The 254,479-nt window shown below is 39.2% G+C and overlaps 1 protein-coding gene, 1 long non-coding RNA gene and 1 pseudogene across 7 annotated transcripts; 2 read left to right on the top strand and 1 right to left on the bottom strand.

Annotated features, from left to right (window-relative positions):
• Positions 1–66,812: 66,812 nt before the first annotated feature.
• Positions 66,813–214,920, top strand: PPARG (peroxisome proliferator activated receptor gamma). Of its 6 annotated transcripts, none has more exons than XM_044252973.1 (8): positions 66,813–66,882; positions 107,662–107,729; positions 166,609–166,836; positions 168,234–168,403; positions 177,606–177,744; positions 187,851–188,050; positions 197,234–197,684; positions 214,468–214,920. In XM_044252973.1, exons 3-8 carry the CDS (start codon positions 166,617–166,619, stop codon positions 214,713–214,715), a joined length of 1,428 nt encoding a protein of 475 aa, XP_044108908.1. In that variant the 5' UTR covers positions 66,813–66,882; positions 107,662–107,729; positions 166,609–166,616; the 3' UTR covers positions 214,716–214,920. The 6 variants fall into 6 exon arrangements, with proteins under 6 accessions (XP_044108908.1, XP_044108910.1, XP_044108909.1 ...); XM_044252974.1 differs by lacking the exon at positions 66,813–66,882 and adding an exon at positions 84,889–84,952; XM_044252972.1 differs by lacking the exon at positions 66,813–66,882 and adding an exon at positions 85,814–85,913.
• Positions 210,787–210,899, bottom strand: LOC122910965 (annotated as a pseudogene).
• Positions 214,921–238,277: 23,357 nt separating the features above from the next.
• Positions 238,278–241,347, top strand: LOC122909196. The gene is made up of 3 exons (XR_006385100.1): positions 238,278–238,434; positions 238,589–238,720; positions 239,452–241,347. It is a non-coding gene; the product is annotated as an uncharacterized LOC122909196 (long non-coding RNA).
• The last annotated feature ends 13,132 nt before the right edge of the window (positions 241,348–254,479 follow it).

The raw sequence follows: 254,479 nt of genomic DNA, 5'->3' as shown, positions 1-254,479 counted from the left end.
TTTAATCTAGCAAAGGAAACAAGATATAATTTTATTAAATTATACATAATGTGAAAGCAAAATAAGAAATAAACATAAAAATTCTTCATACCCATACCTTCCTCCTTCCTTTACCTCCTCTATACCTATTGATCCCAGGAAAGGGGCAGTGGGAGAAGGTCAGAGAATGTGTATCAGTGTTGACCCCTTGTCCTAGAACCATGAGTAACATACACAATGTATCTTATTCTGATTGAATATAGTTCTGGTTCTTAAAAAATTACTCATTCTTCCACATGTGATGTCAGACCAAAAACCACAAGTGGCTTATTTAGAAAATGAGTCAGCCAGGAATTGCTAGGGTGACAAAAAGGGGAGGCATTTACCATAGGTCATATAGCACCCTGGTCCAAAGAACACATGGATTCTATTCAACCCTTAGTAATGGAGTGGGGCCAGAAGTGGGGGAGTCCCATTTAGAGACACCTCTCTTGGTATGTAATAAAGCTGGCCCCAGAAACTGGGAAATTTGCCACTCAACAATCAATAAATATTTGATGAATATCATGATTAAAAAAATGATCTAAACCTGGAAACTCCCTGGGTTGGTGATAGTCCACTACAGATCTTGAAACCTTCAGTCTGTATCTGTAGGCCAGTTGTGACCCCTCTGCAGTCCTCTAGGCAGCTGATGGAGATTCTCTACCCATATCTCTACCCTAGATTAATAGAGAACACCTCATCCCTGCCCTCACAGAACTCTCCATTTCCTTGGGTCAAGATTAATTCTACTTTTTTTTTGTTCACAACTTTTTACTGTATACTTACAATATTATTAAGCTCAATAAATTTTGTGGGAAGAATATAAAAATGAGTTAAGCAAAGATTCTGCCCTCATAAAGTTTACCATCCAGTAGGGATGCTATATGCTATATATGTATATATGTATATATACATATATACAAATAAAAGGAAGGAAGTGGTCAGTGCTGTGAGACATATGCAATCAAAATGTTAGTTTGGAAAAAAATTAAGCTTGATAAGTATTGGTGAGGATATGGGAAATAGAACACTTACATATTGCGAGTGGAAACATGTTGGTATTACACTTTGGGGAACAACTTGGCAATATCTAATGCACAAACCCTATGACTCAGTAATTCCATTTCTAGACATTCACTCTAGAGAATCTCTTTCACATGTACTCAAGAAGGCAAGTAAAATAATATTAGTCACAGAACCATTTGCGAAAAATGGAAAAAACCAACTGTCTCTCATGGGGGAATTATAACATAAATTGTGATTTACTCTATTCTGGTTTTACCAATTTACCAAATTCCAGTTTTACCAATACCATTTACTGTATTGGAATTGGAATTCTGTATTGGAATTGGAATACTGCATAGAAGTTAGAGAAAAATTGGAATACTGTATAGAAGTTAAAGAAAAAAACAAAAATCAGGGCACCTGGGTGGCTCAGTCTGTTAAGTGTATGCCTTTGGCTCAGGTCACGACCCCAGGGTCCTGGTATCAAGCCCCACATCTGGCTACCTGCTCAGTGGGGAGTTTGCTTCTCCTTCTGCCCCTCCCCCTGTTCATGTGCTCCTTCTCTCCTCTATCTCCCTCTCTCAAATATATAAAATCTTAAAAAAAAAAAAAAGGAAGAGGGGCGCCTGGGTGGCTCAGTGGGTTAAGCCGCTGCCTTCGGCTCAGGTCATGATCTCAGGGTCCTGGGATCGAGTCCCGCATCGGGCTCTCTGCTCAGCAGGGAGCCTGCTTCCCTCTCTCTCTCTCTCTGCCTGCCTCTCCATCTACTTGTGATTTCTCTCTGTCAAATAAATAAATAAAGTCTTTTAAAAAAAAAAAAAAGAAGAAGAAATAAAAATATTTGAAGAAGTTAGTTAAATTCAGGTAAGATATGGAAAGCGAATGAAAAAGATGAGCCAAAACCAGAGTAAAAGCAGTAGGTGTTGTGGGAATGTAGCATACTTCTAGCTTGGGTGGTCAGAGAAGGGGGATCCCTACTAGTGAGTTGTGAGCAGCCCACAGGATGAGGAGACATACCCACTGGGGAAATGGGGTGAGCACATAGAATGCAGTCACCGAATTTTACAGCTGGAGGTTTCATCTAGTTCTATCCTCTCATTGTACAGTTGAGAAAATTGAGGTCCCGGCAACTTAAGGAGCTGGCCAAGGTCATGAAGGAAGTTAATAATAACAGTAAACGAGTCTCAGTACTAGGTATCTGATGGGCCATTCAAGACACCGTCATTCATGAGATAAGTGAATGGATGTCACTTCCAAGAGCCCTCCAGGGAGGGAGAGGCTTTATAGGGCATTTCAGAAGCCAGAAAAGAAATGGGAAGAGACAGTGTTGGGCTACAGGAAGAGCCTGCAATCAAATCTGAGTTTAAATCCTGACTTTGCTAATTATTAGTTAGTGACTTTGATTATAGCTTTTCTGTGTCTCAGTTTTCTCATCTATGAAATGAGAATAGTAACTTGCTGAGGAGATTATTTTAAGAATTAAATGAGCTAAAAAAAAAAAAAAAGAATTAAATGAGCTAAGCTTCTTCAGTAAATGATGTTGGTAAAATTGGACACACACCTGCAAAAGAATTAAACTACAGGGGCGCCTGGGTGGCTCAGTGGGTTAAGCCGCTGCCTTCGGCTCAGGTCATGATCTCAGGGTCCTGGGATTGAGTCCCGCATCGGGCTCTCTGCTCAGCAGGGAGCCTGCTTCCCTCTCTCTCTCTCTGCCTGCCTCTCCATCTACTTGTGATTTCTCTCTGTCAAATAAATAAATAAAATCTTAAAAAAAAAAAAGAATTAAACTACACCACTTTTTCTTTTTTTAAAGATTTTATTTGTTTATTTGACAGAGATTACAAGTAGGCAGAGAGGCAGGCGGTGGGGGGTGGGGAGGGAAGCAGACTCCCTGCTGAGTAGAGAGCCTGATGTGGGGCTTGGGGCTTGATCCCAGGACTCTGGGATCATGACCTGAGCCGAAGGCAGAGACTTGAACTCATTGAGCCACCCGGGTGCCCCGTTACACCACTTTCTTATACATAAAGATAAACTCAAAATGGATTAAAAGCTTAAACATAAGAGCTGAAACCATAACATTCCTAGAAAAAAACAGGCAGTAATTTCTTTGACATTGGCTATTGAAACATTTTTCTAGATATATCTCCTGTAGCAAGGGAAATGAAACAAAAGCAAAATTAAACAAGTGGGACTACACCGAAATAAAAGCCTTCTGTACAACAAAGGAAACCATCAACAAAACAAAAAGGCAACCTATTGAATGGGAGAAGATATTTGCAAATGATATATCCCATAAGGGGTTAATATCCAGAATATATAAAGAACTTAGCACACACACACACAAACACACACACACACACACACACATTGGGCAAGTAGTCCAATTAAAAAATGAGCAGAGGGGGACGCCTGGGTGGCTCAGTTGGTTGGGCAGCTGCCTTCAGCTCAGGTCATGATCCCAGTGTCCTGGGATCAAGTCCCACGTCCGGCTCCTTGCTCGGCGGGGAGCCTGCTTCTCCCTCTGCCTCTGCCTCTGCCTCTGCCTGCCACTCCGTCTGCCTGTGCTCGCTCTCTCCCTCTCTCTCTCTGATAAATAAATTAAAAAAATCTTAAAAAAAAAAATGAGCAGAGGATCTGAATAGACATTTTTCCAAAGAAGACGTGCAAATGACAGTATGGAGTTTCCACAAAAAGTTGAAAATAGAGCAATTGCATTGCTGGGTATTTACCCTAAAAATACAAATGTAGTGATCCAAAGGGGCACATGCACCCAAATGTTTATAGCAGCAATGTCCACAATAGCCAAACTATGGAAAGACACCCATCACCAGATGAATGGATAAAGAAGATGTGGTGTGTATGTGTATGTATATATGTATATGTATGTATATGTATGTGTGTGTGTGTATATATAGTATATGTATATGTGTGTGTGTGTATATATAGTATATGTATATGTATATATATGTATATGTATACTATACATATATAGTACATGTATATGGCTATCCACAATAGCCAAACTATGGAAAGACACCCATCACCAGATGAATGGATAAAGAAGATGTGGTGTGTATGTGTATGTATATATGTATATGTATGTATATGTATGTGTGTGTGTGTATATATAGTATATAGTATATGTATATATACATATATAGTATATGTATATAGTATATATAGTATATGTATATGTATATACACATACACACACACATATACATATATATACAGAAATATAATGCAGCCATCAAAACCCCGCCGAAATCTTGCAACTTGCAGTGACGTGGATGGAATTAGAGGCTATTATGCTAAGCACAATAAGTCAATCAGAGAAACACAGTTATCATATGATCTCATATGATATGATCTCATATGATATCATATGAGGAATTTGAGAAACAAGACAGTGGATCACAGGGGAAGGAAGGGATAAATGAAATAAGACAAAATCAGAGAAGGTGACAAACCATAAGAGACTCTTAATCTCAGGAAACAAACTGGGAGTTGTTGGAGGGGAGTGGAAGGGAAGGGGTGGCTGGGTAATGGACATTGAGGAGGGTATGTGCTATGGTGAGTGCTGTGAATTGTATAAGACTGATGAATCATAGACCTGTACCCCTGAAACAATACATTATATGTTAATAAAAAAAGACATGCAAATGGCCAAAACACATAAGATGCTCAATATCACTAGTCATCAGGAGATTGCAGATTAAAACACAATGAAATATCACTTCACACCTTTCAGAATTGCTAAAATCAAAAACACAAGAAATAACAAGTTTCCTCAAAAATTAAAAATAGAATTACCGTATGATCCAGTAATCCTGCTACTGGGTATTTACCCAAAGAATGAAAACACTAATTCAGAAAGATATATGCACCCCTATGTTTATTGCAGCAGTGTTTACAATAGCAAAGATAAGAAACAACCCAAGCATCCATTGATAGATGAATGGATAAAGAAGATGGAAAGGATGTGGGAGATCTGACTGGCAGGTTCCTGGCTTGTTACTAAGTCCCAGTGGTCTGTACCAAGCATGACCTCTGCAGGTCTCTGTCCTCTGCCTCAGGCCATAGTGAGAACATGTGAATAGAGGAAGAAAATTTCTTCTCGCCTCAGTTCTTGCTCTCCAGAATTCTCCTTCATGTCAAAAGTGCTTCTCTTGGGTAATCCTGATCTCCAAAAGCTAGATCAACATTCAACTATTTTGAACAACAAGGAAGACAATCTGAAGATTAAGAAAATGATCTGCACAGTTGGAGGGAGAGAATGCAGCAGATGCAAGGCTTATTTTGACAAATGAAAGCACACCTACTTAAAGTTCCAAACACTCTGCACTACAAACAAGGAGGTCTATAGAGGAAGGTCCAGTGGGAGAGAGTAGCCAAAACACCAAAACACAGCAAAGTGTGCATAATATACATCAGAAACACTACTTAAAATTTTTGTCATTGTTGCTGTTGCTGCTTTTCCTGGGGTTTTCTCTTTTTTTCCCCTTTACTGTTTCTTTTCTGGACAAAATGACTAGTTTAGATGGAAAAGTTCACCCCAAAAGAAAGAACAGGAGGTAGTAATCCCTGCCAGGAATTTAACTAATCTGAATATTAGTAAAATATCTGAATTAGAATTTATAAAAAAACAATTATGAAGATACTAGCTGGGTTTGAAAAAAGCATAGAAGACACTAGAGAATCCCTTACTGTAAAAATAAGACAACTAAAATTTAATCAGGCTGAAATTAAAATGCTATTACTGAGATGCAGTCACAAATGGAAGCTTTAACAGTGAAGTTGAATGAGGGAGAAGAGAGAGTCAGTGATCTAGATGACCAACTGATAGAAAATAAGGAAGCTAAAAAGAAAAGATAAAGACAGCTAATGGATCATGAAGGGAGACTTTGAGAACTCATTGATTCCATAAAGTGAAATAATATCCAGATAATAGGGGTCGTGGAAGATGAATAGTGGGAGAGGGGGACAGAAGGTTTATTTGAACAAATTATAGTTGAGAACTGCCCTAATCTGGAGAATGAAATGAGCATTCAAGACCAGGAGGCACAGAGAACCACTCCCTCAAAAGTAATAAAAAAAGGTCAACCCCTCTACACATAATGAAACTTGCAAATTTCAAACATAAAGAGAAATTCCTGAAAGCAGATCAGGACAAGAAGTCCTTAACCTACAACATAAGGCTGGCAGCAAACCTGACCACAGAGACCTGGCATGATATGTTCAACATGTTGAATGGGAAAAATATGCAGCCAAGAATAGTTTATCCAGCAAGACGGTCATTCAGAATAGAAGGAGAAATAAAGAGTTTCCAGGACAAACAAAAACTAAAATAATTTGATAATAGTAAACTAGCCTGGCCAGAAGTATTAAAGGGGGTGCTTTGAGCAAAGAGAGAGCTCAAAAGGAACAAAGACCAGAAAGGAACAGAGATAATCTACAGGAACAGCAACTTTACAAAAGTAATACAATGGCACTAACTTCCTATCTTTCAATAATTATTCTGAATGTAAATGGACTAAATGCTCCAAAGAAAACACATAGGGTAGGGGCACCTGGTTGGCTGGGTCATTAAGCATCGGCCTTTGGCTCAGGTCATGATTCCAGGGTCCTGGGATTGAGACCCACATAGGGCTCCCTGATCAGCAGGAAGCTTGCTTGCTTCTCTCTCTCCCACTCCCTCTGCTTGTATTTCCTCTCTTTCTGTGTCTTCCACTATCAAATAAATAAATAAAATCTTTAAAAAAATACATAGGGTATCAGAATGGATAAAAAGACAAGACCCATTGATATGTTGCTTATAAGAGACTCGTTTTAGAACCAAAGACATGTCCAGGTTGACACTGAGGAGTGGCGAACAATTTATCATTCTAATGGACATCAAAAGAAAGCTAGAGTAGCCATCCTTATATCAGACAAACTCGATTTTAAACCAAAGAATGTTATAAAAGATTTAAGAGGGACTCTATATCATAATAAAAAGTGTCTATCCAAAAGGAAGATCTAACAATTGTAAATATTTATACCTTTAACTTGGGAACAACCAAATATATAAGCCAATTAATAACAAAATTAAAGAAACACATTGATAATAATACAATAATAATAGGGGATTTTAATACCCCACTCACAGCAATGGACAGATCATCTAGCAGAAGATCTGCAAGGAAACAAGGGCTTTGAATGACAAACTGGGCCAGATGGACTTCACAGATATATTCAGAACATTCCATCCTAAAGCAACAGAATATACATTCGTCTCAAAAGCACATGGAACATTCTCCACAATAGATCATATACTGGGTCACAAATCAAGTCTCAAATGATACAAAAAGATTGAGATTATTCCCAGCATATTTTCAGACCACAATGCTTTAAAACTTGAAGTCAACCACAAGAAAAAAATTAGAACGACCACAGATACATGGAGGTTAAAGAGCATCCTACTAAAGAATGAATGGATCAACTGGGAAATTAAAGAATTTAAAAGATAAATAGAAGCAAATGAAAATGAAAACACAACTGTTCAGAATTTTGGGGATGCAACCAAGGTGGTCCTAAGAGGGCAGTATACAGCAATACAGGCCTTTCTCAAGAAAGAAGAAGTCTCATATACACAACCTAATCTTACACCTAAAGAAGCTAGAAAAAGAACAGCAAATAAAGCCTAAATCTAGCAGAAGAAGAGGCCCAATAAAGATCAGAGTAGAAATCAATGATATAGAAATCAAAATAACAACAGATCAACGAAACTAGGAGCTGATTCTTTGAAAGAATAAGATCAATAAACCCCTAGCCAGACTTACCAAAAGGAAAAAGAGAAAGGATCCATATAAATAAAATTTTTAAAAGGATCCAAGTAAATAAAATTTAAAAAAAGTAAATAAAATAAAAAAGGATCCAAGTAAATAAAATAAAATAAATAAAATTTTAAAAAGAGGAGAGATTACAAGCAATATTGAAGAAATAGAAACAATTATAAAAATATTATGGCAGTCACATGCAACAAATTAGACAATCTGGAAGAAATGGATGCATTCCTAGAAACATATAAACTACCAAAACTGAAACAGGAAGAAATAGAAGACCTGAACAGACCCATAACTAGCAAGGAAATTGAATCAATAATAAAAAATCTCCCAACAGGGCCACCTGGGTGGTTCAGTCAAATAAGCATCTGCCTTCAGCTCCGGAGATGATCTCAGGGGCCTGATATCAAGCCCCATGGTTGGGCTCCTTGTTCAGCGGCAGTCTGCTTCTTCCCCTCTACCTGTGTGCACACACACTTTCTCTCTCTTTCTCTCTATCTTGCTTTCTCTCACTCTCACTTTCAATAAATAAATTAAGTCTTTTTTAACTCTCCTAATAAATAAGAGTCCAGGGCCAGATGGCTTCCCAGCAGAATTCTACCAAACATTTAAAGAAGAATTAATACCATTCTTCTGAAGCTGTTTGAAAAAATAGAAATGGAAGGAAAACCTGCAAATTCATTCTATAAGGCAACATTACCTTGATCCCAAAACCAGATGAAGACCCCATCAAAAGGGGAGTTACAGACCAATATCCCTGATGAACATGGATGCAAAAATTCTCACCAAGATACTAACCAATGGGATCCAACATTATATTACAAGGATTATTAACCATGACCAAATGGGATTTTTTTCCTGGGCTGCAAGTGTGGTTCAATATCTGCAAATCAAGCAGTACCATAAACTACATTAATAAAAGAAAGAAAGAGAACCATTTCATCCTCTCAATAGATGCAGGAAAAAGCATTTGACAAAGTACAGCATTCTTTCTTGATTAAAACTCTTCACAGTGTAGGGATAGAGGGAACATACCTCAATATCATAAAAGCCATAAATGAAAGACTCATAGTGAATATCATTTTCAATGGGGAAAAACTTAGCACTTTTCCCCTAAGGTCAGGAACATGACAAGGATGTCCACTATCACCACTGTTGTTCAACATAGTACTGGAAGTCCTAGCCTCAGCAATCAGACCACAAAAAGAAAGAGAAGGCATCCAAATTGGAAAAAAGAAGTCAAATGCTCACTCTTCATAGATGACATGATGCTCTATGTGGAAAACCCGAAAGACTCCACCCCAAAATTGCTAGAACTCGTACAGGAGTTCAGCAAAGTGACAGGATATCAAATCAATGCCCAGAAATCAGTGCATTTCTATACACTAACAATGAGACAGATGAAAGAGAAATTAAGGAGTTGATCCTATTTACAGTTGCACCAAAAACCATAGGATACCCAAGATACCTAAGATACCTAACCAAAGAGGTAAAGGATCTGTACTCTGAAAACTATAGAAAACTTATGAAAGAAATTGAAGAAGACACAAAGAAATGGAAAAACATTCCATGCTCATGGATTGGAAGAGCAAATAGTGTTAAAATGTCTATGCTACCCAAAGCAATCTACACATTCAATGCAATCCTTATCAAAATACCACCAACATTTTTCACAGAGCTGGAACAAACAATCCTAAAACTTGTATGGAACCACAAAGGATTCCTGAATAGCCAAAGGAATGCTGACAAAGAAAATCAAAGCTGGAGGCATCACAATTCTGGACTTCAAGCTGTATTGCAAAGCTGTAAACATCAAGACAGTATGATACCGGCACAAAAAAGACACATAGATCAAGGGAACAAAACGGAGAACCCAGAAATGGACACTCAACTCTATGGTCAACCAGTCTTTGACAAAGCAGGAAAGAATATTCAATGGGAAAAAAACAGTGTCTTCAACAAATGGTGTTGGGAAAATTTGACAGCCACACACAGAGGAGTGAAACTGGTCTGTTTTCTTACACCATACACAAAAGTAAACTCAAAATGGATGAAAGACCTAAATGTGAGACAGGAACCCATCAAAATCTTAGATGAGAACACAGGCAGCAACTGCTTTGATCTTGGCCACAGCAACTTCTTGCTAGACATGTCTCCAAAAGGCCAGAGAAACAAAAGTGAAAGTGAGCTATTGGAACTTCATCAAGATAAAAAACTTCTGCACAGCAGATGAAACAATCAACAAAACAAAAAGGCAACCCAAAGAATGGGAGAAAATATTTGCAAATGTCTTATCAGATAAAGGGTTAGTATCCAAAATATATAAAGAACTTATAAACTCAACACCCAAAAAACAAAAAACCCAGCCAAGAAATGGGCAGAAAACATGAACAGACACTTCACCAAAATAGACACATTAAATGGCCAATAGACATATAAAAAAATACTCAACATTACGGAAATATAAATCAAAATCTCACAATGAGATACCACCTCACACTTGTCAGAATGGCTAAAATTAACAACTCAAGAAACAACAAATGTTGGTGAGGATGTAGAGAAAGATGAACCCTCACCTCTTACACTGTTGGTAGGAATGGACACTGGTTGTGGCCACTTTAGAAAATAATATGAAGGTTCCTCAAAAAATTAAAAATAGAGCTATCTACCCTATGACCCAGCAATTGCACTACTTGGTGTTTATCCAAAGGATACAAATGTAGTTATTAGAAGGGATACATGCACTCCAATGTTTATAGCAGTGATGTCCACAATTGCCAAACTATGGAAAGAGCCCAGATGTCCATCAACAGATGAGTGGATAAAGAAGATGTGGTACATATGTACAATGGATTGTATATACCACAGCCAACAAAAAGAAATCTTGCTAATTGCCGTGATATGGATGGAACTAGAGGATATGATGCTAAACAAAATAAGTCTGTCAGAGAAAGATAAATACCATGTGATTTTGCTCATATGTGAACATAGGGGAAAGGAAGAAAAATAAGAGGAAAACAGAAAGGGAGACAAACCATAGAGACTTCTAACTCCGGGAACAAACTGAGGGTTGCTGGTGGGGGGGTTGGTGGGGGGATGGGATAATTGGGTGATGGGTATTAAGGAGGGCCCTTGAAGTAATGAACACTGGGTGTTGTATGCAACTGATGAATCACTGAATTATACCTCTGAAACTAATAATACAGTATATGTTAATAAAATTAAATTTAAATTTTTAAATTTTTAAAATTTTTTTCAAAAAGAATATTATTCAGCCATAAAAAAGATTGAAATCTTGCCATTTGCAGCAACATGAATGGACCTACAGAGTACAGTGCTAGGTGAAACAAAAGTCAGAGAAAGATAAATACCATATGATTTCACATATGTGGAATTTAAGAAAAAAACAAATTAAAAAAAAAACCAGAAAAAAAAGGAATAAACAAAAAAACACAATCTTAAATACAAAGAACTACCTGGTGGTTGTCAAAGGGGTGGTGGCTGGGAAGATAGATGAAATAGATAAAGGGAATTAAGAGTACGCTTACCTTTTTTTTTTTTTTTTAAGATTCTTTCTTTCTTTCTTTCTTTGACAGAAAGAGACAGCAAGAGAGGGAACACAAACAGGCAAAGTGGGAGAGGGAGAAGCAGGCTTTCTGCTCAGCAGGGAGCCCAATGTGAGGCTTGATCCCAGAACCCTGGGATCATGACCTGAGCTGAAGGCAGAAGCTTAATGACTAAGCCACCAGGCACCCTAAGAGTACACTTATTTTGATGGGCAGTGAAAAATGTATAGAATCTTTGGATTGTTATATTGTACATCTGAAACTAACTTAACATTGTTATGTTAAGTATACTTCAATAAAAAAATAGTTAAATGAATTCACTCATCTAAAATCTGTTCCTAACAGTGGTTGGCGTGTGAGAGGATCACAAGAAATCCTCTCTGTTTCATAAAGAGAACATCAGTGGAAGCCCCAAATCCCCCCTTGGCCAGGAGTCCTCCAGGAGCCGCTGAACAAATGCCAGTCATGCCTTTCTTCTTCTCCTGTAACTAGGTGGGTCTTTAGGGCAATTTCAGCCCATTAGTTGCTTTTTCCTAGGGCTATGACTCTTTTAGATTAAGTTGATTAAATTGAGGTGAGAGTAGACATCTAGGGATGAAAATGTTGCTGCCTACTAGCAAAGAGCATATATGTGCGTGTGTGCGTGTGTGCCCGCACACACACACACACACACACACACACACATGCACACGCATAGCAAAAGTCACTGCAACTATGGAAATGACAACACAAATCTTGTATGACTCTAAAGGGCTAATTTTTAGATACTCATACCATGTGATCATTCCTACAGTGGTATGGTTTCCTTCAGATAATTCCCTTGGGAGCCTAAACATTTATTCCAACAACAACCTGCTGTTCATGCCCAGAAAAGGATTGTTCTTAGATCTGTAACCCTCAAATTTGAATATCTTTAACTTGTGGAAGACTGGGAGTTCTTTACCTAGGAACACACAGATTCCCATGCAAACTGTTCTGTGTATCATGCATTTTGACAGGTCCTCAACACAAAAAAAAAGTGGTTAAGAATTATTGTTTGAAGGAGTGAATTTTGATTTAAAAAAAAAACATGTAAAGTTCTTTTGGAGTCAACTCTCATGATTAAGCTAGATAATATGTAAGCCTCAAAACAAAATGTGACTATAAATTAATGAGATGGGTATTGATACAGTCATACATGTGCACATATGCACACACATACACATTTGTGTTGGTCCACTGGTCTATATTTTCAGGAATCTTTTCTTCTCTTGTTTCACTGTCCATAATCCCCAGCCTTTCACCTTTGTCAGGGAAATAACTTGAGAGAAAGAAAGGGGAGGAAGGAACAACAGAGAACTGTTTCGGGGATCTCACAGCATGTGTAAATTAAATGTTCCCCCAGGAACACCTCCCATCTCATTTTCATCCACCTCCATATCCATATATTTTTCTTCTGATAAGAATTTCCACCCTTCAGCTAACTCCTTCAGGAATTTTGCAACGGAAAGCCACAGCCATCCCAGTGGATCAGGTTAAGTTCAGTGACTGCCTAACAAACCCTGGTTGTTCTAGATCCAATTTTTGGGGAAGGGGATTAGCTCTGCTGGATTACTGATGGGATGATGCAGGTTTGGATTCTTGAAGCTAGAGCTAATGGGTAGTGATAGGGAATTGAAAGACTAGGTCCAAAGGAGTCCTGTAGACGGCGCAACCAATCCTGACCTATCAAGACTCTAAAGACTTTGTAGGGGTGCCTGGGTGGCTCAGTTCTTAAAAGTCTGACTTTGTCTCAGATCATGATCTTAGGGTCTTGGGACTGAGCCCCACATCAGGATCCCTGCTCAGTGGAGCAGCTGCTTCTCCCTCTCCCTCAGCTCCTTCCCCCAGTCATGCTCTTTCTCTCCCTCTCTCTCTCTCTCTCTCAAATAAATAAATAAATAAAATATTTTTTTTAAATGCTCTAAAGATTCTCAAACCAGACCTGAGACCTAAGTAACTTGGTGTGTGGACTGGAATGACATCTGGAATGCTCATTTGTCTTTGAAGTTTCAATGAGATAACATAATATAACCCCTAAAGACATTTTTTTTTAAAGATTTTATTTATTTATTTGACAGACAGAGACCACAAGTAGGCAGAGAGCAGGCAGAGAGAGGAAGGGAAGCAGGCTCCCTGCCGAGCAGAGAGCCTGATGCGGGGCTAGATCCCAGGATCCTGGGGTCACGACTGAAGGCGAAGACAGAGGCCTTAACCCACTGAGCCACCCAGGCGCCCCCCTAAAGTCATTTTTATTTGAATATTTAATGCTAAAGCAGTGAATTTATCAATATAATATTAGGAAGAGTTTAATAGATTATTTCTTCTTAAAGACTATTTCTTTATTCTGTCTTCATAGATATTATTCTGGGGTAAAACCTTTATTCACACTTTTATTTTGACAATCTCCTAACTCTGCTTCCTGGCTTGAATCTCTTCCTTCTTTCTGTAAGGTACACTTCTTTTAAAATCTGTGATCATCAAAATCTTTCAGTGGATCTCCAGTTGGAAAGTAGAGTCCAAACTTCTTATCTTGGTTGTTAAACCCTACTGAGTTTGGCCTCAATTTATCTGGGAGGCATTATGTCTAATGGTTAAATATTTGGGCTTTGGGGTTAGACAAACCTGGTTTCATACTAGCTCTACCACTTACTAGCTGTGTGATAGTGGGCAAATGACTACGCTTCTATAAACCTCAGTTCCTCACTCACATGATTGTAGTTGCAACATCTCATATGACTGTTTTGAGGATTAAATGAGATAATGTGCGGAAAGTGCGATGCACACGTACCTCACACATATAAGGAAGATTCTTATATTTTATTTATCATTATTATTGCTTTTCCACCCTATCTCCCCTTTTTAGTTACAGCTAAACTGATGTAAATTTCACTGTCCTTGTTTTTGCATTCTTGCTCTACACATATATTCACTTTATCTTTTTTTTTTAGCTATCCTAATTCTTAAAAAGTACTTTTCTTATCTTCATTACCCATCCAAATCATGTACATCCTTCAATACCCAGCTGAAATATCACCTACTCCATGAAGCACTTTTTCTTCACCCAGTAGTCTGCTGTGATTGTTGTCTCCCCTCTAAAGTCTTTTTTTTTTTTTTAAAGATTTTATTTATTTATTTGACAGAGAGAGATCACAAGTAGGCAGAGAGGCAGGCAGAGAGAGAGGGAGGAGGAAGCAGGCTCCCTGCTGAGCAGAGAGCCCGACGCGGGACTCGATCCCAGGACCCTGAGATCATGACCCGAGCCGAAGGCAGCGGCTTAACCCACTGAGCCACCCAGGCGCCCTCCCCTCTAAAGTCTTAACAATACAGTAAGTCTCTTACAATACAGTAGTCTCTTACTTACTTACTATTGTAAATACTACTTACAAGACAGTAGTTTCCTGTGATTGTTGTCTCTCCTCTAAAGTCTTACAATACACTTATTGTTTCTTTAGCAAGTTCACAAAATTTTATTAAAATGTATACATTTAATCTCTTAGTTCTATTCATAATCTTGAACTCTTGTTGATTCTTTTTATATTGAATTATTTTCTTCAGCTTTTTTTTCCCTATCAAAGTCTATATTTTAGGCTATTCTAAACTACACATTTTTCCCAACACTGTATTTTTTTTTTAAAGATTTTATTTATTTATTTGACAGAGAGAGATTACAAGTAGGCAGAGAGGCAGGCAGAGAGAGAGGAGGAAGCAGGCTCCCCGCTGAGCAGAGAGCCCGATGCAGGACTCGATCCCAGGACCCTGAGATCATGACCTGAGCCAAAGGCAGCGGCTTAACCCAAAAGGAACCCTAGACCTGCAGGAAGTTCAAAAATACACCCCTGTATTTTTTTTTAATTTCTTTTCAGCATAACAGTAATCATTGTTTTTGCACCACACCCAGTGCTCCATGCAATACGTGCCCTCCTTAATACCCACCACTTGGCTCCCCCAACCTCCCACTCCCTGCCCCTTCAAAACCCTCAGGTTGTTTTTCAGAGTCCACAGTCTCTCATGGTTCACCTCCCCTTCCAGTTTCCCTCAGCTCCCTTCTCCTCTCCATCTCCCCATGTCCTCCATGTTATTTGTTATGCTCTGCAAATAAGTGAAATCATATGATAATTGACTCTCTCTGCTTGACTGATTTCACTCAGCATGATCTCTTCTAGTCCCATCCATGTTGCTACAAAAGCCCAACACTGTATTTTGAAAAACTTAAGATACACAGAAAGTTGAACTGTAAAATAAATATCCTTATACTCACTACTTGTATTCCACAATTAACATTGTAATATGCTTGCTTTGTCCCATATCTGTCCACCCCAATATGCATCCAACAACCCGTCTTACATTTTTAATGCATCTCGTAGTAAGTTGCAGATATCAGAATACTTTGCAAATCATGACACAATTTAGCGCCATCTGCTAAGGGTTGTGAAGATGATCTGCTTTATCTTCTGGTTTTATAGACAAAAAACCTAAAGCCCTAAGATATTCACGATTAATTTAACATTGATCAGTTTATCTCCAATTATATACTGATCACCTATTATGTCCCTGGTATTTTGCCAGGTCCCAGAAATATAGTAATGAGCAAAACACATAAAGATTCTGTCATCGTGGAGTTTACAGCTTACTGGGGAAGAAAGATATTGAACAGATGATTACAAATAGTTAAATAATAAAGTACATGAATATCCAACCAAGTCTGGTGGTTTAGAAAAAGGATCCTGAGAGGAGTCACTACTTACTGCTCTGATCTCCTGACCCTTACTACTGGTGATATCCAAACACTTTCATGTATAATAATAGTCTCTTTTTTCTTCACGAATAAATGAGTGTAGTATAGAATTATTCTTGTTGTACATATAAGAGAAACCTCACAAATTCCTCCAGAGGAGACCAAATACTCTGAGACAGAGTTGAAAGTGTAACCTCTGTGGAGGAAAAGATTCTCAGGAACAAGGCCGGTCTTAGCCTGAGCCCAAGAGTTAAAGTTGTGAACCAGAAACAGCAATCTCTCGGGAGCTAGGGCAGAGATGCTCAGGTCAGACTTCAGGAAGCATATGAATTCAGGCAAAAGGAACCCTAGACCTGCAGGAAGTTCAATTTGGGATGGACCAAAGAATTACAGATACAAGGATTTCATTAAGAGTGACCTCCTGATCTGGACTTTTACCTATTTTTAGAGTTGTAGTTTCCTAGTAGACTCAGTACATGTGAGTGAAACATAACTTTTCCTTAGGAAATTTCTAGAGTTTCTCTCCTATTGAGTGATCTGAGGATTTCACAGTATCTCTTCTAAGTTTGTACTATTGGGATCTGTTTTCCTGTTTTAAAGTAAAGAAATGGGTCCATGGCTCATCTCAAGACAAGAAAATAGGTTAGAGATTTATCAAGGTTTTAGATCTGATTTTTAGAATTCCGAAGCCAGAATTTGGCCCCCAAGCTAAGTTCATGCATTGACTGAGCACATTTCCCCCAAGACTTCCCTTTCAGAGAACATTGTTATAGCTGGAGAGACCAGCTGTCTGTCTTTCTTTCTTTCTTTCTTTCTTTCTTTCTTTCTTTCTTTCTTTCTTTCTTTCTTCCTTTCTTTCTAAACATTCTTTTTAATACTTTTTTGGTTAAGGTATAACTGACTTACAACGTTATATTAGTTTCAGGTGGACAACAGGATGATTTTGTATTTGTATATATTGCAAAATGACCACCAACCTAAGTCTAGTTAACATCCATCACCACACAATTACAAGATTTTTTTTTCTTGTGATGAGAAAGATCTACTTTCCACTTTTCACGATCTACTTTCTTAGCAACTTTCAAATATGTAATATGGTATTATTGACTATAGGTTACTGTCTGTGTTCTCCTCTAGGATTTTTATGGTTTCATGTTTCACATTTAGGTCTCTCATTCATTTTGAATTTTTTTTGTGTATGGTGTAAGAAAGCAGTCCAGTTTCATTCTTCTGTGTGAAGCAGGCCAGTTTTCCCAACACCATTTGTTGCACATACTGTCCTTTTTATTTTTTTTCCTTTGGATATTCTTTCCTGTATTATTGAAGATCAGTTGACCATATAGTTGTAAGTCCACTTCTGGGTTTTCTATTCTGTTCTATTGATCTATGCATCTGTTTTTGTGCTGGTACCATACTGTCTTGATGATTACAGTTTTGAAATACAGCTTGAAGCCCTGAATTGTGATGCCTCCAGCTTTGCTTTTCTTTTTCAAGATTGCTTTGGCTATTCAGGTCTTTTGGGGTTCCATATAAATCTTAGGATTGTTTGTTCTAGCTCTGTTAAAAAATGCTGATGGTATTTTGATAGGGATTGCATTAAATATATAGATTGCTTTGAGTAGTATAGACATTTTAACAATATTTGTTCTTCCAATCATGGAGAGCAAGTCTTAAAAGGCTGGGGGATTTATGCATTCTCTAGAAAATTTATAAACCGTAAGTATTATTTTTAACCCATTAGTTTTGAAGCCCAATTTTTTTTATAATAGAACACATTTTATTTTCAAAAAAGTTTTATACATGGAATCTGGATGTATAAAACATATCAAATTTATTCTGATTAAAGCCAAACAGTAGGTCAGGCACACCACTCAGTTGACCTATTGTACCTTTACCCCAAGATGATCCTGCTTCCCTTCCATGAAATGCCAAGTGTACTGGTCTAGTCCAGTTCTGCTATACGGTCTATAGCATCTCTAATGATTGTTCATTCAGACTTTTTTTTTTTTAAAGATTTTTCCTTTTTTTAAAAAAAAATTATTTATTTATTTGAGAGAGAGCACTTGCAAGAGAGAGCTCAAGTGGGAGGAGGGGGCGGAGAGAGAGGTAAAAGCAAGCTTCTCCCTGAGTAAGAAGCCTGATGATGTGGGGCTTGATATGGGGCTTGATCCCAGGACACTGGGATCATGACCTGAACCAAAGGCAGACACTTAACCAACTGAGCCACTCAGGCACCCCCATCCAGCCTGTCTTTAAATCGAAGATCTTAGACTTTATGTTTAGCTAAATCTGAGCTATAAGCTAATAATATTATAACCATTATCAAAATGGAGAAGTAACAGCTGCTCAAATCAAAATCCACCTGGGATGAACAGGTCAGGAACTTTCAACAGAGAGCAGCATGCGCTGTGCATGCCAAAGTACTCAGACAGCAATGAGAGAAGGGACTCAGTGTCAACCTCTGGATCAAAGCCAACTGCCTCCAGCCCAATGAAGACAGCAGGAGGAGTTCTACAGAGTGTACCTTGGAAAATGTGATTGCACTCCTTGGCACTATATTTATTCCTTACAATTGCTTCAAGCCTTAGGGCTGCTGGCTATTTGAAATATCATTTTAATTAAAACATTTACTCTAAGTGACAAGATCAATCTAATGAAAGGTTACAAGGACCAAGACTGGAGAACATTAAAAATGTACATCATGTTGCCATCTTTTTCTTTCACACCCATCCCAGGTCTCTCTGTTTTATAATGAAGTCCAAGACCAATAGATGGGATCTTCCAGGTTCTCAAAACACATGTATTTTTCCTTTCATGAAAAAAGGAGCCTCTCAAAAACCAATAAACATTTAAATGGCATTGTGGGAAGGATTCCTCATGCCAGGTTCCACATCCAAATGAACTGAGGAAAAGTACTATGTGGCAGATAATCATGGATAAACACAAGTAGGAAGCTTAACTTCCTCCTGGTGGCTGTCCAGAGCCTCTTGGGGCTAAGCCAGTGTTCCCATTCCCACTCCTGAGTTAAGTGTTATTGCCTTCCAACAAACCTGCAAAAGTGCCATGGTTGTAAGATAGAAAGAAGAGAGGAAGACGGAACTCTGTATGAAAGGAAGTGATTCATTTTAAAATATACTGTATTTAAATACAATATTAAAATGAGTATAAGATTCTACACTCTACTGTGAGTAAGGGTATGTCTATTGGGAACCCAATTGGGAAAAAAACAAAACAATCCAAAGTTGGATTTTGGTAGATGTGCACCAGCCCATGGGTGAAAATGTCAGCCAGCTGCCTACTGGGAGAATGTATACGGAAGAGCACAAAAGAAAAGGGTGTTTCTGAGAAAACACCTGGCAAACCCTCAGAACATAGAATTCAGGCAATCAAACAGAACCATGAAACAAACACAACATAAAACCTTCCAATCAGCCACTTTGCTTCTTCTGAATTATGCTGAGAGTGGTAACATCCTTCCAAATATAGATGGTATGTTATTTAATGGGTAGTAACAAGCTGCTGGCATAGGGGTTTCATGTTGTCAGTGTATAAATAGGAGTCATTTGGGCTCCTTGCTGCACAATTGCCCTTGCTGGAGATAAATAGAGTGTGCAGTTTCTGCTGTCAACAGAACACAGTGTAATAGGCCTTTAGTGCAATGAAGTAACACTGGGCAGTGGCCCTGAGACCAGGGGGCCCTGTTGGTTGGTAATGGCCAGAATTGTATTGTCTCCTGCACTTTCGCCATCTCCATTTTATTCTAAATTTACCTCCTATAAGAAATACTCTACTTGGCTGCAGTCAGTCTAGGTAGGAGGCACAGAATGAAGACATTTGCATTTTCTCTGAGAGCCATAAAATCTTTCTGAGAAGAGGAACAACTATTTTTTAAAATATAATTTTTAATTATATTTAGGTGATAAATTAAATTAAATATATTTAACTTATAATTTTATACTAGGTGGCTCAGTTGATTGGGTGACTGCCTTTGGCTCGGGTCGTGATCCTGGAGTCCCAGGATAGAGTCCCGCATCCGGCTCCCTGCTCGGCAGAGAGTGTGCTTCTCCCTCCGACCCTCCCCCTTCTCGTGCTCTCTCTCTCTTCCTCTGTCTCTCAAACAAAAAAATAAAATCTAAAATAATAATAATAATTTTAAAGAGACGCTTAGGGTGGTTCAGTTGGTCAAGCGTCTGCCCTAGGCTCAGGCCATGATCCTGGGGCTCTGGGATGAGCCCTGGGTTGGGCTCCTGATCAATAGGGAGTCTGCTTCTCCTTTTCTCTCTCCCCTCCCGCCCCCTCCGCCCCAGCTTGTGTGTCCTCTCTCTTTTTCTCAAATAAGTAAATAAAATCCTTTAAAAAAAGAATTTAAAAATCTGATGTCTATACATACATTTAGAAAAATTTAATCTTAGTATTGGAAGGAATTTCAAAGGGGATCTAGCCTAAACTCACCTATCACAAACCTGACATGGAGTGGTGCATGAGGTTTGCAAAGTATAAACAGATAAACAGTAAAACTTTATGCTTTCAAGTTCTATTGTTTCAAATTTTGCAATATTCCATAAGGATAAAAAGATAAAAAGGAAAGTAAAAAAGAACCCTGTTAATTATGATATTTGAAACATATATAATCAAAGAGCCCTAGGGTCAAAGGTGAAATGCAACATGATATTGCAGAATTTCTAGAAAGTGCTGATATTGAGAACAGACATGTCGGAATCTCACCAATAAGGTAAACAGTGCTCAAAGAAAATTAATAGTATTAAGTATCTATGTTTATAAATGTTAAAATAAATGAATTAAATATGCAACTAAAAATAGGAAAATAACAAAAATGGAAAAAAGAGCAGAAGAACTTGATAAGAATAAAAGCAGAAATTAATGAGACTTAACAACTGACTCTATTACATCAAAAAGCTCGTTCATTGAAAAATTAACAAAAATAAAAGATCCAATAGCCAACCTAATTTTGAAAAAGGAGAGGAAGACTAAAGACACAAAATAAGAAATGACAAGGGGACAGTAACCATCAAAAGAGAAGGAATTTTGGGGTCTCCTAAAAATTACAGAAGACCCAAAAGAACTTTCATTCATGTGGATTGTATCTATTACTATTTACCATAGTTGATATTAAATTTGACAATTTAAACAATATTTATGTATTAATTAAAATTTTAAATAACTAAAACTCCATTGCTATTAACATAAATAAAAATTTTAGGGAAAAAATTCTATTCTCCTTTAGAAATTACTGAGAAGAATGGCTGGTTTACATTTTTGCAGATTTCTTTAATATCCGGCTTGATGGAAAACAGCTGGATTCTCACCCACTTCTGCTGTCAGTTTTTTGTGATGTCACATGCTGTAGCCTCTGGATACAGCTACCATGTGTTAGAGACAATGAGAGAAAGATCTGAAGACTTGATGTCCTAGGAAAATGTAACTTACAAAAAATATATATAATTTACCACCAACAAAAAACTACAGACCAATCTTGCTTATGAATATTGATGCAGAAATCTTAAATAGAATATTTGAAAATAGAACCCAACAGCATACTAAACAAATGTCATTATCAAGCAATGTCATTATCAATGTCATTATCAGGACTTGTTCCAGAATGTAAGAATGTTTTAATATTAGGAAATCATTAGTTGTTATAAGTTAATAAAACACATAAGTCATCATATTAGCAGATCAAAGCATTTGACAAAATTAAAAGCCCATTCCTGATAGAAGCACTCAATAAAACAGGAACCAGTGGTTCCAATGTTTCTTAAAATTACAAAGTACAAAAATTGTCATGTTATTTCATTAACATGAATTTATGTACACACTGCTTTTATGCTTTTAATTTTATATATGATGTAGATGTAGATATGAAGATGGAGATAGAAATAGAGATAGACCAAGATAGAGACAGCGATATCTTAGCTCCCAGACCAACATCTCATTTCATGGGAAATCCTAAAGGCAGTCTCACTAAAGTCAGATTTAAGACAAGGGTGACCATAGTCACCATTTTAATAACCTGATGTTGGAGGTGTTAATCCATGCTGTTCAATAAGTGAAAGCAATTAGAGGCATATGAATTGGAAAAGATGGATAAAATTATCTTTTGGAGGAAATCCAAGATAACTGATGGAAAACTACAAATAATTAAAGAGTTTAGTTAAGAAGAAGGAAATTAGGTCTCCCCTCCGCCACCACTACTTATTTAATATGCCACATTCCTGTTTACTCTCTGTTCTGTTCCATTAGTTTGTTTTTTCTATTTGTAGACCAGGATTATGCAATTTTAATTACTATAACTTTACCATGTGTTTTTATTGTTAGGAAAATTCTAGCCTTTTCTCCCTTTCCAAAGTTGGCTTGATTATTTAATTGAGAAGGCATTGCATTTACATATTTATTTACCAGGAGGATTGACATCACTACAATGTAAGACTTCCCATCTTGGTAGCATATGCTGTCCCTCTAAACAAGGCTTTCCCTACCACCCTATTTTAAATTGCAGCTCCCTCCAATACTACCTATTCTTTTTTTCTGCCTTATTTTTCTCTCTGTTTCTCTGCTTTATTTTTCTCCATAGCACTTGTCTCCATTTAACATACTTTATATTTTATTATCTATCTTCCCTTACTAGAATGGAAGCTTCATGAGGAGAAGTACCTTTGTTTTCTCTACTGCTATAACTAGCCCCCATGCCTAGGATGGTCCCTTACACTTAACAGGTGCTCAACAAATATTTGCTGATAAATTAATACAATTGGGTCTTCTCTTATCCTTAAATAACAATTTACAGTTTCCTTCATATATGATTTGCTAATTTCTTGAAAATTAGTTCCAGTTATGTAGTTGTTGCTGTTGTGGAAAGAACTTTATTCTGTTTAACTTTCTGATTGGTTGAAAATTAGAAAATTCTAATAGTTTCTTACTTGACTGTCTTCGACTTTCTAGATCAACAATCATATAATTTGCAATTATTATTTTTTCTTTTCTCCTATTATTACCTGAAATATTTGCCTGTTTTGTATTTTCATTGGTTGGGACCTCCAATAAAATGTTGAAAATTATGGGTAAGAAGCATCCTTGTTTTGTTTCTTAATTTTAGGAAATGCTCATTATAATAAATTATTAAATGTGATTAAATATGATATATGAACTTTGTCGGATTAAGAAACTTTCCTTTTATTCCTAGGAAATAGGAAGCATGAAAGTTTTAAATTTTAATATACTCAAATTATTAATATTTTTTTCCTATGGTTTGTAATGTCTGCCTCTTATTTGAGAAATCCTTCTTTATCTCGAGGTCATAAGGATACTTTCCTATACCTCCTTCTATAAATCTGCCACTACCATTTAGGTCTTTGGTGTACCTGAAATTAATATTTGTGGTATTGTGATGTAGGAATACAGTTCCATTTTTCTCCTGTATAGATATCCATGATCCCAGAATCACTTCTTGAATAATCCTTATCTACTTGCAGTGATATTTCTATCATGTATCAATGTGTGGGTCTCTTTGGGCTCCTCAGATTTGTTCCATTAATTTATTCATCTGTCTGTACACAAATACTGCATTATCTTCCTGTAATTAATAAATATTAATATTTGATAGGAAAAGCCCCTTACCACATTCTCCTTCAAAATTACCTTTGTGGTTCTTGACTCTCTGCCTTTCCATAAAGATTTAGGATTAGTTTGTTAGGTTGACAAATTGACCCTGTTGAGATTTTTGTTGTAATTTTATTAAATATATAGATGAATTTTTACATCTTTTTACACTTTACACATGAACTGCCATTTTTACAAACTGAGTCTTCTAGCCCATAAATGTGATATATTTATCCATTTATTTAGGACTTTTTAAATTGTTTTTCAGTAGTGCTTTTAAGTTATTTTCACATAATTATCTTGCATAAGCTTTCTTAGATTTATTTCTGGATAGCTTATAGTTTTTGTTATGATAGACATCCTTTATTCTGTTGTATTTTCTAAATGACTTATTATACTGGTGTATAGGAGTGCTATTGGTTTTTCTAAATGTATCTTTCTTCAGGAATCTTGCTGCATTCTCTCATTAGCCATATGTTTAGAAATTTTGAGATTTTCTATGTAGACATTCATACCGTCTACCAAGAAGGACTATTTTCAATCTTCCTTTACAATCGTTTAGCCTTTAATTTACTTTCCCTACTTCTTGAAAAGCAGAAGTTCTTAATTTTAATTAGGTCCTAAATATCAAGATTTCCCTTCATTTTATTGCTTTCTGTTCCTATTTAAGAAATTCTTCTGTATTCTCCTATATTCTAAAATCTTTATTGTTTTTCCTTTTTATATTTAGATCTACAAATCTTCTGGAATTGATTGGTGTATGGTAGAAGATGAGAGTCAAGATTTATTTATTTTTCCTACAGATATCAAATCAATTCAGCACCATTAAATGTAAAGACAACCCATGACCTACTAAATTACAGTGACTACTTTGTCATAAATCTCTGGAGGTCTGTTCTAGAACTCCCTATTATGTTTTAGTGGTCTATACTTTTGTAAATAGCATTGTTTGAATTACTGTATTTTTATGGTAAACCTTGTTATTAAGTAGCTCTAACATGAGATTTCATCACGATTCTTTGTATTCTTCAGCTTGTCATTTTCCACAAAAAGCCTTCTGAAATTTTTTGTTTTGTTTTGTATCCAGTTGGAAGACTTGACATGTTTACAATATTGAGCCTACCAATTCATGAATATGGTATATCCTTCTAGTTATTTAGGTCTTTTTTAATTCCTCTAAGTAATGTTTTGTAGTTTTCTCTTTAGAGTCTTCCACATCTTTTGCTGTTTAGAGTCTTCCACATTTTTGCTTGATATTTTTTCCTGGATACTTTATTTTTTTCCTATTATAAATGCATATATATTATGTATTATATTTATAAATATATATAAATAATCATTTAAAATTTGTGTTTTCTAATTGTTTATTTCTGGTGTATGGAAATACCACTGATATTTTTGTATGTGGATCTGATAACTAGCAATTTTGCTAAATTTACTTAATTGTAATAGTTTGTAGACTTTTTTGGGATCTATTTTGCAATCATGTCATCTGTGGATGATGATTGTTTATTTCTTTTCCAATCCTTTTATCTTTTTTCGTTGTGACCTACTATACTGGCTAGGACTTCCAATATAATGTTGACTGAAGTGGTGATAGCATATATTCTTGTCTTGTCTCTAATTTCAGGAGGAAAGCTTTTAATATTTCTCCACTGAATATATTTACTAGATTTTTTTCTGATGTTTATTTGGTTAGGTAATTTTTAACATACCCTATATCAGATTAAGGAAGTTCTGTTATGTCCTTAGCTTATTAAGAGTTTCTTTTTTAATCAATAGTGAATGTTGAATTTTATCAAATGCTTTTTATCTATCTATTAAGATGATCTTATGTGGTTTCTTCTTGATTCTATTAATGTGTAAATTTTATCATTCAACTTCCAAATTTTAAGTCAACATTGTATTTCTGGAATAAACCAGACTTGATCATAATGTATTATCCTTCTTATATATCAATAGATCTGATTTGCTAACATTTTGTTTAGGGTTTTTTTTTTCTATATTTATGAGAAAGTTTGATCTGTAATTTTATTTATTTACTTAAATATTTTAGGTTTTCTTTTTCTTTTTTTTTTTTTAAGATCTTATTTACTTGTCAGAGAGAGAGAGCACAAGCACAAGAAGAGGAGCTGAAGGCAGAGGGAGAAGAAGACTCGCCGCTGAACAGGGTGCCTGGTGCAGGACTCCATCCCAGGACCCCAGGATCATGACCTGAGTCAAAGGCAGATGCCCCGCTGATGGGGCCACCAAGGTGCTCCATACTCTCCTCTTCTTATAAGAGAGACCAATCAGATTGGATTAGGGCCAATCCCAATGCCAGCATTTTTAACTTAATTATATCTTATAAGGCTCGATCCTCAAATATAGTCACATTTTGAGGTACTAGGGTTAGAACTTCACCATATGAATTCAAGGTGACATAGTTCAATCAATAAGTTAGCATGGCCCATTTTACCTGCTATCGTTCTGTGTCCTTATAATGAATGTGGATATCTTACAGACAATATATATTTAGATTATTTTAGACAACCTCAGACCTTGAAATGGAGATATTGGCTCATTTTCTGTTAATGTCATTGCAGTATACTTGGCTCAAATCTACCATCTAATTTTTTTGCAATTTGTCTAATATGTCCTTTGTCCTTTTTTAACTCCTTTCATGTTTTCTTTTGGATCAACTAAGAAATTTTTATTATTTCATTTTATCCCTTCTCTTAGCTTGTATTTGTTCAAGTATTAGCCTTTCTTTTATTGTTACTCTAGAGATTATAGTGTGCATTCCCTGAAAGCTTTATTTTAAGAGATTTAACTCACACACTCAGCAATTCACCCACTTGAAGGGTCCAATTCAATGTTATTTAGTATATGCATAGGTTTGTCCAGCCATCACTACAGTCTGTTTGGAACATTCTTACCATCCCCAGAAGAAATCAACAGTCACTTCTTACCTCTCCCTCAGCCCTACACAACAACTAATCTATTTTTTGTCTTTATAGATTTGTCTATGCTAGACATTTCATATAAATGGACTCATATAAGATAGAGTCTTTTGTGACTGACTTCTTTCACTGAGCATGGTGTTCATATATTTTGTAGCATGTATCAATACTTCATTTCTTTTAATTGCTAAATAATATTCCATTATATGAATATACAATATTTTATTTACCCATTCATTAGTGATGGACATTTATGTTGTCTCCATCTTTGGGCTATTATAAATACAAATATTTGTGTCTCATTTTTTGCATGGACATGCATTTTAAATTCTCTTAGGTGTGTACTTCAAAGTGAAATTGTTGGTTCTTATGGTAACTGTTTAGTTTTTGTTTTGTTTTGTTTTGCTTTTTTTGAGAAACTTCCTTTTCCAAAGAGGCTGCACAATTTTACATTCCTACCAACAGTGTATGAGGGTTTGTTTCTTGACATCTTTGCTAATGCTGGTAATAATTTGTCTTTTGTATTATAGCCAACCCAGTGAGCGAGAAGTAATATTTCATTGTGGTTTTACTTTGCATTTTCCTAATAGCTAGTCATCTTCAACAACTTTTCATATGTTTTTTGGCAATTTATATATTGGAAAAACTGTCCATTTAGATTCCTTGTTTATTTTTAAATTGGGTGACTTAACTTTTTATTGTTGAATTGTAAGAGTTCTCTATATATTTCGGATACTAGGCCATTAAAATATACAAAATTTCTGTCCCATTCTGTCACTTGTCTTTTCACTTTCTTGATAATGTCCTTTGAAGCACAAAAGTTTTAATTTTGATAAAGTCCAATCTATCTATTTTTTCTATGGTTGCTTGTGTTACATAGATTTATATCAATTTTTTTCTAAGGTGTTACATAGATTTATAGATTTATATCAATTTTTTTCTAAGGTGTTACATAGATTTATAGATTTATATCAATTTTTTTCTAAGGGTGTTACATAGATTTATATCAATTTTTTTCTAAGGGTTTTTATAGTTTTTGTTCCTAAAATTAGCTCCTTGATCTATTTCTTTTAAAGGTTTTATTTATTTATTTGACAGAGAGAGAGAGAGATCACAAGTAGGCAGAGAGGCAGACAGAAAGAGGGGGAAGCAGGCTCCCAGCTGAGCAGAGAGCAGAATGCAGGGCTCAATCCCAGGACTCTGAGATCATGACCCAAGCTGAAGGCAAAGGTTTTAATCCACTGAGCAGCATAGCACCCCTCCTTGATCTATTTTTAATTAGTTTTGTGTGTGGTATGAGGTAAGGGTCCAACTTAATTCTTTCACATGTGTGTATCCAGTTGTCCCAATTGTCCCAACACCATTTGCTGAGAAAACTACTTTCTTCCATTGAATTGTTTTGGCACTCTTTTTTGAAAATCAATTGACCATAAATGTAAGGGCCTTTTGCAGTTTTGCTTTTTATATTTTGCAGACATTTCTATGTTTGAAGCAGATAAGGTATGTGAAAATGTGAACTTATTGCTGTATATTAATGAAAGTCACTAAATTTATTTCACACTCTTCTTCCGTTTGCTTGGGAATTAATGTCTTCATTGAGTTTAATGCTTAGGTTTTCAAGCTGTTGATTTTCTTCAAATATTAGGTGATTCTTTTTTGTATGCTTATCTTGTGTGTGAGATCCTATGTGAATGCTTTTTCTGTTTGTCATTGTCTATTGTCTAATTTAGATGCTAAATTAAGGTGGACAGACTTCCTCTAAATGTGATATTATAGTGGCTTGTTTTTTGACTGTGGAGTTTCCCTGTCTCTCATGGTGGGTTTTACTGGTACACTGGCCTACTTCTCATTATTCCAATGCCCAAATTCAATGCATTCAATGGATTAAAGACCTAAATATGAGACACGAAACCATAAAAATCTTAGAGGAGAACACAGGCAGCAACCTCTTTGACCTCGGCTGCAGCAACCTCTTACTAGATATATCTCCTGATATATCTAGCAATTAAGCAAATTAAACCATAGGGACTTCACCAAAATAAAATGCTTCTGTGCAGTGAAGGAGACAGTCAACACAACTAAAAGGTAACCTATGGAATCAGGGAAGATATTTGCAAATGACATATCTGATAAAGAGTTAGTATCCAAAATATATAAAGAACTTATCAAACTCAAAACCCAAAAAAACAGAACAACTTTTTGAAGAACCTCCATTCTGTTCTCCAGAGTGGCCCCACAAGTTTGCATGCCACAATAGTGCAACAGTGTTCCCCCTTCTCCACATCCTCAACAAAACCTGTTGTTTCTTGTGCTATTTATTTTAACCATTCTGACAGGTGTGAGGAGATAATTCATTGTGGTTTTGATTTCTATTTCCCTGATGCTGAGTGATGTTGAGCATCTTTTCATGTATTTATTAGCCATCTGTATCTCTTCTTTGGAAAAATGTCTTTTCAAGTCTTCTGCCTATTTTTGATTGGATTATCAAATTCTTTGGGTATTGAGTTTGATTAAGGTCTTTATAGATTTTAGATACTAGCCTTTTATCTGATAAGACATTTGAAATATCTTCTCCCATTATGTGTGTTGCCTTTCAGTTTTGTTGATTGTTTCTTTCATGTGCAGAACTTTTTTATCTTGATGAAGTTCCAATAGCTCACTTTTGTTTTTGTTTCTCTGGCCTTTTGGAGACTTGTTTAGCAAGAAGTTGTTGTGGCTGAGGTCAAAAGTTGTTTTCTGTGTTCTCCTTTAAGATTTTGATGGGTTCCTGTCTCACATTTAGGTCTTTCATCTATTTTGAGTTTACTTTTGTGTATGGTGTAAGAAAACAGACCAGTTTCACTCCTCTGTGTGTGGCTGTCAAATTTTCCCAACACCATTTGTTGAAGACACTGTTTTTTTCCCATTGAATATTCTTTCCTGCTTTGTCAAAGATTGGTTGACCATAGAGTTGAGTGTCCATTTCTGGGTTCTCTGTTTTGTTCCCTTGATCTATGTGTCTTTTTTCTGCCGGTACCATACTGTCTTGATGATTACAGCTTTGCAGTACAGCTTGAAGTCCAGAATTGTGATGCCTCCAGCTTTGATTTTCTTTGTCAGCATTCCTTTGGCTATTCAGGAATCTTTTGTGGTTCCATACAAGCTTTAGGATTGTTTGTTCCAGCTCTGTGAGAAATGTTGATGGTATTTTGATAAGGATTGCATTGAATGTGTAGATTGCTTTGGGTAGCATAGACATTTTAACACTATTTGCTCTTCCAATCCATGAGCATGGAATGTTTTTCCATTTCTTTGTGTCTTCCTCAATTTCTTTCATAAGTTTTCTTCTTATTTATTTATTTATTTTAAAAGATTTTATTTATTTGACAGACAGAGATCACAAGTAGGCAGAGAGGCAGGCAGAGAGAGAGAGGAGGAACAGGCTCCCTGCTGAGCAGAGAGCCTGATGTGGGGCTCGATCTGATGCAGGGCTCCATCCGATGCGGGGCTTGATCCCAGGACTCTGGGATCATGACCTGAACTGAAGGCAGAGGCTTTAACCCACTGAGCCACCCAGGCACCCCTCTTTTATAAGTTTTCTATGGTTTTCAGAGTACAGATCCTTTACCTCTTTGGTTAGATATCTTAGGTATCTTGGGTATCCTATGGTTTTTGGTGCAACTGTAAATAGGATCAACTCCTTAATTTCTTTCTTCTGTCTCATTATTAGTGTATAGAAATGTACTGATTTCTGGGCATTGATTTTATATCCTGTAGGTGTAGACATTGGAACTCTCAAATAATGCTGGTGGGAATAGTGTGGCCCTTGTGGAAACACTTTATCAGTTCCTCAAAAAGCTAAACAGAGAATTGCCATATGACCTAGCAATACCACTCCTAGATATACCCCCAAATAATTGAAAACAGAGGCTCAGATACTTGAACACTAATGGTCATAGCAGTATTATTCACATCACCAAAAGGTGGAACAACCCAAGCTTCCATCAACAGATGAATGGATAAACAAATTGTAGTATTACACACAATGGAATATGATTCAGCCATAAGAAGGAATGGAGTTCTGATACATGCTACCACATGGATAAAATCTGAAAACAGTGAAATAAGCCAGATACAATGGGACAAATACGGTATCATCCCACTTATATGAAATAAGTGGAATAGGCGAATTCATAATCGTATAGTTAAATCATAAAAATGGTTATAAAGACAAATTTTATGTTACATATATTTTACTACAATAAAAAATTCAAAAAAACCACCAAAAACTAAACAAAAATGCAAAAAATTTCCATTCTTCCCTCTGCTTTTGTGTTATTATTGTATACATCCTAAATTCTATATATGTTATAAATACTCTGTACATTGAACACAATACCCTCAATACAATAAAAAAAGAAAAAATCTTCTATATTTACCCACATATTTATTATGTCTGAGTTTTATCATTTCTTTGTGTAAATCCAACTTTGATATCATTGTTCTTTATCCTGAATAACTTTTTAAACATTTCTTGCAGTACTTGTAAGCTGCTGACCAATTCTCCAAGGGTTTGTTTGTCTAATAATGTCATTATTTTACCTCTACTTTTTAGAGTTATTTTCACTGTGTATTTTTTTTTCTTTCATTTAAAAATCATCTTGTTTGCATGGTTTTTGAGGAGAAGTCAGAAGTCATTCTTATCTCCAATTCCTCTGTATTATAGTGTGCCTTTTCTTTTCTGGGTGCTTTAAAATTTTCTCTTTATAACTTGTTTTCAGCAATTTGATTATGATTTGTCTTGATATAGTTTCCTTCATATTAGTTTTGCTTGGGATTCATCTTAAACCTCTTTGATTTGTGGGTTTATGGGTTATTTGTTTTTTTTAATTTAAGGAAAATTGGTCTTCACTTCATTTTTTTTTCTGCCTCTTTTCCTTCTTGGAATTTCATTATATTCATGTTTGACCTCTTAATGTTGTCACACAAGTCACAAGGCTCTGTCCATTTTTTCTGAATGGTTTTCTTCCATATTTAGTCCACATAATTTCTATAGCTATGGCTTCAATTTCCCTGGTCTTCTTTTATATTTCCTAAAGTACCATTAGTCTCATCCAGTGGATTTTTATTAATTCAAATATTATCTTTTTCAGCTCTAGAATGTCCAGCCAGTCCTTTTACATATCATTAATTTCACTCTTCATTGTGTTCATATTTTTGTTCAAACCCTTGAATGTGTTTACAATAGCTTTTAAAGTACTTTCTGATAATTGCATCATCTCTGTCATTTTTATAACTGTCCTTATTGACTAATTTTTATTATAGGTATGGCTCAATTTCCTGCTTCTTCACAAGTCTAACAACTTTTTATTTGTGATTGTGATCTTTTGTGTTGATTGTTTGGATTTTGTTATCTCCCTTCAAAGAATATTGTGGAATTTTGGCAGGCACTCAAAATACTTGGAGATAAATTTGTCCTTTCAAGGCTTAGTTTTTAAGTGTTGTTATATAGGTATAGAGTAGCCTTACTCAATGGTTAGTTTAGCCCTACTTTTTTTTTCTTTTTTCTTTTCTTTTCTTTTTTTTTTTCAGAGAGAGGAGAGAGAGAATGCAGTAGGGGGAATGGCAGGAGGAGAGGAGGAGAGAGAATCTTGAGCAGGCTCCATGCTCAGTGTGGAGCCCCACCTGGAGCTCTGTCTCACAGCCTTGAGATCATAACCTGAACTGAAATCAAGAATCAGATACTCAATTGAGTAAGCCACCCAGGAACCCATAATTTTGCTTCTAAGGCATGGTCTTCTTGAGGTCTTTATTGAATGTGCCAGGTGTTTTAAGAGGTCTATACTTGAATGTCTCTCAGCACTGTGTGAGCTGTATGAATTGTGCTCCATGAATTAGAGTATAAGCGTATAGTTCTCTGATAATTATATTTTCCCCAGTAATTGTTTTAGTTTTTACTATCCCTGTCTGTGTAGTCCCATTTTATGCATGTTCAGCTTAGTATTTAGGCACAGACTAAAGAGTAACTCATGCAGACCTCTAGAGCTTTTCTCTCCTTACTGTTACTCTACACCATGGACTCCAGCCTCCCCAGTCTCCCAGAATTCTAATCTCTTTCTCCTCACTTAGCATGACCTACCTGTTCTGCTGGGGTTCCCCATTCCTACACTGAAGTCCAGGAAGTGCCTTGGCAAAAAAACTGGTGGTCATAAGACTTGCTTCTTTTCTTTCTCTTAAGGACCACAGTCCTGTGCTCTCTATTGTCTAATGTCTGAAAACAGCTGTTTCATAAACTTTGTACCGTTGTAAACATTACAACATCATGTTTATGCAGATAATTTTCTTCTGCTAGTATTTTGGGGATATAAGAGGAAACTTCCTTTTGTTGTTCTCGCCACTTGAGTATATTCTCTGCCAGTTGAGTATATTCTCTGCCAGTAATTTACAGTGGGAGGACAAGTCTGGATCCTGCTCTTTTGCCATGGCTAGAAGTAGAACTATAATCTTTTTTTTCAACTCGTGGAACAATGATAGTTTATAGAGCTGTGTTTCCACTTAAGGTAAAGGAAGAATGTGTGAATGAATACAATGAAGTATAGTAAAATAAATTTCCAATCCTGTAATCAGACTTCCTATAGCTTTGAGAAACTGTAAGTTCTCACTTTAAATAAGAATTCTTTATGTTGTGTTGCCAGTTTGATTTAAGGTTCTTTCTTTCTCTCAGGTCAGGCATATTTTAGAAATTACCCTTTCACAATGGGTCTTTAATTGACCATTGACACCAATGGAATGCTACCTCAAGTAACATTCGTTATCTTCTGTGATATCCTCTAACGTGAAGTTAGGAACACAGTATGTTCCAAATGTCCCTTATTTCATTGAGGGACAAATGACAAGCTCCGGTTTGCTCCAGTGATATTGGTATTAAGTCAGCCAACTATGTTTTTAAAATCAGGTACGCTAATTTTATTTAGGATTTCATAGGGAAAAAAAAGTCTTTCTTTGTAGGATCTAAAAGTGTAAGATTCTGCTTTTGAGATTATGGCCAATTTCTTCATTCACTTTGAGTGTTTGGATTTTTGTTAACCATGAATGATTATTGGTTTGAATGAGTCTTACATATTTTCATGTGTACTTTCAGATAGATGCCTCCACTTCAAGTCTTACATCATGCTAGATATTTTATCTGAGTAGAAAATTAACAATTGGGATAAATGGAAAGGTGAGTCTCTTTCTTAAGTATAAAAATCTCTAATTTGAGTTAGCTTGTGTTATGTGTGGTCAGGACTGTAGGAGATGTTAAGCAACTTCAAACAAAAGGGTAAGTAAAGGAGACATAATTATTTTTGCTTATTAATATTTATTTGAGTGCCCACAGCACTGAAGATACAGTGCAAGCAGAACTGTTACCTATAAAATGGGCAGATTTAGTTTGTTATGCCAGGATACAGAGTAATGTGTCATGCTTTTCTATGGAAACACAGTGATCAAGGTGAATATCAGAAATGCTGTGTAAGTCAGGAGGCTTGACTGAGAACAAAGAAAGATGAAGGGAGGAGAAAGACAGAGGTTGAATATGATTTGTATGTATTTAAGATGAGAGGATTTCCAGAATTTCAAAGACATGGAAGCATGTTCATCACAGCACTCAACGTTCACAGTAGCCAAGGTATGGGAAGAGCCTCTGTGTCCTTTGGAAGATGAATGGATAAAGGAAATATGGCTTATACATATAATGGAAAATTATTGAGCCTCAAAGATGAAGGAAATTCTGCAGTATGTGAACAACATGGGTTGACCTTGAGGAAGTTATGCTTAGTGAAATAAGCCAGACACAGAAAGACAGATTGTGCATGATTCCACTCATATGAAGTATCTAAAGTAGTCAAATTTGTAGGCTGACAGAGTAGAATGATGGTTTTCAAGGGGAAGGGGAGGGGAAAACAGGGAGTTACCACTCAAGGGGCATAGTTTCAGTTAAACAAGATGAATGAGCTCTAGACCTCTGCTGCACAATATTGTACCTATAGTCAACAACATTGTATTGTACAGTTAAAAACTTGTCAAGAGGGTAGAGTTCATGTTAAGTGTTCTTATTACAATCTGAAAAAAAAGAGTAGAGGATTCCTACTTGTATTCATGGTATGGAGATCTTATAGGAATGTTAAAAAGTCTCCAAAACAAAACAAAAAAAAATTGTTTTGAAGTCCAGTCCTGTAAAGAGTTTCAGGTTTTCAGCACATGCCTCTTTCTTTGACTTTATGAATGGAAAAATGTGGCATGTATCCACTGGCTTAATCTAAGGTGTCAACAACCCCTCTCTGAAGTGATTGAAATAAGAGGAGTGCCTACAATTACTAAAGATCTTCCGGTGATAAAAGAGAAATTGCATAAACTTCTGGCTAATGTATCAGAATGATTCAGCGTTTTACAAAAAATTTACTTCCATCGACTTTCCAGTTAGGTAAATTTTCAGGAACACTTTCTCCTCATACGTAGCTGACTCTGTGGAAAAGCAAACCGCTCACTCCCAAAGCAGTCATGGCTTCTGAAGGCTGGTTGGAGCCCTGCTTTTACTGTCTTCTTTATATCCATTTCCCCCTCTGAAAGCAATAGGAAATAGACTGAATGGATGACTAAGCCAGAGCAGAATTCTACCTCTGGCAGGCAGTTTTTCTAAGCTAGGTTACCAAGGGTGAGAATACCGGTGAAGCAGAGTACATGCTCTAAACTCCTTGCAATTGAATTGTCTAATTCACCTGAAAGAATCTGCACCTAACGTCTTGCTTATCAAGTGTGCTCCCTAGGGGACCTGATTAAGGAAGGAAAGAAATAGGATATTGGAACCACTGCCACAGATGTGCTGTGTGAACATTTACCTAATAAAACATTGTTGAAGCCATGCCTATTAACCTTTAACTTCCAAGTCTAGGTATAGTAAATATTGGCTCTATGGATCCTTTTAAAAGCTGACTGGAATCTGGACAGCCAAGGTTTTCTGGATAGCTATGAATAAGCATCGAGCTTTTTAAAAATTAACTATTTTAAAAGGAAATAGTTCTGAAATTTTTTTTTCTTTTATAAGCAAAATGTATAGAATACAATTTTCTTGAATACCTACTTAATCATTAAAAATTGCAGTCACAGTGATGAGCTGTAATATGGTGATACCTTTAAGTATAGTGAAATGCTAGGACACATTTTTCCCTATGACACTAACTGGTTCCAGACTCCTGTCCCTTTTAAGTTGTTGGGTATTTTCCCCTCGTGTCATTTTGTTTGGCTCTTCCCTCACAGACACAGTATTAGTGGATAGTACTTCCTGTTATTAAGAAATTTTTAAATACTTCTCCTAATTTGTTATTAGTGGATATGGACATAGATGATATATTGCCAGATTTCCTGTGCAGAGACTCTCCAATGAATCAAGTTCACTTGCTTTGGTGCATAGACTTGGTGGTATCTGTTTCATCTGTTCAAAGGCATTTGTTATCACCATCTCTTTTTGCAAAAGATAGGTGAGTTTGCTTAGCGCTGAGTTCTTGTTTGTTGATGTTTTGCTACTATTTTATTTAGTTTTTTTACACAGTAAAGAGTTTTCTTACTGTCAAGATGAGTAGTGCATGCTGTGGTGCAGGACCCCAAATGGACTTTCAGGATTGGGGTGTTCTCTCCCCCAGCAGTTGACAGCTTTAGCTACTTAAATCTCACAGCAAGTTTCTCTCTGGACACTGCCCTCAGCCATGGGGGACTGCTTTGCCACAGGCTGTGCTTCCTCCCCAGGTGCAGCTCATATCCAATGACCAATTTGTGTGAGTGTCATAGATCTAACTTCCCACCTTGACTGAAGACAACTTTGAAAGGCCATCCCAGCTCCAGAACTTTCTGTGGGATTGGCTAAAGCCATTGTTGCAACTGTATCACAGCTCAGCTTCTCCTGCCCAGCCCTGCTCCCCTCACTCCCTTCCAGGTATTGGTCTAAAGAGAATTCCTTTTGAAACTCCTTCAGGCAAATCTCTGTCCCCGAGTCTCCATCTAAGGCAAACCACCCTAAGAGAGGCAGTAATGAGTTCCTCTGCCAATGGAAACCAGGTTAGGGTTGCCCTTCACAGTTCTGTGACATCAACATTTATGCATGAGGATAGCACTTCTATCTTGTTCATCTTCTGCTCCAACTTCTAGATTTCCATACTTTCTACAGAATTCCTTCTTTGAGTGGAGACTTTGAAGTTTACTAGTTGAGGTCATAAAAATTGTACTTCAAAAGATAGCTTAGAACCTAACATTTTCTCAGATAACCACTTTTACCGAAGAAGTTTTATTTAGATCTTTGCTTACAGCCTATGAAGTATCAAGGACTTTTTCATGTTATATTATTTTATTTCTTTAATGTTACAAATGCTCATTTTGATTATTCTCTATTTCTTTTATTCTTTTAAACCAAAATTCATGCTCCAGAATAAAGAAATATTTATGAACATCTATTTTCCCTCCATGGCCTTCTTCAAATTCTCTTGTTCTCATGTTCTGTCTGCCAAAACTTGGACAAGTGTTAAATATCTTCATCCGGGTCTTTGATATAAGATCTCCATGCTACTATTGTGACAGCTTGCTCTGATAATCTCCATGCCCCATTCATTCATTTTTTTTCATTTTATTGAGGTGTAGTTAACAATCCTACCCTATCAATTTTACCTGGTAATTTCTAGTCTTAAACTATTTAAATAGCCTGGTTAACCACCTTGAATGCAGGGATTTAAAAAATTTTTTTTGAAAAGATCTCAAGCATCCTAATATAGTACAAACTTTAATTTGATTTAAATGTATATAAACAACAAAAAAATATATCGCTGATCAAAACCAGCATACCCTAAACTATGGTCACCTATTTCACAGACTAATAGACTTGGAAGGGGCCTCAGAGAAATCATCTAATCCAAGCACCTATTCTACAGCTGAAATCCAGAGAGAAGTGAATTCCCCAGTGTGTGGCAACAAAAGCTGGAATCTGAAGCTAGATCTTTTGACTACTGGTTCAGAAATCTTACTACCTTACCACATAACCACTGGATTCCTTTTGCTTTCTTTCCAAATCACTCGGTGAACTCAGAGTATTTTCTTGACTCAATACTTTGGAGACCACAGTTATTTCAACTTCATTGCTCTTTAAACCTCAAGTGGGTTTCTGGTATTCCTGCTTCCTAATTCAGTTATGCAATCCATCAGCATAATTTAACCAATACACGTTTGCTCGGGTGAGAAAATATTGATGTACTTTCATCAACATCTGGGTTTTTCTTAAACAAAAAAAAAACCCGTAAAATAATTGTGCTAAAATAATTGTCAGAATGTGCTAAAATAATTGTCAGAAAATGTACATGTCCCTTTTCGAAAGTGCTTCACATAATATGCTTCTTGGTGTGAAATTTAGCTTCACATGTGGTAGGATGAACTGTTACTCCGACCAAAAGTACATGCAACTTTGTTCACTTCCATATACTTAGGTTTCATCTGAAATAAATTGGTTAACTAAATAAGGAACAAATGAACAACCAGTTACACAAATATTCATCATGGAAAGACAGCAGAGTGAGTTTCAACTTGAATAGGAGTCTTAGAATTACTCTAGAAAGATAAGAATGATGCCAAGTGGAGGGAGCAAGGACTCTGATTCTATTTTACAAATATTTTCCTTTCATATCTCTGGTCTTTGTCAATCTCTTCAGAGTCACCAAGGCAGACAGGCAATTGACAGTTTCTTGCAGTAAATCATTTTGCTTAGAAATCCTGCATAGCAGGTATTGCCTGACTCAGCTGGAAATGATAAACTAGCAATGTTGTTATTCGAGTTAGGAGGACCTAAAGGAGCATAAAGCTACCTGCTGTGTTGTCATGGTATCTGCTTAAGAGAGTGATAAAGAACTTCAGTTTGGGTAAGTGGGAGGCTTCAGCATGCATGAAGAACCGAATTCTCCCAAGTTTCCAATTAGGTTAAACTACCCAGAGAGGAAGTCAGATCCATTCTTGACCTCACATATAACTCCGTTCTCTAGCAACATCTCCAGAGATACCACGGATCTACAAAGGTTTCAGTTATAGAAATGTTTCTCAGTTCCCTGGCTTCTTAGGAAGTTTTCTCACATGGCTGGTGTGGGTGAATCTGGCCTTGCTTCTTATTCTTGCTTCTTATTTTTGTGAAGGGATCACACCAGAATGAACCACGTCCCTACGATAGGTTTAGTAGGGGCTGAGAGCAATGGCACTGTGAGCCTTTCAAAATCTTGCTGCTTCTCCAGAGCTAGGCAGTCTCATTTACAAATCTTGACCCACCTTCTGTACCAATCCCCCCCTACTCCCCATTCCCCACCCCCACCCCCCCCCACCCGCCCCAACAACAAACTCCTGGCATTCTTTACCAGGCACTGACATTCAGGCTGAGACCTGCTTCCTTACAAAGGACTTGTTTCCTTCCTATCTGGCATATCCCAGGTAGAAATCACGTTTCATAATGTTTTTCTCCTTTTGTTCTCAGATGTTCTAAGTCGGCACCCTGTAGCGCATGTCAACATTAGAACACCTGGGGCAGAGCTGGCTCCCAGAACAACAGCAGAGACTTGCCAACAAGCTTGCTACGGATTTCTCTGTAGTGGAAATTTTGGGACTGGGGCCTGTTTAGAAATATCAGAGATAACTTGGGGAGGGGGTAGTGACAATGCTTCCTTTTAGAACAAGAAAGAAAACCACATAGATCATTTTAAAGAAGCCACACTTTGGACTGGATGTGAGAGGGAATGGTTTAGAGGTCACAGGTCACTGCCCCCTTGTTGTCGAGCAGACTTTAGTTTTATTTCCTCTGTCATGATTGGAAAAGGATTTGTTGCTAACCTTCTATCAAGCTGCTCTCATATAACTTGGGGCCCAGCATCAACTCTTATGGGGAATGAAAACGCTACAGAATATATGTGGAGCATGAAGCCCCTCCATCACCCTCTCTTTTCTTCCCCATCACTACATGTGTTTGATCCATTAAAGCCCAAACTTTTGCTGGCACCACCTTGGTCTCTCACGGTCACCTCCACGAAGTCTCCAAGTGAGTCAGCTGAAATGGGAAAGAGTAAAGAGGTGTGTTTCTGGCTCCTCCACTCAAGACTCTGAGCAATGAACAACTGCAAACAAAGTCTCTCAACCTGAAACTCTCAAGGGCAGGGTGTGGGGAGGTGTGCGGCATGGTGTATGCTCAGCAGGTTGGACATGTGTGCTTTCCTTCTGTTTAATAACTAACTCTCCCCACTGAGCTGCAGCCCAGCTTATGATGCTCTTCATGGAAAATATCACCACCACACCAACCTTCAACACCTTTTTGTTCTGGCCAGGCATAAAAAGTTCCCTCCTTCCCTGCAGTGAACCCCCCCATCGCCCCACCAATTGCTCATGTTCTAAAGTGTTTATTAATTAAATTTGGCTTCTCTGGTTGATTTTGTAGGAAAAGCTTTTCACACATTGAAGTCACGCATCTGCACACATATTGGCTGACGCTCGTTGATAGCTAAGGACACAGATGGAAAGGCCCTTGGCTGGCAAGCTGTCTCATGTGATGGCAGAGCCCTACCTTTCATATGATTCTTCAAGTTCTTTATAACTAGAAGAGCTATACACTGGCTAACAGAGAAGACAACATCACTTCTCTCATACCTCTGTGGAATGTTGCTAGGTAAGAAATAAGAATTGTTCATCCAAAGCCTGTAGAGTCCAGTAGTCTGCTTCTCATGAAGGACCAGCAGATATTTTGTAAGAATTCAGGATTGTTTTCCTTGATGTGAGGCTTAAAAATCTAAAAAAACATTATGAAATGTGATTTCTATCTACTTGGCAGGGAGGGATGATGTGGTATTAGATTTACACACACACACACACACACACACACACAAACTGTATGGAGACAAGTTTTAACCTGTATCTTGGAACCTCTGGTTAAATCCCAGAAGACAAAGGACAACAGACCTTGTAGAGAGGGGTTTCAACACGTGGACTTGAATCAGACTGCCCATGTTTAGATACTGGCTCCTTTACTTATCATATTAGGCAAGTTAGTTAATGTCTTTGTGCTTCAGTTACCCAATCTTTAAAATGGGGACAATAGCATTTCCCACTTCATAGGGTTGTTATGATAATTAAATTAAAATTTGTGAAGTGCTGAGGTGCCTGGCTGGCTCAGTCAGTTGAGCATGAGATACTTGAACTCAGGGTTGTGAGTTCAAGCCCCAAGTTGGGTGTAGTAGAAATTCCTTAAAAATAAAATGTTTAAAAAGTGAAACAAAAGAAAAATTATAAAGTGCTTAGAAGTGTGTCTGGCACATAGCAAGCTCTATATAGGTGTTTACTAAATAAATAAAATAAAAGTGTGTTATAACCGTATTGGTTTTCTAGGGTTGCCATAATAATACCAGGGACTGGGTGGCTTGAACAATAGAAAAATTTTTTAAAGATTTTATTTATCTATTTGAGAGAGAGAATGAGCATGATTGGAGGAGGTGCAGCAGAGGGAGGAGGGAGAAGGAGGCTCCCCACTGAATGGAGAGCCCCATGTGTACTCGATTCTAGGACTCTGAGACCATGACCTGAGCCAAAGGCAGATGGTTAACTGACTGAGCCACCCAGGCACCCTTAAACAACAGAAATTCATTTTCTTAAACTTTCGGAGGCTGAAAGTCCTAAACCAAGGTCTTGGCAAGATTGTTTCCTTCTGAGGGTTATGAAGGAAGAATCTGTCCCAGGCCTTGATCCTTGGATTATAGATGGCGGCCTTCTCCCTATGTCTTCACACCATCTTCCTTCCATCCATGTATGTGTCCAAATGTTCTCTTCTTATAGGTACACCAGTGATTTTGCATTAAGGCCCACCCTAATGACCTCATTGCAACTTAATCACAATAAAAAAGGCTCTATCTCTAAACACAGTCAAAGTCTAAAGTACTGGAGGTTAGGACTTCAACATGTGAATTTGAGGGGGTGGGCACAGAAGATGATACACAATTCAATCCATAATAGCAATTTTAACATAAGCTCCTCTATCTCCAGATGGACACGTACAGTTAAAATAGCAACATGTAAGAGCAGCTACCAAACCATGGGCAAGAGGGCTCTTTTATCTGCATAATTTCTCCTTTAAACTTGTTGTATTCATTTATCAAACTCTATTAAAACCATGCTTACAGCCTGTACCTCTCCTGGGAACTTGATGAGTTCAGTAAGCCCAGACTCTTTCTTCAGAGCAGCATATTTAAGTGTCAAGTTTTGGCTTATTTAATCAGTCCAGACTTTATTTTTTTAGTTCATTGGGTTCTCCCTAATTCCAGCATCCTTTCATCCAAATCTATCAATATTTGTTAGACTGCAATGGTGTCACTCATAAGCCTTCATCTTTCCAGAACAGGAGTCCTTTAAGACAGCTTGCATACTATATACTCAACATGCTTTTTGAATAATGTAAAATTTTTGTTTCTAATTCTTTTTGGGGACATGCCCTCTTGAGTGAAATACAGAACTCTCTGTACTATGCCATATTTGCAAGGACTTTAGCTTGTGAATGCCTGGATACATATGAGTGGCACCCAGACCAAAAACAAAATAAAACAAAACAAACAAACCATAATGTTCTGAATAGGGAAAGAAAACCAGGGAAATATCACAGGATTAATCAATTTTAGAAATAGTAATGATGATAAAATCTGAGTATAAGTTAGAAGAAGTTGAAAGATAATGTTAAGAATCAATAATCCCCCCAAACCTAGGACACAGTTGATATAGATTTGGGACTTCTTTTGAAAGATATCATTGTTTTATACTACGCTCTCTCTCTTTTCTAATTTCCCATGAGGACTAACATAATTATGGACATATATAAGTGCTCAGTGAATGTTTGTAAATTAAATGTTTGTATATTAAAACATTATAATTGAAGCTAAGAGAGATAACCTTAGGGTTTATCTAAAGAAAACTGATGAAACTCATTACATATCAAAGACAGTGTAAATTGGAAATACTAACAGACTCATAAAAGGTGCTTAGAAGTAGAGAATTTTTCTCTTAAAAAATCATTTGTTCAAAGGGAAGAAAATCCAAAATAGTTTGATATAAGTGGGGAACAATCTTTTTGATTTGAGATAAGTGTTTAGCCCTCTTGCTTTAAACAGAAGGAGCAAGAAGAAGAAATCATAGACCTTAGAAGGACGTCCATCTAGACTCTACCCCTCCTTTTACAGATGTAGCAACAGAGACCCAGCCATAGTAACTGTCCAAGATCCCACAGTTAACTGTTAACTGGATACCAAGCTGTTAACCTATTTCCATATGCTTCCCCTCTTCCTCCTGACGGATTTATTTAGTGAAGAAATGATTTAAAATATACTTCAGCTTCCTGACATGTACAACTAAGAAGAGGGAAAGGGACTGTGAAACATGGAGATCTTACACAGTACCCAAGAGATGGAAGCATCCCCCACCCGCATGTCCTCAGATGGATGAATGGATAGTCCAAGTGTGGTCAGTACCACAGAGGAACTTAATCAGCCCAGAAAAGGAGTGAGATTCCCATGCAGGCTACAACACGGAGCTTATGTTGAATGAAAGAGGCCAGTCACAAAAGAATAAATACAGTAAGATTCCATTCCCATGAGGTACTTAGATTCATAGAAACAGAAAGTAGAATGGTGGTTTCTGGAGGCTGAGAAGAGGGTGGAGGAAATGAGGAATTGTAATTTAATGGATGCCGTTTCAGTTGTGCAAGGTGGAAACATTCTGGAGGTTGGTTGCCTATCAGTGTGAATATACTTACCACTACTGAACTATGCACTTAGCAATGGTTAAAAGGGTACATTTTATGTTATTTTTTTTTACCCTAATTAAAACAAACAAAAAGGAAAGAAGAGACAAACATTAAATAGTATGAGAGAAAAGACAAAGAAGGCACAATGCCAAGGAAAGCAAGGATCAGCATAGTTCCTCCCAGTCATGGAGCTCCCCACCACCTGCACCTGCACCCCCAAATCCAGGCTTCCATTCTGATTCTTAGATCCATTTACTGTACTTGTCCATCTGCTTACCAAGACTACTCTGCTATTCATGTCAGAACTCTCTGCTGTCAAATTTCTGATCCCCATTTCTACACCCACACCCACACCCACCCACACATATGCACATACATGCACACCATGGTAAGCCAGAATCTCCCCCCATTCTGCAATCCTCTCCTCCCCAGGGTTGACCTGTCCCCAAAACCAAAATTGTTGTCATCCCTTCACTCTATAGGTGGTCAAGGATCAGAACTAAACCAAACCGTAAGGGTAAGATCTATCTCAGGAGTCTCTTTCCTCCTTCCTCTCCTGGGCTCTGGCTGCCCAGCACCCTCATACAGCTCCCAGGCAGACAGGAGGCACTCACTGTGCTCAACCCAGAGACGTTTGGGTCTGTGGCCTTGCTTTGCACTACTTTAGCTCTGTGGTTTCTGCACGTGGTTCTTGCACGTGGTTCTCCTTCCTCCATCCCTGTGCCATCCCGCTCCCACTGGTGTCACTGTCACTCCTACACACTATCCACATTTGTTCTCCAGCAACTGTTATGCTAAAAATAGAATCAGACTACAGAAATCACACAGTGGCAGCATGGAGAGGTACCAGTTTATTTATATGTGTTGATCTCTCAGGGAATATTTGCTTTACAGTGGGTAACAATTCAAATGGCCATCTCTTTAGTGGTGACATTTTAGCCATCTGAGACAGGCCTCTGGAAACATGAATTTAGAGTAGCAAGGCCTTTAAGGTACGTGTCCAAAGGACATCAAGCTCTGTCTCTTCCTTCTTTCCTGCTTTCCCACCCCAAGATAGCGGCCCTATCTCTGGAGCGTGTCACCTTGGAGGGAAATATTTGCACTGTTTTGGTGCTTGGCTTCATAGAGAGATAACATGACAAAAGCCTACTTTTGAGTAGTTTATAATCTATTGTTAATGACTTGCCTAGCTCAAAATTGCTGTTTATTCTGGTGGTCAATTCTGAAAAATTCTCATTGGGAGACTTCAAAAGAATGGCCAGATGAAACATAATTCTTAAGTTCCTGGTAAAGTTTCAGTCTCTTCCTCATAGAATTTCCCCCCCAAACCTGTTGTTTTGCCTAGGATGCAAATTCTTTATTGAACTTCATCTTTAAATTTTCCTCTATGTTTGCTGGAGAAGCTGGTAAGCTGTGATCTATGGTCAAAAATTGCTAAGGAAGGTGGTAAAGAAATGGAGAGTACAAGTCATATGGAGTTATCAGCTCCTTATCTTACTGGGGGCTAACTTGGCCAACATGATCTTTTTTTAATTATGTGTTTCTGATATGACTGGATACACATATATTATAGAGATGAGCCCCATACAAAATGAATTCTTCACTGAAAAGCATTTCAAGACATGGCACATATATTCTTCTGAAGATTTTTTATTTATTTATTTGACAGAGATCTCAAGTAGGCAGAGAGACAGGCAGAGAGAGAGGAGGAAGCAGGCTCCCTGCTGAGCAGAGAGCCTGATGCAGGACTCAATCCCAGGACCCTGGAATCTTGACCTCAGCTGAAGGCAGAGGCTTTAACCCACTGAGCCACCCAGGTGCCCCCACATATATCCTTCTAAATTACCCAAAGACAGTCATGCTCAATTCATAGCTGGCATTATGGTTGATGAGGAGACTTGCTAGGCATTCTGAACGCGGTAAATATAAAGATGTACAGCTTCCTTATGTCTTTTTAACGATACCTCATCTTTTGTTCTCTAGTGAGAAACCCAAATATCTGAATGTCAGTCTTTGTACAAATAAATGGATTTTCTGTTCTCACTCACCTTGAGTTGTAAGAATGAAAGATCAGCTAATATCCACTGCTTTTCATTGCACTTGGCTTAAGAGATCCCTTCCTCCATTTTTCCTTGTATTGCTCTTTCCTTGGAGTGTCATGCCAACTAAAGCAAGAATTTCTCCTATAGCTTATTTAAAGCCATCCCTGTGTTCCTAGCAGCAGCATAAAGCAGGAGAAATCTCAAAATGAACATTTGCTTTCTAAGGAAGAACAGTACCAATAAACCATGTCTCTAACACAAACTGCCTTCCAACAAGCAAAAAAAAAAAAAGTAATTGCCAATAAATCAATGAAGCTACACAGCCATGCTAGCGATGATGGTGCCTGACAGGTAGAACAGCTTCAAAAGGTAAATCCAATTCTGTAAGAACAGGAGTTGAGCTAACACTCCTGGGTAATCCAATAAAGCTTCCAGTAATTCTGCTTTTTTTTTTTCCCCTACTCTTGATTATTTTATTTGTGTCTTTTGCTTATCATTTGGAATGGTGACTCATATTTGCTACTGGGCAGTTACCTTTGGCTACTCAACTTTCATTTTAGACTGAAGGCATGCTGCACCCTTTTCAATACTTTGGAATTCCATTTCTAGGAAACATGTTATGGCAAATCCTAGAGACCATAAACCTCCATAAGTTTTATTTATAAACAGGTTACTTCCTTTCATCTCCTAAAAAGGTTTTTTTTTCCTTTTAAATATACATTAACAAGAAAGAAATACCAGTCTTCCCAAGAGCTAAAATCTTATTGAGCCTGTATTTCAACTTTTTAAAAATCTACTTGAATTCCAATATTTTTTTAATGGATTAGATAAAGCCTGGCAATCAGGGGCTAGGAAAGAAAGATCCTCTCCTAGGATTTCCTCAAACTTAATTAGCTAACATTTTGGCTGGGGGTAGACCCTAAAGGAATTTAATCAATTTATTTCTGCCAAAACCAGTGTTTTGTTGTTGGTCTTTGATAGGAAGAGTAAAACAGAAATAACAAAGAGGTTTCTGTAAAGATTAACATCTAGGATTGGAATGTCTACATTTGCACCACATTATATAATTGTTGTCATCATCACATTGAAAAATACTTATTAAGCCTTTGAGCCTGCATGGCGCTGTGGTAAGCAATGTATAAGGAGAACTAACTATACAGAAACAATTCCTATTTTGCCACGTGGAAAGGGGAAGCTAAAGCTGAGGCATAGCGTGAAGGATATAGATTTGTTTCAGTGGGTGAAGAATTACGAAGATTAAAAAAGTAATAGGTGGGTTTTTCTTGTTTTGTTTTCACAGTTAAATTTGTTAAAAAGCAAAATAATCATACAACTTAGAAGTAGAAGCAACCTTAAGGATCACCCGGACCAATGGTTTTATTTTATAGATTAGGAAAGTGCCCATGAGAAACTCAAAATGATTTGCCCAAAGTTACAGAAAATGAGAGACATCCTCGGGATTACGACTCAAGAATCCTAATTCCAAGTTTCATATGCTTATCATGCCACTATTTAGCCACAACATTTTCAAAAACACATTAATAAGTTATGAGAGATGCGATCTCAGCAAAGATTCAAGAATTTGAAGGTTAGACCGGGTGACAGGCTCCCTGGGCTCTGCTTCTCATTAACTCCAGAACTGTGGATCAGTTCCTTCATATCCCTGCATCTTTGTCCCTTCATGGATAAAACAAAAGTGTTGAACTGAATTCCCTCAAAGGTGCCCTTTCCTGTTCTCATGTGCTACAATTCTGTTATTCGATGGGCACTGAAACACAGGTGGTTCTGGGAAAAGAATCCTATATGTTTATGGAAGAACATGTAAGCTTCTCACAGGGCCAACAGTGAAAAGGTAGTAGGCCTGAGCCAAGAAGAATGATCTCTTTTATTAAAACCTCAGACACTCAGAATATCAGGAAGTATTTTCTTTTTTCCATCTCAGTTACTTCTTTACCACACTAGAGGATTTGATTTGGGTCATTATTCACTTCTGTATTAGAACTGTGGGAGCCTGATTGTTTGTTGTTGGCTCTATATCCATATCTATGCATGTAAACATATATATTAATAACTTTAGAAGTTATTAGTAAGGGAAGCATTTCTTTCTTTCTCTCTCTCTTTCTCTTTCTTCCTTTCTTTCTTTCTTTTTGGTTAAACTGTCCCCTTATCTCTCAAGTTCCAAACCTGGAGTAGTGAATTTAGGGTAATGTTCCTCTGGTAGAGTGAATGCTCCTCACTCTTGACTCTCTCCAGGGGGATGCTATTGTTAGAGAAGATACTCATTCTTGCACTGTCCTCAGTTCAAGAAAAAAGACAACTGAGTCATACGTGGGTGGTGCTTTCTGTGATGTTTAAAGATGCAGCTACGAGGTTGTCCACTTGAGATCCAGCAGAGCGCTAAAATAAATTTAACAAACTCCTGATCCCAGGTTGTACCCCAAGGTACAAATCTTTCTTTTTTTAATTTTTGCTTGAAGTGCTAAATAAAATGGCCAAACTTATGTGTATGGTTATTAAAGCAAAGAGTTGTGATCATAACTCATTTCAGCAAAAACTCCAGCTAGCTTAAATCAGATTTAAACAAAGTGATGCACTTTGCACAGCCCATTTCCTGAGGCCTCAGATAAAAGCAACGAGCATCCAACTCTACCATCCCAAATGTCTAGACGCAACCCGTAAAATTCTGGAGATGTCTTTGTGTTTAGGCTATTTGTATGTTTTGTCTACGTGGCACTGAATAGCTAGGTGTTAGGGAACATCCAGATGATGGGCTTAAAAATTCTTCTGTGTATGATTTTTAAAAGACTTTATTTATTTATTTATTTATTTAGGAACAAGAGTGAACAAACGAGAGAGCACAGCAGGGAAAGGCAGACTCCCCGCAGAGCCGGAAGCCTGGATGCACGGCTCCATCCCATGACCCTGAGATCATGACCTGAAGGCAGACACTTAACTAACTGAGCCACCCAGGTGCCCCTTAAAAATTCTTGTTTTGATGAGATTTTGGCGTTATAGCCAAGAAACATTCCCAATCAATATTGACATCACCAGCCTTTGAAAAAGCGTATGCTTTATTTCATTTTAGATTGACACAAGAGTAAAAACAAAAAAACTCCATAACCATAACATTTTAACTCAGTTTTGCATATTGACTCCCATTTGCAAAAATTATAGTATGAAACACCATAAATTATAAAGCAATAACAATGCCTCTAAAGTTTTAGAAGTTTCTCATTCACGGTTTACATCTCTGTTTTTCCTTTTTTACATTAAAAATTTGATCTTTGCCTTATTGGAACTATGAAGAAATCTAAATCTGAATAGCCCTTTTTATAATAGACAGTATTGTTTGTACTTGCAAAATTGGATTAAGAAATCACTGGTATTATTAACACATGTTTTTTGCCAAAGAAAATTCAGCATATTTCTGCTTAGCCTTGAAATTTCCACCAACCAGACTGAGTGATTGGGTACCACCCACACTCTTCTCCTTGGCGTCCCTACTTCCCTAGGGAAATCTCAGCTTGAAACCCATATAACATGTATAAACTCCTCTTGTACCTTGTTCTGTTACACCTGTCCTGCAGGTGAAATGAATCCCCAATTGTACCACATTATGCGATCGAGCACTTAGTTTATAAAAATCAAGTAAACATCTTTTCTATGTTTCCCCCTTTCCGTCCTGTGCTGTATTTAAAATTATAGACTATACCCTTCTTTTTGATAGGAGCACCTCTCTTTGTGATTCCTTTTCTTATTTTTTTTTTAAGATTTTATTTATTTAAGAGAGAGAGAAAAAGCACAAGCTGGCAGGGGAGCAAGAGGGCAAAGCAGACTCCCTGCAAGCAAGGAGCCCAATGCAGGACTCGATCCCTGGACCCTGGGATCTTGACCTGAGCCCAAATGCAGATGCTCAATTGAATGAGCCACACAGGCTCCCCTTCCTTTTCTTATTTTTAAGCATTAAGCTCCCCTTGGATCATGACTATTTCTTGAGCTTGAGAAGATTATAGCACATGTAGTAAATACAAGTTCCTTCTTTCCTTCCATAAATACCCGAGTTGTTGAAAACCCACTCTTCTTTTTCCTCTCTCCTTCCAAACCAACACACATCACATACAAAGACACACACATACACAGCTTTAAAAAAATTAACATAAACTAAATTTTATCATGAATATAACAACCAAACCTTTCTAATGGGCAGCTCCCCTTTGCTTTAATTCTTCTTTCCTAGTGCTATCGAAAAAAAGAAATATAAAATAAATACATTGTTAGTCATCATAATAAGCAGATGTTTGGAATTTTAAAATGTTCTCCTTTATTCAAACAGTACATGCAGTAAGTGAACTAATAGTATTACACAGCTTATTACAAACAAAAAAAGAATGCCCTTCCCCCCAAAAACTACAATACACTTCCTCACACCAAAATTTCTAAGTTCTTCTTCTCAGATACAATGTCTTTTACCAATTTCTTCTGCTCTTTCTGTTTCTTCTGAGAGTTCTCTCCCTATTTCTAAATGATTTGAAAATGTTGCTTTTTCTTTATTAGTCACCTTGTGTATTATCTAACATGCACCTATGGAAGCTGTGAGTTTACCATTCTTCCCTATCCGCCCCCCACCCCTTGTCCTTTCTTTCCTTCTTTCCTTTCCCAACGTAGTTCTATCGCAAGTTCTGGGTAAATGAACATTCTGTGTTTACATTATTATTACCATATACATATTATTCATGAGTGAGCCAATAGCATAGTATTTACATTTCTTTTCCTGTATGTTTATTTTCCCCTAGCGTTAATAATTGCCCCCCCCCTTTTTTTACTACTGCAAATTTTTATCAAACCCTTCAAAAGAATTATAAAACTCTTTTTAACGCAGCCACATCAGGTGATCTATTGGTTTTGTTTTGGGGGAATCTGGGAGACCCCTTTCTGGAATTTCTCCATCCTCCCACTCCAGGTGGGATTAATTGTTCTTTTCCACCTCCTGCAAAGCTGTCAATCTCACCTTTACCACCATCTTGTTCTCCCTTTCTGCAGTGTGGGTTCCCAGTCTCCTGGATTTTTGTCTTCCTTGTAATTGATCTGTTCTGCACCCTTCTTAGAGTTACATTTTCTAGTAACTGCCAAAGGAAAATGTAGAGGGAAGCAGTTTTAATTTAACTTTTTATTTGTGAATAGCTTCAGGATTACATGGGTGTAATCATATATTATAATTTTCCCCAGATTCTCCTATTCTTAATATTCTGCCCCATTTGTGCACAGACATACACAAGATGTATATGTGTTCCATCAAAAACTTTGATAAATTTAACATTGACACAACAATCTACCATCCATATTCCAATAGGTCAATTTTGTCAATTGATCCAGAAATGTTTTTAATATTGCTTTTTCCCCCTCTGTTATAGGATCCAATCTAAGATCAGGTATTACATTTAGATATCATTGATCTTCTTTAATCTGGAATATTTCCACAGCCTATCTTTGTCTTTTATAATGCCCCAAGGTGCCTGAGTGGCTCAAGTGGGTTAAGAGGCCTCTCTTGGTTTCAGCTCAGGTAATGATCGCAGGGTCATGAGATTGAGCTCCATGTTAGGCTTTGAGCTGGGCTGGGCACGGCGCCTGTTAAGATTCTCTCTCTCCTCCTTCCTCTGCCCTCCCCCTTTCTATGAAGAAAAAAAAAAAAGAATAAAATAAAATAAAATAAATAAAGCCCCCCTCCCTTCTATTTAAATAGGATGTTCCTCATTTTGGTTTCCTGTTGTTTCTTCCTGGTTAGATTCAAGTTATGCATTCCTAGTCAGAATTTCTGGTCTTATGTCCTTTTTAGGGCATCCATTTGGAGGCATCCAGTGTCCATCCGCCCCTTCTTGGTGATGTTAATTTTGGTCTTTCGGTTGAGGTGCTAGTTAATTTTTTCCTCATTAGATAGTTTGTTTTACCCCTTCCAGTAGGAACTCTGAGGGAAGACACTTTAAGACCATGCTAATGTTCTCTTCATTGCAATTTTCCCCTAGGTTTTGCAACCATTGATGATTCTTGCCTAAGCCAATCTTCACTTTGATTGTTACAAATGATGACTTACCTCCAGGACTCCCTTCACACTTGTCAGTAAGCATTCAGCATTCTACCAAAAAACCCTTCTTTTCCCTTCCCATCTACCCATCCACCTACCCAGCCATCGATCCATCCTTCTGTCATCTATCTATCTATCCTCTGTCTATCTATCCTCTCTATTCTTGGTATGGACTAGTCATGGATTTCTTTTTTTAAATAATGGTTTATAATTCATTACTGCCCCTACTTTCTTTCTCTAGAATTCCTATTTTTCAAATTCTGACATGATCCTCTAATTTTCCTACCTTTTCTCTTTTGTTTTTCTCCTTTTGGTTTTTTGTTTTTTTTTTTTCCTTTTGGTTCTTTAATTCTACTTTCTGGGACAGTTTTTCAACTTTGTTTCCTGATCCTTATATTGACTTTTTTTATTTTTAGATATTACATTTTTAATTTTTGAGAGCTCTTTCTTATTTCTGATTGTTTTTATTTCTTAAATGTAGTATATACTACAGTATATATGTATATAGTACATATGTACTATAGTACATAGTACAAATGTAGTATATAGTATATACTTAAATGTAGTATATACTGTATATAATACAGAACATTACTGAACCTATTTTCTGCTCCCTGCATTGTTTCTGTTTCTTTTCTCTAAGTTTTTTTTTCCAGCTTATCAAAATCAGATTTCTTTTTATCATTACTCAAAACGAATTATTTTTTAAGATTATTATTTGTGTGCTGTCATGGTGGAGGTGTTCCTCAAATGTTTAGTGATCTTTGACAGATTGTCTTTAAGAGTGAGGCATTATGGGGTGGGGGTGTGGGGGGCGCCTGGGTGGCTCAGTGGGTTAAAAGCCTCTGCCTTCAGCTCAGGTCATGACCCCAGGGTCCTGGGATCAAGCCCTCACTGGGCTCCCTGCTCAGTGGGAAGCCTGCTTCTCCCTCTCCCACGCCCCCTACTTGTGTTCTCTCTCGCTATATCTCTCTCTGTCAAATAAATCAATAAAATCTTAAAAGAAAAAAAAGAGTGAGGCATGGGTAGGGTTTGTTGACTGGTGGGCTTCACTGTGATGTGATTCAGTACGACCCATTTGTTTCACTGAGATGTCTCCAAATGTCAGGGTCTAGATTTGTTTTCTCTTGAGGCAGTTTCTCCAGGGGAGAATCGTTCAGTCTCTGGTTGGGGAAAATTGTGGTTGTAGGAAAAGGGAGGGAGTTGGAAGACTTGTTGGGGGCAAGAGGAAGATACAAGCTTGAATGCTGGAGCATAAGGAGGAACTTGCACAGCGTTCACCCACACCCTCCATGATGCCTCTCTCTCTTTCAGTTTCTTCAAGAAATAAATTTCTATTCTTATACAGGGTAAGAGAGGAGTAATCACCTAACTGGGTGGAGTAATGGGGACGATGAGGGGAAATAAATGCTCTTGGTACAGATTCTCAACCAGTGCTCAATCCTCTCCATCCCAAGGGTTACCTGATGTCTCCAATTCCTGAAATGTTTACTGTTCTGTAGAATGAATTAACTCTCTTCTCATTGCATTCTGCCTTTTGTAGACTTAGGTTTTAGCTTTCTCCACTCCATTAAGTCAGTTATGATAGGTCCTTCTACTTTCCATCTCTTTGAAATTTGTGGAATCTTCCATCCGTTGTCATCTCCTGTCTCTAGTGAGTTTATGCCATTTAAAATTCCTGTTCTGTCATTTTGATGATGTTTCATAGAGCAACAGAGGTAAAGATATGATTTGATCCACCTTGTTAACTAGAATATAGACAAAAATTTGAAATAGAATGAGAAAAGCAAAGCCCAAGATTCGAATTAGCACTCTGGTCACCTGTACTTAATCCTTTCCAGTTTAAGTGGAAATGAATGTTGGGTGTGTGTTCTGCACATTTAAGCTTGTTTTGTGATCAAGGGGAAAGACAGGATCCTAAAGGATTAGTGTGGGGGAGGATGTGATGTAGCTGCTCAGGGAAGGGTATTAAGAGAAACCATTTACATCATATTTCTTTATATAATATGTAAAATTTATCTCATCCGTACTGACCCACATACTTTTGCAAGATTAGCTTAGAAAAATTGAACAGTTTTAAGATGACCCAGTACTGAAGATCATAACATGGATATGATACAAATGTCTATATTTTACCATTTAAAATGACAGTTCAAATATAACATGGGATGCAGGGATGGATTTAATAGGAAATTGAATCATAAAACAGATCTTAAAGAGGGACAATATTCCAGTTATTAAAAAAAAATAAATCCCAGAGATGAAAAGTATAGCATAGGGAATATAGTCAATAATATTGTAATAACATTGTCTGGTGAATAAACTATACTTATCATAGCAAGCCTTGAGCAATGTATAGAATTGTCAAATCAATATGTTGTACACTTGAAAATATAACATTATATTTTAATTATACATCACTTTAAAAAGAGGGGGGTGCCTTGGTGTCTCAGTTATTAAGTGTCTCACTCTTGATTCAGCTAAGGTCACAATCTTAGGGTTGTGAGATCAAGCCCTGCTTCGGGCTCTGTACTTGGCATGGAGCCTGCTTGGGATTCTCCCTCTTGCTCCCTCTGCTTCTCCCCACCCTCTCTCTCTCTAAAAAAAAATGAAAGAGAGAACAGAACTTAATTGTCACATGTTCCACAACTAATGTTAGAAGCCCCATATGTGCCAGGCCCATACCAGGTGCTTATTCCCTAGATGTTCATGCTGGGTTATCATTAAGACCCTCAGCAGGAGAAAATTTGTTATTGACAGAAATACAGACAAACTCAAGTTACAATGATGAACTAAGGAAGCTGGTTGACTCTATATGGTAATAAAACTGGAGAGTTACTATAAAATATAATCTGCCTATGGTGCAGTTTGACTTATCTCAGAGGGATCTGTCCAATAAAACATTACTTATGTATCTAAGGAAACTCTATTCTTTTATTCCATTTACTAGAAATTAAGCAATTTGGTGGAATCAATAGTTTATTTATAAATATTCATGTTTTTGTGAAACCACAGTCAGTTTTGGTGTAGTATGTCTATCAAACAGGGACATAATGTAGGAAAAAAGAAGCTCCGTTGGATGGTCCACTGTATCAAGGGGAAGAAAATTCCAGGATTGTCAACTTGATACTCCATTAAACCTTTGCTGACTTTAGATAAATGATGTGACAGAAGAAGGTACAGTTTTCCTACACAATTCTTTCACAGATTTTGTGACTGATAAGGGGAAGATGGAAGGAGGATTGTGGAAACCTCCACAATACATTGCTGAAAGAACAGGAGGTCATGGTATGTATTATAACATGAAGTCTGTATGAGAGGGCCTAGCAGTTTTTACACAAATGGTTAAAGGAGGTAATATCAAATTTGCAGGCTATATTAGGCCAACTGATGACATCCTTTTCCCATGTGTCAAGTTTGGGCAAAGATGTGGAGCAAAATAAAGGCTAATATATTATTAATGGGAATGAAAGTTGATATAGCTACTTTGAAGAGCAATCAAGTTTCACACCAGAAAAATGCAAAACAAAACAGAACAAGATACCATTCTGTGCATATCAGATTGGAAACAATTTTAAAATCTTACAATACTAAGTGTTGGCAAGCAGGTGGGAAAGTTCATACTGTGTATGCTTGCTACATTGCAAATCCAAAAGACCACTCTGAAGAGCATTTTGGCAATCGCCAGTAAAGCTGAAAATAGGCATACTCTGTGACTCAGCATTGCAGGTTTTCGTTTTATTTCAGTTCTTTGTTGATTGAATTGTATCATCAAGTAGACTTCAAGAAATGGTCTATCTCCAGAATCCTTGCTTATCTGATACACCTGTTGTTTGTACATTGCCTGTACGTATCTGTTGCCTAAATGACACTAGATACAGAATTTTTCAGTCACGTCCCTTATCTCGCAAAACATTTAGATGTTGCTTCAGTTTTCAGATAAATATTCCAGAAAAAGTCTCAAGTCAGTTTAATTCCTTTTCCCTGTGTGGGCGGTTTAATCCCTTTTCTGTGAAGCCTATAAGAATTTTCCCTCAGCTGTTTCACCAGCAGCATTTGTGTTAAATATTTTCTGTTATTTTTCCCCCTGAAACCTTTAATATGTAAATTGAACTAATCGTTTCAGAAATTTTTCTGCTCCTCGGGGCACCTGGGTGGCTCAGTGGGTTAAGCTGCTGCCTTCGGCTCAGGTCATGATCTCAGGGTCCTGGGATCGAGTCCCGCATCGGGCTCTCTGCTCAGCAGGGAGCCTGCTTCCTCCTCTCTCTCTGCCTGCCTCTCTGCCTACTTGTGATCTCTCTCTGTCAAATAAATAAATAAAATCTTTTAAAAAAAAAAAAAAGAAATTTTTCTGCTCCTGAATATATCTTTTTTTTTTTTTAAGATTTTATGTATTTACTTGACAGAGAGAGAGAGATCACAAGTAGGCAGAGAGAGAGGGGGAAGCAGGCTCCCAACTGAGCAGAGAGCCCGATGTGGGGCTCGATCCAAGACTCTGAGATCATGTCCTGAGCCGAAGGCAGAGGCTTAACCCACTGAGCCACCCAGGCACCCCTGCTCCTGAATATATCTTTGACTTGATTTTCCACATGCTCATTCTGCGCCTTTTTATTTCTAACATATTTTTTTGTTCTGGGACTGCATTGTTTTCTTCTCAGTTCCTTTTGTTGACATTTCCAGCTCCTTCTATTTTATTTATTTATCTATGTTTATTTTTTTCTTTGAGAGGCAGAGAGAGACCCTTAAGCAGGCTTCATGCCCAGCAAGAAGCCCAACACGGAGCTCGATCTCACAGCCCTGAGATCATGACCTGGGTGAACAGCAGTAGTCAGACGCCCAACTGACTGAGCCACCCAGGTGCCCCGCCATGTCCAGCAAAGTGACAGAATAAGTTCTGACAGAACTTATCTGACTTATTCTGTCATTTTGCTATTTCACATTCTCCTTAATTTCCTCAAAAGTGTGAAGAATATAGTATCTAAACATTTATTCTCCTTCCACTGCAACACGTCTTCCAATTTGGATTTTTCACCGCATTTCTTCCCTTTGAGGGGACCTACAGAAGGAAGCCTAACAAGTTTTTGCACAGGTCCCATTTCAGCTTGTTTTGCCAACTCATCTTTGGCTTGGCAATCCTATCCTATCCTTTTGGCCCCCCCAAAATGTGGTAAGTTATCCTTGACTCCAGATCTTGTACATCTGGGTAATATTTGAGTCCTCCCCTCGAGCAGGAGTTTAAGGCCTCATGTTAATGGGCTGTCATTTTCTTCCATCCTTTACTTGCTTGTTGGAGCAGGAAGGGGCTGGGGAGTTTGTGACTTGGGGAGACAGAGATCATGGAACTTTATCATCTCTCTTTAATGAACCCTGCCTGCATAACACGTCCATTCTCCTGAGTTGGGGGATGAGAGTCTATTCTTGCAGACAAATAGTTGGGGCACTGAGGTTCTCTTGAGTTTCACTATGTTCCCCTGTTTCAGGGTCATCGAGCTGGTGTATTGAAAGTACAAGCATTCGGTGTTTCAATTTTCAAGTTTTGTGTGACGTGTTCTCCTTCCCACCTGCCATCCAGGGACTTTATTTGCTACTTAAAAACAAAAACAAACAAACAAAATCTCCTTTCACTTTAGCCAAAAGGAAAAGAGGTAAATTCTACGTGTTTTTCTAAATTAGATGCATACTATTTATCTGAGGTTAGAGGGTGGGGCTTCAAGTTAGAAGTTCTCTACGTTTTATTTACATCCTCACTCATATCACCAAACCTCAGTGACGTCTTCCAGAATTTTATCGGTCTACTGATTGCCTCACTGTGTTTCTCTCTTGAGAGAGAAATTCAGGAGACTATTTCCTGCATCACCTTATAATTTTATAAAATTTGTGTTATAAAGGGTTGATATTCTTGAAGTTTGTAGAGTAAGATGGACACCCTGTGTGGCTGCAGCATCAATTATATATCCTTTGCTCTTTTCACTTCATTTTTTGTATTTGGCTTAATTTAGAGGAGGAAAGTTCTATGGTGGTCCTGTATTTTGACTATCATTTAAAGATCTTTCCAAGTTCATATTGTACATATCCTCTCACTTGTGAATGGCATTGGATTAAGTACAGAAGGTTATTTGCATTGAAGTTTTCTAATAGTAAATTGTGCCCTCAAATTATTATTTGAATGTTTTAACCCGGTCTTCTTTAAAAAAAATCTTTTTGGGCCATCATTGCTACTTCTATATACTTACTCCTAAAAGCAGCCCACAGCCCAGAGAAAGATGGAAGATAGGATCTTTTAAACAAAATACATTTGATTATTTTCAGTCCTTGAGGAAAGAGACATAACTATAATAACAACATAATTAGAGCAGAAAATTCTATTTAGGTTAGTGAGTGGCATTTTCCTAAAGGTTATCTGTCCATTTTTAGCTTACCTTTGATATAAGAGTGTTACCTTTGATACAAGTTACCTTTGATATAAGAATATCTTTGATATAAATTACCTTTGACATAAGAAGAGTGTGAAGAAATGTAATTATTTCCAAGATTTTTTTTTTATTTACTTTTTTAGCTAGGCTCCACATCTAGTGTGGAGTCCAATATGGGGTTGAACTCATGACCCTGAGATCAAGACTCAGACACTCAACCAATTGAGTCACTGAGCCTCCCCTAAGTTATTTCTAAATTAAGTTCCCAGAGAGTGACGTTTGTTGTTGTTGTTTTACAATATCTTCTACTTAAATATACCCAACTTATGTCCATACACAGAAAGGTCACTTGTGGGTTTATATTAATAGTCTTATACTAACCTTTCAATAGGAAAATCAGAAAATAACACTGACAAATCACTTAAGGAAAAAAAAATACAAATGACCATTAAAAATAACATTCACAGGGCACCTGGGTGGCTCAGTGGGTTAAAGCCTCTGCCTTCGGCTCAGGTCATGATCCCAGGGCCCTGGCATTGAGCCCCACATTGGGCTCTCTGCTTAGCAGGGAGCCTGCTTCCTTCTCTCTCTCTCTCTCTCTGTCTGCCTCTGTGCCTACTTGTGATCTCCGTCGGTCAAATAAATAAATGAAAATCTTAAAAAAAAAATAACATTCATCTCATTAGTTACCAAATGCATTCAAAGAAAAAGAAAATATCATTATTTGCTTATCAAATTCATAAAGGTAAAAAATAATTTTATTCTAAGTGTTGTGAAGAGTATAATGTGATACACTGATATAAATAAAAATGAACACAACCTTGGTAGAATGTAATTTGAAAATACTTAGGCAGAAAAATTTGAAGTTTTTGCTCTGACCTAGACATTCCACTGACAGGAAACCATCCCAAGGAAATGACCAGAGAAGAATATAAGTATTTGTATACAAGAATATTTATTGGACTATTACTTAAAGAAGAAAAAAAATCAAAAGCAACCTAATGTCAAGTATTAGAGGAATGCCTAAATAAATTGTATGACTTAAGATGAAATATTCAGCAATCATTAAAATTGCATTTTGGAAGAATTTTAGCAGCATGGGAAAAGTACAAAATATAACATTAATTGAAAGAAGCAGACTATTCTACTTGTGCTAAATAGCAATGTATCATACACATAAAATAAGCCTGGAAAGAAATATACCAAAATATCATCAGTGACTATCTGGGTTATGAGATAATAGGTAATCTTCATCTTATTCTTTAAATTTTGTTATCTTTTCCAAATGTTCTTTAATGAGCATGCATTCTTTTATAACCCAGTAGATTTAAAAAATATATTGACATATGCCCTACATAATGTCTCTATAACCACATTATGTCCTCAGTAGGAGAGGATCATATTTTATATCCCTACAATGACATACAAGGTTTTTAATGATATGTTCCCTACTTACCTCATTTTATTTTTTACTCTTCTCAAATCTTTCCACTTCTTTTTAGTCATGCTGAACTACTTGCAATCTCTGCGATTGTGTTTATCTACAGATGCTGGGGGGTTTTGTTCTTGTTGTTGGGTTTTGTTTTGTTTTGTTTTGTTTTTTTCCTGGAATGCTGTGATCTTGATTTCAGAAGCAAAGACATTCATTCTTTTGGAGGAGAGACTTGTAAGAACAAGACAAGGCCTAAAATCTGGGAGGTCCTGGGATATCAGACAAAACACCAAGCCACAAACTCAGGCAGAGAAATAAGGTGGAACCCCAGTCACCAGAATCTAAACACCAAGAATCGCACTATCTTAGTAAACCATAAATACACTGGGGCTTTCTGAGTCCTGGCTAGAGCTACTTCATGCTGAGTCCGTAATGCCTGCTAAAACACTTCGGTCCTGCTCCCTAAGAAGTAGCCATATTTTCATTTAAAGACAAAGTCTAAATAAATAAGCAAACAATCAAATAAATGAATAAATACAAACTCAAATTCTAAAGCTAAATTTAAAAAATGACTGGCAATTATTACATCACTGTTTATCTTCATGAGAAGGAATGTTGAAGAATTATATCTTTAATCCTTACTGAATAATCATGTAGGTCAACCTCTGGCAAGCTTCACCTAAATATGGGTTTCTCAACCTTTTTCACATTTTGGAGCACGTGAAATATGGCATTTATATGGCAGTCAAGGGTATATCCATGAGGACGTTTGTGGACAAAGATGACCCGTCTTGGGTCTCTGCAGGCCCCAAGCCCTGCCCAGCTTCCCTTACGGCTGAGATGATCATTATCTCTGCTCTCCTGAGACACATTCCCTGAACAGCAGCTCTGATCTACATCATTCCAAGTGGAGGCACATCTAGTCTGTTTGGAAATGTCCCCAGGAGAAGAGTTTCTACCCTTCTTCCCTAGGTAAACTTTTCCCTCAGATTTCACCGCATGAATACTAGCCAAAGATTCCTTATTTTAAACCACATGCTAATCTAGCTTATTTTAAGGACTTTATTTTAGATGTATGGCCATGATCACATACTTTAAAAAAGCAATCTTCTGTCACTTTCTTTTGTATAACACCCTCATCTAATGCATACCTGACATACGGGGACCAGACTATCACTTGCATTTTCACAGATTGCTTAATAAGTATCTTTTCAATCAGGAGTCAGCAAAATTCTAGAGGTAGATACAGAAGTAAATCAGTTAGAGTCAGCCAACAGTTATTTTCCTCCATTCGTGTGGGACGCTATCATATATCCTTGGGGAGGGAACAAGGTACAAAAGAAAAAGAAGACATGACAAGTTTGTGTGGACCACTGTCTTCTGGTGTTTTATTTTTCATTAAAAACAGACTTGTTTTCCCCTTTCTTATCCTCTGCTAAAGGACTAGCCCTAAGTCTCCTGCTTAATTTTGGTGACTGTATTTCAAAGGATTAATGAATATGGTCAAAGGCATTTATCTGGAAGCACTGATAGGCTGCTAATTTTTTTAAAATATTTTATTTATTTATTTGACAGAGAGAGAGAGAGAAGTGAGAAAGGGAACACAAACACGTGGAGTGGGAAAGGGAAAAGCAGGCTTCTCACCGAGCAGTTAGCCAGATGTGGGGCTCAATCCCCGGTCTGGGATCATGACCTGAGCCAAAGGCAGACGCTTAATGACTGAGCCACCCAGGTGCCCCTAGGCTGCTTATTTTTAAGGGAATAATATAATGCTATCTGTTACAAACCTCTTGGGTTTCATTTCTTTCCACCAAGGATAGGAATATGATCAAGTATCTTTTGACTTTTTAAAATTGCTGTTTACCTGAATTAGTTCCTACCATGAGTGGCTAATGGGAAGGAGTGGCAGTCTAGACATTAGGTTTGCTGGTTTTTTCTGCTCCTTTTCTCTCCCCCACCCCCATTCTCCACTGTAGAAGTATCTGTGCTTAAAGCTGTGTAAGCATGTATTTTTTTTTTCCTGCCACCAAATACTTCCTTAAAATGATACATATGTCCCTTATACTAGAAAGTACTGGCTACTGTTCCTTGCTTAGTACCTGTTTTCTTGATAAGTAATACTTAGTCCTAACAATGACAGTGACAGCAAGATACAAGAATTTCAAAAAGTGGATTTAGATAAATTACCTACTCCATGCATCCTAAAGGACATTTAGACAGAGGAGAAGAAGAGCTTTCTCATCATAACTTTTTAACAGTAACTAGTGATTATATGGGATCTGTATTTTTTTTCAGTGCATGTAAACTGTGTTATTTGCCATAGGTTTATAGAGTGGGATGTGTGGGCAGGATTTTATGAAGCTGTTTTCTTTCATCTTAGTCAACAGGCTTACAGTTTGGTTACCTGCCAATGGATCAGAGGTGGGGCCTTGTATTATGGCTTTATAGGGCAATCAGCTCAGTTTTTTTAGCCTGTGTAGATAACTGAAAGCAAGGCCAGCCCACAGCCTGTCAGCCATGTTTTTCTTATTTTAAAAATAGCTAAATTATACCCAGTGACTTTTCTTCTAGGTATTTAGCCAAGAAAAATGAAAACACATATCCACACAAAAACTTGTGCACAAATGTGAATACTAACATTATTTGTAGTAGGCAAAAAAGGAAAGCGATCCAAATGTCGATCAGCTAATGGTATATCCATACAATAGAATATTATTCAGCAATAAAGAGCAATGACGTACATACTACAACATAGATGTATCTCAAAACCATTTTGGTAAGTGAAAGAAGCTAGTCACAAAACACTATGGCTCCATTAATATGAAATGTTCAGAATAGGCAAATCTATAAAGACAGAAGTAGAATAGGTTGCCACAGCCGGGGGGGCGGGGGAGGTTAGGAAAAAGGGGAAATGACTATTAATAGGTATATGAGGTTTCTTTTGGGAGAGATAAGAATGTTTTAAAATTGGTTGTGGTGATGTTTGCACAACTCTGACAATAACATTGAGAACCACTGAATTGTACACTTTAAATAGATTAATTGTAAGGTATGTGAATTATATTCCAATAAGGCTGTTATTATAATAATAGCTCAATTATAACTCTCTACCCAGTAAGAGTGGGTGGGGAATGGTGATTTCAAACTTCCAAAGAGTGTACTATAGAAACGGGGTGGGGGGAGTCACTGTAGGGTGGAGAAAGCTGACAAACATGGCTGACATTGTATGTTGAGAATGCCATTTTACCTCATGTTCTTTCTCCCCAAAACCCTTATCTAGTCTGAAGATGAGTAAAACATCAGACAAATCCCAGCTGAGCCACATTCTACAAACTATCTGAGTAGTGCTCTTCAGTACTGTCAAGGTCATCAAAAACGAAGAAAGTCTATTAGAGCCAAGGAGACCTGAGGACTGAATGTAATGTGATATCCTGGGCAATATCCTAGAATAGAAAAGGGACATTAGGTAAAAAACTAAGGAAATCTGAATGATGTATAGTCTTTAATAATAATAGATTAATAGTCACCCATTAATCGTGGCAAATTTACCACATGGCAAAGTTACCATACTAATGTAACTGAGCCTCAGTTTCTCATCTCTACAGTGAGGATAATAATCCTGCCTACCTCCTTGGTTTGGGGGATTTAAAGATTGAAGCCATTTGTTAAATAATGTTTCAACAGTGCCTGACAAATGGTTAAGTGCTCAAAAATTGCTAGCTACCCACATTTTTTTCCAGGTATTTTATTTTAAAATAAGACAGTGACTAAGAAAAAAGTCTACCAAGTGCAAATGTAATTCTGCAGGAAATTCAGAAATGCTGTCCTTTTTTCAGTGTTTATTAAGTAAATAAGTGCCTGTTTCAGGAGGAGATGATATGGAATTGAATATGTAGGTAAATTTTCTCTTTAAACTATCTACATTTTAGATGGACTGGAAAGGAAATGAAAGAAGATACATACCCAAGAGGGAAAAGATAAAGTCAATACATTATTTTTTTTTTAAGATTTTATTTTATTTATTTGAGAGAGAGAGACAGTGAGAGAGAGCATGAGCGAGGAGAAGGTCAGAGGGAGAAGCAGACTCCCCATGGAGCTGGGAGCCTGATGTGGGACTTGATCCCTGGACTCCAGGATCACGCCCTGAGCCGGAGGCAGTCGTTTAACCAACTGCGCCACCCAGGCGTCCCAATACATTATTTTGAATTCAGAGTTAGTGGGGGACAAATAAATAAGAAATGTACTGTTCCCTCCCATAGAACTTCATGACAGAACAAGTAAATAGCAAAATTGGTTTTAATTACAGTTTTTTTTTTCACTATTACTCACCTTTATCTGATGGCCATCCTTGGGGGCACTAACATCTCCTTGGGAAACTGCACAAGAAGTTCTAAAAATGACTAGTCCCCAAACAAAAAACACCTGGCTACAAATATTACACACATATAAAAGATCAATCCTAAATACTAAATGCCCAGATAAATGACAAATAAATAAAAAAAATTTTTTAGTATACATATGTCTCAAATATTGCATGAGAATACTTCATACTAGACAAGTATTCATTTTTTATCTGAAATTTATATGTAACCAGTGTCCTGTATTTTTATTTGCTGAACCTGGCAATTCTACCCAAGGGTAAGTATGCTTTTCAATGTTTATGATATTTTCTTTCTAAAATTATCATAAAAAACTTAGGAAGATGAACAGCAGCCCCTTTGCCTCCCTCCTACATGTTCTAAGCAACAATCACAGAAGGCATAGTAAGAATGTTTTCTATCAAAGGTCACTGACTCGTAGGAAAAAAAAAATTAGAAGTTATAGCAATTCTATCTTTAAAGAAATAGAAATTTAATAAATCACCAGCTCCCTCAAATAAATTCAAGAAAGAAAGTGGAGAAAATGTGAATACATGCAAAAGAACAGAGAGGGAGAAGAACAGACATAGAGACAGAGAGAGGCAGACAGACAGACACAGAAAGACAGACCAGGGCAACAGGCAGAAGAGGGAAAAGGGGCTGGAGAAGACATTGTAGCTGGGAGATGCGTCAGTGGAGACACAGGGTTTATGGAGGCTGCGGGCTTCAGTGGGCAGAGGGGCTGAGAGGTGAGGTCACAACAGCCTGACCACCATCCCACTGAGGACCAGATGCATGTACACCGAGGAGTGGACGGGAAGGGATCCTGCGTAGGCTGCTGCCAAGGAATCGTTTGCTTTCAGCCCAGAGGAGACTGCTGGCCATGAAGAAAGGAAGGAGGGAAAGCATAGGGAGAGGAAAGGAAGGAGAAGGGGAGGGAGGGAGGAAGAGGTGCCTAGCTTTCTCTTTAGTTGTATGTAATGTTTTATCTAACCCGGCAAAAGAGACACTTTTTTCCCCTAAAAATGGGTGACCTCAAGTTTGCTTGGAAATTAAATCTGTCTCTGTATCTTTCTCTCTCTCTCCTACAACCCTCCCACCACACACACAGGCACACACATGCACGTGCACCCCATGATATCACAGTACATATCTGACCCTGACTCAGTTCAGCTTCATGTTCAGCATCCTTGAACTTGGCCAAGTGGCAAAGGTGAGGAAGAACTGAGTCACCAAAGATAAAGTATAATTTAAGTAATCCATCTATAAATCATAAAAATTTAGTTGTACATTAAATTGTTACCAGGCCTAAAGAGTCAGACTTTGAGAAAAGATTCTGAGCTGCTTAATTTTGGAACATTCAAAAAAATGAAAAAGTACATAATAGCATTTACTACTGAGGAAGGGGAAATGAATTTCTCTCCTGTGTACCTTTTTAAAAGCACATGGATATGGACATTTTAGAGAAAAGTTTCCATACATATTACCACAAGAATACATAAATATGATCTTGGTTAAAACATGGACATATCAAAACTTTTATATGTGCCCCAATTGTCTGGAGAGAAAAATGCCTAAAATCAAGAAACGAGGATGGTAAGAGGAGTATTTGGGGTTGTTTAATTTAGAAGGAAGCTTGGATAATAGCCAATAAATTTCTTGGCTTTAAATAAGACCTTGGTGACATGTTTCATTTTGATTTCTGAGATTAATTAATTATGGGAAAAACCTTAGAATTTATTTAAAGGGTCACATGGGAAAAGTCATACACCAGTTAGAGGGGTTTGGTATGAGATTGAGGAGTTCCAAGAGAGGATGACTGGCATGTGGAAAATTACTAAGAAACAAATAATGGCTAATGTTCTTGCTTTCCAAATTAGAAAGGAGGAATTATTTTTGATACTGTTGTAGAGATCATTAGAACCTTTACAAACTATTTTGGGAAAGAACTTGGTGTACAGCAAGCCCAGGAAACTTTTCTGAATTTTCAGTGTTGTATCTCCGGCATCTAGTACAATGCTGAGTGTATATATATCTATCATATATGAGATGTGTGTGTGTGTATCACAATAGATCATATCACCAAACCCTTAAATGGAAGACAGAAAATTTAAGAGCAGCTTTGAATTCTGATAAATGGAGAAACTGGAAAGTGAATTAAACGGTTAAATGAAGAAAGAAATACAGATAATTCTACTAATTTGGAAATCGTTTTGTCGATTTAGGTTTTTAAGCAGTTTGGTAAGATAACTGCAAAAAAATACTATGAAAATGAGTGCAGCCAAACATCAGACTTAAAGTCTGATACAGAAACCTACTGCAGCTCAGTTGAAATTCAAAATGCAAAGGTGAAGATTTAATTTTGGTCTGTCTTTATCTGTGTCTGACAAGTTTCACATGCTTCATTTGCTTTTCAATTTTTGTTGTAAGCTACAGAATATTCAAGAGATTTTTCTACCGTGAAATGCACCCAGAAGACAAACACATACACACAGACAGACACTTCTTTTTAAAGGAAAAATATAAGACATGAGCAAAAGCTCTCGTCTAGAAGCTAAATTTTAGCTCATCTCCTCAGTCCTCTCTCCTGGTTAGTCTGAGGTTTTCTGCAAAATAATAAAAATAATGGCAATGTCACATGTCTGGTCACATACTCATTCTTCTTTTTCTACTTCCCTCTTTATCTTATGCCTCTCTGTCAGAATTCTTTTTACAACTTCTGATTGTTTTTTAGAAGTTTTACCAGTAGTGTGTTATAAAAAGTCTTGTTAATAGCTTGTTCCCTTTATTAATCCCTACTTTTGCGGGAAAAATCTTTAGCCATGATTTAATTCTTTTTTTATACCAGACATCCCTTGCCCAATCTGCCTGTAACTCCAGATTTTGCAGCTTTCCACATACATTGCTTCATATTTTCCAGTGAAAAAGATCACTTTTTTAGAATCACCATTTTGTGAATGTTTCTCTTCTTACAGAAAATTCTGCAGAAGCTTAATTCTTCCCTACCAAGAGCATCAGTTTAGGTAAGCGAATCCTCAAATATACAATGTTTTCTATTTGGTGCAAGGAATAGTTTTGAGGGAAATAATCAAATAATTCTCAAAACTTACAGAGTAGCTGTAGTTTCATCAAAAGTCATCAACTTTTCAATTAGAGCAAAGCACTGAGTTATATTCTACAATATGTACTCTTCCACTTAAAACTGCTCAGTGTAGCAAGACTCTGAAAAATACCTTCTTGCTAATCGTATCTCATGATTTTATCACATCCTTGCCAAGAGTAAAACTTTCACTTTTGTGCATCATAATAAGTGGACTTGAATTCTTCTTCCTAATTTAGGAAGACTATTTATTCAGTAGCTATATTTTTTTGGCGCTGTATTGGGATACAGGTGCAGTTCCTTTCTAGATTTCACATTGTCTGGAATGTTCCACGTTGTGATCCAAAATACACTTTATGTTCTACAAATGAGAGGAAGAGTTTAGAGGCCTGGATTCTTTTAGAAAAGTACTTTTTTTTTTCTTGGAAAAAAGTCAGTGTTTTACCTATTTTATTGACACTTTCATGATGAATGGGGTACTCTTCCCCATGTCCTACAGTTTTTCTCTTTCTGTAAAAATGATACATGAAAAAGATACACAAACTTCTGAAAATTTCAGAAAATATTAAGAGAAGAAAGATCACGGGTATTCCATAAGGCCTTTCAACAATTTGTAGGATCTATCTTCAAGTTGTTAGCAAATTTTAAATTTTACAAAAGTTTTGCATCTGGGGTGCCTGGGTGGCTCAGTGGGTGAAAGCCTCTGCCTTTGGCTCAGGTCATGATCCCAGGGTCCTGGGATCAAGCCCCACATGGGGCTCTCTGCTCGGCAGGGAGCCTGCTTTCTCCTCTCTCTCTGCCTGCCTCTCTGCCTACTTGTGATCGCTGTCTTTCAAATAAATAAATAAAATCTTTTTTAAAAAGTTTTGCATCTGCTTTTTTTTTGCATCTGCTTTTTAAAGAATGTATTTCTCATCCTCCATTTTTGACTTCCTGCGTTGGAAAGCCAGTTTTGTTAATTACCATTGCTCCTCAAAAACAGCCAAGAATTTGATGATGTGAACTTGGGTGGGGGAGGGAGAATTCAGAAGTAAAAATATCTGCTGGGATATAATAGAGGGAAGAGGGTCAAAAGAAGTTAGCATAAAAACAATTTGTGCCTTAAATATGTAATACAAAGCTTAAATTGCTTTGAATTTTTGCAGATTATTGAAGTTACTTAAATAAATTTCACCCGACTAGTCCTCTAAATCCTTTCCAGGATTTTTTTTTGTCTGAAAGGTTAATTATGGGCTTGCAAGTGTTAAGAAAAGTATCAGGGTATAATAAATGTTCACTGGTATCTGTATTTTAGGTTTAGATTATGAGTTATAAGTCTTAAATATTCTCTACCTTTTTAATTTGAATAAAACCATGGCAAACACTTTTCCTCAAAATACAATAATAAACTAACAGTAATCAAGACCTCAGATATTATAAAAATATTATCTTTTATCATATGATGCATCTAGGGTCCCCAAGCTATTGTGTCTCAATATTTAATTAATCATTTCTGAAGACAAACACTTCCTTTTTTTCAAAATTAAACAAGCACATGAGGTCTTATTTAAGATTTAATTGGTGACATATTACAGGATCTCAGGTTTGTTATTTTTTTCTAAGCAGTATTCATATTGGATGGGTGCTGGGCTAATATGTTTATGACTTCCTTTGCCACCTATGTTTTTGTTTGGTGGTGTTTTTGACAATCAGTCCCCTGCCTGATGGCCCAGGTGACTCCAACTTAGATGTTTTCTTCACAATTTTCAATTACATTTATTAAAATGACAACACATGTCACCCTTCACTGTTTTTTTTCCACTAAACATTAGCTAATTCTTTAGACAGGGAATTTTTTTGCATGGATCTAGAAAAAGAGAGAAAGGGATATCTGTTGCCAAACATAATGGAATAAATTATAATCATATTTTTGTAAGCAACTTGTAGATATGTGCTGCTAATTTTCCTAATTAATGTTACTTGATTTCTCCAGCAATTCACTTCAGAAATTACACTCTCTCCCACAATACAAAAAAGTAATGTCACAAAGGTGAATTCTAAGATACATATTGACAATAAAGGGCCGTAAGCACACAGTGGGCAAAAGTCCTAGCAAACTTGAAAAATATTTAACTGAACAATAATGGAGCAATGCCAAATGCTAAAAGTCACCAAAGATAATTTTAATTGTTGTAGATATAATGGTGCTCAATGACAGCTGTTTTGGAACAAAAAGGTTATTTCCTGCAAATTTCAGTAAGTTTTCTCCTAAAATAAACTCTCATTGATTGTTAAAATTACCAATTGTCCTTAATGGCAAATGGACACCAATGTTGGCTAATAACTTTGAGTATGGAGTCATTCCTACATGTTGATTTGTAAACACTATCTGGAGGAAAAATTAAAAAGACATAATGTAGCCCAGTGTTATTTCTCCCTATGGAGATATTACAGGGCTCTTATGTAAGAGAAGTAGTTGAAAAAAAATATCTCAAGCAAAAAGTACTTACGAACTGAATGTTGCAACTTTCCCAGTAAGCACAGCTTCCTCTCTCCTTTCCCCTCTTTTTTTTTTTTTTTTTTTTTTGGAAATGACAAGAATAAGCTTTTTAAGACCTAAATTTTGCTAAATTAAAAGTAAAAAATCTTAGTTATTTAACAAAAGATACACAACTTATTAGCAAATAAAAATGTATTTTGTGTGTTGGCCTAATAGCACTAGAATAAACTACTTTAGATGTTGTGTTTATTTGTACATTTAAGTCTATTTTTAACTTTATTTTGACCCAAGGTTATAATTTTATACATTATGCATAATGGTATAATGTTATTTCTTGGCCTTACAAATTTTTAAAATCTGAAAACTACTTGAGAAAAAGTAATGAGGGGAAATATAAAGATAAAGAGGGAAAGATTCTTTTCCTTGAATCCAGAGACATGGTCATTTAGCTCATTTACTATGAATTCATTATATTGCATCAACTTTTCTAATTAGGAAAAATAGTATGTATTCATTATTTTTAAAACTGAAAAGTTCAGAAGAAGGTAAAGAATCACCTTGAATACATCTTACCACCCAGAGATAACCGCTGTTAAAAAAGTAAACTTACTTTTTCCTCTGCATTTTTCTATGCATGTGTACATACAGATATATTTCTAAACAAGATGTAGAGAGCCTCTTTGATTCTTTCTGTTTGTTTGGTTTGGTTTGTTATTTTTTTTTTAAGAGAGGGAGGGGTGGGGGGGCACAGGAGGAGGGGGAGAGAGAGTCTTAAGCAGGCTCCACTCTAAGCCCAGCTCAGAGCCTGATATGGGGATCCATCTCACGACCTTGAGATCATGACCTAAGCAAAACCAAGAGTTGGACACTTAACCCACTGAGCCACCCAGGTGCTCCACATCTTGTCTTGTTTGTTTGTTTTTCCACATCTTGGGTTTTTTTTTTAAGATTTTAGTTAGCCGTTTAACAATGATGAGAAAAGAACTGAATTTTTTTTAAAAATCCCATTGCCCTTAGAATTACCATTATCCTAGATATTTAAGATTTTTATTTCATTCTATTTCTGTCTATGGGATCCAAAGCATTCCAAAGCATATATATTCTTGTGAGGCAGTATTCCAGTATTTACTCCTTAAGTCTTCCTTTTAAAAACACTTGATTTTTAGCAAAATATTTATGGCATCATGTCATCATGTCAAAATGATGCATTAAACCTATGTTTTTAAAAGATTAAAAAGGTAAAGAGAATATCTATATGAAGCTTAGCCCTCTCTAACAAGAAATTAAACATGGAAGTAATTTAATATAGTCACTAGTGTTTGCCAATCAAAAGTTTTAGAAATTAATTGTTTTGTTTCACTCTCTTTTGTAAGATACACTTAAAAAGTATTTGGTAGTAATACAAACTGACTATCAAAAGAATAGATCTGTGTGTTCTGACATGAAAAGAACTTATTAAGTGAAAATTTCATGGAGCAATGCATTTTAAATAATTTATGCCAAACAGCTGTGAAAGAGCCTGTACTAAACTACATAAGTCCTTCCACACTTATGAAAATGCATAGAGAAGAAATTAGTGAGAAACGCCTCAATCCGGGAAGGGAAGTGGAAGTGAGGAGGTAGTAAGGGGGAACTCTTAATAATACATTCTAGATATTTCTGTATTCCTTTAAAACAATAAATTCTTGCAACAAAAATAAATTCTTACTGGTATAATCATTTTTAAATGGAAGAAATTATGGTGATTCAACACCGGATTACCATTTATATTGGCCACTTACTTCTCTGAATTCTAGTAATTTCTGTAATCTCTTCTAAGAAAGTTGAGAGCTTCTAAAGAAGCTACAGGCATGGTACTTTGCATTTTCCCACAGAACCCTAGCATTAGGGCCTTCATACAAGTCCTAGTATGTCTGTCTTCAATGTATAAAATTATGAACTAGGGTATGAGTTAGATGTCACTCCATTACCACTCCACCATCTTTTGGAGAGGAATGTACAAAGAGCTCTGGTTATGAATTTCATCATAAGTCCTTTATAACCAAGAAACATTGGATTGTATTGTCCTTTCTAGTATAGTTACTAGAAGCTCAGTTTAAGTCAAGTTTAACCACATTTGCATATATTTTTAAAAAGGCAAGACCAGGGAGAACTGAAAGTAATCATTTCTAGTAACCAACTAGGATCAGCTAAGAGCTCATCAATGGGCACCATATATTGTGCCACAAAAGAACTCTGGGCATATACTACATCTTCTTTATCCATTCATCTGTTGATGGACATCTGGGCTTTTTCCATAGTTTGGCTATTGTGGACATCATTGCTATAAATACTGGGGTGCATGTGCCCCTTTAGATTACTGTGTTTGCATTCTTTGGGTAAATACCTAATAGTGCAATCGCTGGGTCATAGTGTAGTTCTATTTTTAACTTTTTGAGGCACCTCCATACTGTTTTCCAGAGTAGCTGCACCAGCTTGCATTCCCACCAACAGTGTAAGAGGGTTCCCCTTCCTCTGCATCCTCACCAACATTTGTTGTTTCCTGACTTGTTAATTTTAGTCATTCTGATTGGCATGAGGTGGTATCTCATTGTGGTTTTGATTTGTATCTCCCTGATGCCGAGTGCTGTTGAGCAAACCTCTTTCTTCTTAAAACCAAAAATAAACCCCTACAACCCACCTTGTTTAGTCCCAGTGTCCCCTTTGTAAAATCTGCCCTCCTTATTTCACTCTAAAGAGGCATCTACATACATTATCTGTACTTTCTTGCCACAACTGGTAACCAGAAAAGGCTAAGAGACTGGACTCAGAAGTAGTTAAGAGCTGAGTTATCTTTGATCTGCTGCATACTGGTTGTGTGGCTGCTCAGGGCCTCTGTCTGTCTCAACTTCCTCATCTGTAGTATGAGGTTGATAATAATAAGACTACCTTCCCTCAGAAGACTATAGTGAAGAATAAAAAGCATGACATTTACAGTGCTTGGCACATAGCAGGTGCTCAATAAATGTTCCCAACTGATACAGCTTCTGCCTTGATGTCACCAGTCACCAGGCCTGCCTTAACTGACCTCTCTGTGACATCTGAGAGTATTGTGTCTTTCTTCTGTTGACCATCATTATATCAAGCTGTTGTTCTCATTTTCCTTTTTTCTATTTCTTGGGCTGTTCCTTCTCAGATTCCACCTATCCTTTAAAAGCTCACCCTCTCCAGAGATTTCTCCTCAGCCTCCTTACCTTCTTGCTGTCCCTGACAATCTCATTCACATCAGTGAGTTTGGTTGCTAGGTGAACAATGACAACTCCACATTTTATTTTCATCCCAGACTCCTTTCCAAAGTTATAGATCGCCAATCATCTACAGACACCTTGCCTCACAAACCTACAGACACCTTGCCTCACAAACACCTAAAACTCAACATGTCTCAAACTGAGCCCATTAATTGCTCAAGTCAGAAACCCGAGCATTAGCTTAGACTTAGGGTCTCGAGTGAGAATGTTTTTTGGTTTTTTTTGTTTTTGTGCTTTTTAAAAGCCTTGGATCCTACCTCCTAAATATAAATATATCCTAAATATGTACTCATCCTTCAAGATTAAGGTCAGGTACTACAACTTTGGGAAGCCTTCCCATTAACCCCTCCCCCCCACACCCTTCCAACCTGAGTTAGATTTCTCCCCCTTTCCAGTACCCCATGGCACCATGGAACAACCCTTTCAAGCACTTACCATACACCACACTTACCAAGGTATTCTAGCTTTTTTTTTTTTTTTTCCCTTAACTTATCTGCCTCTGGCCCTTCTACAGGAATGTGAACTCCCTAAAAGCAGGGTTTTTGCCCTTTGCCTAACACAGTGAGTGACAAAAAGGATGTGCAGTAAGGATTGGAAATTCAACTTCTATTAGCCCACTGTGGAGCTTGATTCCACTGCTCTTGTAGTAGTACTACTAATAGTCTGGAATTTAGCAACATGACGGAGGGAAGCTCCGTCTACAATCTACAAAAAGGTAAATCTGGCCCTAGATAAGGAAGAGTTAACTATACGCTAGAGTTCAAGGGAGTCTTGCCAAGCCAATAAATTACTTGGTGTTTACTGAATACCAACTGTTTTCCCCACATACTGAATATGTTTACTATTTCCATGGCTCACATTTCTTACTAACAGTAATTGGAATTAAACTTTTTTTTTTTTTCCGTGAGAAGGAAGAGATTCTTTTGGTAAGATATCATCTTAAATAATGGCCCTTAAATACTTGAAAAGGCAGTTCTTCCCTCTCTTTACTGGGCCTTATATTTTGAATTCTAAAAAAATTTTTCAGTTGTGCACAAGAAGTACTCCCAAGTCAGGGAAGGAGAAAAGGAATCAAGATTGGGAACAGGAAGAGAATTTGGCATTATTTGAAATCTTCCATTTTTTTGTAAGAAAAAACAATGTTCATGAAGAATTTGAGTAGTTAAGAATAAAACTTAAAATATCACCTAGGAGGCGCTCTCTCTCTCTCTCTCTCTCTCTCTTCCTTTTCTTTTCTTTCCTTCTTTTATGGAGAGAGAGAAAGTGTTGGGGAGGGGCAGAGGGAGAGAGAGAATCTCAAGCAGGCTCCACACCCAGCATGGAGCCTGATGCCAGTTCGATCTCATGTACCCTGAGATCATGACCTGAGCTGAAATCAAGAGTCAGCCAGCTGCCCCAAAATATCATCTAGGATGCTTCTTAAGTCAAAAATTCATGAGTTCAACCATGTGGCTCTGATTAGTCTAGGAATCCTGGATTCCACCTTTCTAGGATTAGAAACAAGCACATAAACAAAATGAAAAACAAAACACTAAGTGTTTAATATACAGCCAGATTTGAGAACCACTGATTATTGATTTATATATAGAAATTTTTTTGAGTAATACTGAAATGTAACAGTAAATACTTCTTTTATAAACAAATAAACAATCAAGAAAAGTAGCCCCCCCCCAAAAAAAAAATCACTGATGAAAATTTGCAGCTTAAACCACCACAAATACTTAGCATCAAAACGATTGTTAACTTGCCAGAATTCTGGAACTTTTCTTAGTTAGAAGTAGTCACTAATTATAGCACATTGTTTATATTAGATAATTTCCCTTTTTTCTCTGAAAATGGAAATAAGGACCTATTAAATCTATGGCTATTAGCCAGTATCTAATTTTTAGCTATCATTAAATAGACAAAATTGCACTTGATCCATTGATTCATTTACAAATATTTGTTGAGTACCTACTAGACACTAGGCACATAAACATTTTTTATGTAAAGTATCATGATTTGGGGATTCTTCCTGTTTGGAAAAGAGTGTTATTTTCAATAGTAATTCAATAAATGTGCATTGACTCGCTGATTAAATTTAGTGCCAAAAATACTATTATTTGAGCTCTTTTGAAATCTACAAGAATGCTGTCAGAAAGTTGCATTGTTAGAACAAGTAAGTATTGGGAAATACCCTTGGTAGTGGTGATACTTTAGTGATATAAAATACAAAAACTATTGGAGGATCATAATATAAAGTTGAACAGTACACTGAATCTTTTTTAAACCAAAAAAAAAAAAAATCTAAAGGGACTGTATTACACACATTTAAACTAGAAATGTGCTTTTTGAGATTAATCACATAATTTTCAACCCAACTTGTGAAGAGAGGGCCAAAGGATGATCCGTTCTGGAAAATAATCCATTATAGTAAATCCATTATAATATTACAGTGAAATGAAGTGTTTGACTTTTAAGCCAAGGTAGTAGACTAAGTACATATATTTACCAACCATAAAACCCATTAAAATGGTGAAGGCCACTGCTAGTTCCTAAAGCACTTTTGTGTGGATTAGAAAAAGTCCCTCACATTTGGGGCCAGTGTTTGGCTCAATCAGTTAGGCATCTGACTCTTGATTTTGGCTCAGGTCATGATCTCGGGGGTGGTGAGATTGAGCCTGACAACAGGTTCCGTGCAGGGCCTATGGCCTGCTTAAGATTCTTTCTCCCTCACCCTCTGCCACCCTCTGCCACCCCCTGCTAAAAAAAAAAAAAAAAAAAAGTCACCCCTTCTTCCAGGTAGAATGAGTGTATGGCTAAGATTTTAGACTCTTTTGTCCCCTAGGCTGGCCTCTCTGGGCACAATTATAACAACCTGCTGAACCCCAAGAGGAACAGTGACATTACAAGGCAAGAGGGTGAAGAAGGGAAAAGTAAAAATATGCTAACTCTTATTCAGTAAAGGAAGGATATAAATATTTTTTCTCAACATTTTAAAAATGGAAATTTAATTCACATATCATGAAATTGAGACTTTTAAATGAACAATTCAGTGGATTTTAGTATATTTAACAAAGGCATCCAACCATCATCATTGTCTAATTCCAGAATATTTCATCAACCCCCCCCAAAAGAAACTATACCCATTTACAATCTTTTTTATGTTCAGTAGCCAACATATAAACATATCATTTGTTTTTGATGTAGTGTTCAATGACACATTAGTTGCATATAACCCTCAGTGCTTTATTTTCTCCTCTCCCATCCAATCTACTTTATGTCGCTATGGATTTGACTATTCTGAACATTTCATATAAATGGTGTTCAACGATATAAGGTCTTTTATGACTGACTTCTTTCACCTGGCATAATTTTCTTGAGGCTCATATATTTCATAGCATGCAGTAGCCCCTCATTCATTTGTACTGCTGAATAATGTATATACACATCACCTCTGTTTACCCATTCATTAGTTGCTGGACATCTGGATGGTTTCCACATTTTTGTTTCCTACAACCAACACTGTTATGAGCATTGGCATTCAAGTGGCTTGACTTTTTACAAAGAGCTTATATGACTTCTGTAATTTTTAAAGTGATTAGAAAGAAAAAAAAAGAAGTCCTTATTTACATAAAAGTTCAAGGCTGTGATTTATTTTTCTTTTCTATTTTGTTTTTGTTGTTCCACTTGGATGTTGTTCCACTTGTGTGGTCATATTGACTTTGCCCATATGTTGTGATTGTTACTGATCTTATGGTTATAAATGTTTGTTTTGTTTCCTATGACATTATATGCATTAAGTATGTAATAGAATATATTAAAATGTGTTTTTGAATGTCTAGAGATACTATAGGATTATACTGAATTACTGAAGTTTTACTGAAAGAATCAATGGATAATTATAGGACATTTAAAACAGAAAAATAGTTTGGGGAGGAAAAAATATCCATATATCCATGTTATGGTGGTAAGAAGAGAGACTGCAAAGATATTAATGGCAACAAAGTATCACTCTTCAGTAAGTACAGGGTTCCCCTTAACTCCCTCCCCCACCTCCTCCCAAGAGTGTATAGCAGTTTCTAAACATAAATAGTTGACCCTTGAACTGTATAATTTTTTTATAAATACAGTACAGTAACTGTAAATATATTTTCTTATGATTTTCTTAGTAACATTTTCTATCCCTAGCTTATTTTATTGTAAGAATACAGTGTATAATACATATAACATACCAAATATTTGTTCATGAACTATGATGTGATCAGTAAGGTTTGGGGAATTACTGTTACAAGCAGATTTTCAATTGCATGGGAGACCCTTAACCTCCACATTGTTAAAAGGTCAATGGTACATGCAATTCATGACCAACCAGTTACTCAAACATTTAAATTGCAGTAGAAATGCAAAACAGAAGGAAAGTCTATCCTGTACCAGACCGTCACCCCGAGACAGGTGTCAGTCCCAAATGTCATGTCCTAGATGTATGAAAAAAATGCCCCTTTAGGTGTCAGGTGCTTGAGAAATAGGCAATGCAGGTACTGGAAAACCTCATCTAGGCAAGGGGAAAAGGGAAATTCTATTACTGAAAAATCGCAGTGGGAAGAGAATATCTAAAATAACTCTCATAGGAAGCACAGCTCTGAAGCTCCAGGGTCAAACTTCCCCATCAGTCCTCAGACTCTGCTCAAAACAGAAATTGTGTATCATCAGTAGCTGTTCCCAGTGTCAAAAGCAACGCTGCCCCATGGGTTCAAAAGTTCAAAACAAAATTATGTTTACAAAAACCAAAAAAAAACCTTAGGTAACCAGTGACTACCTAAGTAAGGTTAAAATGAGTACAGAGCTTGGGGATTTACATACTAATCAATTTTGTAGGACTTAAGTAATGAAAATACAACTTCTAAAGGTAATTGAGTCTATCATACCATTGCTATTACAATAACAAAAATTTATTGAGCCCTTACCACTTGTCATGTAAGGCAAACTATGAGCTAGGGCTACAATAGTGAATAGAAAACCCCTTACTTAAGGGGTAAATGGGAAATCTCTGTATCTTAATGTTAATTTTGCTGTGAATCTAAAGCTGCTCTAAATAATAAAATTTTACAAAAATCCCTACCTTCATGGTGTTTACATTCTACTGTAGGGAGACAAACAATGAACAAAAGTTTAAGAACATAATTTCAGGTGGTATGAAAAAAAAGAAAACTGCTAGGAGAATAAAGAATAACAATGATGGAAGACCTCTTGAGGTGACATTTGAATTATTTACTGAATAATAGGTATGAGTTTGTAAATTAAACAGCCAGCAATCAATCATTCAACAGACATTAATTGCCCACTTACTTGATTTCAGGCATTTAGTGTAGGAGGTCCTTGGCATAAAAAAAGAAAAAAGAATCAATAAACCACGGTTTCCGTGTTAAGGCACTTGAATCTTAGTAGGAGAAGAGGGACACTTCACCAACAACTTATACCAAAATACAACAGGTATTAGACTGAACTCTGTATACGTGGAGGAATAAGCAGAAGCTTCGAGGAACACAATTACTCCCAAGGAGGTCTTCCAGAAGGGAAGATTAGAGTCTTCCCGTTCTTCCTAACCTTTAGCCCACAATATTCATTTGTATGGTTCACATAAGGGAAGAGGAAAGGAAAAGAAGTGGGCTGCCAGTGGCTGAAAGTGACCACCCCCCGCCTCGAACTCTACCAACACAGGCCCCTTCCAGCCACCCAAAAGCTTAGGGAACAGATATCTATCTGCTGAAATCTGTTCTTGGCACAGGTACACAAGGGTTGTTTTAGCTTTTGTTTTTGATTTTGTGTTGTTGTTGTTATTACCAACTGAAACTACCATGACTGTCTTTCCCAAGTTACTTGCCCATTTCTCAGCCTGAACATATTTATGTCCTTGGGTCCTCTGGAACTCTGCAGCACACAGGCAATGGTTCTCTCAGGAAGAAACATTTTACAACTTACCAGTGATATAGCTGGAAAAAGTTCAGTAGAGGAACTTTTCTGATAAACCAAAAAGCTCCCAGAGTAAATCATTTGAACCAATTTCTACATAGAAGACTTAAGAACAACATTTTGAAACAATTTGAAAGTTTTTTGGTTTTTTTAAGATTTTTATTTATTTATTTGACAGAGATCACAAGTAGGCAGAGAGGCAGGCAGAGAGAGAGGAGGAAGCAGGCTCCCTGCTGAGCAGAGAGCCTGATGCGGGGCTCAATCCCAGGACCCTGAGATCACGACCTGAGCTGAAGGCAGAGGCTTAACCCACTGAACTACCCAGGTGCCCCAACAGTTTGGAAGTTTTATGATGGAATGTGTTTGGGGGATTTGTTACAGAATTATATTGGGGAAGAGGGAGGTGAGTGAGGGTAAGAAGAAATGAGATTGGCCATAAACTGACACCAGATTATGAATACAAGGGGGTTCATTTCCTATTCTGTCCACTTCTGTATTATGTCTAATCTTTTCCATCATAACAAGAGTTTGCTTTTTAGCTTTATATGACAAAGCCGGGGACCTATGGAATCATGCAGGTGTCCTGAGAAAACCATTCTCATGCAGAAATCTGGAGTTCATGTTATTTTTAAATCTATTCACTATACTAGTGATTCTGTACATGCAAGAAAGGAAGAGTGTCCATGTAAATCAATGACTAAATAAGATATATATAGGAAAATATACTTCAAAAAGTATTTCCCCAAAAATGTATAGAAAATACAATTTAGAGGTGCCTGGGTGGCTCAGTTGCCTTCAGTTGCCTTCAGCAGCTGCCTTCAGTTCAGGTCATGATCTCCTAGTACTGGGACGGAACCCCACATCCGATTTCCTGCTCACGAGGGAGGTCTGCTTTTCCCTCTCCCTCTGCCCCTATCCCCCGATTGTGTGTACACGTACTCTCTCTCTTACACACACACACATAAATAAATAGAGAGAGAGAGAGAGAGAGAGCACAAGCAGGGAGGAGAGGGAGAAGCAGTTTCCTGGCAAGCAGGGAGCCCATCGCAGGACCCGAACCTTGATCCCAGGTTCCTGAGATCATGACCTGAGCTGAAGGCAGATGCTTAACCGACTGAGTCACCCAAGTGTCCCTAAATAAATAAAACCTTAAAAGAAAGAAAGAAAGAAAGAAAATACAATTTAGCATCCAAACTGTGCCTTAATATATTAATCAGGGATTATCAGAAAGAACGTTCTCAGGGCTTTCACCCAGTAGATAAACAACACTTACTGAGTTCCTATATGGAGACTGACTTGGCAATTTCTCATGTCATCTCACGGATGAGATTGTGGGAACATATTATATTTCCATTTTATAGACGAGGAAACAGTTTCAGAGAGAGCGAGTCTCCTGCCCAAGGTCACAATGAATGGAGATAACAGTCAAGGCTCTTTCCATTCTACCACTACTTACTTCATGTTCTTGAAAGGAAAAGATGAATGGAAAATAGAACAAATTTCTCATTCTGTAAACTCTGCCATTCCAGGGTGATCAGGAGTTCTCTTCTTCCTAACATCTACTCACTCTACTTCCTACCTCTTGATACTTAGAAGCCAATGTGATATGCAAAGTGGGTCAATTTTTAGGAGAAAAAGTAGAGAAAAGTTGGCAAAGCAGGGCAAAACTCTCTTTTTTATTCTCTGGAAATCAAAGTGTTTCTGAACCTTTAAAAGATGTTTTCAAACCATTAAATTACTTTAAAATTTGAGTAGTCTAATTCAGAACTATTAAAATTACCAAATGGAATTTCCTTGGAATTAAGTATCATTAAGTTCATAAGATGTTTACAAATAAAAAAATTTTCTAAAACAGATAAGTAAAAGAAAAATAAGGAGTTATTTCATTCAATAAGAAAGAAAACAGTACTCTTGAAGAAATGGCTTTGAAATTATTTCTTTCAATTCTTCCAAATTACATTTTTAAAAGCTCAAAGTTGGGTGCTAAATAAATAAAGTACTAATTTGGCTATATTCTTTCATGATTTTTAATTTGAGTCAACACATAGCTGCATATATTGTAACCTAATTATTTGTCTATAATTGAGATTAATACTTGTATTAAGAATGTCCCAGAAATTTTCTTATTCATAAGACAACCACTCAGAAATAGAAAGGTGACTTATGCAGAGCGGTATAATGAAAAGATAAATCACCTGGAGGTCACAAGAAATGGGCTACTTGTTGTGGTACTTGAGATCTTCTAACAAATGGGCAAGTAATTTAGTGAAGGGCAAGATAACAGGTGACAGAATAGTGAGAGGAAGAGTAAAGGAGCTTAATCAAAGTCAAAGTAAAATTAGGAGGTTGCAGGTAAAATTTTATAAGTTCTAAAAATCATGTATGGTAACATAATAGAGTCATTCAAAAAGTGGCTGTATTTGTGAGTGTGTGTGTGTGTGTGTGTGTGTGTATAACCTGTCTGGCATGTTGAACTGGTTATAATTTTTTAAATTTTAAATTAAGATTTTCTAAATCTCCTGGGAATGTATGGTGTTTAGATATGACAAATGGTGTCTCAGACAAAAAGAAGGAGCAAATGTCAGGGTCGTGATTGTATACAGCTGCCATGAAAAAGTGACTCAATTGGATGATTGGAAACAGAGCACATTAATTGTCCTAAACCCAATATCCAAAATAGTTAAATATCACTGTTAATGCCAACACTCCATTTTGCCAAACCCTTGAAACATAAAAATGTTGTCATTATTTTTTTAAATTTTGTTATTGAGATTTCTCCCTTAAGAAATAATATAACAGTAGCTAAAAATACCTGAGTTCTCAAAATAAAAACAAAAACAAAACAACCCTAAAAACCTGAGTTCTCACACTCAAGCTAGTTTTAGTTGGAGGTAAATGCCAACCAATTCAGTTATGGTCACCTCCCACTACCAGATCTGTACTTCCTTCCCAATATAATAAACATAGTATGCAATTAAGAACCTGGGAACAAAGTTCCCCTAGTTGGAAGAAAAGCAAATATGTTTGCAAATCTCGAATGAGGTAAACAGCTGAGCACTAATTGCAAAAAAATAAGTGCCACAGGACCAAACATCAATAGTTGGAAGGTGTCCTTGTGGTTGGGAAAAACTGAACCAAGGTACAATCTTTTATCTCTAGAAACTACAATATGGATCGGACTGCGTATGCATGCTGTTGTAGGGTGGAGACTATGTGCTGTTTATCATTTTATCCCTAGCACTTAGCAGAGGGCCTGGCACAAAATAAGCATTCAATAAATGTTTGTGGAATGAAAGAAATCTGCAACTGTAGCTTACACAGTGTTTTCTAATTTTTGAAAATATGGCCAACTGTAATAAACAACATTTTACACCAATTCCTGGTACTCACAAACACACATATACATAACATAAAAGTTATGAAGTAATGCTTTTTAAATTTAGGAAGTACATTCTGATAGTTTCTGTTCTCTTCTGTTTTATTGGACTTTAAAAAATATATTGTTTATTACCCCCTGAATTGATTTAATAATCCACCAGTGAACCAAGACCAGTAGTTTAAAAAGCAGTTTTATATTATTTCTATTTACATTGCTTAACTTACATTCTTAGGCTTTACTAACTATAGACCACTTTCAAAAATCACAGAATTTTTTTTTAATCTAGAAGGATGTTTTGAAAGTATTCATATTCTAGTATTCAACTCTAAAATGTTGTACCAGTGCTGAGTTTACTCTTTTGGGATTCTCTTTGGTCAGTGACGTTAATTATGGGAATTTCCCCAATCAAAAGCAGATTTTCCCTACCTCACACCACGCACATTATTTAACTAAAAATAAATCACAGACCTAAACATAAGAGCTAAAACTATAAAACTCTTAGAATTTGGGAGTAAATTTTTATCACTCTGTATTAGGAACTGATGTGACACCAGAAGAAAAATAGGTAAGTTGGATTTCATTAAAATTAAAAATTCTTCTGTTTTAAATGATGCCAAGAGGAAAGTAAAAAGAACTTACTGGATGGAGGGAAATATTTGTTAATTATATATTTGATAAATAACTTGTATACAGAATATATAAACAAATCTTATAAATTAACAATAAAAATATAAATAACCCAATTTAAAGAGCAAAGGATTTTATTGGAATTTCCTTCAAGGAGGATATACAAATAGCCAATAAGCACATAAAAAGATGCTTATATGATGAGTCACTAGGGAACTACAAATCAAAATCACGGTGAGGTACCACTTCACACACATCAGGTTGGCTAAAATAAAAAAGACAGTAACAAGTGTTAGCAAGAATGTGGAGAAATTGGAATCTACATACATGGCTGATAGGAATGTAGAATGGTGCGGCCACCTTGAAAAACAGGCTGGCAGTTCCTTAAAAAGTTAAACATAGCAATTCTGCTCCTAGGTACATACCCAAGAGAAATGAAAAACATTGTGCACACAAAACCTTGATATGGATGTTCATAGCAGCATCATTCCTAAAAGTCAAAAAGTAGATAAAAACCTGAAAATTCATTAACAATGGATGGATAAACAAAATATGATATACCCATACAATGAAATATTACCTGACCATAAAAAAGAAAGAAATACCACATAGATGATATATACCACACAGAGGATACCACATAGATGAGCCTCAAAACATTGTGCTAAGTTCAAAGAAGCATGTCACAGAAGACACTGTATGATTTCATTTATATGATACATCCAAAATAGGTTAATCTATGGAGTGGGATGGATTAGTGGTTAGGTAGGGCTACAGGGAATGACTGCTAATGGGTAGGAGGTTTCTTCTGAAATGGTGATGGTGGTACAACTCTGTCAATAAACTGGCAAATACTGCATTATACATTTGAAGCCAGATTGGAACTCTGGAATGATCAAGAAGCATACATGCAGCACTTCAATGCCTGAGTGTAGGATGTTGAGCCCTGACAATCTGACTTACCCATACGACAGGCAAGGAATGTCTTATGGTCAACAATTGTTCTCTCGAGTCCCTACAGAGCTGTAGCTCTTCTTGTTTTGGGAGACCAGTAGAAGGACATGAATCTATTGACTTTACCTCTGAACCCTTTTAGAAGTGATACTCATCCTTACAAAATTGTACTTCAAAAATGAGAACCTTCTGCCCTAAAGGGAAAAGAACCAAGCGTCCCCAGAGTTAAGATGTGAAAAAACTAGCGAGCATTCTGGACAAGCAATCAATAAGCTTCTTGAAATCAGTAACTTTATTCATCTTTGCTTCCTCAAGGAGGACCAGGTCGAGAACGGGATGCTCAGTACATGAGATGGGAAGGAGGGACAGGAGGACAGGAGGGACAGGAGGTATGGCCTCAAGTCCAGAAGACCAGAGGCTTTCTGATTGGGCATCTGGGACCCCTCTTGGACGGGTCGTCACGGAGAGCGGCACGAAAAGTAGCGGCCCGCAGACTACTCAGTACATTTAGGAGGCAGCAGGCCCCAAACTGCTTCTGCAACGTGAGAAGTTGAGATTCCCAAGCCCCGCGTTCCCCCCACCTCCACCCCACCCCATGTGTCCTGATCCCTCAGTGGAGGAAACACCGCTAAAGAATTCAAGAAATTCTGTTAATGAGTTTAAGAAATGCTTTTAATGATTAAAACTAAAACTCAGTCACCTTAAGGGACTAATGAGCACCGCTGTGAAGTACAAATGCAAAAGGGGGGCGCTGAAAGTGCGCAGCGCCATTGGGCCCTCAGCTAAAAACCAGATGATCCTAAATGTGATTTAATTTTTTTTTAAAGAATGTCATTAAAAATAACAACTTGGAAAAAAGACATCTCGCAGGGCGAAGGGTGAGGCACAGTGGAGTTGAGACGGAAGGCGGGCTCCGGAATCCCGCACCTCGGACTGATCCCAGACGTGACCGTGGGCACCTCTCTAAGCTCTGTCCAGGTGCCGGCTCGGTAAAATGGGACCATTTCTGGGCCGCCTCCCAGCGGCGGCTGGGAGGAACAAGCGAGGCCGGATCGAGTGGGCGCGCGCCAAGGCAACCCCCGCGGCCAGGGGCCCTACTGTGCGCCACGCGGCTGGCGCCCCGCGCCGCGCGCTCCCCGCCCCCGCGCCGCGCCCGCCCCCGCGCCGCGCCGCTCCCGCCCCCGGCCCGGCTCGGCCTAGGGCAGGCGGGGCCGACCGCACTCGGAGCGGTAACCCGCGCCCGCGTCGGAGTCGCCGCCTGGGGCGCTCGGGTCGGCAGCCGGGACGCCGGAGCCAGGCGCTGCCGCCGCCGCAGGTCAGTGTTGGGGTGCGGGGCGGCGCTGGGGTCCTGGAGGGCGGGGAAGCGGCGAGGGGTCGGGGTCGGAGGAGGGCCGTGGCTGCGGCGTCGAGGTCGGAGGGGACCGGGCCGGACAGGTCCCGGCTGAGGGTCTCGGACGCCCTGAGGTGTCCCGGCACAGAGCGAGCCGGCCGGGCGGTGGAGGGAATGGGCTGCACGCGAGACGCGCCACAGGGAGCGGCGGCCGCGCACCGGGATACGCCGGGCGTGCGTCCGACGCTCCCGGGACAGGCTCCTTCGAGGGGTTCCTGGTCGGGGTCTGAGAGAACCGGGGACCTCCGAGTCCCCGGCGAGGGTGCGCAGGCGTTCGGGAGGCGCTCGAGGGGAACTTTGGGACCGAAACACGGGCTCCGGTGCCTCTCCGTCCCGCCGCCGCGGAGTCTCGTGCTCGGTCTCTAGAGCCCTGGCGGCGGTCTCTGTGAGGGTCGGGGTGACAGATAAGCGAGGGGCACCCTCGAGGTCACCTAGCCCCAGTGCCCTTGAGCGCTGAGCTGGCTGTCAGCCTAGTGGAGAGGCTGGGATGTGGGCCGGATTCCCCGGGGTTGTACGGGATGGAGAAGGCGTGCGTCCCCCGCCCCACCCCCGTGTTTGGAAAGCTGGCATCGCCGGGCTGGGGGTTCCCACACGTGCCGCGCCTCACTGCCGGCTCCGTGTACTCTCCCTGAGGTAGCTAGAGGCAGGTAGCTTAAACAGAAAGCACAGGTCCCTGAATGCAGGGGGTGGGAAGTGGGTGTGTGGTTGTGGTACTGTCTGCCTCGGTATTTGGGGGAGGAGCCTAAGGTAAGGAGGCAGAAACTGGGAGTAACCTATTCGCTGCTTTTATATAAGGTCAGTTGTTAGGTAAGGAAGGGGCCTTTACCTCTGCTGGTTTTCAGAAGGCTGCATTTCTAAATTCTTCTTGTTAGCTTCCGTTGCTTAGGTGAGTCGCCTCACTCTGATTGCGTTTTGTTGAAATGTGTTGGTGTGTCCAAAATTTGCGAGGTGATGATGACGACGATTGTAGTATATCGTTAGTATTTGGCTGTGCTCTTGTTTGAGCCTAAGAATCGAAATCTCTTGGGTCTAAGGATAATTCACCATTGTCTTGGGAAAAGTAGTGTCAATTTTAGGAGAAATAAAGTAAAAAATAGTGATCTGTCAGGAAGAAGTTAAAGTTTGTTTGTTTTTTCCTTTTCAAGTTTGGGGGATGAAATGTAAAATTAATTTTGTTTATATTATCATCTGAAAACAAAACCAGGAAAGATGCTGAACTGAGTTGCAGGAACCCTACTGCTGGAGAAGCTCCTCATTTTGAAGTACATTATTTTAATGTCAGCTTTTTTTTTTTTTTAATCATTCATGAAATAGATTTTAACCAGAGATGTTGAGAGAATAGTGAAATAACTTACTCTTTAAAAGTACCCAGGCACATCTTTTCCCACAAATCTCAGGTGTGCTCTGGCAGTCTCCCATCTATAGCTGAGGGATCGATCACTGACTGAAAGTAGAACCAAACTGATGGTGTTAGATGATTTAGGAAACCCTTCTGGAATAGAGACTGACATAGACATTACCTGGGGCTTCTCTCTTAAAGAAGTACTTTGCACTCTTATGAATGTTTTATGGGAGACACACATGTTACCAGTTAGCCTTCTGAGGGATATTTCAACTCTTTTTTTTTTTTTACCTCTGAACCCTGAACCTGTTCAAGTTTTAACATAATTTTTTTGCGTTGTTCATTTTCACTCAGATTCACAGATTCATTCTGCAGTGCCATAGTATTCTTTAATAATTAAAATTTAAAACTAATGTCGTGTTAGCCAAAAAAATGAAGTTTGTTACTAAACCATCTATTTTTGCCTTACTGAGTACTTCACATAATTTTTCTCCTTTATTTATATTATATGATATGTGATACTTCACTTGCTAGTGATTATATCTTTAAACATCTTAGAATCAACTAGTGACCATCTCACCCTTTTATAATTCACTGGGACGGGGGAAAAAAAGTGGTTATTTCATTTTTAAATAAAAATTCTTTTCCACATTGAATAGTTTGCGGTCTATAAAAACTATAACAGCATGGCATTGTTGTCGTATAAAGATTTGAAGAACTCTGGGCTAAGACTTTTGGGTATTGTTTTTTCATTCTTTTACATTTAAAAGAATGTAATTTTTAAAAAGGTAAAACTCAAGTGTCCGCCAGCGTCATATTCTTTATTACACTTAAAATATTTTGAAAATATTTTTGTGATTGGTTATTTTTAATGATTAAATACAGTTTTCTTTAAAGGGATAAATTTCCTTAGTGTTCGCTTCTCTGTATATTTCAGAATTACGTTTAAACAATATGTCATAATTTTTAAAAATCACTATTAATTTCAAAATCCCCTGACATTTAAAATTTATACAAGAGACAAAGTCTGACTTTAGGAATATGAATTAGAAATGCATTACTGATCACGGCTAATTGCTTTTCGTAAGTTAGAGGACTATAAACAAATACTTATTTTCTCTCTTCTGTAATTCTCTGAAAATAAGGTGTTTGCCACTAATCTTAACTATGAAGATAATTATGCATGTGAAAGCTGTATGACAGCCGCTGCTGTGAAAACATACACCAGTATTGATATATTTCATTTAGTTTTCAGATTGTGAAGTGGTTAATAACAAGAGACTTTCATGAAACATGGAAAAAGTGTTAAATTAATACTTTACAAATGTTTTCCTATACTTTTACTTCTTTCACAGGATGTATGTATGTATCTATATGCTAATGGATAACACAGAAGATGTCATCCTTCTAATTTGTGGGTGACCTGATGAATTCATTTTCACTTGAACTTGGGAATATATGTCCTAAGGTGTAGCAAAATGTGCTATAAGATATTTTTGGTCTCACAGGTTTCCACTAAATAAATACCAGTTGTAGAGGATTTTTAAAAAATCACTAATCAAGAAAACTTGATTTAAGTCGCAAGTCCATAAATGTAAACATATGCTCCCCACCTTAAAAACAAACTGAACTTCTAAGTTGCTTTTCTTATTTTTCCTAGCAGATCCCAACGTTAGGGTAGTTGAGGCCTAAAAACAACAAAAAGGGCAGCGGTTTAAAGTGCTTATGAAGGTCCTTTGAAACTGATATAATTTAATTCCACCAAAGTACCGTAAGATCTGTGAATAGCCATCTTGCAAGTGTAGACAGCTCCTACATATCATACTTCAGTTAGTTTCATAACATTCTAGATAAAAATTTTAAATTGACTATTATTTGAAATCTTCCTGGAGTTTCTTATTTACTATTTGTATTTTATCACAATACAGAGGTGTATTTTGAGAAGTTATATGGCATATGTTTTAGAGCTTATTTAATAAAAATGTCACATTTTAGTTTTTATTTACCTAAAATACTTACATTGGTTGTTAGAAGGAAATTGATTCAAATACAACAGGCCATATTTTGGATATAACTTTTGTAGATGTTAAGCCAAAAACTATACTACCAATAGTAGTATATAGTATACAGTATATACATGTATTATTTGGTTTTTTTTGAAGTTTATATAAGAAATATTTTTCTTCAACAATCAATACATATTAACATTTTAATACTGAATATTTAATTCAGAATATTAATGTTTACATTTCTCACAGTTTAGTTATTACAGTGGGGTGAGTCACTTGTACTTTTTCTCCCCTCCCATTGCTAAGCAGGCCCGACCCTGCTTAGTTTCCAAGATCAGATGAGCTCCCACGCAGTTAGGGTGGTAATGGCCATCTACTTTCTGACTGTCCATGTCCTCATCTGTGAAATGGGAAAAGTATTGCAATTACTGTTCTATGCTTTTTCTTTTTTGTATGATTTTAAGACTTTATCAGCAAAACTGTGTATCTTAAAAGATAAGACCTTGCCCTGAATTTAACGTAGATATTTTAAAGAGAACCTTCATGGGTATTCATGTCAACTCTTCTGCAAATGCTGATGGTTCACTTTGGCACAAATTTTGAGATCATTGTTAAGAATGAACTAAAGAGGGGCACCTGGGTGGTTTAGTCAGTTGAACAACTGACTCTTGATCTCAGCTCAGGTCTTTATCTTAGGGGTGTGAGTTCAAGCCTATTGGGCTCCACACTGGGCGTGGAGCATACTTAAAAAAAAAAATCCACAATAATAAAGAATGAGCTAAAGATAATGTTTGCTGGGTGGTGATCTATCTATTAAATGTTTCTGGAAGTATTTCATATTCAATTTAAAATTGTATTTCCTATTTTCTGGTGATTTTGGATAAAAAATCGGATGACTATTTTTTGTTGTTGTTGTTGTTTTACTGTTATTATCTTTGTGAGTCCTTTGTAGACACAGTGTGAATCCTCTTTTGTCAACATTGCGTGTCTATTGTGGTCTAGGTGTAGATTGTACTTTTATTTGATAAAGTTTTGTTCTTTATGTATTTTTATGGCGCATGCTGTGGGTACTTAATGTACGTTAGCCAGGAGCAGGTTTGTTTTATCATGAGGCCTATGAACCTTCGGATCAAATGACAATTCGGTATCTCAGACTAAAAGACTAAACAGTGACCTGGGGGCGCCTGGGTGGCTCAGTGGGTTAAAGCCTCTGCCTTCGGCTCAGGTCATGATCCCAGGGTCCTGGGATCCAGCCCTGCATCAGGCTCTCTGCTCCGCGGGGAGCCTGCTTGCTCCTCTCTCTGCCTGCCTCTCTGCTTACTTGTGATCTCTCTGTCAAATAAATAGAATCTTTTTTAAAAATAAATAAATAAATAAACAGTGACCTGTACTTGTAAAAACTGGGTCTTTTCCTAACAAGCTATAACCAAAAATAGGCTTATAGAAGCTTGAAACTGAGGATGCCTCTTAATAGCCCCCCCCAGATTACTAGTAGGGCATAATTGGACAAGCATAATTAGTCATGCATCAATCCAAATAATCATTTTAAATTCTACTTACAAATTATTAATTAATGCATTTTATTGTGAAGTGTCTCCTCTACAAGAAAGTAAGGGACTGGGATCCAGGTCTGAACCCCATTCTGTTCCTGGAATGTGGAACTGCAGAGCCCATGTAGGGACATGACTAAAGGGGTGAGGAGACAGCAGGCAAAGAAAGGTTTAGGCCAGTGCCTATAGGCGAGTGTTCCCTTTTCCGTGGGTTCCCCTTTGGGGTGGGGAGTAGGGAGCAATATTAGCGTCTGCTGTTGTCATAGTAGCTGTGCTTTCTCAGTCATGGCTGTAGCTTCAGCTCTTCCAGGGACCAGGCCGTTCTCAATTTGAAAATCTTTTTTGTGACCGGGTGTACTGAATCCCTTCTCCCCACTGTGATTTCTCAGATATGAAGGAATGAAATGATGTCATCAGTTCATGCAACAAGAATCAATGAAAATTGAGACTTAAAACTTCATGATCGGGATTTAAACTGGATCATAAATGTTTTAGTTCAATTTGATTCAGTATCTGTTTAGGAAACATTTTTATTCCACTTCATGGCTTTTAGAAAATAAATTCATTGCTAGTTTAACTGATTCACTATTTTGAGAAAACACTCTAACTTGTAGACTCATCTAAGAGAGAGAGTTAACAATGTGGATAAGACTTACTGAGACAGGGGTGCATGGTGGTTCAGTTGTTAGGTGTCTGCCTTTGGCTCAGGTCATGATCTCAGGATCCTGGGATTAAGCCGGGAATTGGGCTCCCTGCTCAGTGGGGAGCTCCCTCTCCCACTCCCTCTCCTGCTGCCACTCACAAGCTCCCCTTGCTTGTACAGGCTGCCCCCACTGTCTCAAATAAATAAAATCTTTAAAAAAAAAAAAAAAAAAAGGCTTACCGAGACAAATTTTCTGACCTTCTGGAAAGAGTTCATATTAGCATAAACCTGGGGTGTGAATTCCTTCACAGTTTACCACAGATAAGGAGAAGGGAGATATGAGGGAGGTAGAAAAACAGGGAAATACCCTGAGTAGGAGTATAAGAGATCTGTGTTGGTCAACTCCCACAATCATCAGATTGTAGTTACTGTGCGTAGACCTCAAATATAAGGTTGGTTTCTAAGAATTTACTCTGTTCCTCAATGACTTCATAGAGTTTTAAAATAGCTTTAAATTCTAAAGTTGCCACCTAGCACTGTTATTCTCTCTGGCTGTAAAAGTTGCCTCAGGGGAGAATCTGGGAAAGTGAATGGAAAAAGGATATTCGTACCCTGTATGTTTAAGGAATAAATTTTCCTTTATAGGGAAGGCAGTAGGGAAACATACCTGTCAGGCTGCCTGAGTACAATGATGAAGTGCTGGAAAGAACCCCTTAACTCTGACCCCACCCCACTGGCTGTCAGTCCCCCTCTAAAATTATATTTGTCATTTGAAAGTTTGAAGTCCACTTTCAAAATGCCAATATTCCTAGCAGAGTTAGTTCTTTTAAATCACTGTCACCAAAAAATGGAGACGTTAGTTCCTAGTTTCCCTGCTACCTGAAAACAAGGCCTTTAGAGAATAGACAACACATGAACACATGTGGGAGTTTAAAAAGAAGTGATCTGGACAAGGAAAAATAAAATAAAAATGATTCATGTTCCAGTTTCCCCATAAACCAGCTTCTATGAAACCAAATAAGAAAATAACCATTGGAACTAGCAGTGGTAGGAAAGGATAGATTCCCCCATACATGCCTTTGTTTTTCTCTTAAAGATCAATACAAGTCTTCCTTGAACCATTTTTTTCCCTCAAAGAAAACAAGTTGTTATTCCCCAGCATCAACATTCCTAGGAAATGTTCTCAAAATTAAGGTTATGAGTTAGTAGTTGGCAATCAAATATCTGAATATAACTTCTTATTATGTCTTTTTATTTTCTCTGTGATGCTAGACAAATGATCTAGTGTATCCATGAGTTCTTCCAGACGTTTAAAGTAGCGTCCTAGTATATTGAAATGAGGGGAACCTTTCAATCACATCAGAAAAATGTATACTGAAGTATAATGCTTAATGCTTTTGCAGATCCATTGATCATAAAACTTAACACGTGCTTTATTTTTTTTTAATTTTTTGCTCAAAAATTGTTATGGCAAGCCAACACATCTCTGATAGAAGTAGAAGATTACTAACTATGACAAAATCAAGTTCATTAATTCTTTGAGTCAGCTGCTAGGTAGTGTTTAACAGTTAGGATTGGGCTACCCTCATGCCCATGACTGAGCACATTGCTTTCTTGTTCACTTTTTCCACAGTGTTGAAGAAGTCAGAATCTAAAGCAGAGAATCTTGAAGTCCTACCTTACTAAACTTTGTTCTTTTCTATCAGTTGGTAATTATTGGTGTAAACAAACAAGTTTTTGATTACATGTGGAAAAGTGCTTAAATTTTTTCCCCTTGCTTTATATAGTGGATAGAGTTTATGAAAGAGAGCAAACATGAATGGGGTATATATAAATGAAGAAAATACTTTAACAAATTATTTGCATATGCCAAAATCCAGAAGAGTGAAGAAAATATCCAGGCATTTGCCAATGTAGGATTACTACATGTTTTCCTAAAGTATTTGGAACTAATTAGAAACATCCTAGCTTTATTTAAAGATAATATAAAATATTTTTAAACTTTCCTTTTAATGAGGTCCAAATTCGTTGGTGTTTAGGACTAGAGCAGAACAATGTCTACAAAAATGTAGATTATTAGTTTCTTGAAGCAGGTACTAAACGAGTTTCATTTATCTTCCTGTCTCCAGCATCTAGCACAATATTTAGTACACATTCAGTAAATGTTTTAAAAAGGATAAAGAAATCATTGGTGCCTGGGTGGCTCAGTTGGTAAAGCATCTGCCTTTGGCTCAGGTCATGATCCAGGGTCCTGGGATCGAGTCCCGTCAGACTCCCTGTTCTGTGGGGGAGCCTGCTTCTCCGTCTGCTTCTGCCTCTCTGTCTCTCATGAATAAATAGAATTTTTTTGTTTGTTTGTTTGTTTTTTGTTTTTTTAAAAAGGATGAAGAAATCATCTAAGGCGGTGGTTCTCAAGTGTGGTCCTTGGACCAGCAGCATCAGCATTATCTGGGAACTTGGTAGAAATGTAAATTCTCAGGCCACACCCAGACCTACTGAGTCAGAAACTCTGGGGATGTGTTCTCACAGGCTCTCCAGGGGATTCTGATGGATACTATTTTGGAACCCCCTTGTTCTTGCATCCCATATAATGGCCTGGCCCTGTTGATCAGTGCACTTAGTTTGGATTATTTTTAGTAGGCCCTACCCTTGCCTATAGTTAAGTTCTTTGCTGTATTCTCCCTATTGATAGACTCTTTTGGGATCATCCCATAAAATTAACCTCTTTGGCTTGGCATTGTATTACTTAAAGAAGTTCAGTGTTGTCAGTAAGCTTGTGTCACGAGAAGCTAGCCAGCTCACTTGTAGTCTGAACATCACTGGTTCTTCTTACCTTAGAACGGTTGCTAGGAATCCTGAGCCTCCAGGATCAAAGACAAAACTTTGGGACTGGATTTTATAAGATCACCAAGGATGAGTCACCCCTAGAGGATCCATGTTAAACAGACTTACAAGATATGGGTATAAGCTCCAATTCTGGTTTAGTAAAAGTAGAAAATCCACATTTCCTTGTGATTATTAGTGATAGTTTTTTTTTTTTAATTCTAAAATTCTTTAGTTCTGGAATTAAAGAAACGTGTACTCCTGTATTTCTGATGTCACTGTGATTGAATTCAGGGTGCTTAAAAAGCAGTTGGGTAGTATATCACACACTGAGATGTTATACCTCTACTTCTGGAACATTTCCTGAAGACGTGGAGGATATAGGGAAAGCAATATACCCAAAGACTTTCATAAAAGCAATGTTATAGGAACCAATATTTGGAAGTAACTTAAATATTCAATAACAAGAGAATAGTTAAGTAAATTATGGTATGATTACTAGGTGGAATATGATATCACCATTAGTGACAATTTAGAAATGGTAATAAATCTGAAAAATATTAACTAAAGTAGCATAAAAGTGTATATGCACTATTGATTGCAACCTTATATAAATATATGTATATAAAAAAGTCTGGAAAGGAAGGAATATCTAAAACTTACGACAGTTATATTAAGTAGTGAGATCATGGAGGGCTTTTAAAAATTTTGATATTTTTCTCTCTTTCCCAAAGTTCAGCCAGTAATATAAAATTATTTCTGAAACTAAGAACATATGTTTATAGCTTTTCTATTTTTTAGTATGTCTTTAATTCTGATTAGTAAAAATCAAGACAAAGAGTTGATTAAACATCGAGAATCCTCTACCTATATCCTGAAAGCCATTGACAATAATGTAAGGTACCACATGAATTCTTTTTGGTTATACCCAATTTTATTTCATACTTAATTTTATTTCACATATTGGACTTCTCTGTACTCTTTGTTTGACTAACCTCTATCGGGGAGGAGAAAAATATTCCATCTCTGTTACGGTCTCTTAATTTTCTCATTCATACATCAGATTTGATTTTGTTTATTTCTTTGGGCCTACACTCCCTATTTGATCTTTAGCGTACACTGACAATACAGAATTTTTAAAAAGTAGTTTCTGGAATTATTTTGATTTAAAACCACCCTTTTAAAATTTTTTTCTTAAAAAATATGTCTATTTTTTTTTATAAAAATAAATGATTCCATGGTAGGGTAGTTATTGATAGCAAGGGAATTCAGGTTTCTAAAACTCTAGTCAGACTTCTGAGTGAACACTGTAAAAGGCATATTTTTAATATATAACATATATTTAATATACTATGTAAATATACATACACAGAGAAATACTTATTTATATACACATATGTGCACGCACACACACATAAACGGAGCAGTAACCTTTGAATTAATTAATTTTTCCTTTTTTCTGTTGCATTGTTCTAGAAACTCCAAAGGGAAAATTAAGTGGTTTTGCCTTTGACCCAGGTCACAGGTTACATTTTTCTTGTCACTTCTTTGGAACTTCTTTTGAGAAGTTTATATCAGCTTGATGTCTTCAGAATAACCATTATCTGAATGAAGACAGAGTTTTAAAAACTTCTAAAAATTTTTTGTCAGGGATATTGAATTTTTCTCTCTTCTTTCTCTCTCCTCCATTTCTGCTGATTTAGTCCTCAGTTTGTTCAGCAAGTATCTATTGAGCTCCTCCTTTGTGCCAAGACTATTTTAAAGAAGAAGGAAAAAGCAATGAACAAATTCCATCTCCCCTGGAGTTTACAATTATTGCTAACTAGATTTAACAAGAAGAGTAGTGGGAGAGGTGATATCTAAGAGAAGCCCACAGTTTTGGCCTTTCCCCTGTGACAAGACAGCATTGCTGGACCAACAGAGAGTCAGTGGCTATCTTTGAATTGGTTGTGAATAGGGGAGAACCTGCATCCTTGAATATTTTTCCTGGATCCCTTATTACTATATTATTTTAAGTTATATGTATGCATTGTGTGTTATGTATAATGTTATATTACATTACTTTGTGTCTCTCTCAGTAACAAATTTACTAACAAAGGAGGTAGAGTGCATCTTTTGTTAATAAGGTATTACTGTTATTGAAAATCCAAAGGACAAAGTGATTATTTACTTTGCAGAAGGATTATTTATTTTATGTTCTCACAGTGACTATATGTAAAGGTGAGCTATGCAAGTGAATTTGTAACCCCATTTCCAAAATATTATTTATACTTAATAGAAATATAAAACAAAGTTCATTGGAAGAACTATCTGGTTAAAATTAAAAACAAAAACAAACCAACAACACTCTTTTTCCCCCTGGGAAATAAAGTTAGCTACTTTTCTTTAAAAGCCTGTGAAGAACTTTTACATATTTAGAATATAATATTTGAGTAAAAAGGAGATCCAGATATTATTTCAAATGTGCCTCCTTTGGTCAAATTACTTAATACAGCTATTTCCAAATTCCATATTCACATACAAATTGTCTCCCATTTTAGTTCTGATGTTACAGTGACAGAAAATATTTTATTGACCACTTAAAAATAAGTTCTGAACCACATGACAGTTTGGGGAATCATGGGATGAATACACTTTGAAGGAATTTATGTGAAGTACAGTTAATCCATTCATATGTAGACTGACATGGCAAATAGGATTTACTTCAGATATAACCAAAATTCTCCAATTTTGCAGATTTTGCTATAGTTTATTCAATTTCACAAACTCCACAGACATTTAATGAATGACTGCTTGCTTTTCAATACTAGATATTCTTACATAGGAAGGAAAATCTGCCGACTCGGAAACCTGGCCAGAGGGTCAGACTAATGCTTCTCAGTCTTGAGAGCACACCACGCTGGGTCGGTAAACCAGCATCTAGCACTAGGGAGGCAAATTACCACAGCTCAGTAAAAGCTGAGAAGATACCTAAGCAGGTTAACACAGCATATTGGTTTGGTGTGCGTCTTTAAGCCATGCACATGATTCATTCTGTGTAATTCACTGTGTCTGCTGGAACAATCTAGGATCCTGACAAAGCACCATACAGACACACAATTAATTTGTCTTTATTATGCACATGAAGTTTTTAAAGGTGAGGTTGATTTCTGTTGTCATACAACACATGTGTAAAATATTTATACTGGCCACCAGCTTTCGAATTCAGAAAATGCAAACTAATTTTAATCTCAGCTGAAGTAAAACGATTAGAAGGCAGATCTACCCTGAAATGTGATTTAATGTGTTTCATATTCTAGATTACACATTTTATTTGCTGATTCTTTGCTGTCATGTCTTATAATTTTTCTGCACAAATTCTGTGTACCAAGCAAAATTGTTAATTCAGAGGACAGAAATGATGTTGTAGTTCTTATTCCTCTTACATACGTATGTACTACATACTTTTCCTAATTCATGGTCTATAGTGTAGGGAACTGGGTATATTATCAGTGCTTTATAAATACTTCTAAACTTAATTTCCCTAATTCATAGCCTGTAGCATGGGGTGTTGGGTGCATCCAAAGTACTTTATTAATAATTTTAAACTTGATTTGATACTGAGGAGAAGTTTATGCCTTTTTAGGGTCACTTGTTTGAGATTCTCAGTGCTGCTATTCTCTACATTTTAAAGGAATTCCCTCAGTTACTCTCTAAAATGTTAATTTGTGGGGCGCCGGGGCACCTGGGTAGCTCAGTAGGTTAAAGCCTCTGCTTCGGCTCAGGTCATGATCCCAGGGTCCTGGGATCAAGCCCCACATGGCATCGGCCTCTCTGCTCCTCAGGGAGCCTGATTCCTCCTCTCTCTCTGCCTGTCAAATAAATGATCTCTGTTTGTCAAATAAATAAATAAAATCTTTAAAAAAAAAAAAAAGAAAAGAAAATCTTGAAAAGATAAAATAAAATGTTAATTTGTATTTTATTTAACATTTTTAATGCTACATAATGATTTGAAATTAATGCCAGAAGAGATTTCCATTTTACTATTCTAAAGCAGGCAAAATGGGATATGAAAAGGGGGAAAAATGTTAATTATAGACTTCAGCGTTCTATGTTGGATCTTTTAGTTGTTCTGGTCAGAAAAACAGGTTTTAAATGGCCTAAGGGCCAGAGCACTGTTTTACATTCCTGTTTGGAGGCTTCCAACGGCAACTGTAACAGATTCTATTTAGTACTGCAACTGGAGAAAAGCTCATAATAATGTACAATAGAAAATGTCATTTAGACTTATTACTCAGGCATAAAATAAGCAGGTTCCTTTCCAGATATTTCGTGAAGTATTAGATTAAGCACCATCAAGTTTTGGCCTATTAATTTGTTTATAATATACAAAATAATTTAATCACTCTATTTCCTATATGAATCACAAGTACTATCGTCATCATTATTTAACTGTTAATCTCCTTTCACAAGGCAGATAGGGGTTTATGAGCAACTTTAAATCAAAATGCCAAAGAAACTGATTTACATATAAAAGAAAAGCAAATAGAGGAACCTTTTCTTACATGGCTTTGTGGCATCTCTGCCCACCCCCTCTTCTCCGCAGTCCCTCGTCTGTGGCTGTAGAAGGAAGATAGGAGTCTCCTAGCCAAAGATCAATGCAGGGAATTTGTACCCTATCCAGCTTTGGGCAGCCTGCCATTATCCTTCTGCAACCACACCTGTTCACCTCCCACTAGGGCAAAGAAGGGCCCGACAGACACAATACCAGAGAGAAGCAAAATGGTAGGGAGGCTTGAGCTTGATAAAATGAAAGATGAAGAAGTGAAATGGGTTTGAAGCTTTCTCTCATTAACGATCCAGACTTCAGTTTCCTCATTTTGTTATTCATTTCTATATGGCTGGACACAGTGGATTGCACACATGTTCAACTATGTTCTAGGCACAAAGGGAGACAGGAAGAAGGAGATTATAATCTACATGAATCAAAATGGGGTAAAATTCAAACATAGAATTTATATGATTAAGAGCTAGAAAATAAAATAAGTAAGACAGAAAACAAATGCAACAAAAATTCACAGAATGGTGGATCAGTGTGGAGTGGACGGTATACCCTGAAAAAACCATGTAGAGAAGGGAGGGTTTAAACTAGACTGGAAAAGTTAGGAGATTGAGAGTGTAACCTCACAGTGGGGAATAAACCTAAAAAATATGCAGAAAAAGAAACAAAGAAGGGAACTAAAGTACGATTCCTTTAATATGAAATATCCAGAATAGGCAAATCCATAGAGAAATAAAGCAGATTAGTGGTTGCCAGGGCCTGGGGGGAAGGGGGAAAGGGGAGGGACTGCTTAATGGGTACAGGATTTCCTTTTGAGGTGATTAAAATGTTTTGGAACTAGATAGAGGTGCTGGTTGCACAGCTTGAAGAATGTGCTTAATACCACTGAATTGTGCACTTTAAAATAGTTAATTTTGTGTTCTGTGAATTTTGCCCCATAAAACAACAACAAAAACAAAACAAAAAGTTTAGGGTTTGAGGCAGCCTAAAAGGAGGGGAAAGGAATTTCCAGTGTAAGAAAACAAAGTCTGGAATAGTGCGTAAGCATGGATTGAGGGAAACTCTGCCGAGAACGATGCATTTGAAGTGAATGTAGCACGTGTATGTGAGTAGGAGAAATATGGCTGGAGACAGAGATTTTAGGTCAGATGAGAAAGGGTCTGGAATGCAGGCAAAGGAGTGTGGGTTTTATCTTATAAGGAGTGGTGAGATTCCAGGTCTTGAGAAAAAGAGTGAGATGATTTAATCAGGAGATTAATTTGGCAGTAGTGTGCAGGGAAAACAGGAGGCTATCGCAACATCTGGACATAAAATGAGGAGGGCCTGTAGGAACAAAGAGGTAGGGAAAATGAGACCGATCTGCTAATAAACCCTCTGTTTCTGGCTTGGTACAAGGTAAGTGCAAATTGGAGGATACACATTAAAAATTTTATATTGTCATAACATGCAAGCCCATCATTTTGCATTCTACTGAAGTAGCCACAATGGATTGAAAATTCCTTCACCTCCGAGTTACAGCACCACTGCCCTAAAGAACAAATGGACTGGACTTTGTGACTGAGTCCTATGGGGCAGTCCTCAGCAATGGACTCATTTTTATGGCATGTTTACTATGTGTCACACACTGTGCTAGCCACTGGGACTGTTGCAGTAAGCAAGACAGACAGGTCCCTTCCCTTATGGAGCTTTCTGCCTCATAGACAGCTCTTTGTCACAGGATTGCTAGAAATTAAAGGGAGGCATGCTTCGGCTCAGCGTGAGGAAAGGATTCCAGTTGCTGCAGTTGGGAAGGCTGCCTTGTGAGGAAGCAGATACTTTGTCAGTAGAGACATTCATGTGGAATTTGAATGGCCGTCAGTCAAGGAGTCTTGTCTGATAGGACAAATGAACTAGACGTTTTATAGGAGATACCGTAGCAATTCCCTAGTCTGTAATATTAACTTCATAGACTTATTTCTTTTGCTATTGACCATATTGGAAAACCAGTGTCTGCTAAGTGTCTGGACATTTTCGTCAAGACCCGTAATTACATTTCCCTAAATTTGAATGCGCGTTCAATTTTAAGCATATCCATACGGTTGGTTCCATAGATAGTTCTTTTTTTTTTTTTTTAAAGATTTTATTTTTATTTATTTGACAGAGAGAGACACAGCGAGAGAGGGAACACAAGTAGGGGGAGTGGGAGAGGGAGAAGCAGGCAGGCTTCCCAATGAGCAGGGAACCCAGTGCAGGACTCCATCCCAGAACCCTGGGATCATGACCTGAGCTAAAGGCAGAAACTTAACGACTGAGCCACCCAAGCACCCCCCCCCCGCCCCGTCATAGTTCTTTTTAAAGAAAATACAGTTTTAATGGGTTCTCAGCCATCATTTAATTCAACCTTTAATATTTGTGGTAAGTTCCTCTTCCAAGTGATGTTTTTTTTACAAGTAATGCTATATCTACAGAATTGAGTTATCTAAATCACAGTCACACTGCTGATCTTAAAATCATTTGTTCTTCCTCCTGTGATGTATTGCTATGATTGAACAAGACCAGCCCTGACTACCCATTTTGGTAATGTCTTCAGTATTCCATTTTGCTGTGGGTGAAAGTTAAAATAACTTTTATTATTCAATGTTTTTACTTAGTTATTACAGTCTCCCAACTGTTATTGTTAATATTTAGCAGCTGGAATTTTCACAGATTAATTGCGCTTTGGAGGATCCAGAGGACTGACTCCCACAGGAGTGATAGTCTAACTGGATTTTGGGGAAAATTCTGGAGTGCTTTTAAATAAGGGACATTATGGTCATAAGGATTTTTTTAGTGGTTATGGTATCAGGAAGAAAAAGTTTAGCTGCAGAAGAAGAAAAATCATTTTTCTTCAAGTCTACTAGAATATTTTGTTAAAATAGCCCATTTTCACTAAAATATGTATAAAAATTTAAATTGTGTCTAGAACAGTATCTAATATGTTGTGGATACTCAGTACATATTTGTTGAGAATTGTTCATTGAATGTGGAGTTATGGTGGACAAAGCACTTCGAGTAGAAAAATTATATGAGCATAGGCACCAAAGTAGGGAAAATATGAGTTTAGATAAAAGCAGAGATAGTCTCCTGAAGGTAGAATTTGTATATAATTACCCATGTGAAAACTTTGGTGGTTTCTTAATTTCTGTACAGTATATAAAATACCAATGATGATGACTTCCGATGCTTATATCTAAAATGAATAGCTGAACTTAAATGTAAAAAGTTATTACTCATGACTAATCTGGATTTTCGAGGTCTCCTAGCTGTACCCTCAGTTCCTGCTCTAGCTCTTCTTCTAACTTCCTCTTTCCCATTGCCCCTCTCCTCCTCACCTCCCTCATTTTTGGTGTTTCTTACATTCTTTTTCTTTTTTTCTTCTTTTTTTTCTGTCTCTGTTTCTCTGCGCGATGGCTGTTTTCCATTTTTCTTCCTGTTTCCCAGTTCCTAGTATCTCTCTCTTTGGTTGGGTCTCTAATATGGAAATTAAATGCACTTTTATGTACTAGTCAAATGATGAAGTAGGGATGTCCTCTGAATTTAAAATGAACAAAATGTTCATGTTTGTGAACATGCTTATGTTGCTCTTTCTGAGGTGAAATGAAATTGGTTATCACTTATACATGGACTCCAGTGGATTTTATAAAAGATTTTTGAATCACTAATCTTCACACTGGGAGAAGGGGTTCAATGGACCTTGATTTGTAAATCTAGTAAAACATAGTAGCTTGTTGAGGTAACTCCTATTTGTCTCTAACAACCTTAGTTTCATCTCTTTTTTCCAAATGGTAGGTATACCAGATATATCACATGATCCTTCAGGATCTAGTTTTTTTCTTTAATTATTTTTATTAACATATAATGTATTATTAGCCCCAGGGGTACAGGTCTGTTAATATTCAGGCTTATACACTTCCCAGCACTTACCATAGCGCATACCCTCCCGAATGTTCATAACCCAACCTCTTTCTCCCTACCTCCCAACCCCCCAGCAACATTCAGTTTGTTTCATGAGATTAAGAGTCTCTTGTGGTTCGTCTCCCTCCTGATCCCATTCTGTTTCATTTTTCCCCTTCCTGCCCCCCCACAACCCCCTGCCCTGCCTCTCAGATTCCTTATATCAGAGAGATCATGTGATGATTTTCTTTCTCTGATTGACTTATTTCACTCAGCGTAATACTCTCTAGTTCATCCACATTTATTATGTCTTCATATATGCCATTACACAAGAGCTGGAACTCTTGTCTGTTTTGTTCATTCTTTATGCTCGGTGCCCAGAACACTGCTAACAAGTATCAGATGCTCAATGAATGATTGTCGTTTTTTTATTTCAAATCTACTGTCTCATTCTACTTCTAGTCCTAAATAGCTATCATGACTTTTTGGAGTAATATTGCCACTAGGATAATTTAGTTTATATTTGATTTATAAATGTAACCATATGATTTCACGTTTAGAGAATGCTTTCTCTCTGTTCAGTCTACCCTTTACTCCATAGCTTAAATCTTTCGCCAAAATGTCATTTAACTATCCTTCTAAAGGACTGTTCTTTAATTATCTCAAGCACCAAAAAAGTAATCTAGCTATTGATAGTAATATTTAATATTTGTTGAGTACTTATCAGGCTCTATTTTAAGCATCACCTACATTATCTCATTTTATTCTTCAAACAACCATAGAAAGTACACACTATTATCTCTCTTTTGCAGATGAAGAAATAAGCACAGAGAGGCAAAAATAACCTTCCAGGTGATAAAATGAGGATTTGAACTCAGGCAGTTTGAATACAGCCACCCTGTCTTACACTCTTTAACAAAAGCCTAATTTTGCAGTATTTAACTTGGCAGAGAAAGAGATGTCTACACTCTACCAACACCGCTACCACCATTCCACACATAACAGATCTACAGAAGTATAACCATATTCAGGTGTAACTATGGATTAGATCTAAACTTTAAGTTGTTCAGGTCCACTGCATCAGTTTTTGTGTTTTGTAAGTGCTAAGAAGCTGGAAGTACTTATTCTTGTTACTTGTGACGAGGTAAATCATGTCACCAAATCTTTAACTTATATTCAGTAATTCCACCATCACTTACAACCACCACCGTTAAGAGATTGTTCAATTCCATTTTTCTCTCCCTCTTAGAATCCTCTTAATCAAAATCAAGCCTCTTTTTTTTTTCTTTTCTTTCTTTTTTTTGTTTTTTGTTTTGTTTTGGTGTTTTTTTTTGTTTTTTTTTTTTTTTGGTCATCCCAGGGTAGAGAGGTAAGTTCAATAGCAAATTTTGTATGGCTAGTGTAAAAATCTAGGGAAGGATACAATTGGCCCTTCTTGAGTCTGGCCACTGATGGAATCCATCAGCTGTTTAGGGGGGAGGATGGTGAGAAATTTAGTTTGATGGGATTAAAAATTAGTCATTTGAGTGTGTTCATATACTTTCACTTCCCCCAATCCACCAAAGAGAATCTTCTTTTGATAATACAACACCCTCTTCCCTTACCCTTAGAAAAGTTGATCTTACAAGGTCATTGCCTAGTTTTTGTGAGGAAGTGCTGGAGAATATAAGTAGGAAGGGACTGAATGGGAAAACCTGGAGGACATGATAAAGTGCTGAAAAGGGGAGGAAGAGGGAAAGATTATAAATTTACTGGGCTGGGAATAGAGAAAACGTTTAGTGAGGTGTTTGGGTGGGGAGACATTTTGGAGAGTGTGGTATATGAAAAAAATTGAAGGATGTAGGGAAAAGGGATATGAGAAGGTTGCTTGTTATTATGAACTGAATGTTCTATAACATGTTTTGAGGGACCTGAGTGGAGAATAGAATTCCTTTTAATCTTGCAAGGAATGAGGAGCAGCCCAATTATGTGTTGAATTGTGTTTCTTTCCTTCCTTAGTGGGGGAAGATAGGTAGTCAGCTTGGGTGGTTTTGAGCTTGAGGTTCCCGAAGAACCTCAGGTAGGGGTGTCTGAAAAAAAATTGGAAATGCAGAATTAGAACACTTGCGAGAATAGTTGTAGTTGCCGATAAAGATTTGTGAGCTATAAACAAGCAGATTTTATGGGTAAGAGTGAACCAGGAAAGAACTTTCAGGACATAAGATAGAAGAGCTCAGAAAGAAGAGGTACCAAGAAGAGGCGCTGAAATCGTAGTCATGTGACAGGATAAGAGCTAGGAGAAACTGGTCTTCAGGCAAATAAAGAAGGAGACCATTTCAGTGGTAAAGGATGGACAAAATACCAAACACTGCAGAAGACCAATGTGCCGAAGCCAGCTCAGACCGGGTTGTGAAAGTGAGCTGTTAAAATTTTCAGGGTTTCTGAGAGCCCATTATTATCCACAGCCATTATTTAAAATACAATGGTTAAAAATAAATAAATAAATAAAATAAAAAATAAAGTAAAAGACAATGGTAAATACTTGCAATTAAACAAGTTATGTTTAAAAAAAAAAAACAAAAGCAATAAACACACCTCGGACATCACTTCCTAATTGTTTTACATTGTTGTGTTCCTGTCGATTGTGTCTGAATGGTAGAAATGCAATGTGGCCTGAGCCCCTGCTCCAGCGCTGCCCACCCCAGCGCTCTGTGATGTTACGTCAGTAGCCTCTGCTCAATCCTGGGGGGAGTATTGACACCACAGAAACTGGCAAACACTGCAAATCGGGGCATTTTCACCTGTAAGGAGAACCACTTGTTAAATATTTATCAGCACAGCTTTGGATAAATAGAGTGAAAATCAAGAAAAGTCTAAAGAATTTAGCAAGAAGGAAACAGTGTATAAATTTTGCCTTAGTGTCCGTAGAAAGGTGGGCAAAAACCACAGTAAAGTGGGTTGAGGAGTAAAATAATAGGAAGTGAAGACACATTTTCAAATTGAGTTAAGGCAGATTTTTTTTTTTATTAGTTACCCTACAGTACATCATTATGTTTTGATGTAGTGTTCCACAATTCATTGTTTGTGTGGAACACCCTGTGTTATTGTTGATTTTTGTTTTAGGTGTTGGGCCCACAGAGTATATACAATGCTTATGTACCTTATTAATCTCCAAAAAAGGAATAATGTGAGCAAATTTGCTTTATGGTGGAAACCTCTCTGTTAGAAAGTCTTAAGGAACTAGTTATCTACAAAACACATTTTGGGAAACGCTGCTGTAGTATTTAGCAAATAAGATGATATTGGTTATAAATTTGAGTGAGATCAATATTTCTGTTATTAAAGTTTCTTAGTGTTCTAAAGGAACAATGTCAAGAATGGCTGTTGCATTTTGTTGAGGTTTTTTTTGCGTTGTTTGAGATAATCATCTACTTTCTTTTAAAACTTGACCTAGTGCTCTGACACGTTATTTAATAAATGTTCTGGAGGTAAATCTTTGCCTGAAGTAAATCCAACCTGATTGTGGTGGTTTGTTCTTTTAGTATATGATTGAATTTGTTCATTAGCATTTTATTTATAGCTTTATCAATATTACTAAGTAGAACTGGTATTTTTCTCTTCATTTTCTGTTAGGTTTTAACATCAATATCATGCTACTTTTGAAAAAATTGGTCACTTTATTTTTTTCTATTCATAAATAATTTTGTAACAAGAAAATTATCCCTTCCTTGAAAGTTAGAAAAAAAAAAATCTAGAAAGTTATCTAGGCCCAGAGCTTTTTGGGGAAATAATTCTTTGATAAGTTTTCAGTGGCTTTCATTGCTAATTATTTTTCTATTTCTTAAGGCAACTTTTGCCACTTCTACCATTTCAGACAAATTAGTTTGAGTAAATTGCCCCTTGGTCTGCATTACTATCTACTTACATCTGAGAGACGATTTTTAGCAGAACATAAAAAGTTGGATGAGTAGGTATGAACAGCCCCTGTCTCATGTGAGTTGTGTTGAAATGTCAGGGGTTCAGATTTGAAAGAAGCCAATTGGTGAATGGGAATGAGTAGAAGGATTCATAATCTAATGAATATAAACCAAGCTGTGTTTAACTGACTGGATGGAGAATGTGAAAGAATCCTTGGTATACATTACCCCCAGAACCGCTCTTGTTTCTTCTCTACAGTAGCTAATGTTTGGAAACTGCTCCTTCTGTGTGTGGTACAGTGCAATTCTGAGTGGGTACAGAAAGGAGATTACTGATCTTAGTTATAGGAAGGGTTTGGGGAAAGATTATAGAATCCCATCTGTCTCTGAAAGCTGCAGGAGCCAAGCCCAGTTTTCTGTTCGATCTAAGTCTTAGGACCACGAGCTAAGAATACTTATCTTTACCTTTTTCTTGTTTTGAATGAACGCATATGTATTTCAAAGGGAAATTGGGACCAGTGTCAAGGAAAGCTAGTATGATTTACTCTTAACTTGGAGTCAGCATTCTTTAATTTTTTTCAGATAGAGGTTTTGTTCCCGTTTTTCTTTATTAATATTCTTTCCTATTTCCTCCCATATACTTAAGCCCTTTTTAGTTTAATTAAATGTAAAAAAAAAAAAAACCAAAAAACCAAAAACAAAGTGATAATTCATTAGAGATAAAAGTTGTTCCTCATGTGTTATACTTATTATATGCAATGAATAGTTTTGGTGTGGATATTCCTTTCGTTTTTGACTAACAAATGAGAGAGCATTTATGTAAATTGGTCTGATACATGTTGGTAATCAGTCAGAAAACAAAATGTACCAGTCTAAAATACTGACGGGTCAGAGTTTTCTGTAGAAGAATATGTCCCATTCTGAAAACAAATAATTACTTTATTATTAGTGTTGAGTCTGTGTTAAGAGAAGTACTAAATAATGCTAGAGAAACAACAACAAAAAAATTCATTGGCTATAGTTTATATTCTTTCATGTTAGAAATAACAAAATGAGAAAACATTTTATATTCATAATCCACTACTTTGATGTTATATATCAGGTAACAGGATAGTTTTTGCAAGTTTCAAGTCTGCAAAGCTGTAGAATTAAAAAAGAAAAAAATTGGAATTTTGTGTAGGTTAGATTGTGTAGTTCATTGGGTCTGGAAGTTTGGGCTATTAAGACCCCGATGATAAGGCTTTTGGCACTAGATGCTGTTTTGTCTTTATGGAATGTACGGCTATTCTCAGATCCCTGAGACCTTCGTAAGAGCCAAGGATATGAATCCTGAGACCTTTGGCACATTTGCTTGAATTCTTTGCTCTCTGGGTCTTCCTTTTAAAAATCTCCACATGGAATATGCTACGTCTCCTGTCCCTAAATGGTTGTGATACATGACTATACTTTCACTATAGGCTTAATAGCCATGTGCCATCTAGAATGACGTTCTGTATTTTAATAATAGCATATTTGCTATGTATAACTTTTAGCAAACATCTGTCTTTTGAGATTATTAATCTTTTTAAGATCTAGTTTTTCTGAAGTCTGTCCAGTAATGTAGGTGTCATTATTAACTTGATGTAAAAGATGGATGAGATAAAGAACCTTAACTCATGATCAGTGACAGAGTAGGAAAGTAGGTAAAGTAAACCTAATACATGTCTCTTTAAGAAGATTCTCCAGCCCTGTGTGATTTACAGTTGGTAGTCTGTTGGTTACTTCTAGAGAATATTAAAATCAAGGAAAACAAACATTTCAAATGAAATCTAATAGAAAAAATAAATTTATTTTTTCCTTACATTTTGGCAGCCTAGTTGTCTAAAAATTTTGACTATGTGTATATCAAATGTTTTGTGTTTTTTTTTTTAATTGTTCAGATTTGAAAGACGCCAACTCTAAGCCAGTATATAAGGCCATTTTCTCAAACAAGAGTCGCCCTTTCACGGTAGGTAAATGCAGAATTTATTTTACTAACTTGGTATTTTAAAGCATTGTTTTAAAAGAACATGCAAATTCTTCATAGTATTTTGTTGTAAAATTTCTTAGAGAGCTTATTTTGGCTATCAGAATACTTTCTGCTTTGTAATTTACCAGTCAGTTGAAGAGAACATAATAATGTATTTGTGTAAGACAAAACAAAGATAAGAGAGTGACCTAGAAGTTAAAAAATAACTTAGATCCTTAGAATTAAGTCTCAAGTACAAGTATATTATTTTAGTTTCCTGTGATACTTACAATTAAATTGAGATAAAAATAAAAATACCTTGCCTGGTTCCCTCTAAGCCATGCAACCATGATCCTTGCTCACAAAGGAGAAACTAGTTTCAATATCCAATACTAATACACATATTTTTTTTATTTGGGGAGTTAAAATATGATACTACAGTTATTTATTTTATTGCTCACATTTTTCCAGCTCCCAGTGGCCAAAGCTGAAAGATTTTGAGCAATAATATAAATGGCTATAGTACTGGATTATAACTCCCCAAATAAAATATATATACATTATTCCACACTGATATAGATAAATGACTGAATCAATAAATAAATGTGCAGTTAAATATATGCAGTTTTTGTATATTAATTATACCTCAGTAAAGCTGTTAAAAAAGAAGAAGACTGAGGAACTACCCTAAATTTGGAGGAGAATAAGAAGACATGGCAGCTAAACACAATGTGGGATTCCCAGAACTGAGAAAGGGCATTAGTGGAAAAACTGATGAAGTCCAAAGAAAGTAGTTTATGGTATTGTGCCAATGTTAATTTATTAGTTTTGATCATTGTACTGTGGTTGTAATAGGTCAACAGCAAGAGAAGCCAAGTGAGGGGTACATGGGAGTGTTCTGTCTTTGCAACTTTTCTGTAACCCTCAAATTATTTTGAAATGAAAAGTTCTTTAAAAGTCCCGGTGGAATCCCTAAATAATCATTTTCATTAGATTTTCATTGATTTATAGGGTGAGTTTCTGTTTGTCTGCACATCTTAAAACAGAGAGAAGCAGGGGCATTCTTTTCATCAAGGGTACTCTTTGACTTATGTTTCTTAATCCTAGCCATATACACTGCAGTCCCTACCTCCATAAGTTCGGTCTTCACTTAATATTTCAGAGAGTTACTTCCAGTCCCCTAGAAGACCTGTGTGTGGGAAATGCCATGAGGCTCTGCCTCCTCGGGAACCATCTCTTAGCAAGATTTTAGCTGGTGATGATCAGGGTCTGATTTGAATTTTCAAACCCAAACTGTGAGATGTTCAGATCTCATTAATAATCTCTTGGCCCATCAATCTTCACTACCCAAGGCAACATCTGAACTTAGAATTAGGAGAAGTAGAAGTCTTATAGTTGAATGGTGAAAATGAGGGAAGATCATACTGTTTTTAGGTAAAATGTCTGGGAATTCAGTGAGTACAAGTACTACTAAGGGAACTTTGATTCTTAAAGAAAAATCAACAGCAGCATTAAGTTTGCTTAGAAAATCAGTGTAGCTTTAGAAAAACCTGAAGCCACTTCAAATCGAAAGACCAACTTCTTGATAGAAGACAAAGTAAGGGACCGGTATATACTTTGGCATCTAAACGTGAGTGTTTGGTCTCAATCCAAGTATTTGGGCATAAAAATGAAATGCTAAGTATTAGGAATTCCTCTACGAAGTTTTTTATTTTTTGCGGGCAACTCTGTGTGTTCAACCAGTTTCATGAACTACACTGTTTTACACAGTTCAAGGGAAACACGAAAAAAACAGAAGTTTGTACCTAGAGCAGTGAAAGTCCTAGAGACAGCAGGCAGCATGGTGGCTGGCAGGAGCTGGGAAGAGGGACAGATGGGGAGCTAGTTTTTCATGGGGACTGGGTTTTACTTTGGAAAGATGAAAAAGTTCTGGAGATGGTCGATGGTGGTGCTAGTTGAACAATGTGTGAATGTACTCAGTGCCACTGAACTGTGTATTTAAAAGAGTTAACATGGTAAATTTTTATGTTGTATATATTTTACCACAATTTTTCTGAAAAGCAAAAAAGAAATAATGGAAGTTTCTAGCGGTTAGCCTTCCACTTCTTTGCCAGGGTGTCCAGCTGTGAGGAGAATCTCTGCTCAAGAGCTTTTATCCTGAGGAATTTTTTTATTTTGTTATTAATCTAGAGATGATTCCCTGGGCATCATTTAGCATCGGGCTGTTGAAATGGCCCCTCTATCATCAATTTTGCATGGAAAAAGAAGCCTGGTACACAGGACATGGTAGAGCTGGGTTGCAGAGAGAATTGGTTGTGGGGTTAATTTATAACTAAGACAAATGAATCTATAAAAAGAAGAAAAGCCCCATAAGAAATATGTTAACTGATGGTAAGGGAGAAAAAAAAGGCTTAGATAAAAGATATCTGAACTTGTTTGGTCCCCATGATTTTATGGCTGAGGAATTCAATTAGAGGTGTACTGGGTGGAGCAAATCACAATTCTGTAAATTACTAATAGGACACAACGATCTTTATCGTTTTCTGTATGTGCTCACATGCAAAGTTCAGTCCTGCCCTCTGTAAATGAACTCTCTGCCGAACTATACTGCTGTGTACAAATGCAGGGCTTCAGGATTGGAACATAGATAATGTTTGGTTGTAAAACCTAAAAGGCGGTAGGTGGCCCATTTAGAAATAAAATGAGGAATGAGGACAAATTACTTTTGCTTTGGAGGAGTTTTGATTATTGTGTTTGTTTCACTTTGCATGAAATTCTTTTAAGTCACTTGTGGTTTGAATATTTGAAGGGAATGGTCGTTTTAGAATAACAATATAGAGAAAATTTTAAGAAACAAAATTACATGTTTAAAATGTATTACAGTGAACAGGGAAAAGATTAGAGGTGATTGATTGTCTTTTCTTTCCTTTTTTAAAAGACTTTATTCATTTACTTGACAGAGAGAGAGAGAACAAGTAGACATAGTGCAGGGGGGAGAGGGAGAAGCAGGCTCTCCACTGAGCAGGCAGCCTGATGCTCAGCTTGATGCGGGGCTTGATCCCAGGACCCTGGAATCATGACCTGAGCCAAAGGCAGATGCTTAGCTGACTGAGCCACCCAGACACCCCTTGTCTTTGCTTTTCATTCTAAACCTTCATTTGAGGGTTAAGTGTCATAGTAACTGACATGAAGTAGAGATTATAGGTTTTAACTGCAATACAGTTTACTGTATTTTTTATATCAAATAAGCAATGTAATAATAATGATACCGATCACTTAAAAAATTATCTATAATCTTAATATTATTTTTCAAACTATTCTACAAATTGCCTTCCAGTTCTTGATAAGCATACACACATATTTTTATATGTCTATGTAATATTTGATACATTGTTATCTCTTGACCCTCAATGTCTGTGCAATTAAGTGATTGTATTAAATGATTTCTAAATTCTGTTTCATTCAAAACAATGTTTTAGAACCTAGCTTTGTCTAAATTATACAATATTTTGTGAAAAAAGTGTATGTCAACCACAGTGGGTACTATCTTTACTTAAAAATGTTAGGCACAGCTATAAAATGTTGAGAGTTAAATTCTTAAAAATTAAGCCTGAAAGTAAAGCTTCTGTGGTATAGAGACTCTGAATTAAACTTCAGAATGCATCGTAGATTTGATTATTTGAGATTCTTGAGTAATAAATCAAATGAAGCCGTGTTCTCAAGTAATTTTAATAAAACCTACTGCACAAATAGGTCTGATAACAGGATACAAAAGATTACTTTTGACAGTTACTTAATTCTCATTTATATCCTGCACTTTCATTCTCAAAAAATACTTTTTTAAAAAAGATTTTATTTATTTGGCAGAGATCACAAGTAGGCAGAGAGGCAGGCAGAGAGGGAAGCAGGCTTCCTGCTTAGCAGGGAGCCTGATGCAGGGGCTCCATCCCAGGACCCTGGGATCATGACCTGAGCCAAAGGCAGAGGCTTTAACCCACTGAGCCACCCAGGCGCCCTCAAAAAACATTTTTAATCTTTTCATAGTTTCTTTATTTTAATATTTCCATCAACTAAGACCATATAAAATCATTGATTTTGGCACCTAGTTAGGAAAAAAACATACATGTCTTCATCATCTTTCCTTCCACAGTGTTCTTTGCCTTTAAAAAAAAATTCTTGATTATCTGGATACTTTCAACAACTCATATATTACAAATAATGTACATAAATTTTACCACAGTATCATGTAAGAGGTCAGTCATTAGAAGCCATTATTATTCCATGAAACATAAAGTGAAGCAACTCGGTTACTAAATTTTTTTTCTTTATACTGTCCCTCAATCCAGATCCTGTGATCTGAAATCATTTAAGTTACTAAAAGTTTGATATTTTTAACCTTTTATACTCTCAGTAGACAGGACATAGGAAATTTAGTGACGTAAACATCTTTAGTAATCTTTAAAAGTCATAAGACTTGGTAGCTGGGACAAAAAACAATTAAGTATAAATTTCAGGGAAATACCATAATGGCATGACTTTTGTTTTCTTTTGTCAGCAAGCCACATGGCTTTCCTCTCAAACTCAAGGAATATGCCTTGCAGGCTCCTTTTATGATTTTGGTTTCTTCTGCATCACAGAAATATATGTTTTCCTAAGTTTACTCACTATAATTTGTGATTGCTATTTTTCTTATCTGCGAAGGAAGTACAACAGCTCCCACTGGGGAAATACAATGTTAAGTCAATCCTAAAATAAGAAATCTAAGGGAAAGGTCACATCCTAATAACTTGTGCAAATCTAAATTCCCATGGAGCTTTAAAATTATTTTGTAGGAGTAGAGTATTAACAATGTGTTGTTGAACTTCTTCCAGATAGTGTCGTAAAATTGAGAGCACTTTTGTGTCTAGAAGTGACTATTGACGTATAATTATAATTGAGAAGAACTGATGTTTTTTAGCAATCTATTTTGAGTATCCAGAGAAATCTAGCGTAACTACGCGATCATGAAACATTTATTTTTTGTTGCTTTCACTGGAAATATAAGGTGTATCATTCAGCAAGTATTTTAATAATTACATACATACAATGAAGATGATTTTTCCTACTGCTATAGAGAAGTTTAATACTCAACTTTTTACCAACGCTGATCTCTGATTATACTTTAGAAGAACCCTAACTGTGTCATTCCAGAGAATATCATTGTTTTGAGAGTCGGGACGCCTGGGTTGTAATCTTTCCTCTTCTGTTAATTGGCAATTTCTTAAAAACTTGGGACCTCAATTTCCTTATCTATTAAGTGGGAGATGTTTATTGTGAGGATCAAGTAAGATCAGATAGATAAAGGGCTTAGAAAATTCTTACAGAATTATATGTCTTTAAGGGATAACTATAATTCTTGCCTTTAATTGTTACCTTTTCCAAATGAAATAAAAATAGGCAGAGGACAGGTAACTTATTCCATCCCACTCAACCTAAGAGCTACCAGGACACCCTAATCAGCACCCCACTCACTAACCAAATCCAGATCATTTTTTTAAAAGGATGGGATTTGAGTGCAAGTCACTCCCTTACTCTGTAATACTACATAAGAATTACATTTTGCCACCAGGATGATTGTTTCCTAGCACATACTAATTTTTTTTTTTTTTTTAAGAAGTGTGGTTGGTGCACATCTTCATTCCTTAATCTGTACTTTCTTATTACCAGTTAAAGTGGAACAGAATGCGGTTTTTGCCTTTTGACCTGCTGCTATTTCGTTCCTTAATGGTGATTATGTGTTTTCTGTAATTTAAGGATTTATAGGAACATACTTGGTTGTCCTCCCTGCTGGGGCCCATTCAGTAGCAGGAGCTATTTGTTGAAATTATCGCGATGTTTTTTCAATTTCAGACCCCACAATAATATATTGCCATATAATAAGAAATAATAAAATAACTTTATTTTAAAGAGTAAATGCTTCTCTGTGTGATAGGAGTTTAAAGGATTTCTGCAACTATTCAATATATTTTTAAAATACCTTTGTTCAAGAAAAACTTTAAGCCCCTTCATTGTTTTAGTTTGTTTTTAAATTTTATTTTTAAGCACCAATATGAAAAGCGTGACACATAACAGATCTGTATTCTACCACATTTTACCAGAAAAAGTGCTTGCTAGAAGCGATCACACTTCTAAAAATTTAGTGCCTCTGTGTCTGACAAAATGGACTAACTACCTTTAAGTTTACATCCTTTTAAAAAACAACTGACCTGGGATGTGTTGGTGGCAGGAGTATGTTGGAGGGACTTGACTTTCAACCTTAAGCAAAACATGAAAGTTATAAAAAATGCTGCCGTGTTCTCAATATATGTACTAACTATTTTTATCCAACTGAATTTGAAACAAAAGTAATAACAACAGCAAGTGAGTATCTAAGAAGAATGCTTTTTTTGTACACTTCTGCTCCCCAGTTGCAAATGTGATGGGGGAAAAAATCTTCCTATGTATAGATCTACTGATTGCTGTTACTCTAGTTTTGCTTTTCCAACCTTTTTATTTCCATTGATGTTGATTTAGTTCAGATTATCCTAATTTCTCACCCGAGTAATGGCAAGTTATCTGACTCAACATTTTACTGTTTGCATTTCACCCTCCCAAGTTGACAGTTATCTTTCTAATGTTTGTTTGTTTACATTTCACCCTCCTTTTAAGGAGCATTGGAATCTTTGTGGTCAACCTCAGCCTGCCCCCTCAGTGTATCCTCTCCATTGGCTGCCACAAATATTAGAGTTCAGCCACACCAGACTGCTCAATGTTCTGGTTCCGTTCATGGCTGGAATATACCAATTACTGTATCATGCTGTAACAGATTTTATAGTCAGTTTTAGGAGTGAGCTTCCCGAGAGCAGAGACCATCTTTGGGCTATCCCTAGTGCTTAACAAAAATTTTAGCAAATATTATGCAAGTAATGAAACGATAATGTAATTGAAATTAAATAATGCACATATACTTTTATTTCTGCTAATTAGACATAGTATTATTAGCAGTCTTGCCTAAATGTTATTTTAAAATTTACGAAATAGAGATGCAAAGCATGTACAAAACTGAATTACTTTAAAAGAATTTCTGTGGCATGGACACCTGGGTGGCTCAGTGAGTTAAGCCTCTGCCTTCGGCTCAGGTCATGATCCCAGGGTCATGGGATAGAGCCCCGAGCATCAGACTCTCTGCTCAGCAGGAAGCCTGTTTCCCCCTGCCTCTCTCTGCCTGCCTTTCTGCCTGCTTGTGATCTCTGTCAAATAAATAAATAAGAATTTCTGTGACATATATATGCATTTATGATTTTATAGATTTAACATTTACACAGCATTTTTCTTTTTGCACATGTTGTAAACCCATGCATAAAAATGCATAAGTACCTCATCAGCTACCTTTTACCTGTATAATTCAATTCACAGACTAGTGATGGACTTTCAGTGTTCAGTTGCATCTGAAGCAAGGCTTCCAAGTCAGGTAAAGGGCTAGGACAGGTTTTTTTGTTTGTTTGTGTGTTTTTTAGTAACATATAATGTATTTTTGTTTCAGGGGTGCAGGTCTGTTATCCATCAGTCTTACATAATTCACAGCACTCACCATAGCACATGCCCTCCCCAGTGTAGGACAGTTATTTATCATGAGTTTTATGTATGTATGCATTTTTTCTTAAGATTTTATTTATTTATTTGACAGAGGGAGACACTGTAAGAGAGGGAACACAAGCAGGGGCAGAGGGAGAGGGAGAAGCAGTCTCCCTGCTGAGCAGGGAGCCCGATATGGGGCTCGATCCCAGGACCCTGGGATCATGACCTGAGCCAAAGATAGATGCTCAATGACTGAGCCATCCAGGGACCTCTTATTTATTTAGTTTTGGGAAGGTTGTATTTATCTGTTTAAGAGAGAGAACACACACACAGGGGGAGGGGCAGAAGCAGAGAGAGAAGCAAACTCTCTGCTGAGCAGGAAGCCCTACTCAGGGCTTGATCCCTAGACTCCAGGATCACGACTTTAGCTGAAAGCAGACTCTTAACTGAGCCACCCAAGTGCCCTTATATATATATTATTTATTAAAACAAGTTATTTAGGGACGCCTGGGTGGCTCAGTTGGTTAAGCAGCTGCCTTCGGCTCAGGTCATGATCCCAGCATCCTGGGATCGAGTCCCATATCGGGCTCCTTGCTTGGCAGGGAGCCTGCTTCTCCCACTGCATCTGCCTGCCATTCTGTCTGCCTGTGCTCGCTCTCTCTCCCTCTCTCTCTCTCTGATAAATAAATAAAATCTTTAAAACCAAACAAGTTATTTATTGAACTACTTTTATATATGCAGCACTCTTCTAGACAAAACAGAGATGAAATAGTCCTTGCTTACAGTCTTGTTTCAAAGACATTACCTACATATACCACATGAAAGAATTAAATAACAGAACCAGGCAACGTGTGATTGAGGAAAAACATCGAGTAAAAATTTGTGGAATAAAATACACATGCAGAGCTGGAATAGTGCTTTGTTGTTTCCTAACAACTTACTTCCGCCTGGAAGTAAGAATATGGATACGTGAAAAGGAAGAAGCTGGAAATTGTAAATATGAGGAGCCTCATGGGGTAGGAAAGTCAAGATATTGGTGGTCATGCTATACTGGAGAATCAGGGGGAAGTACACATACGGAGCAAAGGGGCTATATTTGGCAGGGTACAAATGTTGGACTGAGGAAACAGGGCTTTGTCTAGGAGGCATTGGGAACTTGAAGGTTTAGAAATAGGGAAGAAGTAAGACAAGTTCTCTGTGGAAGGGACAAGTGAAAGATATTTTGATAACTTCTAAGATTTGGTGACTAAGAAATGAAGATGATAAAAGACAAAAGGGTCAAAGATGAACTTTTGGCTGATATACAGAGAGATAAGATTTTAAAAGAAATAGAGAAGAGGGACTCCTCTGGGGAAAGAAAGATGCACCTGCTTTTAGACTTGTTCAGTTTGAAGTGAAGGTGGGATATCTAAGAAATGCCCCAGAGAGATGTGTGAAGATAGGGGATGAGCCTCGTTTCAGGCAGTGGAAGTAGTCTGTTGATTTGAGTGTTTTTGTCCTAGAGGGAAGCTGAGGTCTGCAGAACCGACACACAGGTTAAGTTTGAAAGATGAGAGAGAGGACAGACTGGGATCATCAATGTCAAATGAAGAGAGTTTTATGAAAAGGAAAGGAAAACAACACTTAGTATCATTAGGTACCTGGCATTACAGTAATAAGTTGACATATATAATCTTATTTAGTCCTCAAAATTACTCTATAAAGTAGGAATTAGGATTATCCCTTTTCACAGGCATCTAAAGTAAAGTTTAGCTGGTTCCATGACTTGGCTGAGAGCACTCTGCCAGCACAGGATGAAATCTGTATTGAAATGGAGATCTTTCTGACTCCCAAGCTCACATATTTTTTTTTAACTGAAATAAAATGTAAAATGACAATGAAAAGTCAAGAAAAATGAAGAAAGGAATAATGCCTCTAACAGTTACAAGGAAGAGACTGTCATTTAAGATTAGGGTTTAAGTCTAGCAGTAGGAAGGGGTATTTCAGTGAGCTGTGTGGGTCAGCAGGTGGTCTATGAATGAAGGGAGTGATTTCAGACCACTGGGAATTTGGCCAGCAAGGAGGACAGGTCTACTGGAGCAGCTGAGTCAAGTAAAGTTAAGAAGAGAGCACACCAGTGGAGAAGAAGAGAAAAGTGCAGGGGTGAGGTCTCAAGATAGCTATTAAAGGAAAACAGACCCTGAGAGAAAAGACTGCTTCCACTAAATTTGGAAGAAAGGAGAATGAGCCTAAATGTGATCACTCACCCAGTAGGTAGAGAGAGGTTTCAGATAAGCATAGGTTTATCAAAGCACTAGCTATGAAGATACTTCCGACATTATAGCTTACTTGGAAGAAAAGCTCATTAAAATAAAGACATAGCAGCCAAGTGACCTCTTCCACCATCATATGTTAGACAAATTAGGTTAAGTTAGATCAATCGATCTTTACAGGCCCTTCCAGTACTTAATTTTCTATGCATGTAGAATGGGGCAGCCTTGATCTATGCACAGATACGGCAGTCATATAGCTTTATAACAAAAAGAATTTGCAGGAATAACAAAAATAAAACAAAAGAAATTTTTAGAATTTTAGGTCCACAAGTCAAAATTTCTGGAAGTATCTTCCCCTCCCCTATTAAAAAGTATTTAAATATCTGAGTGTATTGCTAACTGTAAACTCCTGAAGACAAGGACTGCATCCTGTTCTCTGATGTGTCCTTAGAGCACAAGGCCTGCTAAACTCATAAGTATTGCTCAACCAATACTTATTAAATGAATGAAAGCTGAATTACAAAATACAGTACAGGCTTCCTATAATACTCTTTCCATGTTTTTTTCTCTTTGATTCTTATCAGTCACCCCATGACAATTCGGAAACATAATATGTAAGACAGTCATGTACCTGCCTTGTTTTTGTGTCATTTTAATTGTTTTTTAAATTGTCATTTAATTGTTTTTCATTTGGTTACTCAGTTGATTTCTTGTTAAAAAGGAACTATACTCGGGGAATTGACTGACCGGTAATAGAAATCTCAGGATTTTTCAAAATTATCTTTTGTAGTAACTTAAAAATTAATTAGTATCCTAGTTTCCCATCTTTTGTTAACTTAAATTTTACCAAGAACATTTCTTTTCTGAAAAAGAAAATTGTGTTTTATGTTATGAAGGAAAAGTGATTTAGGAAAAAACCAGAAATCCGTTTCTGAAAAATTTAGTGATGTTAGTGTAATAAAAAGAAAGCCACAAGAAGTCATCCCAAATTAGTAATGCTTCCCGTCTTAAACACGTGATTTCAGTTGTCCCCAGGCTTGCTAAAGGTTATAAAATGTCACCAGAATACGTTACTTCCTTATGAGTTCTTACTACCTCCTCACCATAGATAGAGCTGTATAAACCCCGAAGTATGACAATATTGTTATTATACTTTTAGTTAGAAGTATTCTGCCAAAAGAAGCTAAGAACTAGGGGAAATGGATTTAAATTTACAGTAGTTCAGTGAAACAGCATATACTTTTTCCAGACCACTAGAGCAGCAAACCCATTTTGTAACTTTAATGCCTGGTATGGTGGAAAAGTTAACAGCTGTAACAAAATCAATAGAGACATCTTTGGTTAGTGTTCTTAAGTAAGAAAATTGACTGTAGGAATTTTCCCCCAAATATATGTTTTTTACATATTTTATACTACTTTCTAGAATATCATCAATTTTACTTAGGCTATTTTGGGAGTCACTGATTTGTCTTATCTTTCTGATGAAGAATTAGAGCCGGAATTGACATTTTACCATTAGTCAACTTCACCTTCAGTGATCTGGTGATCTAGAGATGTCTTTCTATCCCTTTCCTTAGCAAGCTTCAAGTTTGTAGATTGTCCTTGGGCCTTCCTTACTCTGAGTTGGAGATTTATAGTATTTGTTTACATGGGTTGCATAAAAATGCAGACTTCAATAAATGACTTTTTGGTTCTTGGATAGAAACTGAAATGTTAGACAAGATAGCCAAGTATCCAAAAACTGAATGCTCAGCTGAAGCTGTAGTTAGTTATCCTGGGTTTGAGTCAAGATAGTAGTATAGCTTGTAGAATCAGCTATCCTGTGAAAATATGAACTTGAAGGAAAAGGATACTGGATTTTTAAAATTTCTTCCTTAAATGTTTGTTCAGGGACCCCTGAGTGGCTCAGTCAGTTAAGTGTCTGTGTTCGGCTCAGGTCATGATCCTGGGGTCCTGGGATCAAGCCCTGCATCGGGATCCCTGCTTAGTGGAGAATCTGCTTCTCCCTCTCCCTCTTCCCCTCCATCCTGCTTGTGCTCCCTCTCTCACCCTGTCTCAAATAAATAAACTCTTTTTTAAAAAATTTGTTCAGGGGCACCTGGGTGGCTCAGTGGGTTAAAGCCTCTGCCTTCAGCTCAGGTCATGATCCCAGGGTTCTGGGATCGAGCCCCACGTTGGGTTCTCTGCTCCGCAGGGAGCCGGCTTCCTCCCCTGTCTCTCTCTGCCTGCCTGTCTGCCTACTTGTGATTTCTCTCTCTCTGTCAAATAAATAAAATATTTTTTTAATAAATAAATAAATAAATAATTTGTTCAATTTTAAATATTTTTTTATTTTCTCAGTGTTCCAAGATTCATTGCCCATGCACCACACCCAGTGCTCCATACATTACGTGCCCCCCTTATTACCTACCACCAGGCTCACTCCTCCCCCCACCCCTCCCCTCCAAAATCCTTAGTTGTATTAATTTTTTTCAAAATACACAGTATTATTTTAAAAGAATCCAGTTTACTATGACATATATGTAAGTTACATCGAAAAGGTTATCATGTAATTTAGAATACAAGAGGTAGAGTGAAAAGTACTAGTGGTAAAAAATAAGAAGGAAACTGGATGTTTTACCCCAATTTGTTTCTTCCTCTTTGGAGTGCTGTGGATTTTATTTTAGCTGTTCTGCTTCCCTGACCATGGGCAGTGTCACCACGTCTATTAGAGTCTTCTGTACTTAAGAGAGTTAGAGCCACCTATAAATCAGCAGTCTGAGTGGAATCTTGGCAGATGAGGTCTCAGTCAGGAAACAAGCATTTTGTTTATATTTAGATAATTTGAGAGCCTGGCCTCTGGGCATTCTGTAAGAAGTCCAGAAAAGGGAAGCCTAAAGAACAGAATATTTATTGTGAATAGATGTCACCCCTCTCACTCAGAGGTTTAATTCCAAGCAGCTTGAGTAAAATGAAGGATGTTGCCTCTTTTGACTTACCTGGCAAGATTTTTCAAAGAGAGTGAGGTGTCCAAATTGGAAGAGCATGAAGACCATAGCAGAGAATGTAGGATGACAGCTGGCACAAAGGCCTTTTTGGCACTGTTGAGAAAAGCCTCTGATTTATAATCTGAAGAGGTAGCAAGGGTGATCATTTTGTTCCATAGTACAGCTGATACATTTGGGAAAGTCCTTTGAAACATAGTCATGTCACAAAATAGGTCCTAAAATACCAGGGTGTTTCAACTAAGAAGAGCAATTCTTTTAGAATCCCTTGTCAAGTTGTAAAATAAAGCAAACAAATTGAACAAATAAATTAATTCTTTAGTATCTGAATGGCACTGGAGTTTGGTTTTCCCTTGCAAAGCATGTGCTGTATAAGGGAGAAATAGGGAGAAATAGGGGTGCCTGGGTGGCTCAGTCGTTCAGTGTCTGCCTTCGGCTCAGGTCATGATCCCAGGGTCCTGGGATCAAACTGCGCATCAGGCTCCCTGCTCAGCAGGAAGCCTACTTCTCCCTCTCCCACTCTCCTTGCTTGTGTTTCCTCTCTTGCTGTCTCTCTCTGTCAAATAATTAAATAAAATCTTTAAAAAGAAATGGTAAGAAATAGCATTTGGTTCTGCTCTCAGAACTTTTCTCTCCTGGATTCTGATAGTCATTTAATCACTACTAGTGATTGCTAGTAGGAAATACAAAGAGATCAGTGTACTTAGATTTTCAGTTTAGCTGTTCTTCAGTTACTCTTGAGTCCTCTGACATTCATCACTAAGGTTGATTAGTAATTAACTTGAGCCATAGAATTAGAATTTGTACTGCTTGATAGGTGTAAACCAGTTATGGGGACCTCCATAATTCTGAAATATGAGTAAGTGATGAGTCATACACTTACTACTGCTAATTCTTTTTTTTTATGATTTTATTTATTTATTTGAGAAAGCGCATGTGAGTAGGTACAAGCCTGGGGGGAGGGGTAGAGGGAAAGAGAGAAACAGGCTTCACTCTTAGCAGGGAGCCCAGTGAGGGGCTCCATCTCGGAACCCTGAGATCATGCCCTGAGCTGAAAGCAGCTACTTAACTGAGGGAGCCACCCAGGCACCTGAGTACTGCTAATTCTTGAGCTCCTTGATAGTAGAACAAGTTTTTCTATTAAAACAATGTATTGCATATTTTATATCTCTATTAGATCATTAACCTTTTAGTTGTCCACCCAGTAAATAGCAAGCTCTTCTCTCACTGTTTTTTATTGTGGTAAAATATATTAACATAAAATCTGCCATGTTCCATTAGTTTCAAGGGTATAACATAGCAGTTCAACATCTCTATATGTTGTGTTCACCACAACTCTGGCTACCATCTGTCACCATACAATGCTATTATGATGTCATTGACTATATTCTGTATGCTGTACCTTTTGTTTCCATGACTGGAAGCTTGTATCTCCCATTCCTCTTCATCCATTTTTGCCCTTCCCTCTCCCTCTGTTCTTTGTGTTTATAAGTCTCATTTTATTTTTGTTTATTTTGTTTCGTTTTTTTTAGGTGAAATCATATAGTATTTGTCTTTGTCTGAATTATTTCACTTAACATAATACTAGGTCCATCCATGTTGTCAGAAATGGCAAGATCTCATCCTTTTCTATGGCCATTGTGTGTGTGTGTGCATGTGTGTATGTATCACATATCTTCTTTATCCGTTCATTTAGTTGCTTCCATATCTTGGCTGTCATAAATAATGCTGCAATAAACATAGAAGGCATCTTTTTGAACTCATGTTTTCATTCTCTTTGAGTAAATACTTACCAGTAGGATTATTGGATCATATGGTATTTTTTTAAATTTTTTGAGTAATCTCCATACTGTTTTCTACAGTGGCTATACCAGTTTACATTCCCACCAACAATGCGCAAGTGTTCCTTTTTCTCCACATCTTCAACACTACTTGTAATTTCTTGTGTTTTTTATTTTAGCCATTCTGACAGATAGAAGGTGATCTCATTGTGGTTTTTTGATTTGCATTTCCCTGCTGACCATGATGTTGAGCATCTTGTCATATGTATGTTGGCCCCATTTCAACCATTTTAAAAATACGGTTCAATGACATTAGTTACATTCACAACATTGTGCAAATATCTGCCCTGTCTATATTCAAAACTTCTCATCATCCCAAGCAGAAACTCTGTACCCATTAAACTATAACTCCCCATCACCTACCCACCCCTAGCCCAGGGTTATTTCTGTCCTATTTTTTTCCTCTATGAATTTGCCTATTCAGTTATTTCATATAAGTGGGCTCATACAATATTTGTTCTTTGGTGTATTGTTTATTTCACTTAGCATAATGTTTTCAGAGTTCATCTATGTTGTAGCATGTACCAGAACTCCCATTTCTTTTTTAGCAGAATAATACTCCATTGTATTATGTATGTATTGTACATACCACACTTTGCTTATCCATTCATTTGTTGTGGAACACTTGGGTTAATTCCACCTTTTAACTTGTATGAATAATGTTGCAATGAACCTCCAAGTGTTCAATTGTCTGTTTGAGTCCCTATTTTCAATTCTTTTAGGTAGATCCCTAGGAATAGAGTGGCTGGCTCCTATGATTATTCTGTGTTTAACTTTTTGAGGAACCGCCAAACTGTTTTCCATAGCTACTGCACTGTTTTACATTACCATCAGCAATGTGTGAGGGTCCCCATTTTCACATCCTTCTGAACTCTTGTTTTCCTTATTTTTGATTAGAGCCTTTCTTGTAGGTGTAGACTGTTATCTTATTGTGGTTTTGATTTGCATATCCCTAATGACTAATTCTGTTGAGTATCTGTTTTGTGCTTTTTGGACATCTGTATGTCCTTGATCAAATGTCTGTTCATGTCCTTTCCTCTTTTTTAAAATGGGGCTGATTGTCTTTTGCCTTTCTATTGTTCTCTCTCACTTTTTAATTCATGTTCTCACATACTTCTCTGTATAATCAAAAAGATAGTATAACTTGAGCTCAGGGAAATGCTTTTTTTTTTTTTTTTTTTTAAGATTTTACTTATTTGTTTGACAGACCAAGATCACAAGGAGGCAGAGAGGGGGAAGCAGGCTCCCTGCTGAGCAGAGAGCCCGATGCGGGGCTTGATCCCAGGACCCTGAGATCATGACCTGAGCCAAAGGCAGAGGCTTAACCCACTGAGCCACCCAGGTGCCCTGGAAATGCTTTCTTTTAGTCATTCATTGCCACACACATTTTTTTAAAAAGGTTTTATTTATTTATTTATTTATTTGAGAGAGAAAGAGAGAAGAGAGAGGACATGAGAGGGGAGAAGGTCAGAGGGAGAAGCAGACTCCCCATGGACCTGGGAGCCCGAGGCAGGACTTGATCCCAGGACTCCGGGATCATGACCTGAGCCGAAGGCAGTCACCTAACCAACTGAGCCACGCAGGCACCCCATTGCCATGTACATTGACTTAAGGTCACATGCTTTTCATCCTGTTACCAAATCAGTACCCAAGAATCTCTCTTCAAATGAGAGATTTTTTTTTCCTTGATGCTATGAAATTCCTTGTATTCTTTCCCAGATCTCTGTGTATTGAGCTCATGTGTGGAGGGGTTGGGGGATAAGCCCATGTGTAGAGTATGATTCATTATGAACTACTCTAGAAAATAAACATCCATTTTCATTTCCTTCGAATGATGAAATTTTAAACCTGGAGGAGACCATGTCTCAAACTAGAATCTACAGATTCTTGGGGATCCACCAATATATTCTTGGGATCTGAGAGTTTTAGAATTTAAAAATATAATGTTTTTATATTAATAATAATCTAAAAAAGTCATTATAAAGCCCAAATTTCACAATCCAAGGACATTTTAATGGTTTCATGTATTACTTTTCTCACCTGGGGGTTACAGAACTTCTGGGGAATTTGAGGACATAATCTTGGCAGGTGTCTTAAGATTTTTTTCTTCCTTTGAAAGGGACCCATACATTGAAGCTTAAGAAACTCTGATTAAAGCCAACACCGTTCCTTTTATGAAGTAGGCTTAGAGATGTTAAGTGGCTTGCTAGAATAACATAGCAAGTTAATAAAACCAACCCGCACTAAAACCCAAGTCTTCTAAAGCTTTCTTCAGAGTTCTTTGTGTCACTGTGGGGATACTACAGGGATCCTGTCATCACTGAGTTTAAAATGTGGGAAAGCAGATGAACAATTAATAACTAAAATGACAAGTGTGCGAAGGAAGAGAAGGGTAATAGGAGTTGTATTGAGTGAAAGAAGAGTAGTTTAACCTAGTCTGAGGGTTCAGACAAGAGATGTTTACTCTGATAGTCGAAAGAGCAGGAGTTAGCTGAAGGGAGCTGAGAAGAGCAATGTTACAGAGGAAATAACTTGTGTGGGGGCTCTGAGGTGGGAAAAAGAGTGAAAAGAGGCTCCCAAGATAAAGAGGGACCAGATTATTCCAGCATAGATTTTTTTTCTATTTTTAGTTTCTTCTTTTTCTCCTTCTTCTCCTCCTCCTCCTCCTCCTCCTTCTTCTTATTATTATTTAGATTTTATTTATTTATTAGAGAGAAAGAGAACATAAGCAGGGGTAATGGCAGAGGGAAAGGGAGAAGTAGGGTCCCTGCTGAGCAGGAAGCCTGATGCAGGGCCTGATCCCAGGATTCGGACCATGACCTGAGCTGAGGCAGACACCCAACAGACTGAGCCACCCAGGCACCCCTCCAGTATAGATTTAAGACATTTAGAATTCAGTACAGAGTTTCAATAAGGACATAATGTAATCTGAGTTGCAACTTTAAAAGGGCACTCCAGCTACAGATGCATAATAGATTGGAAAGGAGATAAGGGCCAATAAAAATGTAGAGAGACTATGTAGGAAACTACAGGAAAGATAGGGTTGAAAGAGAGGATTTAGTGTTGAAAAAGAGGACTGAGAGAAGTATTTAATGTATTTAACATATAGAATCAAAAGGAAGTGGTGATTGATTAAATGCAGGTATTGTAGCAGTCAGTTTTGACTCCCTTTTGGGGGACCATGATCAGTTGGGAGATTGCTGGAGCTGTTTACTAAATATAGGGCTCACTGAAGGAGATAAGTTTGGGGGAATATATGATGAATGCCATTTTGGACCATTTGCAGTTGACTTGACTATGAGGTGTTTCAGTAGACAGCTCAAATAGATGTCCCTCTATAGAACTGGGGCACGGAAGATGTGGCCAGTGCAGACACAGAGTTAGTTTCAACTTATCCATGATATTTGAAATGTTCTCTAATGGGCTTGCTTAGGGAAGAGCATATGGAATTAGAAGGGTTAAAGAGCCTAACACAAAGCCTTGAGGAAGGAGCAACATAACTGGTTAGGGTTAATTGGTATCTCAGGAGCCAGGAAGAAGGCAGAGTATTGGAAGAAAGGCCAAAATCCAGGGGTCTGCTCTCTGATAGGGAAGTCCAGAGATTGGTTCCATAAAATGTCTGTGTACCTTACATACAGAGACAGATAGTTTTATGCTACTGATCATCAAATTAAACATTTTCCAATCCTTTTGCCAAAATCTAGTTGTGAGGTGTTGATAAACTGTGATGTACAATGTGTACATTGTTCTTGGTGAACTGAATTTCTGGTTAACTCAGCCAACTAAAAAACCCTTTCCATTTCTGGTCATATAAAATCTTTCTTAAGCACAATAAGCCATTTTTCCATCTTGGTAGATATTCTGGGGTGAAATAAAATTTAAATTCAATTTAGATAACTAAATCGATGATTTGAGAACGTTTAATGTCTTAGTTTCATTTTGATTAGCAAAGACAGTTTTCTGAAGATACAGAAAATACTGAAGATGATCTCAGGAAATGCTCTGGAAGCTACTTTCAAAAACAAATCACTTTTTAACTGCCCCCCCCTTAGTAATTGTCCATTTTTTCTAAAGGTATAGGAACAACTTTCAGTACATTAAGTGTGTTTAATAGTTAATGAAAGTTATATTGCAGTTGTTTTTCTTTAATATCTGGATTTCTCTATAATTCTGTAGAATTTTCTATAATTCTCAGTAAAACCCAGTGTATCAGTATATTCCTCAGTACTGTTAATTTCATCAAAATGTGTACTCTTTGATCACTAACCTTATATATAATGCAGGAATTTCAAATTATTTTACTGACATGACATACATATATGTGTGCAATAAAGAGCCATCTGAAAAGTTACAGCTCAATTAGGTTTGAGTAAATTAAGTCATGAGGCATCTGCCCAGGAGGTATTTCCAATGCTTGCAGTACCAAAGTGAATATTTTAATAAGGTAAATTACCCTTTAAAATGGGGCCTGGGGAGAAGGAAACTAGCGTTTATACTTAATTCTGTGCCAAGCACTCGTAGGTGTTTTACACACATGATTTCTAAGTTTTGAAGTGGTTCAATGGCTTGCCCTAAGTTACAGCCCGAGTACGGGGTGGCACTGGGATTCTAGTTTAAGTCTAATTTTAAAACTGGTATTCTTCCCATTTATGCCTCTTTCCTCACTGGAAGTCAGGAGACCTACATACTAGCTACTATTCTATTCTTCCTAACACCTCTAACCTTGAATAAGCACAGTAGTTTTTTTGCGTTCACTAATCCCCCCAGGCATATTTTACCCCTTCCCCGTCTAGAATGCTCCATATGTCTTATCCATGTACGTATTCATCCAGTTGTTAATCAGTTCATCAACCAGCCAGACAATGGTCTTTAGTCATACAGTAAGGTATTGAAGTTCTGTGACACACATATGAAAGTGGCATAGATACACAGTCTTTGTCTCTAAGGAGGTCATTCTCTTTTAGTACATACTGTGCTCACTATACAAGCCCTTGCTGAATCCCATTTCTTCCATGGAGCCTTTTCTATGAACCATCCCATTTTGACATGCTTTTCAGGAGTCCCTGTGAAACTTAGTCATTTTTCAATTATTTGGCAATTAACCAGGTGCTACCTTGTGACATCTCTTCTATCATTGGCTAGAATCTTACTCAAATCATGAATCATTATTACTTAACTTTTTACCTCTTTGCATCTTGTTTTGCCAAGATATAATTTCCTTAAGGGCAGGCTTACCCTTCTCTGTATTTCCCACACTGTCTTGTAAATAGCAAAGTTTTTTTTTTTTTTTTTTGACTGAATTCATTCAGCAAATGTTTGTTAATTTGTGTTAAATTTTTGGGTTCAGAGTTACTTTCTTGTCTAACGATCTGGGTCATCACTTAGCTTCCATGAGCCTCAGTTTTCAATAAAATGGAAGTAATTCCTACTTCTTGAGGCTAAATAAATAATTTATGTAAAAATGCTTTGTACACTTTAAAACTTTAGATTATACGAGTGTTACTGATCATTTTATATTTTGTGGTATAAGTAGCCGTATCCTGAACACGTATCCTGAATTCTTCTAATAGATACTTTGTGTCTCAACATTTACTTAACCTGTTCACTTGACCTATTTTCACCTCTATTATCCTACTGTATAGCTCTTTGTGGTTTAACTTATTTGTTCTAAGTTTATTTCTAATTCTCCCCTTTATTTTGCATATTTCCCAAGTCTTAGTCTCATTTATGTTTATGGACATGAATAGTATGAACTGTTACCAGACTAGCTTAATCTGATGGATCACAAGGTCCATCCAGTAATGGACCCATCACACTACAAACCTGAGAATACTAGAAATTATTGTTAATTTTCTTTCAAGGTAACTAAATTCATTCACTTTTAGTTTCAGATTGATATAGTGGGTTTTTCCTTAGGAATATTGAAATAAGTGCCTTTTAGTCTGTAGTAGTGTTCTGTATACTCTCCAAAGAATGTATTAGGACTGGTACCATCAAAGCCTGTATTGTCTTAGGTCATCTGTATGGGATGAAATACAGTAATTTCAATAGCTAAAGCTTGTGATCGAGACTTTCTAGGTATTAAGAATTTACTGAATTGCGTTTTTTGGGTCTTTGCTACTTTTTTAGGGGGGAGGGTCTTTGCTACTTTTGATGTTTTTGTTAATTTTATGCTTTGGGGGCATCTGGGTGGCTGCCAGTTAAGTGTCTGCCTTCGGCTCAGATCATGATCCCAGGGTCCTGAGATTGAGCCCCCGTATCAGCTCCCTGCTCAGCAAGGAGTCTCCTTCTCTCTGCCTCTGCTCTCCAGCTTGTGCACACATTCTCTCTCTCACTCAAATAAATAAAATCTTTTTTAAAAAACTTTAAAAAATTTTACAAATATGATGCTTTGATTAGCCATCAAATAAAGTTTATTTTACCGTCCTTGAAATAAGCTACTTTGGTCATTTAAAAATATCTGTAATAGGGTCTTTTTTTTCTCTGATGTTTCTAGAGTATAATTCTTGTGTGGTTAAGGTCTCTCACCTCTAAGAAGCCTTAAAATAAATATATTGATTATTACTGTTATTTATGTTGAAAGATATTAAAATGAGATTTGTAATCCAAATGGGCATTACTTACTTCACATCTGGTTGCTTGAAAAGTGGCCAGATGCAACAATTCTTAATGCAAGACAGCCTAGGGCAAAACCTTTGCAATTCACACCCTCCTTTGCAAAACAGCTGCCCTGTGTGAACCTTTCACATTAAGAAAAGAAGAAGAAAAGAAAAGCAAACAAAGAAAATTTCCTTCACCCACATTTAATTACAAATTTTCAATGAAGGCGTTCATAGGGGATTCCTCCATTCAAGAGCAAACAACCATTAGAAGTGGAAGGCAGTGTTCAATGAACAGTGACAGACTTGACCTAGTTTCAGGGCCAGGACCAAAGGCATCATGAAACTTCTCTCTTTCATCTCCTCACTTTGCTGAATTTTTTTTTAAAGTAGGCTCCATGTCCAACATGGGTCTTGAATTCATGACCTCAAGATCAAGAGTGGCATACTGAGCTGGCCAGGAGCCCCCTCTGTGGAATTTTAAGGTGATTATATTCCTGGTTGCCTATGATAGCCTCAGTTGATGCCTGTTCCTTGGGTGTTGCTTTTAACATTGCCCCCTTTCACCCCTGAAAGTGTCCCAGGTTGGGTAAAAAAGTGTATGGTCATCTTACTTCATCTCTTAGGGGCACTAATTAGGAGAAGAACTCTGGGAATGATGAGAACATACTAAAGGGGAAGTGATATTGGGGTAGGGACGGTGCTGGAACCAAAAGGCTACTGATAAGAATTCTTAGTAAATAAGATGTGAGCTGAGCTGGAAAGTGATTTGTGAATGCATTCTGAGCATCGTAAGATCCATCAGATTAATGCTGGTTGCTCATGGGTAGTGGAGAGAGGCGGAGGACAAGAACCAGGTCAGGAGTTTGTGGTATCTTTTATGCAATACTAACGTTAAGCTTCCTGTCTGAGGTTTTCCATGTTGTGAGTCTCTCACCTCTTGATACTCTTTGAGGACTGGTGATGCTGATATCTAGCAGAAACATTTCACAGAATTAAAAAAAAAAAAAAAAAAGATGGAAGATAATAGTTCTTTAGAAAAATGGAAACATATTATTCTTGATAACCTTCCTCTTTGAAAAGCTTAGCTGAATCTCTCTGCCATTTACCTTAATAACCTACTCAGAAACTTAATGTTATTAACTATAAAAGACTTGCTTGATATTTTCTTTTAATGAATCCTCCAGATTTGACAGTGGTTATTTTTTCATACTCATTGTTGTACAGAGTCTTTATTTTACTTAAAATAACTTTTTTAAATTCTCAGAGTGATAACTACTATTGAAAAATATGCCGAAAAATATAAAGCAAGAAACAATCATTCATAATCCCATCACCCAGAAATAACTAACAATAGCATAGCTCCTTTCAACCTTCTTACATGTATGTATTTTTTAATGTGTGTTCAATGGAGCCCTTAAATTATAACCATAAGGAAAATGCTTTTAGTGTTCAGGCAACAATAGGGAAGTAATAATATCTTATGTTTGCATAGAGCTTTAAAACATGTAAAATTTTTTCAGGCAGTAAAATATTTAATCCTCACAATATCCCATAAGGGAGGGTAGATGTCATTTTCCATTTTATATACACGGGGAAATTGAAGCCCAGACGTGCTCAGTGACTTGCCAAAGGGCATTTGTAAGCAGTAGAGTCTTGATTAGAACCCAGATTCTTTATGTGTACAACTCAAAGAATTAATTATGCTAGAATCTTCAAGTACCAAAACCTGAATCTGTTTTTGAAAAACAGATTCTTTAGCTGGGAAAAGAAGGTAAGAAAGAGGAATGTTGTTCTGAATAATGGTCTTTAGATTTGTACAGGGGCAGTCTTCAAAGAAGAGTAACCATCTTTCTTAGACCCTCTTCTGAAAGTAAAACACGAGGGCTGAGTTTCCTGTGGACATTTAAATCTGGAGTAGGATACTTTCCTGAAGGCCTTTGAAAAGACAGCATATTATTTGTTTGGAATTAACAGTCAGTTAAATCTTGAACATCTAGTGCTATTCTAAAAAGCGTAAGTAAAGATCAGACCCTCTCATGTTTCCAAAGGACTTGACAGTATACCTGGAGGAATAAAACAAACATCATGAAACAACTTAGCTGTAAATTGTGTGGTATTGACTCCACATAAATGAATTATTAGGAGTTAGAAATAATAAATTGAGGGGCAATTGGGTTAAGCCTCTGCCTTCGGCTCAGATCATGATCTCAGGGTCCTGGGATTGAGCCCCTGCTCAGCGGGAAGCCTGCCTCCCCTGTCTCTCTTCCTACCTGTGATCTCTGTCTGTCAAATAAATAAATAAAATCTTAAAAAAAAAAAAAAAAGAAAGAAGAAATTGATACCCAAAGAGTGTTTATTTTGTGCTAATCAAGAAAATATCCCTAAATGTTATAAATAAGATCAAGAAGCCAGAAACAAATCCTGGTGGATGGCCGAAAATAAAAAGAGACCCATTCATTCACACATTAATGCATCCACTCCACATTTGTTGAACATCTGCTGTCTGCCACAGGTACATAGGAGTGAATAGATATCTCCTTTTGAATATAACTTAAGTTACATGTTAGGAAATAGTGAGCAATAAGGTGGATGAGTGGGTGGCTGTGTAGGCAGATTATAACAATGTTATTAACCTATGCAGAGGTTAGGTGTGATTCTAACTAGGGACAAGAGTTTATAATAGATGCGACCTAAACACTTGTAATTCACTGAATGGGAGAGCTAAAGGGAAGTGTTAGAAGTCGTCTACTCTATCCACCTTTCCTTATTTCCACTTCAAAAGTTGGGAATTAACGATTAGAGCCATTGTGACTTGCCTGAGTTTATAAACAGAGTTAGTGGCAGAACTTAAGGTTGAACCCTGGTCTTTCACTTTCCAATTACATATACCATTCTGCCTCTTGACTCTTGAGTTTAGCTAAAACATCTTTTCTTCTTCCCCATGCCAGCTATGTGAATCCCAGACGTTAGATCCTCAATTAAAGGTTTGGATTATAATCATTATTTAGCCATTGGTAGAAAAATATGGTTTAGAAAATGAATCTGTTTCATATCTCAATCTTAGTGAATATCTTATTGATAAAATGACTAAAGGCTTAGAGCAAATGTTTTATAGCAATGGCAGGGAAGAGTCTGTATTTTAGACCTAGCTCAATCACTGACTAGCTGTATCATTTTGTTAGGGTCATGCCATTTCTTTTATCTATAAAATGAGAGGGTTAGAGACACTTTCAAAGTCTTGTTCAGTTATTATAGCTACATCTTCTTAGTATTTGAGTAAAAGCACTGACTTAAGGAAAACTTTCTTATGATTCTCAGCATTGACATAATTTTTATTATAACGTAACTTCAATATGTACAAAACTAGCTATAAACTTTTGATGCATATAGCTCTTACATACAACCAACATGAATCACATAACAAGTCACAAAATTCTTCACATTCCAGTTGATAATTCTGCTGGAACACCTGTTTTTGAGGTTTTACACCCTCTGCTATTCAGTGCCGTGTATCTGATTAAATTCTCCCTCAGCTTTCCTCTGGCTGAACTCTTCTGTGAAAGTCCTCCTGATGATATTACTGGGCTTCGTTGGGTTTTCACTTAACTCGAATGAATCATTGACATGTTAAAAGTTTCCGTGTGTCCTTCTGTCATGAATCCTGACAGCTAAAGTAGTAATCCTGGGCACCATATTTGAGTTTATGAAATCATAAATACAAACTGGGGCATGGAACCTGCGTGTATTTGCTTACAATATCATCCAGGTATTACAGAGAGCCAGAGAATCTAAAATGCAACTTATTTCAGTCTTTTATCATTTAGAGTGAAAGGAAAATTGAAAATATAGAATTAAAAACTTTTCAGCAAAAATTGGGAGCAATTTCAATGTCCATCAATTAAATGGATAGCCAGAATATGGTATCCTCATATACTGCCTGACCTAGATTCATCAATAAAAAGGAACTCACTCCTGATAGATGCTACAACATGGATGAACCTCAAAACAATAATCCTAGGTGAAAAATGCAAGAAGGGCTCCTGGTTGGCTTAGTCAGTAGAGCATTTAATTGATTCTTGATCTCAAGGTTGTGAGTTCAAGCACCACAATGGGCATGGAGCCTACTTAATTTGAAAAACAGAAACCAAACCAAAAACAAAAGCCAGACACAAGACCATATATTGCATTTATACAAAATGTCCAGTAAAAGCCAACCTAAAAGGCAGAAAAATAGATATGTGATTGTCTAGGATTGATTGTAAATCAACATGAAAGTTCTTACTAGGTGATGAAAATATTCTAAAACTGATTTATGATGATGGTTGCAAAAATTGGTAAATTTACCAAATTTCATGGAATTGTACACTTGAAATGAATTTTATGGTATATAAAGTATACCTCAAAATAAAGCTTTTTATAAAGTTTTTTTTTTAAGGTAGAACTTCTTAGAAGTATATATCTATAAATATCCCTCCCCCATGGTAAGGAGACCTTGTTGAAAAAACACTATTTTAGTAGAACTGGAGTGAGCATTCAGTACTTAGAAGATCATGGATTCTATTCCAGCTTTGACTTTGGCATTAACTCTGTATTATCCAGGGCAAGGCCCCTAGATGGTTTCCCCATCTGTAAATGAAGAAGGGGTTAGATTATATGTTCTGTAAGACTTCCTGTGGATAGGACAACCTCATCTTCACATTTCTGTTATCCTTTCTAAATCTCCTATTTATTGCCCCTCTCCCCAGATGTTCCTTCCAAGGTCCTTTTTTTTTTTTTTTGAAGATTTTATTTATTTATTTGACAGAGAGAGAGAGAGATCACAAATGGGCAGAGAGGCAGGCAGAGAGAGAGGGGGAAGCAGGCTCCCTGCCGAGCAGAGAGCCTGATGCAGGGCTCCATCTCAGGACCCTGAGATCATGACCTGAGCCGAATGGAGCCTCAGGGCCTCCACTGAGCCATCCAGGAGCCCCTCCAAGGTCCTTTTAATCAGCTTGGCATATTGCTTGGCATATTCCTGACCTTAATGCATAGGTCTTTTGAGTACACAGTCCCCCAGAATGTTTATCTGAAAGTTTCATACTAGACTGAATGCCGTATCATTCTTTAATCTCCCATAGGCTATGTTCTCATCCTCTATAACTCTTATGGATGCTATTCCACAGATAACAGTACACTTCCCCTTCAGGCAGTACATGAAAGAAACAATGGACGATACAATGGAATCATCCTATAAAATTATACAGAATGAAAATCTGACCCATTGTTTTCTCCTGATGCCTAAGGAAGAAGTTGTACTCTTTGGATCCCCATAAAGATTTTGGCTTGTCCACCTCCTCAGATTCTCAAGTAACAATTAAGCAATCTGGCCTTCTTCCCACTTCTCATTTCAATGTGTAGGATCCTTGTCAACTTGCCCAGAATGACTTTAGGCATTTTGAGCTATTCATCTGACGGTGTGCAAAAGATAAATAAAAACATAATTAGAAGGAAGACTGACTTAAGACTCAGTTTTGTTTTTATTTCTATTGGGGGATATGTGCTCGTTTTAGAATTGAAAAAGTCATTTCTTGTCTGTCTTCACCTTCTTTTTGTGTTCAATAAGATGTTTTTAGATGTTTAAAATGAAAAATTTATTGCAATGGAGTTCGTGTTTGTAAATACAGAAACATAGCATCTTACTTCCTAGAGCTTAGCGTATCTGAAGAAAAGCAAACTTGGGGTCTAAAGAACAAGCTTTGGTGGTTGGAATGTGGTTTAATTAGTCCATAAACCTGTCAGGAACCTCTGACTCTCTTCCTAAAGCTTTGCTGACACACAGTATAATTTTGGAAGAACCAGTGAAGTTTGTATTCTACTTATTCTCTGTAATTTAGGAGTAAACATTTGATAAAAACTGAAAGTCCCTTTTGATGGAAATTGGTAGGTAAAACTGAAGCATTACTTATTTTATTAGGGACTGATAAGTGGTTTTCTATATGCCATGAAAAGAAAAAGAGCCAGTGGATGGGTATCTTGGTTGTAACTGTCAGGACCAATGATAACAGAGAAAATTGAAGTTGAAATAAAATTCTTTAGAAATGATTGAAAAAAGAGAAACTTGGGTATATAAATATTTTATGATAGGAACATTCGGAGAACAGAAGTTACAGCTATGCCCAACCAAGAAAGTTTGGTGTTGAAGATATCTACCTTTCTAATGACAGAGAACAGATGAGATATTTATTCTGCCTTTGTAGGAGGAACTGTTTTAGGGTATCCACAGAGTTGTACTTCCCAAAGGAAAGCTCTGCCTCATCCAAAAAAAAAAAAAAGAGGCAGCTAACAAATGCAGAAGGAGTGGTAGAATTAGAAAAGCTTCATTTTATAAACTCAAAATATTGAGTCAGGAGAAGATTATGAAATGTGTTAAAAACTTTAAATGAGTGATTGGTGATAAACTGAACTCCTTATATGCCAAAGTCACAGCACTACAGATTACTTTCTAGTTGCAAGGAGAAAAAAGGCACCTTACAATGGAAAGACCTGACTATCATCATTCTAAATTAGTAGTTGATCTTAGCATCATCAATGGTCAGTCATATGCTGTATCTCTGATGTAATTGAATAGGAAGTCTAGAACATTACATGTGTTACATTCAAGTAAAAAATGTTTGACTTGAATTCATAGATCCTTAAATGTAACACTCAGTTTAAAAGTAACACAGGGATAGAGAAGCAAGCTAAACGATACCACAAGAAAACAACCAGACAAATCCAGAGGGTGAAACATTCTCCACGACAACTGGCCTGATCTCTTCAAGTGGTCAGTGGCCTAAAAATTAAGAAAAGTCTTTTAAAAAGACTTACGGGACATATAACCAGATACATTTCATCAATCTGGATTAGATTCAGGTTTGGAACAAACCGACTGTAAAGGAACATTTTGGGTCAGCTGGGGAATTTTGAATATGGACTGGATATCATTGGAAATGAACATTTACAAAGGGAAAAGATGATTATTGACTTGAAGAAGCAGGTTGCCACTACAAAGTACCATATCTCATTTTTATTTTAAAAATACAAATACATTATATATGTACTTAAGAATTGTGTAGACTGAGGATCCATCATGTGCTCAGGAAAAGAACCAGTGCAAGAAACACAGTTTAACATCGATGATCTCTGAGTAGTAGAAATCATTTAGTTTTTAAATTTTCAACAGTGAACATAGACTGGTTCTGTAATAATAAAAGGCTGTTATACAACAACATGCAGAAAAGCAACAGTGTACTTTGTCCTTTAAGGAAAATAAATATATTTCCTTTGAGGAAAAAAGGTACAAAGACAAGAAGACAGTTTCTTATCTTTTAAAAATATCTGGTGAGAGTTTGTGGCTGTGAAGCTTTGCCTATTTGTCTTTACTCAGTGTGGTATTAAGAGTCAAACGGACCTGGCTTTGAGTTCAAACTCTGTCGATTACAAGCATTTTTACTTTTGACAAGTCACCTTATTTTTTTTCTCTTTTCACATCTAAAAGAATAATTGTGAGAACTAAACACAATCGAAATCAATCAGTGCCTAGAACAGAATAGGCTCCCCAAATTATAATTTTATGAATTCTTGCCATCAAAAATTTAAATCTTACCCATGACAAGTTGATTAATAAAGTAATAAAAGGCAGTCACCAGCTGACATTGCTATTGCTTTTATTTATTTTTTTAAAAGTTTTTATTTTGGGATTATTTTAGATTTCCCATATAACCCTCACCCAATTTTTCCTATTGTTAGCATTTTATATTACCTGCTATTGCTTCTAAATATGTTCCATGAACATAAATATGTTTCATGAAGAAATGATACACAAGTAGAGTTTGAAATCTTCAAAAACAGGTATGAATTTTACAAGTTCACTTAGTAGTAGACCATTATTCATGATAGCATTTACAGAGTTGATAGAAAATAAAGTATAACTTTATAAATAGAAACTATTTATATATTTATAAAGAATAACTTTATAAATAAAAAATAAAAATTTATGACCCAAACCCATTACAGGGTTCCATATTGAAGCCCTATTCGGTACTTGTTATTATTTTCTTATTTTGCTTTGAATGACCACCCAGTGGCATTGTGAATTTCAAATGAGATTAAAAACACCATACAGCTCTAATGTACCTTTTTAAAAAATTAAGCAACTGGTGTTACACGCAAACAATGAGTCATGGAACACTACATCAAAAACTAATGATGTACTGTATGGTGACTAACATAATAAAAAAATGAGAATATTATTAGTGCAAAGTGGAAGCTTTCAAATAGCAATTTTATTATTTTTGGAAGAACAAGGAACTATGTCAGAAAAGACAACTGTTTCTCCCTGAAGAACTCCAGCATGCAAGGATGACTCTTAAAGAAAATATGAATGAGGCAAAAGGACATTTGTCAGCAAAATTAATTCCGGAATTGATTGCTCAGATGTTACTGAATTTTATTTACCAGGTTGTTATTGAGTACTTTGTAGAAAGCAAAGTCTTTAAACTCTGTGATGAACTATGATATTCTCATTGGTGATTCATGCACATTAAGTGAATCATATCATTTTATAAATGCTTTCATGCTGATAGACTTCTCACATAATTGTTGGCATTAAGGATAATGGATCGGAACAGTTTATTTGAACATTTTATTGCATCATTTTCATGACAGTACAGTTTGGTGCTTTGAACTGGGAATGAAGAAACCTGATGTTTAGTTCAAACTCTGCTCCTGATTATCTGGGTATTACCTTGGGCAAATCATTTCATTTTTCTGGAACTCATTTTCCTTATGTGAAAAATTAAGAGAGTTTGAATATATTAATCTCCCTGGTACTAAGTTTTATAATATATACTAATCTCCCTGGTACTAAGTTTGAATATATTAATCTCCCTAGTACTATTGATCTCAATAATCCATATATTTCCATTGGTACAGTTGCAGAACTGGTAAATTGTTTATTTTACATAAACTGAACTTGTATATAGTGCTGTGGCTCTGAGCTTGCTTTAGGATGTTTGTGGAATTCTAGTATGGTTCACCAGTGATAAAATAGGTTACCTAGGGAATCTCCATATAACTGATCTTGAAAAATTGTTAAACTCTGAGCAGTGGGGGCACTGGGGCACTTTAAACTGGTTTAAAGCCTCTGCCTTCGGCTCAGGTCAGGATCTCAGAGTCCTGGGATCCAGCCCCGCATCAGGCTCCCTGCTCAGCGGGGAGCCTTCTTCCCCCCTCTCTCTATGCCTGACTCTCTGCCTACTTGTGATCTCTCTCTCTGTCAAATAAATAAATAAAGTCTTTTTAAAAATTATTTTTTAAAAATCTGAGCAGTGAAGGAGATATGTTTTAGAGGTTTGGGATTGTACACAGCGTAAATCTGGGTCAGTTGGTAATACGACCCATGGTATTTTATCATGCTAGAAACCACATTACTGGAGAATTTCAGATATTATAAGCAAAGACAAGATAGTTTAGTTGTGATGTCTTTGGTTCAAAGGTACAGTAATTTGAAAAGTGTTTATTTGATCCCTAGAAAGTAGTTAGGTTAGGCTCTTTTTCAAGTATTACTAGCAGTTAACTTTTGAAGGGGGAAAAGAAAAAGAAATTTTTAGTTGGTTTTTCTTTAAATCAAAATGGTATATTAGTTTGAAATATTAATCCTATATAGAAAATGTTAGTTTTTGAATATCTGAACCCAATTATGGTTTTTGATGAAAGAAAAGTGGACTAAACCTTAAAAAAAAAAAAAAGGAAAAAAGCACTGTTCAACAGCAGTTTCCCTTTGTCTTTTTACATGGGAGTACTGGGCTTGCTGTTAAGGGTTGCAGTGGAATTTACATTTTAGGATACAGGATTATTTGTTCCTCTGTTTAGGCATGCGTCCCATTGGAACATCATTTCTTCCATGTTGTGTCCCCTGTGACTATGAAGAAATCCTGAATTGATGCAACCACAGCTAGAAGATAGAGTTCCAAGCCAACTTTAACTGCAGTAGGAAAAGGCACCAGTTCTGGGTAGGGGGAGCAGAGAGCTTACGTAGACATTCTGCTTGTTCACGATTATCTGGTGTCCTTTGGAGTACCATGGGGAAATGTCTTGTTGGAACAAGAAGAAAACTGATGTTTTTGTCAGTTCATTTGGTCTCTAAACTCTTCCTTGAATGGTCCATGTGAGACAGATGTGCAAGCAGCTGTTCTTTCATGATTCTCAGCATCAACAAAAATAATAAACATGTGTGCCGACTAGAGACACTGTTAGGCTCTAGAGATAAAAAGAGGTGTTCGATCTTGTTCTCCCAAAGATCTAACCTTTAGGAGCCAGCATAAGTATTCATAGGGCTTGAAGCATTAAATGAAGCAGCTTTTAAAATGGAGTTATAACAAAAGAAAAAAATACTGTAAACACTTCTATACCAATACTAACATAGCCTATTTTACATAAAAGAAAAAGAAAACAATTAAAGCAGTTTTAAAAATTCAATTTTACTCTAGAAGCTAAAATCCAAATTTAACCTACACCCAAAAAAAGCAAGGTTTTAATTAGCTTTCAAGAGTAACATAACACAAAAAATATTTAATATTCTATTTTATGTATATATTTTATATAAACTGTTCCAAACACTGAATAATATTTTAAAAACCTTATACATATATAATACTATGATTTTATTAACTATGGATTTTTAGACATTCTCTTTGTTACTGAATCACGCACAGCTGATATTAGTCCAGTTGCCTTCTCCTAATTGTACTAAAAGTTCGGAAGTTTTTTGGCTGAATAATGTTCAGATTCTTTTGGCTAAAGACAGAAATCATATTGAAGACAAAATACTGAAGCATAGCCTTCTCAAATACCAAACTACATTTTTTTTCAAGTGTCATAAACTAGGGCAGAATTAGTTTTTCAGCCTCCTCACTATATGACCATTCCAAATTCTCTTCATTCTTATTCTTGCTCTTTATACATACTCTACCCACAGTCACATCCATACCCCATATGTCTCTAAAGTCCAAGAGGAGATGGCCTTCTCAACTTCAACATCACACAAAGCCCTGCATCCCTCAGTAGAAGCAACTGAGCTAGCTTTTGTGCAAGTACGTAAGGAAGGTGGTCTTCTACTATTCCTCCTCACTCTGCTGGATTAGCAAGGACTAGCCTTTGAAGGGGTTCTTCATGGGATGGAAGGAAAACCATCCAATGGAGACTTCTTTGTAGAAGTACCCTTCAGATGCAAGTACGGCTATGCAGTTGGTATGCAAAACACCTGGACTTGTCTACAGCTCCATCATCTTATATTATAGTCCTATTTACCAGCATGCTCTTTTACACATCTTATAATATCCTCTTGATTTTGATATTATGAAGAATAGGACACTGGGGAATCTTAAGGCCTTGAAAATAGAAATATTCACATGCATGTCAAAACTCTCATAAATTTTCTGGTGATCATATACTGTCCAATGATAGGAATGACTTTATTTAAGCAAATATACTTTTTCTGGCATCAGTGCATGCTAATTGACTTTCAAAGTTAATTGAGGAAAAAGATCACTCTTTTAGGTATATTCAGATAATTTGTATAAATATAGTTAAATATGAACTTATTGAGGATAGGAACTTGGATTATTAATGAATTTATCTCCTATACTTAGAATAATATCTGGCACTCAGAAGGTGTTTGATAAATATTTGAGGAATACACGGATGGATCACTGTGAAATAAGTCTCTTCAGTATCTCAAGGCAAAGCACATTCCTAATTAGATACAAATGGGATTGACTCCGTTTATTTTTGTCCATTTTAATATACGCATGAACAAGTTACTTCTCAAGTGACCTGGTGCTACAGCGTGATGCAAAATATTAAAATATTGTTAGTGGGGTGCCTGGGAGGCTCAGTCAGTTGAGCATTGGACTCTTGGTTTCAGCTCAGGTCATGATTTCAGGGTCCTGGGATTAAGCCCTGGGTGACTCTGCACTCAGCAGGGAGTCTGCTTGAGATTCTCCCCTTCCTCCCCCACATATACTCTCTCTCTCAAATAAATAGATAAATCTTTAAAAATTAATAAATATTGTTACTAACATAAAAGTGATGATTGATCAGGGCACCTGGGTGGCTCAGTGGTCTTAATCCTCTGCCTTAGGCCCAGGTAATGATCCCAGGGTCCTGGGATTTAGCCCCTCATTGGGCTCTCTGCTCGGCAGGGAGCCTGCTTCCCCCTCCTCCTCTGCCTGCCTCTCTGCCTACTTGTGATCTCTCTTTCTCTCTGCCAAATAAATAAATAAAATCTTTTTTTATGATGATTAAATATCCACATTGTATAAGCATTTTGTTAGTAACTTGGGGTGTTCTCTGTATTGCTTGACATGCTGTCAAGAGTTTAAGTGACATTTACTGAGCCTACAGTCCCCATGTTGATAAAAATTGTTGATAAAATTGTAGTTTTTGCTTATTGACTAGCTTTGAAATCCACAAGATAAGAACACATCCATCTTGTTCGTTAAGCCAGCCCCTAACTGAAGGCCTGCCAGTGTATTCTGATATCTTGCCAATAAACATCTGTTGATCAAATAAAGGAGTGAAATGCAGTGAACAGGACAGGTTGTTGCTCTCAAATAATACAGTCCAAGGGGAATAGATACCATTAGATTCAGATGTTAGGGAATAATTAGCTGTTGTAAATAATTCTATATTTGAATATCTAAAGCACAGTGTGAGTGAGAACGGTTAGGGGCTTGGAAGGGATAGCTACAACAGTAGACGGACAAGTTGAATGGTATCTAAGGGGAGAAAAAAAGAGAATAGAAGTAATAGAAGGGGAAGAATCCAGAAATTAGTCCCTTCGATGATAGTTGGAAAGAATGGACCTGTGTATTGTCCAAAATAGCAGAAGACACCACTAACCAACTGGAAGACCAGCTTAATTCCGCTGGCCTCAGAAACTTAAAGTGATCTCCCCAGATAGAATTATGTGGCATGAATGACCTACATCATCGTTGAAGAAATGTAGGAATAAGAGAGAAAAAGACATTGAGAAGCTCCCCACATCAACTCTATATCCATGGGTATTGAAAAATTAATGACACAGTTTTTGACTGACACTCTGTGAAAGATTTAACATATTATCCCCATAACTCACCCTATACTCTGTCTCTTTGGTGACTGATTTAGTAAAAGACGTAATTTAGACGCTTGTGAGAGTGGAAGTTGGGGAAGACCAGTAGTTGGCTGGCCTGGGAATTAGACACCTAAAAAACCTAGAGTCTAGTTCCACATTTGTCACTACCTACCTGTTTAATCTGGAGAATGTACTTGTCATTTGGGGGCCTTGTTTTCTCATCTTCTTAACAGAGTGTTAGGCTTTTTTATAAAGAGCTTCACTCTAAGAATGGTATCCTTCTGCCTATTTTGTCCTTCTTATACTCTGGCATAATTTTAACATTTTAATAAACTTGTTCTTTTTTTTTTTTTTAAGTTGGAAAGACATTGGAATCTGAGACCTAGAATGGGGAGAGGATAGGGAATTGAGGGAGAAACTGCCATTTCATAGGAAGAAAGCTGAAATTTGCCTTCCAGATGCAAGCACATCTTGGGACATTATCTGTAAGCAGAATGACTAGCTTAAATTTTTGTTCTGTTTTATTAACAAGAAGAAAACTGTCCTTGACTTCTAGAATTGATTTTGCTCCATCCTTATATTTAACCAAAAATCTTAGACTAATCATACTTTTAACTATTATCATCTTGTCTGTAATAGGAGGAAACTTCCCAGCATTGAGAGGGAAGGAGAAACTCCTTTATTGATAGTTCAAGTTGAATATAGACAAAACTAATCCTACATACCTGTAATTACCTCTGTCATTTGGACTGCCAAGAAATTTGCTTTAACTCGAACTACCTTAGTAAACGCTTTTTGGTTTTTAAAGGTTTTTAAGCAACACAAACGCCCAGCTCTCCACTTTATTCTGTGCTGTGGGGGCACCTGGGTGGCTCAGTGGCTTAAAGCCTCTGCCTTCGGCTCAGGTCATGATCCCGGGGTCCTGGGATCGAGCCCTGCATCGGGCTCTCTGCTCGGCGGGGAGCCTGCTTCCTCCTTTCTCTCTCTGCCTGCCTCTCTGCCTACTTGTGATCTCTCTGTCAAATAAATAAATAAAATCTTAAAAAAATAAATTTATTCTGTGCTGTGAAGGCCCAAGTATGCATTTTCCCCACCAAATTGTTGCTCCATGATTAACAGGGAAACTTTTGCTAGTCCTCTTGCAGAATGACCAGTTACTCAATGTAGATGGAACAGATAGATACTTAATGCCACTTGGGGGAACATTAGGATAAGTCTAAGGGAATTATTGCCATCTGATCCATCGCCCTATGTGGGGGCATCTTGATTAAATCCACAAGTCGCTGCAATTCTATCAGGCTACTTATGGGACAAGTGGAGACCTGCTTCCACACTGAAGTTTGGCACTGCTCGTGTTTCTCCTTGCCAAAAAGGGCAAAGGCCTTGAGCAAGAAGCCAGCTTTTTCCTGATTACAAAACTGACCACAGTTCCTCGCCAACCTATCAGTGTGAGCCTATTTATTTTTTCTGCTAATTCATTATTCTTCTCAGAGAGAACTCCACTTTTTCTGTTATGACATGGCATTTATCATTGAATCATCAGCTATGCTCAGTCCTTGGTGCAGTGTTACTGCCTCTGCTAGCGATGGCTAAACTTCATCATCGAGTTTTTAAAAAGCAAACCCTGATAGATCAAATCTAAACTATATCTCTCAACTATTTAATCTTCTAGAATTTGTCAGTGTCACTTTGGCCTTTGTCAGGGGCTGGAACCAATGCCTCAGAAAGTAACATTTCAGTGGCATGCCGATGCCAGATTTTAAAATACAAGTACATGTTTGAATTAATTAGTTTCCTTCAGGTAATATGATTAGAGATTCAACCAGGGATGGGCAGCTAGAAAAAAACTTTGTCCAAGTAAGTTTATCTGGTATTTCATAACCCAGAGATGTAAAGTTTCCCACTTAGGGAGCAGTTGAACACTGAACAATCTCTTTGCTTTGATAGCTCTAAATACTGTACAACTCACGCCCCTCACAAGACACAGAACATGTGGGTCACTGGCGAGACGGTGTGGCAATGTTTTCCTTGTAATGTACCAAGTCTTGCCAAAGCAGTGAGCAACATTATGACACCACATTTGTCACAGCTGGCTCTCTCACAGGACAGTGCCAGCCAATTCAGGCCTGGTCCTTTGTGGATTAATTCCCACCTCTCCGTAATATTTGGAAACTGATGTCTTAACTCATTGGTTGTGTTCACAAGTTCTGCTACTGCAAGTCCTTTTCTTTTAATGGATTGGTCTTTTGCAAGAAATAGACAAAATATCAGTGTGAATTACAGCAAAGCCCTCTTCCATGCTATTATGGGTGAAACTCTGGGAGAGTCTCTTATTGACCCAGAAAGCGATTCCTTTGCTGATACACTGTCTGCAAGCACTTCACAAGGTAAAGTCAATTCCAGATATGGCTGTTGGGTTACTTTGGGTGTTTATGGAATGATGAAATTGCTCTTGTAGATTATTTTCCAGGTTATATTCTAATATGAGATGTGTGTAGTCCAGTCTTTTAATGCCTAGTTTGCTGTTTTAGTGTTCAGTTGTAAGCATCAGAACTTTGAAAAAGAAACCTAAACTAATCCATGTATGTCTCTGTGTAGGGCTCCTAGTTCCTGAATTGTAGGCATTAAAGGTATATTTATATTTTTAAAAATCTTATTCATTTTTATTTCCTTGGTTTATATGTGCTTCCCAAATATACTTGAGGATTTTTTTAGAAATACCCGAGGGGGTCCCTTTTTCCCGTTTTGTAGTCTTATATGGTACGTATCTCTCAGGCAGCTTTTATCCCACCTACAACATTTTTATTCCTCTTAAAGCTCTCTCAGCATGTTTAGTTCTATTTTAAAATCTAGATATTTGTACATTTTATCTCTCCCAAAGAATTGTATGTTTCCAGAGTGTAGGACCAACTTATATTCTTCTCTGTATTTCTAGCATGGTGCCTAATGCATTGTAGAATAGATTGTGGGGCCTTGGAGAATGTCTATTCCAAGCATTTCATTTTACACATAAAGAAAGCAACATCCCTAAATGCCTATTGCATACCAAGTAACTGATTAGCTATTACTTGTACTCAGATATATAAGATCCAAGCAGATACCTCGTTTTTCAAAATTCCTTTCTTGGCCATTGCAAAATATAAGTTCTTCATTTCTACAGCTCCTTCTACTGGAGTTTCTTAGCACAGCTTCTTCTGTTTTGTACTGTTTCATATTTATTTCTGTATTTCTACGTATTTTTTTCTCATAGATACGGCATAAAAATAGAACCAGTGTGACTGGTGTTTTAGAATACGAGTGCTAAAGAGTTACAGTTAAGACACTTTGTTGTTGAAATGAATGGCTTTACATTTTAATTTTTCTGGAAGTCTGAATTTTGAACATATTAGTCACAGTTTTTTTTGTTTGTTTGTTTGTTTTTGTTAAAACATCAGGCTGTTTAAAAAAAAAGAAAAAATATTTCCTGAAATACTGTTTCATTCTATTACGGTGATTTGATTCAATATATTTATCTGTCATCTGTGCCTCTTAAATAGGAGTTTTGTTTCATTATATTATATAAAATCTGCTTTCTAGGGGCGCCTGGGTGGCTCAGTGGGTTGAGCCGCTGCCTTCGGCTCAGGTCATGATCTCGGGGTCCTGGGATTGAGTCCCGCATCGGGCTCTCTGCTCAGCGGGGAACCTGCTTCCCTCTCTCTCTCTCTGCCTGCCTCTCCATCTACTTGTGATTTCTCTCTGTCAAATAAATAAATAAAATCTTTTTTAAAAAAAATCTGCTTTCTATTTTTTAAAAGCCATAAAAATTATTGCTGTCTTTCTCTAGTTACTAAGTTAGCTTGCATCAGGGCAGAATGTCCTAGCTATACTGTGAAATAGTTCTTGGGTCAAACAGTTGGTTGGACGACTGCCTTCGGCTCAGGGCGTGATCCTGGAGTCCCGGGATCGAGTCCCACATCGGGCTCCCAGCTCCATGGGGAGTCTGCTTCGCTCTCTGACCTTCTCCTGGCTCATGCTCTCTCTCACTGTCTCTCTCTCTCAAATAAATAAATAAAATCTTTAAAAAAAAAAAAAAAAAGTTGGTAGTTAAGTCTGTTTGCAAGGAATATGTCCAGAATTTAGTACAACAAATATTTTAGGTTAACTGAGGAAAAATTCTGTATATGGTAAGAGATCATTTTGTGATTCAAGTTAGTTTTCATTCTGTATTAATCTCTCTATGGTTATGATTTGAATTTGCCAGAGTTTAATTGTCTTGAGTCTCAAATCCCCTCCAAGACTAATACAGTACTTTACTTCTTAATTAGCATGGTACAGAATTATTAGCAGTTTAAAAATTATATATTGTACAAATAATTTAACTTTCGTTATATGGTATCTGATTATTTCTTATTCCTAAGTGGTGTTCTGCTGAAAATATTATTCCTAAAGGCAAAGGCCTATGGTTGTTAACTTCAGTTGCATTGTGTAGATGACCACTATTTACTCCACCCTTCCCAAAACAAACAAACAAACAAACTTGAAATTGAGGCCATCAGAGATGAAACACTGTAGAGTTTAGGATTTGGCTTTAATATGGTAATTAGCTTTCTAGGGGCGCCTGGGTGGCTCTTTCCTGCTCACTGTAGGCAAGGTGGTCTTGGGGGTTGTTGCAAGTAGCTTGGTGCTACTTTGAAGAAAAAGTTTCTTGATGGCTGTGAATGATCCAGATGTCCAAGCTATATTGGTCATATCATGAGATTAAAAAATCTATGTAGCCACTCTACCCAAATAGGAGTTCTGTGCTTTTTCCTGGGCTCCATTATCACTGTGAGGCCCCCTTTATCTTGTTTCCCCGTTTTCATCATGAGCTCCTCAAGTAACCCCAAGTAACCCCATGCTGGCTCTGAAACCATCTCTCCTAGTAAAAATTGGCAATATTGAAGGAAAGCTTCCACAAGCTCAAGCTGAATATGCCTCCTACTTTTCATGCCAGACTTAGTCCTGTGTGAATTCTATAATTTTAAAGTGTTGCACCAGAGCATTGAAAGATGATGACACGCTTGTCCTTTGGAGCTGATTGAGCAAGGGAAATATGCCTTGGAGGCATGATAAATGCTGCAATAGACAATCCTTTGAAACAAGCGCCTCTCCTGAGATAGGAGTGAGTGATTGATTGCCGCCATTTTTATGGAAGGGTACTTAAACTGTGCCTCTGTAAGACTCCAGGCAACTGTATATTTGGAAGCATTAAATAATTGACCAAAGTATTCACCTTTCTAGAGGTTTAAAGGGACCTAGGTAGTATCAGGGAATGCAACTACAAGTCTTGTCCTGGCCATGTATGTTCCGTGTGAATTTGAGTAAGCCATTTATCCTCTCTTCCCTCCGTTTCCACATATAGCAACAGAAATACAGGGTTATTACAAGGATTAAATGACACAATATTTGCAAAAGCCCATCTGAAGTTCTATATAGAGTTTATTGTTTTGGTCTTCTAGTATTAATCACTTATGGATGGAACAGAAAACATACAGTATCTTAATTTAGAAGCATTTTAGGGAATATGTGGGGGGAAACCACAGAATTCTTTGTGTATCAAAATAATGGCAGTTTTTGAGTGAGATGAGGCTTCTCCCATGACCTCACCTGAATATTTTGATAAGGAAATAATCATACTTAGAGAAAGTATCTTTCTGTCAGATTTTTTTTTTTTTTAATGGGGCAGTTACCTCCCACTTTTGTTAATGTTTGTTTCAGAAAAGATTGGATTTCCAAAAACTGAAATCATTCTTGGGCCATAAATGAAAACAGTGATTAAACGTTTTATTCTCCGAGACACTGAAAACTATCTTAGGGGCGCCTGGGTGGCTCAGCAGGTTAAGCCTCTGCCTTCAGCTCAGGTCATGGTCTCGGGGTCCTGGGATCGAGCCCCGCATCGGGCTCTCAGCTCGGTGGGGAGCCTGCTTCCCACCCCCTCTCTCTCCGTGCCTCTCTGCCTACTTATGATCTCTCTCCCTCTTTGTCAAATAAATAAATAAATAAATAATCTTTAAAAAAGAAAAAGAAAAAAGAAAAACTATCTTAGATTATAATATTCTTTATGATGAAGATTTAGGTAATTGACACAGCTGTAAATTTCACAATCTCACATTAATAATGATTCAGGGCCTTTTTCTAGAATGTTACTATCGTCTATATTAATTTTTTTAGTGTGGCTCTATTTTATCATTTATTTCTCTGATTTAGCTGTTCATATCTCTTTTCTGATCACCAGGACATAGTAGATTTGGTAGATTTCAAGACTCTTAGAATCTCCTTACTATGTTTCCAAAAACTATCATTTCTCTTGTACTTCCCCCCAAATTGTGAGTTATAGGAAACACCAGAAACAAATGTCATGTATATTAGAGTCTTACAAGAAAACAGCATTTAAAAATTTTTTAAATTTATTTTTCCCTAGCATCCCTAAGGAGTACAACTTGTTTTGAAAGTTACCTGACAGCAGTTATCCATTTAAACTCTTCATTGCTGTATAAAAGAGGTTGTCAAATGGAAAACAATTTTTATAGCTCTGATAGTTTGTCATAGGTTACTATCTTTGTCAACATTCTCACCTGTAACTTGAATAAGGTAACCCATAGGAAATTTCTAAAATCATCATAACTCCTTATAAAGCACATATTCTTTGCATCAGTGGAAATCTGAGCCAAGTAAATGTCTTCATTGTATTAGAGCAACAGAACTGACATGGGTTCTGTTATTTTAGCTTCCTTTGGACAGCCTTAAATTAGGCATAAGAAAGTTGTCCCAGCAAATACCTCATGTCCATCTACTAGTGTTGAATATTTGCAAAAATAAATGTGATATGAATGAATCAGACTAGTTAGATGGAACTAAGTTTCTGTAAACCTCTACAAGATTACCTTTTTTTGTAGATACAGTTTTGTACCTGTAACTAATTTAGAGACACAGGAATTACATTTGCATCTGATAGCAACTGCTGTCCAATTCCAGTAACCTCAGAATTAAGATCGCGTGGCTAGCTGCACACAGTGTTTAGACCCATGTAATTTTTATCAGGTAAGAGATTTGCCAACACAAGATTGAAGTTCCTAAAAGTGGTGAATGGCTTGCATTATAAAGTAAATTTAAAACAGTCAACTGTCATTTACCATAAGGAATATCATCTCTTCTGACCACACACTGGGATTCATGTACAGCCTTTTAGCTGACTTTCTAAATGAGAGACATTTAGCCATCCAGTCTAATCTGCAAGGTAAGCGGTCCTGAAAGCCTATCAGACTTCCAGTATGTATTGAGCACTTACTGTATACAAGTAGTGCCCCATAGTGAATTTTGTGAAGTCTAAACACTTCCACCTAGCTTTGAAAGCTTTGTATAATCCATTTCCACTTTGTGTATTTTATTTCCCTGTACACCCCAGAGAATGATCTGCCTTTTTCTACTTGGACTAATCACATTGTCCCAAGAATAAGCCAGACTCACCCTTGCCTCTAAGCCCACCACATCCTGGAATGCCTTTCCTAATTCTTCCACCTTTTCAAATCCTCCCTGTCCTTCAACATCGGGTTCAAGTAACCACCACGACACAAGACCTCCTGTTAATACGTTACTGTTAATTGTTCCTCTAAACTGAAAATATGTTCAGAATATATTACCTCTCCCCACTTCACTGTCCGTACTCATCCAAGCCACTGTCTCTTGTCTGGATTGGTATCCCACTCTTTGATGAGTTGTCCTGCCTCTTTCCTCACCTCCTAACTGCTTAGTGTCAGCCTTCATGCAGAGGGATCACATTAAATTCTAGGTCAGCTCTGTCACTCAGCTCACAACCCTACAGCAGCAGCTCCTCGCTTCACTTAGTCACTTTCCCTCCTCCTGCTCCATGGTTTCATTTCTAAGTATTCACCATCTTCTAACATACTGTATAATTTACTCACCTATTGTACTTGTTGTCCACTTTTTCACACTAGCATATCAACCCCATAAAGGCGGGATCTTTGTCTAGTTTGCTCATTCACGTATATCCCAAATGCCTGGGACATGTTTGGTAAATGGCCAGTTGATTCATACTTGTTAAAATAAAATAATAAAATTCCCTCTTCTGCGTTGGTCTGTATCACACTGTTTAGCCCTTAATTGGAGACTGCCTGATAATATTTTCTGTTTTATATATTCTCTTAATCCAAGTTATATAGTTGTTGAGGACAAGACCCATGTTTTATTCTCTTCTTTATTCCACAAGTATCTAACATATAATAGATACATAATAAGCTCTTATTGTTGTCTTATTAATTCCAAGCTGACCTGCTGCTGTACCTCACCACCTCCTGAGGTAAGGCACTAGAATATGTTTGATAAGTTAAAACAGAAGTTTAGTGTACATGCTAATGTATTGTTCTAAAACCCATGCTGGTATAAACAAACCAACAACATGATCTGTCTTAAAAACCAGATACAAATCTATTTTGAATTGCCTGTTATACAGTTATTTGCATCATATCCCTCCATTGGTTTGGATTATCATTATTTGAGTATTATTTGAATATTAATTTGAATATCACAGTTTTTGACTTATCTGAATGCCTAGCTTCTTTAGCAAGTCTGCCCACCCTTTTTTTTTTTTTTTTTAAGATTTTATCTATTTATTCAACATAGAGAGAGATTACAAGTAGGGGGAGAGGCAGGCAGAGAAAGAGGGGGAAACAGGCTCCCTGCTGAGCAGAGAGCCCAATGCGGGGCTCAATCCCAGAACCCTGAGATCATGACCTGAGCTGAAGGCAGAGGCTTAACTCACTGAGCCACTCAGGCGCCCCTCTGCCTACCTTTTGATACTTCCAGTATTCATTTGAAATTTTAGGGGACTTATTTGCTAGCAGTGCTAACGAAAGCAACTTATTTGATTAAGTAACCAATACTGAATCTGTGAAGAAGCACTTAGCACAGGATCTGATATGTAACAGGTGTCCAGCAAATGTTAGTTTTGTCTTGTCTTCCGTGAAATGGAAGTTACAACTTTGGGATAATACAGATTTTCAGTGTCCATGCTATCAAAGTTTTCTGTTACTATAGTTAATTAAGTCACACTTCGTTCTTACTTGCTTACAGTCTTTTCCTTAGCATTTTTTCCCAGAATATTTAGATATTATCTGATCAATACATATTATTAATCACAGTTCCAGAAGAAAGAAACCCGGGTTCAATTTCTTGTTTTGGCAAAGAACCAGTGACAAAACTCAGAGACAGAATAGCAGTTCTAATATTCTTCGTCGGAGCTAGACATGTGAGCACCATGGCTCACCTTACTTCATTGAATTAAGTCACCTCTTTTGGAAAAAATAAAACATTCATTACTTGGCATTATCAATTGAATATTTTAAATGTGAGATGGTAGGATATTACTTTACTATTGTCTTCCACTTCACCTAAAATCCTGCCATTAGTTTTAAAAATTTAGACCTATTATGTAGACTGTCTGGGCAAGTTTGCTTAATTGGCAAAATATGATGCTGAAAAGAACCAAATGTGTCTGTCTGATATAAGAATAGCCAGATTTACATAGAAATCTCTGCCATTTACAAAGAAATCTCTTTACTACTGATACAACCACATCTCTAGCCAATTACAAGATACAAACAAATGACCCAAACAGATGACCCAGTTGGCCAAGAAATCGATCCAGTTTGCAAGTAATGTCCTTTTTTTTTAAACCACAAATTTAATCATTTTGATACCATATTCATGTCAGTCTCAGGAAACTGAGGTAATATAAGGGTCATGCTGGATGGTAGAGACAAATATCTTTTACTTAGAATACCTTTATCAACAATAATCCAAATCCTAATCATCCCACATGGTCCTCACAATTCAAAACCCAACTCTTAAAAAAAAAAAAAAACCAACTCTACCATATAGTTATTCTGGATTATTTCAGTACATGTTGGTCTTTTTCTCCTCTACACTTCTAGAGCACTCATTGTCTCTCTCACTAGTTTGGTCTGTATTCTGCCTGCTATTATTAAACATCTTTCACCTTGGTAAGCTTCTCAAGGTCAAGAACTATGTTATAATGTATTTCTTGTGAGGCCTGAAAAATACCTTGCACATAGTATTAGGTAATTGGTTATCTTGATTTGAGATAGTTTGGGTTTTGTATTACTGATCAAGCTTGTACTGGGATTAAGATATTGAGAAAGGAAAATACCAAAGAAAAGAAGGAGAGGCTTTGGGAAGAGAAATACTGTAGTAAAATATGATAACTCTTCTAAAACAAAAAGTTGATGAAATAGATTGTCGATACAAAGAAATTAAATATTCATCATGAAATTGGTAGTTTGCACTAAGCCACAGACTTCATTTCATTTCAGTGGAATGTTTCAAAAGACAACTGATCCAAACATGTTAACTTCACAAACATAGGACTCCTGTTGTAGGTATTAGTATTTGGGAAAGTATAAAAGAAATACAGGGTTCTTGTAAAGCAGAAGAGGCCGTACATAGTCAAGCATACCTAAAGCAAAAATATAACTTTTAATACTCCTTAGGATAAAAAGTTCCACCCTTTGAATTTTTTCCTGCCCTGTTGATGCTGACTTGACCATCTTAATTGAAGATGTATTTAGCCTTTATTATACAATGAAGGCAGTTAGAAATATAGGCAGTTTATTGAGACTGATTTTAATACCACTTGGTAACTTCTGAATAGAAAAATTATTAAATAAATACATTAGAAATTCTGTAACAAATCTTTTTAACGGAAATAAAAGAGTTTTTGTTGGCTTATATATTTGGTTTGCATGTTTCCTTCTATCATTCCCTCCTGTTGAAGTTTTTTATTGAAACATAAAATACATAGGGAAAATTGTGTAAATCATTTTCACAAATGAGTGAAATGTGTAATTCACATTCAGATAAGGAAACAGAACAATACCAGCCCTCTGGAAGCCCTCTGACTCTTCTAATTTCTAACCCATGGTTTAGTTTGCCTATTTTGGAATTTTAAATGAATAGAACTTAACATTGTTTACTCTTTTGCATATGAATTCATTTGCTCAGCATTTGTTTGTTAATCACATTACTGAGTATAATTGTACTTCATTCTTATTACTTTATTTCATTTTGTGAATATATCACAATATATCTGTCTTACTGTTGATGGGCATTCAGGTATTTTTCATTACTGCAAATAGTACAACTAGGAACATTCTCATATAGGTCTTTCAGTGAACAAGGGTACACATTTGTTAGACATATACATGGTCCATAGGGTGTGTTCAGCTTTAAGAGACCCTACCAGATGGTTTTGATCATGGCTGTATCATTTATACCCAGCAGTGTTGGAGTGTTCCACTTGGTCCACATCTTTATACATTTTCTTTTTCTTTTTCATTTTAGCCATGCTAATGGGTTTATGGTGGTATCACATTGTAATTTTGTTTCTCTTTCTCTAATAACTAAAAAGTTAAGCACTTTAAAAAACATTTATTACCCTTTTGACTCTTCTTTATTGTGAAGTGCCTGTTCAAGTGTTTTGCCCATTTTTATACTGGGTACTTTAGATATGAGTTTAAAGCATACTTTGTTAAAAATAAAGCACACTTTGTTAAATGTATATATTGCAGATATCTTATCCCACACTGTGTATTGCTTTTTCATTTACTACTAATCAGTTTTAATCTTAAATATTGTCCAGGTTATCTAATCAGTGCTTTTTATTAAGTGTTTATGAAGAAATCTTTGGCCTACTCCAAAGTTGATGAAGTATTCTTTTTTTTCCGTTTGTTTTTTTTTTAAGGTTTATTTATTTATTTGTCAGAGAGAAAGAGAGAGAAAAAGAGAGAGCACATAAGCAGGTAGAGTGGCAGGCAGAGGCAGAGAGAGAAACGGGCTCCCTGCTGAGCAAGGAGCCCAATGTGGGACTCAATCCCAGGACCCTGGGATCATAACCTGAGCTGAAGGTAGCAGCTTAACCAACTGATCCACTCATGCGTCCCTGATGCAGTGTTACTTAATTTTTATTTTAAAAACTCTTCTGTTTCCTATTTCACATTTAGATCTTCAGTCCACATGGAACTGATTTTTGTGTATGTTTTAAGGTAGAGGCTGATTTACTTTTTTGCATGTGGATATGTAATTGACCTATTTCATTTATTGACAAAGTGATCTTTTCCCCACTATACTATGGGGACATTTTGGTCGTAAACCAGGTGGCCATATTCTTGTGGGGTTGATTCTGGACTTGCTCTCCTATTGCATTGGTCTGTTTTTCTTCTTGTGCTAATTGACTTATTAATTACTGTAGTTTTATAATTGGGTTTAGTATCTGGTAGTAAAAATCCTCCAGTGCTGTTCTTTTCTTCAAGATTCTCTTCTCTTGGCTCTTTGAATTTCCATATAAATTTTAGACTCAGCATGTCTCTTTACACACAAAAATACTGGTATTTTGTTTGGAATTTTCCTGAATCTATAGATAAATATGGAGAGAATTGACAGTTTTAAATATTGAGTATTCCAGTTCATGAATACAGTGTATACCTTCATCTATTTAAATACTTTTTAGAAAATAATATTTTTGAATTTTCAGTATAGCAGTCTTACACATATTTTGCTAGGTTTTTCCCCCCTAGGTATTTATTTGATGTTTTTGACGCTACAGTAAATATCATTTTAAAATGTTATTTTCTGTTTGTTGCTGACTTACAAAAATACAGTTCATATTTTGAATATTTTTTTAAGGATTTTATTTATTTATTTGACACAGAGAGATGACAAGCAGGCAGAGAGGCAGGCAGAGAGAGAGGAGGAAGCAGGCTCCCCACTGAGCAGAGAGCCTGATGCGGGGGCTCGATCCCAGGACCCTGAGATTATGACCTGAGCCAAAGGCAGCGGCTTAACCCACGGAGCCATCCAGGCGCCCCCATTTTTTGAATATTGATTAATCTTATATCCAGCAACTTTGCTAAATTCTTTTGTTAATTGTAATGAGTTTTATTTCCATACACACACACACATACATATTCATATCATCTGTGAGTAATGTTAGTTTTATTTTTTCTTTTCTAATCATTTCTTTCTTTTATATTTCACTGGATAGGATTTCCAGTACACTTTTGACTAGAAGCAGTGATAGCTAGAATGCTTATCTCATTCCTGATCTCAAAGGAAAGCTTTAAATATTTCACCATCAAGTATGATGGCTCCTTTAGGTTTTTGTTTGTTTGTTTTTTATGAATACGCTTTATCAGATTATTGAAGTTCCCTTTTCTTCCTAGTTAAGAGAATTTTTTTTAAATAATAAATGTTTTGAATTGTGTCAAATGTCTTTATACAGAATATTTTGATAATGCTCTAATAGCTCAGGAAGAGTATTTAAACATGAAAAATGTTTACTATGAATATTTTAAATACTACATTGTAATATTTTTGAGATAATATATGGTATAGCTAGTGAAAATCTGCAAATCAGCCCATAACCACTGGCAATCTGGCTACATCTGTTTTGACACTTTTGTTCTCATATTTGTTTAGCTTAAGACCATTGTCTTCTCATTAAGAGTGTTTGGCACAGTAAATTAAAAACAAGAGTACACAGGACCATAGTGTATCACATCATTTTGCCAGAACTAAACAATTCTGAGTAAGACAATCACTTTCCACTCTGTGATAGTTTCAAGCCATTCAAGGTGCTTCAGTAATAAAGCATTACTTAAAACCACTACCACTCTTATGTTTTCCTGGTTGCAAGGATGTCAAGCCCTTGACAGTGTTTGAGAGGTGGACAAAGCAAAGAGAAACAGTACTCTTGCATCTCTTTGGTGGTCCCTCCTTCTGAATAGTTACAAAGTCCTGGACCATACCCTTTATTTTTTTCCTTCCCACTCAGTCTTCTGTCTCCCATTTTCATTAGCCTCTCACTGCAAAGCCAAAGGCAAAATGTGCAGAAAGAGCTAGCTGGAGAGGACACACCAGTTTCTTTTTTCTGACCTCCACACCATTCTTCACTTGCTGCCAGTATATGCTCAGTAAAGTAGGAATTTCAATCATATCAGAGTAACTAGCTGTTCCACAGACTTAGGTTTAGTGTTGATTCAATTACTAGTAAGTCTCCCTTTAGAAACACATGACAGTAGTTTTAGCAAAAGAACCAAGCTTGAGCTGGTTTGACCATGGTGAAACTGCTTCTCAGGAAACAGCAGAAATGATGACTGTGGATGAGGGCATGATCCTGTAATCTTTCCTGTCTCCTGATACTAGACTGGATTAAGCAAGCTATCTAAACAAGATGTGACCCATGTAAGAGAAAATGAACTTTTGAGAAACATAAGTGTACATGGCCTTCTCCAAAACCAGATGATAGGCCCTTTGTTGATCTGAATTTGAGAATTTGTTATGAGATCTTCTGACTCATTATAAGGAAAAGTGTATATACAGTTACATATTGGAATGTTTCAGCCTCTTCCAGAGTTATCAGTGGGAGTATCAGTGGGGAACCAAACCACAGAAGCATTCAACTTGAGTTTTAATATAGTCTAAGTAGACGGCAAAATGAAAATGTATTTTTTTCACATTGAAGAAACAAATGACACAGCAAAGAATCCTTTTCTAATCCTTTTCTTAATTCATGGTGTCCAAAATAAGAGGTTCTCTATTTTGAGAAATCACACAAGATTCAAATCCCAGTACCTATTACCTATGTACATCAGGCAAGGCACTTAACCTCTTTTTTTTTTTTTTTTTTTTTTTATTTATTTGAGAAAGAGTATGAGCAAAAGGGGAGAAAGAGGGTTAAACAGACTATGGAATGAGTACAGAGGTCAAGGTGGGGCTTAATCCCAAGACCCTAAAATCAGGACCTGAGCTGAAACCAGGAGTCAGATGCCTAACCAAATGAGCCACCCAGGCTCCCTGCACTTAACCCCTTTCTGTCTAATGTTTTCAGTCCACTGGAGGTAATAACAATTGTATATAAACCATAGGACCATTCATAGATGTGAATTATATGTATGTATACATTTATAAATTACACATATATACATTAATTAATTATAAATTACATGTTTAATAATTTTAAGGTACAATGTCTGTCATGTAAGTACTTCAAAATTGTTACCTATCATTAAGTTATACTTCTGCTAATGGGATCCAGAGTCTTTTTCCCACTTTTCTGACCAAAATCCATGATACCAGGAAAGGAAAAGAAAAGAATTGATAGAATTTTTTAAAATATTTGAGCCAAAAGAACTGCTTACTATTGATCAAGCATTAAAAATATTTTCTGATTTTCCTTTATTTTACTTGAAACTGCATTAAAATTTTCCCTACTTTTCCAGGGTTTTTTTTTTTTTTTGGCATGGTAATTCCTTTTAAGAGGACTGAGAAACATGCAAGGAATATATTTATTCCCTTTGTTCAGTGAAAGCATGGAAAGGCATTATAATGAAAAGATATTTAGCTTAATTTTTATTTCTACAAAAGACTTGTACCTAGTGTTTAAAGTCAGGATGAAGCTTTTCATGAAGAACAGCAACCCTCAGTCCCCAGTTCCTATTCCTGAGAAACAGTCATTTTTAACTCTTCTAAACATTTCTCCTGGAATTTACCTCTATGTCTTTAAAATAACATCTGGTATGCTGCTATTTGAAAAGCTGTATCCATTCCCCCATGGACTTCCTACAGTGGAAGATAGAAGTTAGCTCTTCCCCACCACACCCCTTTTCCCAAAACACACACTTGTCCTTCCCGACATCTTCACAATGTATTTATAATTTGCAGTGTTTACATCCTATCAGCTCTGAAAGTCCTGCTCCAGTTGCACTAGGCAGTATACTACAGTTCTGTTTCCCATCCTGAAGAGCTGTTCCTTTTTCTGGAGGAACTGACAAATTTTTTTTTTTAACTGACAAATTGTTCATTTTTATTTAGAAAGAATTATCTCTAGTTCTTTCTCCAACTCTCTGACTGTATAAAAACTGTCTCTAAGCGGTCATATAAATCAGGCACTTTGATTTCTTGGGTAATCTCCTACGGCCTTCTTCACCTTCCTGTTCCATCCTGTCCAGGCTGCGCGGGATCTGCCGTCCTCAGTCTTTCTTTTACCCTCCTCTTTTCCAGTTCTTTGTTTCCCGGATCCCCTGTTTTTCTTTTGTTCTGGTGTGGAACTCTCAGAAAGAGTACCTGTGGGGTGAATTTTTTTTTTTTTTTGGAGGTCCTCTATTTCTGAAAATGTATTTCTGCTTGTACAGTTTGGCTGAGTCTGAAATGCCAAGTTGGAAATGACAACTTTTTCTTTGAATTTTGAAGACCTTGCTGTATTGATTTTCTGGCTTCCAGGTTTGCTGTTGAGCCGTTCACAGTCATTCTGGTTCTGATCCTTTATGTGGACTTTCCTTTTTTTACCCCCTCCCGTGTCTGGAGTCTTTTCAGATTGTCTCTATAAAAAGAGCATTAGTTTTTATAGTGATTCTTTTCTACATGGTTTAAGAAATCCTTTCCCTCTTGGGTCTTGTTTTAAGAATCACTCTAAAATTAAAGAAAACCTGAGGGACAGCTTAATAACACTTTTCACGTACAAGCGGTAATGGGCAAATGTGCAGAAGATGGCAGCTATGTATGTTTAGAAAAATGGGGGAGAAGTTATAAACTCCAGCATAGGATAGACCATCACTTCCCCAGCTATTCCGTCAAATGTGAAACTCTGCAAATGTTGCACACTGTGCCTTCCCTCTCCTTTGTACATTCTCATGAAATATTAGCATATGAGCCTTGAGAAGTTCTGCATAAACCTATTTAACCTTGCTTGACCTAGCATTTCCAAAATTTATTTGCTCACCAGATTTTTTTCTTTTTAATTATTTTAAAAGGAACATCATTAACATATGTATAACTCAGTTGGAGACAAGCCAGATAAGACTTAGACTTTCCTGGCTACAGAAGAGCCATTAAACATTGGAATGAGTAACCAGGAGAAGCTGTGGACTCCTTTTCCAGAGGTCTTTAAAACAGGACATCTGTTGAAGGCGTAGTCCTATTTGAACAATAGGACTTTGCTGGTGTTTCTTCCTCTTCCTGTCCCCTAGTGGTAGCACTGGAGGCTGTTAGCCCACCTTTTACATGATTCTAGTAGTCTGGTTAAGTATAAGAATTACTGCTGCTGCCAATAATTGTATTTATTGAGAACTTACTAAGTGGCTGGACCTGTTAGGTGCTTTGGATATATTATCTAATTTAATCTTCACAACACCTTTGTGAGGTAGGCAATATTATTTTACGGATGGGCTAGTTAGGTATAAAAAGATCACAAAACTGGCAAGCGGTAGGTCAGTATTCAAACCCAGGGTATCTGACATGATAACTGGCTCATGTACCTTCAATGTGAATGTTCAGAACAGCAACCCACAAAAAATAAGCAAATAAAATATGTATGCCTGTATTTATTATGTAAAAACTGGGACTGATCTGTGCTCATTTTATTAGACTATTCCCCAAACCTTTTGATGAATTCAGATTTTATTAATTTTTGTTAGAAACAAATTCTTTTACGGGGAATCATATACTAATTTACCATCCAGTAAAGGAGTACTTGCATGAGATTTCTTTCCTTCATAAATTTGATGTCATTCCTATATATCAAGACCCCCCAAAATCTGGATCTGTGAAAATTGGAATAGGTTAAAAGTCCCATTTTCAACATATTTACATACAATAACATCTTCATGATGGGGTGTAGAGAATGCTAGGATAGGAGACAGGAAACCTGGATTCTCATTTGGTAAGCCCCTGACTATGTGTTCAGGGGCAAATCATTTCTCTCATTTCCTTCATCTGTCAAATAAGGGACTTAGAGTATCTCAAAAAGACCTTTGCCTCTCTACTATTTCAGGATGATTTTTGTCCGTGTATATCAGCTGTCCTCATGGGAGAGCACTTCAGTTAGAAAATTCCCAGGTCAATTTACACTGCAAAATGATTTGATTAATCAGTAGAAGGGGCTGGATAGATAAGCTTGAACTGTATTGATGAGTACTGTGATGTTAAACTGAAACACATTAGAAGAGATTGAAAAAAATCAGTGATTAAGTGTCTCTTTAAGGCCACTTCCAATGAAGCTACTAAGTTTTAGAGAATCCATGAAAGGCTTTTTTCTGGCACCTCCTCCTGTTGCCCAGCTTAACATCTTTCTAATGAAGGTTTTATGTGATAATTACCCAGTCTTCATAGTATATTCCCAACTCCTGGACCTGGCACATCCTCTTGTTCACTGAAGCCTTGTTGAAATTAATTGTTCTTGAGGTTAGAAGTGGAAGATCAGGAAGAGATTTGTCTTTTCTAACCAGCTTAGAAAGTTAAGTGTGCTGGTTATGCAGTTTTCAACCACCTGGGTTCACAGCCCAGCTCTAGTCCTTAGTAGCTCTGTGTTCTTAAGCAAGTTACCTACTTCCATGTTTGTGCCTCAGTTTCCTCTTCTCTAAGAATACTTATGAATACACCAACCTCATAGTATTGTTGTGAGGTTTAAATGAAATGGTCTAAGTGTTGTTTTTGGCACAATACTTAGTAAAGATTTAGGGTTCTATTAATATTAGTTAATGTAATTAGATAATAATGTAGTGAGGAAATGCAGCATTTCCTCAGAAATTCTAGTAGAAGTTTCCTTTTCTTAACGGGCAGCAGTTATATTGGACCAATATATCAGACCCCAAAGGTAAACAATGTAGTTTGGGACATTACATTACATTACCATCTTTTCTGGCCCACTTCCATATTCCCAAATAATGATGCATTTCCAGTTGGAGAGGTTACTTTATTTTGGCATGGTACTGGTTATATTTTTATTTGAAATACATTATACTTTGGAGTATTGTTCAGAGTCTGCTCATTGAAAATAATACAGTGTAAAGCCATATTTGAAGGTCTAAGATAAATGGCACAAATTCACCTCCTTGTTCAGTGTCTGCCCAAAGAGTTTTGCTTCGAACCTTAAGGTTGTGAAATTGATGGATAAATCCTGATGCAACCCATTCCTGTCACCCAGCTGGAAAGTTAAGACACTGTGACTTATCCCTCAGAAGGACTGTTGTTCATGCAAATATTTTGTTCACTTGTTCTTTCATGGGTAATTACATGGAGTAAAAAAAACACCTACTCGACTTACAGCTTGGCAGAAACAGTAGCTTATGTTTTCTAGAGACAAAATTAGAAACAGGTTCCCTGGTCCCATCTCTAAGTCAAAATAAAATAAAATGTTTAGGGAGCCACTGTGCCTCCTGGTAACTATGGTCTATGGAGTAATATTGTTTAGGTCAAGATGTCCCAGAATAAAAAGGACAGGGAGAAGGGAAAGGAGGAAAGGAAAATGTGTATTTGAGTAATGTGTTTTCTTAGAGATGAAGAGACAAGTTGTTTTTCTTTCTCACATTGTCTTTTCTATGTAGGGAGAAACTTCATAGGACCCTAATCTTGCTTCTCAAATTATCAAGAGAAAAACTGGATATACTTTGTTGAAGGGAGAAGTTACGGTTTAAATTGTATTTTATTTGTAATACTGACGATCATCATCTTTTCTAAGGGAAGATAAGTCTTAGCAAAACTAAACTATTGAGGGGCGCCTGGGTGACTCAGTGGGTTAAAGCCTCTGCCTTCGGCTCAGGTCAGGGTTCCAGGGTCCTGGAATCGAGCCCCGCATCAGGTTCCCTGCTCAGCAGGGAGCCTGCTTCCCTTCCTCCCTCTCTGCCTGCCTCTCTGCCGACTTTTGTGATCTCTGTCAAATAAACAAATAAAATCTTAAAAAAAAAAAAAAAACAACTATACTATTGAGAAAGTATCTTCATTTTTTCCCTTTTATTTTTATAAATGTTTTTCTGCATGTTTCCTTTCTTATTTAATTTTTTTTAAAGATTTATTTATTTATTTTTTAAAGTGACCATGAGTGGGGAAGGGCAGAGAGAGAGAGGGAGGGAGAAGAGAGAGATTCTTGAGCAGACTCCACGTCCAGCACAGATCTCAACTCTGGGCTCTATCCCATGACCCCGAGATCATGACCTGAGCTGAGACCAAGAGTCGGACACTTAACCAGCTGAGCCACCAGGCACCCCTGTTTTAATTTTTATTTACTTTTAAAGTAATCTCTACACCCAATGTGGTTCTTAAACCTACAATCCCGAAATCAAGAATCACATACTCTACCAACTGAGCCAGCCAGGTGCCCCTATTTTTTTTTTATATTTTCACATAAAAATGAATGATCATTCAGTTGGTAAACATTTAGTAAATGACCAGCTGTGCATGAGGACTAAAGGAAAAACAGAATACTAAGACACCATCCATTTAGAGCTTGAAATCTGATAGCAGAGATACTTATCCGAATAATTCTATCAGAGTTAAAGGAGAGGTACAAAGAGCTGTGGGGATGCAAAGAATGGGGAGAGTATTTTTAAGTTGGAGACTTCACAGAAGGTTTCCTGGAGAAAGTAGCATTTGGAGACCGTGGGATTTCCCACTGTGGGAAAGACAGAGGGATTGTGACATGTAGAGATGAGGGAGGTGGGAAGAAGGAGGAGATAGAGCAGCCTTGGCATGAATAAAGATAAGTAGACTAGAAAATGCAGAGCATGTTTAACTGGGCAAATAGTATGATATGCCTAACCACAAGGCATGCTAAGAATGAGATTGGGGTCTACGATCACTAATGGAAAATAAGACTGAGGAAGTAAGTTAGGACTGTGTCAGGGAGGGCCTTGAAAGCCAAGGTGAGACATTTCATATATATGTGTGTGTGTGTGTGTGTATTTATGTAATATATAAAGGTCAAGGTTTCTCCTGCTTTTCTTTTCTTTTTATTTTAAGATTTTATTTATTTATTTGACAGAGAGATCACAAGGAGGCAGAGAGGCAGGCAGAGAGAGAGGGGGAAGCAGGCTCCCTGCCAAGCAGAGAGCCCGATGCGGGGCTCAATCCAAGGACCCTGGGATCATGACCTGAGCCGAAGGCAGCCGCTTAACCAACTGAGCCACCCAGGCGTCCCATCAGCTCCCATCTTGATCTCACTGTTGTGAATTCAAGTTCCATGCTGGGCTCCAGGCTGGGTGTGGAGCCTACTTTTATTTTTATTTATTTATTTTTTAAAAAGATTTTATTTATTTATTTGACAGACAGAGATTACAAGTAGGCAGAGAGGCAGGCAGAAAGAGAGAGGAGGAAGCAGGCTCCCTGCTGAGCAGAGAGCCTGATACGGGGCTCAATCCCAGGACCCTGGGATCATGACCTGAGCCAAAGGCAGAGGCTTTAACCCACTGAGCCACCCAGGTGCCTCTGGAGCCTACTTTTAAAAAGTAAAACAAAAATGAAGTATAGGGAGGGGGTGCCTGGGTGGCTTAGTGGGTTAAGCCTCTGCCTTTAGCTCAGGTCATGATCTCAGGGTCCTGGGATGGAGCCCCACATCAAGCTCTCTGCTCAACAGGGAGCCTGCTTCCTCCTCTCTCTCTGCCTGCATCTCTGCCTACTTGTGATCTCTGTCAAATAAATAAATAAAATCTTTAAAAAAATTTTTTATTTTTTAATGAGGTATATACCTAGCTGTCTCAGTCAGTAGAGCTGGAAAGAACTCTTGATCTCAGAGTTATAAGTTTGAGCCCCACACTGGGTGTTCAGATTACTTTAAAAATATAAAATCTTTAAAAACAAATAAATGAAAATAAATTATGTTTATTTTTTTTAATTGCATTCTTTTAGCTATGAAATGTACCACAGGTACCAATTTTTTAGGAAGTTCCATATTATATCTTTAAAATCACATGATTTTTTATTCTGTTCGTTTACACACAGATGGCTATTTTAACACTAAAATTTTCTTCCAAACCTTTGCAGTCAAGTAAATGACCCCTCGGGGTGATTCCTGTGTTAAGAAGCATGGCTTTGGTCGACAGGGAGTCATTGAAGTCGTATATTAAAAGTGAAACAAAACAAAATTAAACCAGCAAAATGATGAGCAACGAGTTTTTCTTGCAACACAGATATTTTTTTGCATCCTCATTTTCATTTCCCAGTATTCATTTGGTGGCTTGTCCACTACCTTTAACTCAGACAAGCTTTATTTTGCTTACAGATGAACTTTGCATCAGGCATAATGAGAAATAGTTGATAAGTCCAGTTTTGTGGAAATTGCAGTCGAGACAAAAGAGATTATTTTGATACGCTGGTAATTTATACCGAGCAGAGCAGATAAAGAAATGTAAAATAAGCATGCTGAGGAGGTGGGCAGAGTAAGTGGAGGGACCTGGGTGAGTTAGGTTTAGAAGAATTGTGAAGCAAAGGGCATAGTTTGATGGGTTTCCCATCATTAAAGGCACAGATGTTTTTCTGGGTGTCATTGAGACCAGCATGACCTTTAATCTATCACCAGTACACATTCCTCTTCTTGTGTGTTGTGTTTATACTGTGACTCAGATAACTTAAGTTTGTTTGGGTACTTATTCGTGTAGATATTCAGACATGTGAACCCAAACGGTGCCTTAATGAGTCCCCTCGGAACCCCTGAAGCACATTCATAGGACAGTCTCCTTATTTGTGTTTTCACTATGAAGACCACAACTGGAATTTTTAACCTCATGCCTTTGAGAGTAAATTCCTTAGTTCTCTGCTTGCTGGGAAAAAACAAGAGGCCCACTGACAGATACCCTAGGAGAGTAGCCCTTTCTCCATAAAACAGTTTCATCAGCGAGAATAGAGAGAATATATACACAATGAATAGGGTCCTGGGTCAATCTTGAGTTTGAATTCTGTTTACCAGTTATTGGACACTGGGCAAGTCACTTAACCTCTCCCATCCTGGCTTATCTCTAAAGTGGAGATAAGATCTTGGGTTATATGGAATAAGAGAATGTGTCTTGTGTTGGGGGTACTTGAATAAATACTAATTTGCTTCCCCTCTTCCTGCCTGTTCTGCTAAACTTTCAGAGCTGCCTCATCAACTCATTCGGTATTTCATATGAGCACCTACTATGAGCCAAGACCATTGCTAGGTGATAGTGAACTAACGAGAAATAAGATACATCAGCCTATGATTTCAGGAGCTTCTAGAGTTTTATGAGTGTTTCATTTCTTTGTCTCCAATATTAGCAGTCCTGAATTCACACAGCCCTTTGCTCATGTTTTTGACCCAAGAGTTACCACTTAAAATACTCAGTGACTGCTCTTTTCATACCACTTTGAAGAATGAACTGGTTTCAGGAGAACCAAGGACCCGTGTGTGTTTACATGTCTGAATATCTATATCAGTAAGTACCCGTGTAGGTTCCTAGGGCACGAAGGTTTAATGTCTGCAGCCTCTGGTGGCTCACACATCCACGTTAAATAGTTAGAACTAAAATTCCTCAGGGTTCTATTTCACTTACTGTGACCACACATCATATACTGAAAAACACACATGGCATGTGTCATCCTAAGCAGGCAATGCATGAAACAAATTCTTTTGTGGCCTTAGAATCCATGTGTTTTTACCTTTGTCTTTTTTTTTTTTTCATTTTATTTTATTTTCAGTGTTCCAAAATTCACTGTTTATGCACTACACCCAGTGCTCTGTGCTCTATGTGCCCTCCATAATACCCATCACCAGGCTCACCCCCCCACCCCCCTCCCCTTGTCTTTTATACGTTTTCTTGTTTCCATTTTTGTTTTGTTGTGGTCTTGGTGTGAGGGTGGTTTAATTAATGCTGTGCGGATTGTCATTTTGACTTTCTCTCATTGATGATCAAATATGTTTACACTATCTCTAACCTTTCTGTTCTCAAGATGGAGAACACATTCTCCTTTTTAAGGAAAACTGTATGCACAGAAAAGGTAAATATTTGAGCAAGTTTTTACAGAAGGATCGTCCCTTCTTTAAAAGGATTCATTTTTGTGTTACTTTAAGAATAAAATTATCCTTATAATGCAGTTAAAGAATGCATTTTTACCTAAATTTAATGTGTCAAATTTTCTGTCACATAAAACCATTATAAATACAAATAGGGGAGCAAAATTTTTATCCTAAAGAGAAAAATATTTAGCATCTCTAATTCCAAGGAAGCAAAATTGTTCCAGAACTTTATGCTCTTTAAACATTATTAACCAACTAAAGAAATTGGTTAATTGGTTAACTGATTAATTTTTAAAACGGCTAACAGACCTGATACAATGATCTTCTTTAAGAGATCATGAGAGCAGGGCTGTTTGCAGGACATTCCCTTGGGTATGCTGACCACATTGATACTATTACAAGGTTCTCTGCCATGCTATCCAGATAAGAGGTGGCTTCCTTCCTTTAGTAAAACAGCCTGGGCAGCACTCAGGAGGTGGTTGTGTTTTTTCTCTCGTTGTGATAATCTAGATGAGAGTATAGCACCAAAGACCATTTCAGTTCCCTCCTTGTGTATTGTTAGAAGATCGTTCTGCTTTCCAGAATGAACTCCACAGCTTTTCTTTTTTTCCATTTCAGAAATTACCATGGTTGACACCGAGATGCCATTTTGGCCCACCAACTTTGGAATCAGCTCCGTGGATCTCTCTGTTATGGATGACCACTCCCATTCTTTTGACATCAAGCCTTTCACCACTGTGGATTTCTCCAGCATTTCCACTCCACACTATGAAGACATTCCATTTGCAAGAGCAGACCCAATGGTTGCTGATTATAAGTATGACCTGAAGCTCCAAGAGTACCAAAGTATGATAGTTATTTTCTCTTGTCAGACGGCTAAGACTAGAATCAGACTAACCTCTTGATAGCACTGGAATAATGCTCCAGAGACTAAAACTTTATAAAAAAGATACTCACCATTCATTTACTCATCCATTTACCTATGAAACATTGTGTATTTATGATATACCAAAAAGGATGTTAGTATGTAAATACCCCAAATCATTCTTTCCTTTTTCTCCCTCATTTTCTTATTTTCTTTCCTCTTTCTTTTCCTATTTCTTGTTTCTTTTCTTCTTAGGAGCATTTCCCAGCATGGCTGCATTGCCAGGTTTAGCGTGTGTGTGTGTGTGTGTGTGTGTGTATAAACTCTTATTCTTTTGGTCACTTTTAAGTTAATAAGTAATAATTTGCTACCTTACATAACTTCTCATCACCAAATTGCAAATTTGTGGTTCATTTTCCCTAATTCTGCTATTTGAGCAGCTTATATTGAAACCTATTTTTCTGCACAAATTTAAATTTTACCATTGTAGTCTATTGATAAATCTTCCTGCCATTAAATAAATTCACATCAAAACATCAGTCAAGATAAGCCAAAACGGTACTTTTCAAGATAAAATAAATTTCTATGATGCTATTTCCTTGATTTTTATCTTTGTGTGCTGATATGCTGGTTTTCCAAAGCCACCACCATGTAATTGGCAACCATTACTTGACAATAAGTAAGAACTTCCTGTATTTCTAGTTTTTTTTTTTTGAGATAAATAATATACTTGGTTATATTTGTGTGGTTTTCAGTTAGAGCCTAATATGGATATTTAATAGGCCTGATCCTAACCAGCAGAAGGGGAGTACTTACTCTCCATGGGTTCTCTCACTCTCTCTCTCAAAGATTATTTTACAAACCATTATTTTTCTGACTCAACACTGCTGAAAACCTGGTCTCTTGTTTCTTATGTACCTTCAAGCTGAGCATGACATTACCTTTTCATAGTGGTGTTCCTTCTGTGTTTCTTTTCCAAGAGTGGTTTAAGAATAGTTCTAAAATGTGATATTTAAATACAAATATATAAGTTAATATTGTGAGGAATGCCAAATACAGCACGTTGTGTAGCAAAATAACCTTATAACCAAAATGGGGTGTCATTCTGAGCTTTGGTTCTGAAGGGTCCCAGACCACAGACTTAATTCCCTTCCCCCTTTCATTTTTACAGGTGAAACTCAGAGGTGTTGTGACTTGCCTGTAGTTATAAAACCTACTTTCTCCTGTGTTGTTGTTGTTGTTGTTTTTAATGTTCCATAATGCTTCTACACTTACATAATAAATCTATGGCAGTAAGGTGTTCTATGGCGACTTGCCATAGAGCTTTTTCAGCAGTTTTTCATGTGATAATTATCTGCTCACATTTCTCTGCACACAGGTGCAATCAAAGTGGAGCCTGCATCCCCACCTTATTATTGTGAAAAGACTCAGCTGTACAATAAGCCTCATGAAGAGCCTTCCAATTCCCTCATGGCAATTGAATGCCGAGTCTGTGGAGATAAAGCTTCTGGGTTCCACTATGGAGTTCATGCTTGTGAAGGATGCAAGGTAAAAAAAAAAAAAAAAGAGAGAGAGAGAGAGAGAGAAAGAAAAACTGAGAGAGAGATTTTTTTCAAAAAATCTGCTGAAAATTTACCTGTTCTTTCATTTCTTGTTGTGAACACATAGCAAGGAATTGAGATAAAACTTTTTTGTTTTGTTTTAGTAAAATCCATTCAAATGATTTCTTTGAAAACCTAAGAAAATTGGTAAAAAGAGAGTTGCTTTGCTTCACTTCCCTTTCTCCAGATTGGTCCTTGAGCCGCTGATCTAGTTCATTGCTTGCATCTTGCAGGTAAAAAAGAAAGAAAGAAAGAAAAAAAAAGTGACTTGAATACAAGTGTGTCATAGCAAGACAGTGATGATCTGGCCCAGAACCCATATTTTTGGAATCCTGCAGTTTTGTTTCTGTTTGTTTCCCCCACCACCCCTCACTATTCCATGTGTTGTTTTGTTTTTATAAGGCTTGACAGATGAGATAAATAGATACTTTCATTTGATGCCTCTAACAGCCCTGTGAGGTGGTGACAAGCTTCTTGTAACCATGGTCATCCATTAGTAAGTGGCAGAACTAGGACCAGAACATGTATCTTATGATTCCTAACCCAGTGCTCTGTCTTTTCTTACTTCAGCATCAGTTTGAGACATGTATTATGGACAGGCAAAGTGATAGAACAATTTTGGAGGGGAGATACTATTTTTCCTCCATTCTTTGTGAAAAATGTATTTTGAAAAGCTCAAACATTCAGTAATATTCTGCCCAATTATTAAGAATTTTCTAATCCACTCATATTTTAGTGTAGGTAGTCTTTTAAAATAATTAACTTTAATATACTTAGTGAATCAGTTGTATTTATTATATACTCCAGGGCTCAGAATAAATTGTTCATAAATACTTACCTTATAAAATAAGCACTGCTGGTGTGCCTGGGTGGCTCAGTGGGTTAAAGCCTTTGCCTTTGCCTCAGGTCATGATCTCAGGGTCCTGGGATTGAGCCCCGCGTCCGTCGGATTCTCTGCATAGCGGGAAGCCTACTTCCTCCTCTCTCTCTGGAGAGAGAGTGCCTACTTGTGATCTCTTTCTCTCTCTCTCTCTCTCAGTTGAATAAATAAATAAAATCTTTAAAATAAAATAAAATAAGCACTGCTTATATAAGAGCAGATTCTATCCTCAGTTGGGCTTTTTATTCCAAATAGATATATAATACCAGGTAGGTAGGTGTTAGAACATCTAGGGTCTGAAATTGATAGTTCTTGAATTTCCACTGTGTACCATATAGTATGCAAGATGCTTTAGCATATATCATTTTTTAACTATATCCCGCCTAAGTTTTTGCATCTATAAAATGATGGAGTTGAATTCGATCATCTCTAGAATCTCTTCAATTCAAATAATTTATTACTAAAGGCAGCCTCCTAAAGTGCAAAGAGACAAGCTAGTAGTCACCTAGCCACTTGCCCAGAGTTACTAGCCAGTCACTTAAACAATTCAGCTCTCTGTCACCTCATTCATAAAACAACTTGGTTGGATTAGCAACTATCCAAGGTCTTACTTATTTTTAAGGTATAAAATTCCAAAATGAGTTTTTGAAATACCATTGGCAAGAGCCACTTTCATTTAAAACGCTAAAACCTATTCACTGTGTGATTAAAACCGACCTAAAATATCTGTGATCTCTGAAATCATTATGTGTAGTCAGTTATTTAAGATTCCAATAAGTAGTGAAAACATGTTGTTTTATTGTGTTAGATTTGTATAATTTTTGAGTAAATTGTTGCTAAATTCTGAGAAATACCTGAAGAAACCATTCTGTTTGGTCATCTTGGCAATTTATGTTGATAAGCAAAGCAGTGCGATGGTTAAATCTCCACAATACATTATCGTTTTTTTATAGGCTGGTCAAACACTTAGAAAACTAGAACATTTAAGCAAATAGTTCTACCATGATTCTTTTAGTCAGGTATTTGTGGGGAGTTAACATTACTGATAACAGTTAAAAATTGAAAAGATAATAGCTGATTATAGTAATAAAAGCTAAGTTCTGTGGGCAAAAAAACTTGGAAAATCAAACTGAGCAAAGAAGAAAAATAGCAAGAAGGAGAAGAGAAGAGTAAGGACAAAATCCAAATGCCATCAACTGAGGAACAGATAGGGTCCTGAGGCAAAGATGGAGAGTGAATATTTAATCAGATCTGAAGAGTACCCTGGATTACAGACTCCGGGCCTAAAATGCAAGGAAGGTTATACTAACCTTAGAAGGTAAAATAGACATCAACTCATTTTAAAGATAAAGAGAAATGTTAGTGGAATAGTATAATTTGGCTTCTCTAGGTATAAGTCAGCAGTTCTCAAAATGTGGTCTAGAAGCCTCTAGGCGTCCCTCAGACCTTTCCAAGGCCCCCGTGATGTTGAAACTATTTTTAGAATAATATTTGGTTGTTATTTACCATTTTCACTCTCATTCTCTCAGAAGTGTATGTGGATTGTTCCAGAAACTACATGACAAAGAATGGTAACATAGTTCTGGTGGCTCATGGAATGTTCGCCTGTTAAGTCCTTATACATAACAATTTCTCACTTTTTATTTCTAGTCTGATATGTATCAGTAGATATAGCTCACATAAACCAAAGCTCATGGGGTTCTCAGTAATCCTTAAAAAGGGTCCTGAGACCAGAAAGTTTGAGAACTGCTGTTATAAAAGATTAAGGGATGGTTACTTTGGAAATAAACCAAATTGTCTCCACAGTCTGAATGTAGCTAATTTAGACCAGTGGCTATACCAGCAATCAAAGATACCCTCTTAGCTTATCGACAGTACTCAATAAAAAGCGAGGAAAGTGAAATTAACAAGTGTTTGATTCATATGTATTTCCTAAAGGGTACTTTGGGCCTTTAATGTCTGCCATTTCAGAAGAATATAGGATATGCCCATAATTAAAATGCAGGTAACCATCAACCTGCAGACTAATTGATGGATTTAAAAGAATAGTTACAGTATTGCTTATCATAGCTGTTAGTAGGTCTTCTGAAATGGTTTTACAGTGCCTATGGAACAGGTTTATGTTTAGTGATCCTTGCCAAATTTCAAACAGGAATAAAAAGACCAGGCTTGGATTAAAGTGGAATAGTGACAGATTCTTGGGTTATTAATATCGTAGACTTAGGTAAAACATAGCATTTGGCTACTGAATAATACATACATATTAGAGCTTGCAAAGCTGTCACTTACCACTTACAAATTAGACACTTACTCATTTTCTAGTGGGTTTCATCGTGTTTTTGTGTTTTTAGTAAAAGATCATTTTAGAACCATAGACTTACCTAAAGATATAAGTAAGAACAATCTACTATATATAATAATATAGTGTAATCTGTTTTTCTATATCTATGCAGGGCCCTAAATCAGGAAGGATTTTTAGTATATTCTTACCTGCCATGGGAGCCCATGGGTTGAGCTTCTCTGGGCCACACCGCTTCACAGGAAAGCCAAACATAGGACCAGCACAGGGCTTGTTTTTGTTTTTTTTTTTTTAAGATTTTATTTATTTATTTGACAGACAGAGATCACAAGTAGGCAGAGAGGCAGGCAGAGAGAGAGAGAGAGAGAGAAGCAGGCTCCCTGATGAGCAGAGAGCCCAACATGGGGCTCGATCCCAGGACCGAGATCATGACCCGAGCCGAAGGCAGAGGTTTAACCCACTGAGCCACACAGGCGCCCAGCACCGGGCTTTTAATCTCACAGTAAAATTAACTTAAGTCTAATTGTACCTAAGTTAAAAGTTTGTTAAAAGCAATTAAGGAGAAGTTGGAGAAAAGGTTTTATAAGGCAGAAGAAAAAAGCCATCACCTTCTCACAGACAAATATGAAGACTTTGGAATAAATCTATACCATTAAAAAAAATTTTTTTTCTGCAATGGGGAGTCATGCATTTCCATCACACCAGTTCACAGACTTTGTGGTAATCAGAAGAGAAACCTGTTGAAGTTGCACACAGTACAATAATAAGAGTGTTGTTAAAGAGTGTTTTCTTTTTCTTTCTTTTTTTTTTTAAGATTTATTTATTTGACAGAGAGAGAGAGATCACAAGTAGGCAAAGAGGCAGGCAGAGAGAGAGGGGGAAGCAGGCTCCCCGCTGAGCAGAGAGCCCAATGCGGGGCTTGATCCCAGGACCCTGAAACTATGACCTGAGCTAAAGGCAGAGGCTTAACCCACTGAGCCACCCAGGCGCCCCTAAAGAGTGTTTTCTTGATCAGCAACATGAAGAAACCTCAGGGAAGCCTGTTTCGTTCTTCAAATCAATAATTATCTGTACAGAAAAGCACTCCAATGGTCTTATATCTTCCTCACTAGGCTACTTGAAATAATCAAAGGATAAGAATAGAGTTGACGATCATGAACTAGGTGTTTTGAAAAAGAAAAGCAAAAGCAACTTCTAAGCTGTGTGCCGAAGTGTGTATATATTCAGTTTATGATTTTATGTACATACACAGTACATAAATAATATCCAGAATTATTTTCCTTTAACATTGAAAGACCCTGAATCACCATAAAAAAAATGTGAAACACTTTGAAAGATATTGTATGAGTCAAAACACAACTTTGCATTATAAGGGTTAAACTTAAATAACATAATTCTATCATCAAAAAACCTTCCAGCCATGCCAAATAACACTACTCTGGGACCTGCCCCATTCTCAGCTAGCCAAGTGGCATTTTCCACCATGGAGATCAGTTTTTAGAAGGGAAAATTTTAAAACACAGTCGAGGAATATCATAAAACACATATGATCACAATGGCAAAAATCCAAACAAAATTTCCCACCAACATTTATCAGTTAGACTAGTTCTGTACATTAACCTTCTATTAGTAAGTGGAAAATTTTTAATATTCAGAGGTCCTCAGAACACTTTGAGAATTAAGGAGGCTTCAACTTCCAGCAGATCCTCTGTAGGACCTAATCTTTGAGATACTGCTGATCTCACAAGGGTAGGGAAAACTTCTCCCAAACAACCAACAATAGCAACACAAACAAACGAACAAGAGCTCTAGGTCTTGACCTGTGGGCTGCAGACACACTGAGGTGCAGGGTTTCTCATGGTAGATGCCCATCGTAGTATGGAGGTGTGGCATTTCCCCAGAGAAAGATGCCTACAACAGAATCCAGAGCCATCAGTGAGGGGGAGCTGAGTCTAGGGCTTTTGAATGGAGCCAGCTTTCTTAACGGAATTTGAAATAGTCACAAGTCAGTGGCACCTCTGGCTTCCAACAGAAGCATCTGCAAATTCTTTTTGGAGGCACGAATTCCCAGTTTAGCCCTGTGGGATTCCCACAGTTTAAGGCCAATATACAAGTTTAAAATAAAATATCAGTCAATAAGCACATTAAGAAGTCAGTCACTTGAATGACATTTATCAAAAATAAATGAAAACAGGAAGTCTGGGTGGCTCAGTGGGTTAAGCCTCTGCCTTCAGCTCAGGTCATGATCTCAGGGTCCTGGGATCAAGCCCCACATTGGGCTCTCTGCTCAACAGGGAGCCTGCTTCCCCTCCTCTCTCTGCCTGCCTCTCTGCTTCCTTGTTATCTCTCTCTGTCAAATAAATAAATAAAAATCTTTTAAAAAAATTAAAAATAAACAAAAACAGATTTAGACCCCCCCATTCCATACAAGGAGAGCAGATAATTGGGATTGCCTGATAGAGAATCTAGAATAGCTGTGTATGAACTGTTTGAAGAAAGAGGACAGAATCACAGCTGTGAACAAGCAACAATAGACTATCAGGAATGACCAGGCATATTGGAAAATAAATGAATTTATTTAAGGAAATGAAACTTAAACAGTGAAATATATAATTATTGAAATAAAAATTCAGTGAAAGGGTTAGTTACCGGACATAGCAGAAGAAAGGACTACTGAACTGGAAGGTAAATGTCAAGAAATTACTGAGATCGAGAATCACAGTGCCTTCAGAATATGTCTGTCCAGAATCTGGTAGGATTTGAAGCCTCTTAGTTCTTGAAGGATTCATAGGGTCTTTGAATATTAGAAAAGTTTTTCTTCTTCACTAATCAGTAGAAGAGTAATGTACAGAACTGTTCTTACTGATGAACTTTGGTGAGGAATGTTTCCTTTTTTTCTCATTGTAATGATGTATCTTTTGGGATTTTATTTAACTCTTGTTCCCATGTTTACTTTTATATTCAATGTTATTGAGTAATTGATGACAAAAAGATGGAAAATGTAAAGAGAAGTTTAGAAGTATTGAAGGCTAGAATAAGGTCTAACACTTCTCTAGTTCATGTCCGAACTGATAAGCAAGTGAGACCATGATGCAGAAAACATGCCCAAGAGAATAAATGAAAAATCCATTCCAAGGCACACTGCAGTGAAACTGCAGAATACTGAAAACTAAGAGAGTGTATAAAAGCAACCAAAGAGAAAAGAAAAAAAAAAAAAAAAAACGCTTCAAAGTCAATTGACAGTAGCCTCTCCACAGCAACAGTGGAAGCACAAAGATCATGGGATCTGAAACGAGATGGAAGATAACAAAGTTCTCTGTAATCTTTCAGCAGTGAGAGAGAGAAATAAAACTGTTTACAGGTTCAAAAAAACCTGAGAAACTGAAGTTATAAATTTCAAGGATAGTAAACCATAGAGAGCAGAAGATATTTGCAATACCTGGAACAGACAGCAGATTAGTATCTAGGGTATATAAAGAATTTCTAAAATTCAGTTTTAAGGAAGAGACTGTTGGGAACTAGGGAATGAAAAATCAGGAAAATACAAATTAAGATCACACTTAGATTCTGTTTGACACATACTACATTGTCAAGAATTAAGAATCTGATAATACCAGTTGTTAGAGGGAATGGAAATTGATTAAAAAAACACTCTGAAAACAGTTTGGTGTGATCTTATAAAATTTCACATTCACTTATTGCATAATCCAAAAAACCCCACTCCTAGGTAACTCTTGTACATGTGCATCATAAAACATTTACAAAAATATTTATCAAAGCACTATTTGTATCAAAGCAAAATATTGGCAACAATTTAAACATCCATCAACATGAGAAGATATCAATAAATTGTGGGATAGTCATATAATAGAATATTACAAAATTGTGAAAATGAATGAATCCTAACTTTTCACAAGAAAGTAGATAAATTTTAGAAACCTAATACTAAATTTAAAAAAATGAAAATCCCAAAGTACTATATGAAGCATCATACCATTTAATAAAGCCCACAACAAGCAGAACTGATCAATGTATTACTCAATTTTTACATATGGTATGACAAAACTGTATTTTCTTTAAGGCCAAGAAAACAATAAACACAAAATTGAGAATAATGATTACTTTGTCGAGAGGACACAAAGGGCAGGAGTTGAATAGGGCAAGAATTTCCGGTCATGATTTTAAATCTCAGCAGTGGGCTCATGTGTGATAATATCTTGTTATGTTTTATGATTACATGTATTTTCTACATGTTTGTAATTCATATTGCATTTAATAAGGTAACAAAAAAGGAATTGCCTTGTGATATCTCAGTCATGGTTTAGGATAGAGAAATATCAGAGATGGCCCAGAAAGGAACTTAAGGGACATACATTTTCAAAGATTCAACAGATTTTGATAGAAAACTACTGTTGGTATTTGGGTCATCTCCATTGGCTCCCCATGGAGCTCACAATTTTAATTGGGCTTTGAGGTAGGGACAGAAAATAAACACTTAAATATAATAAGTAAATTTAAATATAATATATAAATAAATATATATAATATATATTAATATATAAATAAATATAAATTTATATATATAATATAAAATAAATATAAATTTAAATTTAAATATAATAAGTAAATTATATGGTATGTTAGAAAGTCCTAAGTGCTATTGGGGGAAAAAAAAAATACAAACCTAGAGTAGAGTGAAAGAGACCAGGAGCTCCAGACAAGAGGCGGGGGCAAGGACAGGCCACAGTATTAAATAGGGTGTGTAAACCTCATTGAGAAGTTGAGATGTTGGCAAGACTTGAAGGCAGTGAGGAGAATAAGCAGGTGTATATTTAGAGGAAGAGCTTTCCACCTGAGAGAGAGAAGTCAGGAGTGACTTCAAAGAGGTTGGCTTGGGGAAAAAAAAGAGTTTGGCTTGAGAGATTCAGAGGGTGATTGTACCACCTGAGACTGTGAAAGCTGCTGGTAAAGTGAGCTCGCCGGGAACGGTCCAGAGTTTCAATGTTGGACGTGCTGGGTTTGGTAGCTGTTGGATTTCCAAGTGACATGTCAAGTCAGCAGTAGAAATACTTGTCTAGAATTCAAGACACAAATCTGGAGAAAGTGAAAATGCATGTCCGTGGCGGGACCAATACCAGTTCAGGGATTTTGTACCAAACAGGGCCACATACATTTGAAAAAGTTAAGAATTGAGTTTCATGGAGATGAGCACAGTGGAAATGAATAAGAACACTCTGAGAACAACAACAAAAAAATGGAGTTAGCAAACATTTCCAATTAAAATTTCTTTCAGGTCTGTCAATAAAGTACAAATACAACAGAATTCAATTAGCCCAGATCAGTCTATTTGCTGTTTTAAGATGGCAGTCCATTGTCTGAGGATCTGCATATTACTTCTCCTGTTCTTTCCTATTATTTTTTTTTGTAGGCTATGACAGTTATGAAGCACTCTTTCAACTGCATAAGTAAATGAAACCAATTCTGTAGGAAATTATGCAACATAGAGAATTCTAAAAAATTATCCACATGTGGATTTTTATTGGCCCTGATCATGTTTTAGAATGAAGTGATTATAACTTGGCCAAATGGCTTAGCACAATAATAAAGGCTGGGGCATGCTGTTGGAATGATTTGCAGAGAGACTGAACTGATTACATGGTGTTTTATTTGCATTACATTAAATCCAGAGCACTTCTTAGAGCATGCTGAGATCCACATGTAGAGCCAAGATACATTGAATGACATCAGTTGGATATGGTCACTGTTTCAGAGCTAAAGAAGGACACTGTGATCTTCTGTTTCTGTATCTTATAGCAAAGAAAACTGGCAGTTAAGTGACTTGTCTGAAGTCACCAGTGACAGAGCCTGCCTTTTCTGATACCTAGGCCAGTGTGCCTTTTGCCAGATGTTGCTGCTTCCATGTGTCATAAAGACCTAAGATTTGCTTCTTTTCTCCATATCCTTTGGCAGGGTTTCTTCCGGAGGACAATCAGATTGAAGCTCATTTACGATAGGTGTGACCTTAACTGTCGGATCCACAAAAAAAGTAGAAATAAATGTCAGTACTGTCGGTTTCAGAAATGCCTCGCTGTGGGGATGTCTCACAATGGTAAGTGAACACTTAGCACCCATACTTTACTGTTCTCATTATGGCTGCCAGAGAAGGAGGCTCTAGGGCCATTGCTGAAAATGTGTACAGTTTCCCACAAAATGCCAAATTACAGAACAGTATATGCTGATAAAGCATTTCTCATTTCCGTCAAATTCTGGGCTTTTAGTGTAGAATCCTTCTCTCTGTGGTTGGGCATCTGCCATGATGGGAGAGAAGATATGAAAATATGAGAAATGGAAGAAATAACTAGTATTTTAAAATGAATATAATGACTGTGATTAGTTTTTTATGTTGCTTTAATAGCATTAAAAACAGAATTATGCTTGTATGTCTCAGTAGTTTCTTTCCACTTTAAATGTGAGAAAATTCTGCAGGTTTCTGAGTATGGAACTTTAAGTGGCATATCAGAATTTAGAATATATCCTTTTTTTCGCCTCTTTACTGTGCAAAGATGATTTTAGGCACAGCCATATCCTCATCTTCAAGGAGCATGCAGACTTGTGGATCAAGGAAAGAATTTTAAAGTTCCACAAAACTTCAGTGTCCATAGAAACATAATAAAACTTTCTGTTTTTCAAACCCATATCGAAAATCAAAGCGTGTCAACTTAAGAGAAAGAATGCAGATGACCTGAGAAGACCCTTGTTTTCATGAATTATAGAACTAACTCATTATAACTAACTCATTATAAAATCATAAAACATAGGCCTGTTTGAAGAAATAGTTCTTGATTTCCATTTAGCTCGGATTGGTGTTGACAAAGTCACAACAAATTGGATAGTAACCTGATAGTATTATATTTGTCAAATATTAGTTCTTTAAAACTCATTATGGGCTCAAGAAATATAAAATGCCAAAGGGATCAAATAAAATCCAAAGTCTCAGTTCACTGGATATTCTGCTTTTTTCTTTCTTTTGCCTTCACCTGTGTCCAAACTGATCTGGTGAAAAAATAATGTTTGAAGTCAGTCTTCATAGGTTAGGACTCCAAAGCATCTGTGAAAATTAAAGTTATATTCCGTCATACAGATGTTTGGTTTTCTCAGTGGACAGCTTCAAAATATTTGAGAATCACTCATTGGTTGACATCCAACTCTTTAAAAAGAGATCACAAAATTATAGTTTTATAATTAATGTGGGTTATTTCCTCTAAAGGCAAGAATATATTATGAAGAGATCTATCAGCTATCCTGGGCAGGAGGGAGATTTGGTCTGACTTTCCTCATAGTTGATTACATCTGCTATGTGGCAGTAGACAACTGCAGGCATTGATTGCAAAATAATTTACTGGTTTGATTCCATCAATTTCCTTTCTGTTTCAGACTTCATAAAACATAAGGGCACATTTTCAAATCAAGGGTTATGTTTTAGATGATGTAATCAAGTTGCAGTAAACTTGTTTTATAATTTCTTCATAAAGAAGAAATCTTTGACTTTGAAATCATTATTACCAAGACTGCCTAGAAAAGCATCCCATGTCTTCTTTTAGTGGTATTTATTTTTTGCTCTTTAAAAATTTGTCACTTCAAAAAAAAAAAATTGTCACTTCACATATATTTCCTGTTGCTTGCACACATTCATGTAAAATACGTCTCCTTTTACTTATCGTTTATGGGCAAATAATATTTAAAGGCCAACAATCTATGTAGTATTGATGGTATAATTTTCTCTTCCCAGGAAAGTCAAAGAAAGCCCATAAACTTAATAATACAGTCATCATTTGATTTCAAATGACAATTTATTCTACTTAGAGAGAAGAGCAGTCTTGATAGGGAGTGTTCAGTTCTTTTTGGAAAGACAAAAAAAAAGGAGTTAAATGTTCTGGCATCAAAGACTTACGAAGTTCAAGATTTACAAGATTGCAACTGTGACTAAGAAAATCCCTTCTAAGAGGTTTTTATGGGAATGTGTTTGCAGCACAGAAAATATCCATTTGATCTGTGTGCAAGAAGGAAAACTCAACAGTGAGGTTTTGAGTAGTTTTGCCTGTTATCCTGAGAAAGGAAACATTTCCAAATACAAAGTTTTCTAGGAGGTTGTAGTAACTATTTAAAATTATTTTGTTAATTTATTAATGTTTTATGTGAATGGACCTCACTGTAATAACCCAACTAACTTGTCAAGAGCCCTCTAGTGTTACACCAAAATCAGGACCTCAGTACTTTCAGTACACACAAGAAGAGATGAACACCCTCCCAAAGTAATTGACTCCATTCTCTGTTGCTGCTGTTTCTGCTCTTTGGTTTCTGTTTTATCCTTTTGATGCCTGTAGCTTGTGCATTAGCCACCCACGCCCAGCCTTAAAGGAGGCTTCTGAAGTAACCTTCAAGGAATCCTCAGGGCCCTGAGGAACATCATTGAAAAATCGCTGAAACAATGATTGCTAAATCCTTTCAACTTGGAAAGTTCTGTGATTCTACATAACTAAAACAAGCGACCTCCCTGAATTTTTCACTTTTCAACAAACTGGACCATATTTTATAGACATTGTCACCGTTTTCTCAAGTATGTAGGTATCTGGCATCTGTCGACTACCTGAATTTAAAAGTTTCTACCTGTATGTTTTGGTGCCATAAAAATATAATTCATGTGCCTGAATCGGGTCTTCTGGATGTTCTGAAAAATTGCTTAGCAATTTAAAGCAGTACATTTGATGGTCACATAATGATGTAGCCTGAGTGTACAAATCCAAAGCAGTCAAGGCTAAGGAAAGATTTTTTCTATGCCACTGAGATTTGAATGAAAATTATACTTTTCATAAATATAAAAATTAGTGAAACCTTAACTCTAGTGACCAGGACATTCTATTATACAAATTAGGGGGGGTTCTGTTGTTTTGTTTTGTTTTTTTTAAAGCTGACAGCTTTAAAAATAATTTCTCAGGAGCTTCATAAAAATCCAGAAAAAATGGTTTTACAGATATTTGTGGTACTCAGCATTTTTTAAGGCAGTTCTCTCCTTCCTTGTGAAAAACAAAAGCATGAATGGCAAATAAGTTTACTTCAGTGTGTTAGGGTTTTTTTCTTTAGTCTTCTTTGTAATATAAAAGAAAATTACCCAAATGTTGATTTTTCAGAAAATATCACCAAGTAAAAAGTCCCAACACATGGCAGCTGTGTGCTCAGACTGGCTAGGCTTTCATAGTTGCCTACACGCTAGCTTCTACCTCCCTTTCCCACTGCTGCCCTTTTCAACTTAAACTTGAGGTAAACTGTGTACTTTGCCGTTCCTGCACAGTGCTCTATGGTGGGATACCTCTGGGTCTCCGTTTATTATGTCTTTTGGTTCCCTGTCACAGTTCTACCTGGCATTCAAGACCCAGTTGAAATGCCGTCTTCCATGAGACTTTCTAATTCCCCATCTTCCTCTTCTGTGTGTTTTATACATTTCCTGAGAAACCACACTGCTTTCTAAAGCAAGGGAGGGATCAGATCTATATTACCAAAAACTAAACTACTGACAGCTGTAAAAAGGATAGACAAATAGGGAAATTCATCAGAGGACAAATGTAATGTTGTGCATTAAGACAATGGGAAGAGTGAGTGAGGAGAAATGAAATTGAGAAAAATGTCGGAGCATGATCAATGAATACAAGTGTCTGAGGGAAAGAGAGATTGTCAGAAATTGTTCAGGGTGTCTAATTGGGTGGTAGGATGAATTAACCAAGAAAGGGAAACGGGAAGAAGAGACAGTTTAGAGGAGAAAATCAGAAGTTCATTTTTAAAGTTGCATTTGAGGGTCTTATGGGATAGCATCCGTGTATAAAGAAATACAGGAACAAGAGAAAACGCAGGATCCAAATCGCAGGAAAGAGAGGGCAGCAGTCATTAGCACATTTTGTTAGTCAGAGAGGAGATTGAACTAGGAACAGCAGAATAGAAGGGAAGGAAGAGGGGCCATCAAAAAGGTCTGGAAAATAGGCAGAAAGATAGGAGAACCAGAAAAGCAGAAACGGCGATGAGAACAAATTTCAATTAAGAGGGTGGAGAAGGTCAACAGTAGCAAAAGCTGGGAGAATGCTGGAGAGCTCAAGCAGAAACGAGAACTCTGGAGAGGCCCCTAGATCTGGCTGTTAGAAAGAACATGGGGAACTTTTAAGAGCAAAGTTTTGGAAATTTAAATGAGGCATAGGAAGATCTTGTAGGTGGTTGGGATGTAAATGGTGACAAGCACAGGCAGAGAAGGAAGACTCCTCTTTCAGTAACCTCAGTGGTAGAGGAAAGATAGCCCAAGGAGAAGGTTATAACTAGGGTCAGAATCTGCTCTGGTGGAAGGGAAGGAGCTAGTGAAGAGGGGTGCATGAGAGAAAATAATCCATATATATGTAGGTTCTTCCCGCCTAGACACAGCCTTCCATCCTGTGTCCCCAGTCCAGTCTGTCTAGCTCATGTCTTGCATCAAACATGGGTTTAATGAATGAATTAAATGATACCAGGTAAGACTTCGGGGAACTGGAGATAGAGTCATGTGAGGCAAAGGTGTTTTGCCCATCTCTACCTTGGAAAGAAACCTAGACAAATGTTTAAATGTCCTCTGCAAATAGTTTGAAGATGTTACCCCTGAATAATATGGTGCTAAGGCTGCTCCTTGTTTTACGTAGAGGAGCTAGAAACCATAATAAAATAACCATAACCATAGTTATTAGATTCCCAAATCCTGCAAAACCTCAAAATGCACAAGTTTTTTTCTCAAGAAAGAGAGGTGGAAAAATGTAACTGATTGGCAACAGTCATATTAAAACCAATAGTGTTATATGTCTTATTTAGATGATGAGGCTTTTGGATAATAAACGTGTTAAAATTGACCATGAGACATAGCCTTAACAATTGTCAAAAGTCTAATATGATTGCATAGTCACCCTTTGTATGTTGAAAGACAAAGGTACTTTTAGTAAGACTCAGTTCATTCTTTTGTTTTCTATTAATTTATAATTTTGAAAATCGTTTTAATTCATCTTTTAACTAAGTACCATTTTGTCTTTAAGTGCTCCTACAATTAGGTATTTAAAAAACACATTATTGTCATTAAGAAGTATTGTTTCTTAGCACTGTACCAAGTTCCAAAGAACAGGATATCTAAATCTGCATGTGCAGATTTTATGTGGAGTTTGTGTGTCCAGTAAATCATACTAAATACACAGTATTGAATACGTCATAAGCTAGTAGTGAATTGCATTCAGTTCAGTAAAACTATATTATATAAAGGTTAACTAATATATTTTCACCAGAAATTAAGTCTCTGCCAAACCTGTTCTTCCTGAAGGCTACATACTGATTCTGATACTGACAATTTTTTTCAAACCTAGATACATGAATTCTCTATAGGTGATTAATTATCCCATATATGACACTGAATGCCAGTGTTCTGGAAGTTGCTCACTATGTCAGATGATAGATCTATAGAATAGACAGAGTGTGTCTTTCCCCCCACCCCCATCCAGGGGCTCAAAGACAGGACAAATATTGCTTTAAAAAAAAAAAAAAGAGGTGCTGGGGGTTCGGGGGTGGGGAGGATATGTGCTGTAGTGAATGCTGTGAAATGTGTAACCTGATGATTCACAGACCTGTACCCCTGGGGCAAATAATACATTATATGTTAATAAAAATAATTTTTAAAAAATATATGGGGATTAAAAAAGGGGGTGTAGGGTGTTCTGCAGTACTGTGTGTCATCAAGATTTGTAGAATTTTATAGCTAAATTTAAAGTTAAAAGAAAGGTCTTCTTTTCCAAGTCCCTCATTTTATAGATAAAGGAGTTAAAGACCAGAGAAGTCAAGCCACTTTTAGCCAGTTTTTCACTGAGCTAAAACTAGAAAGTAGACTTCCTGACCAGTTGAAGTGCAGTGTTAATTTCATTGCCTTCCAGAGAGGCCAGAAGTTCTCCCTCTGTGACTCATAATAACACATGGAGCACGTTCCTCTGTCTTTTAAGCAGGAGTAGATGTGGGAAAATACTCTTGCATACATACAGGCACACTCAGCCTTTATACTTCTGGTCCCCAATCTAGAACTTCCGTCTTCTTTTCTAAGCTCTTAACTTCAGTCTTAAAGCAAACAGCAATCCAGCGGGAGAAATAAATACTTCCTCTGTTGGTCCTCAGATTCTTCCACCCAATGGGTGGAAACTGAGTTTCAAGAATTAGTACACCATTCCTTAAACAAGTTAAAGACAGAGAGAGATTTACAGAGATAGATTAGGTTTTCATGATTTGTTCTTTATCTATGGGAATGAATTTAGGTCTTTGTGCCATGGTTACCCTCCTGGTCTATAGTCCACAGGAACCATGGTACCATGGATGTCCTAGACCACTTCATCCACAAGTAATAAAAGCTATATTTATTAAGCATTACTATGTGCCATGCACTGTGCTGAGCACTTTCTGTGCCTTATCTCATCATTTCACATACAGTTGATAGGTATTATCACATGGGACTCAAAAGCAACAAAATAAAATAGACATTTTCTCTCTTAAAAAATGCATACAAATAAAAAATGGCATTTTCTCTACAACTTCAGATTTCTGTATGTGTTCGGCAAATTTAGTTTCACCAAATGGGGAGTATTTTTTAAATTCCTTTGTTGAAAATGCTAAAATCACCAAATAATTAGTTGCACTGATAGTTCATTGAATCTAATGTACAGCATGAGCATTTAATGATACAGAAAATTTGTTCATAAGATTTAAACTTTCAGGGGAACTTCGACTTATAAAAATTCACATTTTATTTAGATTATAGCAGAAGGCTTTCACATTAATATATCCTAATTCTAAAATGATTTTTAGAAGTCATTTTGAGCTATTTTTTAGTAGGTTACAGAAAAGCAAGATTAGCAAATGTAGTAATTGTCTTTGTTTGGCTGGGTTTTTTCCTAACAGAAATTTTATTTTATTATTCTTCTAATTGAAATATTGTTGACACACAATGTTACATTAGTTTCAGGTACACAACATAGTGATTCAGTGTCTCTATATGTTCACATGCTATGTTACACTTACCTGTGTGTACATATGCTACACTTACCACAGTGTAATGACCCTCTGTTACCATGTACCATTAGCTATATTCCCTATGCTGTACCTTTCATCCCTGTGACTTACTCCTTCCATAACTGGAAGTCTGTACCTCACACTCCTCTTTGGCTGTCTGTTTATTTTAAATTAACTTTTTTGATTATCTTTTGAAAGAAGTGCTTTCCTAGGCATGTAAACTTGAGTGTATATTTATACTTTATTACCTATAAAAAATGTAACCAGAGCCTAGAGCAACATTGGGCACACAATAGACATTCAAATAATGACTCATTGAGTGAAAAGAGGGTACTGTGCACTCTATACAGATTGTTGGTGATACTAACGCCTCTGTTTTGGTATAGAACATTGGTGGTCTCCAGTCTTTACACCAAAATTTCTTCTCCTTTCAATATGCCATAATTCTTACTGGGTGCTGCTTTTATGATCACTTTCCCAGACGTCCCTGGGTACATATTGTCTCATTTTCTGTTTTTAAACCTGATGCTTTAAATTCATCAAGCATTTGTTGCACCAGGAGCAAAAATGAGAGAACCTGGTACTCATAGATTCTAGTAGAATAACCAATATAGGAGCACAGTCCTGGTTTGCTACCTGAGCTAATAGATGCATGCAACAGAAGCCCATCATTTAGGAAGGTTTGCTGAACTGTCCCAAACGGCAAGTTTTTGATACACTCCTCACTGGGAGTAGGGCTGACCTATCAGCATCTTCTAGGGAAGATACATAATTTTTTAAGTTATCAAGTGATTCTAATATGCCCTGCCTCCCCTCTCCTCCTCACTTCTCCACTGAGAACTGCTGACGTACAGGGAATAAACATAGTACAGGGAAACAAATGTCTGGACAAGCTTCCAGAGAAGGATTTCTAAAGGGATCTGCTATCTGGTTCTCAGGTTGTTGTTGTTTTCCTGTTTTATTTCGACATATATTCTACAAAGATTTAATATGTGCTGGACATTATACTAAATGCTAAGGATATGGTAACGAGCAAGATTCCTGCCTTCGTGCAGATTACATAAGGGAGGCAAGAAAACACTGTCAATTACTCGGATCAGTGCTCCAAAAGAGAATACAATGAGTAATGAGATCATATCCTGAGGGGCCTAAACAAATCTGGGTCAGAGGGGTGGGGGACTGAGATAAGAACATGAGCAACCATTCATCGCTGAGGCCTAAGAGAATGGGGAAGAGTGAGTAGAGAGACAAGATTTTTGACAAAAAAATGGCAATTGTTTAAAGATTTCCATTTGAAGAGGTTATGGGCAGAGGATATATTTATCAAATGGATATAAGCTAATTAATTTAAAAGCATCCTAACTAAGAGGTAAGATTCTCTTCCTCTCTAACTGGGAGGTCTTTAAGGAGGCCCCCATAAACACAGTAGTTGTGCTCGTTAGTGATAACGCTTATTTGGGGCTACATAAAATGTATTTATGAATTTGAGACTTGGGGGTGTGCTGCAGTCTCTCCTCCAGCCAATTGAAATGGAATTCACCAAGTATTCAGATGGAAATGTGTTTATGTGCTTTAGTGTCTTAGGGTAGAATGCTACCTTTAGCATTATAACATATAGCAGGAAACCATCCATTTATTCATTCCTGCATTCAGCAACCATTGAGGGAGCACCACTAAGTGCTAGAGATATAGATGAGTATGACCAACGCTGCCCTCAAGGAGCTACAGTGTGGTGAAGGAGATGGTCATAAAAACACACCTCTGTGCTACCATCTAGGGAGGGTAAGAGTAGAGCTGTGCGGAGGGCAGTGTTGACTGTGATATCCACATGTCCTTATGGGAAAATACAGAGAGTCCAAAGCACAACCCAGAAGTAGTATTATTCAAAATAATAATTTGCACACCTGGGTGGCGCAATCGGCTAAGTGTCCCACTCTTGGTTTCAGCTCAGACTGATCTGAGGGTGGTGAAATGGAAGCCCACATGGGGCTCTGCACTTATCGGGGAGTTGGCTTAGTTTCCCCTCTCTCCCTCTCTGTCCCTCCCCCCTGCACTCGCACTCACAAGTGCTCAGGGTCTCTCTCTCTCTCTCTAATATATGAATAAATCTTAAAAAAAAAAATATTTTGCAGATTGCATTGGTACAGGGTGAAGAGGGGAAGAAAAACCATCTTAGTCAAAAAAGGTACAGAAGATTTTTTCCCCCTACCTAGGCCTTACTAACCTCTGGTAAATGTTCCACTTTGCCTTTCTTTCTTTAGTTTTCTTCTTCTTTACACTTCCTCACCCCACAGGAAGCCAAATGTTAAGTAAGGAAATGGTCTTTTTGACAAACATCATTAAGTGGTAATCCTGGAGAGTCAAGAGAATGATTATGGCTTCTCTTTACTAAATGTAAAAGTACTCTCTGGTTTAATAACGTGAAAGAAAGCACCATCCATATTTCTTTATAACAGGGACAAAATAGATCATACAGACTCTTGGAGAACAAAGCCGGTCTGTACAACTTTGAATTCAGCACAGTTCTTCCCTTCAGTTTGTGAAACGTGTTGATCTTTTTAGGGCCTGACTTTATGTCAGGTGGTGGGGATGAAAAAATGAGTAAGACATTGTCCCTGGCCTTCAGGATATTGTTCTGTAGTGAGATTAATAAACATGTAAAATGAAAAGTATAGTTTGAAATTGCTGTCATTGAAGAAATTACCTAGGGCTGTTGGAGTACAGGCAATAATAAATTCTGCTTGAAGAAGTCAAGGAAAGCCTCACAAATAAGGTAACATTTGACTTGGGTTTTGAGGGATGAATAGGAGCTGACCCTCACCTATTTTATATGTAAGTAAATACACTTTTCTTTCTTTGCTGAGCTCTTAGATTCTTTCACCTTCTCAGCAAGATCATGCATTAATATTTTTCAGTTAAAAAAGTGAACAGTGTAATTTTTACTGATAGCCTGTGCTATTACCGTGAAATAAAAACCTGAACGAAGCTGGAGTAGAAAAACCAGACCTTGAGCTTGGTGGAGGGGAGGGGGAGCTTTTACTGTGTGGGTGCTAGGACTGGGGGAGAGCAGCAGTGATTCAGTGATACATCCTTGTCATTTCTCTCCCTCTCTAGCCATCAGGTTCGGGCGGATGCCGCAGGCTGAGAAGGAGAAGCTGTTGGCGGAGATTTCCAGTGATATCGACCAGCTGAACCCAGAGTCGGCTGATCTCCGGGCCCTGGCAAAGCATTTGTATGACTCATACATAAAGTCCTTCCCGCTGACCAAAGCAAAGGCGAGGGCAATCTTGACAGGAAAGACAACAGACAAATCAGTTAGTTCTCTTCTGCTGTCTTCATTTGGGGGTGGCTGGGTTTGTGGCGGTGGTTGTTGTCTTGTCTTTGAGAAGATCATTCACCCTGTTACACACACATGTGGGTTGTGTTCAGCTGTTGGCTGTTAGATATCAAAGACTGAAACACAAGAAAGGAAGTGTTTTCAGATAGGTTAAGTAAACCTTATTTTGAAAAGGGAAAAAGTCCTTCAAGTTCTCCTAATAAATTCTGTGAGAAAAGTATAAACCCCGCCCTCCTTCCTGCTGCCCTCCTTCAGGACCCATCTCTTTTCTCTACATCAGAATAACTGGCCACAGCTGCATCCATTCCAGCAGCCCCGCTTGTCTCTGGGAGGGGCCTGACCTCGGTTTGGAAGAGGTATTTGGCCCCGTTATTTTACAGTTCAGGAGAACAGCTAGAGTTACTTAGGAAGTTCCATGTGGAGCATAAAAATACATGTAGACATTATACTCCCTTTCTTTCCTCGTAGCTCTACCGATGGGTCCTGGGCAACGGGAGGCTCTATGCTTTGATTACGTATGTGAATTTTATCTTCTGTGAGGCTCTGTGCTGCCTGGGTTGTTCCTCCCATAGATTCTCAAATATCTACAGGCTCCTTGATTACAGTTTAGAAAACCCGGAAATTATAATTGTTACTAAGTCAGATGTTCCAAAGCAGAAGTCTTTCTGAATAGGAAGCTGAGAAAGCAACATGAAATCTGATTAAAACAAGACACAACACCTGAATTTGAGTTTCATTTATGCCGTCAGCTTGCACTGTGACGTGTGTCACAGCTCTGTCCCTGTTTTCACAGGCAGGGGTCTGACTTTGACGGTACTGTCTGCAGCAGGTTCCTAGGGTTTTAAGAAGCGCAGAACACATTCAGAAGACAAGGTCCCAGCCCTTGAAAATCCTTTTGTGCTTTTATTTATTTTCAAATGAACACCTCCAGGAGATGCATACAATTGTGTAACTTTGTCTCCCCTCCATTATATTTGGGGGGAAATGACAGCCTTCAATGTATTTTGAAGACGATCTCAAGATGTGATTTTTTTTTTTTTCCTTTTAGCTATAAACCATTAGAGTAGTGTCAGCTAATAGTAAAAAAAGAAACAAAAACGTGGGATATTGCTGTGTAAAGAGCCAAATGCCAAGGAGGACAATGAGTTTTCTGACTGCAAGAGAGGTCACAAACCTGAACAGTATTATGTATCCAATTCTTCACAATTTCAAAATATCTTACACGTTCATTATTTTCAAGACACACAGCCATCTGACAGCTGCTGTTATTATCCTGTTTTTAAAGATGAGGAGACTAACGTCCTAAGAGGTTAAACATTTTGCCCTGAAATCACACAGCATGCGAAAGAACCCTGTGATGCGAGATTACTAACTTCTACCTCAGTGCATTCCAAGCAGGGTACGCCCTCCCGGAAGCTTGTCTTCCCGTTGGCTGGCGATGAGCCAGGTGGAGAGAGACACTAGGAAAGATTCACCTTGGGAAAACAACCTGCGTTATGATTTATTTTTAGCAGTTTTTAGAACGGCAGGAATCTTCTACCTTGCTCTGCTATGCTGATATAGTCACAACCAGGAAATTTCTGGGTTTTGCTCGATTGTTCTTCCCAAATTTTAGCGTCTAGGACAACTATCTTCCATAGGGGTAGGACTACAGACTCTAGGCCCTAGACAAGCTTGATTCCGTGTATCCGTTAAATGCCCCCCGAAAAATCAGGGAGCAGCAAAACAAAAGCAAGCAAAGACCTCTATGTCACTGATGTGACTATAGAAAATCAACCGTGTTTATTTGAAGGGAGAGAAAGAAAAGGAAAACTGGTGGCCTGACTAAAAGGGATTAAGAGCTGAAGGCAGATTGCGGCTGCTTGCTGAGGTCCTGTGTTGGGTAGGGACCTGGAGGCTGGGAGGCCCAGAGCTGGGAAGGGGGCACCGACAGGGAAAGAGTCCGAATGCACACTGTTTACTGCACAGTTTTGCCTCGGGCCATTTAGTTTCCAGGAACTGCTTTCCCACCTTCTCTTTATCTCCCAGTCCAGACCGGCAATCCAAGCTGGAAATCCTATCAATTTAATCGTACCTGAAAGATAGGAGGAAGGCATTAAAAAAACATTTTTTCCTCTAGTAGTCAAGAATTCAGATGTACACTACTGGTGACCTACATGGTCTCTTATGTGTCACTGAAGGGCAGAGAGCCCAGTCCACTATAAATCACTTTAAAACCTCACGCCAATCGGCAATTTGGCTCGAAATCTTTGAGTTAAAAATAAGATAATTGTAGGCTCCTTATGGGATAAATAGGTATTATGGTATTTTAAGAGAAAGGGCTGCAAAATGCTTGATTATAGGCTTTGCAAGTTCAGAGGCCAAATGTTTGTCATGTTTTCCCCTACAGTAACTAAGACTGTGCTTTTGCCCATAATAGTTACTCAGAATGTATTTGTTTAATTGAATTAAAAAACTGTTGCCTATGCCCCTTTGAAATTCTGGACTTTGTACGGAGAGCCTCTAACTAACCCAATATTTGCTGACCAACCTGGACATCATTAATGGTCTGGATCGAGGCAGAATTGCCTCTTGTTAGGGTCTGGAAAGGAAAGCAAGACTGGACCAAATTAAAATAATCCACTCCCTGATTACACAAAACCTGAAATAGAATTTTTTGGCTCTCTCTTTTCTCCTTATCTTGCAAAATCAAATTAAGCACTAATGGAAAGAAATAGTTCAGAGAGAAAATGGGAGAGAGGAAAAAAAAAATCCAAAATGTGATTTCCAATGAGACTAGAGATTTGTTCTTTATCTGACGTGGTCATGTTATTTATTTGATAGCATCTCTCTCAGGGGTGTTATGTTATCTCTTGGCCAAGACTTATGAAAGTTAAGATTTGCATTGATAGGATAGGTCTTGTGGAAGTATGGACTCTCTTGAGAGGGTGGGGGATATGAAAAAGTGGCCATGACTGGTGCAGTAGGACAGCGTGGGTCTCATTATAGACCCTGCTTAAGATTGATGTCATTCGCGTTGGTTAGGCCAAGCCTGGGGGGAGGCTGCTCAGCATAAAGGATGGCCAGTTACCCAGAGTCTTGGGAAGAGGAAACGACCTATTGCAGTGGCCATTCTGTAAATTTATCCTACTGCTCCATTTAACCATTGCCTGTTCTGTCTTATTTGGGGATATACCTGCTAGTCTCTCCTCTCGGAACCTCTACCAGCATTTGCCTCCAGGCCAAGCAGGGCTTTTTGCTTCTCAACTAAACTTCCATCTCCTGTATCTTATTTCCTGGTGCCCCTCACACCTTTCAAAACAGATAAATGAGCAGATATGTGCTTCCGCTTCCCTCCTGTCTTTTTAACTTTGACATTGTGTCTTCAGGGTATGGTACCCCTACTTTTCATTGCCTTGCCTGAAAGAATGATGCTTGGGAGTTTTAGGCTCAGGGCTAGATGAATATGGAATTGCTGGATATAGCTAACCAGAGAAGAAAGTTTACTAACAGGAAGCCTCTTAGCCACCCTGTGGTGGCACTGACTCTCCCTCAGTCTCTTTCCCTTTCAGTGGCTTGTAGCAGCCAGCACCTTCTTTAAGAGATCCCACTGAACTCTGAAAACCATGACGCTAGAACCAGGGTGCTGGATTTCATGATGGCAATTTGAGAAGCGAATGGAAGTTCCCAGTGTTTGACTATTACCCCTATGCGATGAACACACTGGGTGTATCATTGTCACATGATCTCATGTTTGTTGGTGAAAATAAACAAAGAGTGGTTTTCAAAAGCCATTTTCAGTGCCATGGCTTGTCATAAAACAACAAATAGAAAAACCCTTGGTGCGCCTGCCAACTTTTCATGCCATATCTGAGAGATGGTGAGGCCCTTGCTGCACTCTATCTGCCAATAAGGAATAAAACTCGTTATTTGTACTATATTGGACTTTGGGTCCCAAAGCATCACATTGCTTCTGATGGGTACATGCAGAGTCACTGTTTTTATAATTACGAGAGCAAACTGGTGCCATTGTAAAACTGGTTTTTCTAAATAGTATGTGAAATATGAAACAACTAAATAATAAAACCAGTTTGGAAATGTAAACTTCGGTGAAAACCATTCTGTACCCATTCAGATGTTCCCATTCTAAAATTTACAGTGGCTGTCAAACCCAGTAACTCTCGGAGCTATTGGAAAGGTATCTGTTCTTTTCTGTCCTACACTTAGAGCTGAACAAAGGTGGTTTCTTTCCCCTTCGTCTGGAAAAACCTGAGTGAGTCGGAATTTGCTCCCCTGAGAAGAAAGATACCAGACAAACCATCAGAGAAGAGAGACTTAGGGGCCCCAATATAAATAAAGAGCAGGCTAGTAGTGCTGACTTGTTTGGGTGGCTAATGAAGAAACGGGGTTCCTGGGATCCTTAATCTAGATATTAATGTGAATAAAATAAATTCCTTTACTGCCAGCACCATCAGGATTAGCCAAAGATACAACAGATCTGAACCAATTGTGTTCTTTCAGACAACAAATTAAAAAGATTGAAGAAAAGCATGGGGATTTTTTTTTTTTTTTTTGGTAACGATTAGTTTGCCAGCTGAGTAACACTTTGGCTGGCAATGGATGGTTTTTTAAGAGCCGTGGTTATATTCTAGTTCATTGGAGTATGAATAATTCTTCCCATTAAGCTTTTATTTGTCTTAAATCTCTAAACCATGCAGGAAAACAGAATTACATTTGAGAGATTGTTCAGACTTCCCTTCTGTCACATCCAGCACTTAGCTAGCACTTCTAGGAAATAATTGCTCAGAGGCACTGCCTCCAAGACCCCACCATGGAAGAGGTTGGGTTTAAAAGCCGAAATTTCTCCCAGGATAGTCATTTTATTTAAAGAAGGAATAGTGGGGAAGTCCTGTAGAAAGCAAGAGAAAGGGAAAAGAACTAGTCATGAGTCAGGATATCTAGTTGCAGTTCATGGTTTGCTGTAAATAGTTATTTGACTTTGGATCGTCTCTTGACTTCATTCAGTGTATTCGTACCTCGTCAGAGAAAGATGATGTGGGTGATTTCTGAAGACGCCTTTGGTTCTGTAAATCCCATGGTTCTCAACAGGAGGAAAATAGAAATGGGCAAAACCAGAAGTTAAAGAAACCTAACCAATGCATTTTGATGAACAGTCACCCACTATAGCTAATCCAGGGGAACCAAGTCTCTTAAAGGATGAAAGCCAGTCAGAAGTATAAAAAGGAAGAAGGAAACAAAATGAAGAAGATAGGCCCTAAGAATTCAGTTTCTCTTCCTTGAGCCTTTGCTCTAATCTGTCATGAAAACTAAGGATATCAAAAGAGCTCCTTGAGAGGGGGCAAAAATTTTTCCAGGCCAGCTTTAACTCTGACATGGTTACCAAGGGGATGGTCTGTGAGAGGGTAGAGCTGTCTGTTATGCTCATTCCAGTCTCCCAAATTGAAGCAATCATCAGGACAATCTGTGCTTTATTAGTTGACTTTCTCGTTTATCTCCTTTACCTTGTTATTTTATTATTCAAAAAGAGCTGTAAACTTAAAGCATTCATGCATAATCCCTTTCATAACGTGTATATTAAAATGCTGATGTTATAGATTACTAAGGAACACTATTATTCTATTTCTCCAGTCAAAAAAGCCAACTTTTATTACTGTACTGTATTTTCATTATTAAGCCAGCTTCCCTCATGATTGTTGTGTTATACAATAGAGGCATGCAAGAGGCCAGTAACTAAACTTAATAATCTGTATAAAACAGTACCTTTAATCCCATCCTGGCTTTGATATGTGGAGCCATTTTTGAAAATGAAAATATATCAAAATTAATTACATTTGATGTATCTCTCCAAAGAAATGTAATTTCCTCTTACAGAGACTGTTTTTGCTTCCCAAGAAAAACATCATGTTGAAGTACAATTTTCTTCATGTCAGTCTCACCTTTTTCTGGTGTGTCCAGCATAGGAGAAGTACAAGTATCGTAATGGCCAAAGGCAGACTCACTGGGAAATGAATGAAGCTTAAGTGTCAGGGCTTGGCCTCAGCGGAAGCCTCTTCCAGTGCTGCCAGAAGGGTCTGAGTAGTTTTGCTTTTTATTGAATCCAACAATTGTCTAGATGTGCCCAATGATTGTGTGTATTTCTGGCCCCACAAAACCTGGATCTATCTCCGTAGTGTCCCAGATGTTCGTAAACGTTCTTTCCTGTGAAGAAGAAATGCTTATCTCACCCTTTGATACAGTGTCTGAAAATAAATACGTCGTTAGCTCCAAACTAGAAGTATAAAATCATTAAGACCAAATTTGAGGATGATGTAATGGCAGATCATCAGATGATACCATACAAGCTAATAGAACATGGAAGGCTTCCTTTTGATTTGTAGAAAATAAATATGGAAGTGAAATTCATTTTCTATAGAATATTTCACCAGAAGTTTAATATTAAGTTAATGATCCAAGATAAATTGTGCAGGTCAAATTCCACTTGATTTTAAGTTTCAGCTTTCTGCAAATCAGGCAGCTCTCTTTTCCCTGTTGCAGGCGTGGGAGGTCCCAACACGAAATGTGTGAGTTAAGTGTTGGCAATCTAAGAATAGGTGAGTTGGTGGCAAAGAAAGGACATCTCAGGTTTGGTGATCACTTTTGCAGTTGGAGAGATTTACACAGAGGCTGAAAGACTATGCAGACTTCCAGAAACTCAAGGAAAACAGCAAAATCTTAGAAAAACAAAAAAATCCACTTGGCATTCATTTGCATGTGAATACACAGAATTCTTTACCAGTTCACCATTTTTTCAAAAATGCTGAAGGGATTTAAAAAAAAAAAAAGCCACCACCAACAAAAAAAACTGGAATGGTTTGGCATGATGGTGGGGGCTGCTGATTCTTTTCTCTGTCCTTGAGTGTTTACTGCCAGGAAATCCTGACCAACATCGATTGCCAAGGGGTTAAAGTCACATTGTTGTTAAATTGGGAGAGAAAATTAGCAGGATTTTGTGCCCTATGTTCAACTATCACAGAGTTTCAAAAACAGGAACCTGGGGCTTTATATGAGGGGACAGGGGAAGTCAAGGGGAAGAGTCACAGGGTGACTTATCAGGGCATAGTTCCAGATAAATTGCTTACATGGAGGTGGAAGAATTTCATGCATACATTCTGTGCCAAGAAGCCACATGGTTGAGCAGAAGCTCATCCAGTAGTTGAAATGTGCAGCTCTGGGTACAGTCTTTCCATATGTGAAGAGGGGATGATTTATATTCATGTTATTTTGTTATTAGGTCTGTATGGTATCAATACCATCAGATTCTCATGGCAATAAAGAAAGCCAATATATCATTGATAGAAATTATAATATGCTGCAGAACTCCTAGAGGACAGAAACCACATTTTCTGTAGGTTCTATAAAAGCAAGTCTTTCTCATGATTAGAATCTGACCTTCTGGGGAAACAGTACATTTTAACTGATGTGGCTGATTAGCTGCTCTTTTTTCCCTCTCTCGTTAATAATATCTATTCTGAAGTAGAGAAAAAAGAAAGCAAGCAGAATGTCCAAAAACATAGTAAGCATTATTTGTTCCTAATTTACTTGAAGAATTAGTTAGAGCCACCAAGCAGACTTACTCTTGGGTTCCTGCACCTGCCATCCTTTGGGGTTGGCTAAATGATACCATTGAAGTGAATTTTTTGGTTAAAAAAGGTAAGAATTTCTGGAATAATTCCAGTGAATGGTGTTGAAATAAAATGCAGGCTTGGTAGTCTACTCAACATTTAAGGGTCCTTAGCATTAGTGTTATTTCTTCGGTGTAGACCAGACTTAATAGATTGGTGAAAATCATAGACTTGTGTAGAGATTCATAGTTAGAATCTCCAAACCAGTGGGTCTTAAAGGTGCTTACTGCTGCCAGTCATTATATAGCTTCCTCTTGCCCATCAGGAGGGAATTCTCAGCATCTCTGCCTGAAGAAATTCTAGTACATCTGAGACTTCATGTTCAGTGTACATGCATGTTCATGTTCACACATATCCACATGTACACACACACCCCCTCCATACACACATGCAGAGCTGCTGAGAAAGGCAACTAGAAAATCTTCAAGGGAATAGATGGAAACATCCAATGTAATCCGTTCCCCTCAGTTGAGAAATTTGAGCCTAGGAAAGATAAATGAATTTCCTAAAGTCACATACTTAACCATAGAGCCAAAGCTAGAGTACAAATACCCTAACTCTTATTCCAGTGCTTTTGGGTAGACACTTATTTGAATGGGAGTGGGGGTTTAACTTCTATAGTTCAGTGTTTCCAATATGTATAAAATCCTGCCCCTTTTCAATCAGAGTAGCCTGGAGAATCAATTTCACAATGACCACATCCCTTTGGTCAGTTCTATACAAGGAAATGAAAGCGATTACTTAATGACTAACAACTTACTTTTGAAGGCAGCCTGTTGCAGACTTGAGTAACTGATGCATGTGTTTTATTGATTATTTGACTCTTATGGACAGATATTTTGAAAAACAACTTCAAAACCCTTTTTTAATTTTGCCACTTTATGCAGTGCTTACCCACAGGCTTTTAAACATCTGGCTCTTTCTGAAACAGATTGCTTTCAGAACATTAAGAAAAGAAATAGACATATTCTTGGCTCAATATTCCTCATGTGCTTTCAAACTGATTTTTTATAGTTAAGTATATTTTACATGTACACTGAGTTTCATTTGAGATCTGAGTAGATTTAATCTAAAACTACAAGATTACTTTATGTTCAAGTGGGTGTGTTCAACCCTGAGTTGCCGAAATGATTTTTTTCATTGAAAGAAGTTTAAAAACACATTCTCTTGAAAGCCAAGATAAACAACAGATTTTGTATGATTTTACAAGTCAGCAACAAAGACTCTCCACACAACCAAAACTGGAACTATTAGCCAGTCACAGGTAAAAGTGTTGCACTGTAAGTTGAAAGAAAAGAAGAACCAGCTTGGTCAAATATGTTTGGTCCCAGAAGACAATTAAGAGGAATAATCGGGAGGTGAAAGTATTTTCTCATTAAGTATTTTCTACCTTAAAGGTTTCAGTTAACAAAGCAAATGTGTATAAAGAAACTAGAACGGTGTTCACACTGAACTGGAAATCTCCAACTCAGCCTCTCCCCCTCCCCTCTTTTTTGCAGCCATTTGTTATCTATGACATGAATTCCTTAATGATGGGAGAAGATAAAATCAAGTTCAAACACATCACCCCCTTGCAGGAGCAGAGCAAAGAGGTGGCCATTCGCATCTTTCAGGGATGTCAGTTCCGCTCAGTGGAAGCTGTTCAGGAGATCACAGAGTATGCCAAAAATATCCCTGGTTTTGTAAACCTTGACTTAAATGACCAAGTAACTCTCCTAAAATATGGCGTCCATGAGATCATTTACACGATGCTGGCCTCCTTGATGAATAAAGATGGGGTTCTCATATCGGAGGGCCAAGGATTCATGACAAGGGAGTTTCTAAAGAGCCTGAGAAAGCCCTTTGGTGACTTTATGGAACCCAAGTTTGAGTTTGCTGTGAAGTTCAACGCACTGGAATTAGATGACAGCGACTTGGCGATATTTATAGCCGTCATTATTCTCAGTGGAGGTAAGATTCATCTTTCAGTCTTCTGTGAAAGAGGGTGGGACAGTGGTGGGATGGCTGGAAGAATTTTGACTTTCCTTAGCATTTGTCCTTTTCTCTGTACTTACTGCACTTTCCGACAGAAAATGCCAGTGGCATGATGTCAGGAGAGCATCACTACACAGGTAAAATACCAGGAGAGAAGATCATAGATTTGTTGTTGGAAGGCTGTGGACAACCTGGGTTTTTCTTCCTTTATCCTTCATAATATTTTTTCCAGCCAAATCCAAATGTGAAAAACAAATGCCCTCGTCTCCTTTTTTTTTTTTTTTTTTTCTTTTCTCTATCTTTTCCCTTCCCTTCTCTATTTTTCCCTTCTCTTCCCATCAGGCCAGTCTGTGCTTCAAGTCATTTAAGTAATGACATATACAACTTTGCTGGAGTCAGTGCTCACTTGACATAGAGAAAGTTCCTGCCCTACCATCAGAAAGATACCACTTTGAATTGCTTTCCTAATATCAGGAATCGAGGGATATTTATCTACTGACTTCTACCTATTCTCTCAGGTAGATTTCTCTGGTGGCTTCCCTTAGAGTACCTTTGGGAGGTAGTTGGCTGTGATTAAGAATATAATCTGAACCAAAGAGCACAGAGCAGAGAAATAAATTGAGTGATTTAGCAACTCATTGTATTTTTGGCCTTGCAAGTACATGATCTAACTAACCAACTCCAAAAGCCAGGTTTTTTACTAAATGCTACTTTCATTGGCTTCTCCAGACATTTCCAACTTATGAAGAAGAAAGTTTTACTGTCGTCTCCCTTTATAAAAGTTGTTTTTAAGCAGTGAATTTTCATTACTGGAATGGGCTTCAGGCAAGCTTTCTGTGTGTCTCGGCAGAATATCCTCTGTTGGCAAAAGCCGACATGGGGAGGGATGGTGGTCCTCTAGAGGTAAACTGTGCCTAACTATACAAGATATTGTAAAGAACACACTGCACTCTGTCCTCCTTTGTTGTCCAGTTACTTGAAAGCAGAATGCTTCTGAAATCAGGTGCAGCAAACCTGTGTTAAGTGCCTGCCGTGTCCTAGGTCATATTCTAAGCACATAGTATACGTTCACTTAATTCCCCAGCCCAGCAAGGTAGGTATCATTTTGCAGACAAGAAAATCAGAGGACTGAACGTTTTAGTCACTTGTCCAGGGCTACCCAGCAAACAGGAGATGGGGAGTCAGGCTGATGAGATCGGGCAGTCTGGGTCCAGGGTCACAGTAATCCTGCCCTTTACGTGGCTTGGGTGCAGCTAGGTGTCAGTAGGGCACACAGGCTAACTCTGTGGCCTCTCGTGCTGCGTCAAGTTGTAACTCATGTAAAAGGGACATTTGGGGGAGTTATGTTTAATGTAACAAAAATTACTCTCCAACACGTTTTAATATCTTGGCTGAATCTACTTAAAGAGATCAACACTTGATCCTCTGGGATCCATGATTAATTCAGTAAAGAAGAGTGAGATTCTAGTTTATTTGAGGTTCTTTAGGAGAAGAAGCTTAAATTTTGAAAAACCAGATGAGAAAATGAGTCGTTATTGCTTAGCTAATATTTTGAGGCACATTTTGTTTTTAATGAAGAATAGAAATAGGATTATTAACATTTGATGTATTTCTAAGATTTTTCCCAGGCATGCTCTGAAGTCCATGTTTTATATTCCTTTTCTCACTTAATCATTTTCCCCCCATCATTACATACTCTGTTCATATTTTTCATTAATTTTTGAAAACAAAAGTAATGCTTGGTCATTTTCATAATTCAAAGAGTACAGAGAAGTTGAAGTAGAAATTAAAGTTCTCTGGCCTCAGAATAAAATGAGATTAACAAAGTCCTATTTCTCCTCCTGAAAAGTTTCTGTGCATGCGCTAGCATATCTATGTATACACACTACCATTTTAATGATTGTAAAATATTCATTTTTTAAAGGGCCATTACATACTTAATTATCTCCTTATTTATTGTTGGTAACTTATTTCAAAAGACCTGTAGAGAGGAATATAGACCTTTTTTTTAGAAAATTATTAAAAATGTGCCCTAAATTTGTGTTTCAGTGAGCATTTTTAAGTGTAAATTTCTGTTCAAATTCCAAATTATTTTCTCATTCTAAATCACCAGAAGTGGAATTGCTGGGTAGATGGCTACAAATATTTTTAAGTCTTTTGTTACATCATTGCTAGATTGTCCTCTGCAACATTTATATCAGTTTATATTCCCACCATAGATATGCTAAGGGAGGCATTTGAAAAAAGCTATTCAAACATGATTAATCACTAGTCAAGGAAGGTTTACACAAGAAACAATCATGATACTTCTGGACTTTTCTGAGCTCGAGCAATGTTGGTTTTTTGTTTTTTGGGTTTTTTTTTTTTTTTTAAAGATGTATTTATTTTAGAGAGCATGTACAAACAGGGGGAAGAGCAGAGGGAGAGGGAGACTCCTCAAATAGAGTCCGCACGGAGGCTGAGTGGGGCTTTGTCCCAGGACCCTGAGATCATGACCTGAGCTGAAATCAGGAGTTGGCCCCTTAACCAACTGAGCCACCCAGGTGCCTCCAGTGAGCAATGTTGTTTTATGGGCATGTGTGACAACAGGGTGTTTTCATCTAGGAAAAAAGCCATTGCTACCTATAACTCACAAGCAAGGTTATTTAAAAACCAACAATTTATTGGCTTTAAATTTCTCATTAATCGGTCAAAAAATAACTGCATAGTTTGATTCAATTTAACAGGTATTACAGGTTTTGGTTTTTAATTATGAAAATTTAAAATGATACATTTTAAATGTAGATGCCATGTAAGTGAGTTCCTTTTGGTCTCATACAGACTACTGTAATGGTAGCCAATATCCAGATCTTATTGGGTCTTCACAACAATGAAAGAAATGTGAAGGTAGCAGCCAGCCGTAGATTATTATACCTGTGGTTATAATGAGAAGAAAACCCTGTGAATAATTTTAGACTTCCTTAAAGAAATAGAATTAACCGTTGACTAGTTCCCATGTCACAAAAGGCAAATCCTTCCCCAATCAAAGTTTGCTTTTGTAGATGAAGTCTACCTACAGGCAGTAGATAAGAATGAATAAACTGGACCCCATGTTTGCTCAACACACAGAAATTTGATTCTCTTCTTTACTCAGAGAAGCCAGTTGGGTATAGGCCAGAGAAAGAACTATTTGAGTCTTTTCCAGTCCAAAGACTGGATTCCAGTAAGATCAGAATCCCAGTCATCTGTAGATGGTGAGGTCAGTATCCCAGACTGTGGTTTATTAGAGTACAATACATAATTTCTCAATGAGTTTAATTTTTTTCCTATCCTGGGTTTTCCAGAAAGGGAAAACATTCATGTAAGCAAGAGGCTTTGATCTAGTAAACAAATTCCTGATCCTATGTAATCTTGATAAAGAGTGGATCATTGTCTTTTGTGCATTTTATGTTGAAGTCTATAGATAGCTTTAGTGATTTCAGAAAAAGAGCTTTTGGCAGGGGTCCCACTGACCTCATTCTGAGCTAGCCTTCGAATCACAGAAGAGCTTCATTCTGGGGGAGGGACCATGAACCTAGACTGAAGGAGGGATGGGGAGATGGACCCCTTGTAAGAGAGGGGTGGTAAAGAATTGGGAAGATTAAGGGCAAGGTGTGCCCAGAAGACCTAAAGGGGATTTTTTTTTTTTTTGGATGAAAGTACCTGATTTGACCCAACTAAGTATTTGCTGAGGAAACTGGAGTTGCTATAGTAAGATCACTGTCATTCAACTTCAACCCTAGAAACTGCTGATACGGTGAGATTTGGTACTTAGATTGGCCTGGTGCTTAGCATCTTTGCTGTTTACTCAGCTCTCAAACCAAGCTAGCTGAGAAAGATGACCTAGTTCTTCTCGAGTTTTTCTCCTCTCTCTCTTTCTCCTCTGAGCTCAAGGCAAGAAAAAAAAAAAAATGGGACTACAAAGAACAACAGTCCAGAACCAGACAACAGACAGCACTTGATATGGTTTTAAGAGGACTCCATCCATGTTCTCTTATTAGATCCTGACAATTCCCCTACATTTTTATTCTCATCTCATAGAAGGAAAAGACTTGAGCAATTTGTCTGAGACCTAACAACTAGTGAGCAATGGAACTGGAGCTGAAACCCAGGGATCCTGTCACCTCAGAGCACCCTCTCTACCTCACACCCTGTCCCCTGCTACCTGGCTAATGGCTCGCAGTCACCCTCCTCACACTTGGGTTGGTGGCCACAACCTGTGCTCCCTTCGCCAGACCCCCTAATGTTCGGGCCCCTAATTTGGAGGTAGTGCTTCCTCAGTAGTTCTGATAAGTAATAGCTTCCTTGCTCCCTCTGGGATGGGTGGCGTCAAGAGTAATTAACACCGCCTCCAGCGAGGGCAGGTTTGCAGCTGGCGCCACAGCCTCCTGCCAGCCACACTAGCAAACTCCCAGAACTACCCAGCAACCAAAGCCAAGTGTAAAGCTTGTCAGTAAAACTGACAAGCCCCAGGACACTCCACTGGACTCTTTGCCCCCTTGAGCATTTGCTGTTCAGTGAAGAAAAGCATAGGAAGTTTCCAGCTGGAACTGTGCAACAGGAAAAAAGCCCTTTTTGTTAATTCAAAACAGTTTGGAATCCATTACAGTTCTCCCCAAACTTCCAATATATGGGGGAGGAAATTCACCGGGTTTTACAATGTATTTTTGGAGGCAGATTGCCATCGCCATCTTAATGACAGAGAAGCTGTAAATATTGATACAATAGCCACAGATGGCAAGTGACCAGCCTCCTCATTTACCCTGTTGAGTCTGGCTTGGTTATGCAAACCACCTCTATGGCAGCTCCTTCATTTTCCACCCATCCCAGCCATGTTCTTTCTCTCTGAAGCAACTTTGGACAACCGTCCTTGGAGTGATCATGTATGCTTCTTCTGTTGAGTGGACAGGGGGGCAGGGAAGGTAGGGCACAAGAAAGGGGAATTGTTCTCATAGCTGTACATTAGCAGACCCAGGAAGAGTTGATGCTCTTTTTTCTTTCTTTCTTTCTTTCTTTCTTTCTTTCTTTCTTTTTTTTTTTTTTTTTAAGATTTTATGTATTTATTTGACAGAGATCACAAGTAGGCAGATAGGCAGGCAGGGCATGGGGGGCGAAGCAGGCTCCCTGCTGAGCAGAGAGCCCGATGCGGGGCTCGATCCCAGGACCCTGAGACCATGACCTGAGCTGAAGACAGAGGCTTAACCCACTGAGCCACCGGGCACCCCAAGAGTTGATGCTCTTAAGACAGTCTCAGGTCTCATGGGGCTTCTGTTTCTTACCTTTGGTTATAACTCTGTGTGTGGATATAGGTACAGATTGTACAGAACATAATCAAAGCACAGCATCCAGTCCAGAATATATACCTAATATGCCTACTGGATGCATAATAGTCAAATACTAATAATAATACTAGCAGCCATTTATTGAATACCTCACTATATGCCAGAATATATACGTGAGCACCTTACAGACTTCATAATCTTTGTTTAACCTTTCCTGCAGCTCTGCAAAGTCTGTTGTTATCCTCATTTTACAAATGGAGAAAATGGAAGTTTAGAGCTCTAAGATTAAGCAACTTGCCCCAGGTCCCAGAGCCACTAATTGGCGAGGCCACGGTTCAGACCTAGGTCTCTCTGATCTTCACACTGGTGCCCTACTGTGTATTGGGATGTGGAAGCATCCCAGTTAATTACCTTGGTCCTGAGTTCTTTGTCAATTATCAAAAACTACCTATTTCATTTTGCCTCCAAATATTTCAGTAAAGAATTTTCAGGTTGTAGTCTCAATATCACTTACCAATATCGAGAGGCCTTCTCGAGACACGGTTTTAAACCTAACAAAATGACACTAGGTTTGAAAATTGCTGTGGGAAGGAAAGAACAGAGCCCAGAATAACACTGAAGACTGGTGCCATATTCTTAAACTTGTTCAGGTAGCATGGCCCTCAGAAATTATGGCACTTGAGTGTGGCACTCACCACAAAAATTGACGGTAGGCTCTAAGTAACTAAGTGAATACATTCATACTTCATCAGATACCATCTTACACCAGGTTCTAACCGAGATAAGTGGTTGCAGAAGAAGTCTATGAGAAAAATTTTAAATTGTTAAAATGTCCTCCAGTAACTTCAGCTTTTCCTGCCTGTCAGAAACAGTGCTTGTTCTGCTCAAACACTGTAGTGGCAAACACCACACACCAGCTCTCCGGCAGGGTTTGAGGACTCTGAGCTTGAGTATTCCATCACTTTTCCCCGTGCCTTAAGGCCCTTCACAATCTTGAGGATATATCCAGCTCATGTGTAGTCCTTCCATTGTCTGTGGAGCTGTGTCCACCAGTTAGAATAGACAGCATAGCACTTCTCTAGAACAGAAGACAGAGTACAGGTCCCTGAGTGGCGTATGCTTTTCTTGAGGAAACCCCAGCTTCAGGAGGCCTCTGATTCTGTAGGTCCAGCGACCCCCATATCTTCTCTGTCTGTTAGCATCAGCCTTACTCATTGACTAGGAGGAGACACAACCCAGAATAATTGAAAACCTAGGTATTAAAAACACTGTGAACACCAATAGGCCTACTTTCTTCTAACTCACCTTTATGAGTGAACTATGCAGCTCTCTTATCCATACAAGTTTTTTTGTTGTTGTTGTTGTTTGTTTGTTTGTTTGTTTGTTTTAACAAGACTCAGGCGGGTGCCTAAGGGGTAAAAGTTGCTTTTCTAACTTCTTTCTCATGATACTGAGAGTAAACAAGGACCTCTGATTTCTTGTCTGACTAAGCTCTGAGCAGGACGGTGGAAGAGTGTTATTACATGGTTTCTGTCTCCCATGTGGGCCATGATGGAATTAGAGAGTAATAGTATTCATTTATTAACTGAAAAATCTGTAATGGGCACCTACACTGTGTCTACATAGTGTATGACACTCTTCTCTGCTCTTCCCACCATGCTGCTGCCACCAGTGGGAAAACCTTTGTCAGGTGGCCAGTTGTTTTTCTAACTATGGCTTTGAATAATGACTCAATTAGTGTTATCTAGAAATGCCCCATTAGTTCACTCTTCTCATAACTTTGTGGACTTGTTTTAGAGAAAGGTGAAGTCTACCAATGAGTTCTCAACTGGCACGCAAATTCTAAAAACCAGGTGGCCGGAGGGTAAGGGAGAAGATGAAACATACTAGAATCATCTGAGAAACTTAAAAATACACATACACGCAGACACACATAGAAGAGACACACACACACAGGCTTTTGTTATTTGCAGAACATACAAGCATCTTTTTCTGTGACTGCTTCAGAATTAAAATCTCTTCCTCACCCTGAGCCTGGTAGGCTAGGATCATGTCAGTGAGGGCGCGCAAGGCTGTGTTTGACCTCAGAGACAGACATGGGATTGAAAGCCAAACTGCTGAGTCATTCCTATCACCACACCAGCAGTCTTGGAAAAGGTTCAGTCAGTCAGTCAGTGGGCCGCTTTTTGGAGCAGTTTATCATTCTGGGTTCTCACAATGTGTGTTTAAACTCTGGGTGACCCCAGGCAGCCTTCCAGACTGGCACAATCCACCAAGACGTTCAGACAGATCATCTACGAGTGAGGAAGAACGAAACTCAGGAGGGGTTCTAGTCACTCGTTGCAGAAAGGCCAACACAGGTTGTGAAGGAGCCATGCACTCCCAGGGAAAGCACCTTTCAAGGGTCTTGCCAGATTGACAAAAAAGAAAACCAGAAGAAGTGGGCTGGGGGCATTGGAAAGCTTTGGAATCCCAGGGACAGCCAGGAGTTCAGACCCCACGCCCCACCACCACTTACTAGATGTGTGATTTCACTCAATTATTTACCTCCCTGGGCCCTAATTTCCTTATCAGTGTCGTAAGTAAATGAAATAACATTATGTGAAGCCTCTGGCACAATGCCTGGGACATGTTAAGCACACAATAAGTGCTAATTTTCCCTCCCCCCCCCATGATAGAATTCGAGGTAGCTCTATGCAATCTTGCCAGTCCGATTGCTTGCAGTTCCACCAATGGGGATTCTTGAAATCCCTTATTACAATCTAAATACCCCTAGGGAGATATCAACTAATCCCTTTATCAGCTATCACTTTAAGGGGATTAGTTGTGGATTGAGGGGGAAAAAAAACCCTAAGGGAAAGAGATACTGGAGGAAGAGGGAGAGGCCTGACAGGCTAAGGGGAGAACTCAGAGCCTCCTGGCCCCTTCAAGGAGACAGAGAATAAATAGCAGGAGTGCGGTGAGTTTCCACACTCCCAAGGTTCTGATGAAGTTTTGGGACATTATATGTTGAGAGGTCATGTTTGGAGATTAAAGATCACACCTATGTTTTGAGATCACAAGTTCTTCTCAAAGACACTGGAAAGGAAGATAGGGAGAATTGCAGGAAGCAAATACTTGGCTATGTTTTATGTTCAGTTATTGTCATTTCTAGAGGATGAGGAAGCAATGAAGTGTAACTGGGTTAGGGGGAGGAGTGTGTCAGCCTTGATGAGGAAGAAAAAAATCATTCTCTTTTTTCTCCAGCCTTCTCCACTCCCCACCCATACCCCATTTCCAGCTGCTCAGAACCAGTGTTGGACATAGAAGGAGCAGAAATTAATCTGTATCCCTCAGCTAAAGGGAAGAACACGCTGCTTTCCTGGGCTGACACAGAGAACCCTCAGCAAACCACATGGCTGAGCTTCCATTGAGCATGGGGTGGGGGGGACCTTAGCCTTTAGGGGGACCTTAGCCCCCCACTGGGGTGAAAGGAGACAGGAAAGACAAGGACTTCCCAAGGGCAGGATGGAGAGCTCCAGTAAAATTTCCATTCTGCGAGACTTGGAAATAAAACAGAGCCCAAGCTCATTTTACTCCACTGAGGTAGCATTGAGCAATGCAAAGAGCTTTGAAGACAGAAAAGAAGAAAGAACTACTCACCTCATTATAATATCTTTGTGTCTACCATTGTTGTAGTTGGGGAGGTGGTGTTTGGTGTGTGAGATGAGGGAAGCTGGTGTGTGGAATGGTTTTCTTGGTTTTCATTGTGGTGGTCATCCCCTTTCCCCATCCTGACCACATCCCATGTGTTACTGTTGTAAGGAGGGGTTATCATTCGGACATAGACAGAAAAAGCATTCATAAGGGAAATGTTAGAATATTAACCCACCCCACAATGAAGGACTGGCGATAACATGTGTGTTCACAGCAGAACAGCTCGTTACAGAAGATCTTTATCTGTTTGATAACATGTTTATAAGACCTCCTGGTTGTGTTGTCCCCTTGCCCAGAGAGCCATCATCAACTGCATTTCTCCTAAAATCATCCACTATGCAAACTTCTGATCAATTTAGACTTGCCCTGCTAGGATTCCTAATACCAAACCTCCAAGACAGTGCAGGTCCCACAGTGGAAAGGGAAAAACATCTGGAGGGGTGAGTGGAGAGATGGCCGAGAAGAAAGGAGCAATTAAGGAAGAAAGAACAGAAAAGATAGAGGACCCAGGAAAAATCAGACAAATGAGAGAAGAAAGGTAGGAAGGAAAAAGAGTCTAGTGATATTAGAAATAGCTACCTTACTAGGTATCAGACACTGCTCTGGCATTTGCCATCTATTAACTCATTTAATCCTCCCACCAACACTATGAGTCTCATTACTTGTATGTCTCCATTTGTTAAGTGAGGAAACCAAGGCACAGAAAGGTTAAGGAACTTGCTCAAGGCTACCCAGCAAGTAAGCTTTAAGGCTGGGAATCCAGCTGCTTCCCACTAAGCCAGTAGTGCTTACTCTTGGCTGTTCACTAGAATGATCCAGGAGCTTTTAAAAACCTTGGAGGTCATACCCCAAACCAAGTCAGTAGGAATCTCTGGAGATGGCACCCAGGTATTCGTTTGCAGGGTTTTAATCTCCCCACGTGATTTCAGTGTGCAGCCAAAGTTGAGAATCCCTGCACTCCATCCAGCTCCAATTGATATTTAACTATGAGAGGAACAGCACATGTGAAACCTTCTTACATTATTTTTTCCCCCAAAGGTAGGAATGTAGAAAGGAATTGCTATAGGCCCTACCATAGTTTACCAGAGATAAAGCTGGCTGAACTCAGTTTTGCCTAATGCTCACCATGATTCTGCTTGATCAGAAAAGTATTGCAGAAGCCCAAACACCATCAGTTCAAGAAAGAAGTGACTTGAGGTCCTATGCCTTCCTTGTTTTATTATTGCTCTTAGACTGTCTTGCTTTTATGCATTCAACCACAAGAATGAGAATCTGCCCAAACCCCTCAAACATGAGCCTGCATCAGGAATTATTTTTTTGTGCTCCTGAGTCTGTGATCTTACCAGAATCAGTTTAGGAACCTTCCCCTTCCCCACTGTGTATTTGCCAGCCCAACCCCGCTTACACTCCTGACCCCATCCCGGTGGAAACTGCCTTTATTTGGATAAACCAAGAGAATAGTAACATCTTACAGTGTCCCTATACCTAGTTCATTCTCACCACAACCTTATAAAAGAAGTACCATCGACTTAAAAAATTAAACCCAAACCCAGAAAGATTAGAGGACTGGTCCCGAGTCATAAAGAAACTAAGTGGAAGAGAGACAGGACTCGAGGCTTCAGTTTCCAAATCCATTACTCTTTTTAACACGTCTGTGAACTTAGAATGGAATAAAGGAAATTGGAGAGGAAGTGTAAAAAGAAGCCCTACTTCTCCTTTGGTTTTCATCAGGCACCTGAACTAAGGTCTTTCATTGTCTGTGGATCAATTTACAGCTCCCCAGCTACCGGACTTTTTTTTCCCCCCAAATCCCCTAGATACAGTCCTTTTCAGATTGGCCTGTATCAGAAAGCCAATAGACAAAGATCGGAAAAGCCCTAACAGCAGCTTCTAGTATAGAGACAAACACTTGGGGTTTTCTGGCTCTCCTTCAGGAGACTCCACTGAGGCCCTCTGGTTCCTCCAGACACCTCCTGAGAAAATCTGTGCTCAGGAAATGCCTGGCCCAGGTGGACAGATCCCAGGAGGGTCAAGAGAATTGAAATCTTCAGATAGCTCTCCCCAAGACGGAGCCAGATCTGGACATGGTGGGGGTTTTGTAGGTTTCCTCATAATCAGCAGTCCTCTGTAATCAGTTCCAGCACTGTCTGAGTGGGGACCGGAAAGGTTGCTTTCCCAATTCTTTGCAGCCTGGGAGTTAAAAATCAGTAATTGACTCCAGGTTCCTCTAGCGTTGTGTCCTGGAGTGTGTGAGTCAACACTCATATTCCCTAAAGGGCCTTCTAGGCAGCCTAGGCCAGTAAATAGGGTCCTTTGACCCTGATGCAATTGCAGACCTCGACTCTGACACTCAGCAAGGTGCAGGAAGAACATCTCAGACGGGCCTTCTAAAAACAGTATCTTAGCAGGCACTGAGTGGAGAGGGAAGGGTGAGGACCCAGGAGGGCTCTGGGTACTTCCGTAGACTGCCATGGCGTATTTGTGGTGTCCAGCTTAGCTCAGCAAGGGTTTGAATGTGTGTGGAAAGAAAGTGTGGAAGGAGAAAGAGGAGAGGGGTAGGGAAGTCCTTCCAACAGGATAGAAGGTGGGAAGCAACCTTGACAAATCCCTTTTTGCCTTTGATTCTAGGGAATGCTTTAAGACCAAGGGAAGCTAGCTTTTTACCTTTTTAAAGAAGTCAAGTGTTTTCAATTTAAGTGTAAGCCTGTTAATGTACTTTTGTAATCACATTTTGAGTGTATTTCCCCAGTTTAATTATGTGAATTACATATTTACAGAATAGAAAATCGAGGTGCAATGACGTTGATCAGTCTGCCCAGGGTCACAGAGCTGTTAAAGTGAACTACTTTTTCCATTCAGTGGTGCTCCATTTTGCCTTGACTGAGGCTCAGTAAAGGGGACAGGGACAGATCTGTAAATGATCTAACTCGTCACTGGAGAAAATATAAATCAGTGGCCACAGAATTTCAGCCATTCAGCCAAACTTCATCTGTCACATAATAAAAAAAATAATTTGCCAAAGAGGGATTTGAAAATCCAAACCAGATCCTTCTCCACTCCTAAAGGAGCCAGTTCCATTATACTGCACTGAAGCCAAGAGTTTCCAACAAGCCTGATCAGCTGCACTTTAGGGTTTGGTTGTTTGAGCTGTCATGATAAATGAAACCCACTAGATTAATGTAATCTCTTCAGCAGAAGTTTTGACTGATGCTGCCCAAGAGGAAGGAAGAAGGAGATAGGGTTCTAAGGAGTCAGTGCCCAGTGAGCAGAGGTTCAACACAAGGGTGTGGGGTCCCAGCCCTTGGAGGAGCCACATTCAACACGTGCCTTCACACAAAATGCTGCCACTTCAGATACACGTGCATTTGCATAGCTGAGAGCCTTTGAAATCTGGAACATTCGTCAGAAAGAGGATCAGCAGTCATTAAACCAAAGGCACCAGTCCAGGATCCGTGACAGGCTAAAGAATCAGGGTTTTCATGATTGCGTGGCAATTGTGAGAAAGGCGCAGGTCCCCCAGGGGCATGATTCTCTAAGCCAGGACTACATCATTTGTTTCATTCTTAGAATCTGAGATTTTTGCTGATGGTTCCAAAGTTAAATATTGGTTGGGGGTGGGGAGAGGGGTGATATGGGGAGGATACTTATTCCAGTCAATGGAATAAGAAGTTAGAAAAAAAAACAAACAAACCAAATTTTCCTTCTGTAAATAAAAAGGGGGGAAAAAAGAATGAAAATAAACTTAATTTAAGAGAACCTTTAGAGTTCTGAAAATCCCACTGTGAGACCAGCTAACATTTCTCTCCTGTACCTCACCTCAATGGATAAAGGTTACTAGAGTTTATTAGATACAGGAAAACATTTTACAGGAGACTTCTTCATTGTTTAGTGATCCTGCCTTTAGGCTTGTTCACCAACCAGGAGAATTGTACTTTTCAATCCAGGATTCTTAGCCAGAACAACCTTCTCGCTCATTAACTCAGCCAACTAAGTACTTCCTGTGTTTCCACCAGAGGCTCAGAGATGATCAAGACATAGTATGCCCTCTGATACCTCATGACCTCATAGGGGACATAAAGAAGAAAAATCAGTACTTATCATACAATTTATAAATACGTGTCATCCTTGCGCAGGGGCCATGCTAATCTTCTCTGTATCATTCCAATTTTAGTATATGTGCTGCCGAAGCGAGCACGACAATTTATAAATACTATATACTTATAATACAGCATATGAAATTAAACTTAGATTTGAATTTCAGTTTCACCATTTATTAGGAAGTAGCAGACCTTGGGCAAGCCTTTCTCTAAATCTTAATTCTTCTTTCCATAGAACATGGGCCTCATGGAGATACTGTGAATATCAAATGATCTAATGTGTATAAAGCCTTTAGCACTTTCTTTGGAAAATGATAACCATTCAATAAGTGTAATCTACTAGTATGGTAGAGATTGAAGTGTTTATAGGGTGCTACAGGGTCCAGAGAAAGGAGGTTGGGAGAACAGGGGAGAGGAAGAACTAAAGTCAAATAGTGTTCCCAGAACAGAGTAACACTGGCTGTATTTTGAGGAACAGGTTGAAGTCAGTAAGTTGGATGAAGGGAAGACTGTTTCATGAGGGAGGAACAGACTCTGCCTAAGCACAGTCATGACAGAAAATAGGATGTTTGAGGGACTTACTATGGTAATACCTTAATATGGCTGGAACAAAAGGATGGTTTCAGAAAGTGACGCTAGAGGATGAAAGGTATTAAAAGATAAACTAGGGGTACCTGGCTGACTTTGTCAATAGAGCTTGCCACTCTTAATCTCAGGGTCATGAGTTCAAGCTCCATGTGAGGGTGTAGAGATCACTTAAAATCACGAAAAAAAATTTTAGGGGCATCTGGATGGCTCAGTCAGTTAAGCATCTACCTTCAGCTCAGGTCATGATCCTGGAGTCCTGGAATGGAGCCACACTACAGGGAGCCCGCTTCTCCTTCTCCCTCTGCCACTCCCCCTGCTTGTGTGCATGCACAATCTCTCTAATAAATAAATACAATCTTTAAAAATTTTTTAAATAAATAAAAGGCAAGTAAAAGCCCTTATACAGTGCTTTAGTTTACAGGGAAGGGGAGAAGATAAAATCAGAAAACAAGGGTGAATAGCCTTCAAGAGCTAAAATTTAGAATCAGCACAAGGTATCAGGTGTGTGTCCTGAATGGTATACAAAAACCCTGCACCCCTTTGGTGAACTTTAATGAGGAGACCTTATATTCTTTTTTTTTTTTTTTTTTTTAGATTTTATTTATTTATTTGACAGAGATCACAAGTAGGCAGAGAGGTACGCAGAGTGAGAGTGGGGAAGCAGGCTCACTGCTGAGCAGAGGCTCGATCCCAGGACCCTGGGATCATGACCTGAGCTGAAGCAGAGGCTTTAATCCACTGAGCCACCCAGACGTCCCGAACCTTATATTCTAATCTCAGTGCAACAAACAGAAATTAGAAAATAAAACTTAGTGGTTAGAAAACAAAAACAAACACCCAGACTTTCCATTTGGAAATTAAAACTCTAAGATTAAAAATGAAATCAAAGGGCGCCTGGGTGGCTCAGTGGGTTAAAGCCTCTGCCTTCGGCTCAGGTCATGATCCCAGGGTCCTGGGATGGAGTCCCGCATCAGGCTCTCTGCTCAGCAGGGAGCCTGCTTCCCTTCCTCTCTCTCTGCCTGCCTCTCTGCCTACTTGTGATCTCTCTCTGTCAAATAAATAAATAAAATCTTTAAAAAAAAATGAAATCAAAAGAGTTAGACAGACTATTTAGGAAAGAGCTGTGAACATACTATTTACCCAAGCCTGTATGGTGAAACCAAAGTGACAGAGGAAATTTTAAAGTTTTAAATGCATTTATCAGAAAATAAGAAATACTAAAACTAAATGAATTAAGCATTCAACTCAAGAAGCTAGAAAAAGAGGGAAAAATAGACTTAAAGGAAGTCAAAAGAATAAATTAGTTAAATTGAAAACAAAATAGAATTTTTAAAAAGAGTGATGAATAAAACCAAAAGTTGTGTTTCTTTAAAAAGAAAAAAAAAGCCTTTAGAAATCAGATTTTTTAATGAGAGAATATACAAAATAAAAAGCATTCAGTTCTAAATAAAAATAAGGGATTTCAGATTTTGAGAGAATATTATATACAATATTATTCCAATATGAATTACAAAATTTTACTTTTATAAAGAGTAAACAGTCTTCACTAAATCTTGACTAAGATCTTTACTAAAATTATTAAAAAGCTATAGGAGAAAAATTAAAAGTAGCCAAAGATTTACCATCAGGATCAGATGGTTCTGCCAGTGAACTCCAAGAAGCCATCAGGGAACAGATCATTACTACATAGAAACAGAAGAAAAATTCCTCAACTCGGTCTAGAAGGCTAGTTAATATTTATTACCAAAAAAATAGACAAAGGATGGCACAAAAAAGACAACTCTGGACCAATCTCACAAATTTTAAAACCCTGAATAAAATAAGAGCAAATGAGTACAGTGATATAAGGAAATCTATTAATATAATTTACCAGATTAAGATAAAACCATTTGGTCATCTCTTTAGAGAGAAAAGGTTTAAAGAATTTGAGGAGATGCCACAACATTCCTGACTAAATTAATTAAAAAACTTTATAGCTCTTGGAAAGCCAGGGGTAAAATGTATCCACCATGATCTATAGTAAACATCATTCTTGTAGTAAGCCATTAGAAGTATTTTTGTCATGGTTAGGAATAAAACAAGAATACATCCTATCACTATGACTATTTAATACCATATTAGAGGTATTGGCCAATACACTATAGCAAGAAAGAGAAATGAGAAGTGTAAACACTGGAAAAGAAGAAATAAATGAAACTATCATTATTTGAAGATGTAATAGTCTATCCAAAATAGGAAAATAAGTCCATGATAAAAAATTATTTGAATTGACAAAAGCTTAGGAAATTGGAATATATTCAGTATACCAAAATGAATAAACTTTTTGTAACCACCAGCAGGGCTAGATTAGAAAAGAAAATGAATGCTATAGAATACTATAAAGCAAAAAAAATAAAGAATTAAAAGACTAAAATTAGGGATGCATCTTAAAAGATCTGCATGAAGAAAAACATAAAAAGTTTAAAGGTAATTTAAGCTCACCATTTAAAAATTCAGATAGGGAGAATATAAAGAAGAAAGTGAAAATTGCCTCACCACTCAGAAGAGTTAAAGGTTAAAATCTAGAGGCTCTATCCTTCCAAACTGTACCAGTATTTAAAAACTATGTCTTGTCTCATTGAGAACGTATATGCCACGTTAAGGGAAAAAGAAGACAATGCTAGTTTTAAAAGCATATCAACAGCTATGGTGAGAAAGTAAGTAGTAAGGTTATAAAACACACTCATGAAGAAGAGGCAGCAGCTGAAAATGAGATTTCTGACAGAAACATCCTGGCAGAAGAGTCCTCAGTGTGGGGAGAGCATTGTATTGCCATTGTGTTATGTCAACTGATCAGGCAGAGTTAACCCCAGCCAGGAAACCATGCCCCTGGAAAGACCAGTGATAGTCTTGGTTTCAGCCCATCTTCCCTCCCATATGCACTTGCACACTGTCTGCTTACCCTCCCTCCCCACTTATTCTAGAACCAGAACAAAACAAGCCAACAAAAAGTCGGGTAATTTAGTTGGGCTGAAGATGCCTCCGATGTAGGGGCCAGAGGAGTCTGTCACTGAACCTCCTGTTCTTCTCCTCCCCCAGACCGCCCAGGTTTGCTGAACGTGAAGCCCATTGAGGACATCCAGGACAACCTGCTGCAAGCCTTGGAGCTCCAGCTCAAGATGAACCACCCCGAGTCCTCCCAGCTCTTTGCCAAGCTGCTCCAGAAAATGACAGACCTCAGACAGATTGTAACAGAACATGTGCAGCTATTGCAAGTCATAAAGAAAACAGAGACAGACATGAGTCTTCACCCGCTCCTACAGGAAATATACAAGGACTTGTATTAGCAGAGAAGTCCGAGTTCACTGACCATGTGTTCCTTCTTCCGATTGCACTATTATTTTGAGGGGAAATCTGACACCTAAAAAATTTACTGTGAAAAAGCATTTTAAAAAGAAAAGGTTTTAGAATAATAGATCTATTTTATGCATATTGTTTATAAAGATACATTTACAATTTACTTTTAATATTAAAAATTACCACATGATGAAATTGCTGGTTGTATTTGAGACCTGAGTCTTAAACATCCCCTACTTTACCCCCACCACAAGGCTTATTTCCTTTTAAGTCCGTTCTTTCTTCCTTCCCTTTTTCCTTCTTTCACTTTTCTTCTCCTCCTTCTCCTCCTTCTCCTCCTTCTTCTTCTTCTTCTTCTTCTTCTTTTAAGATTTATTTATTTGAGAGAGAGCATGAGTGGAGGGAGGAGCAGACTGAAAGGGAGAGAACAGACTCTCTGCCTTAACCAACTGAGCCACCTAGGCACCCCATTTTCTTTCTTACACGTTTTTAAAAATGTGAATGGCACTGCTGATCAACTTTCATTCTCAGTAGATTAACTTTTCACTCCATTCACGTTTCTGAACCCTCCCATCTGCCTTAACAATTACAATTAAGAAAAGAAGGGAAACCTCAGGACCAAAATCTTTTCAGAGCATGTGTTTCTTAACCCTGGATGTGCACATCTGGGGTACAGCTCTAGCCTACCAAGAATCCAGTCTTCTTCCCCTAACCCCAGTCAGGATTTCCACTCACCATGAGCAGCCTGCTGACAGGATACCGACGCATACCCCATGTACCAGGGTAGGCGCTGCTAGAAGCTGTGGGTATCAGAGATGCTGGAAGATTTGGTACCTACCGAAAAGAAGTTGGAGTTGAACTGAAGGGAAAAGATTGCTCTTTCTTAAAAATAGATTATAATACTCCGTATAATCATGTGCCCAGACATGGCTCCAAGTGTGGTAAGGGTTTGAAGGAAGTAAGGATTGATGAAGATTGGAATAGTTAAGTGTGACTCTAAATTCATTAAAGTGGGCCCAGAGGATGTGTTGGGATTGGGATAGGTAGAGAGTAGGAGAAGAGACATTCCAGGAAAGCAAACAGGAGCAACAGCAACAGGAGGAACCAAAACCAAACATGAATAAGGGAGAAGAGTCACACTCTGGTTCTGATGCACATGGACCAGTTGGGTTTTTTTTTGTTGTGGTTTTTTTTAAGATTTTATTTATTTATTTGACACAGAGAGAGAGATCACAAGTAAGCAGAGGTGGGGGTGGGGTGGAGAAGCAGGCTCCCTGCTGAAGAGAGAGCCCAATGCGGGGCTCGATGCCACAAACTCTGAGATCAGGACCTGAGCTAAAGGCAGAGGCTTAACCCACTGAGCCACCCAGGTGCCCCCAGACCAGTATTGCTAAAATTATTCCTGTGGTCTTCCTTGGGACCACCTTGCCCAGAGATCTGCTTTTCTAACCTCAAAAGCTAATTATCTGTATCATTCAGGTGACCCATGGCTCCCCAGCATGCAGATGGTATATTCCCTAAAAGTGGGACCTTCTTGGCACATTAATAAGCTCATTGATCGAAGCCACCGAATTCACTAGCATTGTTTCCCTGTGACCTCATGATACTGTGACTTTGAAGGCTGCCTTGTAAACAAACTCTCCTGTGCTCTTTCTCCCCAGGATGGTTATGTCCACTGACTTTAAGTATTTCCCTGCCACTTCTCCCTCAGTTTATCTTTCTTTATAAATAAAGCACTGATACTTGGGAGAACCTAACTTCACATCTGAGGCTTTCAGGCCAAAATATCAGGCAAGATCTTTTCATCCATTACCCCAAAATAAACATCTCCAAACAGTCAGTTACAGAAGGGAGTCCTGACCACAGCCCTAAAAATGTAGGAGCCATGACTTCCTAGCTCAAAATTTTCGCTACAACCTCAGCACTTGGGGACCAGTGACTGAAGTCATTGTTGAAGTGTTATCAAAACACTGGGAAGAAGAGTAAGAAACTCAGTCCGTCACATGGCTCTTTTTACCTTGATGCCAAGCATCAGGATATTCCGAAACAACCCCATGACTGACCAGAGGCTCCACTACTGTTCCATGTGGAGAGTTTATCATCTGGCAGATCTTGAAGAAAAAAGAAAGAAAAGAACGTGTGAGCAGTAGACGAGGTGAGGATACCACCTCAGAGGAGATCCCTTGTTTACAAGCTTTCTCAAACAAAAAGTCTTTCAGCACACTGCCTGATCTCTGTTCCCACCAGCACTGTGCAGCCGGTCCAAACCCTTTCCACATTCTCGGAGCTGTGGCTGCCAATGGGAGGAGGAAGGGAGACACTCTCAGCTCTTTGGCATGGATGGTTAGCATTAAATAGCTTTTAAACCCTGGCAGCTTGTGAGTTCCCATCTCTCTGACTTCTTCCCTGTGGTTTGGACTATCATTTGCTAAATATTTTACGACACATCTTCTGCAAGTCTCCAAAGCTCCTGCTCCTTTCTCCAGTCTCCTTTTCCCCCCAGGATGATTCACAAGTTAATCAACAAATGTATCATCAGTTATTCATAGTACTTTCTCCGGACATAAACACACTTAGGGATTTGTGTTAATAAAAATAGGAAGGAAAGTAACTTTGGTCAAGAAATGAGGGAAGGGGTTTCAAGGTTCCCAAAAGAGCCCTAGCCCCAGCACTGCCCTTGAATCTGGCCTGGCTTACCCCACCAGCCCCCTGCCACCCCAGCTCTTGCTGTCCGTGGAGCATAGGAACAGCGGGGTACCCATGGGAGAGACCGTATCTGCACACCCCGTTGTTCTCTGATCTGTTTTGTTCCCTAAAAGTGGAACCTATAAACTGGGCTGATCTGAGTTTTCTGACTTTCAAAATTTGGGTGAGGAGCAAGAGGATGGGGGTCTTTAGTGGGAAGTCGAAGAGTTGGGAAGCTCTAGCTGAAGCCACACTTCAAATTCTGATAGATAACACAGGGGACAGAAACCGGGGGGGGGGGCAGCTATATCAATGCCACTGAAGAGAAAAAGGGATACGGGGAAACTAGGCTTCTGTGGTAGGCCTGCTTACTTGCTACTGGATTCCAGTGACTTTTCCTCATTTCCCTGGAGGTTACCGAAGGCAAACACTTTTTGTGGGTGGGCCCTACTTGCTGAATTATCTGTTACTAACTGTTTCTGATACAACGGGCCAAGGATGAGAGGGGGTTGGAAATAGGCCCCCAGATACCTATTCCCTTAAAAATACCCACTGGGGAGCAGGGGTGGAGGCTTCTAAAGAAAGCCAATTTCAGTTCTAAATCCCAAAAGAACCAAAATTCATTGCCAGCAGGATCATCCATCCCCATTGCTTTCTCTTTCCTCTTTCCCACCCACTCATTGAACTAGTTTGGGGCCATGAGACAGACCAAGGCTGTCTTCACTAGGTAGCCACCTCCCTATTTTTCTCTCTCCTCTCCACATCCTCGTTCCTAGCCCCGGCTCCCGTTGTCTCTGTTCACGTGATTAGTACTGTTACTATCTGTGAATCAAACCCTTACTGTGTGATTGTACATGGTAGGCCCACCATTTTAATGCTTATTGAAATGAACTAAAATAGCAGGATCTTAGCACGGAGCCTGTCAGATGTCATCTAATCCCACCTAATTCGTTAGTCTGTACAACGCTCATACTCCAGTCCCCATCCCACCATATGAACAGGAGTGTGACTAGGCCCTGTCCTCATGATCTGTTGACACAAAGTTGATGCATAATTATAGCTCAGCCAAAGGGATGAGTCGGCTAGAGGTGTGAAGGAGGATTTAAGGGGGATATGGGTGGATTCAGAAGTGTTAGTACGTCATGTGTTCGGAAAACAGCAAGAAGTTAGGTATGGCTACCATAACTGAGATAGTGAGAAGTGAATGTGGCCAAATCAGCATCAGATTGTAACAAGCCTCACCCACATGGTAAGGAGATACCTTGGACTGTATTCATAAGCAACTGGGATCCAGTGAATGGGGCAGGGGGAAGAGGGACATGATCAAGTCTACACATTGGGAAGTCTGCTCTCTACAGGTCAGCTCCCCTCTACAGGGCTTCCAATGGCTGTCCAACCCCCAAACAACTACCTGAAGGGATGGGGAACTCTCTCCCTTCCAAGCCCCTTGGTGATTTCCATCGGGTAGGACAAGCTCTTCTCTCAGGGTCACACATAGGACCACATGCTTGTTCTTGCACCAGAGAGGTTCTGACTCACCGTGTCCTCTTTAGTCAGGTGCAGTCTTTTGGCTCAGTCTTCTGGCTAGCTGAAGGACCCTGCCCCCTCTCTCCTTGCTGTCCATCCCCTACTGCTCCTAGGAGCTGGGACCTCATATTCCCCTAACCCACAATGTTCCTCTGCCTTGATGGCAGAGTAACATCTACCCCCATGTAACAAAACCTTCATGCCCTACACTTATTTCCAGACAAGCCCAGCATTTGTCATAGAATTCTAGTAAATTTGAGCTCAAAGGAGCTAGCCCATTCAAATGACAGATGAGAAGGCTGAGGATCAAAGAAGTTAAGTAATATGCCCAAGGCCCTAGGCCTCTTCTAGGATTAATTTATTCAAAGGTGTTAAATTTCACACGTACTCTTACCAACCTGGCATAGCCTCTTGTGGGATCAGCAGCCCAATAAGAGAATCTCGAAGGACATGACAAACTTGAAGCTAGTGCATGTCTCTGCACTGAGGAGCAAGGAAAAAGATGGGGCAAAGTTCTTAGAGGGATTATTGTGATGGTCAAAAGGTTATTATGTTAGTCATTCAGGACTGTGTCTGGCACATAGTATGTAGACCTGTGAAAAAGACATTACCCTAGTTTGGACTTCAGAGCTACACAGCTTTGGGTTAAAATTCTAACTCTACCACTGCTTTTCCTATAGCCATATGACTTTGGGTCAATCTCTTAACCTCTCGAGGCCTTAATTGCCCTCAAACCTCAAATGTAAAATGGGACAATAATACCCATCTTATAAGTAATCCTGAGGATTAAACGTAATAGTGGCTATAAAACACTTCACACAGCGCCTTGGCACATCTTTACTGTCAGTCTGTGTTGGCTACAGATAACATTATGGCTATTGTTATTATTAAGGTGCCCTTCACTCAAGAAGGCATCCTGGGCTCATAGAACAGGCTCCTCCTGTTCAAGTATTCTAGGCCTTACCTGAATCGATTGAAAGTCAGGTAAAAAGGATTGGATTTCAGCATTTCGCAGTACAGTAAAAAATACGTTCTCTCCAAAGCATTTTGCTTCCAGTCCATACGCACTAGGAGAAAATAGTTATTTGAAAGACAACTGCCGTGTTCTGGTTTAGAAAAAATGCCAGGATGAGGCTAAGAAAATATTTTATCCAAAGGAGTGGGACTTTTCTCTTGTGACTTGTGCTCCTAATTTTAGACCAATATTACATAGTTTGCATTTCCAAAGAGGTTATAAAGAACAAGAAAATTGCTAATTTGGGTCTGTAGGGAGTGGGTTGGGATATTTCCATCCCCTCTAGAGTTTTGTAAATATGTTCCAGGCCAAAAGTTCCCAGGAGAATAGCATTCCTGGGATCTATTTAGTGCCATGGGCTGTGCTCAAGGAGAATCCAAGTGGCTTTCTGCAAGAGTTAGAAAACCGTGATCCTGTGGCCACTTTTGCATAATCCTGGAGGCCATGAAGTATATGTTAGAGTATCCACTGTCAGCTTGAGGCTTGGCTCTGCCACTTTCTAGATGTGTGGCCTCAAGCAATCACCTCCCCTCTGAGGACAAAGAACCTGGCCTATCAAAAGAAGTCCTTCAGCAAATTTCATCTCATGTATTCAACACAAATAGAGAAATGGGTCTCAGTTTCACTATCTGTCAAATGGGAATAAGACACCCACCCTGCAGGTATTCTAGAATATCACATGAAGGAAGCAGGGCAGGTCGGCTCACCATTATTCATGGATAAGAAAATGAGCCCCAGTGAGGTACAGAAGCTAGCCCAAATTTACACAAATAAAAGGAAGAGGCAAAGCCGAGGCTAGACCTCTGGCTTGCTAAGGCCCACCCTATCTAGGGTTCTTTTCCATTACACACTGCTAGATGCAAAGACAGTGTTGCCTGGTTGGCAGAGCACCATCAGCGTACGGCATGAAAGACATCAGTTAGAATCCTGGCTCGGCCACCTACTGGCTGTGCAACCTCAGGCAAGCTGCTTCCTGTCTCTGGGTCTCAGCTTCATCTAGTTTGCAATGATCCCAATTTCTACCCTCTAGGATTGTTGTGAGGATGAGAGGTCACATGAAGGGGACATGCTGAAAGCCCCCCCCCCCGTAACTAAAATCTTCTAAGACCACCTCACACAATCTGCTAGGCCCTTGTTCTGCCCTGGGACCTTTGGTGATCAGTGTCCTCAACCACAGAGGAAACCACGAGACTCCAGCCTGTGAGGAATTGTCCATGTTGGCCTGGGTTTTAACAGCGGTTTGCGGGGGCCCTGGGGAAATGGCTTTTGTTGGGGGGGGGGGGCCTCAGTGTCCTCATCTGCAGTGCTGTCCTGTCAGGGGCTCTGTCCTGTCCTTCTAGCTCTGACACTCCAGGTCCTTGGGAGCCTCTGGGGGATAGGCTGGAAGGGAGACAGAGTTCTCTGGCTGACCAACAGTGTTCTCTGTTGCCTGAGCGTGTTCTCCCTGAGCGCGGCGGGGGCCTGGACAAGACAACAGCCAGCACTCATTAGAGGCCTGGAGCTGCTCCAGCCAGAGGGGGTGCTGCCTCCAAGGGGCGGGGAGGGGCCGCCGGATGGCTGGTTGGTTCCCACCCAAGCCAAGCTGCTGAGAGAGGGGCGTTGTGCTGAGTCAGCGAGCTGGCGGCTCCGCACTGGGGCTCCCAGGCCGCCAGAGCCTGCCAGATGATATGCGGCCAGGAGGGCCTCCCAGGAGCCCAGCGTGTTACCGATGATGCTGCCGCGGCTGCCCCAGCAGCAGGAACCATGCCCTGAAAAAGCCTGTCCCTGGCCAGGCCTCCTGGGGCTCCAGGGCAGGGAGCGGCTGTTGGTGAAGGGAGATGTTTTTTAGGAGCTGCCTCCTCCTGGCAAGATTCTACCCAGGGCCCGCTCTCCCCTCTCCAGTCTCCCCAGTGGGTCCCCAATGACAGCCATTATTCCTCTCAAACACCAAGTACAACCTTTACTTATAAACCACTTCGCAGCCATTTCTTCAATCCTCCCCAAACACCAAACCCAGTGAGGTGGTTTATGGGTCAGAGTCCCACAGAAAACAATGGTACACTCAGAAGGCACCCCTGGGGAGAGCTCAGTTTAGGGTGTGTGGGGGGCTATTTACAAACCTTGGAAGGGTTAAAGGAAACCATTACAGGGTGGCAAGACACCTCCCCCCCATCCCCCTGCCCCAATCCCAGGCTAGCTAGGGCCCTGAAGTCAGGGGAGGGAAGGCTTTTGGAACCTAAGAGAGCTGTAGCCACAGGGGAGGGCTAAGTGGCAAGAGCTGTGGCCCAAGGAAGTGAGGAACATTCTCACCACTGTCCTCCAGATGGCAGAGAGCAAACTAGGGAATAAATACCCTTCCCCTCTCTCTTCCCATCCTGCAGCCAGAGTCTCCCATTGGCCAAATCCTACCGGTAGCCAGGGAACAAAAGACCCAGTTGATACCATCAGTAAGATTTAGGCTCCTAGCACAGACAGCAGGGTAGGGATGGCTGGAGGGCAGATCTGCAGGGCAAACAGTATATCCAGCATGGATAGGTGGTATCATTAAGCCCATGATACTGAAAGGAAACAGAGAACTTTAAGTCTGAGCTCCCATTCTAGGATTCAAAGTTGGGTCTGTCTAGCTCCAGAGACATAGTTTCTTCCATTGTATTAAACCAGTTGTAGGAGAAGACCCAAGGGACCAGGGTGGGAAGAAGGGAGGGTTGGTGCAATCAGCATCTCTTTATGCCCCTAGCCAGGGTGGGCCCTGGTAGCTGGGAACCCACACAATTTTATGGGGTACTTCCCACATCTTTCCACCATATTCCCTGGAGACCTAAGGCATGTAACCTAAACCAGCAAGCGTAAGTTTTAACTTAACAGTTAACATAAACTTTGTAGTTTGTGCCAAAAATTTTTTTTATTTTGAATAAATGTCTAAAATAGTGCTTAGAAGTTAAATGACTTAAATTTATTTCTACTTACCTGAAAAATTAAAGGAGAAAAAGACTCTCCACGGAAGGGTGCAATATGTATTCCATGGCTTTAGCTATTTCTAAGAATGCTCCATGTACCTAGTCAGAGGAGAACAGGCCCCGTATCCTTTAGGGAAAGAATGTACTTACCCAACACCTCGTGGCTAATAATCAAACTTGGAGTCGCATGATCCTGCTCCCTGCATGGTTGAGAAAAAGGAATTCTGGCCAAAATAGAGCCTGAAAAGGGAAAAAGGTCACTAATGGTCAGCCTGGAAGGGGTGAGGAGGAAGGGGTTTGAGCTCAGTGTCAGCGAATGTTCACTGACATTCTCTGTCCACAGCTCTGGGGACAGATATGCCTGGTATGACTTGGGTCATCAAGGAGCTCACTCTCTCCTGGAGACAGGCATCTAAGCTGGCAAGGCCAACATTATCTAACAACTGGAAGGAAGAAGAAGGTTCAAAGGCAGGCAGGTGGGTTCAAAGCCCTTTCTATGCCACTTCTTGGGGGTATGATCTTGGGCAAATATGACCTTGGACTAGAAAGGTTTTCCAGTTCCTCTTTTATAACTGGGTAAGGTCATACTTACATCATAAAGTTGCTGTGAAGGAGAGAGATGAAGTTTGAAAGCATGCAGCACTGTGACTTAGCAAATGTGAATTCATCCTCATCTTCGTACTGTCATTAACACTAGGATAGGGGACCGGGCATGCCAGGGCTCTCTGGGACAGCCATGCTCTTCTAACCAAAAACTGTACTCACAATCCAACGTCAAAATAGGTTATCATAAATTTCCCAGAGAATCTGAGGTCTATGGTTTCTGTTGCTGTAGAAATGCAGGAGAGGTTTAACTCTGGATGGGGGGTAAGGGAAGGCTTCATGGAGGAGGTGACATGTGAGATGGACTGGGAAGATTTATAAGCATTGACCAGGCAGGGAAGCGTCCTGACAGGGGGCTCATGGGCAAAGGTACAAGGCATGTTAGGCAGGATGATTATTTTGTTGTGGCTGGAACAGAAGGGTGTAGGGGGGTGAGGGGAGAAATGGCTGGAGCAGAATGGAATCAAATTAGGCTGGGGCTTATACTAATGGACCAAGCGGCCTGGACTTCATCCTTGGGAGAGCCGTAGAAGAGAGCCATGGAAGATTTTAAGCAGGGAAGTGGCAAATCAGATATATTCACTCTGTGAGCCAGCAAGGAAATAGAGATGGGGGGTGACCTGTGGAGATGCTGGTTGTCATGTGGACAAGAGGGGAAGCTGGCATTAGCAAGGGAAAGGCATCAGCAATGAGGACGGAGGAGGTGGACAGTGTTGAGGAATATTCCAGGGCCTGCTTAATGCAGGTGGGGAGAGGGGAGCACTACAGGGTGATTCTCAGGGTCTGATCTGGGTGACATAGCAGGATGGGGACATGCTCTTTATTGAGATGGGGGCTTATGTGAGGGAAGGATAACAGGTTGTGTTTTAGAAATACTAAGGTTGGGAACCCAGGGGACATTCAGGAGGGGGTCTGGTTAGCTGTTAGAGATGGGTGTCTGGAGCTGAGAGGTGAGGTGGGCTGGAGGGGAGAGTGTGGCAGGGCAAGAGCAGTGAGGACAGTCATAGGGCAGTGACAGTCAAGGAGAAGACCAATAAACATTGCAAAAATTTGTGTTGACTTTCTAAGCCCTGTTTTCCCACCAAGATCAAATGGAGGTTTTTCACTTTCTCTGTTTTCTTTTTATCCCCTGGCTCCCTAAATGTCCAGGAGTGCCTTCGACATGCTAGGGGATGTTGGAGAACTAGGATTCCATTCAACTCCCAGTGCTTAAGAGCCTCCCACAGGCAAGGACATATGTCATCTCATTTCTCCTACACAGTGGCCATGAGAGATGAATACTATTCTCTCCATTTCATGATCACCCCCAAGAACAGAGGCTTAAAGACCTGCATAAATGGGGCCCTGGTGGGTGTTTCAGTCCCATCTCTACACACACAGACACACATACCATTGAAGACGTGTGTCTTGTTCTGGCTCCTTTGTAGGACTTTATTCTCTCCCATAACTCAGCAGAAAACTCCCCGGAGCTTCTGTCTCTACTTTTAGAGCGTTTTATTATCAGGAAGCAGTGGCCCAGACACATGGCAGGGCCCGAGGCCAGAGTTCTCTCACTCTTAGACTCTTTTCTTCCGGTAGGTGCCTGTCCCCGCCCGTGCCCCGCCCCCCTCCCCGGCTCCCAGCCTAGGAAATACCCTCCCCTCCCTTTGCCTCACCCCAGCTCACGTCCCTGGGCGGCATCCAGAGCCAAAAGCTAGACCTGCTGTCATTGAAATTCAGTCCCGTCTGACTCCCTGGATATTCTTCCTTTTCACTTCCGTATTTTTCAGGCCTGAAACCTTGGGACCTCAGTTTTCTCAACAATAAAGTAGGGGTTATAACCATTTTTACAGACACAGCAAGGCTGTTTGGAGGATAGATGAGGCCGTGGGAGGAGAAAGTGCTTCGCAAACACTATGAACTAGAAATTCACAGGGGCCACGGAGTTATTGGAACCTTAACAGAGCTGTTGTCCGCACCTGCCTCCGTGAGTCAGGCCTCAGGGCAGGTACTCCCAAGACTGAAGCCAGACACTCCAGTCCCAGACTAGGAAGATAAGCCCAGGGCACTGCTGTCCCACCCTAGGGAATCAGCTTTTCTGCCTGCAGCCTTTGGAGGTTCCTGAGCCAGCTCTCTGCCCAGGTTTTATGAGCCCAAGAGGGTTTACACTATGACTAATATCCCATCCTCTCACTCCCTGGGTCGCCACTACCTGCTGGGCAGGAAGTCCACAGGACTCAGCCCCCCTTAATCACCGCCACCTCCCCATGACCCGCCTCAATCAGGTCTCTTTACAGTCGGGCAGAGCCGGCTGGGCCTCCTCAAACTTCCATATCTGTGCTGGGAGATCGCTGATAGAGCTAATGGCGTTTGCTTGCCTCCACGCCCTGGGCCCAGCATTCCCGGAGTCACGCAACCCCACAGGCCCAGGGCGGAAGCAGATGCCCACAGCATCAGGGCCTGAGCCTGGGGAGCCTCCCCGCCCCATAAAATACATGAAATGAGCCTTTCTTCATGGCCATCTGACTGGCCAGCCTCAAAGCTGTAGAGCAGTCTTCCCCCTTCCCAGGGACTGGCCCCCTCCATTCCTCCCGAACCCACCATTCTCTCTGGGTTCCCAGGGACCTCCAGACCCCTCATTTCTTTCACCGTGGAAGACGAAAGTTGCTAACCTGAAAGCCACTGTTCTCAATCACTCACTTATTCATTCATTCACTCGGTCCTCACCAAGCATCTTCTCGGAGTCAGGCACTGTTGCCGAAAGCTGGGGATGGAAAGATGAATGGGATGGTCACTGCCCTCAAGCAGTGTGTAGTCCTTGGATTAGAAGGGGGAGTGTGAAGCTTGCAGAATACAAGGGTAGGAGTTCATGCATCCCCCTCTCCCATCCCACTTGAGTGCAAGAGGCTGACTCCAGCTGCCCACCTCTGCACTGCTTAATGCCTGATTGGGTTTGCCAAGGTCTTAATGCTCTCCAAGGGCAGCCCCCAGTCCCAGGACTGATAGGAGTGGGGGACAAACACCCCAGCTCTCTCATTCCCAGATCAGATACAGTCTAGACTGCCAGAGATAGCCAGTGGGATTAGGATCTAGCTTATAAACACACTTCATTTGGTTGACTTCTCTTCCAGGTTCCTGGTGACATTCTCCTCACCTCCCCAGGAAACAGCTTACACTCCGAACGTTGCCTAGGGTCTGCTTATGCGGAAGCCCAAACTAAGACACCTGGTTAGTAAGTGGCATTTACCACTGAAAATAAAGTAAGATAAAAACAGAGAAGGAGGGGCGCCTGGGTGGCTCAGTGGGTTAAGCCGCTGCCTTTGGCTCAGGTCATGATCTCAGGGTCCTGGGATCGAGTCCCGCATCTGCTCAGCAGGGAGCCTGCTTCCCTCTCTCTCTCTCTCTCTGCCTGCCTCTCCATTTACTTGTGATTTCTCTCTGTCAAATAAATAAATAAAATCTTTAAAAAAAAAAAAAAAGAAAGAAAAAAAAAAACAGAGAAGGAGACAAACCATAATAGACTCTTCACTACAGGGAACAAACAAGGTTGCTGGAGGGGAGGGGGATACGGGGATGGGGTAACCATACAGCCAGTGAAAACACCCTGAGCACCTACTGTATACTAGACCCTGAGCACTGAGGATGCTTCAAGTGACCTAGCTGTGGGCCACGCATCCAAGAAACTGTGTAGCAAGAGAGGCAGACAAGTGGCCAGTCAAACCAACGGTGAGCAGTCAGAGTGATACGGGCAATGACAGAATATGGTCCAGGATACCACGGCGAACAGAGCAGAGAGTCCCTAACTCGGTGTGAAGGATGGAGGAGGCAACTAACTAAGCTGAATCTTAAAAGTCCAAAGCAGTCCATCAGGTGGAGAAGGTGTAGATGTCTTTTTTTATTTTTTTTTTTATTTTTTTATTTTTTTTATTTTTTTTTATTTTTTTTTTTTATTTTTTATTTTTTTATTTTTTTTATTTTTTTATTTTTTTATTTTTTAATTTTTTTTTATTTTTTTTATTTTTTTTTTATTTTTTTATTATTTTTTTATTTTTTTTTATTTTTTTTTATTTTTTTTTTATTTTTTTATTTTTTTTATTTTTTTATTATTTTTTTTTTTTAATTTTTTTTTAGAAAGTGTAGATGTCTTCCAGGAAAAGGCAAGGTAGCGGTAAAGGTACACAGACGCAATAACGCCTGGTCTGATTCTGGAAACACTAAGTCACTCTCTGGGGATGGGACATAGCCCCTAGGAAAGAAGAATGGGAAATAAGGCAGACTCCAGATCCTCAAGACCTTTTCTTTTCCCGGCATGTGCATTTTTTTAATGGGAAATCTGCACAGAGCAGTGTTTAATCCCAAGTAATGCAGCTCTGAGGTTTGGACTCTAGAGGAATAGCTGTGCTAAGCGAGGTCCTTCACCTCTCCTTGTCCTGCTTCCCTGATGTTCCAGGCCTGGCTATGACCAGATGGTTGTTTGCATAGGGTGCTGGGGCATCTCTGCTGCAAGGACTCACAAGGCTTTGGATTACAGATTAGACCAGAAGGACAGCAGCGGGCAGCACAGAGCTCCCCCTCTCCAGCAGCAAAAGCCAGCCGTTAAAGCTGCTTCCTGGTGGGGTGCCTCCCAGGACCCAGCTTCCTCTCATCTCAGAGATCTCCATCTATTGGCAATATGGAAGAATCCGGTTTGGGTTATAATTTATGTAGGTTCGGGGGAGGAGTGATTCAGACATTCCTGGGCAGATCAGGTGAGCCAGTGGAAGGGAGTCACAGAAAGCCATCTCTGCGAGCAAGAGAAGCCTGTGAATTGGTGTGGAGAAGCCTGATTGGGTAACAAAGTCTCCAGTGGAGGAAGGGGTGATTCTGAGCACAACAGCAGGCTGTCACTTAAAGCTCTCCAGCTCCATTGACCTATCCCAGGAAATAAGTCCTAAGAAAGAAGTCTCTGAGTAAAGCCTAAAACCTGCTTTAATAAAATCTGTCCCAAGTTCTTTTCATGAAATTTTTGGGGTTTTATTTAAATTCAAGTTAGTCAACATACAGCACATTATTATTTTCAGGGTAGAATTTAGTGGTTCATCAGTTGTATATAACAACCAGTGCTCATTCCATCATGTGCCCTCCTTAATGCCCATCATCCAGCTACCCCATCCCCCTACCGTCCTCCCCTCCAGCAAACTTGTTTGTTCCCTGTAGTGAAGAGTCTATTATGATTTGTCTCCTTCTCTTTTTATCTTACTTTATTTTCATGAGTCTCTGGTTTGGTCTTAAAAGAATCCACTCAGACACTTGTTAAATTCCCGTGCCCCCTTTTAAGAGGCAACTGAAGCACAGAACTGCTAAGTAACTTGCCCAAGTGCACACGGTTTTTAAGCTGGCTGAGAAAAGAAGGAGCAGATTTCCCACACTGCCCCTCTGCCCAAGGAGAAGCTCTAGACACCTGCAGAAGCCCAGGTCAATCAGGCAGCCCCCAGGTCAGGAACTGCTGGTCTTTTCGGGGAGCGCCCACCAGCACTTCAGCCTGATTGGACCAGCCCAAGTCACATGACATGCCACTTAACCAATCACTGTGTCCAGGGGAATACAAAAGGCCAATGAGCTAATCCCTGTGTCCCGCTCGTCCCAGAAGCAGCTGGGAGGTGAGAACATTCCAAAACAAAGGTCAGGAGAAAGGAAATGGACTCTAGAGGAGCAAACACCTTGCAACCACCACAGTTCCGTGAGGGAAACATGATTTATTCCACCACAACAAGGCGTGGTGCATAACAGAATTGTGTCAGGATCCCACCAGGAAATAGCAGGCACACTCCGATTGGGTAATTTGAAGAGAGTTTAATAAAGGGATTATTTACAAAGGAGTAGACAGAGTGGAAAGAAACCACAGGGCTAGTGCAGAACCTGGGGCTAGGCACAGTAACAAAGTGCAGTCACCAGAACCTGGAGAGAGAGCAAGCTGTGGGAAGAAAACAGTCTGAGAGAAGCAGAGACCTTGGTCGAAAGAGGTAGCCAATTCATGGTGACCCTACAGGGAGGGAACTGGGGAATAAGCCCCAAATCCCTCTCCCTTTTCCCTCTGGGCTCCTGTGTGTGTCCCCTTGACAGACGCCAGCCAGGAACCAGAGAGTAAGGCTGCCTGTTGAGGCAGGGTGCAACATATCCAGGACAAAGGTGGTCATGGACATGCAGAGGCTGATGGAAGGTGTCTGGCACATCTGACAGTCGGCAACTCTTGGAAGCAGAGCACTTGGTCCCCACACTGGGAAAATCTTACTTCAAACCACATTCTCAACGTGAAGGTGTTTGAGAATCACCCAGGGAGCTTTCATAAATGCAGTTGCCTGGGCTCCTCTTTACAGACTCTGATTCAGTATGTCTTAAAATGGGCTCATCTGAGCCCAAGACAGGACTGTGGGTGCAGGCAGTGTCTGGAGAGGTGAGTGCAGGAAGCAGTAGTGAGAGAATGAAGAGAACAAGATAGGGAGGAAGGAAAGTTAATATAGGTGTGCATTGCTGAGGTCACTGCTCCCTCGGTAAATGAATACTCCCAAGAATATGTGCCAGAGGGACAGTTCCCACACCCATTGGTCAAGGATTTCCCCTGGAGGCATCCTGACCGTGTTTATATGTGGGATCCCACAACTTGGAGAAAGTCTTGGGCAGGATGTGAAAAGATGTGCTGCACATACCAGGCATGGGACACTTGACAGCTCAAGATGAGACTGAACATGCATAAAACATTCACCATACACCTGCAGGTGACATCAGGGCACCAGAGGCTTGTGCTTCTGCCAGATGGGCCTTGTGTGAAGCAATCTGAGCAATAAACAAACATCCCGGGTATTTCTGAAAGAGTTGGTCAGTAAACCACAGTTGGGAAAACTTCTAGGCAGGACAACACACCACGTTTTAGGCACTAGGGGATGTGGGTAAGTCAGAGTCCCCCAGAAGAGGGAATGAGTGCTTGATTATACCGATATATCATTTTATATTCTTGAATGTATCTGTTATCTACTGCTGTATAACAAATTATCCCAAAAATCTGATGGCCCAAAACAATGATAATCATTGATTATCTCACATAGTGTCTGTGGGTCAGAAATTTGGAGGCCACTTAGCTGGAAGGTTTTGGCTCAGAGTGTCCCATGAGGTCGCATCAGATGTTAGCTGGGGCTGCCTCATCTGAAGGCTTGATTGGGGCTGTGGGATCTACTTCCAAGATGGCCCACTCGTATGATATTGGCAGGAAATCTCAATCCCTTGCCAAGTAACTCAGCCAGCCCCCACTTGCATGTCCTCATGACAAGATGGCTGGTTCCTCCAGAGTGAAATGTGGAACCCACACTGCCCTTTTATGATTTAGGCTTGGAAGTCAAATTTTTCATTTCTACCAGACTTTATTGGTCATGCAACTCAGCTCTATTCACTATAGGAAGGGACTACACAAAATTGTGGACACTAAGAGGCTGGAATCATTGGGGGGATCTGGGAGGCTGGTTACCACCCCATGTTAGCACAGATCCTGACACATACAGGTAACTCAGTTAGTGACCGGTGAACGTTGACTGTTGAATGTTGACCCTAGCCCTGTGTAAGGCATGCACCTTCCCTGAAAAGATTATATTATTTTTAGAAAATTAAAATAGAGATTGAATAAGGAGAGGCCCGCACAAGCTAATGCTCAAGAGAACCATAAACTGAATTGGCTCAGAAGGCTAAGAGTGGCCCAGGGAAGTGTCCAGACACCCTAATGGCAGGCAGAGAGCCAGCCAACTCCCTATTCTGACCCTGCAAAGGAAGTTCCTTGTGGCTTGGAAGTTTGGGGCAGGAAGCTCCCACTCTCTGCATCTTGCCCTGAGCCTCTAGCTGAATAGCTGAGTGACATTAGGCTGATTCTGCCCTCTGTTTCCTGCCTGATGGCTAATACCATCCATGACTCTTGTTCCAGTTAGGGACAAGCCTGAAGATTGTGAGAACTAGAAAGGCCCCAAGAGGCCATCAGGTCCTCCTGATGTCTGATGTGAAGAAACTGAAGTCCTAAGAGAAAAGAGGGTTATCTAAGGTCACCGGCAGACATACTCAATACCCATTTGGGGCCAGGCTTTCTGCTGGGACATTGACACCCATCACATCCTTTAATCTCTATGACAATCCTGAACCATAGGAATGATGAATCCCATTTTACACACAGGGTCCAGGAAGGAAAGTGTGCTGTAGATAGTCACATAGCAAAGAAGCGGTGGAGCCTACATTTGAACCCCAGTCTCTCTAACCTTCAGGGTCATGGTCTTGCAGGGTAGAAGGTGGGCAAACGCAAGAGATGGTGGAATTGGATATCTGGGCCCCTACCAACAGTGGGCTCTCGGGACCATGTCTAACTCCTGCCCTCTCCAGCCCTGGCATGGGCTCCCTGAGTGGTGCTGGGGACACAGGGCCATGTTTAGCAATCCCCAAGCAGAGCATCCTGCTTCAGGATGGAGCCCACAGTGGTGAACATCACTGGGCTTTTGGCTGCCTCCACACTCATTGCAGGAAAGGGTGGCTGCCCTGTGAGACAGTTATTGCCACACGCACGGGGCTCTGCATCTTAGGATAAGGCCATGGGGACTCAGGGGATCTGAGCTCTGGTGCAAAAGCTCATATGATCAGGACCAGTGTTGTGCAATGGTTTGGGTCAAAGGTTTGCCAGTCAGAAGCCCCGATAAACAATTCTGGGCTCCATAGATACAAATACAACAAGCTTTTTGTGGGTATCTATTGAGTGGCAGCCACAGGCCAGGACACTGGGTATACATTATTTCATATTTTCACAGCATTCCTGGGCTGGGGGAGGCATCACTGCTCCCTCTTCTAGATCAGGAAACTGAAGCCCAGGTAGGGAAAACGGCACCAAAGTCGCAGAGTTATTAAGTGCCTGCATCAGAATTGAACCCAGGGCTGTGACTCTCTGACCCCCCAGTCCTGTCTGCCACCTCAGTTCTCTATGCCGAGGCTCAGGGCCGGTGGGGGAAGCCATTCCTGTGTGCTCACCACAAGATCCCTGTTGCAGTAATCATCTGGATTGGCAGGGGCGCCCCGGGGTTTAAGCTGGAGCTTTAGGTGCCTGACCAGACCTGCATCCAAACCCTGACCTGCCACTTTCAGGTTCTGTGGCTACGGGGCAAATCCCTTGGTCTGACTGAGTCTCTGTTTTCTGGAACTTAGGATGGAGTAGAAATCTCTTGTGTTGCAAGTTGGTTGGGTCAAGGAGCTAACGCGTCTGGAGTGCCTTGGAAGCCCTCAGGAAATTCGTGGCAACCCACTGTGTGATTTTTAATCAACTGGGGCCACTGTCCTGAAAGGCAGACAGAGCATCAGAGTCCCCCTAGCCAGCACCTTGAGTTCCGCATGAGCCTGAGAACCCCATTAAGGGACAGCCCCCTTCAGGAGAGGTGACATTAGTCTTATTCTTTCTCAGAGAAAGACTCTGAGCTGATGCTCAGAGCTGGTAAGGAACTTGCTGAAGGCTGCACAGCCACGGAGGTGGGACTGGGACTTGGAGCTCATGCTCCTTCCACCAAACCTATCACATTCATCTCGGCCTCCCAGGGCCCTGCACGACTGGGACCTGACAAATGCCTGCATTCAGGAGGGGGGCATACTTTGCGGGAGTACATAAGGGCACTTTTACCCAAATCTGATGCAAATGCTACTGTGGGCACTGACAAGGGTTTGATGGGCAGCCTTCAGAACCCAGTCCCTCCCTCCATCCCTGCCCAGCCCAGCCTCATCCCTCAACACAGGCTCCCATGGGAACTGGCTACTCAACCTCAGCTGCTTCCACATCACACCGCCCCGCCCCAGTGTCCTTCTTATTTGTCCTGGGGGGCTGTGGGTGGGGGGCAGGACTCCCTACCTCCCCTTTAGAAAATATTTCATTACTTTCTCTTTACTATACATTTCATTTTATTATAGGAAAAATAGTCAATAGAGAATGAAATTCTCTATCATTTCAAATATTCATTTCAAAATGAAAATCGAGAAGCTAAGAATTAGCTGCAGCCTGACCACTGAGAGACAAGTGGACAAGAGCCATTACAATCTCCCAAGCTTCTGGTCTAAGTAGACACACACGTATGGACATTTACATAATTTTTTTTTTTAACTGAAATGCTGTTTGGAAACTTGCTTCATTGTCTTAAAAACAGCATGATGACAAAAATAATTCCTGTTCATCACGGACAAAGTACAAACTGTAAATGGCACAAAGACAAAAGTGAACACGACCCCCCCATGGTCCATATGCGGGGGTGATTTCCTCTCAGTCGATTTTTCAGTGCCTGTAGGATGAGGTATGAAATTGTTCCAGGGCGTTCGAGTATAAAATTTAATATATTTTCTTTCTAAATCGAAGGAATATGTTTTCAGGGTGGGGCAACCTGGAAAGTCAAGGAAGGGCCTCTCATCCTCAGTCTCTCATGGGCTGCCCCTGCAGTCCTCCGTGGCCTCTCAGAGGTCAAGCCAGGGTCCCCAGAGTCACAGCTCCAGTACCTGCCCCCGTGGCCTCCGTGCCAGCACACCCATCAGTGGCTCTGCTACCTCCAGGCCACCCCCAAGCCCCCCACCGAAGTCTCAGTGGGCACAGCCCTTTCCACCCACTTCTGTTCCCTCTGACCCTTGAACCCCTCTCCATGCAGAACCATCCAATGCCATCAGTTCTGGGAGCACTGGCTTTAGCGGGGGAAAGGCTGGTAAATTCTCGGCAAGAAAGCTGTTGTGGAGGAAAGGAGATGCTACCTCTCTTTCTTCCTTGAGTCTCTTACGTTTGCAAGGGCAAGTCAGAAATTAATGTGCCAACAAGTTATCCTGCCCAAAACATCCACCTACAGTAAACAAGAATGTAGACTTTTGTCATCTCTTCTATTCCCTCTCTTCATCTTATTTTCTCTGCTACTCAAGCTCTTCTCTTTCTCCTTCCCAGTTCCTTTCCCTGTTCATCCCAGCCCTCAGTGGCCTAGTCCTCTTTTGAACTCCTAAGGCTTCAAGTTCATGGATCATCACCCTGGATGGGGTAACTCGGGCCACTGCTGTGAGGTAGAATTGGCTGGTCTTTGAGCACCGCAAGATCAGGGTCTGTATGGCTCTTGGGGGTACCCTGGAGGAAGTGGCTGGGGGCCAAGCAGGAGTGCAGATGTGGCTCGTGACTGAGAGTTATGAAATTAGACGGAGGACATCTGTCCCTAAACCTTCTCTCCACCAGTGCAACATAGAGGCTTCTCCTAGGATGGGTTCATAGTCAGAGTGGCAAGTGTCAGCCCAAGCTTAGGGATAAACCTGGTATTTGTGGCCACCATGGAAAAAGTGGGAAACCCAGCAGAAGCCTCGGCATCATCTGGACTATAGGGAAGCCCAAGGCTGGTGGCCGCTTTCCTGATTCATGGCAAAACATCTGCGAAATGTGGCCCAGGCATAAACAGGAGGGGGTTCTTGGAGTGTCTGGAAATAAAAGTGGGTGATGGGTGGATGGAGGATGGCTAACCCATGACCCTAGTGGCAAAAGAGTTGTCTTCATTGCCCTAGCCACCCCGCCCTGCCGCCGTGGCTTCCATCATTTGGTCTGGCTTAGCTGGAGAATGGTTCAGGCTATCCCAGATAGCCAATGAGAACCCAGAAGAAAGAAATGTTTTGGTCGCCTCATTTTGCGTGTGTGCTCATCCTTATTTATTTATGGTTGTGATAAAATGAGCAATTCCCTGCTTTGGAAAATAGGGTGTCGGGACCATTGGTGACTTGTTCTCGCTGCCTGTGTCATCATTATGAACGCCAACAGAGCAGCTGTTGGGGAGATACTTGCCCCTAAACAAATGGCCCAACTGGTGAGCTCCACTGTTTCCCTGACTGTTCTGTGGTACTTCTTCCTCTGCTGGGGGCTGGCACCTCTCATTAACGTCAGGTTTCAGCAGTGCTCCCTGCTCACCAAAGTATCACCTGCTCTCTGGTGGCTCAATCACTACTTTGTTAAAGTGGTCCATATATTTAAGTCATTTCTAAATTCAACAGGTGCCTTACACATAGCAGGCAGGCAGTCTTCACACTCTCATTCAGTCCGCAAGCCCAGGGAAGGGCCCCAGAGGAGAGCTCTTTTCCTGTCAACCCTAGTGCAGCTGCCAGCAGATCAGGGTCCCTGGTCGGGTTATGCCCTTGCTCAAACACCTTCAGTGGCTCCCTATGACCTACATGATAAAGTTTAAAATCCTCACCGCTCAAGATCCGGGTCTGACTTCAGCGGGCTTTTCCAGCCTCCCCTTCTATGCACCCTTCCCACATCCTGAATTCCAGCTCTCTCCAGCTATCACCAGTCCCTTCACCATTCAAAGCCAGAACCCTTCCTAGCTCCAACCTCAGTTTCTGCCATGGCCCTTTTATTCTAATCTTAATCAAAATGGAACTTTGGTGGGCACCTGGGTGGCTCAGTCAGTTAAGCATCCAACTCTTGGTTTCAACTCAGGTTGTGATCGCAGGGTCCTGAGATCGAGCCCTGCCTCCACACTTGGTGCACAGTCTGGGTTGAGATTCTTTCCCCCTCCTTCGCCCTCCCGTCCCCTGCTTGCACTCGTTCTCTCTCTAAAATGAGTAAATAAATAAAATCTTAAAAAAAAAAAAAAAAAGTAGAGTACCATAGAATTTTGTCTCCTGCCACATACACTGGAACTTCTTAGGGTTAGGGATGTTGTTTAGCAATGTGTCCCTCACGCCCTGCCCTCAGGAGCAGTTCAGTAAACCTTGCTTGGTGCTTTTTACAGTCAGGCTCTCTAATCACCATGACAACCTAGAAAACTAGGCAGTGTTTTCCCCCAAATGAAATCTCAGGTTAAGCAACTCGACCAACGTCAGATATGCTTAGTCTCAAAGGCAGAACTCTTCTCACAGCGTCTAAAGCAGGTTTAATGTGTGTGTGCTAAAAACAAAAACAAGACAAAAAGCAAAACAAAACGAAGACCCCACCCTGCTTCATAGAAGCAGCGTCACCCGGACCTAATTCCACCTTTCTTGGGAGGGCGTGTTTTTCGGGAGCTCCCTACCTGGGCGGACGCCCACCCCCACCCTCTTCTCTGAAGTTCGGTTTCCTCAGCTGTCATGGGGTAAGATATTAATAGCTTCCTTCTTTGGCTGACAGAGATAACACACACAAAGCAGGCAGCGCCGTGCTAAGCTAAGTCCCCTTCCTTCCTGGGTGCCCTGCCCCTTCTCCTCGGTGGCTGAGGCGCGGCGGCCGGGGCGGGGCGGGGCAGGGGGAGGAGCCTGGCCCCTCCTGACCCGCTGCCAGAATCCCACATCTGGCCCCTCAGGGTGGGAGTGGGAAGGGAGCCGGGCTCCCTGGACGCTGATGAAATGTGTCTGTTGTGGGCCTGTTGGGCAATGCTGAAACTGGGGAGGAAGGAACAGCAACCGCCGCGTCTCCCGGCTGGGTCCCGGGCAGCTTGAGCAACGCCCCCGGCAGTTGCTCCATCCGCCTAGCAAGGGCTATGATGCCCTAGGGTAGGGTGTTGCACCACGTTCTTAGAAAGCTGCCTCCGTACTTGCAGTGCCATTTGGGGCCTTGACTGGTTTTGTTTCATCACTGTCTTTTTCACTTCCAAATTTCTGAGGGGAAATTGGGAGACAGTGATGTGGTGAAATGATCATTATTAGCCAACTTTCCCCGAGAACTTACTCCGTGTCCTGTCCTGTGCTAAGTGCCTTCGTATTTGTGATCTCGGGAATCCACACACCAACCTTCTCAGGTAGGTACTGTTCTTCTGCACACGAGCCAGCGAAGAAACTGAGGCCCCGAGTGGTTGAGCAGCTTGCCCATGGTCACACAGCGGATAAACGAGGGAGGCAGGATTTGAGCTCAAACTGCACGGTTCTGGGACCCTTAACCACAACTGGCACTGTCTCCCTGAGTGAAAAGAAGCCGGCTTTGCAGTCAGGCTGCTCTGGCCTCGAATCTCAGCAATGCTGCTGGCTAGTTACATGTCCTCAGCAGGGCCCTTTCTTTTCTCTGGATCTCAGCTTCCCCATCGGCGGAGAAAGTGGGTTAGAACAGATGGCTGGTTCTCAATTTTTCTTTTAGCCTTTTTAAAAAATAGAATGCTTCAAGCAGGGATCAACCGCAGACAGGGGCGAGAGAACCTCACAGGGTGACGGGAACATTCTAAACCTGGATTGTGGTGATGGTTGCACAACATCGTAGATTCTCTAAAAAGTCTTGAATCGTACACTTCCAATGGGTGAATATTATGGTATGTAAATTACACCTCAATAAAGCTGTAAAATACTAGAGTATTTTATGAAGCCACAGTACTCGGTCCCCAGTACCCCACAGGATTGTTCAAAAATCAGTAGAACCGTGTGGATTCTGGATGGACTCAGACTCTGACCTTCTGGAACCCCGAGTTCATTTTTAGCCCCTTCCCTGTGCAGATTGCTGTGCTGCGGTGTGGACAAAGATTCCATCCTCTACCTTGTCAGCCCACCCCAGCAGAGCACCTGGCCCGCGGGAGATGCCCAACAAGCATTATTCTATGAGTGACAGACTGAGGAGTAACTTGAACATTTTCCCAAGGGTGGACCAGACTTCAGACTGCTTGGAGGCAAGTACTGTGTTTTCCTTTCCAAACACCCAATTCCCAAAACAGACCAGTACAAGTAGGAATTTGGTTGTGGTTTGTTGAATGAATAAACAACAAAGCCCCTGCCCATGAGACAAATTGAGAAGGCAAGGTATCAAAGTATATATACAGTGGTCCCCCCTTATCTGTAGTTTCCTTTTCCATGATTTCAGTCACCCACAGTCAAAAATGCTCCTGAAGCAGACGATGCCCCTTCCGACATTATTATCAGATCAGAGGTGGCTCAGCCCTAGGTCACAGTGCCGACGTCACTCCCCTGACTTTGTCTCATCACGTGGGCATTTTATCATCTCACATCATCACAAGAACAAGGGTGAGTACAGTACACTGAGGTATTTTGAGAGACACCATCACATAACTTGAATTACAGTTGATCGTTAAATTCTTGTATTTTTATTATTGTTGTTGCTAATCTCTTACTGTGCCTAATTTATAAATTAAACTTTCTCATCGGTACATATGTTTAGGAAAAAACACAACCCATGTAGGGTTTGGTGCCGTCTGCAGTTTCAGGCATCTGCGGAGTGTTTTGGAACGTATCCTCCATGGATAAAGGAGCTACTGTATGCAGACTGTGCACTACTGAGGTTGTGTCCATTGTAAGTTACAACTGTAAATTTAAGGCAAACAAAATGGACTGGGAAGGTATGGGGATGAGAGCCTGCAGATCACACCACAAAAAGGGTAGGTAAAAAGCAGTTCTGTGGGTCCATGAAGCCCCAGACCCGGCTCATCTGTTTAGGAAACCTCTATGGGAGAAAGCAGCTGGACCCATCTTCAGTTCCTGTGTTATCCTCCCTTGACATTCAGATCCCAGGAGAAGGGCGTCTGATTAGTTTGGCTGGGATCACATGCCCTCCTTTAGCCAAAAATAGTTGTATCAACAGTCTATAAAGACGGTGTTTAGTGCGGGTTGGGGGAGGGGATCAAAACCAAACCTGGGTTCTGATTCTAGAAAAAGAAGAGGTAAATGTTGGGCAGATCAAAACACCCAATCTCCGGAGCACCTGGCTGGCTCAGTAGGTAGAACGTGTGGACTCTTGATCTTGAGCTTGTGTGTTCAAGCCCCATGTTAGGTCGTAGAGATTACTTAAAAATAAAATCTTTAGAAAAAAGGTGTCCACCAGAAAGTCCTGTAACAGCAAACGATGAAAATGAGAATTGAAAGAATTAATAGATATTCCACCAAGGCAGGTAAGCACAGAACCACAATGTGGGGCTGCCCCCTGAGTGCCATGGCAGGCAGGCATCAGAGAAGCCAGCAGGCAGTGAGCTAAGATGTTAAGGAGAGCTGGGACAACTTACAGTTTCTTCTTCTTTTTTCTTCTAGTCGGACTCTTGGCTAAGCTACTCACTACTACTGATAGCCATCTCTTAGCAGCAGGGCCATTTCCTGTCTGTTCTGGAAAGCTCTGGAATCCAGTGGCTTTGACTAAGTGGTCTGAAGAGAACTGTTGTGAGCAAGGCGCCTTGACACCCCCTTGGTGCTTCCCCAGAGGCATCTGCTGTGTGGCCCTTGCTAAGGCCATGAGCTCCGGCCAGTGTTTCAGAGGAAATGAGGAAAGACTGACTAAAAGACTGCTCCCCAAACTCCTTCTGAGGCACCTGCTCTATATCTGTTCTCTGATTTCATGCTGGCAGCTGGTCAGCAGGCTGAGCATGATTAACACCATCTGTCAGTCGAAGCGACTGAGATTGATGAAGTGACCTGCCCGGTGACAAGTGGGAGAGCTGGGATTTGAACCTAGGACCAGTGAGCTCCAAAGACCCTGCTTGACTGCTGGACTGGGGCCCACCCCAGGGGTCAGTTCAGCTTAGACACACCACGTAACTTCCCCGGGTTTCCCCAACCTGCAAACCAAGGAGCTGAAAGCTAAGTGAGAGGGTCGTCTCCTGCCCTCATTCAGAAGCGTCCCAGACAGCGACGGGTGGGTGCCGCCGGTGAGGCCCAGGCCACATTGAGTGTCAAGAAGAGATGACTGATTGAAGTGGCTTTCAGCAGAGAAGCCAGCCCACCACAGGCTGGAGGCAAGACCTAAGCATGTGAGTCACCCCGACCTCTCCCTGCCACCAGAGGGGACAGGGACAACCCGTGTCTGGTCTCCTCGAGCCCCTACCCCCACCCTCAAGGGTGTCTCAGAACCAAGGCACAGACTCCACCGAGATTAGGACTACGTGCTCAGACACACACACAGACTTTGCAAACAATGCAGGGAAATAAAGTTCTCACAGGAAACATTATCATACTGACTCACGACAGACCCATCCATAAAACAAACTCCTGGTACCTGGGGCCGCCTCAGAGAGCAGTGGCCTGGGAGATAGGCCCACTCTCTCCTGGGCCCTGGAGGAAGTGGGTGCTGCCGGGGGGAGGGGCAGCTTCCCCTGCCCGCTCTGACGCCTGCCTGGGATCTGAATTATTTGTCAGAGGGAGAAAAATGATTATTTTTAAAAAGAAGCACAAGTCCCAGAGTATCACGGCCTCTTTGCTTGTCACAAGAGCTCTGTTGCAACAAAAAACTCTCCTGATGTTGTGGTATTTTGCAAGTCATTTGCCATGCCAATGCAGAAAACATTATGGTCCCCAGAGGCCTGTGTCTTCACCGGTCCTTGCCTTGCAAAGCAGGCTTGACTGTTGCCAGTGTGGAAAGACATTTTGATCCAAGTCTGTTTTCAGATCAGAGAAGGCAGATTGGTGCATTATGGAGACATCCAACGGACAGCTATTACTTGTTAGGAGCCTCAGCACCTCATCTGCAAAATGGGAACAGTCATAAGAAAAGAAAGTAAGAAAATGTATGTTTATCAAATGGCGCAGTGTTCGTTTTCCTGACCCGCTATGAGACGCAGTCTGGAAAAGGGCCTTGGGAATCTGAAGACCCTCATCCAAGTCTTGACCCTACCTACCCCTTCTTAATCCTGGGAGCCTTGGCAAGCTGGGCCTCATCCGTACCTCAATTTCCAACTCTGGAAAAGCAAAGGCTTTGACCAGTCCTGACATGTCCGGCCCCCAGGGTGCGATGTGGCTGTGAGGCAAGCTGGGTTATCAGCCAGGTTTAGGATTTTGGGTCATGAGGAGCTTGAGTACCAAGGAGTTGGAGTGTTCTGGTTGTTCCGGTCTCCACTGAGCCCTGGCCATTTTCCCATCCTAGAATAAGAATGACAGGGCACCTGGGTGGCTCAGTGGGTTAAGCCTCTGCCTTCAGCTCAGGTCATGATCTCAGGGTTCTGGGATCGAGTCCCGCATCGGGCTCTCTGCTTGGCAGGGAGCCTGCTTCCTCCTCTCTCTCTCTCTGCCTGCCTCTCTGCCTACTTGTGATCTCTGTCAAATAAATAAATAAAATCTTAAAAAAAAAGAATGACACATTGTGTCTAGGATCTGCCCTGAGCAGGAGGAGGGTTGACACCTCCCTCTGGTTGTGGAGAATGAGTTGGGTGACCACTGGGAAGGATTTGTGCCCTCCTTCAGGCCCTGACCAACCCCAGCCTCCCCTGGGAGGGCTGCCAGCTGACTTCCAATCCCAGGTACACAGCATGGTTTTGGTATATCACATGTCCTCGGGCCACAACTGGCACTGAGGCCCTGGTGAAATCGTGCCTAGCCCTGCTCTCTCCATTCATTCCCCCTCGTGGCGACCAGGGTGCTCTCTCAAGAACATATTCTGACCAAAACCCTACAGTGGTTATGGTCCAAGCTCCTTATTTTGGCCGTCAAGGTTCTCTGGGATCTCGCCTCCGTGGAGCTCAGCAGCTTCACTCCTACCATTTCTGTTACTCACCCTATGCTCTAGACTCACTTAAGGACCCACAGTTTCCTGAACCTGCGTGGTGTCACATCTTAGTGCCTTATGCATGCTCTCCACACTGGTAGGTTGTTCCTTCTATTAGCTTCTAACGAACTCCTATTCATCCTTCAAAGCTGAACTGCAATGTCCCCTTTTCTGTCAGATAGCCCTAAACCATCTTCCAAACAGCTGCTTTCTGTGCCCTGTCCATCTCTCTGTCATAATAGCTATCACACCATCCTATTATTTACTTCTTTATAGATCTGTATCCTGCTTGGGATCACAAGCTTAGTAGGTTAGGTATTGATTTCTGAGTACTTTGTCCCAAACTCTTAAAATGTCCTCATCACATTTAGGAAATGTCCCTCTCCACCATGGCTATTGCTATTTAAGGAATCTCTGAGGGCGCTCAGATTTAAAACCAAATGTCCTTCAAGCAAGCCTGGAAGCTTTAGAAGCTTATTTTTCTACCAAATAGATGCCAAACAGGTTTGCAACGCTGGTGTCCTAATGGCAGCTGATGCATGCCTGCATTTTTAAAAGGTTTTAATGTGTAACTGTTTAATTCTTCCCAATGAGATGTTTTCTAGGCGATAGAGATACTTTGTAAATAATACACTTCCTTTGTGTAGGAGGTGAAGCAGGGAATGAAAAGTCAACAGGGGCACAACTGTTCTGCCAGCCCCTAAGTCAGCTCAGAGGATGAGAAATAGGATGCATTTCAGTCCTAAGGACTGGACGCCCAGGGATGTAGGTCTGTCAGGCAGAGGCGTCTGGAGCACTTCCTAAAAATCTTGACCTGTCGCTGTCACTAGGGAAGGCTAATTAAAGGAAATCAAAGACCAGTAGCCAAGAGATTCCAATGTGCTAGAAAAACAAAGACAGCCACCATGCAAACTGCTAAGTCAGCTCTCTGCTCTAGCCCTATCCGGCTCCCCTCCCACCCACCCAAACATTCATTCTTTTCTTCCCCCTATTTTCTCTTACCAACACCTGTTTGTCTTTTTTCCGCTCAAGGCAGAACAGGCCTGGCCAGGCAGCTCACTGCTGCAGTTCAGAGCTTGGACAGGGAGATGCAAATTAAAAGGACAAGACTCCTCGATTCCTCCATCAGAATGACTAAAACTAAAAAGATTGACCTTAGCCAATGTTGGTGAGGGTGTGGATCAACTAGAACTCTCCTCTTCTGGTGAGAATGCAAAAAGATGCAGTACAGCACTTACTATAACCCTAATAGCCACTTTGCCATATGAGCCAGCATCCTCTCCTAGGTGCTGCCTTTTTTTTTTTTTTAAGATTTTATTTATTTGGGGTGCCTGGGTGGCTCAGTGGGTTAAAGCCCTGCCTTCGGCTCAGGTCATGATCCCAGGGTCCTGGGATCGAGTCCCATCGGGCTCTCTGCTCAGCGGGGAGCCTGCTTCCCTTCCTCTCTCTCTGACTGCCTCTCTGCCTACTTGTGATCTCTGTCAAATAAATAAATAAAATCTTTTAAAAAAGACTTTATTTATTTATTGAGAGAGAAAGAGAGAGATCGAGAGAGGGCCCGTGTGAACAGGGGGAGGGGCAGAGGGAGAGAGAGAATCTCAAGCAGACTCTGTGCTGAGCTCGGAGCCCAACTCAGGGCTTGCCCATCACAGGGCTCAGTCTCAGCACCCTGAGATCACGAACCAAGGTGAAATCAAGAGTTGATCACTTAACTGATAGAGCCAGCCAGGAGCCCCCAGGTACTTTCAGAAGCGAAGTTAAAACCTGTATCTACTCAAACACCTGCACGTGAATGTTCAGAGGAGCAGTGTTCACATAAGCCAGAAAGTGGAAACCACCCCATAGTCCATCAACAGATAAATGGATCAGCAAAATGTGTTCTGTCCACATGACAGAGTATTATTTGGCCATGAAAAAGGAGGGAGAAGTGCTGATAGATGTTATAACATGGATCAACCTTGAAAACAAAATGCCAAGTGAAAGAAAGGTGTGAGAGAAGACCACATGCTGTTGTGATTTCATTTATATGAAATGTCCAGAATAGGCAAATCTACACAGACAGAAAGTGGATCAGTGGTTGCCAGGGGCTAGACGGAGGAAGAGAAGAGGAACGATCACTCATGAGGAGAGCATTTGTTTTTCGGGTACTGAAGATGTTCTAAATTTGACTGGTGCTGGTCATACAACTCTACAACTATGGTAGGAAAAAAAAATAATCGCACACTTTAAAAAGACACATTGCCTGGTGTGAGAATTAGATCTCCTTAAAGCTGTCTTGGGTGCTGATACATACACATGACGATGAGGGCCATGGCTCAGGCCCACAGCTAGGACTCACACTGTGTGGGGAGTCCCATAATTAGACCTGCAGATTGGATCCAGCTGCGCTATCTTGTTTGCCTGGCCGCGTTGAAAACCTCATTGGATCTCTTTGCCTGCAGGCTGGGCTTATGCTCACTAATCCTCTGTTAGGCACACAGGATTTAGCAATTACACAATCTGTCCATCCCTGCACCAGGGCGGGAGACTCTTGGGTACCCAGGGCGGCGGGAACGTGACCCTGACCTCGACTGAGCTCCTCTAGAAGCCACTGTACCTTACTCCTTCACTAGTGTTACATCACGGGATGCCAGAATGCTGGCAGATAGGGCTGCTGCATTCATGAAGTGGCAGACCCTGGGACAGGTCCCCACTGTCAGCCTGAGATGGGTCTGGTGTGCCATTGCTCCCTCTTTTGTACAATACAATAGTAGAAAGCATTCATGAAGTGCTTAATTGTGTATGGGCACAAGTATAAATCTTTACTATGTAACATCTTTCATCGTGACCCTAAAAGGGATGTCTGGCCCCCCGTGGAGCCACTGGTGATTGTACACCTGGCTCAAGGCCACGCAGTGGTAAGTGGTGGAGTAGGGAAGGGAACCCCAATGGGTCAGGCCCCAGGCCCCAGGCCCACAGGCCCCAGGCCTCCTTGAGATTATAATGGCAGAGCCGGAAGAGGCCCGAGGTGTTACAGGTTCCACTGCATCTGCATTAGAAGGCAGAGGGTGGGGATGACCCAGGGCTTGCCCAAGGATCAGACGCAGCCAGAGCCAGGCTCTTCGGTCCTGAGACACTGGGGCCAGTCGCACTGGCTGCAGACAGGGGCACAAAGGGGCAGTGTATTTACCCTGTGACAGGCAGGAAGAAGGGCAGAGAAACACCACAGGCATTTCTGTCCTGAAGAGTTAGATGAGGGAAATTAGCAGGTAGATGGTGGCTTCACATTGATGGAGAGGATGCAAGGAAGGGAGGGTGAACAGAGGGAGGGAGGAAAGGAGGGAGGGAGTCTTCTCAGCTCAGTGAATACTAAGAAGATAAATGGTTTTATTTCTTGGTTGGTTGGTTGGTTGGTTGGTTTTCAGGGTCATCAGTAATGGACAAAGCATAGGTTCAGTTGCCTGGTCGAAGTAATCCCTGAACTTTCTTACTGAAGAAAACCCTGGCAGACAGGCATTTAGCTCTGGGAGATCCTGCCCCGCCCTGTTCTTCTTGGACTTCCCACTGGGTCTTCCGCTCTACACCCATTTAACAGAGACTCAAGATCAAAATCTTGATTTTGAAAGGTTTATCCAGTTAAGAGGTATTGGGCTCACTCTTAGTGATAGATAGAGTTTGTTTTCTTTTTTTTAGATTTTATTTTTTTATTTGACAAAGAGAGTGAGCAAAAAGAGAGAATACAAGCAGGGGTAGAGGGAACGGGAGGAAGCAGACTTGCTCTCTGAGCAGAGAGCCAAAGGTGGGGCTTGATCCCAGGACCCCAGGATCATGGCCTGAGCCGAAGGCAGACGCTTAACCAACTGAGCCACCCAGGTGCCCCAACATGGTTCATTTTCTTATGTACACCTCATTATTTTCTGGAAGCCCAGAAAATAAGTTCATGTCATTGCCAGCTAGTAGAGTAAGGGTGGCTGGCATTGTTGAATGCCCCCTACCTGCCGGGTGCTGAGCGAGGCTCTGTGCGCATTATCCTCAGACCTCTCCATGTCCTTGTCAGGTAAGCTCTGCTTCCCCCATCTTACAGGAGAGCAGCCTGCAGCTTAGGGGCCCATGAGTGCCAGCTCTGGAATTCTCCAGGCTCTGAGAGTAGATGCTTTTTCTCTTTATCTCTTTTGGCCTTTGTTGATGCCCGGCGATAGGGCTTCCTACAACTGGGCCAACTTTCCCTGTCTGACTGGTTAACAAACATTCCATGTGGACTTATAAGCCAGTGGGTTTTATGGGAAGTTCTCGTTCATTTCATCTGTAGCAGGGCCTAAACACAAAACAAACAGGAAACTGTGTTCATTAAAAAAAAATATGAATTCAATTGTATCAATCAAAAGAAGTTTGTAGAATTGTTTAAAAAATGCGTTTACAAATTCCTTTCTCCTCTGTACTTCATTAGTGCAAATGACATACTCTGTTCTGGTATCAGGGCTGGGACAGTTGTCTCCCAGCTGCTGTCTCTGCTTGCTGGCCATCTCACGGCCATCTCACTGCTCCGTGGTGTCTCTCTGGACAGGGTGGAGGCTGTGTGCAGGAACGGTGGGCAGGGACGAGGGAGACCTAGACCGGGCTTTGTCAGGCATGCTCGGGAAGTAGTAGTAAATGCAAGGTCCGCTCTGAGAAGTGCCGTGAGAAGGGCTTCAGTAGAAAGTTGCGAGCATGTAGAGAAGGGACAGGGCCTTCCTGTCTCAGGGAAACTGCAGGGCCGGAAGATGGGTATGAACTAGACAGGAAGACACTGTGAGGGAGGACACCGCCAGCCGAGGGCCCAACTTCTTTCTCCCCATCACTGCGGCTACCATGGATGGCCACATGCCACGCTCTGCACCAGACATTATCCACATTTGGTGGCTGGATCCTCAGAGCAACCCACTGAGGCAGCTATGGCTCCGGTCCCCTCCTTTCCAATGAGCAAACTGAAGCTCCCAGGGGTTAAGCCACTTGCTTACAGGTAAGTTCCAGAAGCAGGCTCTGCATCCAGGTCTATTTGAAGCCAGAGCCCCTACTCTTAGATTGATTTACCATTTTCAAAGAACTTTCAAATTCGTTATCCCATCTGATCTTCCTGTACCCGGAGTTTCTCTATGTCTCACCAGCCTGTTGGCACAAATGAGTCACCCTACCCGTAACAGTGTGAATTTTACTTGCTCGGCCTCTCCCCCTCCCCTTGCTCACCCGGGTTCTCTGGCCACCTGCAGATCCTCACCGACCTCTGGTGAGAGTCCCCAGGGGGTGTCTTCAGTCACCTTTTCCTCCATGGCTCCCCTTGTTCAAGTTTACTGCCCAGTAAGGTCATGGAAGGTCCCAAGCCCTCTGCCCAAATGTGTCCCTTTTGAGAATCCTTCCCCAATGACCTGAGCCTCAGGACTTTGCACCTGGTATGTGACCTCAGCTCCCCCCAGGCTCCCCCCATCCCTACCCGCATCAGCCTCAGTTTTCTTATCTGGGAAAGCAGAGAGGTTAGTCCAGTTCCACACATGTTCTCTGAGCAGGGGCTCAACATAATGGTGAACCATGGAACCGAAGGAAGGGGGTGAATCAGGCCAGGCCCTTGATAAGACACACACATAAGCAATTATACCCCCAAGCCCCATGTGCAAGGGTGGGGGCTGGGGGTAAAGGCCACAAGGGAATCAGACTGCTGTGGAAAGGGCTGTGGCTGGCTGGGGAAAGGCCCATATGGCAGCCATTCATCAAGGCCTTAACATACACCAGATCCCGGGCTCAGAGCTTTACCCTCGTTAACGCATTTCATCCTCCCTCATAGCCGTTTGGGGTAAAGACCAGAACTACCCCCAGGTTAGAGAGGAAACTGAGGCACAGAGAGGTGAAGTCTTTCACCCAAGGTAACAAAGCTAGTAAGTGGTGACAGAATGAGGTCTACCAGCCTTGGGCTTTTAATTGCTATCTTCATAGGAGTGGGGCCAGCGAACTTGGCTTCGTAAACTAGCTCAGTCCAGATTCTGCTGGGCTCCATCCTTCCTACGGTATGATTCTTGGGCTAGAACGGCACATTGTTTCCCCATCTGCACTGGCATCTGGAAGGAGAATTCCTGGAGCTTAAGTAAAACCATGGGGATCGTCTCCTAAATCACTGGATAAAACTCAAGTGGACGGTCAGGGCTGTTCAAGTTGAAAGCTTTCCTCCTGTGCAATTTTCAGATACCTTGGGAGCTCTGTATCCTTGTTCCTGTGAGATCTGAGCCTATGCTAGTATTTGGCTGATCACTAAGAATCATGACCATGAATCTCAGGGAGCACAGGCAAGCACTTCGCATGCGCTGCCTCATTTCACCCTCATGGCAACATGGGGCAGACAACTGCTCTCGGTTTTACAGAGAAGAAAACCAAGGCTCAGACAGGAAGTGTCTTTCTGGACATGACCCAGGTCATCAGTGTCCAGCCCTTGAAGCCAGCCCTAAAACCTGCCTCCAAACCAGGACGTGTGAGCGTTTTCCTATTTCACTTCTTTCAGTGGTTCTCAACCGGGAATGCACATTTGAAATACCTGGGATACTTTTTAGAAGACTGTGGCTAGGCCCATCCCAGACCAATCAAATCAGTCTCTGGGAATGGACATGGGTTAAAAACTTGGCTCTAGGACACGCCTGATGTTCTCCCAAGAGCCTCAGCCTGACCTGGAACTTCCGAGAGAATTGGATGGTGGGAGGGAGAGGAGTGAAAGTTAGCGGATTCTTTTTCCTCTCAGCTTCCTGTAGATCTCTTCCTTTTCCAGCCCACCCAGGGACTGGCCTCCAACCTCTCTCTTGATTTGAGATCATTTGGCATTTGGAATAAGATTTCATGTGGCCCCCACTAGACACAGTGCCTCATAAGCCTGGCATGTAATAGGTGCTCAGTAAACACGGGGTGAACAGATCATGAAGAGAGCCCTCTGGCTGTTCCTTGCAGGCAGATGAAGTTGCATGGGTCTGTTCTGTGGGAGTTTAAAGAACAGACACCATGGGAAGAAGACATGCCTGCCCCAGCATGGAGCACATGAGGGTGCCCCTTGTACCACCTCTTTCCCAGCAATATGTATTCACTTAAAAAAAGAAATCCTTTCTAATTTAATGGGTAGAAAACAATCTCGGTTTTGGTTTGAATTTACATTTCTTTGAATACTGGTGAGGATGATCATTTTTTTCATGTGCTTATTAGTCATTTGTATTTCTTCTTCTGTGAATTGTCTGTTCCCAATTTACTAATTTACACGAGAAATGTAACTGCCAAGGGGACTGGATACACGTGTCCTCTAGCCAACACACCAGCTCCCTGTAGGCACACTCCTCGGGATGCCAAATCCTAATCAGAAGATGCTTGGTGAGCACAGAATGAGAAAAGGGAGGGGTTGGTTATGGGATTCCAGGATTTCAGGCATCGAGGCAAGCTAGACCTACCGCTGGGGTCCCCAGAATCCTTGACCATGGCATCCTCCCTCTTTCTCATCCTGCTACTTCCCTGGCTGCCCAGCTCTTCTGCAGATGGACATTTCTTTCTTTAATGACAATTAATACATTCATTTAGGGCTTCCTCTGGCCCAGGATCCCTCCTTGGACATATGCTTAAACTTTCAAGGCAATCTTCATCCCTAATCCCTTTCCTCCTTGGCCTTCCCATTTCCTGGGGACTTACAAACTGTAGTAGGTGGCTTCTGGGGTGTCTGCCCTCACCTTTGTTGCCTTGGAATTGTCCCCCTTCTATAAGTGAAAGCAGCTTCAGGGAGTCTGCACCTTCCACATGTGGAGCATTTCCGTACTTGCTTTTTTAAGTCCTTCCTTAGACTCTCCTGGGGGTCTCTGACTTCCCCAAGGTTAAGACCCACTGCTGTTGAGGACTCAGGAGTGGAAGGGAAGGTGCCAATAGCATTGCCTGAAGAATAAGAACTCGGGGAACTAGAAAGAGGGGCACCACCTGGGTGTGTGGTCTGGAGAGTGCCTGGAGAAGGAAGAACAGGTGAGATGTCGTTTAAGAGTAGAAGGAGACAGAGGATTTTTAGGTGGGCAAGTCCTGGGTTTCTCTGACCTCAAAGGCGCAACAGTCCCCTTCCTGGTGGTCCTTAGCCCTTTTTACTCTCCTCTACCCCAGGCCTCCCGAGTGATCCTCCTAAAACAAATCCCCTCCTTTACCTCTTTCTGTGTGTCCACCACATGTGGGATAAACTCCAAATTCCTGCGGACGGCGTTCAAAGTCCATCACAGCCTGAACCCAACTTTCCCTTCCAGGCTTGCTGCTTTCCCCCAGCAGACTATGGATGGTTCCTGAATAGGCCACATGTGTTCACACCTCCAGACCTTTGCTTGAGCAAGGCCTTCTGCCTGGGGTGCCCTTCCCGACTTGGCTAGCTCCTCTTTATTTTTTAAGACCCAGCACAAATGTCCCCTCTTCCCTAGAGTCTTTCCCAAGCCCCCGACCGTCTTGAAAACCTTAACATTTACCACCTCTGTGAGAGTGTAACTTTTCCAAGCATCCTCTCTTGCTAGACTATGAGGATCCTGCCTCAAATATCATGTTTGGTTGATCTGGGTGTCCAACCTCGTGCACGGTGCCCCGTGTGTAGTGCTGAATGAACAAGAAGGTCTCTGTTGTAGATTCATTTGTGCTCTGTTGTAGACCATGCAGAGAGAAGCAGGAGGTCTCAGCTCAGGTTCCTACCTTGTAGGGTCTTGGGCAAATTCCTTCTTCTCTCTAGTCCTCACTTTCCTTCTCTGCATAAGGAGAGCACTGGAACTTGACTATCTACAAGGTTTTTTTTATTAAGACTACTTCTGTACAGGCCCTATTCTAGAAATAAACATAATTATATAATGCGTATATTATATATATTGTATAATATACATTGTATATATCATATGCAATCGAATATACATAATGTATATAAATATTTGTGGTTGAATGAAAATATAAAAACAAAGTCCTTAAAGTCATGTGCAGTCTAGTTCTGGAACCAAGGAAGGCAGGAGTAAGACCTCTTGGGGGAGGGATTTTTAACTTTGGGGGCACATTGTATTTCATTATAAGAAACATACTGCCTTGGCCCCAAAGACGTGATGTGGTTAAGTGAAATAAAGATGGATGTGAGAGTCTGGCCAAGCCCAGCTAAATCTCAGCTCTGTACCCCTCCAGCTGTGTGACCTTTCACAAATCACTTCACCTCTCTGAGCTTTGTAAGTTGGAGATTATCCAGCCTCCCAGAGGGTTGCTGTGAGGACTCAGTTGGACATAGGACCCCATGAATACTAGAGGCCCTTTCCTTTTACTCCCAAGGAATGAAAGCTACAAGGAAAGGGAGCTTAGACAAGAGACTAAATCCTTCTTACCCTCAGTTTCCTCATCTGCCAACTAAGTGCTGCCGGGAGGGCTGATGTGAGGTGAAGTGAGACTGTGGGTGCAGACAACTGGGCTGAAGATGTTCAATGAATGTTAGCTTCCCTCCAAGCCTGGCAGTGGGGCGGAAACCCCAGCCCCATCTTCTTGGGCAAAAAGCTTGAAAAAAGGGACTCAGAGCTCTGGAGACAGCTGAGAAGGAAGCACAGTCAAGAAAAAGATTCACAGGAAGGCTGTGGAACACGTGACGATTTGCCTTCTCCCATCAGAAAGTGCTCTTAAACAAACAGCAAGTTTCCTCCATTAATAAGGCTTGTGGAATGCAGATGAGATTTTTTTCCTCCTCCGTTTTTGCTGATTAAGTTCCCCCAAAACCCCCTTAAGAATTTTAATAAGAAATGCAAAAATCAACAAAAGTCCTGCAAACCCTTTCCTGTTATTAAATAAAGGGAAAGTAAATATTGCAAATTGGACATATTTCATAAGAGGATGTTTTGTTTGGGCAAAAAAAAAAGAGAGAGAAAGAAAAGAAAAAGCGATCTGCTTTCTGGCAGCAAATACATGTCTTTGCTGAGTTTTGGTTTCAAATTTGATGACTGGGGCATTATTCCTGGTTTGCCTGGAATTTAGGCCTTTTGACATCTGAGGCTGACATACCCAGGAGAGCATGAAAGCCAGGTTTGGGCCGTGGTGGACCTCTTCTCCCCTGTCTCCTGTGAGCAGAGTAGAGAGCTTTTCAGCCACCAGCCACCAAGGAAATTATGAGCCTGAGCTCAGAGGTGGGCACCTGTAAGGGGTCACACACAAGACAACAGCAACTTGGAACAAAGAAGAATTTTATGAGAAAGAAGAAAATCACCAAATGTTCTCTGTACTTCCTTTTTAGAATAAGAAACCTTTTATGAGACCATAAAACATATTGTCTCCATACAGCACAGTAGCCCTGCAGTCAGGTAGACCTGGACTTAAATCCTACCTTTGTCACTTCTTAGCTGGGTTACCTTGGATAAATTACTTAACCTCTCTGACTCACTTTCCTCATCTTCAAAAGGAGAGAATAGAGGGTGCTGGGTGGCTCAATCAGTTAAGCGTCTGCCTTCGGCTCAGGTCATGATCCCAGAGTCTTGGAATCAAGCCCCACATTGGGCTCCCTTCTCAGCGGGGAGCCTGCTTCTCTCTCTGCTTGCCCTTCCCCCTGCTTGTGCGCTCTTTCTCTCTCTCTCCTTCTCTCTCTCTCTCTGACAAACAAGTAAAATCTTTTAAAACAAAACAAAAGGGCAGAATAGAAGTGTTCATTAAGAGGCATGTTAAGAGGAATAAATGAGTGGGGAAATGAGCAATGCAAGGAAAGTGCTAGGCTCTCTGTATACCATTATTTTGTGTCATATGCAAATGTAAAGGAAGGGGAAAAAGAATTCTGTTTGTTTGTAGTGATAGCTAGCAAAGAAGGTTAGCACTCATAAGTCTACATGCCTGTCACACCAGCCCCAGCAGATGGGCAAAGTGAACATTACCCTTCATTTGTGGTTGGAGCACCTGGTGCAGCAAAGTGGGTGTGATCCCGTCAAGGACACACATTAAGAAATGGTCTGTAACCTTGAGGTCACAGAAAGTAACCAAAGGAAAGGGAAGGAGGGAGAGAAGCCAGAGGGTGTGGACATTTCCAGCCAAGGCCCCTGCACCCCCTCCTGCTCTCCTCTGTCCTCCTTGTGTGGTTCCTACTGCCTCATGTAGCACTAGCTTCTCCCTGACAGGGACAGCAGTCACAGCACGGCAGGGCCATGTGTAAGAGGCAGGGATGGGCTCTTATGCTGAAAATGCTGGTGCCCTGGACCCCACCAGCCACAAGCTCATCACAGAGCCCAGGCCTGTTATCCTAACTTCAAAACCTATCTGCCACTTCCTCTGATCCCCTTCTCCCAGGTTCCTCTCAGAACCAGAGTACTGGCAACTGCCATCATCAAACTGTTGATGATAAATGGGAAAATTATTTTGGTTTATGGTTTTTCTATCTTCATGAGTATTTGTTTACCCGAAGCGTCTTCCTGTGCAAAAATTAAAATCAATAAAGAAACACAACAAATAATTTAAAAATCACCTATATCCCCACCCCATATTTACTTCTAGTTTTGTTTTTTTTTTTTTTAAGAAACAGAAAATAAAGCTAATGTCCCTTTATCTACTACCCAAGTTCCACTGGTAACTAATGAATTTGGTGCATATCCTCCCTGTTACTTTAAAGGTTTGATTTATTTACTTGAGAGAGAGAGAGAACCCAAGTGGGGGGAGGGGGAGGGGCAGAGGGAGAGCAAGAGGGACAAGCAGACTTCCCTCTGAGCGTGGAACCCAACTCGCGGGACTCAGTCCCCGGACCCCAAGATCATGACCTGAGCCAAAGTCCAACTGAGCCACCCAGGCACCCCTCCCTGTTATTTTAAAATAGTTCAGTGTACCCACACATACATTCAGTATTTGATATTGCTTGGGGTGTGTTTTAATTTAAGTAAATGGTATCAGAGGATTCATATCATTCTGCATCTTGCCTTTTATCACCAAACATATTCTTGAAATCTGTCCATGTTGATATGTATATAAGAGCTCATTCATTCCTTTGAACTGCTGCATAGTATTCTACCATATGAACTTTTTATACCACATTTTATATGTCCTTTGGTCTAGGGATGGTCATTTAAGTTATTCCCCCTGCTTTTTTTTTTTTTAATTGCAAACTATCATGCCTTGATTTAAAAAAAATATCTCTGTATGTGTCTCTTTGAGAATCTATGCTCCAGGTTCTCTAAGGGATTTCCCCAGAAGTCGAATGTACTTCACTGCTAAGAACTGAACAGGAGTGGCCATACCTGGGATCCACTTCCCCCTATGGCACTTCCGCCCTGTGTGACCTTGGACAAGTCACTTCTTTGAATCTGTTTCTTACCTATAAAATGGGTGTATGATAATCCCTAACTCAGTGGGTTGTTGGGAGAGAATTAAGTGAGACTATCTCTAAAAAGCAGCTGAAATAGTGCAAACAGTAAGAGGCCCGTAGCTCTCATCGTTCTTGCTACAGATTTTTCTAGCAACCAAAGAAGAATCAGAAGGCAGTGCCCAACCCTCCTGCAAAACAATGCCTCAGAGGCCCGCCCAGCCCACCTTACCAAATGTCAAGTCCATTCCCGGGCCTGGCCTGGTGTCAGCTCCCTCAGAAACTGAGCAAATGTACCTCTCAGCATC

Source organism: Neovison vison, chromosome 6 (assembly GCF_020171115.1).
Source record: "Neovison vison isolate M4711 chromosome 6, ASM_NN_V1, whole genome shotgun sequence".
Taxonomy (NCBI): domain Eukaryota; kingdom Metazoa; phylum Chordata; class Mammalia; order Carnivora; family Mustelidae; genus Neogale; species Neogale vison.
The sequence above is the reverse complement of the archived record's forward strand: the minus strand, read 5'-3'. Positions and strand labels throughout refer to the sequence as shown.

Coding starts and splice junctions, on each gene's coding strand:
- PPARG (XM_044252971.1), top strand. CDS start 144,373: ATGGATTGGTCTTTTGCAAGAAATAGACAAAATATCAGTGTGAATTAC. Junction 168,404..177,605: donor ATGCTTGTGAAGGATGCAAG/GTAAAAAAAAAA, acceptor ATCCTTTGGCAG/GGTTTCTTCCGGAGGACAAT. Junction 197,685..214,467: donor CGTCATTATTCTCAGTGGAG/GTAAGATTCATC, acceptor CTCCTCCCCCAG/ACCGCCCAGGTTTGCTGAAC.